Source organism: Pinus tabuliformis, chromosome 3_2, assembly GCF_031772625.1.
Source record: "Pinus tabuliformis cultivar Carrire ecotype Pingquan chromosome 3_2, CPIR1, whole genome shotgun sequence".
NCBI classification, from domain to species: Eukaryota; Viridiplantae; Streptophyta; class Pinopsida; order Pinales; family Pinaceae; genus Pinus; species Pinus tabuliformis.
The window spans coordinates 161,242,323-161,530,680 of record NC_142302.1 but is presented as its reverse complement, the minus strand read 5'-3'; the positions used below and the strand labels follow the sequence as shown (position 1 = coordinate 161,530,680).

Genomic DNA, 288,358 nt, shown 5'->3' with positions numbered 1-288,358 from the left:
TCACTTCTTCGTTGATCACTTTAGATTTCCTTTTAGAGTTTCTTGCCTCACCTAGTGAACTAGATTCACCTTCAACAGATTCATGGAAACCAAGACCAGTCTTTATAGCAGGGGACCTTTGACTACTAAGAATATCATCCAATACTTTAGAGCTATCTTGAAATCGTAAAAGCTTATCCTTTTCTTCTAGTTTACCTTTCAAGATATTTACCTCAACCTGAAGCTGTTCTTCCTTTTCAAGAGATTTCTTTTTCAAAACTTCTTCAGCTTTCCTTCCTTCTTCCATTTGTTCCCTTAGTTTGAGAATTTCTTTTTCTTGTTCTTCATACAGATCCTGCTGCATTTGACGAACTCGGAAGGCACATTCCAGTTGAGATTTTAAGCTGGTGACTTCGTTTTCTTGTTTTGCAATAGCTTGGAGTAGATCTGTATTCTGCTTCTTTGATTCTTCAAGATCTTCTTTTAGTGAGAGGATTGTAGCTTCAAGATTTTCATAGTAGCTGGATCTATCTTTGAGTTTCTTGATGGTTGTGCTTCTTTCGTTGACTTCTTTTCTTAATGATGTCATTTCATGCTGCAATTTTTGACATTGGTCTTCCTTGTCCTTGAGTAGCTTTCTTACCTTGTTTCCTTCTTCTAGTTGTGCCCTTAGTTTGGTAGCTTCTTCTTTGAAATCACATTCCTTTTTGTTTAATAGATCTTGTTGATCTCTAATTTTGTCTGTCAGCCTTTTAAATTCTGCCTCTATTTGATGTCTTTCTTGTTCACCCATAAGAGCAAATTCAGTAGTTTCGCTATCACTTTCATCTCTTTCACAAGGAAATATAGCTGGAACATCAGAGGATAACACATTCATACCTGATAATGACTCTGAATCTGATTCTGAATCTGAAGAGCTTCTTATGCCTAATCCCCAATCGATTCTTCCACTGTCATAGTTCTTCTGAGATGACTTCTTTTTCTTATTAGCTTTCTTCTTAAGCTTCTTTCCCATTCTTCCACGGATCTCCTTCAAGCGATCAAGCTTCTATCAAAGGACCTGCTCTGATACCAATTGTTGGAAATAATACTGAGAGGGGGGGGTGAATCAGTATTATCATATTAATAAAACTTTTTCATTTCCATAATCAGATTCATATATGCTACTTCCACAACTTCTTATGATTAAGTTAATCGATCTTCAATGAGTGCATTAGAACATTATCAACCATATTATCAGTTAACAGATGCAGTAACATAAAGTAGATCATCACACATAAGGCACACACATGAACACAATGATGTAAGGTGGAAACCAATGCGGGAGAAAAACCACCTGCTGCAAGTCATCTCAATCTTCTTCTTAATAAGAAAATTCTTTTACAATATTTGTACTGGTGCAGCCTTATACCAGTACGGGAGCTACAACCCCCTTTGCTCTTGTACTAGCCGATCCATTTACTAGTACGCAGGCTACTACCTGCTGCAATGCTCCAAAGATTTCCTTTAGCTCTTGTACTAGCTTAGATACCAGTACGTAGGTGCCTGCCTACAATCTTCTCTCCTTCAAGTACCACGTTTCATCAATTTTCATACTGGATACACTGAAGCACAACCCATAAACTGAAAGGCCACATTTTATCCAAATTTCATACTGGACCCAACAACAACATTGAAGCTCAAACAACCTTCTGAAACACCCAATCAACTGAAGTAACTAGATCAACAATAATAGGACCAAACCCAGAACACAACAATGATAAACAAAGATTTTAAGGGAAGGAAGCACCCTGCTCAACTGCTAGCCTGAGTCCGGACTCACCCTGCTCAACTGCTAGCCTGAGTCCCGGACTCACCCTGCTCAACTGCTGGCCTGAGTCCCTGGACGCACCCTGTTCAACTGCTAGCCCGCGTCCCGGACGCACTCTGCTCAACTGCTAGCCTGCGTCCCTCGCTCTGAGTCTTTTGAACTGCCTGCGTCTCGGCGCACCTGAACCCTTCTGCGCCTGCGTCCGGCGCACCTGAACCGGTTCGTTCCTGCGTCCCGGACGCATCCGAACCCTTACTGCACCTGCGTCTCTTTAGATATGAAAGATATTAAGACTTCAAGACTAACCCAAACAGTCAGATCTACAGATCTGATCGTGCGCCATAGCGATCATAGTCCATTAGAAGATTCGCCTTCATAGATCTGGACTAGATCTCACCAAAAGATATTCAACAAAGATGGTACATAATCCAAATGAACTCCTTTGCTTTATATAGGCAAGCTTCTCCCCAAAACATGGAACAATACCACGAGCCGACACCATAGAAACGCAAAACCGTCGGCTAGATACCACACAAGAAACCCCCACGTGCTTTCCTCTGCCTTGATATGTGTGCACTGGGTGGACGCACCCCCTAAACAGCTGGCCTGCGTCTCTGGACGCGGGTTCTGCATGGATTACCTGCGGGGACGCACTTTCTGTAAGGTGTACCTGCGTCCTTCATAATTTCAACAATATTTGAACCTCTGCTTACAAAGAGCTTGCCATTTGATTCCTTTGAGCTATCCTGTAATATGTCACATCTGATATCTCTTCTGTAGATTCATCTGAATGTATATAAGTGAGATGATCTTCTATGAGAGTGTTGCCATCAAGTACAACATATGCATCATAATGCCAACAATCTCCCCCTTTGGACTTGATGGCAACAACACCGAATCACTCTCCCCCTTTGACATCAAGGGCAAAGGGGTATGCTCCCCCTAAGAACATGCTCCCTTTGACTATGAACCAGATCTGTTGAAGTCTCTGAATGAGCTCCCCCTTTGTATATGTCATGGTGCTCCAATTTGATAATGGTCTTTCTGAGAACAAGCTGAGATGTCTGCTCTGCTGTATAGTGCTTGTTCATGCTCAAACTCCCCCTGACTATAAGCAAGGTCTGCAAAAAGATGTTCTACAAGAAGAACATGACTCTATATATCATAAATGACCTTCCTATCACCAAAAGACTCAATACATACATCCATCACCCATCACAATAAGGATCATCCATCCAACCAAGTGGGAATACATCAGAAATATGAAAACCAAATACATTACATCTTCATCCCATGCATAGTGGGGGGACAAAGGCCGTTACATGACCTGAAGAGATGACTACAATAGACCATTACAACATGAGTTTTGCTATGACCTTTCAAATGACAAACATCATCAACAAAACTGTATAATCTGCTCCATAGTATCTGTCAACATCAACTCACAACCATCCAGATCTATATGAATCAAGTGTCATCAAATGAGAGTATCAACATCAATCAACATATGTATGAATAATCATCCCTGTATCTAGCCAACAATCCTCATCCATTTGTGCCAAGAAAGAAATCATGCATCATGCACATGTCAACAGCTGCATATGAGTGACTCATCATCGTCATGTCTTCAACAATGCGACTTTGAATAATCATCCATGAAATCAGCCAACCTCATCTATGTATGTGCCAAGGAAAATAAAGACTCCATGCAAGCATCATTAGAGAATCAACCATAAATCTGATCATGTGATCAACTCATAACCATAGCAAGATGAGTCATAAGCATTGTCACCAAGGACCATAATGCCAACAATGCATTCAGGACATATGCTCCCCCTGAACCAGTGCTATCTGTTAAATCTGATCATGCATATCAAGAAGAATCAGCTAATAAATGCTTTGAGACAGGTACGCACTTCATCTTCTGCTGCGCTGCATCCTGTTGCTGCAGGGACGCACCCAAAAACACTATCGCGCCGCGTACTTTTACTCAGGGACGCACCCAAAATTACTATTGCGCCGCGTCCTTTTGCTTCAGGGACGCACCTTATCCTCAGTCGCTCTGCGTCCCCACGCAGATCTTCAGTTACTGAGCTGCGTCCTGGACGCACCTGGACTTGGTCTGGCCTGCGTCCGCACGCAGGTCTCCTGTTACTGCACTGCGTCCTGTACTTTCAGCTTCCTCTGATTCTGGTATGTCTGTACATTGTACTGTGCCATCCTTTTCTGACTGTACTTCCTTTTTCCTCCATATCTTCAAGCGTGATGATGACATTTTCTCCTTTTGATATGGTGCCCAAGCTTTGTTCCTGCATTCCTTGGCTATATGTCCAAGCTTGTTACATGCATAACATCTTACATGTTTCATATTCCTCCTGTAACAATCAGTAGCTTTGTGACCAAACATATTGCAAGCAAAGCAATATCCATAAAAGTACCTTGATTGAGATGACCTTTCTGCATAATGGTCTTGAACTCTTCTTCTTCTACATCTAGCTGCAACATGTCCAAGATTATGACATACATAACATTCAACATTATTCATAGGAGGAGTAAAGGATTTTCTTTGAGGAATCTCTTTCCTTGGTTGATGATGAGATTGATCTTTCACTTCTTCGTTGATCACTTTAGATTTCCTTTTAGAGTTTCTTGCCTCACCTAGTGAACTAGATTCACCTTCAACAGATTCATGGAAACCAAGACCAGTCTTTATAGCAGGGGACCTTTGACTACTAAGAATATCATCCAATACTTTAGAGCTATCTTGAAATCGTAAAAGCTTATCCTTTTCTTCTAGTTTACCTTTCAAGATATTTACCTCAACCTGAAGCTGTTCTTCCTTTTCAAGAGATTTCTTTTTCAAAACTTCTTCAGCTTTCCTTCCTTCTTCCATTTGTTCCCTTAGTTTGAGAATTTCTTTTTCTTGTTCTTCATACAGATCCTGCTGCATTTGACGAACTCGGAAGGCACATTCCAGTTGAGATTTTAAGCTGGTGACTTCGTTTTCTTGTTTTGCAATAGCTTGGAGTAGATCTGTATTCTGCTTCTTTGATTCTTCAAGATCTTCTTTTAGTGAGAGGATTGTAGCTTCAAGATTTTCATAGTAGCTGGATCTATCTTTGAGTTTCTTGATGGTTGTGCTTCTTTCGTTGACTTCTTTTCTTAATGATGTCATTTCATGCTGCAATTTTTGACATTGGTCTTCCTTGTCCTTGAGTAGCTTTCTTACCTTGTTTCCTTCTTCTAGTTGTGCCCTTAGTTTGGTAGCTTCTTCTTTGAAATCACATTCCTTTTTGTTTAATAGATCTTGTTGATCTCTAATTTTGTCTGTCAGCCTTTTAAATTCTGCCTCTATTTGATGTCTTTCTTGTTCACCCATAAGAGCAAATTCAGTAGTTTCGCTATCACTTTCATCTCTTTCACAAGGAAATATAGCTGGAACATCAGAGGATAACACATTCATACCTGATAATGACTCTGAATCTGATTCTGAATCTGAAGAGCTTCTTATGCCTAATCCCCAATCGATTCTTCCACTGTCATAGTTCTTCTGAGATGACTTCTTTTTCTTATTAGCTTTCTTCTTAAGCTTCTTTCCCATTCTTCCACGGATCTCCTTCAAGCGATCAAGCTTCTATCAAAGGACCTGCTCTGATACCAATTGTTGGAAATAATACTGAGAGGGGGGGGGTGAATCAGTATTATCATATTAATAAAACTTTTTCATTTCCATAATCAGATTCATATATGCTACTTCCACAACTTCTTATGATTAAGTTAATCGATCTTCAATGAGTGCATTAGAACATTATCAACCATATTATCAGTTAACAGATGCAGTAACATAAAGTAGATCATCACACATAAGGCACACACATGAACACAATGATGTAAGGTGGAAACCCAATGCGGGAGAAAAACCACCTGCTGCAAGTCATCTCAATCTTCTTCTTAATAAGAAAATTCTTTTACAATATTTGTACTGGTGCAGCCTTATACCAGTACGGGAGCTACAACCCCCTTTGCTCTTGTACTAGCCGATCCATTTACTAGTACGCAGGCTACTACCTGCTGCAATGCTCCAAAGATTTCCTTTAGCTCTTGTACTAGCTTAGATACCAGTACGTAGGTGCCTGCCTACAATCTTCTCTCCTTCAAGTACCACGTTTCATCAATTTTCATACTGGATACACTGAAGCACAACCCATAAACTGAAAGGCCACATTTTATCCAAATTTCATACTGGACCCAACAACAACATTGAAGCTCAAACAACCTTCTGAAACACCCAATCAACTGAAGTAACTAGATCAACAATAATAGGACCAAACCCAGAAACACAACAATGATAAACAAAGATTTTAAGGGAAGGAAGCACCCTGCTCAACTGCTAGCCTGAGTCCGGACTCACCCTGCTCAACTGCTAGCCTGAGTCCCGGACTCACCCTGCTCAACTGCTGGCCTGAGTCCCTGGACGCACCCTGTTCAACTGCTAGCCCGCGTCCCGGACGCACTCTGCTCAACTGCTAGCCTGCGTCCCTCGCTCTGAGTCTTTTGAACTGCCTGCGTCTCGGCGCACCTGAACCCTTCTGCGCCTGCGTCCGGCGCACCTGAACCGGTTCGTTCCTGCGTCCCGGACGCACCCGAACCCTTACTGCACCTGCGTCTCTTTAGATATGAAAGATATTAAGACTTCAAGACTAACCCAAACAGTCAGATCTACAGATCTGATCGTGCGCCATAGCGATCATAGTCCATTAGAAGATTCGCCTTCATAGATCTGGACTAGATCTCACCAAAAGATATTCAACAAAGATGGTACATAATCCAAATGAACTCCTTTGCTTTATATAGGCAAGCTTCTCCCCAAAACATGGAACAATACCACGAGCCGACACCATAGAAACGCAAAACCGTCGGCTAGATACCACACAAGAAACCCCCACGTGCTTTCCTCTGCCTTGATATGTGTGCACTGGGTGGACGCACCCCCTAAACAGCTGGCCTGCGTCTCTGGACGCGGGTTCTGCATGGATTACCTGCGGGGACGCACTTTCTGTAAGGTGTACCTGCGTCCTTCATAATTTCAACAATATTTGAACCTCTGCTTACAAAGAGCTTGCCATTTGATTCCTTTGAGCTATCCTGTAATATGTCACATCTGATATCTCTTCTGTAGATTCATCTGAATGTATATAAGTGAGATGATCTTCTATGAGAGTGTTGCCATCAAGTACAACATATGCATCATAATGCCAACAGTTAAAACATCAAATAATGATGGACTCATCATTCATGACTGGACCAAACCACTCCTTTGGGTTCATTAAATATTCTTAAAGAGACTCATCCGAAGGATGAACTTACAAATCAAGCATATGTTATACTCCTCAAGTTTGTTAAAAACTAAAGAGGTACTGACCAGTATAGTTGGCGAAATTGGGAAAACAGGGTTCTCCATTTTTTTAATGGTAGTGAGTCGCTCTTGAACATGACACTCTTCCACTTAATCTCCGTGGCTATTGGGTTGGGAGATCTGCTTGTATTTTGGTTTATCGTACCTTTTCGAAGCCTCCGTTTTTTGTTTTTGTTCAATGTTGCCAACTATTGAAGAATCTAGGGCAAAATAGCGTTATGATGATTCTTCATTACTTGATAACAATTTGTGGAGTCTTTTTACTTTTCTTATTATCTTATGCTTCTTCTTCTTCTTAATAGTGCATATGTGTGTACTTCATCAAACTACTATCAAAACAAAATAACAAGAACACAAAATTTGGCTCTCTACCAGGGACAAAACCTCTCCACTCTTGAGAGGAAAATCCTTGGTAAGTTTTCTATTATTGAAGCTTCTTATTTTAACAACTGCCAAAACCTACACCCTTGACTAGGATACCATCCAAGCATAAGTAAAATCCTTCCTCTTTTGCACTATTTCTTCTGGCACATCTTCTGACACTTTTTCTCCTTAGCACTTCATCCTTCTTCTACTACTTGTCTAAGTTAGGAAACCCTAGAACATTAGGGCTTCTTTACTTCGTTATAGAGAGAACCTTCTTCTCCTTTCTTTGGATACCTCATAGACCTAGATGCACATCCAAATGATACCTTTAAGTGTGCTTCCCTCAATTGTTGTCAAATTTGCATAAGTTGACTTATGAAATCCTTGCACATGTGGACAGAAACCCTAGAAACAATCCTCTTGACCTCTTTGTCTTTCCTTCCTTCTTTGTTGGAGAGAGAGGCCTTGTAGGCCTAGTTTTCACCCAAAACAGTAAGGAATATACCACTATAATTTACTATTGATGTAGCTACAAACTGTCCCTCATTCCTTCACACGTGTGGCTGTACATACCCTAGAAACAACCCTTCAATCTTCGTTGTTCTTCCTCTTCTCTTCACTGCCTTAGTAGACCTTTTATCTCGGCTTGCTTCAACCTTCTTATCTCCTCTTTTCTTGTGGATTTCAAAGCTTGAGTTCCACATTGAATGAGTGGAAAACCTCTATAAATAGAGGTATGTCCCTCCTCTTTAGGCCGACTTGACTGTCCTTAAGGCCGACTTGACAGTTTGCTCTATAATTCATTTTTATTCATTAGTTTTGCTGCTTGGAGACTTCGTTGGTGCTCGGAGAGGATTTGACTATGCTTGGAGGTGTTCCCATGACCTTGTATGATGACATACATGATGTATCATGCCCTCAAAGGGTCTTATCATAATTACATTTTGACTTTGACTTTCTAGAAGCACTTTAAAATGTGCTTGAGCTATTTCAATGAGCAAGAAACTCATTGACAAATAATATCAAAATAATTTATCTTTTCTTGAATAAGTACAAATATCAAAATTACATTTATGAAAACCTAGCCTAGTTACATTTCCTTCAACGCTCCCTCTTAACTAGGGAGTTATTCATACAACATTACAAGGTGCTTGGAAATTTTGAATCTTGATGAATTCACATAAGAGAAATCGGATTTGCAATCCATCTGTTATAGCATCATATCCATCAACATTATCATAGTGCAAGGCCTTTACTAACAACTCCATCTCTATGAGACCAATGATTTATAGACACCTTCATCGTTGTCTCTCAAGGTACATACCAACCCGAGTGTTCACCGAGTATGACCTTCTAGGACTATTCTTATCTTGGGATCCCAACCTCAAAGAATATCGGTCCTCTTGCCTACTCTTGTCTTGGATTCCCTACACATCCTCAAAGAGTATCAGATGCCATATGATTACCTAATCCTCCCATTCTTTCTTCCCAAGTGAAGACAAGAATGTTGTGTCTATCTCACGTCTACATTTCCATTCATGGCCTTCATCTAGACTTACGGTTGTTAGTCCTGGTTTAGTGCATGACCCATGAAATGGAAGACACAATTGTCACTCCTTTGTAATCAAGGGTGATCCCAAAATTCCCTCTTGATCAGGGATCTATTAGAGATCTCTCTTAACTGGAGACTCTTTCCTTCATAAGTAACTTCTTCTTCTTGGGTCCTTCAACTGCTTGATATTCTGTCTTTCTTGATGTCATGAAGTCTTTGTTCGAACTTCTTCTAGGTAGGGCACCATCCATCGATCACTTCTTGGTTTTTCATGTCATTGATTCGTGGAAAGTGACTATCAGGTTTTCTTATCATCTTGGCTACTCCTTTGTCATCTTTTCGATCCTTCAGAATACTCTTCTCATGGATGCTTCATAGTACTTGCTAGGTTACATGTTTTAACCTAGTAGCACATCATGATTTCATCCTAATATTGATTCAACATTTATTTTTATTTTGTTGGATGGATTCTTCATCATGACGTCTCTATAGACTAGAATCAACTATTTGCACCTTTTGTATCTCCAAGGCCTTCATAGGTGTCAAGGGTCCTTTCTTTATCAGAGTTGTCTTGCCTTCTTTCGGGAGATATCTTCAAGGCCTTTGTCAGATAGTGATTCTCGGTGATCATGTTGTTCTTCACATGCTTGATCTCTTTTCTTCATTCACTTCTCCTTAGATAGATAGGTTAACCATCTAATGCTTCTTGTGAGAACATTCCTTCATTGCTTGCTTTCTGGATTTGTTAGCATTTCTTCTTGCTTCTTAGTTAGCAATCTTATTCTGCTTATGTCAGCATATTCTTTTGTTGACCTTTATCGCATTGTAGTGCATGCCTTCGAGCATGCCCTTAGTGAAAGAGATTCTTTCATGCTTGATCATGTTATAGAACTATACCCATGACTCAATAATATACAAATGATAACATGACTTAAACTTTGATGCATACATACCTCATCTTGATTCTCCTTTGATCATCCTTGCTTCATTTGATTGACCTTGGTATGGACCTTCTTGCTTCATCTTAGCTTCCCTGCATATCATCCCTTTTCTTGAATCCCATGAATGGGATTACAAATGAGACATCTGCCTTGGTTCACGAACCTTCTTTTGAAGCTTCCATCATAGGATCTTAAATATCCTTTCCTTGCAAATGTTTCTTTTTCTTTGATGATGGAGTTCTTCTAATATTCTTAATCATGATCGATTTTCCTTTCATCGTGGAGGAGGCCCTATACTAGGTATGCTTCTTCTACACAAATATCTTGAGTTATATCTGCCATGCTCCTATATTCTAGAAGACATTTCTACTTATGCATTTTTTTTTATTATCATAAATGATACATGTACATGAGTGTCTAGAATTCTATATACATCGTGCTCCTAGATTCTAGAGGGTGATTCTATCCATGCAATTTAATTTATTCCTACATGTTCCTATTCTATTCAAAACTTTGAAATAAGTCTAGAAGTAAAGAGTTTGACCTAGTCATAGTAGAGATCCGGAGGATTTTCCTTCTTTTTCTTCTTTCCTTCTTCTTTTATCTCTTGAGTTAAGTGAGCTTATTCCCTCTTCCTTTTGTTATTGTTGTCCTTCTTAAGCTTAGGGAAATTCCTTTTGTAGTGCCCATATTCTTGGCATCCAAAACATTGGATCTTGGACATGTCTTTGTTGTTTGTTCTTCGTGGACCAAACTTGCCAAATTTTTCCTTTCTTTTGGCCATGGTAGCAAATGCTGACTCCTTTGATCCCACATCTTCTTTTGCCTTAAGTATGGTTTCCTGTGTTCTGCATAGAGACCATATTTCACTGAGAGTGGTTGCTTCCTTCTTGGCATATATGCTAGATGTGAATTTTCCCCACTCCTCAGGTAGAGCATTGAGCACAACAGTTGTCATCTCTCTGTCAAACATGACTTCCCCAAGATTTTGAAGTTGATCTCTCATTTCTGAGATTTTCATGAAGTAGGGAGCTATTCCTTCCTTTTTTATATTCATCTTGTACAATTCATTCCTTAGAGATATTACTTCTTTGGTTGTGGATACCGATAATATCTCTACTAGCTTATCATAAATTTCTTTTGATGTCTCAAACTTGGAGACATAAGGAATGAGCGAGTCTTTGATTGATTCTATCAAAATACTTTGAGCTCTTGTCTCTTCCTTATTTACTTGGCTAAGGTTTGAGTTTGTTCCTTAGCAGGGATAGTGATATTTCCTTTGACATGCTCTAGTAGTTCATTCCCCTTAAGTAGTAGATCAGTCCTCTTCTTCCATGCAAGAAAGTTATTGGTACCTACCAATTTATTGCTTTCCTTGCAAAAAGACATTGATGTATATTTAGAAGGGGACATGTACTTACTTGATAGATTTTGAGATGTAATGGATTCGATTCCTCCTTGAAGGCTTGATGGCTTGTCTTCCCTAGATATTGATGCTCTTCAATTTGCCTTCTTCAAGTGCAATTGCTTGATGATGAGATTTGAGGATGACTTGTAGCTTGATGTAGGTCTTGCTTAAATCTACTCTTCTTTGTAGGTGCCTTTATGTAAGGCTCTTCTTCTAGCTTTGTAGACCTCCTTGATGATTGATGGATTGTAGACCCTTCTTGTCCTTGAAGTGATTGAGGCTTCTAGGCTTGATGCTTCAACTTTGTAGATGCTTATTTTGATGAGTGTTCTTGAGTTTCCCTTTCCTTGATGTGTCACCTACACTCTGATACCATGTTGAAGAATCTAGGGAAAAATAGTGTTGTGATGATTCTTTGTTACTTGATAAAAATTTATGGAGTCTTTTTACTTTTTGTGTTATCTTATGCTTCTTCTTCTTATTATTAGTGCATATGTGTGTACTTCATCAAACAACTATCAAAACAAAATAAAAAGAACACAAAATTTAGCATTCTACCACGGATAAAACCTCTCCACTCTTGAGAGGAAAACCCTTGGTAAGTTTTCTCTTATTGAAGCTTCTTATTTGAACAAATGCCAAACCCTAGACCCTTGACTAAGATATCCTCCAAGCATAAGTCAAATCCTTCCTCTTTCTACATTATTTCTTCCAACACTTTTTCTCCTTAGCACTTCGTCCTTCTTCTGCTGCTTGGCTAAGTTAGGAAACCATAGAACATTAGGTCTTCTTTACTTCGTTATAGAGAGAACCTTCTTCTCCTTTCTTTGGATACCTCGTAGACCTAGATGCACATCCAAATGGGACCTTTAAGTGTGCTGCCATCAACTATTGTAAAATATGCATAAGTTGACTTCTGAAATCCTTGTACGTGTGGACAGAAACCCTAGAAACAACCCTCTTGACCTCGTTGTATTTTCCTTCCTTCTTTGCTGGAGAGAGAGGCCTTGTAGGCCTAGTTTGCGCCAAAAAAAGTAAGGAATATACCACTATAATTTACAACTAATGTAGCTGCAGACTGTCCCTTATTCCTTCGCATGTGTGGTTGTACATACCATAGAAACATACCTTCAATCTTCGTTGTTCTTCCTCTTCTCTTCACTGCCTTAGTAGACCTTTTATCTTTGCCTGCTTCAACCTTATTATCTCCTCTTTTCTTACGGATTTAATAGCTTGAGTTCCACGTTGAATGAGTAGTGGAAAGCCTCTATAAATAGAGGTTTGTCCCCCCTCTTTAGGCTGACTTGACTTTCCTTAAGGCTGACTTGATAGTTTGCTCTATAATTCATTTTTGTTCATTAGTTCTGCTACTTGGAGACTTCATTGGTGCTCAGAGAGGTTTTGACTATGCTTGGAGGTGTTCCCATGATCTTGTATGATGACATACATGATGTAATATGCCCTCAAAGGGTCTTATCATAATTACATTTTGACTTTGACTTTCTAGAATAACTTTAAAATGTGCTTGAGATATTTTCAATGAGCAAGAAACTCATTGACAAATAATATCAAAATAATTTCTCTTTTCTTGAATAAGTACATGTTAGGATATTCCGACACATAGGATATAGTTAAGTTCAACTTGGTCTAGTGTAGAGTTAGGTATAGAGTTAGGTAAAGTGTGTTTCTTTACCGTTGTACATTTTGTAACTTACAATCCGACGGTCACGATATGTAGTGATCCGACGGTTCATTCTCTCCTCGGTATTACCGACACTTGATCCGTGGCTTGACACCCGATTGGTCCATGAGTTCTATTTAAAGCACATGGAGGGTCTTTGTTCGGGTAATCCGTGCATGAGAGAAGCTTATGTAATTTTTCATTCTTTGATTAATAAATTGCCTGTAGTACCCACGTTGGGACAGGCCGTGGACTGTTTCCCTCCTTGCACTTTGAGGGTTTTAACCACGTCAAAAATACTGGTGTATTGATTTGAGATCTGGTTGTGAGCGGTGTCCTTTTGGTGTTCTTTCTGAGGAACTTACCCTGTAAATTCCTACATGGTATCGGAGCTATTTGAGGGCCGCGTCTGTTGGTGATCCAAATCTGAAGCCGGTAGAACTGCATGCGGTTGTCGTTTCCTAGATCTGTTGTTTCTGACTGCTTTCGGGCCGAGAGGACTGCTCTGTTGCGTTTGGAGCATCTATTCCAGTGAGGAACCCCTTTCGTTTCACGCGAAAAGGTTTCCGGTAGCCCTAGCTGCGTCATTTTTCAGATCGGGAGGTATACAGTGTTTTTTTGCAGTTTACTGTTATTTTCTCTCTGCTTATTTCGGTTTCGGTTTATTTAGCCCTTTTTTTTTAACCGGATCTATACCTTTCATTTCTGCGTATGCTCTTTGCCCTGCGACTCTGTGTGATCTGGGAAAATCAGAAACAGAAAGGAAGGATTTTTCTCATGCGTATGCTCTTTTCCCTGCACCTTAGTGTGATCTCGGAAAATCAGAAACATTGAGAAAAATATTTAGTTTTTCGGCTAAAGCCAACTTTGAGATTTTTTTTTTTAAATTTCTAGTTTTTTGGCTAAAGCTAACTTCGAGCCGCAAGGTTCGTTTTTCTTTGCATATTCGTGTTGGGTTTTGTGTTTTGTGTTTTGTAGGGAAAAAGAGCTTTCTCAAGGCAAGCACGCAAACCAAGCCCCCCCCCCCCCCCCCCCTCTCTCTCTCTCTCTCTCTCTCAAATTTTTTGTATAGATCAATTGATTCAAAGCTATTTTAAGAGAGTAGAGGTCTTGGGTTCAAGTCTCCATTTTGTGGGGGCGGATTTTTTCATTCCCGCACATTCGCGCACCTTGCCGGCAACTTCAACAATTTTTTTTTCAAAAAAGCCATAACTTCTTCATCCGGAAGCCTTTTTCAGAGCCGTTTTTTTTAAAACCGCCTATTTTTTCGAGATCTATCCATTGGAACACTTACTTTCAGCATCTTCAGCTTCAGTTTTTTTTTAAAGTGGAAAGTCCATGCCAAGTCATTCTTGACAGCACTAACTACTTCCAATGGGTAGCCTACATGGAAGATTTACTTAGAAGTAAAGGTCTCTTCAGAATAGCCACAGACCAAGAGAAGAAACCAAAAGATGAAGACAAGGTTGCAAAGTGGGAAAATAGACAAGATCAAGCACGTGGTTTGATAGGGATGTCTATTTCTCCTGATCTTAGATTCCACATTGCAGACCTTGAGACTCCTCATGAAGCATTAGAAAAACTCGCTAAAGTTTTTGGGATTAAAAATGAAATTAGAGCCCATCAACTTGAAAATGAGTTGCTTACTTTGGATCCTAATAATTTTTCTTGCATTGAAGATTTCTTGTCCAAATTCAAGACCCTTAGATATCTCTTGGAAGGTGTTAAAGTTAAGAAAGAAGATGGTAACCTTATTTATTCCATCCTTACTAAGTTGGGACCAGCCTACTCTGTATTTGTTTCCACTTTCCATTCTACAAGGGAAGCTTTCATTTGTCAAGGAAAAGACTACAAGGCCCCTTCCTTTGACTCCTTTTTTGATTCCTTAATAAGAGAACAAGAAAAACTCTTACACCTTGGTCTTCTTAATCTTGGAAACTCTTCCACGAAAGCGTTAGCCGCCCAGCAGCAACCAAATTCAAAGAATCCTAAGAAGTCATATCCTCAAAAGAATGGTCCTAAACCAACTCAGCCTCAAAATGAAAGATCATTTCAGCAAAATGATAAGACCAATAAAAACAAATGGAAGAAGACTGATAGACATTGTAACTTTTGTAATCGAGATGGCCACTTAGAATCTAAATGCTTTAAGAAGATGGAAGCCTTGGAAGCCGCAATGAAGAAACATAACATCCATGTGGAGCCTACTTCAACTTCAACTTCCGGAATGGCACTTTCTGCATGTCGTTGTCAATCATCTCAGTCTGGTTATGCATTAAATGTATCTTCTTCTTCTTCTCATTCTCATGAGTGGCTCATTGATTCTGGAGCCTCTTATCACATGGCCAAAAACCAAGCCATGTTTTCTTCTTTAAATGATTGTAACACCAAAAATATATATGTTGGTGATGATAGATCTCTTAATGTTGTAGGGACTGGAACTGTTCATCTAGACAATGGTCAGTTTAATGATGTATTATGTGTTCCAACCTTATCCTGCAACCTTCTATCTGTCTATCAGATAACTCATTCAGGTGAAGGTAAAATTGTTGAGTTTTCACCTCATGATGTTGTAATCAAGGATCTAAAAGATCCTAAACAGATTCTAGCTACTGGTCTTGTTGATGATTCCACAAGGTTGTATAAGTTTCACAACTTTGGGTCATCAAATCTTCCCTCAGTATTTGTTGCTCATAATGATGAAGTGAGCAAACTTTGGCATGAGCGATTTGGTCACTTAAACTATCGCTCCCTTCAGCATCTATGTAAAGAAAATATGGTGACAAGTCTTCCTATGGTATCTTGCAGAGATGGTGTTTGTTCCGGATGTGTACTCGGAAAACATCATCGGGACAGTTTTGACAAACGCGCCTCTTGGCACGCCTCAGCCCCTTTACAGCTTGTGCACAGTGATTTATGTGGTCCTCTTCCTGTTGCTTCATTCTCTGGCTGCAAGTACTTCTTAACTTTCATTGATGATTTCTCCAGACGCACTTGGGTATACTTCTTAAAACTCAAGAGCGAAGTATTTAACACATTTTTGGCCTTCAAAGCCTTTGTTGAAAAACAATCTGGACATCAAATTCTTAAGCTAAGAACTGATAATGGTGGAGAATATGTTAAAAACACATTCATCAACTTTTGCACCGAAAATGGAATTCAAATGCAACATACTGTTCCATACACTCCACAACAAAATGGTGTAGCTGAAAGGAAAAATCGCACCTTAAAGGAAATGGCTAATTGTATGCTGCAATCTAAAGGACTCAGTCTTAGTTTTTGGGCCGAAGCAATTAATTGTGCAAATTATATAATCAATCGCACTCCTACTAAGGTTCTAGAGAATATCACTCCAGAAGAAGCTTGGAGTTCCATTAAACCAGATGTAAGTCACTTTCGTGTGTTTGGAAGTGAAGCATGGGCCCATATTCCAGATGAAAAGCATAAAGCTTTAGAACCTAAGAGTGAGAAATGTACTTTTGTTGGATATTCTGAAGATGTAAAAGGTTATAGACTTATTCCATTTAAGTCCAAAAATGTTATCATTAGAAGAGATGTCAAATTTGATGAAAATAAATCGGCCTACGAGCCTAGTCCGGTGGATGTGCCACCTCTTCCTATCTCTTCTACTTTTGAAAACATTTCTTCTTCAGATGATGAAAGCGAGGATGATAATCCTCCCCCACCTTCTCAGGATCCTCAACTTCCAAGATGGGTCCGTGCTACTCGGGATGCAGCAGGTGATCTTGCCGGTGACCCTACAGATCAGCGACGTACACGCTCTCAGTTTGAAAGAGCCTCTTCTTTACTGGCTCAAGCTCCAGTAAATCATGATCCTGACACTTTTGCAGAAGCTTCAGGCCATCCACATTGGGAAGCAGCTATGAATGAAGAATATCATTCATTGATGACAAATGATACATGGGATCTTGTTCCTCTACCAAAGGGACGCAAACTTGTTAGATGTAAATGGGTTTACAGAACCAAGTATGGACCAGATGGGAAAGTTGATAAACATAAAGCTCGTCTCGTTGCTAAGGGCTTTTCACAGGTTGAAGGCATTGACTACACTGAAACCTTCTCCCCTGTTGCCAAAATGAACTCTATCCGCCTTGTTCTTTCCCTTGCTGCCTCTTTAAAATGGGAAGTCCATCAGATGGATGTTAAATCTGCCTTCTTGCATGGGGACTTGCAGGAAGATATCTATATGGAACAACCCATTGGCTTCATACAAACAGACTCCAGCCTTGTTTGTCGACTTAAGAAATCCCTTTATGGCCTCAAGCAAGCTCCTCGGGCTTGGTATGCCAAAATGGATAGCTTTCTTTTAGAATCTGGCTTTTCTAGGTGTCATTCTGACAATACTGTCTACACCAAGAAAGTGGGAAACTCTCTTATCATCCTTGTTCTTTATGTTAATGATCTTATTCTTACTGGTAGTGATCCCAACCTTATAAACCATGTGAAAACCAGCCTTAAAAAGAAATTTGAAATGACAGACTTAGGACACTTACACTATTTTCTCGGTCTTCAAGTCTTGCAATCCACGGAGGGTATTTTCCTTTCCCAGTCCAAGTATGCTTGTGATATTCTTCGTCATTTTCACATGGAAGACTGTAAGCGAGCCCCTTCTCCCTTTCAGTCTGGAGTCAAACTTTCAGTCTCTTGTACTTCTCCTGAAGTTGATGCTACCTTATACCATCAACTTGTAGGAAAAATCTTGTATTTAACCCATACTCGTCCTGATCTTTCCTTTGTTGTTGGCCTTGTTGCTCATTTTATGCAAAACCCCCGTGAAATTCATTGGAAAGCAGCTAAAAGAATACTTCGTTATGTTCGAGGTACAGTTCAGTTTGGGATTCATTACAGTGCCAAAGCAGCTCCTCTATTAGTTGGTTTCACTGATTCTGATTGGGCTGGTGACCCTGATGATCGGAAGTCTACTGCCGGTTATGTCTTCACTCTTGGTTCAGGACCTATTACATGGGCTTGTAAGAAACAGGCTGCCATTTCTCTTTCGTCAGCAGAAGCAGAGTATCGTGGTGCCGTGGAAGCTAGTAAGGAAGCTAGTTACATTTCCTTCAACACCAAGTCCATCCAGTGTCGTCATTTTTTTCAAGAGAATTCATTCAGTCAATATCTGCTACAATACTCTTAAGCATTCATTCCATGTCTGTTGTTCTTTATCCTGTTTCATATCAACATCATTCTAGTCATTCCATCTCAAATCTTCATACCCATTTCATGTCATTGATGGGGGATACATTAAGGCCCTACTACGATGGGTCACTTCCTGTCGACATCAGCCAGGAAGGTGACTTAGAAACACTCATCCAGTTGCTTGGTGCTTGCATACATCAATGGAAATTTTCCTCGCTCTCGGCAACAAGTTTACACCATGCAGATTGTATGATAGTACCTTGAGGGCCATTAACATCATCGGTGGTTTCTCTCACATCTGTTAATGACTTACATCATTGGTCAATAATCAAATGGTGTCTACCATGTTTGACCTCAACTCATTGATTCACATGGTTAAACTCATACATTGGTTGGTAGTGTGAATAAGATAAAAGAATGCAGATATAGTTTCATCCATCTGGGTTGCGATTTCAGGAGTAATAAAATATCACAATGTATGATGGATATGATCGTACAGATAATCATCTAGTCATGGGTCCACCATTAGTGGTCTATGGATGTGTCTTTTGATCATTATGCATGTAATGTTAGCTTATGTGATGAGTATGGGTATGCCTCCCTCAGCAAAGATGTCATGATGCAAAAGTATTGTAGCAAATGATGATCTCACTGATTGTTCTTGATCCCGACTTATCACAAGATAAAGCACTTCAGTCATCAGTTGTCATTTCCAACTTTTCTATTTAGGGGGAATTTGTTATAGGCCATTTTTTCACATCTTGTCAATAGGACTTTAGGCAGGATCATTCACATCCTTTGAACACTTTGTCATACTCCCTACACAAATCCATAAGTATGTCTCTCTGATATCACTAAGTTTCTCCTTGAAACTGCTTCATTTCAGTCATTTTTAGGACCAACACACCTTGACCCCTCATTGGCCAGCGTTGACTACTGGGTTACCCTATTATGCACCTATGCTGATCACCAGAAGGTTGCTCAGTGTTGGGGATGCGTTGATTCTAGAAATTCAGGAAAACAGAAAATAATCCTAAAGCTTCCTCTTCCACAAGCTTTCTAGGATATGTTGTAACAATTTACCTTAGATAAAAGTCTTGAATCCTATCCTATCCTACCTTGTAGTTTTCATCCCTTATCCCTTGAGCTCATCCTCCCATCAAGAGTGGATCTCAAGCCTAGATTGGTAAAAGGATAAGAATTCATGAACTACCTCTTTCACCTATATATTTACTACCATCCATAGGCAAGGGGTTGGTTTTTGGAGAGTGATTCTGCCCTTATGATGCTGATGTGATAGATACCATAACATGCATTAGGGTGATTAGAGGTGCACTTTGTGGAAAGGAAAGGAAAAGTAAGCTTGGAGGAGCTCTTCTACAAGATCAATGCCTATTTTTGGTTGTAACTGTTGGCATTATGATACAGGTGTTGTCCTTGATGGCAACTCACATATATGATGAATGATAACAGTTCATAGTGCAACGGGTTAACAACAAAGGATTACAAATCAGACTCTAGAGATCGAAGAAAGAGAATGGTTTAAGAAGTATATGCTAGTTCACCTTGTCCAAGTAGCGTATACACGCGGGTTCATAGTACAAAAGGAGCGTATACGTACGCATGCACTTTCACAGAAGGAAAAGCGCGTATGGGATGGAAAATTAAGGATAATGAATACCAGGGGTTCCTACCATGGTATTGACCCATGGTAATGAAAGAGATAAAGAATGTTGATACCATCAAAGAATACGAGTAGCATAACTATGGTTTTGGTCCAAGGTATTGACAAAGGATCTAAGTATATAAGGAGGAGAAGATCAAAGGGACAAGTGTGCAAATGAATGGGTTTGTCATGAATACTTCTATCTGAATTATATTTTATGTTGTAAGGGCTATGGTAATGATCTGATCTGAAATATCATGTGTACCTTTGGATACAATGTTGGATCAGGATCATGAAACTTGAAATGATTTATCATTGTAGTATCTGATAATGGATGAGCTAGATCTGAATGCTAATGCATGTTTTATTCTGTAAATGTTATGATCTGGGTACGAATGAAGTCTGGAATAGTTGTGAAGTTTAAAGTTGGTATTTGTATATCTATACGCTAGTTCGCCTTAGTGATGGCATTTATACACTTTGGTTCAACACTTCGAAGTAGCATATACATTATCAAATATGATGTTTGAAGTTGGAGTTCTGGTTGTTGATGCAGAGTTCTGGGTTCTACTCTATGTTCTGGTGACAGTGTTTTGAATGTTCATATTGATTGATTTCGATTTGCTTCAGTGTTTATGGGTTTTCAGTGATTGGTTGTATTGCAGTGGTGATTGATTTTGAGCTTCAATGTTGTTGATGGGTCCAGTATGAAAATTTGATGAAATGTGGCCTTCATATTGTGTTGTTGTGTACTAGGAGTATCTAGTCTGAAAATTTATGAAACGTGGTCCCTGGAGGAAGAGAGAAGGTCGTAGCCTTTTGTAGGCCAGTGCCTATGTACTGGTAAACATGTCGGCCAGTACAATAGCCATGGGGTTGGAGCTCCCTTCCAGTAGCAGCTGGAGAACGAGTGAAGGATGGAGCCTTGTATAGGCGATGCCTACGTACTAGTAAACGTATCGGCTAGTACAACAGCTAGGGGTTGTAGATCCCTTCCAGTAGAAGATGGAGAACGAGAGAAGGTCGTAGCTTTCTCTAGGTGGGTGCTTGCGTACTGGTATGAGTCTGCACTAGTACAAGATTGTTAACAAGGTTTTCTTATATTAAAAGAAGACAGAGATGACAATAGCAGGTAGTTTTTCTTCCGCATTGTGTTTCCACCTTAAATCTTGGTGTTCATGTGTGTTGCTTATGTGTGATGGTTTATTCTGCTATTACTACACATGGTTACTATTTAAATGGTTAATAAATTACTGATGCACTGATTAAAGATCAACATATGACGAATTAACTGAATCATAAGTTCGCTAGATATATGTTGGTTGCCTTAAGAACGGTTACGTGCACACACGAGTTCCCTTCACTGAAGTAGCATATATAAATCTAATTATGAAATGAAAAATTTATTGATTTGATAATACTTATTCACCCCCCTTATCAGTATTATTCCCAACAATTGGTATCAGAGCAGGTCCTTCAGAAGAAGCTTGATCGCTTGAAGGAAGATCTCTCAAGATGAGTAGTCACGAAGGAATGGGATCTATTAGACCACTAATCTTCAATAGAGATAACTTAGTATATTGGAAGACAAGAACTAGAGCCTATCTTCAGTCACTTGAAGCCGAGGTTTGGGAAATTGTGGAAAGAGGATACCAATATCCAACAACAGTCCCCACGGATCCAGCTAAAAGGAAATCATATGAAATCAATTCCAAAGCCGTCAATGCTCTATTAGGAAGTCTATCAAAATCAGAATTCGTCAAAGTCATGCAGTTCAACACAACCAAGGAAATATGGGACATAATCATTCAGAGCTATGAAGGAGACTCCCAGGTAAAATGTGCTAAACTCTAAACTCTTAGAATCTAGTATGAAACTCTTAAGATGCATAGTGATGAAAGTATTGCTAATTATTTCTTACGATTAGATCAGATTGTAAATCATACAGGAAATATGGGTGAAGAAATAAAGGAGGCTACTATAGTTGAGAAAATTTTGAGATCTCTGTCTTATAAATTTGAGTCAAAAGTATTTGCCATTGAAGAAAATCAAGATCTACAATTTGTTACTATTGTTCAAATTCATGGAATTTTAACTGCCTTTGACATGAGGAAAGGAGGTCCATCAGAAATAAAAAAAGCTGTGTTATGAAACCAGCTCACAAAAAGATAGAAAAGAGAGATCAACACCTTAGAATTCAGCCTCTTCGAGGGGGCAACCTCCTTTACATTACATAAATGAACAATTCTTGGATGATTCAAATGAAAAAACCTCCTTTCTATATATAGGAGTCTAAGGCATCACAATATAACCCAGCCGACCTAATAATAATAATATAAAGGCACAAAAATAACAATAGAGGGAATCTATGGGGCACAGTAATAACAATATGGGGACAATAGGGGCACAAAAATATTAATAAGGGATATAACTACAATAGTAATGGGGTAATCACTAGTATTACAGGGACCTAACATGCCCCTCTCCTTCAAAAAAGTGTTGTCCTCAACGATTGAGTAGTTCTGGATGCTTCTGTATAAAATTCTCATCCTCCCATGTGGAACCTTCAGCGGATAAGTTCTTCCACTTGATGAGATACTCCAAAATTGATCGATTTCGTAGTTGTCGAGTTCTTGTTTCTGTGACTACTTCTGGTTCCAATATAATTTTTCCTTCCTCGTCAAGTTCTGGCAATATTGTTTGAACTTGGAGCTTGTCGCCTATAACCTTCTTTAAACATGAAACATGGAAAATTGGGTGCACTCGAGAAGCTGCAGGAAGCTCCAATTTGTATGCCATAGTACCAATATTTTGCAACACCTTATACAGACCGTAATACTTTGGTGATAATTTATTATCCTTCTTAGCTTGCTTGAGGGACATTTGTTTATATGGTTGTAGCTGTAAGAATACCCAATCACCTACATCAAAACTTCTTTTGCTACGATGTTGATCTGCCTATTGTTTCATTCTATTCTGCACCAACACGAGGTTATCCTTTAAGAGTTGGAGGACTTGTTGTTGATGCTCGATGTGATGTTCCACTGCTTGAACCTTAGAACTTTCTCTTAAATATGATGTGATGGATGGTGGCTGATATCCATAAAGTGCCATAAATGGGGTCATTTTTGTTGTTGTATGGAAGGAAGTGTTATACCACCATTCAGCCAGAGGCAATCATTTGACCCATTGTGTATGTTTATCAGAGACAAAGCAAAGAAAATATCCTTGCAAACATTTGTTTACTATCTCAGTTTGCCCATCAGATTGAGGGTGATATGATGAGCTATGAGCTAACTGAGTACTGAGACAAGAAAATAATTCTGTCCAAAAATTTCCAGTGAAAATGGGATCTCTATCACTTACAATAATCTTTGGGTTTCCATGTAGCTTTTGAATTGTTTCCATAAATGAAGTAGAAACTGTACTGGATTTAAATGGATGTGATAATGCACAAAAGTGTGCATACTTGGTAAGTCTGTCAACTACCACCATGATGACTCTCTTTCCCTCAGACTTGGGTAAACCTGTGATAAAATCCATTGAAACCTCCTCCCAACGTTGGCTTGGAATGGATAAAGGTTGTAATAGACCCGAGGTCTTAATTGTTTCAACTTTATTTTGTTGGCAAACCAAACATTCTGCCACAAAATTTTGAATATCCGATTTAAGGCCATCCCAAAAAAATTCCTTCTGAACCCTGTGGTAAGTTTTTAAAAATCCTGAGTGCCCGGGGAGAAGTGTGTAATTTCATAAGAATATTTTGTTTGAGTTGGGAATTCTTACAGAGGTATAAGAAATCTTTGTACCATAACAAATCATTTTGCCAGCTAAATGTATCATATGTATTGGAATCTTGTTGTAACTTTTGAATAAGTGCCCACACTTCTTCATCGTTCTTCCATTCCTCCCTTGTTTCGTTTATCCAATCTGGTTGGATAATAGAAATGGCGCACAACAATGCTTCCACATCCTCATCCTTTCTTGAGAGTGCATCTACCACCACATTTTTCTTCCCTTTTTTGTAGATAATTTCAAAGTTATAGCCCAACATCTTTGTGACCCACTTTTGTTGCTCTTCAGAGGATAATATTTATTCTAAAAACTATTTAAGGCTATCATGATCCATTTTTACCTTGAAGTGTCTTCCCATTAGGTAGGGTCACCATTTCTTAAGTGCATGTAATATTGCCAACATTTCCTTCTCATAAATGGCTTTTTGTAAAAACTTTCCCTTGATTGGACGACTTTCAAAAGCAATGGGTCTTTCATCTTGCATTAAAACAACACCAATTCCATTTCCTGAAGCATCACATTCCACAATAAAGGTTTTTGTGAAGTCCAGTGTAGCTAAGACTGGTTCTTGGCAGATTGCCTCTTTAAGATGTTCGAAGGCCTTTGTTGCTTCTGCAGTCCATGAAAATGCATCTTTCTTCAATAATGTTGTTAGAGGTGCTGCTATTCTCCCATAATTTTTAACAAACTTGCGATAATACCCTGTCAACCTAAGAAATCCTCGCAGATGCTTTATGGATGTGGGGATTTTCCATTCCTTAATGGCTTTAATTTTGCTAGGGTCTACCTTAACTCCTTCATGAGATACAATATGACCCAGATATTCCACCTCTTATACTCCAAAGAAACATTTGGATCTTTTTGCATATAATTTTTTCGCCTCCAATAGTTGTAGCACCTTATCAACATGTTCAACATGATCCTTCCAAGACTTGCTGTAGATTAGTATATCATCAAAAAATACTAACACAAATTTTCTAAGGAACGGTTTGAAAATGGAATTCATCAAACCTTGAAATGTAGAAGGTGCATTGGTAAGCCCAAAAGGCATGACCAAAAATTCATAATGACCCTCATGAGTTCTAAATGTTGTTTTTGGAATGTCTTCATTCTTCATTTTGATTTGATGATATCCTGAACGAGGATCCAACTTGGTGAAGTAAATTGTCCATGCAATTCATCCAGTAATTCATCAATGACAGGAATGGGAAACTTATCTTTAATAGTGAGCTTGTTGATCTCCCTATAATCCGGACACATGCGCCATGATCCATCCTTCTTGTGCACCAATACCACTGGAGCAGAGAAAGAACTTTGACTAGGTTGAATTATACCAGCCTCTAGCATTTTTGTAACCATACGTTCAATTTCACTCTTTTGGGCATAGGGATATCTGTACGGCCTGATGTTTGGAGGAACACTTCCTGGACTCAGATGAATAGCATGATCATGATCACGAATAGGTAGGAGACCTTTGGGAGTCTCAAATACCTTGGAATGATTGTCCAAGACTTTTTGGAGATCTGGAGAAATAGATGATTTCGATGTGGAAACCTCTAGTGAACATAATTGTGCAATTACACCTCTTTGTTCCTTTTTTAGAAGCTTTGTCATACCATTAGAGCTAATTATCTTTCCCGGTTTCCCTGAAATACCCTTTAATTCAACTTTCTTTCCTTCTGCATAAAATTTCATGAAAAATTCTTGAAAATTAAAAGCTATTGTACCCAAGGATTGTAGCCATTGGACTCCTAGTACAACATCAACACCTCCCATTGGAATGGAAAGCATTGGGCTAGTCAATACACATTCTCCCATGGATAGCTTGATATTATGGCACTTACCAGAGCAATTTATTGCTCCTCCATTTGCAACCATCACTTGACACTCTGGTGCTGGATATAGGAAGCAATTCAATTCTTTTGCTACCTTACAATGAATAAAATTGTGGGTACTTACTAAATCAATCAACACTATTACCTTTTTCTTCTTGATTTGTCCTTCTATCTTGATGGTTTGAGGAGTGGTAATTCCTGCCAATGCATTACAAGATATGGTCAGATTCATTTATTCTTTATCTAGGCTTTATTCCTGGAGTATATCCTCTTCTTTTGACCTTTCTTGCTCCTTTTCTTCTTCCTCTTCACAGTCTATGTAGAATAATTTCTTCTTAGCACACTTATGACCTTTAGTGTATTTGCTATCACAACTGTAACAAAGTCCTTTTGCTATTTTTCTTCCAATTGTTGTGGTGTCAACCTTATAGGTTGTGGAAGACTAGGGGCAACAACTCTTCCATCTTTATAGTTGTGAGTGGTATGCTTCCTGGTTGCCATAATTTTGCTTTCCATTTTTCATGGTAACCTGAATGCCTTCTCTAATTAATCAGGTTCCCAAAGGCGAACATCATGTTGGATATTATCCTTTAAAGTCCCTATGAACACATCAATCCTATGCTCCTCTGGAATATTTTTTACTCTTAGGTTCAATTTTTGGAACTCTTCAATGTGCTCCATTATTCAACCCTTTTGTTTGAGACTTATCAATTGGCTAAAAAAAGTGTTGCTTTTTGTATCATCATAATGTGCTATCAATTCTTTCATAAAAATTGCCCAAGTGATAATTTGTTTATGAGAGCAAAGCCATTGATACCATACAAACTGATGTGGTTCCAAATATAAAGTTTCAATACGTACCTTTTGTGTGTTTTGCACATTATTGAGATCGAAAAATTGCTCCATCTGTAATATCCATGTTGCAGGATCCTTGCCATCAAACTTCCTCATATCAATTTTTGGAATATGGTGGGTATTCAATCCAACGTTAGAGTCTATGAAATCATGATTAACATTTCTTTTGTTCGCATCATGAGTTTCCTTTACTACCCTTTCACCATTTGTAAGTATTTCTTGTAGAAAATTTGTCAAATTTGTCTTCAAATCTACCATGTCTATCTTCAAATATGCCATGTCTCTCTTCAAATCTATCTTAAAATCATCCATCTTAGTTTCCATGCCCTTTATCTTAGATTCCACGCCATTTATCTTAGCTTCTATTAGCTTTTGTGAGAGTGACATTTGTTGCACTTGGTCTTGTAATTTTGATATGTCATGTAGCATTTCTTTCTCTTCTTCATAAGTCATGCTAGAGCTTTCAGGTTGCTTACTAGGTGTTTGCATTTTCTTTCCTCGAGGCATCAGTTACCGATAATAATTCTCTACTATGCCCTTAGAATTCCTTCAAAATAATTTTTCAAACCAAGCTTAAGCAAAAATTTAAAAAAATCTACACACCTTTTTTCACTTTGTAGGAGCTCGATATTGCCTCTGATGTATCTCTGTAATTTCGGATGATCCAGTTCTAAAATTGTGACCTGCAGTAGCCCTCTGTGTCCTCTTTCCAATTCCACAAGTCTGATCCAAATTGGATTCTCCAAGGAAGAGTTATGCCAAATCTTCCACAGTGACCTGATTATAGACTAGTTCAGTAGATCGAACTTGTACGACATGCCACGTGTCCCTGTTTCGACCTTTGGCTCTAAAAAATATATACAAGAAACTACAGTCCGTCCACTTTTTGTACCTTCTTACGAAACTTCAATCTGATGCTCAGAGAGAAAGTTATGACGATTTTCCGCAGGTCACCTGTTTGGAATGTAATTCAGGAGTCTGCAAAAAGACCAACTTCCTCAGATCATATATCCACCAATATAGCATGAAAAGCTCTGAAATTCAGATCCAAGGTTCAGTGCGATGTCATCTCAAATGGTTTTTTTTTTTCCCTTCTGAAACATCGCAGAAAAAAGTTATAGCAAAAATTCCACGATGACCTATTTGGAGCAGCGAAACCCTAGAATCCAAAGCTCTGATACGAAATGTTATGAAACCAGCTCACAAAAAGATAGAAAAGAGTGATCAACGCCTTAGAATTCAGCCTCTTCGAGGGGGAAACGTTCTTTACATTACATAAATGAACAATTCTTGGATGATTCAAATGACAAAACCTCCTTTCTATATATAGGAGTCTAAGGTGTCACAATATAACCCAACCGACCTAACAATAATAATATAAAGACACAAAAATAGCAATAGAGGGATTCTATGGGGCACAGTAATAACAATATGGGGACAATAGGGGCACAACAATATTAATAAGGGATATAACTACAATAGTAATGGGGTAATCACTAGTATTATAGGGAGCTAACAAGCTGCTTTCAAAGCTTTTGCAAAAAGGAAAATAAAAGGAAGAGTCAGGATACATATTAGAAGAAGATGAGGTAAACTTTTTGAAGAAACTATAGCGGGGTTCCATAAGATTCAGAGGTAAGCATCCCTTCAAATGTTTTGCTTGTGGAAGAGTTGGTCATTATGTTGCTAAATTCCCTGATGACAAAGGAAATATTTTTGCAAAAGGTAATAGAAGAAGTTACTATACTGGTGAAGATATTGATGGCCTGTCTAATAGTGATGAACATGATCAAGATGTTAAATTACTCATGGCATATGAAAATGATACCTTAGAAAAGGAAGATATCCTTGAAGAAATCACTGAACTCAAAATTTGTTTGGTAGAAAAGGATACAGTCATAGACACAGTGACACATCAACTCAATGAAAAAGACAAGCACAATGAAAAATTAGAGCGTGAAGTAGTAAGTCTAAGAAAAGAACTTGAGAAGACAAAAACTCTGAATCTTACCTTTGCTAAAGGATTGGAAACGTTAGATGAAATCATCAAAGTTTAGCGTTCTCCTCTTATAAAGACTGGTCTTGGTTTTCATGAAACTATTGAAGGTGAATCTAGCTCACAAGATGAGGCAATGAACTCTAACGCAAAATCTAAAATGCTCAATAAGGAGATAAGAGGCCAAGCCCATCAACAACCAAGGAAAGAAATACTTCAAAGAAAATAATTTCCTCCTAATTATGGAAGGGATAATTGGTTCGTTCCTCTAATGAATAATGTTGAATGTTTATATGTCATAATTTTGGACATGTTACAGCCAGATGCAGAAGTAGAATGGTTCAAGCTAATAAATGTCACACAGAAAGATCATCAATTTCCAGGTACTTTAAGGGATATTGTTTTTCTTGCAATATGTTTGGTCACAAAGCTATTGATTGCGATATAAGGAATATGAAACATATAAGATGTTATGCTTGTAAAAAGTTTGGGCATATAGCAAAGGAATGTAGGAGAAAATTTCGGCCACCATACCAAAAGGAGCAAACATCATCACAATTCAAGGAATTGCTGTCAGAAAGATGTGGCATATCTCAATATACAGACATAACAGACCTAGGGGGAGATAAAAGTGTGAAAATTCAGTATTCAAATTCTCATACACAGTTATTATGAATACAAGTCACGTATATACGTGAGTTAGAAGATGCACAGTCGTGTATATGTTGTTTTGATGAAGACGCAGTGGGACAGACTCAAGAAAAGGGGTCTGATTTGGTTCAATCAATTATCAATTATCTTTTCTATTCTTATTGAGGATGATTACAATCTGCTGATGATATGTAGAAGTGCTTTTGGCCCTCATAAGTTGTTAATAACTTGATGAATAATTGGTTGATGATGGTGCCTTGATGATTCTTACTGACAAATGAAATGATCAGATCTGACAATGAATAGTTGGCACAGGTTCAGGGGGAGAATATGCTTCTAATAATAAATTGTTGGCATTATAATAGAAGACCTTGGTACATGATGATACTTATACTGCTTGATTCACATAGTTGTTTTGATTCAGATGACTCTTTTGATGATGGACATTTATAGGTTGTTGATCTTGATGCTGTTGACAGATGCTTATGGTGCAGATCATATATGGTGTATGATAGTTGTTGATGACTATCATGGTCTTGTTTAGATCGTTGGTCCTTGTTATAAATTTCATGTATATCATTTGATGTAAAGGTCATGTAAAGACCTATGATGTAATTTGTAACCCCACTATGCATGGGAAGGATGATGTAATAATTGCAAATTTTTAGTCATGTATGAACATTTGGTATATCCCCACTTGGTTGGGTGATTGATGTATGTATGAGTCATTGATGATAGGAAGGTCATACTCACTTAGTTGAGTGATAGAGTCATGTACTTCATTTCACATCCATCAGAGATTTCGGTAAAAGCTTAGGGGAGCATGATCAAAGAATTCAGCATGTGCAGAGCATCCCTATGGGGGAGATTATATTGTTCTGCCCTTTGCCCTTGATGTCAAAGGGGGAGAGTATCTTGGTGTTGTTTGATATATCTAATAGGTTCTATAACTTGACGTCATAAACACCAATATGGTTGCCATCAAGTCCAAAGGGGGAGATTGTTGGCATTATGATACAGGTGTTGTCCTTGATGGCAACTCACATATATGATGAATGATGGCAGTTCACAATGCAACAAGTTAACAACAAAGGATTACAGATCAGACTCTAGAGATTGAAGAAAGATAATGGTTTAATAAGTATATGTTGTTTCACCTTTTCCAAGTAGCATATACAGGCGGGTTCATAGTACAAAAGGGGAAAATACATATGCACACACTTTAACAGAAGGAAAAGCACGTATGGGATGGAAAATTAAGGATTATGAATACCAGGGGTTCCTACCATGGTATTGACCCATGGTAATGAGCGCGATAAAGAATATTGATACCATCAAAGAATACCAGCAGCATAACTATGGTTTTGGTCCGAGGTATTGACAAGGGATCTAATTATATAAGGAGGAGAAGATCAAAGGGCCAAGTGTGCAAGTGAATGGGTTTTTCATTAATACTTCTATCTGAAGTATATTTTATGTTGTAAGGGATATGGTAATGATGTGATCTGAAATATCACATGCACCTTTGGATACAATGTTGTATCAGGATCATGAAACCTGAAATGATTTATCATTGTAGTATATGATAATGGATGATCTAGATCTGAATTCTAATGCATGTTTTATTCTGTAAATGTTATGATCTGGGTATGACTGAATTCTGGAATAGCTGTGAAGTTTTAAGTTAGTATTTGCAGATCTATACGCTGGTTCACCTTGGTGAAGGTGTGTATACATGTTGGTTCGACACTTCGAAGTAGTGTATATATTATGAAATATGATGTTTGAAGTTGAAGTTGGTTCTGGTTGTTGATGCAGAGTTCTGGGTTCTGCTCTATGTTCTGGTGACAATGCTATGAATGTTTAGATTTACTGATTGTGATTTGCTTCAGTGTTGATGGGTTTTCAATGATTGGTTGTATTGCAATGGTGATTGATTTTGAACTTCAATGTTGCTGATGGGTCCAGTATGAAAATTGGATGAAACATGGCCTTCATATTGTGTTGTTGTGTAACAACAGTATCCAGTTTGAAAATTTATGAAACTTGGTCCTTGGAGGAAGAGAGAAGGTTGTAGCCTTCTATAGGCTGGTGCCTACGTACTGGTAAACATATCGGCCAGTACAAGAGCCAGGGGTTTGGAGCTCCCTTCCAGTAACAACTGAAGAATGAGTGAAGGTTGGAGCCTTCTCTAGGACGACGCCTACATACTAGTAAACATATCAACTACTACAAGAGCTAGGGGGTTGTAGCTCCCTTCCAGTAGAAGCTGTAGAACTAGAGAAGGTTGTAGCCTTCTGTAGGTGGGTACCTGCATACTAGTATGAGTCTGTGCCAGTACAATATTGTAAACATGTTTTTCTTATATTAAAAGAAGACAGAGACGATAGTAGTAGGTGGTTTTTATCCGGCATTGGGTTTCCACCTTAAATCTTGGTGTTCATGTGTGTTGCTTATGTGTGATGGTTTATTCTATTATTACTACACATGGTTACTATTTAAATGGTTAATAAAGTACTGATGCACTGATTAAAGATCAACATATGATGAATTAATTGAATCATAAGTTCACTGGATATACTCTGGTTTCCTTAAGAACAGTTGCGTGCACGCGCGAGTTCCCTTCACTGAAGTAGCATATATAAACCTGATTATGAAATGAAAAAGTTATTGATTTGATAATACTGATTCACATCCCCCCCCCCCCCCCCCCCCCCCCCCAAGTATTATTCCCAATAGTAACTCACTTCATTTCTATTAATGCAAAGAGTTCTTTGTTTTCCTATATATGATCTTATGGTTTCATATATTTCGATACCATGTTGTTCTATTGAATAAAGTGATTAGATGATGCTACATAGATCTCGTAGATCATTGGTTTGTGTTGTCTGATTGTGCAGGTTCTAATTATAATGATCAGAGCTAGGATTGGAACATACAAGCCAAAGAAGGAGTAAAGCATACGATAGATTCCAGGTAGGATTCATCCCATTATCTATTTACTTTAAGGAAAACATTAGTCCCTTTGTCTTTTTGTTGTTCTAGGTCAGTCCACCAGGCCAAGGGAAGATACTTTTGTTTGCAGTCATAGATTTTGCATAACACCATGAAAATTGTAAACTTCCACAAGGAACTATAAATGGTCATTAACTAAGGAAAATTTCAAAAAGTAATCTAAAAACTATATTTTTTGTGCCTTCTTTGCAATTTCCTCTAATTCCTCTCTAATTTCATTATGCTAGTGTATCATCTCATAAATTGGAAATAGAACCACCACATCAGCATTGTTATCAACTTGATTATGTGTGGCTAAATTAAGAAACACAATTAAATATTTAGATAATGGAGTAGATATGGTATGATGTGAAAATATCAATTGGTCCTTGAAAGAAATGATTTCCCAAGTGATATGAAGCAATCCTTATGTTTTCTATATTCATTGTAGCACAAAAAAATAGTACTCCAAGTAATCAAAGTCTACTGGAGAATACTTTGCCTAAACAATAGCCCAAAAGGCCTAGTATAAATGTGAAGTAAGAGCATAACGATTTGTCTCAACATAAATCACTTCTAGCTTAGATTCAAATGCCAATTTAGGATTATTAGGTGATAAATAATGCCTAAAGAAATGAAACTGGGAATCCTTGTTTGGATGTAAGTTATAATCACATTCATATCTTGCATATTCATTGAAATGATTTTGCAATGTCATATCCTTGAAAATTATAGGATCCATACTCAAATTGAATCAAGTAAAGTTTCTCTTATTTTTCACTTAGCATCAAATTCCCTCAGAGAATATCAGTTTGTGCAAACACTACAGGTGCATTTAAACAACCAGTCACCACCTTTAGAGAAATTACTTCTCCTCTAAGTTCATTAAATGATATTGATGCATATTTTTCATACTTTACAACATCCTAAAATCTAATACTGGAAGCTTTATCAAATAACTTAAAGATATTTATATTTGAACATAGTTGTGAAACCCGAAGTTTCCAATTCATGGAACTTATGAAGTTTCCTTGTAATTTTTGTTGCAAGCTTTGGATTTCTCGTGTCTTTTGGAGTCAAAGTACATGAATCAATGAAAGATTGAACCATTCCATTTGCAAAGAAACCTAACAAATTCACACCAAATCATGTAGCATAAAGATAATATATTTCCCGCAGCTCCCGCTCATTGTCAATAACTACATCTATATTAGGGAAAAACCCACAAACTATTACTGGAACATTCTCCTCATGTTCATTCTTCACTAATATCTTCAATAATAAATGACTATTTTTTAAGCCAGACCATCTCTTGATCAAAGTTTTGCACACATCTATGACTCGAGCTTCCATTTTAGAGGATGAAAAGGTTATTTTGATGGGCATTGAGCAAGTGGGTAGCCATGCATATCCATTCATCGCTTGATTTTAAATCTCTCTCATTTTCATGCCTTTGGGCACCCATTTGAAACCAATATGGATTTTTTCCTATGATAATACATTTTCCTTGCAACCCCCTATCCATGATCCAATACCCACTACAAGAAATATCTGCTTCAGAAATCCCAAATGCCCTATGGATTAAGAAACCAAAGGGTGCTACCTAGAGATTTAAGGCCACCCAACAATCATTATATCACCTTTTGTAGAAGCAGACAATAGAGTTTCAACATTATTCTTACTTGCTAGTGCTGAGGTAGGTATTTATACGCTTTCCACATGTGCTATAGTGCTAGATTAGCTCTTTGAGCCATGCCATGCAAGTCTAACCTTACTTGTCATTTTTCTATGGGGTATCCTATGGATGTGGACTACAATAGTCCATACACCATGCCACATATTCACATATATCCTTTCTTTGTTGCAACACAATTTGATTGTTTAATATTACTTATTTTCCTTGTGTAATGGAACCAAAATACTTGATCTCATAGTTGCACTATTATACTTGTGTTAATTGCGGACCAGCTTATGCCAAAGCCACAACAAGACCTCCACAAAATGGAGGTGTTGGGTGCAGCCCAACTTGGCCCAAGTTTTGGTAAAAAATCCATAGTTTTGGGGAAGCAGAGTGCATGGTATCGTGGAGCTATGAACCACGTGATGTTTTAGGGGCTTTGGGGTGGGTCTAAGTCCCTTGTTTTTGTAACAAGTTTGGGCAATAATTGATTATTTTTAGGAGAACCATGGTATTTGGACAATGGTATTTTGATGTGCCCGTTGATGTAATTAGTATATATATAGGAGAAAATATGTAAGTTAAATTAAGGAATAAATAGTAAAGATATAAGCATAAGAAAATATCTCTAGGCTTCAAGGAAAGGCTCCGTAGATGAGTGCGTTGAGGCCTAAAGTCTATAGCTGAGTGCGCAGACACTTGCAACTAGGTGCGCAGGTCAAGGATTTGTATGTTCTTCAAAGGATTAATATAAGAAGTATAGTTTTGATGAGCATAACTTGTGTATTATTATTGTGTATATTTTTCAGTAGTTTGGTTATATTTTACTTCTGCGCAGTATTGTTTATGGTTGTTAATTGGTTAAGTAGATAATCCAAACTTGCGAAGTAGTCTATGTATGTTAATGATAAAAGAATATAAAAACACCACATTGCATCATCCCTCAAGCCTGTAGAAACCTGGTTCTGTAACCTCCCATAATCACTTCGAGTAAGACTGCGATCTGCTTGTAGGTCATTGTTGAGAAGGCGAGTGATTTGTTGAAAATAGCAATAAGAAATGCTAAATATAGAAGTGCTAAATTAAGTATTGCTATAAATAGCATTTCAGGATACCTTCCTATTTTAGTTAGTCCCTGAACTAAAATAGAGAAGTAAAAATTCGAATTTGATCTTAGCAGCTGTTTGTAAAATAATTAATTAATTCACCATGAGTTAATTAGTTGTAGAAAATCAAACATGAAGTCTATGTGGAGACATGCAACAATTTCTCCATTGATTGAGGAATTTATCCATCAGTTAAAGAGATAAGGATGAGTTGTAATTAGTTGGCTCAATTAACTAAGTCAAGTCTAGTTAGATTAATTCAAACAGTTTGTTGAATTAATTGTGAGTTCAGTTAGTTAATACATGCATGCATGTAACTGCTGCACTTCATATAACTAAATATTCTCTCATAAATAACTCATGCATGTCAGTTCAAACAGAGACCCAGTTGAGATTAGATGGAGGGATAGTGTACTATCAGTTGCAAGAATATTCCATTGTGAATATCTCTTGCATGTAGAAGGAATTCTTTCCTAGAGGATTGCGTAGTTACTTCTTCAGTTTTTGTGAGTGTGATGAAGCCAATTCACACATGTGGCATCACTGGACCCCAAGAAAAATTGCACAAGGAAATAGGAGGCTTGGAGGGCTGAGGAAAGGCATATCTCTTGTCTACTCAGTCTGTGAGCTATATTGTTTGATTGCAGAGAGAGCAAGATAGCTTGAGAGTTGATTCTTTTTGTAACTTGAACATATTTCCACTTGTATGATAATACAAAGATTGGGGTTTTAGGCTGAGGCTTTCCCCGGGTTATTTCTTCTGTGTTATGTGTGATTTATTTCTCATTCTCAGTTATATGTGTTCTCATTGATCTTGCTCAATTTGATTAAGCTTCCGCAAAGTTTGTTGTAGAAGTAGATCTTGTATTTTGCTTTAGTATATTGCATAATCTGTTGATCTACAGTGGGAATTTCTACATGGTATTAGAGCAAAGGTGATCAAGGCGAAGAAAAATATACAAGAAGGAAGAAGTTCAAAGTTTGAGGTTCCTGAATATAGAAATCAAGTTCTTATCACATCTCAATTTCACCAATGGTGTTCAATGGTTTAAGACTCAAGTATGTCCCTGATGGCAGTTCAAATTATATAGTCTGGAAGGATCGCATGGAAGCAGTATTAGAGGATAACAATCTAAAGGACTTCATTGATCAAGAAGTCCCCAAGCCAACTGATGCTAATGAATTGGTGGAATGGAAGAAATGTGTGGCTAGAGCAAGGAGAATCCTTCTGGAGGGAGTTTGAGATCACATTGTCTCAAGCCTTCGTGGGAAGGTGACACCATTTTTGATGTGGAAAACATTGTGTTAGGCCCCTATACTACTAGTGTAACCCCTTATTGTTATTAGTACAACCCACTTATTATATTGATGTACCCATGTAGTGCCCATATTGTTACTATTGTGCCACATAGAAGCCCACTATTGTTATTATTGTGCCCTTACATTATTATTGTTATGTTGGCTCTGATTATGTTATGACCCCTTAGACTCCTATATATAGAAAGGAGGTCTTTTCATTTGTTTCATCCAAGAATTGTTCATTTATGTAATGTAAAGGAGGTTTCCCCCTCGAAGAGGCTGAATTCTAAGGTGTTGATCTATCTTTTCTTGAGCTGGTTTCATAACATTTGGTATCAGAACTTTGGATTCTAGGGTTTTGCTGCTCCAAACAGGCCATCATGGAATTTTCACTATAATTTTTTTTTTGTGACGTTTCAGAAGCTAAAAAAAAAACCATTTTAGAAGAAATTGTGCTGAATCTCAAGTCCAAATTTTAGATCTTTTTGCACTATATTTGCGGAGATATGATCTGAGGAAGTTGGTCTTTTTGCAGACTCCTGAATTACATTCCAAATAGGTGTCCTGGGGAAAATCGTCATAACTTTCTCTCTAAGCATCGGATTGAAATTTCATAAGAAGTTACAAAAAGAGGATGAACATTAGTTTCTTGTATATATTTTTCAGAGCCAAAGGTAGAAACAGTGACTCGTGGTACATCGTACAAGTTCACTCTACTGAACTAGTCTATAATCAAGTCACTGTGGGAGATTTCGCATAACTCTTCCTTGGAGAATCCAATTTGAATAAGACTGGTGGCATTGGAAAGAGGACACATAGGGCTACTGCAGGTCGTAATTTCAGAACTTAAAGATCTGAAAGTACAGAGTTACAGTCGTTTCAAGATCAAGCTCCTAAAATCAAGAAAAAGCAAGATGAGGAAGTTTGATGGCAAGGATCTGGCAAATTGGATACTTCAGATGGAGCAATATTTTGATCTACATGGTGTACCACTGTTACAAAAGGTATGTATTGCATCTTCATATTTAGAACCGGATCAATTTTTATGGTATGAAGGGCTTTGTTCTCGTAAACAACTTGTTACGTGGTCAATTTTCACAAAGGAAATGATAGCACATTATGAGGATACAAAGAGCAACACCTTCTTTAGAGAAACACCACAACAATTGGAAAGTGTAAAAGGGCTTTGTGACATAGTGGAAAGAAAAATTATGGAAACCAGGAAGCATACCCCTCACAACTATAAAGATGGGAGTGTTGTTTCTCCCAGACTTCCACATCCTACTAGGGTTACACCACAACAATTGGAAGAAAAAAAGAGAAAAAGGGCTTTGTTACAATTGTGATAGCAAATGCACTAAAGGTCATAAGTGTGTTGAGAAGAATTTATTTTATATAGAATATTAAGAGGAGGAAGAAAAGGATCAAGAAACATCAAAAGAAGAGGATATACGCCAGGACCCCACCCCAGAGAAAGAAGAAATGAATCAGACCATATCTTGTAAAGCATTGGCAAGAATTACCACTCCTCAAACTCTCAAGATAGAAGGACATATCAAGAAGAAAAAGGTGCAAGAAGTGAAAGATCACATCGAGAAAGAAGAAATGAATCCAACCATATCTTGTAATTCATTTGTCGAAATTACCACTCCTCAAACTATCAAGATAGAAGGACGTATCAAGAAGAAAAATGTTCAAGAAGTGAAAGATCACATCGAGCATCAAGAAATGAATCCGACCATATCTTGTAAAGGATTGGAAGAAATTACCACTCCTCAAACTCTAGAGATAGAAGGACATATCAAAAAGAAAAAGGTTCAAGCAGAGAAAGATCACATCGAGCATCAACAAGAAGTTCTCCAACTTTTAAAGGGTAACGCCACTTCGGTGCAAAATCAAACGAAACAACAACGTAGTGAAAAATGTTTTGATGTAGGTGATTGGGCATTTTTACTACTGCATCTCAAGCAAGCTATTTATGAAAAGGAAATGTTGGCAATACTACATGCACTTAAAAAATGGCGACCTTACCGACTGGGAAGACTCTTCAAGGATGAGGATGTGGAAGCACTATTTTGTGCTATTTCTATTATCCAACCAGATTGGATAAACGAAGCAAGGGATGAATGGAAGAAGGATGAAGAAGTATGGCCACTTATTCAAAAGTTGCAAAAGATCCCAATTCAAACAATATTGCCAGAAATTGAAGAGGAAGGAAAAATCATATTGGAACCTGGAGCAGTCACAAAAACAAGAACCCAACAACTACGAAATCAATCAATTTCAGAGTATCTCATCAAGTGGAAGAACTTACCCGCTGAAAATTCCACATGGGAGGACAAGAATTTTATACAGAAGCATCAATAACTACTCAAGTGTTGAGGACAACGCTTTTTGAAGGAGAGGGGCATGTTAGGCCCCTATACTACTAGTGTAACCCCTTATTGTTATTAGTACAACCCACTTATTATATTGATGTACCCATGTAGTGCCCATATTGTTACTATTGTGCCACATAGAAGCCCACTATTGTTATTATTGTGCCCTTACATTATTATTGTTATGTCAGCTCTGACTATGTTATGACCCCTTAGACTCCTATATATAGAAAGGAGGTCTTTTCATTTGTATCATCCAAGAATTGTTCATTTATGTAATGTAAAGGAGGTTGCCCCCTCAAAGAGGCTGAATTCTAAGGCGTTGATCTATTTTTTCTATCTTTTCTTGAGCTGGTTTCATAACACATTGAAAGATCTATATTAAAACAGCAACGATCAGAGGAAGCTAGCGCTGAAAGACAAGCTTCGGAAAATCAAGTGTGAAAAGGGCGACACGATCTCTACATATCTGACAAGCTCACCACCTGCGGGGATGAGCTTGTGTAGGGATCACGACCGTTGATGATGACACGGTGAGTCTTGCACTCCTCGGTCTCCTAAGAGTTGGCATAACTACCAAGACTTGGTTAATGGAAGAGAAAAACTGCTAGATTGGGAACGACTTTGGTTGGATCTGATGTATGAGGAAATAAGAAGAAGCACTAGAGATGGATCCTCATCGAAGCAAGATGATGAGGAAAATCTAGCCTTAGCGAGTAAGGTGAGGAAAGGGAAAGGGAAGGTGTCCCATCCCAAATCCGTTTCTTCCCATGGTGGGAATAATTTTGACAAATCGGAAGTGCGATGCTTTCATTGTCATGAAGTGGGCCATTATGCTACGAATTGTCCACAGAATAAATCCAAGAAGGGATACTCGAAGGGATTTGATGGGGACGCATTGGCCTCATAGTTTGAGTTGGATTTATTTCTTATTGCATGCATGGTTTCATCCATGGTGGGATGTGTGTGGTACCTTGACAGTGGAGCTTCATTCCACATGTCAGGTGACAAGAATATTTTCAGTACCTTGGAGGAGAAGGATCTCCAGATGCGGATCGAGATGGGTGATGATGGAAAGTACCATGTTTCAGAGGAAGCATGGAGCTCCCCTCACCCTGACTGATGTAAAGTATGTACGAGGTCTGAAGAAGAATCTTGTGTCTATCGCTATGCTAGAAGATAAAGGCTATGATGTAGTATTTAGTAAAGGAAAGGTATTCCTAAGGCATATCGGTACTGGACAGACCAAGTGAATTGGGATTCGAGTAAAGATTCTCTATAAGCTGGAGGTAGACGACTGTGTTGCATTGAGTTCCAAAGCTGAGATGGTGCAAAGCCAAGATGTTGACGAGCTATGGCATAGAAGACCAGGCCACTTGCACCATGGAGCCCTGAAGATCATGCAATAGATTTCTACCAGACTTTCCAAGGGAAAACTGGAGCAGATGAATACATGTAAAGGCTGTACCTTGGGTAAGTATGCAAAATATTCCTTTCTGGATCAAGACAGTAGAGCTGGATCAATCTTGGAGCGATTTCACTCAGATTTTTGTGGACCTTTCTCTACAGCCTCCACTGCTAAACAAAGGTACTATGTTATTTTTATTGATGATTTTTCTCGTAGATGCTGGATCTACTTTGTGCAAAATAAGGATCAGAACTTCTTAAGGTTTTGTGAGTTTAAATCCTTGGCAGAGAAAGAATCCAGAAAGAAAATAAAAGCCTTGCATAGTGACAATGGTGGGGAGTATGTCTCCCAATAGTTTAAGGACTTCTGCGCTGCAGAAGGAATTAAACGGGAGTTGACGACACCCCATAACCCACAGCAAAATGGGGTGGCTGAAAGGAAGAACAGATCCATTGTGGGAGAAGCTCGAGCGATGTTGCATGACCAAAGCCTACCATTGAATTTGTGGGCTGAGGCATGCAATACAACAGTATACTTGCATAACAGAAGCTCGCACTGTATACTAAGAATGAAGACACCTACGGAGGCCTTTTCTAGGAAGCTACCAGATGTGAGTCACTTCCGAATCTTTGGATCATCAGTTTACTGCCATGTGACCAAAGATGCCCAGAAGAAGCTGGATCCAACAATTGAGTTGGGAATACTTGTGGGATACATAGATACACCCCACAACTATCGGGTGTACCTGCCTAGTTAGAGGAGAGTGGTAAGCAGGGATCTGAAGTTCGACGAGTAGAAAGCCACATGATTATCACTTGAGAGGGAGCTCAAGTGCATGCAGAGGAGGAACTTTTAATTCCTAAGGAGGAGGAGCCTCAGATTGGTGCGGAGCAGCCACATGCATAGGATCTAGGAGTGGAGACATCCACTCATGCTGAGGTTTCCAGAGATGGGTGGAAATGCTCAAGGGAAGCTGATAGGTTAATGCTGGATGCGTGCGAGAATGTGGGACAACCATATTCTCAGCGCAGACAAAGGAGGTCACCCGAGCGGTACACTAGGTATATGGCCCTGGTTGGGAGTGTGTAGATACTGAACCTTCTTCATTTGAGGAGGCAGTGTAGCAACCAGTTTAGGTTGATGCAATGGTAGAGGAGTACGACTCTATCATTCAAAATAGTGTGTGGGATGTTGTCACAAGACCTCAAGGTAAGTCAGTGGTGAGTTCCAGATGGCTTTACAAAGTAAAGCAGGTAGCTGATGGTAGTGTTGAGAAACATAAGGCAAGGTTTGTTTCCCAAGGTTTCTCACAGGTCGAGGGGATCGACTACGATGAGACCTTTGCTCCTGTGGCAAGGTACTCATCTATCAGATCGATGTTGGCACTATCAGCTTAGATGGGTTGTAAGATGCATCAAATGGATGTGAAGACAACATTCCTCAATGGGAAGATTGAGGAGGAGGTGTACATTGAGCAGCTAGAAGGTTTTGAGACCTTCGATCACGAGTTGCATGTGTGTATGGGCTGAAGCAAGCACCCCGTGCTTGGTACACTAGGATCAACAACTATTTCACTGGGTTGGGCTTCACCAAGAGTGAAGTAGATGCGAACCTTTACCACATCATGGTAGAAGGTAAACCAGTAATCATTGTTCTTTATGTCGATGATTTGATTTTGACAGGTGATGATCAGCTAATACAGTCTTACAAGGGTCTTATGCACTACTTTCTAGGCATGGAGGTGTGGCAGAGAGATGGAGAAGTTTTTGTGTCTCAAGGCAAGTATGCCAATGAGATCATCAGGCGGTTCCATATGGAGAAGTGCAAACCCATGCAGACTCCTCTAGCTGGGAACTGGAGGAAGGAGCATGCTACTTCAGGTGAGGTAGTAGCTGCTACTGTTTATCGGCAGCTGGTGGTTCACTTATGTATCTGGTGAACACACAACCCGACTTATGCTTTGCGGTGAACCAACTGAGTCAAGCTATGGTTCAGCCTACGAAGCTATTTTGGAAGGCAGCGAAGCATGTGCTTAGATACCTCAAAGGCACATCTCAGTTCAGATTTTGGTACAGATGGACAGAGGGAGTGAAGCTTTAGGGCTTCACAGATGCAGATTGGGCAGGGAGTCCATCAGACCGGAAGAGCACTTCTGGAGGAATCTTCAACCTTGGTTCAGCTGCAATTTCCTAGTACAACAGGAAACAAAGATCAGTTGCACTTAGCTCAGTAGAGGCTGAATACATGGCTACTAGTCAGGCTGCATGTGAGGCCATTTGGATGCGGAAGATTCTAGTGGGATTGTTTGGTTAGAGGATGGATCCAACCGTGATCTACTGCGATAATCATAGTTGTATCAAACTCTCTAAGAATCCAGTTTTTCATGACAGGTCTAAGCACATTGATATCTGGTATCACCATCTTCAAGACTGTGTGGTCAAGAGGATCATGTTGTTGCTGTATGTTTCAACTGAGGAATAGGATGCAGATATTTTGACGAAGGCATTGTCAAAATGCAAGTTGGAGTTCCACAGAGACAGGATTGGGGTTAGTGATAATCCCTTTCTTGTTGAGAGGGAGTGTTGAAAATAGCAACAAGAAATACTAAATATAGAAGTGCTAAATTTAGTACTGCTATAAATAAAATTTTGGGATACCTTCCTATTTTAGTTAGTCCCTGAACTAAAATAGAGAAGTAAAAAGTCGAATTTGATCTTAGCAGCTATTTGTAAAATAATTAATTAATTCACCATGAGTTAATTAGTTGTAGAAAATCAAACATGAAGTCTATGTGGGGACATGCAACATTTTCTCCATTGATTGAGGAATTTATCCATTAGTTAAAGAGATAAGGATGAGTTGTAATTAGTTGGATCAATTAACTGAGTCAAGTCCAGTTAGATTAATTCAAATAGTTTGTTGAATTAATTGTGAGTTCAGTTAGTTAATGCATGCATGCATGTAACTGTTGCACTTCAGATAACTAAATATTCTCTCATAAATAACTCATGCATGTCAGTTCAGACAGAGACCCAGTTGAGATCAGATGGAGGGACAGTGTATTATCAGTTGCAAGAATATTCCATTGTGAATATCTCTTGCATGCAAAAGGAATTCTTTCCTAGAGGATTGCGTAGTTACTTCTTCAGTTTTTGTGAGTGTGATGAGGCCAATTCACACATGTGGCATCACTGGACCCCAAGAAAAACTACACAAGGAAATAGGAGGCTTGGAGGGCTGAGGAAAGGCATATCTCTTGTCTACGCAGTCTGTGAGTTGCATTGTTTGATTGCAGAGAGAGAAAGATAGCTTGAGAGCTGATTCTTTTTGTAACTTGAACATATTTCCACTTGTATGATAATACAGAGATTGGGGTTTTAGGTTGAGGCTTTCCCCGGGTTATTTCTTCTGTGTTATGTGTTATTGATTTCTCATTCTTAGTTATATGTGTTCTCATTGATCATGCTCAATTCGATTAAGCTTCTGCAAAGTTTTTTGTAGAAGTAGATCTTGTATTTTGTTTTCGTATATTGCATAATTTGTTGATCTACAGTGGGAATTTCTACATGATTGATGATTTTGTTGGTGCGCGATAAACTCTGAACTTGGGTTAGCCCAACTAAATCCAAAAAATGGTTCCACTGCTAAGACTAGGATATATTTGAGGGATATGTTTATGTGGCATCTGTCTAAGAAGGAAATCCAAGAGTGGGTAGAACAGAGAGAACGAGAATTTGCAGATCAGGAGAATAGAAAACCTCGTTTTTCATCTAAAAGGTGGTTACATAAGTATATTCTTGAAGACCAGTATGAAATTTTCTTTGGTTGATTTCATGTTGAATGGTACGAGTGGATATCAAGGTTGACCGAGAGAAAAAACTATTTTTAAGGAGATGAACCTAATGAGTGGAGTCCTAAATTGATATAACGACTCAAGAACATAAAAAATAGGATCTCAAGGGTTGTTGACTTCTGGATTGATAGCATCTTGGGAGGATTCCTAGCTGAGTTCATAGTAGACTTGACTGTGTCCTACAACGAAGCAGAACATAAATTTTTCAAAAGGCCGCGAGGTAAGTAATTGAGATCTCTGAAACTATGGATTAATATGATTTTATGTGAAAAGGGAGTTCTACGAATGCAATCAGATTATTAGATTACTTATGTTTGGAAGAAGATCTGGAGAGGAGACTAGAACAACACGAAGTGGGAAAAGATATAGAATATACACTAAAAAGAGATCTTGTGACCAAGATCTGAAGACTTTTATAGAAACTAACTATATCCCTCTCCTAAGTAAATATGAAAGTGAAGAAAACCTCCCTAAAATATCTCAAGTAACTCTGTAGTATTCACCTTTTCAGCCTGAAAGTTCGTCAAAGCTAGAATCTAGTAGTAGTCAGGGTAATTTTGGTTTTCTTATCTCCCTACCCCCCTACCCCCTAGGCCCCTCCCCTTATGAATCCTCCTCCCCCTCCCCCTCCCCCCGAGAAGAAATATGGTCAATGATATTAAGCTACATGTGTTTAAAGGAACTGGATCAAAGGATCAAGAGCAATTCTTGTTTTTATGCGATGCAGTATGGACAGAAAAACAGGTCCATGATGAAGATATAAAGAAGGTTCAGCTTGTCATGACATTCCAATATCGAGCATTGACATGTTACATGAAGTATTCGAGAAATCGGATCAGGTCTTTGGCAGATATTAAACAACACTAGTAAAAGAATTTAAGAAGCCGAAGTTTGAATCGCAGTGTATCACAAAGTTAAAGGAGATCAAACAAAGGCCTGCTGAGTTTGTTTTGGAATTTGACCAGAGATTCAAAGTATTATTGGATTAGGTGAGCTTCAAAATAAATCCATTGTAGCATAAGGAATGGTTCATAGTTGCGCTACTGCCACATATCAGGTTCCCTTTGACAACAAAAGATAGAAACTCAAGCTAAAGCTCTAGAGCTTGCAATGAAATTATAAGATTTGTCAATAGGAGATAGCAATGCAGGTATGCAACAGGTTCAAAGTCAACTAGAAAATTTGACTCTGCAATTACAAGATATGAAGAAAAGTAAGGAAGTTCACAAAGAAGTGTGGTGTACAAAGTGAAAATCAAAACTCTAAAGAGTAATGCCCTCTCTTCAGAAATTACATGGCTAGTGGAGCTCTGAATGCTTTGAATGTCAGATCCAGCTTATGGTACGAGATATGTAGAACTATAGGAGAACATCACTTAGAAGATTGTTATTTGTTGCAAAAATATGTGTAGACTACAAAGAATTTATATTACAAGTTCTATAAATTAGTGGGAGATGATGAGAATAAATGTCGAGCTTATGAATTAATGATGGATCGTGGTGCTGACACATATAGAATGCAAGATGAAGAACATGGACAGGAAGGAAGTGGACAACACGGTGTTTGAGGCAGCTATTAAGGAAGAGGTGGAGGTGGCAGAGCTGGTCGATGTCGTGGACAAATTATTTTTTACAACTACAGCCAGGAAGGTCACTTTGCAAGAGATTGTCAGAATCCTACTATGACATGTAAGTATTACAAATAATTTGATCATGTAATTGAGGAGTGTCTAGTACTTATGGAAAAAATGCAAGAAAAGAAAAATCAACAGTTGACACAGAACATTCAGATGATGACTACAGAACCAAGAACTGATTAACCTCGCATTAATATTGTAACAAGGAGTGGAGTTGCAATTGGAAATGATAAAGCAGATGGGAAGAAGGAAGCTAAAGCCACATGTGTAAGAAAAACTGTGGAGAAAGCCCATGTTTTTGATGTTCAGAAAGAAAAATAAGTGTTTATGGAATCTAGGTGAAGCTTTATGGATGTTGGAGCTTCGACCTCTAATGCACAACCAAAACCAATGCAGAAGAATAACTACGACATAATATCAGCTACAACACAATATGTGGATCCAGGTATTTTAAAGTCTTTCCTACAAACTTACATAAAGCTGTTAGGAACCAGAAAGTTGTAGAAGGGATGCAGGAATTGATAGATTCTTGTTCTTCTAAAGAAGTATCACGAAGCGATATGCGTGTAGTTAACAATTTCCATCAACATAAGAGGAGGACTCAAAAAGAAATGAGGTTCACTGCAAATATCAGAGAATACAACATGGATCAGGTTATTCTTGATTTAGGAGCTGGTGCCAATGTTTTATCAAAGCAGACCTAAGAATTTATGGGTAAGCCAAATTTACAATGGACACCAATTCAATTGAGAATGGCCAACCAACAGAAAATATTCCCTATGGGCAGGTTATCAGGGGTTACAGTTGAAGGAGTATGCACTATTCCAGACTTTGACGCCACATAAATTGTTGATGACAACAAATCCTATCCACCATTTCTTGGATTGGATTGGGAATTTGATAATCTGACTATAATCAACTTAAAGAAGAGGAAAATGGTATTTGAAAAAGACAACATGAGATTAATTGTTCCATTGGACCCATCAGAAGGGGTGAGATATACAGAGCCTGTTAGAGATGAGTATTGAGCAGCAAATATAGACAAAATTTATCACATAAAAAGAAAATAAGAGGAATGGCTCAACCCCACTGCATATGGAAAATTGAGTTGGGAACATGACAGTTCTTGTACCTCATATTTAGAAGTAGAATTGGAATATTGGCAGAATAGGCTACATGAAGTGTCTACAAGGTGATGTGCAAGGATCACTAAATCACTTCGTTGTATAACTTTTGAGGTATGTAACTTGCCTTACTATGATGGTTTAGGTAATGTAAGAACTTTCCTTGATGATTATGAAAGACAAATACCAGAAGAGAAAAGGTTGTTAGCTTTGGATGTGGCCTTGAGATCTACCCCTGCTAGATGGTGGGGTGCACATAAAAGAAATATAGCAGATTGGTAGGAGTGTCGAAGATTAATGTGGATCAGGTTTGGGCCAATAGATACAGAAATAGAGGTGAAATATGATGGTAAAACTGACCCTAGGGAGCATATTCACCGATGCACTACAATATGGGAGGAGATCCCACAACATGAATGGGTACATGGGTTTATCCACACATTAGAGACAATTCCTATGAACTGGTACCTAGAAACAAAATTGCGCCATGGTACTGTAAATTGGGAAGATTTGGTTGAAGGGTTTATATTAACATTCAATTTTGAAGATGATTGCCCATGCATAGACTCGACTCTTCAGATAGTTAGAGAAAATATCTTTGGGAATGCGACCTCGCTGACATGGTAGCAACCGGATTGGACTGTGTAGCTAGAACATGCACTGGAATGTTATAAAATTATTATAGAAGAAGATGAAGATCTGCGGAATATCGACATAGCAGAATCAGAAGGACACTGTGAATTCACTGGACCTGAGCCAGAGATACCAGATATAACGAAGCCAATAAATACTAAGAAGGTGAATATAGGATCATAAGAGGAACCAAAGTTTATAATGATTGGAGATTATTGGGACGAGGATACAGTTAGTAAAGTTACAGAATTGCTTCATGAATATCAGGAGTTGTTTCCCACTAAGTTTTCAGAAATGAAGGGTATAGTAGGAGATTTAGGAGTTATGAAGATACCTCTTAAGCCTGATGCAAAGCTAGTCAAGCAAAGACCTTATATATTGAATCCAAAATATAAGGAGAAAGTAAAAGCAGTTGTTTTTTCGTTGATAGAAGGACATTTGTATAAGATGTGACCAAATGAAATACCACGCAGGTATGTCCCCGAACATAAAAGACAAACTATTTTGGTGGAAGTTCATCTAGGCATAGCTAGTGGAAATTATGCAGGGAAGGCTATTGCACATAAGATCTTAAGAGTAGGGTTATGGTGGCCCACACTACATAAGGATGCAAAGGAGTATTTTCAAGCATGTGATGTATTTCATAGAACTGGGAAGCCATCAAGGAGGGATGAAATTCCATTGGTGCCACAGGTGACATTACAGGCCTTCGACAAATGGGCCATTGATTTCGTTGGACCTATTGATGAAAAGAGATCTTGGGTATTGGCCAAAATCCCCTTTCTTGTAGAAATTTCGATCTTGGACCTGTGGGTTATGGCCCACTAAGTATTTATTGGAAGCGTTCTAAGAAAATTGATTCAAGGTAAACCTTTCATGGCAAACATCACCAATATCATTTGGCCTTCACAAAATTATGTATCTTCGATCTTCATTTCAACCAAACCAAGGTACCAAATATATATGCGCCTTTTCCCTTTCAACTTACCAAGTTGGACCAACGCATCCTGCATCTCTGTTGGCTAAAAACCGTCACGATTTTGAAGAGGCTGTGACTGTTACTAATTGCCAAAGTTGCACTGCTTTTTATGCGCAAATTCCCACTGGTTCAATTGTGTTTCCACCATATGTTCGACCCAATTCTCTGCGTCCGGCATTCGACGGCTTCCAACATCAATCATCACACAGGTTTTTAAACAGATTGACCGCTATTTAACGCTGACACAAGCTTTTACAGAAACACTCATATATAACAATTAAACGATATTGAGATCGCCATCGATCCTTTAGGTGATCGATGTCGATCAACAAGCTCGCAACATAGGATTTTACTCATAAATTTAACCTCTGAAAACCCATAAATCAACCTGCAGAAAATCGATATAATATATAGTTTTGATTATGTACAAAAATCGCTTAAATCTAAGGCATTGCAGCCTTAGTCAATAAATCCACACTGATTACATTGTATTCTCACTTGCCCTCCTATATCTCACGCACACAGACTCGCTTATAAAGCATTTACAAAGGCGTGAATCAGTTAAGATCCACAAAATCTCTCCCGAAATCACTCAACAAACTTACTTAAATCTCTTGTTGCATTCATGGCAGATAATCACAATTAACTAAACCTCATCGTTCCAGCAAATTAGTTCTGTTTTAAAGCAAATTTTCCGTATTTTTCCCCCTTCGTTCAGCTTTGCTATCCACGTCCTCCTCGCTCTGCTTTGAATTCTTCTTTGATTTAGGAGGGGGTTAGATGCTCCTGCATCAGACTCCCGTGGTACAAAATTTTTATGACCTCCTGGTCATATGCTTTTCCTTGTCCTTAGCAATTCTTCCCACTGCATCTCTTCAGTGGAACTACCTTCATGATCTTCTGTGAGCTACAACCAACCTCTGCAGTAACAATCTCCTCTGTTACACGATACCTCACCAAGCCCTCCGCACTTGGTCTTTTGGCATACTTCTGGTTCTCTTCTCTGGAACCAATTGAGCACATCTTGCTCTAGGTTGCTGCAAATCTTCTCACCTTCCATTGCCGCCATCTGCACGACAGTAAGACCATAAACTCTCCATATTTAACACAACTGTACCTCTTTTCCCTTCTGCTTGCATTCTTCTTCCTTCTCGTAGGAAATCCTTTCCTTGCTATGATACCACTTGATGAAAAGAGATCTTGGGTATTGGCCAAAATCCCCTTTCTTGTAGAAATTTCGATCCTGGACCTGTGGGTTATGGCCCACTAAGTCTTTATTGGAAGCGTTCTAAAAAAATTGATTCAAGGTAAACCTTTCACGGCAAACATCACCAATATCATTTGGCCTTCACAAAATTATGTATCTTCGATTCTTCATTTCAACCGAACCAAGGTACCAAATATATATGCGCCTTTTCCCTTTCAACTTACCACGCTGGACCAACGCATCCTGCATCCCTGTTGGCTAAAAACTGTCATGATTTTGAAGAGGCTGTGACTGTTACTAATTGCCAAAGTTGCACTGCTTTTTATGTGCAAATTCCCACCGGTTCAATTATGTTTCCACCATACATTCGACCCAATTCTCTGCGTCTGGCATTCGACAGCTTCCAACATCAATCATCACACAGTTTTTTAAACAGATTGACCGCTATTTAACGCTGACACAAGCTTTTACCAGAAACACTCATATATAACAGTTAAACGATATTTAGATCGCCATCGATCCTTTAGGTGATCGATGTCGATCAACAAGCTCGCAACACAGGATTTTACTCATAAATTTAACCTCTGAAAACCCATAAATCAACCTGCAGAAAATCGATATAATATATAGTTTTGATTATGTACAAAAATCGCTTAAATCTAAGGCATTGCAGCCTTAGTCAATAAATCCACACTGATTACATTGTATTCTCACTCGCCCTCCTATATCTCATGCACACAGACTCGCTTATAAAGCATTTACAAAGGCGTGAATCAGTTAAGATCCACAAATTCTCTCCCGAAATAACTCAACAAACTTACTTAAATCTCTCATTGCATTCATGGCAGATAATCACAATTAACTAAACCTCATCGTTCCAGCAAATTAGTTCTGTTTTAAAGCAAATTTTCCGTATTTTTCCCCCTTCGTTCAGCTTTGCTATCCACGTCCTCCTCGCTTTGCTTTGAATTATTCTTTGATTTAGGAGGGGGTTAGATGCTCCTGCATCACCTATCAACCCACCTGGGAAGAAAACTAGTGCGAGGTATATAATCACAACAATTGATTATTTGACAAGGTGGGCTAAGGCTCAAGCAATAAGGGATTGCAGTGCAGAAACTACTGCGAAGTTCATTTTTGAGAATATTTTGTCTAGATTGGGGTGTCCAAAGGTCTTGATGAGTGATCAAGGATCACATTTCCTGAATAAGACTATTTAGGTGTTGACTAAATAATTCCATGTGTATCATCAGAAGAGCACCCCATGTCACCCCCAGGAAAATGGCACAGTTAAAGCCTTTAACAAGATTTTGGAAAATACACTGACCAAAGTATTCAATGTGAACAGATATGTTTGGGATCTGAGAATTCCAATGGTGGTATGGGCTTATAGAACAACATGCAAGAAGATGATAGGCCAGACACCTTTCACGTTGGTTTATGGGAAATAAGTTGTGATACCAATGGAGTATATTGTACCGAGCTTAAGAATTGTAGCCTTTACAGACATGGCCAACCCTGACATAACAGAGGAAAGAATGGCACTGTTGTTCACATTAGAGGAAGACAAATTTGTAGCAGGATTTCATTAGCAGGTGCAGAAAGCAAGAGAAAAATCTTGGCACGACCAACATATCAAGAAGAAGATGTTCCAGGAAGGAGATATTGTCCTTCTATATGATATTAAATTCACGAAGTTCCCAAGAAAGTTTAAGATTCATTGGTTAGGCCCCTATATCATCAAGCATATCACAGATGGAGGCGAAGTTGAATGGAGACTTGATACCAAGGAGGTTGAATGGAAGCAGGTTGAAACTATATATGTACAACCCTAACATGCTAGCTTCACTCTAAAAAGAAAGGAGGAAAATATTAGTGCCACCTGCAATTGAAAGTGGGCACTGGACTATAAACTACGCTACAGAAAAGATCTTCGACATAGGAAGGTTACTTCGTGACAATCAGGAGTATGTCATAGCTCGTAAGAACCATGACACAAGAAGGGTTGTTCACTACAATGAAAGGTGTGTCAAAGTTCGTCAGAAATATGAACGTTAAAAATAAATTGGCCATTGGAGGAGCGGAAAATTGCATTAATGGAGACAGATTGACAAGGATCTAGGGATAGATATGCAGTTAATAAATATAATCCAAGAAAGATCTAGGATAATGATGAGGTTATAAGATCAAGAGCACTATAAACTTCCATGTCCCACCAATAATTTGGCACTATGCTATCTGAGAGATAAAAAATCACTAAGTATAGAGAAATTGCAAAAATCGCGCTACTGCATGAACACTGGAGAGATAATTTGCATATTCGAAGAGAAAGGTATAGAGGGAGTTATGGAAGCTACAACACCATTTGGTACACCTGCAACATCGCCTCTCTCATAGCGAAGATTGCCAAGGAAGAAACTGAATGTGGAGAAGAGAACAAAGAAGAAGCAAGATAAGAATCCTAAGAAGCCTGTTGAATCACAGCCAGAAGCCCAACCTGTAAGATACATTGACGAGGAAGAAAAACAACCGTGGATGGAGGCAGAGAGCATAGTGATCCATTCATGTTGCCTCCATATTTACCACCCAGGAAACCCAACGTCAAACTAGTCAGAGACTCCAAAGATGCGAAGTATGACACATTTACACCATTGCTACCAGAGAATATACCATTTGAAGGAGAATTACTCGGAAAAATCCCATGGTTGAAGTTCGACGATAATGACTTCAATGACCATAAAAAATACCTGCAGTTCACACCAAGAAGGTACGTGAAGCAAGTCCATTTCCTAGAGAGCGGAGTAACACAATTGGAACCACATCAATGGGCACAAGCGTTGCAGCGATCAAGATTACTAAACATGTTGAACGTGCCACACTTCAGCATAAGTACACCTAACACAGCCTGCATAAGACAATTACTTGTGTTGGTGCATGACAAATGCCTCTGGTTGGGAAAGAGGATCCCCATTGAGGAAATGATCATATCACAGATTACTAGGTTGCCATACCAAGGAAGGGACCTTGCAGAAGAGTTCATGGGTAAGGATCAAGACAGAGCGATAATGAATATTATGAAGGAAAAGTTCAGCTTGTTTAAGAAAACATGAGGCTATTGTTGAAGAATCTAGGGCATCTATGGTATAATGACATTCTTCTACACTGATAACTATTTGTGAAGAACTTTTTACTTTTTCTTATTAACACAATATTCTCTTATTATTATTATTGTGTGATCTCTTTCTTCATCAAACAATTATAAAAAAAAGAAGAGACAAGAACACAAGATGTTGGCTCTCAGTCAGGGAAGAACACCTCTCTCCTAGAGAAGAAAACCCTTATGCAAATTTCACTTATTGAAGATTCAAATGACAAATGTCAAACCCTAGACCCTTGACTAGTAGATCCTCCAAGCACAAGACACGATCTCTCTTCCTTTTGTCCTTCAATCAATGCCTTCTTCTACTTTGCACCTTGATCTCTTCATTCACACTTCTTCCAGCAACTAGTAGCTCTTTTTTTGGCAACTGTAGAAACCCTAGGACTCCTTAGAAACCTCTTATTTGGAGTCTTCCTTTCCTTCTCTACTTTACTTGGAAATCTTCCCTTTCATTGAAACTTATGGTAGAGAATGAGACCTTCCTTGAGAGATATTTCTAAGTTGAGAGGCTGATCCTATTTACCCTACTGTAGGTCTGATTTCTTCACACATGTGGTTGATATAGACTTGTACTTAGCCCTTTTCTTGCTTCTTTCCTTCGCTTTAGGTGAGACTTCCTTCGCTTGAGATGGAGGCCTATTTGGAGCCTATTTTTCACCCAAAACACCTCTTCTTATGTTGTTGCACTTCGGGTTTTGTTATGACAGTAGAATGACCCTTCTTCCTTCGCATGTATGGAAGAGATTAGCCCCAAAATAGCCCTCCTAAACTTGGTTTCTCTTCTTTCTTCTTCGCTGCTCTAGAATCACATTTATGCTCCTTTTTCACACTTCTTTTTTGACCTTTCTTCTTCGTTGATTTTAGAGATGATTGATGGTCTAGTTGTGAGGTCGAATGGCCCTATATGTAGGAGTTTGTCCCTCCTATTGGGCTAACTTGAGCTAGTGAGGTCGACTTGACTTTAGGTGCACCAAAAATTTATTTCTTTGGGACGAATTGAAGAGGAGACTTGTATTTTATTTGGAGGTTCAACTTGAACATATTTCTTTGACTCTAATACACAGGTTTACATAGTGTAACATGCCCACATGGGTCTTCAATAATTACATTGACTCTTTGAATTTCCTAGAAGCACTTGAACATGTGCTTGACCTATAAAATGGACAAGAAATCCATTCTTGATAATGAAAAAAATAATAATTATTTTCTTTTACAAGTACAAAGATCAAAATTACATTTATGAAGACCGAACCTAGTTACACTTTCTTCAACACTCCCTCTTAACTAGGGAGGTATTCATAAATCACTTTACAAGGTGTTTGGACATTTTTAATATGAAGGGTTCACATAAGAGAAATCAGATTGGAAATCCATCTGTTATAGCATCATAGTAACCAACATTGTTTTCACAACAAGGCCTTGATTGACAGCTCTATCTCTCAATAGATAAGAACATAATGTTGGCAAGACCAATGACTATATATAACTTCATCATTGTCTCTCAAGGTACATACCCACCCGGGTGTTCACTGAGTATGACCTTCTAGGAATATTCTTATCTTGGGTTCCCAACCCTCAAAGAATATCATTCCTCTTTCCTACTCTTATCCTGGATGCCCTACACATCCTCAAAGAGCATCGGATGCTAGATGATTACCCAATCCTCCATTCTTTCTTCCCAAGTGAAGAGAAGAATGTTGTGTTTATCTCTCCCTCTCAACTAGGGAATATATTCTCGTTCCTGTGAAGGAATGTACCTTTCAGCTATTCAGCTGCTTGATCACTTTATTTCCTTGATTTCATGAAATTCAGACAAGATTCTTCTTTGTAGGGAATCATCCATCAATCACTTTCCTTCCTAATTCATCATCTCATTCCTTTCTCCATGGAAAGTGGCCTTCTTGATATATATCTGGAACCTCCTTCATATGGATACTTCTTTCTCATAATGCTTCTTTTTGAAATTTCCATCCTCCACATGAATTCTAGTCGTACTTACACTTACAACTCTTTTTCTAGTAGCCCTACATGACTACATCCAGATATTACTCAAGAAAAATCAAAATACAACATTAAATAAAATATTACCTTATGAGATGGCTTTCCATCATGACATCTTGTTTGCTTGAATCATCAACATCCTGCGTTTTCACATCTCCAAGGCCTTTCCAGGTGTCAAGGGTCTTTTGATATTTTTCTTCCTTTGTCATAATTCTCGCGACTTCTTCTGGGAGATGCTTTCAACAATTTTTCGGATGTTGATTCCCAGTGTCCATGTTGTCCTTTTATCCTTGATCTATTTATATCATATGTTTCTTTATAGATTCTATTTTCAACCACCTCATACCTCATATGAGGATATTTCTCATGTTGACCTTGCTCAATGTGAGAACCATGTCTTCATGCATATCTTCAATGAAAGAGATCTACCCTATTCTTGACCATGCTACTAGAGAAATTTCCCATGATCATTGATACAAATGATGACATGAATTTAACTGAAAACATAGATGCATACATACCTCATCTTAATTATTTCCTTGATCATCTCAACTTCCTTTGACAATTTTCTAGATTGAGATTGCCTCAATCTCCTCTGCTCTGGTACATCTTTCCTTCCCTACATATTATCCTTTCCTGAATCCTCATAAGTGGAATTCTTATCGAGACATCTGCTTTCCCTTAAAGTCATGAATCCCTTATTGAATATTTCACCGAAGGATCCTTATAGTCCCCATCCTGCAAATTCTCCTTTCTATTAATGTTAGTGGCCTTCTAAGATTATTCTTCTTGATCATGATAATTCCTTTATGCACTAATGAGGTCATTCAATGGCTACATCCTTCCTACATGAATATCTTTATCTGAGCTATCTCTACATAATTCTCTTATATTCTTGAAGATGTCATTCTTATAAATCATGAATTCTATCCTACTTCTACATGTTCCTATGATACCCAAAAACTTTAAAGAAGTCTTGTGTGAAGAATTTGATCTCAATCACAGTAGAGATACAAAGGGTCCTCCTTCTTCTACTTCTTCTCTTCTTCTTTCACTTCTTGGGTAATGTGGGCTTCTTCTATTTTCCTCTTATTGTTGTCCTTCTTGAACTTAGGACAAGCCCTCTTATAGTGTCCATACTCTTGGAAGCCAAAGCATTGGACTTTGGAAATATCTCTTTTACCCTTTCTCTGTTGACCAAACTTGCCAAATTCCCTTTTCTCTTGGCCATAGCAGCAAATTCCTGCTCCTTTGATCCCACATCATCTTTGGCTTTGAGTCTAGTCTCCTTAGTTTTGCATAGAGAAAAAAGTTCATTCAATGGGGTAGCTTCCTTCTTGGCATATATACTTTATGTGAAGTTTTCCCATTCCTCAGGTAATGCATTGAGCACCACAGTTGTCGTCTCTCTGTCTGGCATGACTTCTCCCAGTTCTTGCAGTTGATCTCTCATCTCAGGGATCTTCATGAAGTAAGGAGCTATTCCTTCTTCCTTGTATATCTTCATTTGGTATAGTTCATTAGGCAACGATATCACTTCTCTAGTTGTACTAACTAAGAATAGATCCACTAGCTTATCATAGATTTCTTTAGATGTTTCAAGTTTGGAAACATAAGAAATGAGAGGGTCCTTGATGGATTCTATCAGAATCCTTTGATCCCTTATTTCATCCTTATTATACTTTTCTAGGGCTTGAGTTTGTTCTTTAGCAGGAACAGTGGCACTCCCTTTGATGTAGTCCTGAAGTTCATTTTCTTTGAGAATTAGATCAATCCTCTTTTTCCATGCAAGGAAATTAGCAGTCCCAACCAATTTGTTGCTTTACTTGCAAAAAGAATTTTTGATATCTTCAGAAGAGGACATAAAAATAATTACTTGAGATTGTTAGTGATGAGGATATATTACTGCATCCTTGAAGATTTGATTATTTGACTTCTTAGATCTTGGAGTTATTCAAGCTGCTTCCTTCAAGGTGCCTTATGAGTGATTTGCTTGGTGATGAAAACTTCTCACTGTGTAGATATGTAGATGTTCAATGATGAGTCTAGATCTGAGTACCTTCCTTTGAAGATGATGGGTCTGTGTTGTAAACCCTTCTTGGATGAACCTTCTTGTAGAAGCCTTTAGATGGAAGGCTTTCTTCTTTCTTTGTTCCAAGAATAGTAGTCCTTCTTGATGGATCTAGGAGAGGAGATGGTAATCCTCCTTGTCTTTGATGAATCTGGAACCCTTTCTTGTAGATATAATGCTTCAACCTTTGTGTGTCCTTTCTTATTGATCCTGATGCTTTAATCTCCTATGTGTTCTTGAGATGCCCTTCCTTGATGTGTCACCTTAACTCTGATACCATGTTGAAGAATCTAGGGAATCTATGGTATAATGAGATTCTTCTGCACTGATAACTATTTGTGAAGCACCTTTTACTTTTTCTTATTAACACAATATTATCTTATTTTTATTAGTATGTGATCTGTTTCTCCATCAAACAGATATCAAAATGGAAGAGACAAGAACACAAGATGTTGGCTCTCAGCCAGGGAAAAGCACCTATGTCCTAGAGAGGAAAACCATTCTGCAAATTTCTCTTATTGAAGCTTCAATTGACAAATGACAAACCCTAGACCCTTGACTAGTAGATCCTCCAAGCACAAGACACAGTCTCTCTTCCTTTTTTCCTTCAATCAATTCCTTATTTTGATTTTCACCTTTATCTCTTCCTTCGCACTTCTTCTGACAACTGGTAGCTATTTTTCTAGAAATTGTAGAAACCCTAGGTCTCCTTAGAAACCTCTTCTTTGGAGTCTTCCTTTCCTTCTCTACTTCGCTTGGCAATATTCCATTTCTTTGGCACTTCGGCTAGGGAATGGGACCTTCCTTGAGAGATATTTCTGAGTTGAGAGGTTTCAGGTCTGATTTCTTCACATGTGTGGCTGATATAGACTTGTTCTTGGCCCTTTTACTTGCTTATTTCCTTCACTTTAGTTGAGACTTCCTTCGCTTGAGATGGAGGCCTATTTGGAGACTCTTTTTCACCCAAAACACGTCTTCTTATGTTGTTGCACTTAAGGTTCTATTATGACAAAAAAATGACCCTTCTTCCTTCGCACGTGTGGCAAAGATTAGCCCCAAAACAACCCTCCCAAACTCAGTTTCTCTTCCTTCTTGTTCGCTGCCCTAGAATCACCTTTATGCTCCTTTTTTACACTTCTTTTTCGACCTTTCTTCTTTGCTGATTTCATAGATGATTGATGGTCTAGTTGTGAGGTAAAATGGCCCTATATATAGGAGTTTGTTCCTCCTATTGGGCCGACTTGAGCTAGTGAGCCGACTTGACTTTAGCACCAAAAATTCATTTCTTTAAGTCAAATTGAAGAAGAGACTTGTCTTCGCTTTGGAGGATCACCTTTAAAATATTTCTTTGAATCTAATAAGTAGGATTACATAGTGTAAGATGCCCACATGGGTCTTCAATAATTACATTGACTCTTTGAATTTCCTAGAAGCACTTGAACATGTGCTTGACCTATCAAATGGAAAATAAATCCATTCTTGATAATGAAAAAAATAATAATTCTTTTCTTTTACAGGTACAAATATCAAAATTACATTTATGAAGACCGAACCTAGTTACACTTCCTTCAACGACTACGACATAAATTGCATCAGTGACCAAGGAGTACGCTTTGCCGCGCATATCTTAGCTGCGAAGATTATGTGGAAATTTTGAGCCAATGAAGGCCCCACATCAGTTGTTTCCTTAGCTACGCAGTGCAACAACAAGGTTCAATACAACTAGGCCAGATATCTATGTAGAAAGTTCCTAGAATATTGCCAAGAATCTTAGGAGGATGGTAATACCTTTCATTATGCATGGCTGATTTTGATAATAGCCTTGTTGGCATGGAAGGAGTTGGAGGATACACAGTTTCCTCGGTAGAAGAAGATGTGTGTGAAGTCACGTGGTATGCATCACTCTAGTATAGAAAGGATACATCGTGAGCATAGGAGAAAAAAATATTCTTTGTCTTGTATCACATGGTGGTAAATTAGTACCATAGACTGTCACCAAGATTGTACCAACAATATAAGTTTGTTGCGAAGTTCAAAGCAAACTTTCATAAGATCTACATGCAGGCCCAAAAGGATACAATGAATACATGAAATCCTCTGCCATACTTAGTTACCGAATATGATCTTTTGAAATTAATACAGCAGTAGCCCACATAATGGATGACTCCGATGGAGAAAGATGCAAAAGATAGTGAAATAGAGGAAGAAACTTCACAACATGGGGAACCAAGTGGAAAAGATAGAGACAAGGATGAACAAGAGCAAGAATAAGAGGTGGAGCACGATGAAGAGGAGATAGAAAAATGAAAGAGGAAAATGTAGAGTGACACTTCATTGAGGAGGAGAAAGAAGAAGAAATAAGATAAATCCAGGGGCGCAATGCCACTGGTCATTATTGATGGGGATATAAACAAAATTGGGGAGAAAGTTCAATAAGTCACAACAAAGTCATTGAGAAAAATAGAGGATGTTTATGGCGCACTCCTGATAGGTGTTGAGTAGAGTATTATAGAATTGAAAATATTGGCACAAACATCCAGACAACCAGCACATATAGGCCAAAGACTCCAACCAGAAAGACTAATATAGACGAAATTTGGGATGAGGATAATGCAGTTACCTGCCGATGCTCTGCAGTTCGACTCTACTGAATTCAAGCAATAGGAAAAAGGTTGGGATCATGTAAATATGAACATGGCAATGCTGACCATTTTGGTATTACATGAACTACACCAAGGCATCACAAATGAGCTAAAGGAGTGAGAACAATGCACCTCATAATTAAATATTCACATAGAACAAGAGTGTGCTATGCTGAAGAAACAACTAGACAAGGCCATTAAGGATAAGGATCAAGCAGAGCTACATCAATAGAGATTGAAAGAGGTGGTCGAATCCACTTGCATGGAAGTTCTGGACATGGATGTCTACGAGGAGGAATCAATCGAGATAAGGTCGCGAAGCTCGGTCTTGCTATTAAGGAATCTAAGAAGAAGATCGTGGATGTACAATTCGAATTTGAAGTAAAGATAAGTGAGATGAAACTGAAGTTGGAGCCAGCCACACCACTAGAAGTACGTGAATAAGGGGAGATTGACCTAAATACTGCAGTGTCAGGCATCTCTGAGATAGTGGCAGAATGTGGAAAATTATTGGATGAGACATGCAAATTTGGACTTCACTGTAGGAAGATATGAACATAAAAAAGATAGAAAATGACATCCAACAGAAGTATATAGAAGAGATTTGGGCAATTGTAGAGACCTTGCCAGTCTCACAAAAGCTCGCCAGAATTAGTGAAGCCAAGGCACTTCAGAAATAGATCTAAGAACTCAGAAGGGAATAACAAATTTTGAAAAAGAGAACTCAACCATGACAGGATGAGGCTCTCCAGCTATTGCATGAAGTCGATGGGAAGCTCCAGGAGCTTTGACAAAAGGAAGAATCAATGTTACAAAAGGATGCAGGACCAGTGACAGAGGCACTACTGGAAGTAGTGCGTAGGGAAGAGAAGTAGGCAACAAAGATACTACAACAATATAAAGTTGCCTACAACAACATTGCGGGAAATATTTGAGGCAAAGCAACTGAGTGACTCGGGACGAATCACATGTGCGTGTTGGGGGCTTGTTGGACACAACCCAACTTGGCCCAAGTTTTGGTCAAAACTCTTCATTTTAGGGAAGCGTAGTGTGCGGTGCTGTGAAGTTATGAACCACACGATGTTCTAGGGGCTTCAGGGTGGGTCGAATTCCCTTTTGTAATGGGTTTGGGAAATAGTTGAATGTTCTTAGGAGAACCATGGTTTTATGATGTACCTGTTGATGTAATTAGTACATATATAGGAGAAAAGATGTAATTTTTTGTAAGGAATAAATAGTAATGATAGAAGCATAAGAAAATATCTCTGTAATCTATTTTGGGCTTGAAGGAAAGGCTTTGTAGCTGAGTGCGTGGAGGCCTAAAGTTTACAGTTGAGTGTGCAGACACCTACAGATGGGTGCGCAGGTCAAGGATTTGTACGTTGTTCAAAGAATTAATATAAGAAGTACAGTTTTGATGAGCATAACTTGTATATGATTATTGTGTATATTTTTCATTAGTTTGGTTATATTTTATTTCTGCGCAGTATTGTTTATGGTTGCTAATTGGTTAAGTGTATAATCCAAACCTGCGAAATATTCTATGTATGTTAAGGATAAAAGAACATAAAAACACCACATCGCATCTTCCCTCAAGGCTACAAAACCCTAGTTCTGTAACCTCCCATAATCACTTCGAGTGAGACTGTGATCTGCTTGCAGGTCATTGCCGAGAGGGCCAATGATTGAGGGTTTTGTTGGTGGGTGATAAACTCTGAACCTAGGTCAACCCAACTAAATCCAATAGGAGGACCATTTCCAAGGACATCAACTGAGCTTGGATTAATTCATATACTATCAAACCTAGAGGTAAGCTGGTACAATATCTCTGAAATATCAAGTTTTGACCCCAACTTTTGTTGCATTGTAGTTTGTCCAATCAGAATAGGTACATGAAGTCCCACAAAGCGAGTTTTTATCTCCATGGATTGGTTTTATCAAGGGTTTGCATTCATTGTGCACACCAATAATAAGCGTTCATTAAATGTACCTAATACCTACCAATGTTGCATATGGTTTATTAATGGTAACAACAATATGTGCTATGTTTAGATTGTGCAACTTCCGGGATGAATTTCCCGAAGGGAAACCCAATTACCTCATGGAAAACCTAATCTAACCTAATAATTTATATTGGTTAAAATAAGAAATCAAATGGATAAAAAGAAGCATTAATGTGGCAATTATTCATTAAAGAAATATATTTAAAAAGGAAATTTAAATTCTCGCTCCAAATTCAAACTTTGCCCCACAAAAGGGGATCCCATCGAATTGTATAAATTTTCAAGCCTTGAAGACTCTCTCATATCTATCCAAATAAAAAATCATATTGAATCATTGACTAAATTTTACAGTGATTCACATACATTACAGGTTCATATTCTATAATGATTCACATACATTATAGGTTCTTGTTCTACAATGGTTTGCATACATTACAACTTAGGGGCTTGATTTTTACCTATTGCTTGCAAACTATATATTTGTGAAGGTTCACATTATCTATATGGTTCATTGTGGTACGTACTTGCATTTCAAATTTCTCTATAGCTTAGACTACAACCGCTCTATGGATCATATTTAACTGTGACTACATTATGGAGAGACTTAAGATTCATGTGGTGTGATGACTCAGATTCTTGTGGAGAGTCTCATCATGTTTTAAAATGGCATACATTTAACATTCTATGGATTGTGTCTTTTCATGACTCATATTGTGGTGACTCAATGTCTTTACTGTGATTCATTCTCTATGATATTTCACTCATAGTCTCCAACTCGCTATATTTATCTACACAATGGCTCTATTACTCGCATTTACATAGTGGTACGATTACTTTTCATTTCATTTACACAGTGGCACGATTACCCTATTACACAAAAAAATTATTATGGCATCACAGATTAGAGGCCCTGTTTATCAATCTACAAGCATCTCTCCACAGTGGTATATATGTTGTATCGATTTACCAACTTCACTCTTTAGTTGTGTAATCATTTTTATTGTAGTTGTGGCATCATATTTATACCTACAACATCACTCTTTATATATGGCATCATATTTATTTCTATGGCATTTCTTTAGTTATGTGGCATCATATTACTTATTCAACGTATTGGTCTCCAGTTCAGAGGGTTGTTTATACAATCATGCTCTTATGACATCAGTATACCTATAGTACCAGCGTATATAATAGCTTGATTACAAAATCTTGAGGGTTGCATATACTAATTTCAATGGCTTGAATTTTGTGTCCATGTGGCTTGACTATGATGGGATGTCTTTATGGTTTTCCTTTTGTATCTCTTGACTATGGCTCTGTGGATCGACTTTATATATCTATGAATCATCCATGATTATGCATAATGTTCGGGGAAAAACTACATACAATGATTATATGATATTGTTTGGTGCTTATTGCAGTAATGAAGTGACAATGACCTTGTTGGATTGGTAGTGTCCTTATTGGTTATGCCAGTGACCTTGTAATTTGAAAATGACTTTTCCCTTATATGATGACAATAAATTTTGATGTTAGTGTAACTTTGTTGATGTCCTTTGATAGTGATGTCCTCTGATAGTGATAATATGAATTTTACTTTGATATGGTGGCTACTCTTTAGAGATCAGTTCATTCAGTTCAAAAATTAAGTTGTGAAATGACTTGGGTTGGTCCTAGGAGGCCTGATGTGATTGTTGTATCTCATTCTCATTGTAATTTGTATCTCAGCTAAACAATTGATGAATATCTAAGAGAAGAATAAATTGGATGGGCTTCCCCCATTGGGGGTTTTTCCCTGGTATTTGACCTAGATCTCGGTGTCCCATTTATGCATGCTTTTCTTCTGTTGTTCCTTTATGTTTTGCCTCAATGTTAATGTTATTTTTATTTCTACATAATAGTGAATGATGTGAATTTTTTTTGGGGTTAATGCGAAATGTAAATGATGAAAAAGTTCAAAATGTAATTACCTATAGCAAAGAAAAATATATCCCTTAGAAAAATTAACATTCTAGCCCATCCCATCCAAGAATCCCTACTACTGTTGCAGTGGAAAATAAAATGCAGGACCAACCCACAACAAATATCTAAATGGAAAACCCTTATTAAAGTTGGTTGAATTGCATGCTAAAATCTCAGTATTTGCAAAGGTAATCATGATTATATGTGTTGTCCAAATTCTTGCAACTTGTCATATTCGAGTTTCCTTCAATTGAACCTAAAGTACTGTCTCATTGGATTTAAGCTTGATATATTTCCCCGATATAGTTTGGTAGATAAATATTTACCAAGATCACTAGAAATATGATAGATAGAAGCAACCAATTTGGCAAGCCCAATATGGCTTCTAGAGCGAACATACATAATTGTTGATTCTAAAGGTGTAGAAAAAAATCCTCTCAACTTCAGTTTCAAATATCATTGACAAAATTAGACTTGGAAAATGAGTTTGGATCTAATTCTCCATTAATATTTATCTCACTTGTACCTCCCATGGTAGGATACTTGGCACTCACTTCCATGAAATGCAAAGTAAGCTAAGCCTTATCATCATCAAGAACTACATATTGATTTTCAGTAGGACCAATGAAAGACTTGTCTCATCTTGTAAACGTGTTCACCTTTTCACAAACATCTTGCAAGTTGATAAGGTCTCGTTATATAACAACCTCATTAGTTTCATCACGCAATTCAAATACAACCAAAAAAAGATGTTACTTTTCGCTGTATTGCATGCATTTTGGACACCATTCATTTCCCAAAAGAGTCATTGGGGTGAGTTTCTTGTAGATATTTATTTGACATATAATTCCCTTATGCATACATAAGAGAACTCCCTAGATCTAGTGGCTTGATCTATAAACAACAAATAAAAAAAGACTTATGCTTTCCTTAGAGAAATTAGAACATGGAGAAAAGACCTACCTAGAATCGAATACAAGTTATCCTCTTCTCCTTGCTTGTAAGCTCCGGCTCCAAATGTTAAAAGTGGAATTTGCAAAACAACTAAAACAATCAAAAGAAATACAACATACAAATATCATATACTAACATCTCTAAACAATGAGTAAAGAAGGCATTGTAAGACATATGCATTATTGACACATAAATATAGGAAAACAAAGCACTTTTTATATTAATGAAAGTAGGAGAAATTACAACCCTTTACAAATATTGACCTTGTAGATGTCTCCCAACTATCTTGTCCTTCCTTTTCCACAAAGCAAACCTTCAATCACAACTAAAGTGCATGGACAGATATTGGATCCTTAGGCACAAAGCAACATCATGAGGACATAACTAAGAGTCTCCAAAACCAAACCCAAACTCTATGGGAGGAAGTGAATTTATAGGGTAAATTGGGTGGTTTGGGATTTATTAATATAGGAATTAGATCCACATATGAAGGTGGATAAGTTCCAAGGATAAGAGATAAGACCTCAAGTATAGTTGTTTGATATCTTGATCTAACAGTAAATAGTTAAAACCACTCGGGAAGATTCTAGAAAGAGAAGATTCGAAATTATTTTTTTATTTTTACTAAAATTCAAGGGCCATCACACTTACTATGAAGGAAACATGTGTTGGTCTGTGGATATTCTCTTTGTATAACTTGTAACAATGTAGTTTGCACGAAGGGAAAGTGCAATGAGACCAAAAATTAGGTTTTTTAGCTGTTTAACTCAAAATTCTTGGATTTTTGGAGAGAGGATGTTCTAGGATTTGCAGGGGATGAATGTAAAGTGTTAAAGGATGATGATTGATTTGGGTTGCAGGCCATTTGATTGGATGTGAAAAAATTACTTGTAAAATATTTCCCCTTAAAGTACAAAATCAAAAGCAGTGGAAGAGGACTGAAGTGCTTTACCATGTGACAAGTTAGGATCAAGAATAGATTGGTTGAGATCATTAAATGTCTGTTACAATAAATAATCATCATTATATCATTGCTAAGGTATGAATACCCATACTAACCACATAAGCTAATTTAAATGTACATATACAATAGTCAAAATCACGTCCACTGATGACAGATTGTGGAACCATGCTTGGATATCTTTCTGAATGGTCATAAACATCATACTTTGTAATATTGTATGAATCCTGAAATCGCAACCCAAATGGATGAAACTAGATTCGTGGTCTTCTACCTCATCACTTGATAGTATGAGTCTAACCATGTGAATAAATTTGTTGTTGTCAAACATTGTATACACCATCTGATTATCGGCTAATGATGTAAGCCATTAACAGATGCGAGAAGAACCATCGATAATGATAATGGCCCTCAAGGTATTATAGTACAATCTATGCAGTGTGAATAAATGAGTTGAAGTTGAACACCACACAGAATCTTCCTGTTGAAAGAAATGATGAGAACCTATCGCTGAAAGAAAGGAAAATTTCCATTGAGGCATGCAAGTTCCAAGGCACTGAAGGGAGTTTCTAAGTCAATTTCATGCATAATGTACTAATGTTGACATGAAGTGATCCGTCGTAGGAGGGATTTAATGTAAACCCCATCAACGACACGAAACATGAATCACGATTTGAGATAGAATGTAATGATGCAGAGCTGGTTCAGGAGAGGCATACATGAAGTAAGGCTTAAGGGTATTGTAGCAGATGTCAACTTAGGGTGGAATTTCTCTTGAACATATCAGCGACAGCGATATGGAGTTGGCAGCATTGACTCTAAGACCCATTATGAATTCTTTCAATAAAGTGTAATCAATAAAGAGACAAGCGAATTCCTGTTGGGAACGGGATCCCCCAAGGACAGTTTTGGGGCTAAAAGCCCATATTTTGGGTCAAATTTTGTAGTAAAATTATAAAGTCTCCGCTTTTTGTGGTCGTGGAGTGCAAAGGTGTCATGAGTCATAAAGGTTTTTCCACCCTTAGTTTTGTAAGGTAAAGTTGGCTATAAAAGATCTACCCATGGTTCGTGGACCATGGGAGTGTATAAAAAAGAGCTAAGTAAGTAAGCTCTAAGTAGTTCAGATGAGTTTTGGGGGAAATCAGATAGTCATAGATTTGAAGTAAGAAGTCGAAGTTTCGGTTTGTAGCGTAGGTAGAGGCTCTATAGTTGAGTGCACAGAGGCCTAGGGTGGAAGTCCGCAACTGAGTGCACGGACCCCTGCAGCTATGTGCGCAGGGCGGATAGAGTCTGTAATCATCTAAAGATATCAATAAAGAGAAGCATTCTACGAATTCTGTGTCTTTGTTTCCTGTTAATGCATCTTGACATCTTATGTATGAATTTCATTTATAATGCTTATATGATGTGCGAATGTATGTAATTACATTGGTTAAGTGAACGCAAGTAAGAACGTATGTTTACGTGGTGCTAAATATGATTGTTTAATAAGATAAGTAAGACACTTAAAATAGTTTGGGAATTTGCACGGTACACTTCCCTAGCAAAGAAAAAGTACCTGAGCCGTAGGTTAGGGCTACACGAAGGTCAATCGTACCTTTTCGCATAGGTATTGAAGGGCAGAGTAAAGGGCTAGTCTGGCGAGCTCTAGAACTAAGTAACTTGTGCGAAATCAGGAATAAAAGGGATAAAAATGACATCACAACCATCTCAGGGTGCAGAAACTTGGTTCCAACATCCCCCCATACTGCTTCGAGTGAGACTTCGGTCCGCGCTCCGCGGGCTGATGCCGAAAGGGCTAGTAGTGTAGGGATTTGTTTGGCTAACTAACACTGAACTTGGGTCAGGCCCCACCAAGCCAACAAATGGTTCCGTTTCTGAGACCAGAATCTGCATAAGAGATGTGTGATGTCGTATCACTGGAATCCAACTAAGAAAGAGATCAGAGACTAGTTAGATAAGAAGATCCACGAATTCGCGGCACAAGAGAACAAAAGTCTGCAAATGACAAAGGAACAATGGCTAGACATGTACCTATATAGAGAGATCCATGAGATATTTTTATGTTCCTTTCCGGTTGAGCTATACGAGTGGATCGCGAAGCTAGCAGATAGCCAAGGAAGGTGGAAACTTGACGGTCCTATTGTTTGGACCCTAGAGCTAGTACAGAGATTGGAAGCATCTGAGGATAAAATCGCCCGCACTATCGATCATTGGCTCAATCGTATCATAGGAGGATTTGTAACTGAATTCGCGGTCGACACCTTAGTCAGCTACAGTGAGGTGGAGTGGCACTTTTTCAAAGGTCCGTGAGGTAAGTACGTGAAATCTTTGAATACTTGGATTAAAATGTTATTGTGTGAAAAACGGGTTATGTAGCTACCTTGATGTTTGGAGCTATGTGAAATGGAAAAACTTATAGGAACTAAGGAAGAAAGGGTCTTGAATATATTCCATTGATTTCACCTCCGCGAGGTGACAAAGAGGGAATAGCGTAGGCTTCTTCGCAAAGTGCTATCTAGTTAATAAGACAAGGATTCCTGCAACTGCCACCTCCACCCACACCACCTCCAACTTCACCACCATTGCTTGCGACTTCACCCGTACCACCTCCACCTCCACCGCAATTCAGTATGGAAAATTCAGTGAAGCTGCCTTTGTTCAAAGGCTTGGGAAATGAGGACCCGGACTAGTTTTGGTTCATGGTGAAAGCTGTATGGGAAGCTCAGGGCGTTATAGATGATCACATGAAGAAGGCGACACTGGTTAGTGCTCTGCAGGATCACGCACTAACCTGGTATATCAAGTACTCTAATGATAACCCAAATGCTAGAGTGGCAGACATCCAAACTGCGCTGAAAAAAGAATTCAATAGGCCTAAATTTGAGGCACAGTCGATTGTGGGGTTCAAGGAAATCGTGATGCAACCAGGCAAGACCCCTTGGGAACTAGATCAGAGGTTGAAGTGTAAAATCCGTGAAGCTAATATGAACCTAACATATTCACAACACTATGAATGGTTCGTGGCTTCGCTCTTGCCACACCTAAGGGTTGCACTGTCACAACAAAAGATAATGACTTAGGCAGAAGCCTTGGAGATTGCAATGAGATTGCATGAAACACCGATGCAAGATCCAAATCTGGGGGTCCAACAGATCCATGCGTAGTTGAAAAATCTTTGCCTGGAGATGTAAAGTTTGAATTAGGAGAGAACATTCGACCAGAGGTGCACGAAGAGGTATGGTGCCTGAAATGCAAGGGTTAGGGGCATGACAAAGACCATTGTCCAGTGTTTATGAACTACCTTGCAGGAGGGGGACCAATGCCTTTGAGGCTGGAATCTCAAGCAAGACCAAGTGCAAGGCTTGCATTGTGGTGCATTATATGTCAAGTAGCACGAAAACATGCCATGGATAACTGTCATTTGCTGCAAAAGTTTGTACAGACACTGCAAAAATAGTTTTGCAATTTCTATAGATTGGTAGGGCATGATGAACACAACTGCAGAAGCTATGAATTGATGATGGATAGAACTCATGCCTATAGGGTCCAGGTGGAAATGCGCCCCCCTGACCAGAATGCGAGGATGGTGCGAACAAGGTTGAGGCAGAGGAGGACCTCACAGAGGTCGAGGACAGCTGATCTACTACAATTGCGGAGGACCAGGACACTATGCCTGTGATTTCACTAACCCAACATGCCCGTCATGTAAGTATTGCACTCTATTTGATCATGAGATAGAAGACTGTCCTACGCTAATAGCGAGGATATGCGACAAAGGGGCGCTACCACCTCAACCGACTTAGAACCTGTAGATGATGAGGTCTGAGCCTTGCGAAGAGGATCTGAATGTAAATATAGTGCTTCAAAGTGGAATTATGACAAGGGATGATAAGGGGAAACAACCCGAAGACAACGAAAGGGTTCGCAAAGCTCTAGTGAAGGATGTTGAATTCGACTTGGAGCGTGCACGTGAAACATTCTTGGAAGCAAAGAAGAGCTTCGCTGAGGCCTCCACCTTAGGAAGCAAGGATGAGCCTGATAAGGAGATGGACCCTTCCATGCTTACAACCTTCCTAGAGACCTGCATGAAGTTGCTACGTGATAGAAAGGTTGTGAAGGGATTACAAGAGCTTAGAAATAGGTGCGCCAGAAACACTTTGGATGAACCGCACGTGGTATGAAAGATTGGTAAGCATAAAACAAGAACAGGACGAGAGATGAGGCTGACCGCGCAGATAGGAGAGTATGAAATGGATCAGGTTATTTTGGATCTGGGGTCAGACGGGAACGTCCTACCAAACCAGACTTAGGAATGGATGGGGAGACCCGTGTTTCAGTGGTCTCCGATTCAGCTAAGGATGGCGAATCAGCAGAAGATCATCCCCATGGGGCGGCTGCAAGGGGTGATTGTAGATATTGAAGGCGCGAGGGTGCTAGCTGACTTTGAAGTAATATAAAATGTGGATGATAGCAACCCCTACCATGTGCTCCTTGGAATTGATTGTGCTACTAATATGAATGGGGTAATCAACCTAAAGAAGCGAAAGATGATATTTGAGAAGAAATCGCTCTGCGTAATAGTACCCCTAGATCCTGCTGAAGGATCATGCTATACTGAACCAATTCGCGATTATGAGAGTGATGAAAATCTAGATTGTATCTATAAGATAACAACACGAGACCAAGATTGGGTGAATCCAACAGTGGATGGACGAATTGCATGGGATCGCGAGAGTTCCTGCACCTTGGACTCTGATGAAGAATTAGAGCAAATCGGTTACATGAAGTAACCACACTGAGCTATAACATGATGAACCGGTTGCTGCACTGTGTGTCATCAAAGGTAAGAAATATATCCACTTATGATGGCTTCAATGATGTGGATATCTTTTTTCATGCATTTGAAAATGAGGTACCATAAAAGCAACACTTCGAGGCGTTGGAATGGGCACTGCATGCTATGCTCGCAAGATGGTGGGGTACGCACAAGGGAAGCTTTGATGATTGGAGCGAATGTAGGAGGATGATGAGAACATGCTTTGGGAAGCCGAAGGTATGAATGACAGACAAATATGATGGGTAGGATGATCCAAATGTGCACTTGGCCAAATGGGCTTGGGCTTATGGAGAGGAGCCCTAACCTGAATGGGTGCACTTGTTTTGTCACACCCTGGATGTCATCCAGATGAACTGGTACGTAGAAACAGAGCTCTGCCATGGTATAGGTGAATGGGATATTCTGCGCAAAGGATTCATAATGACATTCAGCTTTGAAGACGGGTTTGATTGTATCGACGAAGCACTATAATAAGTAAAAGCAAAAATCTTTAGGATATTGTAAGATCCTTTGGACCTGATTCAGCTTGATTGGGCTACTTAGCTGAGTCACACGCTAGAATGCTATAACGTAACAGCTGAAGAAGAAGATGAGGATCCGTGAAAGGTTAACATCCCTGAAACAGAAGGTCACCGCGAGGTTGAAGGACCATAGATTGAGAATCCTGATATAATTGCGCCGCTGAAAACGAAATAAGTAAATATTAGTACAGAGGTAGATCCCAAATTCACAAAGATTAGAGATTGCTAGGATGATGTGACGGTGGATAAAGTCACTGAATTGCTCCGTGAATACCAAGATCTGTTCCCTACCAAGTTTATAGATTTAAAAGGGGATAATCGGGGACCTAGGTGTTATGAATATCACGTTGAAGCCCGACGCGAAGCTGATTAAGGAAATACCTTATCGTCTCAATCCAAAGTATAAGGAGAAGGTCCGCTTAGAGTTAGACAAGATGCTCGCGGCAGGCATCATTGAGCCTGTGGAAGAATCCGACCGGGTAAGCCTAATGGTGGTTCAAGAGAAGAAGCAGAAGGATGAAATAAGGATATGCGTGGATCTTAGAAAGTTGAATGATGCTTGCGTACATGATCCTTTCCTGACTTTGTTCACTAATGAAGTGTTGGACAATGTAGGTGACCAGGAAGCATATTCCTTCACTGATGGGTTCTCTGGGTACCATCATATCAAAATCGCATCGGAGGATAGGAGCAAGATGACCTTCGTGACTGAGTTGGGGTGTTTTCAGTACACTGTAATTCCATTCGGATTAAAGAATGCACCTGCGAATTTTTCGCGTGTAGTCATTGCTGCGTTCAAGGAATTTATTCATAAGTTCCTGGAAGTATACTTTGCTGATTGGAATGTGTTTGGGCTGGTGAAATTCCATGTTGCAAGTCTACGCTTGATGCTAGATACTTGTCGAAGATACCAGATTGTGCTCAATCTGAAGAAATACCTGTTTTGTGTTCCTTTTGGGACCCTGCTGGGTCATGTGGTTTGTAGACAAGGACTGATGGTAGATCCCATGAAGATCGCAGTGATACTGAACCTGGAAGCACCGAGGGGTGTGAAACAGCTACACGCTACCTTAGGACATATGGGATATTACAGAAATCTTATCAAAGGCTATGCCTAGATCACCACGCCTATGGAGAAGTTGAAGAAGGATGTCACATTATGTTGGAACGAGGATTGTAAGAACAACTTTGATGTATTGAAATAAAATATGGTCACCACGTTGATTTTAGTCTTCCCAGATTGGAAGAAGGGGTTTCATGTACACGTCGATGCATCCTATATAGTGTTGGGAACAGTACTGACACATGCTAGTGGAGGAGACTTGGACCGTCCTATAACATTCACAAGCAGAAGGTTATCCAAGCAGAGAGGAACTATTGCACCACCGAGCACGAAGGGTTAGCCATGGTGTACGCGCTCCAGAAGTTTAGACACTACTTGTTGGGAGGCCATTTTAAGATGTATACAGAACATTCCGCGTTGAAATACCTGGTGAATAAGCCTATGTTGGGGGGGGGAGTCTGTAGATGGTTGTTATTGTTCCAAGAGTATGATTTTGAAGTTATTGTGAAGCTTGGACGACTAAACGCGGGACCATACCATCTGTTGCACATCAAAATAGGGGAGGAGCCAACTAATATGGAGGAGGGATTGCCTAACGCACATCTATTTGCAGTGTACATCACAGATGGTCATTTTGAAGATATCATACATTTCCTAATAATAGGAACTGCCCCGGAAGGATACACCGTCCAACAAAATAAGGAGTTAGTGGTGCACGCGACATAATTTTCTGTCATGGCTGGGAATCTGTACAAAATGGGGTCTGATGAGATATTGCAACGATATGTACCAAAGTTTGAAAGGAGCAGTATCCTCGTGGACGCTCAAGGGGGCATCACGGGAGGACATTATGCAGGGAGAGCGACTGCACAAAAGATTCTACGTGCAGGGTTGTGGTGGCCAACCTTCCATCAGGATTCAAAAGCTTACTGCAAAGCGTGTGATGTGTGTCAAAGGACTGACAGGCCATCACAAAGGGATGAGATGCGTCTGAATTCACAGATGACGTTACAACCCTTTGAGAAATGGGCGTTATATTTTGTGGGACCCATTCAACCCCAAGGAGATACGGGAGCAAGGTACATTATCACTGTGACGGAGTATTTGACTCGATGGGCAGAGGCTCAGGCTATAAAGGATTGTACAGGCATGCCTATTGCGAAGTTCCTCTTTGAGTATGTACTGACGCGATTTGGTTGTCTGAAGATTTTGATGAGTGATCGCGGTACACACTTTCTGAATGAGACGATTAGCGTGCTAATGGAGGAATTTCAGGTATATCACCAGAAGAGCATGCCTTATAACCCACAGGCTAATGGGACGGTGGAAGCATTCAATAAATTTCTAGAGAACATGCTGACCAAGGTTTGCAACGCTCAACGAAGTGACTGGGACCTACGCATACCTGTAGTACTATGGGCCTATCAGATGAAATGCAAGAAGCTGACTGGACAAACTCCCTTTAGGCTTGTATATGGTGTTGAAGCAGTGATGCCCATGGAATACATTGTGCCTAGTCTGTGCATAGCGGCACTCATGGGTATGATGGATCGTGAAGCCCTGGAAGAGAGGCTCGTGTAGCTAGCTGAACTTGAGGAAGAAAAATTTCTAGATGTATTTCACCAACATGTCCAAAAGCAACGCAAAAAAGCATGGCATGATCGGCACATTGAGCTGCGCACTTTTAAGGTAAATGACCTAGTTTTGTTATATGAAAGCAAGTTTGATAAATTTCCAAGAAAGTTCAGGATGCACTAGTTAGGGCCCTATGTCATTAAGTATATTACCGATGGGGGAGTGGCTCAGTTGGTCAAATTAAATGGAGAACACTTCCCAGGAAAGGTGAATGGCAGTCGATTGAATGTGTACACCGGCGGTCCAGCCATGTGACTAGATGAAGGTAGCACAGTCTTAGTGCTCCAAGCAGCTGAAAGGAGGCGCAAGACTATAAACTACATTTCCCGGGTTGGGGAGCTACGCGATTGGAGGATTGCGTGAAGGAAGGAAGTGTCAGAGTGTTCGCGACTGCGCGAAGGGAGCTACGCTACCCAGGAAGAAATCGTGCAGGTCGGTCAGAAAGTGACCGTGAAAGTCACCGTTCATGATTTGACAGTAGAAATGCAGTCAAATGGAGTAGGCGGCCGACATTTAAGACAAAATTTATGGGTAAGATCCTTGAAGATCTGTCGCCAATCCAGCATTAATGAACCGAATTTTGGGGGAACAGTCGGATTCGAATTCAAAATGCCCTATAAATTACAAGTGGTTGTCTAGCGAAAAACGCCTGGAATTTTTAGAATTGAGTTGTTGAGCTCTCAGGCGCACATGAATCGCGAGCACTATGAACTTCTAATAGCCAGTTCAGTATTTGAGACATTGCCGAAGGAGACATAGGAGTTCCTGCAAAAAATCATGTCAGCACCCACAAAAGCTATAGATACCGAAGCAGAAGAGTCGGTGCTGGAAATGGAGATGGAGGCAGAGGAAGCTACTCTAGAAGTAGCCGAAGTATTAGCAGAAGTCCCTAAATCACCAAGGACGCCAAGACCAAAGATGACCCCAACCAAGGAGACCGCGAAGGATAAGAAGGGCAAGCAACCTGAAATACTGGTGCACACATCACCAAGAAGAAATCCACCAAATCCTACCACATAGGAGAAGGGCAAAGCCATCAATTTGGAGCTGGAGGAGGAAGAAAATAAAGACATCTCGATGGATGATGAGATTGTGGGAGTCGAAGTGGAGGAGGTTGAAGTGCAGAGCACTGACACTATCACGCGGTTGCCTGAGTCTGTCCCTCCGCGCAAGGGCAAGACCAAGGTGTCGAAAGACATCGATGAAAGCAATGTCCCCTTGCAAACCCCTCAACTTCCGGATGAAATTGTTTTTGAAGGACCGTGCATGGGGCGGGTTCCTCTGTTGAAACTTGAAAACTGGGACTTGGCTGATCACGAGAAGTTCCCACACCTGGCGACTGAGCAGCTGATGCATCGCATCATCGATACAAACAATGGAATTACCGCATTGGAGCCATGGAGGTGGCTCAGAGGAGTAGACAAGAAAGGGTTTCTCAACCTGGTTTGGGTGCCACACTACAACTGCACCTCAGTTACAATATTGGTCATCAAGCAGCTTCTATGCTTGGTGCATGATGGGTGTCTGTGGTTGGAGGATCCAATACCCATCACGGACAGGTTGATCCATAGGATCATGTGATTGCCTTACACAGGAGAGAATTCGACCACAATATTTGGTGGAAAAGGTGGTGAGCAGGCCCTCACAGAGGCCATGAAAGAAAAGTTTAAGCTGGTGAAGAAGCCTTGTGGATATGCCATATCCAGCATCTGCAACCCTGCTGTAAAGGTAGCTACGAAGATTTTAGCAGGGAAGGTGATGAGGAAGTGTTGCACCGATGAGGTGCCAGCGCCTGTCGTCGTGCTAACATCCCAGTGCGTCGAAGGAGTCCAGTTCAACTGGTTGGACTATCTTCATGGAGAGTTCTATAGAAATTCCCACTGTGGATCAATAGATTATGCAATGTACTAAAACACAATACAAGATCTACTTCTACAACACTTTGCGGAAGCTTAATCGAATTGAGCAAGTTCAAGAGAACACATATAATTGGGAATGAGAAATCGATCACACATAACACAGAATAAATAACCCGGGGAAAGCCTCAGCCTAAAACTTGTATTATCATACAAGTAGAAATCTTGTTCAAGTTACAAAAAGAATCAGCTCTCAAGCTATCCTGCTCTCTCTGCAATTAAACAATAAAGCTCACAAACTGAATAGACATAGTATATGTCCTCCTCAATCCCTCCAATCCTCCTGTTAGCACTTGAAATTTCACCTCAGGCTGAAAAGGCAAACCTCAAAGCTACATCAAACCATTCAGCCTCGTAGCTAGCCCTACGGGGCAGGAGAAGGCTCTCTCCGGTCAATCTCGGTAGATTTTCAATAGGATGAGATGACCAACAAAGGTAACACTGATATTAGGCTACTAAACTGATTTGAAGATTGATTTGGGGGTTTTTGGGTTTTCGGTGGCAAATTGAGGAGCTGCAATTTAGGGTGCGGGGATTTGACACAGTTTCTGCAGGGGGGTCTTTGGGGCGAGGTAGGAGCCTGTATTGATGTCTTTAGCTGAAGTGGATGATTAGGAAAGAAAGATAAGAAGGCTAAAGAGAGCAAACAATGAATTTGAATTCTCTTTAGACAGAAGAAAACATTGAAATTAAACAAATTTAAAAGCAGAGCATGGCTAGCATGAATTCATACTTTATCACTTCATTTGTTTAATGTGCAGCAGTAAAGAAAGGAAATGAATCACATAAAAAAGCTTACAAGAACATGAAGAAACACACCATCAACACATGAGTCCACAAGAATCCCAAAGATGACTGCAAAACCCTGGTCTTCCTTAGCCAAAAATTGCAGAGATACAAGTGAAATAATACAATGATAGCTTCTCCCTCAAGAGTCCAACCATGAAAATGAGCATGAAAGTACATAATATAGATGATCTAACCTCTTTCCCTGCCTCCATGGGTCGAGCTCACTATCCTAGGAGCTGTTTGAACAACTTCTAAACTAAGCACTACAAAATAGGCAGTCAAAACAACTTGCCTCTAAAAACTTGGAAACCAGTTCATACAGTCAATTTTACCCTTTTACATGAGAGAAAATTCTAGAAGAGTAAAACAAGGGTAAAAGTATCCAAAAAGTGCCACAAGTACATTCAAAAGGACCACCATCGACCTCAGAAAGTCAAACTGGAGCTAAACTGCAAATTCTGGGCTAAACTGGTCAAATCTGGCACAAATTCCTCAACGGGTCGCGCACATCCTCCTCAACGGGTCGCGCACTTTGGAGCCCTGTTTGGAGGCCTTCCCGGTGTCAGAATGAGGTACAAGATAGCTCGTTGGAAAGGTCTCTGAGTCTAATTTCCAACCCAACCGGAATTTTTGGATTTGGAGGTCATTTGCCTAGTCAAAAGTCAATTCTCCCAAGACTACTTCTGCAGCTCAAAAAAGGGGCAGAAAGTCAAAATTTGGCTGTATTTTGACCTTTTGGAGGCCCAAAACTTCATGAAAACTCAAATCCATCCATAGAAATGTGTAAATTTGCATGAAAAATCTAGCAATGCTGAGTTTTCGCAAAACGGAGCTACGATGACAAAGGGTCTCACCAAGGGTGAGACCCGTTGAGAAGCCAAAACCTGTAAATTGCCCAAAAATGTCAAAAATGAGCCAAAACTTCCAAAATTTTTTGTGCTTGGTGCTGTGAAAAGGCTAGTGGGTGTCATGATGAGTGAGAGAAGCCTCGGCCAAGATGCGGAGGGGGTTGGTGTTCTTCTTCCTCTTAAGAGCCTCGGTCAACCTTCTTTGGAACATTTTCATCTTTGCTTTACAAACGTGCATTCTAGCCCAATAGTGGTTTTTCATGTTCCTTAGCAGCTTTTTCTCTTGGTTGGCCTTAGCCAATAGCCTCTCCAAGTGGGCATTCTCCTGAATAAGCAATGACTCCCGGTCAACAGGCAATGGGTCACCGAGCCTCCTACGGTTTAGGACTCGGTCACTACGAATCCTCCAAATCTCATCAAGTGCCTTCTCCTCCTCCAGCTGTGTGTTCCGCTGCTCTAGATATGTGATGGTCCATTGGGCACCCTCAAGTCTCCGCTGCAAAACATCATTCTCGGCCCTGAGCTACTGAATGATCTCCTTTGCCTCTTGGCTAGGAGAACTGACCTCAAGATCAATCATCGGATCCTCATGAACCATGGGCTCTTTGCCCCTCTACAATACCTGTGCTGGCGAAGAAAACGAGGCCCCTTCCACCTGCTGTGGAGATAACACTCGCTGCTCTGAAGATGAAGGCGAGACCCCTTCCACCCGCTGTGGAGATAATACTCGCCTAGCTGCTGCAAATAAGGCCCTTGGGCCTTTCTGATAGGTGACCATAGAAGTGGAGCTGACATGTCGGGTGATGGGAGCATCAGGCTGCTGAGATGGTCCTCCCTCCTCATGAATAGCCTCCTGATGTGGCTGAGGTGGCACTGTGAAAAACTCACGGGAGATGAACTCCTCCCATGAGATACCCTGCTGAGTCAACTGATGAGAGACTATAAGCTGGATCAAACCATAGTGACAAAGGCTCCTATACTGCTGGGCTGGGGTCTTCCTCTGCAACATGGGCACCATCCTCTGAATGTTCTGAAACAGGAAGACCGGGAGGTTCATCATCCTCACCCGGGTGAAATGCATCAACAGGCGAATGTGATATGAATACACCTGTGAAAATCTGCCCTCACATGTAAAATAATGCATGATAAGTCTCATGAGGGGGGCATACTCACTCTGAAGAAATCTGAATGGGAAAACACCCGTCAACAGTCTCACAAATGATGGCCGGACATAAGGCTCAAAGTGAACAAAATCAAGTAATCTGCGCTTAGGCCACACCTCACCCACATTTGGTATCCTTGTAGCCTCTGAGATCACCTCGGGTGTCAATATGAAATTCACCCCTGCAAGAGTGACATGTCCATCATGGAGGTGTAAGACAAACAAGCGGGCCAACTCTTTATGATGCTGAATCTGAGAGAGCCTCTCACAAAACTGATAGCATGACATATACTGGAAACAATTCAGTGCCAAAGGACAAGCCTGTAACTCTGCCAAAGAAGTGGGCTCCTCCCTCTTATGATGGCCTCCCTTACCTCCTCTACGAGGCCTCCTTTGTTCCTCAATCTCTGTAGATGATGAATGGTCATCACCTTGCTCATAAGTCTCAGTATCTGACATGGTTTTGGAGCAAGGTGGGCAAACTGAAGGACAAATTGAACTGCTGCCTCTGCTTGCAAAAGTACTGAACTCTATGCTATTTCAAGGGGAAAAAACATGAGGGGAATGTTAGGGGAGGGAACTTCTTAACGAGGAATGGGAATATATGAAAATAACAAGGAATTTTCAAGGGAAACTTTACAAATTGTCATGCATATAGGAACACATTTTAACATTGGGAAATCATTTGCAAAGAACATCTCATATGGGACAAAAACATGTATGATAATGAACATGGTAGGGGCATACATGTATCAATAGGGACATAGGGACACCATACACCAAATTTGCTTATAATAGTTCATGTGTGTCATAAGGCAAATTTTTGCTCTTTTTGTTCTTAAGGAGTACATGCACATTGTTTTCACATAGAGGGAAGGTTTTCATGTACAAGGGGATGTCAAGGGTATATAGGGGTTATGTACATGCCTCTAGATATACAGCAGCATTTATTTTCACATGACTCTTTCTTTATTTACACATGTATCTTTTCTTTTTGTTTTATTTTTTGCATGTGTATGGTAGAGGGAATTAGGGTTTTGTGTGCTTGTGAGAGGGGTAGGGTTTATAGCTTAGGGATGGGGGAAAAAGTCAACATTTTATGTACAAATAGTATGGGACAGAGATGCAAGAATGACTATGAATGAAAGAGGAAAAGAGGGAAGGGACCAAATGGGACAAAAACACTTGAAACAGTCACAAAACCCTAGCATTTTACAAACATTAGCAAGCAGCCATATTAATCCATTCATTTGCAAAATTTTGATCATAAACGCATGCCCATGACATCCACCATTCATAACAGCAATGAATCCATGTTTAGAGCACCTACCTCGAGAAAATTTGGTGATTTGGAAGAAGATTAGGGAAATTTTTTGAAGTTTGCAGCAGACTGGCTCAACGGGTCGCGCACCTCCCAACAGGTCGCGCACGTTGAAAAAATACACTGCAGGCAGCCTCTTGACGGGTCGCGCCCCTCTCAACGGGTCGCGCTTTTGCAGGAGGTTTTTGGAGGCCTTCCCGGCATCGGAATCAGGTGCAGGATGACATGTTGGAAAGGTATTTGAGTCTAATTTCCAACCCAAGTGTAATTTTTTAATTTGGAGTTGATTTGACCTGTCAAAAATCAAATCTCCCAAGACTGGTCAAAACGTGCCAAATGAGGCTGCCTGAAAGAAGAGTGCTGTTGCAGTCAACTTTTGAATGCCTTCCTCAACCCCAAATTGAGCTCATGATAGATAATTGGAAATATATTTGTGTCTAGTTATCATTTTACCCATCAATAAAATCATTTGGCCAACCAAGCTAGGAGAAAACTTGATTTTCCCAAGGTCCCTTTCAGAGGTGTCTTTGATTCTCCTGAGGCAACGGTATTCTTCACATTTTTCTCAAATCATGACACCTGTGCAAAAAGTGAATGAGGTTTTTCTTCCTTGGCATGTTTTGGACAAAAACCTCTCTCAGTTTCCCAAAATTCATCTTTGATTGCTCTGAAACATCATTTGAGTGCGACTTGTCCCGATGTGTGAAACAAGGAATTCTGTTGAAATGAAGCGAAATGAAGGGGATAGGGGGCTTCTAAATTCTTGGGGAAATTTTTGGAAGTAGGGAGGGATGTTAGGAAGTAGGGGAAAGTGGAATCTCAGAGATTGAGCAAGGGGAAGGGGTCCAAAAGGGAAAAACACAGGCCAAGCCTAGAAAATTGCCAAGTTGTAGCTAGAAACTAGGGTTTGTGCAAAAATGAGGAATTTGGCGGATCTAAGGGATGGGAAGTGTTTGATAAGGTAATTTAAGGATAGGGGAAGGTGTATGAACATCAGGAAACAAGTTTTGTCGGTGATTTAACCATCCAAGAGAAATTGCCTTCAAAACCCTAGGAGAGGGAAATGAGCTTGCCTAGGCGCAACTGAAGCATGAATAAGGTGTAAAATGACTCATTCGACACTGACATGATAATGACAACCCTATGAATGATGATAGGCTCAGATGAATGATGACATGGACTGACATTTGGGCAAACCCTAGGCTTAATGCCTAGTGACCAAATTTTGCTTGAAGACTCACTGAAATGACAAAATTTGACCTTGACACTCTGAGACCACTGTGTAAGAGCATATTTGATCACTGGAGGAAGGTTGGAAAGAATGATACTAACACCTCCTATTTCCTTGCGCAGTTTCTCTTGGGGTCCAGTGAAGCCACATGTTTGAATTGGCCTCATCACTCTCACAAAACCTGAAGAAGTAACTGCGCAATCCTCAAGGAAAGAATTCCTTCTACATGCAAGGAATATTCACAATACAATATTCTAGCAATTGATAGTACACTACCCCTCCATCTGATCTCAACTGGGTCTCTATCTGAACTGACATGCATGAGTTATTTATGAGAGAATACTCAGTTATCTGAAGTGCAGTAGTTACATGCATGTAAGCATTAACTAACTGAACTTACATTAATTCAACAAACTATTTGAATTATTCTAACTGGACTTGACTCAGTTAACTGAGCCAACTAATTACAACTCATCCTTATCTCTCTAACTGATAGATAAATTCCTCAATTAACGGAGAAATTGTTGCATGTCCCCACATAGACTTCATGTTTGATTTTCCTTAACTAATTAACTCAAGATGAATTGACTAATTATTTTACAAACAGCTACTAAGATCAAATTCGAATTTTACTTCTCTATTTTAGTTTAGGGATTTACTAAAATAGGAAGGCATCCCAAAATTATATTTATAGAATGCTATTTTTAGCACTTCCATTTTTCATATCCTATAGCTATGTTCAACGCTGGTTGAGCTGCTATTTATAGCAGTGCTATTTTTAGCATTTCTTGTTGCTATTTTCCACACTCCCTCTCAACAAGAAAGAGATTATCAGTAACCCCAATCCTATCTCTATGGAACTCGAACTTGCATTTTTACAATGCCTTAGTCAAAATATCTACATCCTGTTCCTCGGTCGAAACATACAACAACAACATGAGCCTTTTGACCACACAGTCTCGAAGATGGTGATACCAGATATCAATGTGCTTGGACCTGTCATGAAAAACTGGATTCTCAGAGAGTTTGATACAAATCTGGTTATCACAGTATGTCATTGTAGGATCCATCATCTGACCAAACAATCCCACTAGAATTTTCCACATCCAAATGGCCTCACATGAAGCCTGACTAGTAGCGATGTATTCAGCCTCTGTTGAGCTAAGTGCAACTGATCTCTGTTTCCTGCTGTACCAGGAAACTATAGCTGAACCAAGGTTGAAGATTCCTCCAGAAGTGATCTTCTGGTCTGATGGACTCCTTGCCCAATCCACATCTGTGAAGCCCTAAAGCTTCACTCCCTCTATCTGTTTGTACCAAAATCCAAACTAATATGTGCCTCTGAGGTATCTCAGCACATGATTTGCTGCCTTCCAAAACAACTTGGTAGGTTGAACCATAGCTTGACTCAAATGGTTCACCACAAAGCATAAGTCGGGTTGTGTGTTCACCAGATACATAAGTGAACCCACCAGCTGCTGATAAACAGTAGCAGCTACTACCTCACCTGAAGTAGCATCCTCCTTCCTCTAGTTCCCAGCTAGAGGAGTCTGCATGGGCTTGCACTTCTCCATGTGAAAGCACCTGAGTATCTCATTGGCATACATTCCTTGAGACACAAATACTTCACCATATTTCTGCCACAACTCCATGCCTAGAAAGTAGTGCATAAGGCCCATGTCCTTCATCTCGAACTCTCTTGCAAGGTCCTCCTTGCAAGACTGTATCAGCTAATCATCACTTGTCAAAATCAGATCATCGACATAAAGAAAAATGATCAATGGTTTACCTTCTACCATGATGTGGTAAAGGTTCGCATCTGCTTCACTCTTGGTGAAGCCCAACCCATTGAAATAATTGTCGATCCTGGTGTACCAAGCATGGGGTGCTTACTTCAGCCCATACAAAGCCCTCTTGAGTCTCCACACATGTGACTCACGATCGAAGGTCTCAAAACCCTCTGGCTGCTCAATGTACACCTCCTCCTCAATCTTCCCATTGAGGAATTTTGTCTTCACATCCACCTGGTGGATCTTCCACCCCATCTGAGCTGATAGTGCCAATATTGATCTAATTGATGAGTACCTTACTACGGGAGAAAAAGTCTCATCATAGTCGATCCCCTCAACCTGTGAGAAACCTTGGGAAACAAACCTTGCCTTATGTTTCTCAACACTAGCATCAGTTGCATGCTTTACCTCTTAAAGCCATTTGAAACTCACCACTGACTTGCCCTGAGGCCTTGGGACAACATCCCACACGTTGTTCCAAATGATAGAGTCATACTCCTCTACCATTGCAACAACCCAAATTGGTTGCTGCACTACCTCCTCGAATGAAGAAGGTTCGGTATCTACACACTCCACAACCAGGGCCATGTACCCAGTGTACCGCTCGGGCAACCTCCTCTGTCTACGCTGAGAAGATGGTTGTCCCACATTCTCCCACGCATCTAGCATCAACCTGTCAGCTTCCCTTAAGCTTTTCTGCCCATATATGGAAGTCTCAGCATGAGTGGATGTATCCACTCCCGGATCCTTTGCATGCGGCTTCTCCACATCAATCTAAGGCTCCTTCTCCTTAAGAATTGAAGGTTCCTCCTTTGCATTCAACTTGAGCTCCCTCTCAAGTGACACTTGCATGGATTTTTGCTCATCGAACTTTAGATCCCTGAATACCACAGTCCTCTGAGTGGAAGGCAGGTACACCTGATAGTTGTGGGGTGTATATGTGTACCCCACAAGTATTCCCAACTTAGCTGTTGGTTCTAGCTTCTTCCTAGCATCTTTGGTCACGTGACAGTAAACTGATGATCCAAAGATTCGAAAGTGACTTACATCAGGTCGCTTCCTGAAATAGGCCTCCATAGGTGTCTTCATCCCCAGTATATGGTGTGGGCTTCTTTTCTGCAAGTATACTGCTGTATTGCATGCCTTAGCCCACAAATGCAGTGGTAGGCTTTGGTCATGCAACATCACTCAAGCAGCTCCCACAATCGATCTGTTCTTCCTTTCAGCCACCCCATTCTATCGTGGGTTATGGGGTGCCGTCAACTCCCATTTAATACCTTCTGCAGCGCAGAAGTCTTTAAACAGTTGGGAGACATACTCTCCACCATTATTGCTACGCAAGGATTTTATTTTCTTTCCAGATTCTTCTCTTCCAAGGCTTTAAACTCACAAAACCTCAAGAAGGTCTGATCCTTCTTTTGCATAAAGTAGATCCAGCATCTACGAGAAAAATGATTAATGAAAATAACATAGTACCTTTGTTTAGCGGTGGAGGCTATAGAGAAAGGTCCACAAACATCTGAGTGAACTCACTCTAGGATTGCTCCAGCTCTATTGTCTCGATCCGGAAAGGAAGATTTCGCATACTTACCCAAGGTACAACCTTTGGATGTACTCGTCTGCTCAATTTTTCCCTTTGGTAATCCAGTAGAAATTTGCTGCATGATCTTCAGGGTGTTGGCATTATGATGCATGTGTTGTACTTGATGGAAACCCTCTCATAGAAGAACATCTCACTTACATATAACTAGATCAATCTACAGATGTGACTAAATGCATGGGATGCAGGACAGCTCAAAGGAACAAGAAGATCAAGTTCTAAATGTGACAAGTTAGCTTTGCCATCAAGTCCAAAGGGGGAGATTGTTGGAATTATGACACAAGTGTTGTCCTTGATGGCAAATCACACTAATGACAAATCATAGTGCAGAAGGATAACAACAAGGAATTGATGATCAGACTACAAGTATGAAGAGAAAATATATATACGCAGGTTCGCTATATACCAAGTAGGGTATACAAGCAGGTTCACTATATACCAAGTCGCTTATATGCAGGTTCGTTATATACCAAGTAGGGTATACAAGCAGGTTCACTATATACCAAGTCGCATATACGCAGGTTCGTTATATACCAAGTAGGGTATACAAGCAGGTTCACTATATACCAAGTCGCGTATACGCAGGTTCTCTATATACCAAGTAGGGTATACACGCAGTTTTATGCACGGAAAAGCGCGTACATGTCGGAAAGCTTACTTTTGGTCCGTGGTAGTTAGTCCTCGGTATTTGAACCTATGGTTTTGGACCATGGTATCTCGACAAGTGTGTTGATCCCAAGTATTGGGCTCTTGGTATTGATTTATTATGGTTTTGGACCGTGGTATTGAGCAAGGCCTAAGACTATAAAAGGATAAGAAGATCATTAGGCAAGAGCATCCAAAAAATCTTGAATATCTAAGGAAGGATGAGATCCAGTATACAGGTTATGGGTTGATGATGCATTGCTTGATCTGAGCTAAGGAGGGATCTCACCGGTTGATGGAGAACAAGATCTAAGGATAGATCGGGATCAAATGGTTTGAAATGAACTATCTTTATGATGCTTATTCTAGATCTGCATACCGATGCATGTAATATACTATAAATGTTATGAGTATGACTGATGTCTGGTACAGCTGCAAAGTTATAAGAAAATATTTTTAGATCTGTACGCGGGTTGTCTTTGGCAAAAGCGCATATGTACGCGGGTTTGATTCATTATAGTAGCGTATACATTATGAAGGATAATATTTGAGGTTGCAGATGGATCTGATGGTTATGGCAGAGTTTTGTTGTCTGCTCGGTGTTCTGGTGACTGTGTTATTGACAGGGTTTCAATGTTTCAGTGATTCAGAAATTGATGATGCTAGTATTGACTGTTTTGTGCTTCAATGATATTTATGGGTCCAGTATGAAAATTTGATGAAACGTGGCCTTCAGATTATGTGTTGTGCTTCAGGAGTATCTAGTCTGAAAATGTATGAAACGTGGTACCTGGAGGAGAGAAGATTGTAGGCCGGCACCTACGTACTAGTATCTTAGCTAGTACAAGAGCAAAGGGGGTTGGAGCTCCCTTCCAGGAGAGTCTGGAGAACGAGAGAAGGTTGTAGCCTTCTGCAGGTTGTAGCCTGTGTGCTGGTAAAGGACTGCACCAGTACATTGTAAAAGAAGTTTCTTAATAAAGGAAGATAGAAACGAATTGCAGCAGGTGGTTTTCACCCACATTGGGTTTCCACCTTATATCATGGTGTTCATGTGTGCTTCTTGTGTGTGATGATCTGTTCTGTTTTACTGCACCTGCTTACTATTCATATGGTTAATGAAGTTCTGATACACTAACTATAGATCAACATTTAATGGATTAACTGAATCATAAGTATTTTGGATATACGCTGGTTGCTTTAGACACAGTTGCGTATACACGCGGTTTCCCTTGAATGAAGTAGCGTATATGTATGGAAATGAAAAAGTTTTATTGATCTGATAATACTGATTCACCCCCCCCTCTTAGTATTATTTCCAACACAGGGCTCCATCGTGCAAGTGGCCCAGTCTTCTATGCCATAGCTCGCCAACATCTTGGCTCTGCACCAACTCAGCTTTGGAACTCAAAGCAACACAGTTGTCTACCTCTAGCTTGTAGAGATTCTTAACTCGAATCCTTATTCGCTTTGTCTGTCCAGTACCTATATGCCTCAGGAATACCTTTCCTTTACTAAAGACTACATCATAGCCTTTATCTAGCATAGCGACAAACAAAAGATTCTTCTTCAGACCTGGTACATACTTTACATCAGCCAGGGTGAGGGGAGCTCCATGCTCCCTCTGAAACACAACCGTACCTTCACCTGAAACATGATACTTTCCATCATCGCCTATCTCAATCCGCATTTGGAGATCCTTCTCCTCCAAGGTACTGAAAATATTCTTGTCACCTGACATGTGGAATGAAGCTCCATTATCCAGGTACCACACACATCCCACCATGGATGAAACCATGCATACGATAAGCAAGAAATCTAGCTCAAACTATGAGGCTAGTGCCTCACCATCAGATCCCTTCGAGGAACCCTTCTTGGATTTCTTTTGTGGACAATTCATAGCATAATGGCCCACTTCATGACAATGAAATCATCGCACTTTCGATTTGTCAATCTTCTTCCCACCATGGGAAGAACTAGATTTGGGATGGGATGCCTTCCCTTTCCCTTTCCTTGCCTTACTTGCTAAGGCTAGATATTCCTCATCATCTTGCTTCGATGAGGATCCATCTCTGGTGCTTCTTCTTATTTCCTCTTGCATTAGATCCGACCAAAGTCGTTCCCAATCTGGCAGTTTTTCTCTTCCATTAACGGAGTCTTGGCAGCTATGCTAGCTCTTAGGAAGACTGATGAGTGTAAGACTCACCATGTCATCATCAACAGTAGTGATCCCTACACTTCCAAGCTCATCCCTATAGGGGGTGAGCTTGTTTAGATATGTAGAGATCGTGTCACCCTTTTCACACTTGATCTTACGAAGCATGTCTTTTAGCGCCAGCTTCCTTTGATCGCTGCTATTTTGATATAAATATTTCAATGTTTTCCACATCGAAAACGTTGTCTCCTTCCCATGGAGGCTCGAGACAATGTGGTCTCGAACTCCCTCTAGGAGGATTCTCCTTGCTCTAGCCACACATTTCTTCCATTCCGCCAGTTGAATAGCATCAGTCGGCGTGGGGACTTCTTGATCAATGAAGTCCTTTAGACCATTATCCTCTAATACTACCTCCATGTGATCCTTCCAGGCTATATAATTCGAGTTGCCATCAAGGGCATACTCGAGTCTTAAACTGCTAAACGCCATTGGTGAAATTGAGATGTGATAAGAACTCAATTTCTATATTCAGGAACCACAAACTTCAAACTTCTCCTTCTTGTACTGTTCTTCGCCTTGATCACCTTTGCTCTGATACCATGTAGAAATTCCCATTGTAGATCAATAGATTATGCAATATACTAAAACACAATACAAGATCTACTTCTACAACACTTTGCGGAAACTTAATCGAATTGAGCAAGATCAAGAGAACACATATAACTGGGAATGAGAAATCAATCACACATAACACAGAAGAAATAACCTGGGGAAATCCTCAACCTAAAACCCCAATCTCTGTATTATCATACAAGTGGAAATCTTGTTCAAGTTACAAAAAGAATCAGCTCTCAAGCTATCCTGCTCTATCTGCAATCAAAAAATACAACTCACAGGCTTAATAGACATAGTATATGTCCTCCTCAAGCCCTCCAAGCCTCCTATTTCCTTGCGGAGTTTTTCTTGGGGTCCAGTGAAGCCACATGTGTGAATTGGCCTCATCACACTCACAAAACCTAAAGAAGTAACTGCGCAATCCTCAAGAAAAGAATTCCTTCTGCATGCAAGGAATATTCACAATGGAATATTCTAGTAACTGATAGTACACTGCCCCTCCATCTAATCTCAACTAGGTCTTTGTCTGAACTGACATGCATGAGTTATTTATGAGAGAATACTCAGTTATCTGAAGTGAAGTAGTTACATGCATGCAAGCATTAACTAACTGAACTTATATTATTCAACAAACTATTTGAATTAATCTAACTGGACTTGACTCAGTTAACTGAGCCAACTAATTACAACTCAATATTACAACTCATCCTTATCTCTTTAACTGATGGATAAATTCCTCAATTAATGGAGAAACTGTTGCATGTCCCCACATAGACTTCATGTTTGATTTTCCTTAACTAATTAACTCAAGATGAATTAATTAATTATTTTACAAACAACTGCTAAGATCAAATTCGAAATTTACTTCTCTATTTTAGTTTAGGGACTGACTAAAATAGGAAGGTATTTTGAAATGCTATTTATAGAATGCTATTTTTAGCACTTCCATTTTTCATTCCCTATATCTATGTTCAACACTGGTTGAATTTCTATTTATAACACTGCTATTTTTAGAAATTCTATTTTTAGCATTTCTTGTTGCTATTTTCAACAAGTTCCTAGCAAACTGCCGCGAAGCACAAGAGATCAACAAGACGTTCCACTATGCGTGGCTCTTGCTATTGATTATGCTAGTAGCATGGGAGTTGCCAAAGGATGGCCAATTCCCTTCAGTCGCACCAGACCTACTAGAAGCAGCGAAGTACACTTCACTGTGGGTGACCAAGGATGTGCAATGCATCAAGGACAACAAGATCTTCTGGATCTTGATGGATATGAACATCCACATGGCTATCAATCACAAACCACGATTATCACCTACAGTCTACACCAACCTACAAGGCTATGCAAAGTTTAAAGCATACTTTCACCATGTGTCCATCACGATGCGAAAGGACCCTGCACAGAAATGGCATGACTTGCCTTACCTGGAAACGAATGACGCCATTAATGTAGTACTTTATCGATGGCTGACAAAGTGGCACGCTAGAGCAGACTTGGCGGTGGGAGGAAGCAAGTCCACCACACAGAAAAATAATGAGGAGGCCAAGCTTAAGATGACACAGCTAGCCGAAAAGAGGAAGAAGGAGGCCACTGACAAGGCCTAGGCAGAGCGCAATGTCACTGAGCAGACAGTGAAGAAAACAGGTGGAATAGAGTGGGGCTCTCACAAAGGCACGAGGTCACCTTCACTTGAGACAGAGGAGGAGACGGACGAGCAGACAAAGCAGAACAGTGCGGACCCTCAAGCGACGTCTGCCCGCATCAAGTGCCTAAGGGAGCAGGAGAAAAGAGGGTCCAGGAAGAAATCAAAGGTTACTAAGACATCACTGGACCCTATCATGCTAATAGAGAGCGATCTACATGACATCGGTGACACAGTGTGGGATGTCACCGTGGAGGCCCTACAAAAGTTTGAACAACAACAACAACTAGTATTGGGGGCTATCCAGACACGTCAGCAGGAGCTCCAGACCCGTGTGGCCTAGGCTGGCACGGTGTCTACCAGACTTTCTATTGACACTTCAAAAACTGTCGAGATGCTGGGCATAAAGGCCTCCAACACAATAGTGCTGCCTACTAGAGCACTGAATACGAAGAACGAAGCTGAAAGGCCTATTTTCAGTGCCCTAAAGGGAGTAGGGTTGAATCTAACATCACTCCCTAGTGAAGCACTCCACCTATTGCAGGATGGGGTGATTGTAGAATTAAGGGCCTGTGAGCATCGCGCCCTCTAGGTGATTAGTGAGCAGCAGATTAACAATGAGCAAATGGCACTACAACGAGACTATGCCATCACTGCTGTGACCAAGGTACCAACCACAACAAGCGCATTATGCACATTGTTGAGGAGGCATGCCAAATTGTCCCAGAGTTGGCCATTCCTGAGGAGGAACCAGTTGAGGTGCGTGTCTGCAAGCTGGCCACAGGGGTGCGCGACGCTCAAACAGAAATGGCGAGGGTTTAATTGGAGTTGAACCTGCAGATCACAGAGTTACAGTTGAAGGCCCAACCTTCAACTTCGCCAGAAGTAAAGGAGAAGTGGGCGACCGCTATCACAGAAGAAGTAGCGGTGGTTGACAGTGCAGTAGCAGACTGCACACAACTTTTTGAGCATTTGTTCGAGGTCCTGAGAAGCTTGCAGGAGGACCCCAATGTACAATGACTAGAGACAAAAGCGCACGAGCTACAATAACACTATGATGAATTCAAGGGCACATCACGAACCATCGCGCTGACACAAAGACTGGCAAAGCTGCAGGAGGCCAAGTAGCTAAAAGAATAGGTGGATACAGCGCTGCACAAGGAAGGAGTGCTGAAGGCATGACTGAAGCCATGGTTGGATGAGGCTTACACAATGAAAGGCTCTATTGAAGGAAATCTTGCGACTCTATAAGCAACTCAGCAAAAGCTTCAGGCCGACAGTTCAGGAGTAGTGACCGAGCAGATGGTTGAAGACGCGAAGCAGGCGGTCACACAGTGCACTGCTGAGGTTGCAGTCATACGAGTCGAATTGGAAGGTCTTCACGCTACGATCTCCACGCCGACTGAGTGACTCGAGGGCGAGTCATGATGTTTGTGTTGGGGGCCTGTTGGGAATTGGATCCCCCAAGGGCAATTTTGGGGCTAAAAGCCCATATTTTGGGTCAAATTTTGTAGTAAAATTGTAAAGTCTCTGCGTTTTGTGGTTGCGAAGCGCAAAGTTGTCATGAGTCATAAAGGGTTTTCTACCCTTAGTATTGTAAGGTAAAGGCATTTGTAAAAGATCTACCCATGGTCCACGGACCATGGGAGAGTATAAAAAAGAGCTAAGTAAGTAACCTCTAAGTAGTTCAGAAGAGTTTTGGGGGAAATCAAATAGTCATAGCTTTGAAGTAAGAAGTCTAAGTTTCGGGTTGTAGCATAGGTAGAGGCTCTATAGCTGAGTGCGCAGAGGCCTAGGGTGGAAGTCCACAGTTGAGTGCGTGGACCCCTGCAACTGTGTGCACAGGGCGGATAGAGTTTGTAATCATCTAAAGATATAAATAAAGAGACGCATTCTACGAATTATGTGTCTTTGTTTCCTGTTAATGCATCTTGATATGTTAGGTGTGAATTTCATTTATAATGCTTATATGATGCGTGAATGTATGTAATTATGTTCTTTAAGTGAACGTAAGTAAGAATGTCTGTTTACACGGTGCTAACTATGATTGTTTAATAAGATAAGTAAGACACTTAAACTAGTTTGAGAATCTACACAGTACGTTGCCCTAGCAGCGCGAAAGTACCTAAGTCGCAGGTTAGGGCTGTGTGAAGGCTAATCATACCTTTTCGTCGAGGTACTGAAGGGCAAAATAAAGGGCTAGTCTGGCGAGCTATAGAACTAAGTAACCTTTGCAAAAGCAGGAATAGAAGGGATAAAACTGACATCACAACCATCTCAGGGTGTGGAAACTTGGTTCCAACATCCTCCCATACTACTTTGAGTGAGACTTCGGTTCGCACTCTGCGGGTTGATGCCGAAATGGCCAGTAGTGTAGGGATTTGTTTGCCTAACTAACGTTGAACCTGGGTTAGGCCCCACCAAGCCAACAATTCCCCAACCCAAAATAGTCATGGATATGAAGTGAAAGAGTGTCATGTTCAAGAGCGACTCACTACCATATATAAATATGATGCCCTATTTTCCAAATTTCCCCACCATTTCTAGACAATACTTCTTTATTTTTTAACAAGCTTGTGCAGGATAGAATATTCTTAATCTATAAGTCCATCCTTTGGATGAATCCTTCTGATTATTTTTAACAAACCTTGAGAAGGAGTGGTTCAGTCTCGTCATGCTTGAAAAGTCCAACGTTGTTTAATAGATTTATGAGTCCAAAAAAGGTATAAATCAACTTCTTTTTCATGTTTAGAGATTTTGAAAAAAAGGAAAGAAATAAAACTCCAAGACGTTCCTTTTTGTAAATTTGTCCCTTGGGCCGAAAAAGGCATAAAATAATACCTAGGAGAACCTTTTAGCCATGTTTGACTAAAGTATTCCTTTTTCGTAAATAGCCTATCTAGTCCAAAAAAGGGTTAAACTTATACTGGGCAGGCATATTTTCATTTACTTTAATGAGTTATGAAAGATAAGTGCTAAGCAATCTTTTCATGTTTTGGGAGTCTGAAAAGAGCTTAAAGAGGACTCCTCCTAGAGGAATGAGTGGTATAAAGGGTAGCAACTGTTTCCGGTCATGATGAAATTGCTCAAAACATGTTTAGGTCAAAAGACAAGCTAATGAGACCACTCATCAGACTCGTTCCTTAGGAAAGGGTAAAAGAATAATTGAAAGCGAATGATCATCCAAGTAGATGGTGATGATGGAATGATAAAACTAAGGCTCATCTTGTAGAAATAGGTTGATAAAAAGTGGTAATCATGAGGGATAAAATGTGGATGGGGGTTCCTTTTTCGTAAGTTTTAACAAGCCCAAAAAAATGATAAAAGTGTACTAATATGGTTGAATTTCAATTTAATTAAAGAGTAGGAAAAGACATAAATAGCTCAACATTTTCATGTGCATTTTACGAGCATGAAAATATAGCAAAATAAGCACAGGATTTTCATGAGTTTAACGATTCTTGAAAATAATAACCAAAATGGAATCGAAAGAGGTTTCATTTTTACACAAGCTTGAAACAAAAGAAAAACTATGCTTCAGATAAGTTGCATGTACCCAACATAATGACTCAATTCTAGGCACATGCCCCCCAAGCTTCATTTCATTCACCTAAGTAGACTACTGATTACCAATAGGTGGATGGAACGAAGGTTCATTTACGAGATCAAGTGAAAGACTTGACTCAACATTTATTAGATCTCATCAAAGATTCGAATTAGAGGGGGATACATTTCTTTTTTTAATGATCTTGACACATTAAAAGAACTATGCTCAAAGATTTGTTTCATTTTTATGAAAGCTTAAAACATAGAAGAAACTATGCTCATGGTGACCTGTTTCATTTTTTAATGAGCTTGACAGAGTAAAAGAAATAAGCTCATAGGACCTTGCTTCATTTTTTAACAAGATTGACACAAGAAAAGGAACTATGCTCTGAGGTTATTTGCCTTAATCATGGCCCCGAGGAGGCCATGGCTTCCAAGATGTTTCCATCAAATAGGAGGACAATTCTCTGGAAGGGATACATATCAAGGAATCTAATGGAAAGATTAGGCTCTAATGCCCCCAATAAATGATTCAAGATATCACCTACTGGATCCAGGTCAAAATAAAGTGAGTAAACAATGAAAGGTTGTTCTTAAATAGTAGGTACAGGCATGGGATAGGTTGCCACATAATTGACCAATGGCGGGGGAGATGCCACTTGCGTTTTTGGAAAATTTAGGGAAGTCGTATAATTGGTAGTCAAATTAGGACCAACGAACAAAAATTGATCTATAGTCACTATTTTTCCATCATGCAGGAAACAAATCACTCGAAAGAGTGTGGACACAACAAAATTCATGGCATAAACACAGTCTTGTGCTAAGAGAAAATTGAAATCTAAAGCATTCATGACTACCATAACATCAATACATACAATTTTTCCTTTCAAGGTAACAAGAAACAGAGGAAGGATCCCTAAAGGTTTAATGGTTCTTTAGTTAAAATCTAATAGATTCAGACTGGTGGAAAAACGTTGTGTGGAACCCAATGCTTTCCAAGAAGTTGAGGATAAAATCCTACTAGAAGCATCCTCATCTACAACAATGCGATATATATTATTATCGCAAGACTTCACCCTCATTTTGAAGGGCATGTAAGAAGGGAGACGAGGTTTTGTTAATTGATTCCAATCAAAGGTAATGACCTCATTACATGGATGGGGTTTTGTGACAATAAGAGAAATTCCCCCTTATTCAGTAGAATTAGAAGAAATGAGAAGAACCTGAGTAGTATGAACCTCACTCTCTAAGGGAAAACTGCGATCGACTAAAGGTGGAATTGGGTTAACCACTTTCTCAAACAATGGTTGGTTGAGAACAATCTGATGGGATTCACATTCGAAGAGTGTGGGATTGACTGAAGATGGATTTGAATTAATTGCTTGATCAACTAGTGGAGGATTCATGGAAAGTTTTCAGTAACTAGTTGGAAGCTACTATTGAGAAGAAATAAGGGTTTCCAACAGTTTGGAGGCTTCATCCAAACAAGGGAGAATTTGAACTATATGATTCCCTTCACATAGCTTATAGGGAAACTTAACTATACCCTTCTTTCCGTGGATTTTGTTAGCACTAGTTTATAGCTGGTCACCAACATGATCTTTAGAGGTTAACGATAAGAGCTTATTTGAGCCTGCAAACCACACTTCTAATACCTGAGGAATACCAGGACAATATCTAAGGAGGTGGTCATCCTTACAAAGCATGCAAGGGAATTTGACTTTACTGGTCTTTGAATGACTAACTACATCAACAACAATGATTGCTTGTTTCCCCCCTTACTTATTTGGCTTCTTCATCTTTTTCCTTTTCTTCTTCTTCTTAACCTCCTAATTACTAGCACCAATACTTTCACGAGGTGACGAAGAAGAAAGGGAGGAAGAGAGATTGGGGGAAGAAGGAAAAGATTCAACCTGAGGTTGATGTTGTTCAGGTGGAGGATTTGATAGTGGAGAAGTTTGGACATTTAGAATCAAAGAGGTCGAAAATAACTAATCTCGAAAAACTATGGTAAATTCAAGAAATGACAAGGTAGTCATATACGGGGCACTAATACTTCCAAAAGAAGGAAAAGGACTAGGATTCCCATCAGAGGGGTTTCCTTGACTGGTAGACTCCAGAAATCCTACCATCATATTCAACCTAAGGTCTACTAATGAGTAGAAAGAGTAAATTAATTGATTTTAGAAATTAAATACACAAATAAAAATAAAGAGGGGTAACTAGGCATATAAGGATTACCAAGCCACTGTGAACTGCAATATAACGTTTCTGGTACATGCAAGGAATCTCCCTGAATGTTGTGTTCGGTGTATCATAGTTAACAAGGTTGCCAAATCACTTAGCTATGGTAGGTTTGCAACCAATTGGGGACTTCCAAAATATACTCGGAGGTACGTGGAATTTCAATCTATAATAGTGATGTCTAATGTGTAACCATACGATGGGGATGTTCCAATATACTCAGATGTACATGGAGCATCGTCCTATATTCATGACAGTGTGGTAGTGTATTTGTTGCTATGGGGTACCAAAAGACACCTTCTTAGCAGTTGGTTGTTCCCTGCAAAGAAATCACAAATAGAATTGGTTGTTATTAGTGGACAAACATGGGTAAACAAAGCACTGTAAATGGTGAAAACAATACATACACAACAAAAACTAAAAAATAAGAAACAAATGCATAAGTAATGCTTGATGAGAAAACAAGCAAACAAAGTAATGGGAAATGGCTCCATTTATTGATTGTTGAAAGTAGAATATGAATACAATAAATGAATACTAAACACTTGGAGAGAATTCTTTGAGAAAAGGTGCTCAAAATCCTCAACATGGAGGTTCCTTTCCTCTCTCTTTGCAAGCCTCTCCTCTCTCTCAAAGAAGTATCAAGGCTCTCTCAATGGTGAAATCATCTCCACACTAGAATGTTGGATTGTTGAGCAACAATTTGGCCAGCATAACAATACTCTACTTCTTCTTCAACAATGGAATGCAAGATTGCTTGGGAACAATTTTGCTAGCATAACATTTCCTTGTCTTTGGTCTTCCAATGGCATGTTTATATAGAATTTTGATTCCCTCTTTCCTCTCTTGGTCCACTAATGAGAAAATGACCCATGAGTAGGACAAGAGGATCCCTCGAGTGCTGAATATATCCAGGGTGACTCGAATTCGATTGTCCTTGACTGGAACATGTCAGGGAATCACACCTTCCAAGTGTGTGAAGTGGTCCCAAATTGTTGAGTCAAAATTTTCTTTGATCACGAGGCTATCGAAGGAAAAGTCACACAATCATAAATTTTGACCTTTGGATAGGTTGCATGGTTCAATTTTATACTTGAGACCGTTTGAAAACTTTGATTTTTATTTTTTGTGATGTCTTCAACTGGAAATTATTCACTTGTACGCTCTACTGGATGACTTTGGGTGTCATCTAGATTGTACAAATGTGTATATGATTTTTTTGTGTTAACAGTTGCCCCCTGATGTATGAGGTTAGGAGAAAACATATATCTGAAATACATCACGTTTTTCTATGTTCACTGAGATTCTGATCAACTTCTTGAGAGAGAAGATAACTCGCTGGGGAGATGAGTAGGGAAAAACCTTAACTGAGGATAAAATATAACCATTCTCTGAAGGAATGCTGGTAAAAAAGTGTTTATATGAGGCAAGCATGTCCCATGTTTGTTATGATGACTAGTGATTAAGTATTACAACCATATAGGAAATATTCATGTCAAGTTAGTGTTGTAGTGGTTGACATACTGTTATGAAACCAACTCCCAAAAATATAGAAAAGATAGATGAACGCCTTATAAATAAGCCTCTTCGAGGGGTTAACCTCCTTTTCATTACACAAATGGACAATTCTTAGATGATACAAATGACAAGACCTCCTTTCTATATATAGGAGTCTAAGGGGTCATAATATAATCAGAGCCGACATGACAATAATAATCTAAGGGCACACTAATAACAATAGTGGGCTTCTATGGGGCACAATAATAACAATATGGGGACTACATGGGCACAACAATAATAAGGGGGTTGTACTAATAATAATAAGGGGTTACACTAGTAGTATATGGACCTAACATGCCCCTCTCCTTCAAAAAGTGTTGTCCTCAACGCTTGAGTAGTTCTTGATGCTTCTGTATAAAATTCTTGTCCTCCCATGTGGAATCTTTAGCGAGTAAGTTCTTCCACTTGATGAGATACTATGAAATTGATCAATTTCGCAGCTGTTGGGTTCCTGTTTCTGTGACTGCTCCAGGTTCCAATATGATTTTTCCTTCCTCATCAAGTTCTGGCAATATTGTTTGAACTGGGATCTTCTCCAACTTTTGGATGAGTGGCGACACTTCTTCATCCTTCTTCCATTCATCCCTTGCTTCATTTATCTAATCTGGTTGGATAATAGAAATAACACAAAACAATGCTTCCACATCCTCATCCCTTCATGAGAGTGCATATGCAACAACATTTCGCTTCCCTTTTTTGTAGATGATTTCAAAATCATAACCCAACATATTTGTGACCCATTTTTTCTTTTCTTCTAAAGGTAATCTTTATTCTAAAAAGTATTTCAGACTATCATGATCTAGTTTTACCTTGAAGTTTATTCCCATTAGGTAAGGTCGCCATTTCTTAAGTGCATGTAGTATTGCCAATGTTTCCTTCTCATCAATATCTTGCTTGAGATGTAGCCGTAAAAATACCCAATTGCCTACATCAAAACTTCTTTCACTACGATGTTGATCTGCCTCTTGTTTCATTTGATTCTGCACTAAAGTGGCATTATCCTTTAAAATTTGGAGAACCTGTTGTTGATGCTTGAATTGATCTTTCACTGCTTGAACCTTTTTCTTCTTGATATGTCCTTCTATCTTGAGAGTTTCAGTGATAATTTCTTCCAATGCATTACAAGATATGGTCAGATTCATTTCTTGAACATTTTTCTTCTTGATATGCCCTTCTATCTTGATAGTTTGAGGAGTGGTAATTCCGGCCAATGCATTACAAGATATGCTAGGATTCATTTCTTCTTTCTCAATGTGATCTTTCACTTCTTGAACCTTTTTCTTCCTGATATGTCCTTCCATCTTGAGAGTTTGAGGAGTGGTAATTATTTCCAATTCTTTACAAGATATGGTCGGATTCATTTCTTCTTTCTTTGGGGTTGTTTCTTCGTGTATATCCTCTTCTTTTGATGTTTCTTGATCCTTTTCTTCCTCCTCTTCATAATCTATGTAAAATAATTTCTTCTCAGCACACTTATGACCTTTACTATATTTTCTATCACAATTGTAACAAAGCCCTTTTTCTCTTTTTTCTTCCAATTGTTGTGGTGTAAACCTTGTAGGTTGTGTAAGGCTAGGAGAAAAAACACTTCCATAATTATAGTCATGAATGGTGGGATTCCTTGTTTCCATAATTTCGCTTTCAATTTTTCTTGCCAACCTGAATGCCTTCTTCAATGAATAAAGTTCCCAAAGATGAAGCTCATGTTGAATGTTATCCTTTAAAGTCCCTATGAAGACATCAATCCTTTTCTTCTCTGGAATATAATTTACCCTTATATTCAATTTTTTGAAATCCTCAATGTGCTCTGTGATTGAACCCTTTTGTTTGAGATTTATCAATTAGCTAAAGAAGGTGTTACTCTTTGTATCCTCATAATGTGCTATCATTTCTTCTGTGAAAATTGACCAAGTGACAAGTTCTCTACGAGAACACAACCCTTTATACCATAAAAATTGATCTGATTCTAGATATGAAGATGCAATACATACCTTTTGTAACAGTTGCACCTCATGTAGATCAAAATATTGCTCCATCTATAGTATCCAATTTATCGGATCCTTGCCATCAAACTTCCTCATATTTCCTTTTCTTGATTTTAGGAGCTCGATCTTGAAACGACTGTAACTTTGTAATTTCAGATCTCCAAGTTCTGAAATTTCGTCTTGTAGTAGCCCTCTGAGTCCTCTTTCTAACCCCGAAATTCTGATCAATATTGGATTCTGTAAGGAAGCGTTATGTCAAATCTCCCACGATGACTCGATTATAGACTAGTTCAGTAGATCGAACTTGTACGAAGTGCCTCGTGTCATTGATTCAACCTTAGGACCTGAAACCATTACATATAAAACTACAATCCATCCTCTTTCTGCAGTTGCTTACGAAATTTCAATTTGATGCTCAGAGAGAAAGTTATGATTATTTTCCCTAGGTCACCTGTTTGGAATGTGATTCGGGAGTCTGCAAAAACCCTAACTTCCTCAGATCATATCTCTGCAAATATAGCGAGACAAGATCTGAAATTCGGACCCGAAGTTTAGAACGATTTCGTCTCAAATGGGTTTTTGGTGTAGCTTCTGAAACATCACAAAAGATCATTTATAGCGAAAATGCCACGATGACCTGTTTGGAGTAGCGAAACCCTAGAATCGAAAGCTCTGATACCAAATGTTATGAAACTAGCTCACAAAAAGATAGAAAAGATAGATGAACGCCTTAGAAATAAGCCTCTTCGATGGGGCAACCTCCTTTACATTACACAAATGAACAATTCTTGGATGATACAAACGACAAGACCTCCTTTCTATATATAGGAGTCTAAGGGGTCATAATATAATCAGAGCCGACATAACAATAATAATCTAAGGGCACACTAATAACAATAGTGGGCTTCCATGGGGCACAATAATAAAAATATGGAGACTACATGGGCACAATAATATAATAAGGGGACTGTACTAATAATAATAAGGGGTTACACTAGTAGTATATGGACCTAACACATATTAATGACTTATGATGATAATTGTTGATGCCCTCAAGGGCGCTTATCACGAATAGAGAGAACTAGGTGCCCCCATGCATTAAGAAAAGCGAAGCACTATTGAGTGAGCTTCTCATGGATGCATGGGTCTTCAACCCTAGGTACCTCCCATGCATCAAAATTAGGCATTGTTGAATGAGGTGCTAAGTGATGCATGGGTCTTCGACTAAGTGAGGGAACTGCTACAACCACAACATACAATACTACCTTGACATGAAAAGCTTATGTTGGTGTTGAATGTGAGGAGACCGATGACATCAATGGGAAATAGTGATTCCTATTATGCCACTTGAGGATGTCCCATAAGGGGGGGAGCACCCAAGGAATGGGTTTGATCCTGGAAGATGGGTGTTGAAGTCAATATGAAAGAAGCATCAACTGCCTGAAATGCTGATTCAGGGAATTATGATGGATAAAGTTGATTGTAATGTGGTGGGTCAACTAGGTATGATAATGAAAGTTGACAGTATGAATGGATACAAACAGCTGTTGTTGGGTGTGGAGCCTGATTATCTTCTTTATTCAGAGGTATCACTGCATTGGACCCCAGTTCGTAATGTGGCGACAACACCGCCCGTAATATTTGCGTTGCAAGGGGGGTCCGGGGGGTGGCACCCCCGAAGCTAAAAATAGATGTAAAATTTCCTTGTAAAATTTTGTAATTTCGTAGTCAATATGTGCTGTTCATTAGGCAGATATTTGACGGTAGAAGTTATGTTTAATTTAGGGTTTTTTGACCTAGAAGGAAACCCCTCGCTATATATGAGGCAATTGTATTGCGTCTATGTAGATTTGTATTCTGAGTGAGAAAGAGAGAGGAGATTGAGCGAGAAAGAAGAGGGAATTACAGTGGATTTGTTGTAGGTTGTATCTCTTCAGTTTGCTAGATAATATAAAAGGAAGGATTGGATGTTTCCCTTGGACGTAGCCCAAATTGGGTGAACCACGTATATCTGTCTATCTTGTTTTATTTGTTTTCTGTGTTTATATTTCTGCAATATATTTTATGTGTTCCATTGCTTTGTAATATATAATTTTTCTAACACTACTTGAGGTTGGAGTTTTCGAGTTGTGATAGTCAAACAATTATTCTGCGGGGAAAGTCCCTCGAGTCAGTAGGACGTCCAAGGTAGGTGTGAGCATGTTCTCACTGGCATGGTGAGTGATCAATGGATGGGATGGTGATTAGCGAAATCCAACCAAGGGCGACAAGGGAATTTCATTGGGTAAGAGATATGAAAATATGGGTGGGAACCCTTTTCCTAAAAAATATTTGTACAATTGCTAAAAGCATATAAGGGTGGTTTGGGATGTACATACACAGAGATGGGTACCCCATGAAAATGATGACCTGTATGATGATGGAGGTAAGGTGTTTTGTGTGGAGGGCGGGGGCCCCATTGGTTGGTCTCAGTGTGAGGTTGGTCAGGCAGATGAAGTGGTGCAGATGGGCTATTGTAATATGGGTGCATGGTAACCCCAGTGTAGCATGCCGTGGTGTATGCGGTTCAATCCGTCTGTGATCAAGGATGGTGATCTAGGAGTAGGGGAGGTAAGAAAGATGCAAAGAAAATAACTATGAAGTTGATTTTTGATACACGTATGTAAAATGGCTCCCGATCCTAGGGGAATGCACATGGATACGAATAGTGTGAAGGGGACTATGAACTGGGGTGATCCATGCAAGTTGGGCTCTATTGACCGATGTGGAAACTTAGCATGTGCAGGTGGGAGATGATGGTAAGAATGGTCAAGATCGTGAACCCTATCATTAATCTCAGAGACGTGATGGCATAATATGCAAATATTTGGAGGAAGCCTATCATGTTGAGTGGATAATGATACATTAATTGTCTATTTCCATCAGGGGAATGGGATTGTTGTGAAGGTGTTGATATCCTGCAACTTCGAAAGCCAATGCCCCAAGTGAAAACATCCATCTATGAAAATATGAAAACTGGAAAGAAGGATGTACCAAAAACATAGGAGGGCGCACCTGATGGGTTATCTGAACAACTGAAGTTGACATTGCTTTTCCTAACTGGGTAGGAGTCAACCTATGTGTCAATATGGTGTTCCACTGTAAACCCCTCCTCTCACATCTACCCAAGTAACCGGTCAACCAAGTTAAACATGTGAAAAATATTTACCATGTTATGATTCAACTCCCTATGTAAAATTTAAGGAAGTGGAACTGATAGAACACAGACAACCTAGCCTTCTACACCTGCAATAGAACCCCCAGGAGCCATCCAACCCATCCAGGTCACTAGCCCCTGAGACAAAATGACATTTTGCTACCTTAAAGCCTCAATCTATCCCTCGACATGGGCATGGATGTGACTGGGACCCTCTAGTCACTCCCACAGTAAGGCATGTGTGTGACAGCAGACTTTTCCAAGTAGTTCTATGCCAACAACTCAAGATTTTGTGCTGCTTTTTTAGGGCCAAGACTCAAGCCACTACCCAAAACTCCATGAAACTTCCAGAAATAAAATATTACCTAAAAATAATGATACAAATGTAAATACATGAACAAGGACTTTACTGGACTCCTACTAGCCATGATAGGCATTTCGTCAAATATGTCACAAATATGCATTTTGCAGGTTTAAACAACATATCTGAGCATAGGGGTCTCATACTTATCTGCGAATCACTAAGAATCATTGGTGCCTCATCACAATAACTTCATTACCATCTATTAAGCCATATATTCATTATACATTCAGTGATGAACCAAAACATGATGAAAGCCATACATTATTACTGTCATATAACTCACTCATAACCAACATATAACCAACAGAAATATCAATGATATAATAACCATATAAGCCACATATAAGCAAATTTATTTACCCATAAAATACCAAGGAGAAAGAGAGCTCTTATTGATGAATGCAAAGGCCATATAGGTTCAAGACTTCCATGTTCCACCTGACCATAGATTGATTGAACCAAGTCTCTCTTCAGCCAATCACCCCTGTGCCATATTCCAAGCATGAATGTGGGTTCTCATAGAATAAATCCATCAAAATAAAACCATGGATTCCAGAGGCCAAACCACCTCAACCCACAACTAGTGATTCCACCTCACGGTCATACATCTCTAACCATCACCAGATTGTTCTCTAGCCAAGCTGTCCAGGGCTCTAGAGCATTTGTTCCAACTAAGGCTCCAGGACTAGTAACTCAACCGACAACTGTTATTGGGCTCCAGAGCATTTGTCCAACCAAGGCTCTAGGACTAGTGACTCAACCCACCAAGTGCTCCAAAGCATTTTTTCAACCAAGTCTCCAGGACTAATAACTCAACCCAAGGTGTTACTAGGCTCTAAAGTGATTTTCCAATTAAGGCTACAAGAACTAATAACCCAACTCACAACTAAAGGAACATGAGAACTAACTAGAAAGAAAAAGCGAAAGACTCCCACAACACCATGCCTATCTAGGAAATGGCAATGCTAGGAAAAACCACTGTCAATCCAGGCAATCCTCCATGCTAATGACATAGCATGACCAAGAAACCACATGCATATGCCATTCATGCCAAAACTAGTAAGGAAATCATACATGAAACTCGGTACCTGCAAGCAAAACCTGTTGTAGTTATTGATCCCAATTTCCTCTTGCGCTTTCCTGCTCTTTATTTTCCTTCTTTCTCCAAATCCCAGGTATGGCACACTCCTTCAAGAGTCAAGAAAACTCTAAGTATTCAAGAGTATGAGGGAGAGAGAGAATAGAATGAGAGCTCCAAAACTGAAGAGATCAAAAGCCATGAACTGATCCTTAGAAGCCTTTTTATTAATGAGGTCTCTATTTTCTTCATTTTCGTCCTCACATGCAACCTGTGACATTTCACCTTTCTTTTCTCCTAATTTCCATTATTTTTATAAATAAATTCCAATAAATTCCACTTTTCCTTTCCAAAGCCTTAGCCATTTCCTTTGCCAATTTCCATAGCCATAATAAACCAAATCAACACCCACACTAGGATATTTTTCCTAACATTCATCTTGGAGTATGTGTCCCATGAACATGGTTATTATTTTTCCTTTACTAATTTTTATTACATGGATTTTTTACCAGGGCTGTTACAGAGCCCTCTCCCTTGAGGGAACACTCTCCTCGGTGTTCAATGACACCTACAACCAACAAGACTACTAAAAGAAAAACATACTGCCCTTGGAGCTTTATAACTTAGCTCGTTGCGGTATTTACAATGAACAACCTGCTGAGAAGCAAACCAACATGAAAACATAACAACATGACACCCATACCGCTTATTTGAGCTTTATAACTCAACTCATGGTGGTATTTACATCCATATACATATGTACATATACCAAAAAATCACACCAACACATATACAAAAACGTTCGCTCAACCAACAAATAAAGAAGGATACATAGCCTGAATCTGATCCGCCATCTCCCATGTAGCCTCATCGGGCCCAAAGTACTTCTAATGCACTTTAACCTGCTTGATTGGTTGGTTCTGGAGCATGAGCATCTTTCTCTGCAATATACAATGAGGTTCCAGTTGTAATTCTCATTCTGGCTCCACCTGCAACACATGCCTTTCAATCACATTATCAACATCTTTAACATAATTTTCAAATAATGACACATGGAAAACATCATGGAATTTCACTGTCAGAGGCAGTGCAAGTCGATAGGCTACTGGTCCAATCCTTTCAATAATCTTGAAAGGTCCACAAAACTGAGGTGCCAGCTTAGCACATGATCCAATCCACAAGGATATCTTCTTGGGCTTGATGGAAAAGTACACATGTTCCCAACCTGAAACTCCTTAAACAACCTATTCCACTCTGCATAAATTTTCTTCCTATCCTATGCTTCCTTTAGATTCTTCTTGATTACTTGCATTTCCTATTCCATTTTTGCTAACATGTCCGATCCAACCAATACCCTGTTCATCAGGTCATTCCAACTAATGAGAGTATTACAACTCATCCTCAGTGACTCTTGATACCCATTGTTGTAAGGAAACTCTACCAGTGGAAGATTTTCTCCCCAATTCCATTGTTGATACATCACATACATCCTCAACATATCCTCCAATATCTTGTTGACCCTCTCTATCTGTCCATCTATCTTTGGATGATAAGTTGTACTGAAGGCCAACCCTGTACCTAAAGTTGAAAGTGAACTTTGCATCCTCATCTAACACAATCGTCTCTAGAACACCATGCAATCTGACCACATCACTGATGAACCCCTGTGCCACGTCACTAGCTGGATAGGTAGATTTCACTGTAATGAAGTGTGCAACCTTAATTCATGGAAATGAACTCCCATTTCCACTCTATAATCGAGATCAGTTGTAGTAACCCACCTAGATGCTTACACTCTACCTTTACCTATTGAAAATCCAAGAATCTCACCACAAACTCTTCCACTTCTTTCTTCAAGTTCAACCAGTAGTCGAAATTCTTCACCTCTATCAATGTCTTATTGTATCCCAAGTGACCTGAATATGATTTCACCTTAAACTCTCTCAAGATAAGTTTCTTGAGCTCACTGTCATTTGGCACATATATCCTGTCCCTAAATTTGATCAAGCCATCTACTGTGAGACGATACTCCACATTCTGTACACCTGTACCTACACCTATACCTTCACCTGTTCCTGCACCTGTACTCTGCTGTAACATGTGCCTAAGTTCCATGTACTTGTTATCCTGCTGACCTTCCTGTAAGACATGAGCCTGTAAATCCATCCCATAAGAACTCATAACCATTATGTGGTTCACCTGTATTTTCCTACTAAGAGCATCTGCAACCCTGTTCTATTTACCTTTAATATATCTAATGTCAAAGTTGAACTCGCTGATCATGGCCACCCATCTAGCTTGCCTAGCATTCAAATTTGTTTGGTCAAATAGATACCTCAATCCACTTTGATCGCTCATCAGTACAAATGTCCTACCAAGAAGATAGTGTCTCCACATCTTCAATGCATGGATGATTGCTACCAACTCAAGATCATGCATCGGATAAGTTTGCTCATGCTCATTTAGTTTTCATGACTCATAACATACTACCTATATCTCCTGCATAAGAACTCCACCAAGTCCTCTTTTGCAAGCATCTGTGCATACCACAAATTCTCTTTCTAGATCTGCAATCTTTAGTATTGGAGAACTTGTTAACAATTATTTAAACTACTCAAAACTTGTTGCACATTCTTTTTTCCATTGAAACTTCTTACCTTTTTGCTACAATGTTGTGATGGGATATGAAATTTGTGAGAATTCTTGATGAACCTCCTATAATAACCTGCTAACCCCATAAATGATCTTACCTCATCCACATTTCTAGGAGATGCCCACTCCATGGTAGCCCTTATATTCTCTAGATCTACTGCAATGCCATCCTTGGAAACTACATGTGCCAAGTAATGTACCTCTGTCTGAAATAAACTGTATTTTCTAAGCTTAGCATACAATTGATTCTCTCTTAGCAATCTCAATACTGTTGCTAAATGTTCGGCATTCTCATCTTCATGCTTAGAATACATCAATATATGATTAATGAATACAATAAAAAAGTTGTCCAGATAAGGACGCAACACGCTATTCATCAAGCACATAAAAGTAATTGGAGCGTTAGTCAAACTGAAAGGAACTACAACAAACTCATAATGTTTGTACCTGGCCCCAAAATTTGTCTTGTAAATGTCATCTTCCTTTATGCGTACCTGATGATATTTAGATCTCAAATCAATCTTTGAGAAAAGTGTTTCTTCCTTCAATTGATCGAACAAATCATTAATCCTCGACAACATATACCTATTCTTAATGGTCACTTTGTTCAACTTCCTGTAATCAGTGCATAACCTAAGAGTACCATCCTTCTTCTTCACAAACAATACCGGTGTGCCCCATGGTGATACACTTGGCCTAATGTATCCCTTGTCAAGCATTTCCTTCAACTGCAACTTCAACTCTACCAAATTTGGAGTGCTCATCCTCTACCAAATATGGAGTGCTCATCGTGTATGGTTTTTTTGACGTTGGTGTTTCCCTTGGTACCAACTCAATAGAAAAGTATACTTCCTTGTGAGGCAGAAACTCTAAAATGTCTATAGAAAATACATCCTTAAACTATTGTAAAACCGGGCACCTGCTCAATACATCTTCATCCTCAACTTCACTACCTTTGTCACTAGAAATATGCATTGCAAATAACACACACCCTTTCCTGCGACTACGCTTTTACTCCATAGTTGTCACCATCCTAAATGATGTTGCTTTCTTCCTACCCTGTAAGATTCTCTGTTCTCCATTATCATCCAAACATTCAATAGTTTTGTCATAACAGTCCACCTTGGTCCTATGGAGATACAACTAGTCCATTCCCAAAATCACACTATATTATCCCAACAGAAATACATTCAAATATGTTGACATAGGCATACCATTCAACTCAAATGCACAAGATCTTACCCAATGATGAACTCGCTTCTTTGTACCTATAGCCAACACCACTAACCAAGACTCTACACGTACTTCTTTACTCAAACCATACTTATCCACCAGGTCAATATTAACATAACTATAATTATATCTAGGGTAAATCAAAATAGAAACAACTTGATCACAAAGCTTACCATCGATCTCGATAATAGATGCCTCATGATCTTCCTTCCTATCATCCAATGTTGTATAGATTCTAGGAACACTCTGTCCAACATCTGCAATTGTCTACACCTCATGGGAATTGTAAATCTGTGTTCTGCCACCCTGATGGTGTGGAAAATATCTCTAACGATGATCTTTTCCATAAGTCGAACACTTTACAGGATTCCTATAATCACCCTTATTCTTCTCAGATCGAAATTCCTGTCCTCTTTCAGATGCATTGAAATTCTTGTCCGGCGCTGCATTCTCTTTGTTACTTTTGTCCTAAGGCCTTTCCTGTTTATTGTCCCATTTCGATTTATTCTTATTGTTACCCTTCCAATTTGGTTTAGTCTCATATCTGTGCTTTGATTTCTCATAACAATGCCTTAGCTTTCAGATGGCCTCCTCTAATGATCTAGGCTCATTAAACTCAATCCTATCCTTAAATTCTATTGACAACCCACTCATGAATCTATGAATTTTGGCCTTCTCCTCCTTGAGGTAAGGCACATACCTCAACAACTCCAAAAATCTGCTAGTGTACTCATCAGTCATAGATCCCATATTTAGCTCATAACATTCTTTTTCCATGTTGTCATAGTACCTCTTCGATAGGTAATTCTTCCTTAATAGTCTCTCGAATTCACTCCAACTCTTCCTCATAAATATATTTGACGTTCCTTATGTATTCCCACCAGATATCTGTCACTACCTTTAAGACTTTATGTATCTATTCTAGCCTTCACATTCTTTGAGTAATCATGTATCCTAAAGAACTTATTCATTCCAAACAACCATGCTTCTGCATCCTGTGATTTTTTCATTTCCTCATCAAATGTAGGTGGCTTTACTTTCATGAAATCATCTAGAAAATATCCCTTATCACTCCTCTGGTAAGGATGATAATGATGATGACCATGATACTTATCAGAATTAGAACTAAAATAGTACCTGTGTCCAACACCTCTCTTGTCTGGTGTATCCATGAATCTGCCATCCCTGATTGTGTCATCTCTATTTGACTTGTGCCCACTATGAGATATCCTACGATATGCTCCATTAGTCCTATCCTCCTATCCATAGCAGATGCAAAGTGGTCCATGCCTTTGCAATTTTGGCAAACTCTGAAAAACTATTACATTGACTTCTACTTGTTTCTCCTATTCCTACATGATTTTGTCATTATCTAGTTTAAACTCCTTATTTCTTCCTTAAAACTCCTTAATGTGTCTGCTAATTCAGAAGAGTGACCAACACCACACCGCTCATTTTATTCCTAGGGATAATCTCTGTAGTCTACCATATTGCTAGTCATATTTTATCTCTTCTTCCAACAAGGTATATTATGTCAGCTAAACCAAATCATAAACAAACCAACGTACCTTAGCATAGTTCGGGGAGGATATCTCGTCTACAAGAGCAACCATATTATCACAATATATACATATAAACATAATCATATCAACATTTATTCATCATTTCAACCATTATCCAGTCATCAATGCATGAGCATACCATCCACATGTTATGACCTCATGCATGACAACTACAACCACATCAATGTATGAATAATGATATATAAGCACTAACATGCATAACCAACATACACTCATGACAACCACATATAATCACAACACCATCAAACTTCATATGTCGACACTACTGCAATCATGCCCAATTCCATGCATACACAACAAGCACAAGGACCTATATGCAACTGACATGTACATATGACAACACATGCATCGAAGGAGAGCGAAAACTAGACATCACCCATGGAGAACAGAACCATGCTTTGATACCACTATGTAATACCCTCCTCCCACATCTAACCAAGTAACCGACCAACTGGGGTAAACATGTGACAAAGAGTTACTATGATATGATTCAACTCCATATGTAACAGTTAAGGAAGTGGAACCGACGTAACAAAGACAACTTGACCTTCTACACCTACCACAGAATGTCCAGGAGCCATCTAACCCATCCAGGTGACCAACCCTTGAGACAAAATGATATTTTGTTTCCTTAAATCCTCATTTTCTCCCTTGACATGGTTATACATGTGATTAGGACCCTCGAGTCTCTCCCACAACAAGTCATGCATGCAACTGGGGACTTTTCTAGGTAGTTTTGTGCTAGTGACTCCAGATTTTGTGCCACTTTTTCAGGGCAAGGACTCTGGCCACTACCCAGAACTCCATGACGCTTTCAGAAATGAAAGGTAACCTCAAAAAAATGATACAAATGCAAATACTTGAACAAGGAATTGACTAGATCCCTTCTGGCCATGGCAGGTATTTCATCAAACATGTCACAAATATGCATTCTACATGTTTAAACAACATATCTGAGCATAGGGGTCTCATACTTATTTGAGAATCACTAAGAAGCATTGTTGCCTCATCACAGTAATGAAATTACAATATATTAATCCATATATTCATTGTACATTTAGTGATTAACCAACATGATGAGAGACATACACCATTACTGTCATATAGCTCACTCATAACTAGTATATAACCAACAGAAATATCAAGGATATAACAACTATATAAGCCACATATAAACAAGTATATTTACCCATAAAATACTAAGGGGAAAGAGAGCTATTATTTATGAATGCAAAGGCCAACTAGGTTCGATACTTCCATGTTCCACCCAACCATAGATTGGCTGAACTAAGTCTCTCTTCATCCAATCACCCTCGTGCCATATTCCAAGCATGAATGTGGGTTCTCATAGAAAAAATCCATCAAAATCAAACCAGGGCTTCCAGATGAAAAACCACCTCAACCCTCAACTAGTGATTCCACCTCACGATCATACATCACTAACCATCACCAGATTGGTCTCTACCCTAGTTGTCTAGGGCTCCAGAGATTGTTGTCGGGCTTCAGAGCATTTGTATAGCCAAGGCTCGAGGACTAGTAACTCAACCCACCAAGGGCTTTAAAGCGTTTTTCCAACCAAGGCTCCAGGACTAATAACTCAACCCAAGCTATTATAGGGCTCCAGATGATTTGTCCAACCAAGGCTCCAGGACTAATAACTCAACCCAAGCTATTATAAGGCTCCAGATGATTTGTCCAACCAAGGCTCCAGGAATGAACAAACCAAACCACAACCAAAGGAACATGAGAACTAGCAACAAAGCAAAAGGGAAAGACTCCCACACACCATGGCCATCTAGGAAATGGAAAGGTTAGGAAAAACCACTGTCAATCAAAAAAATCCTCGATGCCAATGAAAAATCATTACCAAGAAACCACTTGCATATGCCATTCATGGAAAACTTTGTGTAAGGAAATCATACATACAACTCAGTACTTGCAAGAAAAACCTATTGTAGTTGTTGATCCTGATTTCCTCTTCAGATTTCCTGCTCTTTGTTTTCCTTTTTCTTCCAAATCCTAGGTATGCCACACTCCTCCAAGAGTGCTTCAATAAAACTCTAAGTGTCCAAGAGTATGAGAGAGAGAGAGAATAGAATGAGAGCTCCAAAATTGAACTGATCAAAAGAGATGAACTGATCCTTAGGAGCCCTTTTAGTAATGAGGCCTCTATTTTCTTCTTTTTCCGTTATTTTCCTCCTCACATGCAACCTGTGACATTTCACCTTCCTTTTCTCCTAATTTCCATTATTTTCATAAATAAATGCCACTTTTCCATTCAAAGCCTTAGCCATTGCCTTTTCCAATTTCCATAGCCATAATAAATCAAATGAACACCCACACTAGGATGTTTTTCCCAACATTTAGCTTGGAATATGTGTCCTATGACCATGGTTATTATTTTTGATTTATTAACTTTTATTACATGGATTTTTGACCAGGGTTGTTACATCCATAATGGTGGGACTGATGTCTGGCATCTTAGAGTAAGTACATGCATAAATATCGCTATATTCTTGAAATAGGGCTTTGTATGAGGACACCTCTTCTGGGAACATGCTATCCCCCAGAGAGATTTCTTCAACAATGTCAGGTTTGCTTGAAATGTCGACCTTAATGGTAGGTGAGATATTTGACATGTTCCCTTCCCCGAATGCATCTGGTGCTGGGATGGGATTTTTAAAAAATATACCTTTCCTGGTGGCAGGAAATCATTTGACTCTATGGTGAAAAAATCATGGTTCGGTGCATCAATATGCACAAACACACTTTTTGGCAGGAAGAAAGAACGGTGATATTGGCATCCCACATACACTCACGCTATGTCATGGCCTCAAGAATATCTTCGCCTAAGTGAAAAAAATTATCTAATGTTGAAATGGGTTGTGTGAGGTTGTGAGGGAGGCGTTCGGGCTTAGTTGTGCTAGAATATGAGAAGGAAAATGATTCGATGGTTGATTCCGTACAACTGAGCAATGTTGAAAATGTGCAGATGGAATGGGTTTGCACAGTCTGTGACGGTACTATTGTTGTGGTGGAATTATTTTCCTTGACACAAAAAACTGATGAGCAGACAACACGAATCATGGTTCCTATGGAAGAGGAAATTAATCGTACATGATGTTTCATGTCGTCAACATTAGATGGTGGTAGAATTTCCATAATGGAAAATTGATGGTGAGTCAAAGTAGGTTCCCATGATAATGTCGACGTCCTAGGAGCCAATGTATCTTCTTGCATGAGAGGAGGGTGTTCAGGGATATGGTCAACTTGGGGATGCCAAATTCTAAGCTATCCAACTGTTCATAACAGAGGACATGCATTCTGAACTATGAGAGTCACCAGTACAAATAATGCACGCAAGGCAGGTGTTAACAAAATAAATGGTGTGGATGTCAGTATTTCCCATAGCGCGGGATGATGACTCATGGTTGGTGTCACGAGGTGGGGAATTCTTGGGTGTTGGCCACCTTCAGAAATTAGTATCATTATGTTGTGTTCCCCCAACGTTAGTTTACCTCAATGTTTCTCTTGCTACTCAGAAATGTGGAAGGTACTAGCCATTCCGCATATGATGTGCTTGGGAGAATATGTGACAATAATGGAGTGAGTGCCTAGTGTGGTTTTAGTGAGTGGGTTGTGGAATATGGACCACCAAGTGAAAGACATATCTAATCTTGCCCAATTTCCAACATTGATTTACTAGATAGTTGGGTCTATCGCATATGGCACACATGTGGGGTGGTTTCGACAATATTTCCTGAGGTCATTTTATCTTCCTTCTAGATCTTGACTGATAGTGATAGTGCCTGGCTGTATTGAAGGAATTCTTTTTTCCTCGAACATGCATAAGATGGTCCTGGATCCATCGCCCCCCACTGATGTGGTTTTATTCAGGGATTGGGTATCTGTTTGGCCAATTGTTGAGTTCTCAACAATGAATCATCGCATAAAATCCAATGTTTCACAGAATCAAGGAAGGTGTGGGCAACACCAAGTATGATGGTTTCGTGCAAGAATGTGGGAACTGTCATTTTTTCACTTAGGTCTATTTCTAGGGGCAACATAAAGGGTAGGGTAATACCTCCTAAATGCTTATAACATGCGACATTGGTTAATAAGATGGTTTGATTCATTGCATAAAGTGCACAAGGATGTAGGTGGAGGTGTTACTGATTCTGGTTCCCTCCTTGTATAGTGGGAGGTTGTGTGACTATGGGTGTGAGAGGAATATGAGCATGATGCCTCTTCTCTAGAAACATAAAAGATAGTTTTGGCTCCATCTTCCACCACTAATGTAGCGGGAAGTGATGGGGCCACGGTATTGGCTTGGGTGAGTGCACTTAAATAATCTCGATAATGAGGGATTTCGAGGAAATGATGAGTGTAATTTTTGTAATACATGCACGTAGCACATGCATGGTTGGTGTGCAATTCATTATCACGTGCTAGTGTGGTATTTTCTCTGGTAGATGGAGGTGGGTTCACTGACATTTTTGGGGCATGTAGAAGAGATTTTAACTCGTCTAACTCGGGGAACATATTGGTAGGGTGCCTAACTACTTCACACAAAGCAGAGGGTGGAGGTACCTTGGAGGAGGAAGAGTTTGAAGCTTCCACCTTCTTTCCTTTTTTATTATCCCTTTTGCTGGCACCAACTAGTGTCGACGCAAACATTTCTTGTTGTGGGGTGGTATCCTTAGGAGGTGCTACAAGAATGATGCTTGTCGAGGTGATACCTGAGTTTTTCGACATGGCCTGAGGGGCCAAATACCAGACCGGTATCGCGAGAGCCATATTTGGTAACATAAGTGTTTCCATGACTTAGTGCGAGACAAAACCAGGTGGAGGGTATAAGAAGGGTGTTTGGTTGATAGCATATGGTAAGAACGTAGAATCATCAACTAAAGTGTTGTTGGTATATGGAACAAGTTCCTGATCTTGAGGGGAGTTTGATGAACTCATCATGCACACCAGGGATCTTGTGGCTGTAGGATTTTCCTCCCACAAAGGTGGGTTTCTAGGGTATGTTACCAAGGAGCATTGATGGTTTAAATTGTCCAGGTCTGAATTCAATGTAGATTTTGATCAACTTAGGGGAAGATCTGATGAAAGGTAGCACACCATCAAGAGCAGTTAATGTCTTCTTCTCATAGTATGTGAGTTGGTTAATTGTAACAATTTTATCGTCATGAGGGAACATCATTATCCTGAATATGGAAGATGCCACTGCAGTCATTGCATACATGTAGCTTCGGTTAAGAAGGATATTTTAATACAATTGTGTATCTAGGAATTCTATGTCAATGAGCACTATTTTATTGGTAAGTTGTACTAGAACATATTTTTATAGGCCTAAGGGAATAGAAGGGCACCCATCGTATGCTCTAAGAGTGACGTTGGATGGTTTGAGTTCAAGAGATCCAATTTTTTGCCAAACTATTTTGGCCATAATACATATGGATGCTCCATCAATGACTATGCAACGATGGATGGTGATATTCTGGGCTGAGACTTTAATTTGGAAGGTGACAGTTGATGGAAGACATGGGGTAGCTTTATCCAATTCAAAATCCATTAAAAGAGAATCGACAGGGTTGATTGCTCCTAATGAAGAAAGTAAGGCTTTCCATTGGGTTGGGAATGTTTTCAAGCCTTCCAATGCTGATATGGCTGAAGGGGATTGAGCTAAGTCATCTATTATGTTGTAGCTATGAGCAACCTTTGAGTTATGTCCAGTTCGCCATAAAGGTCCTTTTACCATATTTGGGATGGGTGTTATGGGGTGTCGAGGGATTGTAAAAGGTGTTGTAGGTGTTGCAGTGGTCGAGGTGGAAGGGTTGGTTTCTGGTGGAGTTTTGTAATCTCGATTCTACGTTTGTAAGAGAACCTCTTCCCATGCCATATAAATTTCATGACTTGAGGTATTCTAGGAACTTCCTCCACGAGGATTATGATAATGTTGTTGGGAGGGTCCTGCTGAGTATTTACCACTCCTTAATGGGGGAAAGGATTCTGCATTAATGCAGTTTGTTGGTTTTTCCCCCCTTGCCCCCTAGTGTATTTCGTCCTCTTCAACTCAAGGAGTTGAGGGAAATAATGGGTGTAGTGACTGTATTCCTCATAAATGGAACAAGCATGACTAGTTAATTGAACAGGGTTATTGTTTTTCCTTTGTGGGTTATTATTGGTCTATCCCTGGTTTGGGTTCCGGGTGGGGTTTCCCCTAGATGGTGCCTTCGGGGGCTGTTGTTGATTGTTTACCTCCCATCCAAGCTCTTCCTTTGGCTTTTTCTTTCATTTTTTCTTAACATCGTTGGGTGGGTTAGCTGTGTTTAGTTGTTTAAATGATTGTTGTTGTTGAGGGAGAGAAGGTTGTACAAAATTAACCCCTACATTATTTTGTGCTGGTGGGTTATTATTTTGAGGTGTTAGAAAATGGAAATATTGGTTCCCATGTCCTTGGTTAGCACATGTTCTTTGGGAAGTTGAAACTACTTCCACGACCCCAGGGGGGTTTGTATTTACCTATGCGAGAATATATTGGCTGCAACTTCACATATAGGGAAAGGATTCCCTGATTTTAGCCACTAAGATACCTTCATCCCACGAGATTAGTCAAGTGCTTAGCTTCTTGGTAGTCAGTTACCAGTACTAACCACTAGATGAGTCAGGTAGCCCCAAATAGTACTACACGCAATGGAACTAAGTTGAACCCCCTCCGAATTGGGTCTCTAACATGCTCGGGTAGTCTTTTCCATGGGATGATGAAGTATTTTAAGCACCCTAAAATTCAACTCCTATGTTTCAAAGATGTAACATGACCATGGAGGCTTATGGGATGCCTACCTATGATGGTCCTAACCTAAACTATAAATTCTTTTGTGGCCCCTGTGGGGAAATTTAGCTGGTTCAAGTTATGGTTTCTTTTAGGAGTCTTCTTTCACTTAGGGTGTGAGAATGTAAGAAAAAATAAACTAAGTACAAAAAGCTCTAGAAATTGGATGCCCTCTTGTACAAAGCTTATAGAAGCTTAGTGTGTGACGTGTAATGTGTGTGAAAGTGGAAAAGTGAACATAAAAAGTGTGATAAGATGTGGATCTTTGGTCATCCTTTACAATACCCTATAATTACACTATGTTTGGACTGTTCCTTGCATGAAAAAGAAATAATGTGTGGATAATGGGCCACTTACTCTTTTCTTATTACACTGTGTGTGCCTAAAGGGAGATGGAAAACTCAAGTGCTTTAAGAAAGCTTTCATATGCAAAGCCCAGATTTGCCTAAAAGACATAAGGGAAGCATAGATTACTTACTTTGTGTAGTAAAACTTGGTCCTAGTCCCAAAAACTAATGAAATAGAAATTATTTGGTTAGTAACAATATTTTTGGATAATGGGCTACTTACTCCTTTACTAATTAAGCTAGGTGAATTATGAAAAATAGAAAAATAAGTTGAAAAAGATATGTGGAATGTGGCCACTTACTTTTCCCCTAATTAAGCTATGTGAAAAATGCAAATAAAAACCAAAGATAATATAATTACTCTACTAATAGTGATTAGTAAAGTAGTAAGGCAATCTGAACTAACTGGAAAAATAATTGGAGAGGTGAAGGAAATTCACTAAAGGTTACCAATCACCTAGGAAAGGAAAATTACAATTGTTTTTTGTTCTCTCTATAAACCACATAGGTTTTCCTATGCACATACGCGCATGCGTATTTTTCTGAACAAAAGTCGCACATATGCCAAAAAATATTGAACAATCAAGGTTTTCGACCAAGAACAGGTCAAGAAGGTCTCACAAAAATTCCAAAGAGATGATGCATGCACCAAGTAGTGATAATGCAGAGAGGAGGTCCTGCAAAAACAAATGTTAGAGTAAAAAAAGACTAGTGGAGTCGCCAAATCTGTGATAGTCACATTTGTTGCTATGGGGTACCAAAAGATACCTTCTTAGAAGTTTGTTTTTCCCTACAAAGAAATCACAGATGGAATTGGTTGTTGTCAGTGGACAAACATGGGTAAACAAAGCACTGTAATGGTGAAAATAATGCATACACAATAGAAACTAAAAACTAAGAAACAAACACATAGGTAATGCTTGACGAAGCAAACAAGTCAACCAAGTAATGGTAAAGGGATCCCTATTGGCTGTTGAAAGTAGAAGAAGAATACAATAGATGAATACTAAACACTTGGAGATAATTCTTTGAGCAAAAGTGCTCAAAATCCTCAATAAGGAGGTTCCTTTCCTCACTCTCTTTGCAATCTTCTCCTCTCTCTCAAAGAAGTATCAAGGCTCTCTCAATGGTGAAATTCTCTCCACACTAGAATGTTGGCTTGTTGAGAAACAATTTGGCCAACATAACAATGCTTTACTTCTTCTTCAACAATGGAATGTAGGATTGCTTGGGAACAATTTTTCGAACATAACATTGCCTTGTTTTTAGTCTTCCAATGGTATGTTTATATAGAATTTCGAATCCCTCTTCCCTCTCTTGGTCCATTAATTAGAAAATGACCCTTGAGTAGGACAAGAGGATCCCTTAGGGGTTGCATATCTCCAGGGTGACTCGAATTAGATGTCCTTGACTAGAACATGTCAGAGAATATCACCTTCCAAGTGTGTGAGGTGGTCTCGAATTGTTGGGTCAATTTTTTCTTTAACCATGCAACTATCGAAGGAAAAGTCATGTGATCATCAATTTTAACCTTTCGATAGGCCATGCGGGTCGATTTTATACTTGATACCTTTAGAAAATTTTGATTTTTATTTTTTATGATGTCTTCAACTTGAAATTATTCACATGTAGGCTCGGTTGGATGACTTTGGGCACCATATGGATTGTACAAATGTGTGTACAATTTTTTTGTGTTAATAGATGATACATGGAATAATGTTTTGATATACTCCAATGTACATGGAAAAACAACCATCTCTAGTATGTAATGTTGATAAGTAATGATATCTCCTATGTTTAACGATGCCAGAACACATCTTCTAGCCTAGACCACTATGTGTGTCATTAATGTTCCAAATGCTCCTTAAGTTAATTGAATAAATTTAAAAGTTGGTCTTGATTAAAGTTTTAGTTTCAAGGCTTATGAAACAAATTCACCTGAACTTCTATTATGCAACTAACATCAGAAAATGAACTCTTTTTAGTCGATGAACACCTACCTAAAGAAAGGAAGAAGTTCCAAATGGTAATGTAGCAAACAAGAACTTCCAAACAAGATATTCAAATTTCACTATTCCAATGAAAAGATTCAAAGCCCTAATGCATGAGAAAATGAATTCTTTTCTTCTTTTTTTTCTTTTTCAATGTAAAGAAAAATGAAAAAATGACAAGATTATTGAATCAAAAACATTCACACAAATCATAATTGTAAATGAAAAGTTCTTTTACAACTCGATAAGCAAGTCAAAACCCTAATTGACAAGAAGAAGAAAAAATGAAGCATACTCTTATCAAAAGGAAATCACGCTCAAATCAAACACATGGATGACTTTACGGAGACATAGACTAGTTCAGAGACTCAGTATAATAGATTGAATTAGAACATAATTCAAGGCAAGGCATAAAAATGCAAATTTTTGCATCCTACAAGAATCAATGCAGGTAGTATATGGGTTACGTGTGACCCATCACACTTAATGAACTGAGAAACTGCAATGAATCACACTTAATACACAACAAATTTGAAATGATTGCAATAAAAGTATGAATCAATGCACTTACAGATATAGGTAAGTGCACTGGGTCGCTTTGTGTTAGACCATAAAATGCATTGGGGTCGATTTTGTTCAAAAGACGAAAAAAAATCCCTACCAAGCTCAAAATCATAATTTCCTAAGAATAATTACTGTCTAAACAAGTCAAATGGAGTCTCTTTCAAAGGTCCTAAAGACTAGGTAAAGGAAACCACTAAAGGAACATTTCGTTCCCTAGTATTGTTGCCGAGTTGTTTGATGGGAATTCCCTTCTATGGATAGAAGTGAATTCCCAAGATCTAGTGGCCTGATCTAGAAACAATAAAGACAAAAATACTTTGGCTTTCCTTAGATAAATTATAACAAGGAGCCTAAATACCTACATGGAATCCAACAAAATATCTCCTCTTCTCATTTCTTGTAAGCTCCATGTCCAAATGCTAAAAGTGGAACCTATAAAACAACTAAAACAAGGAAGAGAACTACAACATACAAATAGCATATACTAACATCTCTAAACAATGAGTCAAGAAGGAATTGTAATACATATAGTTGGGATGGGGTCCCTGGGTCATTTTGGTCAAGTTTTGGGTCAATTTTGGAATATCTTTTTGTAACAAATGTAAAGTCTCCATGAAACATGGAAGTGGAGCATGAAGATAGTACGAGTCAAAGGGACTTTAGCCCCTTAGATGGGTAGGTGATAGAGTGGTTTTGAGACCCGTCCATGGTCCACAGACCATGGTATTGTAAACCAAATGCTATATATAGATGAGTCATAGCAAGTCTTAAGAGGTAACCTTTTGTGAAGAATCATTGTAACGGCAAGGTTCTAAGGCAGGAAACGTTTGTTTCCTATACTTAGGCGAAAGGGGAAGGCTCCTACTACTGAGTGCGCGGGCCCCTTCAGCTGAGTGTGTAGGGAAAATAAGTCGATAATTGAATGATTATACTTAATAAAAACTATTTTGAGCTGAATTTGGTGCATCTATGTCTTAATATTTACTTCTACAAAGGTTATATATCTTCGCTTTCTGTTATGATTTACATGAATTAATGTTTGTTTACTGCGTGAAAGTAGTAGATATATAATCTTTATGCATGATAAGTATAATTAGGAACCTTCGTGAAGATCTAGAAGTCAATTAGATAGATTTTCCTTAAATATATATTTACAAGGATTAGAGGTGCGTGATAGTATATCAAATCCATAAGGATAGGAAGAACAACTCACACAGGCCTCTAGATGCAGAAACCAGGTTCTAGCATCCCGCAATACCGCTTTGGGTGAGACTACAGCCTGCGCTATGCAGGTTGTTGCCGAAAGGGCCAGCAGTTAGGGTTTTGTTGGTTGGCATAGATAACGCTAAACCTAGGTTAGGCCCCATCAAGACAAAAATGGTTCCTTTACCAAGACCAAGATCTATCTGAGGAATGTGTGATGTCGAATAAGTGGTTCCCTACTAAGAAGGAAATTGAAAAGTGGCTTGATCGGAAGTTACATGCATTTGTAGCTTAGGAGAATAAAAACCCGTGGTTATCCAAGGAACAGTGGTTGAATATATACCTGTACATAAACAAAATAATGCCTTTTTCTATTTCTTTCCTTGCGAACTACATGAGTGGTTGTTTAAGCTAGCAGATAGTCAGGGTACGTGGAGGCTTGATGGCCCTATTGTGTGGACTCTAGAGTTGGTGAAGCTCCTAGAAGCTTCAAAAAATAACATCGTGTGGGCCATTGATCATTAGATTGATCTTATCTTAGGAGGATTCATCACTGAGCTTGTGATTGAAATGACCATTAGCTATAGCGAAGTAGAGCGCAAGTTCTTCAAGGGACCACGAGGTAAGTTTTTAAAGTCTCTGAAAAATTGGACTAAGATGTTTGTGTGAAAAAAGGGTTTTGCCATTACCTTGATGTTTGGGACTATGCAAAGCAGAAAACCCTTTAGAAGGAACGAATAATATGGCTCTAAATACAATATGTTGTGAGGATCCTCTTCCAACGACAACGAAGGAACTATTTTGAGTCCACCGCGAAGTGCGTTACAGATAGTAAGTTAGGGTATCCTGAGAATACCTCACCCATCCACTCCACCTCCACCTCCACCTCTGTCACATACACCTACACCTTCACCTCCACCTCCACCTCTGCACCAACCATTCAACATGGAAAGCACAATGAAGATTTCAATCTTCAAAGGGGTGGGAAGCGAAGACCCCGAAGAATTCGAGTTCGTTGAAAATGTTGTGTGGACAACGCAATAGATTACTGATGACAATGTAAAGAAAGCGCAACTGGTCACAACATTGTAGGATAGGGCTCTGACTTGGTATATCAAGTTCTGTTAAGATAGCCCTGGCACAATGATGGCAGAGACTCAACATGCGTTGAACAATGAGTTTAAGAAGCCTAAGTCTCAGGCGTATTCTGTAACCAAGTTTAAGGAAATACAACAGAGGGTAAATGAGTCCTCATGGGATTTCGATTAGAGGCTAAAATGACTAATCTGGTAGGCTAATATGAAGATCACAGATGATCAACATAGAGACTAGTACATTGCTTCGATGTTTCCTCATCTGAGATTACCATTATCACAACAAAAGATAGGAATGCAAGCAGAGGCTATGGAGATCGCGATGAGGTTAGAAGCCTCACCAGTGCAGGATACGAATTTTGGAGTACAATAGATTCAGTTGCATCTGGCAAGCCTACACATGGAGTTGAAAAGCTTAAAGACAGGGAAGGAAGCTCAGCTAGAGGAGTGTGCTGAAGTTTGGTGTATAAAATGTAAAGATAAGGGACATGATAAGTATCACTACTCTGTTTATAAGAATAACTTGATTGGAGGAGATCTTGTGCCTTTGAAGCTTGAAAACATTCCGGGACCGAGCATGGGAGTACCATTATAGTGTGCTATCTGCTAGATAGCTAGGAAGCAAGGGACTGATAATTGTCACCTTTTGCAAAAGTTTGTACAGACAATGCAACAATTGTTTTGTACCTTCTGTAAATCAGTTGGACATGATGAGAAAAAATGCCAAAGCTATGAATTGATGATGGAGCGGACCCCTACATATTGAATGCAAGAATAAAATTGGCCTTAGGATTAGGGAACGATTACAATGCGCAGAGGATTTCAAGGTCGTGGAAGAGGAAGAAGAGGAGGGGTTGGCAGAGGTCATGGACAAATCATCTGTTATAACTATGGCGAAGCAGGACATTTTGCACGCGACTGTCAGAACCCCATGCATCCTTCTTGTCAATATTGTAGACAGTTTGATCATGAGATAGAAGATTTCCCAGTGTTGATTACCAAGATGCAGAAGAAAAAGAAACAACAACCTACGCAAAACACACAGATGATGAGGGTGGAGCCTCGTGAAGAGGATGATAGCATTAATATTATGACACAAAGTGGTATGTGTTACACATCATTTTGTCATGCCTCCTGCACTTCCCTGTGACATACCCTAAAGTGCCTGAAACATGATCATTATACACTATACTCATCAATGTATATAGATCAGATCCCTCCTTTAACTTTGCTTGGAAAATCCCTGGAGATTTACCTAAAGAAATAGCTCTTAAAAAACTAAAATGAGAGTCATCGCCCTTATGAACATCAAAACTGCAATGGTCGCCTTTTGCAACTTGTTAAGTTAGTGATGGCATCGCTCTGTTCTCTCTCATACTCGTGATGGTCTCAAAAAGGAATTTTTCCCAAAGAGGATGAGAATCTTCATGATCTAGAAGCTTCTAGAGCAACGAGCTAGAGGTGGTTTCGCATAGATGAGGTTGAATCCTCCTAATTTGACCTCTTGGTCTCAACCCTATGATCTACCTCTTTAAGATGTGGGCATAATCCTATCTTTAAAGGAGGCCTAACTCCCTCTCGCAATCTATAAATTCCCCCTCTACCATTCCCAAATGGTTGATCTATGTCCATTTGCATCCCTTACCGAGCTTGTGCTTAGAGGTTATTCATTAAACTTGGAGAAGGAGTGTTGGAGAGTTTACTGGCTTGGACTTGGATTACCACTGAAGGATAGCCTTTGAAAATCAAGGCTATTGTTGTAAGCTTCCCCTTTATTCTTTAAATAATAATACAATTGCTCGTTCATGTTCCCAAGATATATATGTTCATTTATGTATTGGTTTGGCATTCCTTGATCAGCTAAATAGATCATTATTGGATTTTCTATTGGTTTTGGAATGCTTTGTTGTCTCTTGGTCATTTGTGTAGGTACATAAGCGTTGAAAGAAGCAGGAACAAGGCCGCAACACAAACGGTTCGAGGATCTCAATGAAGGAAATTATATTAGCATCAGAGCAAGGTAGGCCTTCTCTCTTGTTCTATTTTTCAATCATAATCTAGGAAGATGTCTAGTTGATTGTCCCTCCAGTTGCTAGACCCACTCATTGGGCTAGAGGGATCGTCTCTGTCCACAGAGAGGATTAACCTTGTCAACAAAATGGTGACTCAATTGGGGAACCTATGACCCTTTCCTTCCCTTCCTTCACCTTGTCTTTTGACAAGTTTGGTCAACCATTGATTCTTAGACTTCATTGCTTGCTGGTAGTCAGTGTAATTGTCTGGTAGATGCCTAAAGATTTTTAACTTGAGCTGTTTTTGAAAATTTTGGATTTCTTTGTCCTTTTCCTCGACCATCATGGATTTGAGTCTATCAGTCGTGATGCTATCGCGAGTTTTTTATTTATAGTAGCGATGATCACTACTTTACTACTCATAGGTGCGATGCTTGCAGAAAATTAAGGAATTTAGGGTTTTCTCTCTGATTTTCAATTCTAGTTGTCTTCTCCATGTGATTTACTAGTGTGTTTTTCATTGACTCTCTCTTTGTCTGATTTCAATTTTATTTTAACTTGGATTGAGTGTCCTTGAAGTTTGATTAGCCTTTTAGGGTTCTAGGTCTTATAGGTAAACCTTCATACACTCGTTGGTCTTATCATCAAAGATCAGAAATTGATTTCATGTGTTAAAGAGTCTTTGTGTGTTCAGACATGCTTTTCCAATCGCTTTTTGGTTCTTTTGACAAATGAGTGGATATAGTGAAATTTACTTAAGCTTCATTTGACGAACGATATATTACAATTCGATCGTCTCATTGGAATCAAAAGAAAGTGTTTGCTTGGAAGTTTTTTATGTTTTGAACTAAAAGTGAAAATGCCATCCTTTTCCTAGTTTTTGGAACATTTTGTGTTGCATTCGAATCATTGATGTGAAAAGAGATTTTCATACTTCTTGGTTTTCTTGCATTCTCTTTTCCTTTGCACTAGATTACATTAGTTTCATTTTTGAAAAAGAGAAAAATCATCATTACATCTTAAAGAAATTTTTCTTTAAGATTTTTTTATGCATTGCATTTGCTTATCATATGAAACATTAGATTTCATATTTTGCATTTAGCATTTGAAGATGGTCATAGATGCATATTTTCATTTGGTTTGATGCATGATTTGAGAGATTTTCTTCCCTACATAGATAGATTTCGTCAAATTGAAAGGTTTCATTTCATCATCTAGTTTTCATTTTAGGAAGAAGAAACATCGTTAAGGCCTTGAAATTGAGACATAATTACAAGATCAACTTTAAAATCTATCAATTAACCTAAGGAGAATTTGAAACATTAACGATCATATCTAGTGGTCTAGGTTAGAGATGTGTTCCGGCGTCTTTAGAACTTAGCAGTTGTTGTTCACTTCGGCATTAGATAGCGCTAGCACGGACTAGTGCTTCCCATACCGTCACATATATAAAGGGGGATCCCCCTAGGTTGTAATCCTTTATCCGTAGGAAGCCGAGTCTACCGCCCTATAAATGTGATACACCAAACACAACATTTGGTGAGATTTCCTGCACGTACGTCAAGTCCTTGGTCAATTTATTGGCTAAGGTGTATATTGCAGTTCACAGTTACTTGGTACTCCTTTTACCTAGATTCACCTGAGAAGTCATTTGATCTTTTCTGAATATTTAAATTTTAATAGATCATCGAGCAACTTGTCCTTTCACGCTCACAAAACTATTGAAAGTGACTAGAGTCACCTTTTTACCCTATTCTCGACCCTTAAAAGATGAAAAGGCAATGTTTTTGTTTCTAAAATCTAACTTCCCATGGTAAACATGTCAATCACAAGAAGTTGCTTCTTAGACCAAATTGAGTAATTCCTTGTTAATTTCAAGATTGTTAAAACCTTAATCAAATTGTTTCCTTTCCTTTTTCTCTATTGAGGGGAAGCCATCGTGGTTGAACCATTGAGTCCATCTCATAGTTCCCCTTCATTATTTGATATTGAAGGGTCCTCCCAAGGAGTTCATCCAGAACTTCTTCAATCACTTAAGGATCAAGGTGTTGAACTTGGAATTATTCTGAGTATCCAACCTTTGTCTTCTCGTCTGCCTCCATCAGATTCATGGTCACCACATGAATCTGATCCGGATTCCTCTGATAATCCTATCCAGAACCTGAGAGTCCGTAGAATCAAAAAAGTCCACAAAGACTGGTTGTTCGATCCTGTTGCGATATCTCCACAACATCCCTACACTCCGTACAACCGGCCTAGTGTTACTTTTGAGTTATCTCCTCATACATCTCTGGTTCCTCGTCGCCAGTTGTTTCCATTTATGGAGTCAGAAGGTGAGATCCCAGTCTCCTCTCTGGGTCATTCGAAAATTTCCGCTACCCATACTCCTCACATAGATGATGAGTAGGGATATGAGTTCCCTCCAGAAGGCTTTCGTTATATGGGAAGAGTCCCATCTCTCTCTTATCTTGAGATTAGTGAGCTCATATTTCCACATGGTTATACCTCTTTGGCTCAGTTGGTTTTAGGCACTCCTAATGTCTCATCATTGTATCAGAATCCCATCTGGTCTTCCGGCACTATGCCTACATCACATCTGTTCATTCAAAACAAGACCTCTTTACCGATTGTGAAAACTGCAGTCACTTTAGTTCGGGTTCAACCTAGCATTCCATCTCAACCTGTTTCGTCGTTTCAACCAACTCTTCGGTTCAACCAATTGTCTCCAGTAAGGTCTTAGTAAGTTCTTAGATCCCTCCATCAAGTGGACATACTGTGCCACCACTTGGGGGCCAAGATCTGAATATCCCCATTGTGTCTGGCGAAACCAGTGTGAGTGGATTACAAACTCACATGGATACAATGAATCAACTCTTTTATAGCGTTATTCCTAACCCTACTGGTCCATCTGGGTCAGGTAACTTTCAATACCAGTAAACATATATGGCTCAAGTTCCATTCCAACCACCTCATGTCCCATATGGTTCGCAAGCTATGGTAAATCTGCCTTACATTTCTCAAGATGGACCTTATGTTCATCCAGGTCAATTCATTGTACCTAGTGGATATGGCCAGAACTAATTCGGGAACTATCAATACCCTCATGGTATAACTCAAGGAACTGTCCAGCTACCCTTGTAGCAGCAAGGGCAACCTTCGCAGTAGCAACAGAAATCTTTGCAGCAGCAAGGGAAAGCATTGCAGCAGCAAGGACAACTGCTACAACCGCAAGGGAAACCTTTGCAACAGTCACAACAACCTTTGCAGCTGCAGACACAGTTTGTTTAACACTCCTCCCAACCTTTGTCCTCGCAAGGCCAACCTTTGTAGCCGCAGGGCCAACCTTTACAGAAGCAAAGCCAACCTTTGTAGTAACAAGGTCAGCCTTGGAAGTAGCAAGCCTTATATGTGTATCAGCAATTTCAGCCTTTGCAAGTTCAAGGTCAACCCCTACAACAACAGGATCAAAATCCTTACGTCGAGAGTCAACAGGTTCAACAACCTTATAACCCGTATACCACACACAATGCTCATCAATGGCCTATGGTAGGGCAATATCAAACCTACCTGGGACCGAATCCTCCTTACAAGAAAGGTAACCCTTAGTGGGGACAAAAGTAGATTCCATATGGACAAAATCCTCCACTTTCAGGGAAAAATCCTTACCAACAAGGATGGACTCCACAATTTGGGTCTCCTCAAAGGCCCTATATGTCGTTTAACACACCATTTCCTTTCATGGCTACGTTGGAACTACCTAATGTTTTTAGGCTCACAAATGATCCCATTCTTAATTCATCGTACTAGCCTCCAGTTCCAACAAAGATTCCAAGTGATTTCCCCAAATTTGAGGGAAAAGCGAAGGAGGATCACATATCACCTCTGGTGCTCCTCCAATTCATATGTTGATGATTCTATCCGTCTTCGACTCTTTCAAAGAATTCTCATAGGTGTTTTCGCTAAATGGTACATCAAATTACCTCAAGGTACCTAAGTATACTTCAAATCTCTCGCTATGGCTTTCCTCACTCATTTCCAACTGCCGGTTCGCTATGAAACTGGCACCCATTTTCTTATGTCGCTTCAAAAAGACACCATGACCCACATTTCTGATCATATACATGAATGGAGATGCCGACGTCGCCTCATCAAGTTTGAGATTGTTGATGAGTTGTTGAAAAAATGGTTCATAAAATCATTCGTCAGCAAATTTTCTAAGGACTTAGCCATGGGTGGATGTGTTACTAAAGAGCAAGCTATCGCCCATGCCCACTATTTAGACCTAGTCTATTCACAATTTGGCACATTGTATGAGATGTTACCTGGTGCTCCAAGACCGTCATCAGATCTGACATCATCGAAGTCTTTGGATACACCATCTGTTGACAGTGTGATTGGTTCCATGTCTCAGATTCCCGTGTGTTAGGGTCCTATAATAATAGGATTCATAATTTTGAATTGGCTATGGTTAGTTTTTGTAATATTGTACATACTTTTTCTTTCTGCAAAATGTTTTCCTATATTAAAATTTAAAAAAATGTAAAGGGTATGTCCTAAAAGAATAATCAAAGGACAAAATTAAAGAAAAAGATCAAAAAAGTAAAAAATTATGGACCCCAAAAAGAGATAAGAATGGATCATTAAATTGTGCAAGTTCAAATGCCACTCATTTTACTTTACTTTGCAAAATAAGATTGTGTGCAGCTTGTCAAAATTGCCACAATCCATGATGGTCAAATAGTTTAATCTTGACCCATTCATGCTTTAAATTTCATGTTGATAGAGAGAGAATAAAGATCTAGCCAAACTGTTTAATCTTGGCAGATCAGTAGTTAGGTAGAGAATAATGATGAGCTCAAGAGTTTAATCTGAGCCATTGGAAGTTATAAGGTAAGAATTAGATAGTTTTTCTTATCAAAAGAAAAATGAATAAAGGGTTAGCAAGCTCAAATTCACCCAATGAATGAAGAGAAAATGTTAGGGTAAATAAAGGGTAGGTAGAAGAAGTTTTGCAAGTGCACAAGGTTTCTAAGTCAAAAGCACATTCATCATGCTTATTCCAATGTTTCATGTGTTGGAGGAATTGTGAAAGAGAAAGGACATTCACTAAAGTTTATTTACTAATTTCCCCTCATTTCACTAGCGCCCACATACTTACTTTATTAATTCCCCCTCATTATCCCTTCATTACTTGTAAAAACCATTTCCCCTCATTTTGACCTTTTATCCCTTTGTTTCACATATTTCCCTAGACATTACCCTTCAAAAATCATCCCCCCTTCCCAAAACCCCTTTCCCTAGTGTGAAACACATTCCCATCACAAATAATATATTCCCCCCCTTACTAATTTCCCTTTCCCCCTTAAAAACCAACAAAAACCCCTTTTATCCTAGGTTATTTCCTAAACTATACCCCCCGCTTTAAGTATTCAATGTATCCTACGTTATAATTCCCTAACAACCTTTTAACTCACCAAAACCTCATGTATAGTTAAAACCCACGCCATATAACCCATGGTCCCCACCTCTTATTAACCTGCTGCTTGTATTTAAATCCCGTCATTATTTGTTAATTAATTACAATTCATTGTAATTAAACCCTGGGCCCCACCGACCACTTTCCAACTCCGTCTGTGCAACTTCACCACACGATATCCCTCTGATCTCCCACCTCCAGATCCAACGGTGCACAACATATTGCGCAAATTCATCGTCCAACAGTTAACGGCCCGAGAACACGTGAGATTCATGGTTTTGGCAGAGCAATGTTTCGCTACGTGGCAGCACCAGGTTATATCGCGTGCTCATGAAAAATACTTCTCTCCACCCAGAAGCGGTGCGATATGGCCTAAAAGCCACCTCCCCGCCTAAACCAAAACTGCCCACTGTTCATTCAATAAATCTCGCGCCAAAATGTAACCGTTATTGGTTAAAAGGCCGAAAAAGCCCCATTTTACTCTTTTCGCTCATTTTCACTGTAAACCTCTGTTAACCAATTCTGACACCTTGAACCTCTGCGCGACCAAATTAACCACCTTTTTCCACCCGAAGACACTGCAGACACAAAATTGAAGCAATGAATAGCCAATTGAAGCCTCAGTAACCTCTGCTGCTACCACAGAACCTTGTTTGCGCACCAAATCGTCATTCTCTAGGTATTCTTGAAATAACCATAACGACCCTGTAAATTTGAACTATGCACATTAAATATTAAAATGTTAATTAATTAAATTAATTAAAATACCTTGTTAAACTCAAGAAAGCTTTACTGTGCCTCCAAAAACCCTGTTCTACACACTGTAATTACCCTTCCCACTGTTCCAGACCTGCTGAACTTACTCCTAAAGCCAGAGAAAGAGTAATCCGGTTGAATATACCAAATTATGACTTCTCAAACCTCTCTATATGTAAGACCCCTACAAACCCCTCACCTGGATATTGCCCACCTCCCACTAGCCGACACAAAATTTCAAATTAAAGACACTATTTCCCCTAGCTACCTACTGAAACCCCACTACTGAAGTAAAGACAAGTTTTTGAACCAAAATGATGACATTCACCTCTGGGAGTCAAATTTTCCCAATTACTTGTTCCCAAAGGTACACCTATTCCAAGAAATTACCACTTCTGCCAAGCTTGCTATGCTCCAAGTCAGAGAGCCATAGTCACCCTTGATCAATAAGTTTTATTCACCATTACTACAGAATTAATAAATCAAATGTTTCAGATCTAGCCAAGCTCACATGAGACCCCACTTTCCATTGAAGGTTTACTTGAACTCTACACAAAGCTAGACCTTCCCTCAGATCTTTCAGACTTTCATCATAGAGGAGTCTCATACTCCTACAGATAGTCCTCCATATGTTGCCACCATTTTCTCTGAGAGAGGTAGACAAATTATAACCATGCTCTCTTGCATTCTAGGGTACACCACTGATGAACATGTTGATGAGGTTGTTCTTTCTTTCCTTTCTATCTTTTTCCCAGGCAAGCCTCCTACTACAGTTTATAACTATGCTAGTTCTTGGCAGACAGAATCCATGAATAGTTTATTAGATTGCCAAATAAGAGAGTATTCAAATACTCATCTGTATTGTTTCACATGTTCCTGTATTTTCAATCAGATAAGTTTCCAGTCAGCATCCAAAAGTTAGACACCAAGGGAAATCCAAGATCTGTCATCTTTTGGACACCATTGATCCAAATGTATTCCACTATTTTTACTTATAAAGAGTTCATTGATTCATTTGTTCATCCAGTTATAAACATGCTAACCAGTAGCTATCAACCCAAGATAAGTGAGGAGATTAAGAGATTTTTACAGTTGACTAAGAACAGTAGAGTGGGAGATTGGTATCTATACCAGGACCACATAGAAATTAGAATATATGGATGCCAACTCACTCCCTACAAGCTGCCCAAATACCTCCCCATGAGGATATTTGCATTAGAGTATTTTAGGCAAATCATAAACTCTGATGAGGTTAATTTCCTGTCAGCTAAGAAGAAGACTCAATTTAAGATCAAAAACCAATTGGGCCCTTTTATTTGTAATAATAGGGAAGTTGGAAAAGAGGCAGAGAAAATATTACAGGAGATGAACTTCAAGAGAAATTTTATGTGGCAGTATGACCCTAATGGAGTCATAAATAAACTAAGGCTCAAATTCAAATTGAGTCCTTTCATACATGATCCCAAGCCAGACATTGAAACATATGCCAACCAGATAGAATTGTTGTAGAATACTTTGATAGATGTGGAATATACTTTGATTGATGTGGAAAAGCAGATTGATACTAGTTCCGTTTTACAGGTTCTAGCCCTACAAGAACAGATGGGTATTACTCCAATTTTACATACTCCAGCTAATGAAGAGGAAATGTAAAAAGAACCAGGGAAGAAGGTTCTAGCTCATGGATGGACACTACAGATGACAAGTTTGAGATCAGTTATAGGAAGAGGACCAAGCTTAATCCTGTAACTGAGCAAGAAGACACCATTGAGACAATAGAAATCACTGACACTAACACAATGGTGAGAAAGAGCAAAGGTCTAGCAGTTTCATAAGAAACTCACCAACTTTCTACCTCAAACACTCAACTTATTGAGAAACAACTTAGCATTGAAGTCTCTTCATCTAGCAAGCCAGTGGATAAAGAGAAAGATATAAAAGAGAAGTACAAGGAAATTAAGTTGAGGAATGAGGCATTAAAGGCTAAGACTTATGCCCAGTACTTCAAGCAAACACCTGCAAATCAGAATAGGTTAATGTCAGCCTTTGACATTAAAATTGGAAAGATGCAAATGACCTTCATGCAGCCTACAGTCCAGCAACCCAGATCATTAGCAGACTACAGGAAGACTGAATTTGAAGTTTTGGCTAGGAATGTTCACCCTATTGACCAAATTGAATTCCATAAGCAGGTGAGATGATTTATTCCACCATGAAAAATAAATAAATGACTGTGCACAAACTTCAAAGCTCATTGGATAACTTCACAACACAACATAAACTAGAGAAGGCATCCTCATAGGCTAAGGACAACAGAATCAAGTCACTGGAAAACTTGGTGATTGAAATTGGGTATAATCCCAGTGATGTCAAGGCAGCAGAAAAACTGATAAAGAAGAAGAATGAGGATATTGTTGCTTTGAAGAAACAATTAAAGTTGCCTCATTCAGAACATCCACAGACCAAGGAGGTCTTAGAAAGCCAAACCCAGCAGGAGGAGATGATGGATCTCGTTCTATAATTAAATGATCAATTGAAAGAAATGAAGAAAGAATTGGATAGTTTGATACAGTTGAAAAAGGCCAGCCTGGAGACAACCACTGCCACTGCTATTCCCATAGTAACTACAATAGTTCCATCAACCTTGGCAGCTTCATTAGCCCCCACAGCTCCACTGTCTACAATACTCCTAGTTGCAACAACATCTACATCAGCAATAGGTTCGACAATAGCAGCAGCTCAGCCAAGTGATGAGGCAAGTAAACTGGTCAAAGCCATGGAGGACATGTCCATTCAGACCAATGAAATAAACAAACTCAAAGAACAAACAACAAGTCTGGAGGATGAGAAGAAACTGGCCCAAATTATGTACAAAAATGAAGTACAAAAGTCAAACAGGTTGATTGAGAGGATGAAGAGTTTGGAAAAAGAGTTAACATTGAAGGAGCCACTTGCCCAATCTAAAGAACAGCTATGGGCCAATATCATTGACTCTGTCAATGATATTTGGCCATCTATAAAAGTCATCTTTGAACAAAATGATTTAGTCAAAGAGGCTACAGAAGCAATTCAGAGAGTTAAGGCTAAACTTGGAGACATGCCAGAAGAAGCCACCAGAATAATCCAATTCCTTAACTCTAAAAATAAGTATGAATTGTAGGAACTCGACATAGCAGACAGGACTAGCACCATACTAGAAGTGAATAAAGTGCTCACCAAGAGGAACTTAATGATGAACCTTGAGGACAAATGTCAAACCATGGAGCTGGCTATAGGCAAGTTCATGGTTAAGTTTGTTGCTTTAAGGAAGAAAGGTCTGCCAAATCCCTTGGTACTAAATGACAGAGTAATGCCACAAGAAGACTATAACAAGAAAATCAGAGAAGTGGCAAGAGATCAAGCCAATAATTCTTCTATGAAGGGGATGCCTACAGGAAAGGTTCTGTACCAGACATTTGAGAACCTATTTTACCTCCAGCATGAGGTAAAACACCTTTTTGTGAACAAGCCCACCTTTGCAAAATATACAGAAGTAGATGAAGTCTACAGAAGAATGGTAAATATCAAATTACTAGACACAGAGACATGGGAAAAATTAAATGACTTACTGTGAAATTGCAAAGTAAAAGTGAAAACAGAGCAGTAAAAGAAAAGAAAAAGGATAGCTCAAGTGAAAGAGTATTAGTTAAAAGACAAAGTAAAAGAACAGTCAACATGGAAGACCAACAACAAAGGCGAAAAAACAACAAAATATCAAAGCATAAGACAACAGAGCCTAATAAAAAGGGACAGATTGCAGCAGTTGAATATCTGTCTCTATCTTCTTGCATGAAGATATTTCTTTTTCCTAAATTAATTCCCAAAACAGTTTGGGATATTTTGTAATAAATTTTTTGTATAAATACTTCATAATTCGAAGTATAGAGGGTGGATTTCTTGACATTACTATAGTTGTATTGATCTAAAACCTGAGGATTCATTGTACCAATTTTTCAAGTCAGCGGATTGGACTGAGTAATAAAGAGATTGCATTACATGATTCATGCGTTGGGCCACTTCAGTGAAGTATTTTTTTTTTTGTCAAACTTTTATTTTCTTAAGTGTTTCACAAACTTGCATGTTATCTAAATTGAATGAAATAACTGGAAATTTATTACAGAATTTGTCTAAGTACACTCTGTCTTGAACAGTTAATCATTTTAATGTTTTCTTCTAATATCTAGAGTAGGGAATCCTTCATTGCTCCCTAGTTTCAATTGACCCATACCATTTCCCTCATTATCCAGTTTGAGGAACCCTTAATTGCATCTTGACCCCAATTGAAAACCACTTCACCATCCAGCCTAAAAGATCTGAATTCACTTAGCTACCTTGCCCTATAAACACTATTTTTAGAACTTGATCGAGTCCTGTTTTCTTGACACTTGAGCCCATAGCCCAATGGTAAAAGATATCCCTCTATCCATTTAAGTAAGTGATTCCACCACCAAATCAAAACAAAAACCCAACCAAAGCTTAAATATCTAGCCTAAAATCAATTAACTAAACAAAGTTAAATCATAAAGATAGAGCCCTCTCTGAGCACTAGGATGGCTAGATCTTAATCTCAAAAGTAGGTTTGTGGTTACCTCTATTAGTTCTTTCATAATAACTTACAGAAACTTTGGAGTGATAACATGTACATATTGGCGACCATACTGGGGACCAGTCCTCAATTTAATAAAACTTTAAGGAAATCTTAAATCTCATATTTTACACCTTAAGATCATTTTAGAGTTGTTGAAAAAGTTTCATTAAACAATTAAAAAATTAAAATTATGGCTTCCAAAAGAACACACTATACCAGGGCAAATCTATATCCAAACCCTGCTACAATAGTTGATGATCCTGACAGAATTTTAACAAAACCAAAAAAGGTAGAAACTCAAGGAAGTAGTAGTCAGTTAATTAAACCAAATTCACTCCCTAAGGAGTTATCAAGTTTAGAGAATATTTAGTTTGATTTATCATTTGAGCTTTCTTTGTTTAGAACCAAATCTGAAAATTCAATTCATGATACTGTAATAGACCCCAATTTTATTCAATTTATTGAGTCAAAAAAGGTGCCTATACATCCTGATTTAGATCAACATGTTTTGGATACTTTTGATAAACTAGAAGCTTTAACCTCAACCTTGATAAGGCATATAGGCGAAGCTTATCTTCAACAATCAGTTGAATTAGGTGCCTTAACTGCTACCCCTGAAATTTCTATAGAGTCTTAAAAAACTGTAAATACAGCTTCGTTTACTGCCACCTCACCTATAATATCAACCACACTTCATTCCCCAAAACCAGTTATTACTCAACTTCCTCTTCAACCAAACATCTCAAGCTCATCTAGTTCATCCAAAACCATCTCAAGTTCTACTTCAAGCACCACTACTTTATCTCGTAGCCAAGCTAGAACGTCAGCCATGGCAGACAAATATGCACCTTTGCTCTTACCAGCTCAACTACATGCCATGCCCCAAGACTACCAAAGTAAAATCTTTCTGTTTGATGCTACTGGTCAGTACACTACCCAACAACATGTGAATAAAATGAAATATTACTTTGAGTTACATGAGATTGATGAGTCTGATGTGAAAATGAGGTTATTTGCCCAAACACTAGTAGGGGATGTCAAGAAATGGTTTAAAGGTTTACCTGCTAATCATATTGTTGATTTAGTTGCTTTCCATAGATTGTTTATTAATAGATGGGAAAGAAAGAAAAACCCTTTACAAATATTGTCTGAATATGAAAACATTAGAAGAGCTCCTAATGAATCTGTTCAGGACTATTGTACTAGGTTCAACAGTATCTATAATGCAATCCCTGCAAATATCAAACCTCCACCAGACTTGGCACTAATCAAATTTCCTGATGGTTTTGACACTGATATGTCTTACCAATTGAGAGAAAGAAACCCTGAAACATTGGAACAAATGCAAAGTAATGTTGTTAGTGTAGAAGCCAATTTATTAGCTAAGAAAGCTAGGATGAGAAATGAGAAAAGAGTTACCATTAAAGAGGAACCATCCACTTCAGATGGTAAAATAGACATTTTAGTTGAGTGTAGAAAGGATAATGGACAGATTAGACATTATGGAAAGAAAATCTCAGTGGGAAAATCAACAAGCACCCCCAATTAGGAACCCCAACTTTAGGAAAAATCTTAATACTGGAAAAAATGTTATACCTGATCAACAGGTTAGACCACCTTTCCAGGAAAATTATGCTGAAGGTTCACAAAACCATGAAGAAGAGGATGACACCCAGATAAACCTATTGGGGATTAAAAATGAAGATGGTGTTTTTATTACTCAGGAAGAACAGGAATTGTACATGTTACAACAATTACAATTAGAATATAGAGAGTCCTTTGACTTAAAACAAGGCTATGAATCTGCTATCTATGAAGTTCACAAACAATACAGCCTTAGAAGCAAAAAGAATACTGAAATTCCCACTAAGATATCAGTCCAAACCCAAACTAAAAAAATAATAGAAGCTCCTGTGACTAAAGTGCTACAAATTCTCCCTAGAGGCACTCGGGAGGCTTCCAACCCAAACATTATAGATATAACTTTAGCTGAAACTCAAACTTCGACTGTTAGTCAAACTATTCCAAATAAGAGAATTCAAAACAAAACAATTGGTACACAAACTGAATTGCCAAGTGCTGAAAAAGAAGATAAAAGTACACAGACCACAATTGCTTAGGAAGATCTCACATAATCAGGCAAAACTCAATTTCCATTCAACATTAAAACTGAGATAGCCAAATTGAAAATATCAGTTCCTTTGACAAAGTTAGTGAAAAATGAATCACACAAAGCACAAATCATTCAAACACTAAACATAGGTGAAGGAGAAGATGTTGTAAACCTCAATGATGATCAATCTGAGTTATTATTTGGTCCAGAAGTAAATGGCTCACATAAACAAGGAGGTATTCCTCCATTCTACATTAGGTTAAATGTTCATGATAAAATATTACATAATGCTATGCTAGATTCAGGGGCATCCCATAACCTAATGCCTAAGGAAATCATGGAAAGATTAAATTTAGATATCACCAGACCCTACAAGGACCTGTTTTCCTTTTATTCCAGCCAAGTCAAATGCATTTGCCTGATTAAAGATTTATGTGTGACTCTAGTCCAGTGCCCAACAAAGAGTATTTTTATGGACATAGTAGTTGCTGATATCCCACCCAAGTATGGAATGATATTTTCTCGCTCATGGGGAGAAAAATTGCAGGTATCTCTATAGTTAGACATGTCATATGCTACCATCTCTGTGTTTGGTCAGTAAAGAAAGCTTTACCGAGAGACCTTGACGAAATACATTGTAAGTAGTGCAGAACAACCACAAAATTTCCCTATATACTCCATGCATTCTGATATGGACTCTTTTATCTTGTATAATTCAGACAATGACAAAAATGAAATCACAGCTGTAGAAGAAAAATACAAATCACCTGATAGTGAAAACATATTTCATGAGTCTCTATGGCATTTGGATTTTGATGGCTCTGTAAATATATTAGGAGCAGGTGCAGGAGTTTGGATTCATAACATGGAAAATAATCATTTTGAAGGTCATGCCTTTAGATTAAACTTTAAATGCACAAACAACATGGCAGAGTATGAGGCATTAATCTTAGGACTACAAATTGTAAGAAAACTTAGATCCAAGAGAGTTTCTATTATGGGAGACTCAGAATTGATTACAAAACATATCAAAGGAGAATATTCTATGAATAATCCTAGACTTAGGCAATACAAAGAAATTGTTCTAGATCTGATTAAGGAACTCCTTGAAACTGATTGTTCTGCTATTCTAGGAAACGGAACAATCAAGCACACAGTTTGGCTACTTTTGCTAGCACTTGCAGATTGCCTTTTCAGCCCAACCACAAGTACACTGCAGGAGTGAGACACAGACCTGTTATACCTGACAATTTGAAATATTGGTAGATTTTTTCACAAGATTCTCAAATCTATGATTTCATGAATGTTGAAGGAGAGTTTCGAAACTGCAACATAGATATTGATTGTACAGTAGATAACATCATAAATAGTGAGATAGATATAAATGCTTTAGACGTAGATAAACCCAATAAATTCACCAATGTAGACATAGATAACTTAGAAAAAGTAGAAATAGAAGAAATAATTAATGATGATTCTGAGATTTTAAACCTTAAGAATAATTTTTTGCTTAAGGGATTAGTCCCATTAGAAGATTTGGTTGATTCAAGTGATGTAGCTAGAAAACCGAAAATGGAGCCTTTAAGAGCAGACATAGAAGAATGTAACATAGGAACAGAAGAAAAACCCAAGCTTATCAAAATATCAAAAGCATTACCTCGAGATGAAAAGCTGAAATACATAAGTCCGTTCAAAGAGTTTCAAGATGTCTTTGCCTGGAGTTATGAAGACCTTAAGTTTTATAATACTGGCATTATTCAACATAAGATACCCCTCAAAGAAGATCAGAAACCCTTTAAACAAAATCTTAGGAGCATTAATCTAGTTCTGATGCCACTAATTGAAAAGGAAGTAAAAAGGATGTATGATGCACAAATCATATCACCAATTAGATATTCAGATTGGGTCTCTAATTTAGTCACTACTAGAAAGAAAACATGAGAAATCAGACTCTGTGTTGACTTCAGGAACTTAAACAAAGTCTTATTAAAAGATAACTACCCTCTCCCTAAAATGACACACATTCTCTAGAGGGTAGTAGGCTCATCCAGAATTTCATTGCTTGATGGATTCTCTAGATACAATCAAATCTTAGTTCAACCAGATGATCAAGCAAAGACTGCATTTACCACTCCCCAGGGTACTTTCATGTATTTAAATATGCCTTTTGGATTAATGAATATAGGGGCTACCTTCCAAAGAGAAATGGACATAGCTTTTGCAAAAGAAATCCATGACTTTCTAGTTGTTTACCAAGATGACATCACAGTGTTTTCCAAATCAGATAATGAACATCTAGATCACCTAAGAAGAGTTTTTATTAAATGTAGAAAATTTGGTATTTCCTTGAATCCCAAAAAGACACTCTTTGGTCTACAAGAAGGTAAACTCTTGGGACACATAATATCAAAAGATGGAATCAGAATAGATCCAGCTAGAATAGAGGAAATCCTAAACATCACTCATCCTAGAAACATCAAAGAATTACAATCATTTTTAGGAAAAATAAATTTTCTTAGGAGATTCATTTCTAACTTAGCAGAATTAATCAGAGAATTAAATAACATGTTAAAGAAGGATTCAACACTTAAGTGGACAGTAGAGGCTAAACAGTCTTTTGAGGCAATCAAAGAAGCCCTTACTAAAACACCAGTCCTCATAAGTCCTAATTTCAAAAGAGACTTTATATTTTTTTCTTTTGCTTTAGAACATACTATTGCAGTAGTCTTGTTGCAAAATAATGATCAAGGTTATGAACAGCCTATTGCATTTTTCAGCAAATCTTTGAGAGATGCTACACTAAAGTATAACATAATGGAAAAACAAGCACTTGCTTTAGTGAAAGTTATTAAAGATTTCAGAGTGTACATATTGTACTCACACATCATAGCATATGTTTGAAATTCAGTAGTAAAGGACAATTTGACACAAAATGGGCCTGAAGGAAAGAGAGGCAAATGGATTACCACTATTTTGGAATATGACATAGAAATAAAGCCTACAAAACTTATCAAAGGCTAAGGTTTAGCTAAACTCATGGCTAAATCGAACTGTCAGGCCTTAGATATAAATTTCATTGGTGCCCTAGATGACCAAGAAGAGACGGCGACTTCACAGATCAGTGAAAATTTCATAGATTCACCTTGGTATGTAGATATCATATTTGTTTTACTAAATTTACAATCTCCTCCTGGTTTATCTAGAACTAAAGGTAGATTTTTGAAAATGAAATCAATGAAATATTGTATCATAGACAATGATTTATTTTGGAAAGATAATGGTGGAATTTTATTGAATTGTTTATTAAAAGATGAAATTGACAAATTTACGCAAGAATTTCATGCAAGAGATTATGGAGTACACCTATACTAGAAAACAACTGCTGATAAGATTTTAAGGGCAGTTTTTTACTGGCTCACCCTTTTTGCAGATGTCAAGAAATATGTGACCTCCAGTCAAAGTGCCAAATATTTGAGGGAAAAAGGAAACTCTTACCATTACATCTCAAACCCATCTCCACAGAAATACCTTTTCAACAATGGGGTTTAGACTTCATTGGGGAAATTCACCCATCCTCCTCAACCTAGCATAAATGGATTTTGACAACCACTGATTATTTTACTAAATGGATAGAAGCCATCCCTTCTAGACAAGCCACAGAGTCTGTCATCATTTCATTCCTTGAGAACAACATCCTTTCTAGATTTGGGTGCCCCCAAAAGCTCATTACTGATAATGAAACTACTTTCAAATCCAAGAAAATGGTAGACTTTTGTAACAGATATCACATTACCCTTGGCTATTCCACTGTCTATTACCCTCAAGGTAATGGACTTGCAGAATCCTCAAACAAAAGCCTTGTTAATATCATCAAGAAACTGCAAGAAGATAACAAGAAGACCTGGAACAAAAAGTTGGTTAATGCCTTATGGGCAGACAGACTAACTACCAAAAAATCCATAAGTACATCTCCTTATCAGCTAGTATAAGGAATCGATGTTGTTTTTCCATCCTCTTTAGGAGTGTGAGTGATGAGAATGATTCAAGAGTTGCATGTCGAACCAAATGATATCCAAAGGAGGATAAATCAGACAATACACTTGCAACAAACCAGAGAAGAAGTCTATGTCAAATCACAAGTGATCTAAGATAAAATCAAAAAGATTTTTGACAAGAAAACCAAAGCTGATGATTTTTAAATAGGTGACAAAGTACTTAAATGGGATTCTAGAAGAGAAGAGAAGGGTAAACATGGTAAATTTGATTTCCTATAGCAAGGCCCTTATATCATTTATGGTTACAGAGATAACAATGCATTTTTCTTGAGATAGTTAGATGGAACAGATCTACCAGGAGGACCAATCAATGGTAGAGTGTCGAAGCATTACTTATCCATAGTTTAATAGTAGTTCATTTTACTTTGCTCATTGTATATAACATGGCAAAGTTTAGATTGGATTGGATGGTAATCTTTTGAGGTTGAAGCCCGAAGAGAAGGCCCTGAGCTTTGAAAGGTGTACCATCATCTGTATAAATAAAGCATATCACATAGAAGTAGTTACAAGGCAACCACAGTCAAAATTTCAAAGGCTACTGATCTTAAAGTTCTTGACATTGCTCCAGGAAATGCCATCCCCATGTGGAGCCACTGTTAGGGTCCTATAATAATAGGATTCATAATTTTGAATTGGCTATGGTTATTTTTTATAATATTAAAAGAAATGTAAAGAGGGTATGTCCTAAAAGAATAATCAAAGGACAAAAAGAAAGAAAAATATCAAAAAAGTAAAAAAATATGAACCCCAAAAAGAGATAAGAATAGATCATGAAAGTGTGCAAGTTCAAATGCCACTCATTTTACTTTATTTTGCAAAATAAGATTATGTGTAGCTTGTCAAAAATGCCACAATCCATGATGGTCAAATAGTTTAATCTTGACTCATTCATGCTTTAAATTTCATGTTGATAGATAGAGAATAAAGATCTAGCCAAACCGTTTAATCTTGGCAGATCAGTAGTTAGGTAGAGAGTAATGATGAGCTCAACAATTTAATTTGAGCCATTGGAAGTTATAAGGTTAGAATTAGATAGTTTTTCTTATCAAAAGAAAAAGAAATAAAGGGTCGGCAAGCTCAAATGCACCCAATGAATGAAGAGAAAATGTTAGGGTAAATAAAGGGTAGCTAGAAGAAGTTTTAGAAGTGCACAAGGTTGCTAAGTCAAAAGCACATTCATCATGCTTATTCCAATGTTTCATGTGCACGAGGAATTTTGAAAGAGAAAGGACATTCACTAATGTTTATTTACTAATTTCCCCTCATTATCCCTTCATTACTTGTAAAAACCCTTTCCCCTCATTTTGACATTTTATCCCTTTGTTTCACACATTTCCCTAGACATTACCCTTCAAAAATCATTCCCCCTTCCCAAAACCCCTTTCCCTAGTGTGAAACACATTCCCATCACAAATAATACATTTCCCCCACTTTATTAATTTCCCTTTTTCCCTTTAAAAACCCACAAAAACCACTTTTATCCTAAGTTATTTCCTAAACTATACCCCCCCGCTTTAAGTATTTAATGTCTCCCACGTTATAATTCCCCGACACCCTTTTAACTCACCAAACCCTTTGTGTATAGTTATAACGCCCGCCATATAACCCATGGTCCCCAAAGCTTATTAACCTGCTACTTATATTTAAATCTCGACATTATTTTTTAATTAATTACAATTCATTGTAATTAAACCCTGGGCCCCGCCGACCACTTTCCAACTCTGTCCATGCAACTTCACCATGTGATATCCCTCTGATCTCCCACCTCTAGATCCAACGATGCACAACCATATCGCGCAGATTCATCGTCCGACAGTTAACGGCCTGAGAACACGCGAGATTCGCAGTTTTGGCTGAGCACTATTTCGCTACATAGCGGCACCAGGTTATATCACGTGCTCGCGAAAAATACTGCCCTCCACCCAAAAGTGGTGCGATATGGCCTAAAAACCACCTCCCCGCCTAAACTAAAACCGCCCACTGTTCATTCAATAAATCTCACCCCAAAATGTAATTGTTATTGGTTAAAAGGCCAAAAAAGCCCCATTTTACTCTTTTCACTCATTTTCGTTGTAATCCTTTGTTAACCAATTATGACACCCTGAACCTCCGCGTGATGAAATCAACCAACTTTTTCCACCCGAAGACACTGCAGACACCAAATTGAAGCAACGAATAGCCAGATTAAGCCTCAGTAACCTCTGTTGCTACCACAAAACCTTGTTTGCCCACCAAATCTTCATTCTCCAGGTATTCTTGAAGGAACAAGAATGACCCTTTAAATTTGAACTATGCACAGTAAATATTAAAAGGTTAATTAATTAAATTAATTGAAAGAACTTGTTAAACTCAAGAAATCCTTACTGTGCATCGAAAAACCCTGTTCTACACACTATAATTACCCTCCACACTGTTCCAGACTTGCTGACCTTACTCCTAAAGCCACAGAAAGAGTAATCCAGTTGAATATTCCAAATTATGGCTTCTCAAACCTCTCTGGATGTAAGACCCCTGCAAACCCCTCACCTAGATATTGACTACCTCCCATTAGCCGACAGAGAATTTTAAATTAAAGACATTGTTTCCCCTAGCTACTTACTGAAACTCCACTGTTAGAGTAAAGACAAGTTTTTGAACTAGAATGATGACATTCACCTATGGGAGTCAAATTTTCCCAATTACTTGTTCCCACAGGTACACCTATTCCTAGAAATCGTCCACTTATTCCAAGCTTGCTATGTTCCAAGTCAAAGAGCCATAGTCACCCCTAATCAACAAGTTTTATTCACCATTACTGCAGAATCAATAAATTAAATGCTGCAGTCCAGCCAAGCTGAAATGAGACCCCACTTTCCATTGAAGGCTTACTTGAACTCTACACAAGGCTAGACCTTCCCAAGAAAGCTCAGATATTTCAAACATTCATCATATAGGAGTCTCATACTCCTACAGATAGTCCTCCATATGCTACCACCATTTTCTCTGAGAGAGGTAGACAAATTATAACCATGCTCTCTTTCATTCTAGGGTACACCATTGATGAACATGTCGATGAGGTTGTTCTTGTTTTCCTTTCTATCTTTTTCCAAGGCAAGCCTCCTGCTACAGTTTAAAACTATGCTCAGTTCTTGGCAGACAAAATCCATGAACAGTTTATCAGATTTCCAAATGAGAGAGTATTCAAATACTCATCCATATTGTTTCACATGTTCCTGTATTTTCAGTCAGATAAGTTTCCAGTTAGCATCCAAAATTTAGACACCAAGGGAAATCCAAGATCTTTCATCTTTTGGACAACATTGATCCAAATGTATTCCAATGTTTTTACTTATAAAGAGTTCATTGATTCATTTGTTCATCCAGTGACAAAACATGCTAACTAGTAGCTATCAACCCAAGATAAGCGACGAGATTAAGAGATTTTTACAGTTGAATAAGAAAAATAGAGTGGAAGACTGGTATCTATAGCAAGACCACACAAAAATCAAAATATATGGATGCCAACTAACTCCCTACAAGCTGCCCAAATACCTCCCCATGAGGATATTTGCATTAGAGTATTTTAGGCAAATCATAAACTCTGATGAGGTTAATTTCCTATCAGCTAAGAAGAAGACTCAATCTAAGATCAAAAACCAATTGGGCCCTTTAATTTGTAATAATAGGGAAGCTGGAAAAGAGGCGGAGAAAATCTTATAGGAGATGAACTTCAAGAGCAGTTTTATGTGGCAGTATGACCCTAATGGAGTCATAAATAAACTAAGGCTCAAATTCAAATTGAGTCCTTTCATACATGATCCTAGGCCAGACATTGAAAGATATGCCAACCAGATAGAATGGTTGGAGAATACTTTGATAGATGTGGAACATACTTTGATTGATGTGGAAAAGTAGATTGATACCAGTTCCTTTCTGCAGGTTATGTCCCTACAAGAACAGATGAGTATTACTCCAATTTTACAGAATCCAACCAATGAAGGCAAAAATGTAAAAAGAACCAAGGAACAAGGTTCTAGCTCAGGAATGGACACTACATATGACAGGTTTGAGATCAGTTACAGGAATATGCCCAAGCTTAATCCTGTAACTGAGCAAGAAGACACCATTGAGACAGTATAAATCACTGACACTCACACAATGGTGGGAAAGAGAAAAGGTCCAGAAATTTCAGAAGAAAATCACTAGCCTTCTACCTCAAACACTCAACTTATTGAGAAACATCTTAGCATTGAAGTCTCTTCATCCAACAATCCAGTGGATAAAGAGAAAGATATAAAAGTGAAGTACAAGAAATTAAGTTGAGGAATGAGGCATTAAAGGATGAGACTTATGCCCAGTACTTTAAGCAAACACATGCAAATTAGAATAGGTTAATGCCAGCATTTGACATTAAAACTGGAAAGATGCAAATGACCTTCATGCAGCCTATAGTCCAGCAACCGATATCATCAACAGACTACAGGAAGACTGAATTCGAATTTTTGGCTAGGGATGTTCACCCTATTGACCAAATTGAATTCCATAAGCAGGCAGGTGAGATGATTTATTCCACCATGACAAATAAAGCAATGACTGTGCACAAAATTCAAAGCTCACTGGATAAAATAACAGCACAAATTAAACTAGAAAAGGCATCCTCACAGGCCAAGGACAACAGAATCAAGTCACTGGAAGACTTGGTGATTGAAATTGGGTAAAATCCTAGTGATGTCAAGGCAGCAGAAAAAATGATAAAGAAGAAGAATGAGGATATTGTTGCTTTGAAGAAATAATTAAAGCTACCTCATTCAGAACATCCACAGACCAAGGAGGTCTTAAAAAGCCAAACCCAGCAGGAGGAGATGATGGATCTCGTTCTACAATTAAATGATCAATTGAAAGAAATGGAGAAAGAGTTGGACAGTTTGATACAGTTGAAATAGGCCAGCTTGGATACAAACACTACCACTTCTATTCCCACTGTAACTACAATAGTTCCATCAACCTTGGTAGCTTCACTGGCTCCCACAGCTCCACTGGCGAGAGCACTCCCAGCTGCAACAACATCTACATCAGCAACATGTTCAACAACAGCAGCAGCTCAGCCAAGTGATGAGGCAAGTAAACTGGTCAAAGCCATGGAGGACATGTCCATTCAAACCAATGAAATAAACAAACTAAAAGAACAAATAACAAGTCTGTAGGACAAGAAGAAACTGGACCAAATTATGCACAAAAATGAAGTACATAAGTCAAACAGGTTGACTGAGAGGATGAAGAGTTTGGAGAAAGAGTTAACATTGAAGGAGCCACTTGCCCAAGCTAAAGAACAGCTATGAGCCAATATCATTGACTCTGTCAATGATATTTGGCCATATATACAAGTCATCTTTGAACAAAATGATTTAGTCAAAGAGGCTATTGAAGCAATTCAGAGAGTTAAGGCTGAACTTGGAGACATGCCAGAAGAAGCCACCAAAATAATCCAATTCCTTAACTCTAAAAATAAGTATGAATTGCAGGAACTCGACATAGCTTACAGGACTGGCACCATACTAGAAGTGAAGAAAGTGCTCACCAAGAGGAACTTAATGATGAACCTTGAGGACAAATGCCAAACCATGGAGCTGGCTATAGGCAGGTTCATGGTTAAGTTTGATGCTTTAAGGTAGAAAGGTCTGGCAAATCCCTTGGTAATAAATGTCAGATTAATGCCACAAGAAGATTATAATAGGAAAATCAGAGAAGTGGCAAGAGATGAAGCCAATAATTCTTCTATAAAGGGGATGCCTACAGGAAAGGTTCTGTACCAGACATTTGAGAACCTATTTTATCTCCAGCATGAGGTAAAACACCTTTTTGTTAACAAGCCCACCTTTGCAAAATATACAGAAGCAGATGAAGTATACAGAAGAATGGTAAATATCAAATTACCAGACACAGAGACATGGGAAAAATTAAATGACTTACTGTGAAATTGCAAAGTAAAAGTGAAAACAGAGCAGTAAAAGAAAAGCAACAGGTTAGCTTAGATGAAAGAGTATCAGTTAAAAGACAAAGTAAAAGAACAGTCAACATGGAAGACCAACAACAAAGGAGAAAAAACAACAAAATATCAAAGCATAAGACAACAGAGCCTAATAAACAGGGACATATTGCAGCAGTGGAATATCTGTCTCTATCTTCTTGCATGAAGATATTTCCTTTTCCTAGATTAATTCCCAAAAGAGTTTGGGATATCTTGTAATAAAGTTTTTGTATAAATACTTCATAATTCGAAGTATATAGGGTGGATTTCTTGACATTACTATAGTTGTATTGATCTGAAACCTAAGGGTTCATTGTACCAATTTTTCAAGTCACCAAACTGGACTTAGTAATAAAGAGATTGCATTGCAGGATTCATGTGTTGGGCCACTTCAGTGAAGTATTTTCTTTTTGTCAAATTTTTATTTTCTTAAGTTTTTCACAAACTTGCATGTTATCTAAATTGAATGAAATAACTAGAAATTTATTACAGAATTTGTTTAAGTACACTCTGTCTTGAATAGTTAATCATTTTAATGTTTTCTTCTGATATATAGAGTAGGGAATCCTTCATTGCTTCCTAGTTTCAATTGACCCCTACCATTTCCCTCATTATCTGATTTGAGGAACCCTTACTTACTCCTTCACCCCGATTGAAAACCAATTCACCATCCAGCCTAAAAGATCTAAATTCACTCAGCTACCTTGCCATATAAACATTATTTTTGGATCTTGATCTAGTCGTATTTTCTTGACACTTGACCGCATAGCCCAATGGTAAAAGACATCCCTCTATCTATTTAAGTCAGTGATTCCACCACCAAATCAAAACCAAAACCAAACCAAAGCTTAAACAACTAGCCTAAAATCAATTAATTAAACAAAATTAAATGATAAAGAGAGAGCCCTCTCTAAGAATTAGGAAGGCTAGATCCTGATCTCAAAAGTAGGTTTGTGGTTACCTCTATTATTTCTTTCATAACAACTCTAGAGAAATTTTGGAGTGATAACATATACATATTGACGACCATACTGGGGACCAGACCTCAGTTTAATAAAACTTTAAGGAAATCTTAAATCTCATCTTTTGCACCTTAATATCATTTTAGAGTTGTTAAAAAAGTTTCATTAAACAATTAAAAAATTAAAATTCTAGCTTCCAAAAGAACAGATTATACCAAGGCAAATCCAGATCCAAACCCTGCTACAATAATTGATGATCCTGACAGAATTTTAAGAAAACCAAAAAGGTAGAAACTCAAGGAAGTAGTAGTCAGTTAATTAAAGCAAATTCACTCCCTAAGGAGTTATCAAGTTTAGAGGATATTCAGTTTGATTTATCATTTGAGCTTTCTTTGTTTAGAACCAAATCTAAAAATTCAATTCATGATACTGTAATAGACCCCAATTTTATTCAATTTATTGAGTCAAAAAAGGTGCCTATACATCTTGATTCAGATCAGCATGGTTTGGATACTTTTGATAAACTAGAAGCTTTAACCTCAACCTTGATAAGGCATATAGATGAAGGTTATCTTCAACAATTAGTTGAATTAGCTGCCTTAACTGTTGCTACCCCTGAAATTTCTACAGAGTCTTCAAAAACTGTAAATACAGCTTCGTTTACTACCACCTCACCTATAATAGCAACCACACTTCATTCCCCAAAACCATTTATTCCTCAAATTCCTCTTCAACCAAACATCTCAAGCTCATCTAGTTCATCCACAGCCATCTCAAGTTCTACTTCAAGCACCACTACTTTATCTCCTAGCCAATCTAGAACCTCAGCCATGGCAAAAAGATATGCACCTTTGGTCTTACCAGCTCAACTACATGCCATGCCCCAAGACTACCAAAGTAAAATCTTTCTATTTGATGCTACTGGTTAGTACGCTGCCCAACAACATGTGAATAAAATGACTGATTACATTGAGTTACATGAGATTGATGAGTCTGATGTGCAAATGAGGTTATTTCCCCAAACACTCACAGGGGATGTCAAGAAATGGTTTAAATGTTTACCTGCTAATCATATTGTTGATTTAGCTGCTTTCCATAGATTGTTTATTGATAGATGGGAAAGAAAGAAAAACCATTTAAAAATATTGTCTGAATATGAAAACATTAGAAGAGCTCCTAATGAATCTATTCAGGACTATTGTACTAGGTTCAACAATATCTATAATGCAATCCCTGCAAATATCGAACCTCCACCAGACATGGCACTAATCAAATTTCTTGATGGTTTTGACATTGATATGTCTTACCAATTGAGAGAAAGAAACCCTGAAACATTGGAACAAATTCAAAGTAATGCTATTAGTGCAAAATCCAATTTATTAGCTAAGAAAGCTAGGATGAGAAATGAGAAAAGAGTTACCATTAAAGAGGAACCATCCACTTCAGATGGTAAAATAGACATTTTAGCTAAGAGTGTAGAAAGGATAATGGACATATTAGAAAATATGGAAAGAATATCTCAGTGGGAAAATCAACAAGCACCCCCAATTAGGAAACCCAAATTTAGGAAAAATCTTAATACTAGAAAAAATGTTATACCTGTCACCACCTTTCCAGGAAAATTATGTTGAATGTTCACAAAACCATGAAGAAGAGGATGACACCCAGATAAACCTATTAGGGATTAAAAACGAAGATGTTGTTTTTCTTACTCAGGAAGAACAAGAATTGTACATGTTACAACAATTACAATTAGAATCTGGAGAGTCCTTTGACTTCAGACAAGGCTATGAATCTACTGTTTCTGAAGTTCACAAATAGTACAGCCTTAGAAGCAAAAATAATACTGAAATTCCCACTAAGATATCAATCCAAACCCAAACTAAAAAAATAACAGAAGCTCCTGTGACCAAATGCTACAAATTCTCCCTAGAGGCACTCGAGAGGCTTCCAACCCAAAAATTGTAGATATAGCTTTACCTGAAACTCAAACTTCAACTGCTAGTCAAACTATTCCAAATAAGAGAATTCAAAACAAAACAGCTGGTACACAAACTGAATTGCTAGGTGCTGAAAAAGAAGATAAAAGTACATAGACCATAATTGCTCAAGAAGATCTCACACAATCAGGCAAAACTCAATTGCCATTCAACATTAAGACCAAGATAGCCAAATTGAAAATATCAGTTCCTTTGACAGAGTTAGTGAAAAATGAATCATACAAAGCACATATCATTCAAACACTAAACATAGGTGAAGGAGAATATGTTGTAAACCTCAATGATGATCAACCTGAGTTATTATTTGGTCCAGAAGTAAATGACACACATCAACAAGAGGGTATTCCTCCATTCTACATGAGCTTAAATGTTCATGATAAAATCTTACATAATGCTATGCTAGACTCAAGAGCATCCTATAACCCAATGCCTAAGGCAATCATGGAAAGATTAAATTTAGATATCACCAGACCCTATAAGGACCTGTTTTATTTTGATTCCAGCCAAGTCGAATGCCTTGGCCTGATTAAAGATTTTCTATGGACATAGTAGTTGTTGATATCCCACCCAAGTATGGAATGCTATTATCTCACTCATGGGGAGAAAAACTGCAGGGATCTCTATAGTTAGACATGTCATATGCTACCATCTTTGTGTTTGGTTAGCAAAGAAAGCTTTACCGAGAGACCTTGATGAAATACATGGTAAGTAGTGCAGAACAACCACAAAATTTCCCTATATACTCCGTGCATTCCGATATGGACTCTTTTATCTTGTATAATTTAGACAATGACAAAAATGAAATCACAGTTGTAGAAGAAAAATATAAATCACGTGATAGTGAAAACATATTTCATGAGTCTCTATGGCATTTGGATTTTGATGGATCTGTAAATAGATTAGGAGCAGGTGCAGGAGTTTGGATTCATAACATGGAAAATAATCATTCTAAAGGTCATGCCTTTAGATTAAACTTTAAATGCACAAACAACATGGCAGAGTATGAGGCTTTAATCTTAGGACTGAAAATTGTAAGAAAACTTGGATCCAAGAGAGTTTCTATCATGGGAGACTCATAATTGATTATAAAACAAATCAAAGGACAATATTCTGTGAATAATCCTAGACTTAGCCAATACTGAGAAATTGTTCTAGACCTGATTAAGGAACTCCTTGAAATTGATTTTGCTGCTATTCCTAGGAAATAGAACATGCAAGCTCACAGTTTCGCTACTTTTGCTAGCACTTGTAGATTACCTTTTCAACCCAACCACAAGTACACTGCAGAAGTGAGACACATACCTGTTATATCTGACGATTTGAAACATTGGCAGGTTTTTTCACAAGATTCTCAAATCTATGATTTCATGAATGCTGAAGGAGAGTTTCAAAACTGCAACATAGATACTGATTGTACAGTAGATAACATCATCAATAGTGAGATAGATATAAATGCTTTAGATGTAGATAAACCCACTAAATTCACCAATGTAGACATAGATAACTCAGAAAAAGTAGAAATATAAGAAATAGTTAATGATGATTCTGAGATTTTAAACCTTAAGAATATTTTTTTTCCTAAGGGATTAGTCCCATTAGAAGATTTGTTTGATTCAAATGATGTAGCTAGAAAACCAAAAATGGAGCCTTTAAGAGCAGACATAGAAGAATGTAACATAGGAACAAAAGAAAAACCCAAGCTTATCAGAATATCAAAAGCATTACCTCCAGATGAAAAGCTGAATTACATAAGTCTGTTCAAATAGTTTCAAGATGTCTTTGCTTGGAGTTATGAAGACCTTAAGTCTTATGTTACCAACATTATTCAACATAAGATATCCCTCAAAGAAGATCGGAAACCCTTTAAACAAAATCTTAGGAGAATTAATCTAGTTCTTATGCCACTAATTGAGAAGGAAGTAAAAAGGATGTATGATGCACAAATCATAGCACCAATTTGATATTCAGATTGGATGTCTAATTTAGTCACGACTAGAAAGAAAACAGGAGAAATCAGACTCTGTGGTTATTTCAGGAACTTAAACAAAGTCTCATTAAAAGATAACTACCCTCTCCCTAAAACGGATCACATTCTCCAGAGGGTAGTAGTCTCATCCAGAATTTCATTGCTTGATGGATTCTCTGGATACAACCAAATCTTAGTTCAACCAGAGGATCAAGCAAAGACTGCATTTACCACTCCCTAGGGTACTTTCATGTTTTTAAAGACGCCTTTTGGACTAATGAATGTAGGGGCTACCTTCCAAAGAGCAATGGACATAGCTTTTGTAAAAGAAATCCATGACTTCTAGTTGTTTACCAAGAGGACATCATAGTGTTTTCCAAATCAAATAATGAACATCTAGGTCACCTAAGAAGAGTTTTATTAAATGTAGAAAATTTGGTATATCCTTGAATCCAAAAAAGACACTCTTTGTTCTAGAAGAAGGTAAACTCTTGAGACACATAATATCAAAAGATGGAATCAGAATAGATCTAGCTAGAATAGAGGCAATCCCAAACATCACACATCCTAGAAACATCAAAGAATTACAATCATTTTTAGGCAAAATAATTTTTTTTTGGAGATTCATTTCTAACTTAGCAGAATTAATCATAGAATTAAATAACATGTTAAAGAAGGATTCATCACTTAAGTGGACAGTAGAGGCTAAACAGTCTTTTGAGGCAATCAAATAAGCCCTTACTAAAACACCAGTCCTCATAAGTCCTGATTTCAAAAAAGAATTTATAATTTTTTCTTTTGCTTCAGAACACACTATTGCAACAATCTTGTTGCAAAGAATGATCAAGGTTATGAGCAGCCTATTGCATTTTTCAACAAATCTTTGAGAGATGCTACACTAAAGTATAACATAATGGAAAAACAAGAACTTGCTTTAGTGAAAGCTATTAAAGATTTCAGAGTGTACATATTGTACTCACACATTATAGCATATGTTCCAAATTCAGTAGTAAAGGACATTTTGACACAAAATGGGCCTGAAGGAAAGAGAGGCAAATGGATTGCCACTATTTTGGAATATGACATAGAAATAAAGCCTACAAAACTTATCAAAGGCCAAGGTTTAGCTAAACTCATGGATGAATAGAACTATCAGGCCTTAGATATAAATTTCATTGGTGCCCTAAATGATCAGGAAGAGATGGCGACTCCACAGATCAGTGAAACTTTCACAGATTCACCTTGGTATGTAGATATCATATTTGTTTTACTAAATTTACAAGCTCCTCCTAGTTTATCTAGAACTAAAGGTAGATTTTTGAAAATGAAATCAATGAAATATTGTATCATAGACAATGCTTTATTTTGGAAAGATAATGGTGGCATTTTATTGAATTGTTTATTAAAAAATGAAGCTGAAAAAGTTATGTAATAATTTCATGCAGGAGATTGTGGAGGACACCTATACTAGAAAACAATTGCTAATAATATTTTAAGGGCAGGTTTTTACTGGCCCACCCTTTTTGCAAATGTCAAGAAATATGTGACCTCCTGTCACAAGTGCCAAATATTTGAGGGAAAAAGGAAACTCTTACCATTACCTCTCAAACCCATCTCCACAGAAATGTCTTTTTAACAATGGGGCTTAGACTTCATTGGGGAAATTCACCCATTCTCCTCAGCCCAGCAAAAATGGATTTTGACAGCCACTGATTATTTTACTAAATGGATAGAAGCCATCCCTTCTAGACAAGCCACAGACTCTGTCATCATTTCATTCCTTGAGAACAAAATCCTTTCTAGATTTGGATGCCCCAAAAAGCTCATTACTGATAATGCAACTGCTTTCAAATTCAAGAAAATGGTAGACTTTTGTAATAGATATCACATTACCCTTGGCCATTCCACTACCTATTATCCTCAAGGTAATGGACTTACAGAATCCTCAAACAAAAGCCTTGTTAATATCATCAAGAAACTGCTAGAACACAACAAGAAGACCTGGAACAAAAAGTTGGTTAATTCCTTATGAGCAAACAGACTAAATACCAAAAAATCCATTGGTACATCTCCTTATCAGCTAGTATATGGAATCGATGTTGTTTTTCCATCCTCTTTAAGAGTACCAATTATGAAAATGATTCAAGAGTTGTTTTAGAGCCTAGATTTATCTCAGGCTGAAAAGACAAGGTTCTAGGTCCACATCAAACCACGCTCAGCCTCGTAGCTAGCCCTACGAGGACAGGAGAGGGCTCTCTCTGGGTCAATCTCGGTAAAAGGTAATCGATGGGGCTCGAGATGACTGAAAATTCAAGCTAATTTTAGGCTAGGTATTAAGTACAAGGGTTTGATTTGAGTTTTTGGGGGTTTTGTGTTGGAAACAAGGAAAGGCAAATTGGGCTCGGGGATGAGGCACAGTTTCTGCAGAGTTCTGATTGGGGCAAGGAAGGCAATCGTTTTGATGCTTTAAATTGAGTGAATAAATAGATCAGATTGGTGAGGAGCTAAGGAGAGCAAGAAAAACTCAAGAATTCTCCTTAAACAGATGAAAACATGAAAATTTAAACAAATTCAAAGGCAGAGCATAGCAGTTATGGATTCTACCTTAATCACTCATTTGTTCAAATTCAAAAGAAGAAGCATGAAAATGATACACATAACACTAGATAAACTTACAATTACTCAGAGAAGCACACCATCGAAACATAAAGCCACATGGATCCCAGACAGTGCTGCAAAACCCTGGTCTTTCCTTAGCCAAAAATGCAGAGATAGAATGTACAATGATATGCCAAAGCAATCCCAAGTGTCCAACCATGAAAATGACTTAGAAATTACATAATAGACAAGCCAAACCTATTCCCTTGCCTCCAGGGGTCGATCTCATCATTCTAGGAGCTGTTTGAACTAATTCTAAACAAGGAACTGAAAACTAGGTAGTCAAACAACTTACCCCTATATGCTAGGAAATTGATTCATTCACTCACATTTCACCTTTTGGTGAATGAATCTTCTAGAAAAAGTAAAAATGTGCCAATATTACATCATGGTTTTCAAATTACATCATGAAAATTCAAGAATAACTTCAAGAAGCAAAACTGGTCAAAATTGGGCGAATTGTTGAGCTGAACAGTGAAAAACAAGCCAAAATTCTCTGTGCGCCGCGCCAATTTCTCTATGCATCGCGCCACTTTGAAGCTGAGTTTGAGGCACTTCCTGAAGTCCAAATTGGTTGCAAGATAGCTTGTTGGAAAGGTAGTTGAGTCTAATTTCCAACCCAATTATAATTTTACAATTTGGAGTTCATTTTACCTGTCAAAAATCAAATCTCCCAAGACTAGTCAAAATGTGCCAAATGAGGCTGCCTAAAGGCAGAGTGCTGTTACAGTCAACTTTTGAATGCCTTCCTCAACTCCAAATTGAGCTCATGATAGCTCATTAGAAATGCCTTTGTGTCTAGTTATCATTTGACTTATCAAGAAAATAATTTGACCAACCAAGCTAGGAGAAAACTTGATTTTCCCAAGGTCATTTCAGAGGTGCATCAATTCTCCCGAGGCAATATTATTTTTGACATTTCTCTAAAACCATGACACCTGTGTAAAAAGTGAAGGAGGGTTTTCTTCCTTGGCATGTTTTGGAAAAAACCTCTCTCAGGTTTCAAAAATTAAACTTTTATTTCTCAGAAACATCATTTGAGTAAAACCAACCCCGACGTGTGGAACAAGGGATTTGTCGAAATGAAGCGAAGTGAAGGGAATAAGGGGATTCTAAATTCTTGAGAAAATTTTGGGAGGTGGGGAGGGATGTTAGGAAGTAGGGGAAAGTGGAATCTCAGAAATTGAGTGAGGGGAAGGGGTCAAAAAGGGCAAAACACAGGCCTAGCCTTGAAAATAGGGTTTGTAGCAAGAAACTAGGGTTTGTGCGAAAATGAGGAATTTGGGGGATCTCAGTGATGGGAAGTGTTTAATAAGGTATATTAAGGATAGGGGAAGGTGTATGAACATCAGGATACAAGTTTTTCTAATGATTTGACTGTCCAAGAGAAATTGCCTCCAAAACCCTAGGAGAGGGAAATGAACCATACCTAGGCACAACTGAAGCATGAACAAGATGTAAAATGACCCATTGGAACCTGACATGATGATGACAACCCTTTGAATGATGGTAGACTCAGCTGAATAGTGACACAGACCGACATTTGGACATCTTTGGAAGGAGTGCAAGCAAACCCTAGACCTAATACCTAGTGACCAAATTTTGTTTGAAGACTCACTGAAATGCAAAATTTGACCTTGACACCTTAAAATCAGTTTGTAAGAGCATGTTTGATCACTCGAGGAAGGCTGGAAAGACTGACACTAACATTGGCTCCAATGGGGATGGTGGCTCCAAGGAGGTGCCAAGAACGACAGATCTTTGGGAGAGCAGACCAATGCCTTATCCATTGGGCAATGGAATAAAAAATTAAGCTGAAATGCATGACTGAAAACTGACGACTTGACGACACAAACTGACTCGATACTTAAACACAACTGACAAACTAGCAATAATGCTCATAGTAGAGCTTATTCATCAAAACCTACTCTAACAGTTTCATTCATCACCTGATCAAGTGAAATGAAACAACCAATGCAACCAAGTAAGTATTTCGTCTGCTATTTGAATTCTCCGCAAGTGCTCACTTATGAACAACAAGAGAGAACTACTGAAAGGCAACTCCCATGACAACTTGGAAACAAATCCATTGAATGATATGGATTCTCTATCCGCCTCAAAAACATTGCATAAGGATCTTGAAATTCAAGCACACTTGAACTTAGCTCATCCAATGGATTACTTCTCTTTTCCTCATACCATGAATGCAAACTTTGCTTTGAGCTTTGTGACGAGACTCCTGCTAAAAATGATAAAGAAACCGGCTGCTGGATCAAATTCATATCAGCACACGTTTCAAGCTCACATGTAGTCAATGGAGAAGGATTTGGACTGCAAACATCATCCAACACATTAGCTATTGGATCATGAAAAACTTGAAAATTCTGCTGCGACCCATTCTCTATTGGTTCTGATGAGATTACATGATTTCCTACAAGCTGCTCATTTGAAGACATACTATGCAATTTACCCTTGAAAAAATGGAATGATTCAAAACAAAATGGTATGGAATCATCTTGCATCATCTGAGCATATGTTCCAGCTTCCAAGTATTTATTTGCAACTTGAAAATCAAAGGCATTCGGGGGCTGCAAATCTAGATATGAAAAGTCTTGAACAAGGTTTTCATTGCCCTCAAGATGGTCCAAATCAAGACTTGTTGACAGCTGATTTCTGATTGCATGGAAGTTGTCTCTGATGAACTGACATGAATCAAAACAAAAAGGCAAAGATCCTTCACTTACTTCAAAATTTGCTGCACTTTCCTAGTCATTGTCATAGCTGATATGCATCGGTGGATCACTATATTCGGGCTGCTGAAAACGAACTTCCTCTTCCCACAAACTAACTGCTGATTTGTCTGCAAGATTAGCTTCTGTTTGGAGAACATAATCATCATCATCATACTGATCAAACTGAGGCAAATCGTCAGTAAAACACATCATCAAGCATACATGTCATATCAATAGATCTCTCTTCTCCAAGATGATTAATAAGACAATCATTATCAGATCTATAACAATTGGGATAAGAAATAAGATGTTTTGGATCAGCATCTTTTTCTTCTTTAATCAGCGAGCCATGGGCTTGAACATTATTCTCATTCCTTGTGGTGATCCTCTGCATCATCTCTTCCACTACACTTACCAAAATGTCAAGCTTTACCTCTAGATATGTCGATTTCTCCGGATCTATGTTTTTCATCTCTTCTTCCTATTACCTTGCCCTTCGGATCAGCAGATGAGCCTCTACATTTACTGCACTGTTCTGTATCTCTTCAAGTGTTGCAACATTCCTTTCTCTCAACTGAAACTCCATTTCCGGATCAAAGGCACCCGGATAGTGCAAGAGAGCAGATCTAGGAGGAGGCCTTATATCAACCGGCATTGAATAATAAACTTGATTAAATCTGGCTGAAAACTGTTGTACTGTCTCCCATGGAAATCTTTTCAGTTGGTTATACTCTTCTATAATCAAGAAAAGGTTTTGTCCGACCATCCACCTGTTAAGAAAAACTTTGACGAACTGCTGGAAATCTGAGATGCTCACATCAGGCAAGGTTTTGAACCAACTCTTGACTTTGCCTTGCAAAGAAAGACAAAAAAACCTTATACTGACATCTTCTTCATCAACTTCAAAAAGATCTAGAAAATTCTCAACATTCTGCACATGTTGCTCAGCGTTGACATTCTTACATTCACCGTCAAACCTCGGCAAGTATAGATCATAGTTTTTGGGGAAAGCATGAAGAACAGAAGGTAAAACAAGAGGTTTATAACGATCTGAAATTTTACAAGGTATAGGGGTATGTACAGAAGGTATATAATCAGTCTTGGTCTCTTGGGGTTCATCAATTTGAAGATGGTCATCACAAGATTCAGAAGAAGGGTCTTGATCAAGCTCAAAGGCATGCAAATCTTTTGTATTCACAATCTTCAAAGGGAAAGAATCAACTGCAGGCCTAGGATCTCTTCTAAAATACAATATACTTTGCAAAGCATTCTTGACATTCTCAGGAAAAGAGAAGAAATAACTTATAACAAAGAACAAAATGTCTTGGATGAAACTCCAACTTGAATACCTGATCTGTCCATATTGTCCTTTCATGTTTTTGCTGGTCAGGATCATCCTCCAGTGGAGTCTTCGGATCTGATCTCGAAAATGATTTGGAATTGCCAGGTGAATGATTTCAGCCTTGCTGTGTCTAATCGTTTTTCACCATCAACAATCAGATCTGAACTTGATACATGTACTGGGGAAATTAACAAGTTAGATGTCATGTTTTCAAGCTAGACCAGAGATTGACTGAAGCAGCGTTTATCTACTTCCGCTAATGCAAAGCAAAAGCGTTTCGAAGGCTACCTGGCATAACTTCAGGCTCCGTCTGTAGCTTATAAAAAAAATGACATCAACAAGCAAACCATTTTCTTCCCCAGTATGGTCGCCATTATGTTAGAGCCTAGATTTGTCTTAGGCTGAAAAGACAAGGTTCTAGGTCCACATCAAACCACGCTCAACCTCGCAGCTAGCCCTACGAGGACAGGAGAGGGCTCTCTCCGGGTCAATCTCGGCAAAAGGTAATCGATGGGGCTCGAGATGACTTCTAGAAAAAGTAAAAATGTGCCAATATTACATCATGGTTGTCAAATTACATCATGAAAAGTCAAGAATAACTTCAAGAAGCAAAACTGGTCAAAACTGGGCGAATTGCTGAGCTGAACAGTGAAAAACAAGCCAAAATTCTCTGTGCACCGCGCCAATTTCTCTATGCGTCGTGCCACTTTGAGGCTGAATTTGAGGCACTTCCTGAAGTCCAAATTGGGTGCAGGATAGCTCGTTGGAAAGGTCTTTGAGTATAAGTTCCAAATCAACTAGAATTTTTCAATTTGGAGTTAATTTTCCCTATCAAAAATCAAATCTCCCAAGACTGGTCAAAATGTGCCAAATGAGGCTGCCTAAAGGCATAGTGCTGTTACAGTCAACTTTGGAATGCCTTCCTCAACTCCAAATTGAGCTGATGATAGCTCATTGGAAAGGCCGTTGTGTCTAGTTATCATTTGACTCATCAAGCAAGTCATTTGACGAACCAAGCTAGGAGAAAACTTGATGTTTCCAAGGTCACTTTAGAGGTGCATCAATTCTCCCGAGGCAATATTATTTTTGACATTTCTATAAAACCATGACACCTGTGTAAAAAGTGAAGGAGGTTTTCTTACTTGGCATGTTTTGGACAAAAACCTCTCTCAGTTTTCAAAAATTCATCTTTTATTTCTCATAAACATCATTTGAGTAAAACCAACCCCAACGTGTGGAACAAGGGATTTGTCGAAATGAAGCGAAGTGAAGGGGATAAGGGGATTCTAAATTCTTGAGAAAATTTTAGAAGGTGGGGAGGGATGTTAGGAAGTAGGGGAAAGTGGAATCTCAAAAATTGAGTGAGGGGAAGGGGTCCAAAAGGGCAAAACACAGGCCTAGCCTTGAAAATAGGGTTTGTAGCAAGAAACTAGGGTTTGTGCGAAAATGAGGAATTTGGGGGATCTCAGTGATGGGAAGTGTTTAATAAGGTATATTAAGGATAGGGGAAGGTGTATGAACATCAGGATACAAGTTTTGCTAATGATTTGACTGTCCAAGAGAAATTGCCTCCAAAACCCTAGGAGAGGGAAATGAACCATACCTAGGCACAACTGAAGCATGAACAAGATGTAAAATGACCCATTGGAACCTGACATGATGATGACAACCCTCTGGATGATGGTAGACTCAGATGAATAGTGACATAGACCGACATTTGGACAACTTTGGAAGGAGTACAAGAAAACCCTAGACCTAATACCTAGTGACCAAATTTTGTTTGAAGACTCACTGAAATGACAAAATTTGACCTTGACACCTTAAAATCACTTTGTAAGAGCATGTTTGATCACTGGAGGAAGGTTGGAAAGACTGACACTAACAAGTTGCAAGTAGAACCAAATGATATCCAAAGGAGGATAAATTAGACAATACATTTGCAGCAAACTAGAGAAGAAGTCTATGTCAAATCACAAGTGATCCAGGATAAAATCAAAATGATTTTTGACAAGAAAACCAAAGCTGATGATTTTTACATAGGTGACAAAGTACTTAAATGGGATTCTAGAAGAGAAGAGAAGGGTAAACATGTTAAATTTGATTTCCTATGGCAAGGCCCTTATATAATTTATGGTTACATAGATAATAATGCATTTTTCTTGACACAGTTAGATGGAACAAATCTACCAGGAGGACCAATCAATGGTAGAATGTTGAAGCATCACTGATCCACAAATTAACAATAGTTCATTTTACTTTTCTCATTATATATAACATTGCAAAGTTTAGATTGGATTGGATGGTAATCTTTTGAGGTGGAAGCCCGAAGAGAAGGCCCTGAGCTTTGAAAGGTGTACCATCATATGTATAAATAAAGAAGATCACATAGGAGCAGTTACAAGGCAACCACAGTCAAAATTTCAAAGGCTATTGCTCTTAAAGTTCTTGACATTTCACCAGGAAATGCCATCCCCATGTGGAGCCACTGTTAGGGTCCTATAATAATAGGATTCATAATTTTGAATTGGCTATGGTTAGTTTTTGTAATATTGCACATACTTTTGCTTTCTACAAAATGTTTTCCCATATTAAAAATTAAAAAAATGTAAAGAGGGTATGTCCTAAAAGAATAATCAAAGGACAAAAAGAAAGAAAAAGATCAAAAAAGTAAAAAAATATGAACCCCAAAAAGAGATAAGAATAGATCATGGAAGTGTGCAAGTTCAAATGCCACTCCTTTTACTTTACTTTGCAAAATAAGATTGCGTGCAACTTGTCAAAAATGCCACAATCCATGAGGGTCAAATAGTTTAATCTTGACTCATTCATGCTTTAAATTTCATGTTGATAGATAGAGAATAAAGATCTAGCCAAACTGTTTAATCTTGGCATATTAGTAGTTAGGTAGAGAATAATGATGAGCTCAATAGTTTAATCTAAGCCATTGGAAGTTATAAGGTTAGAATTAGATAGTTTTTCTTATCAAAAGAAAAAGAAATAAAGGGTCGGCAAGCTCAAATGCACCCAATGAATGAAGAGAAAATGTTAGGGTAAATAAAGGGTAGCTAGAAGAATTTTTGCAAGTGCACAAGGTTTCTAAGTCAAAAGCACATTCATCATGATTATTCGTATGTTTCATGTGCAGGAGGAATTGTGAAAGAGAAAGGACATTCACTAAATTTTATTTACTAATTTCCCCTCATCTCACTAGCCCCCACATACTTACTTTATTAATTCCTCCTCATTATCTGTTCATTACTTGTAAAAACCCTTTCCCCTCATTTTGACCTTTTATCCCTTTGTTTCAAACATTTCCCTAGACATTACCCTTCAAAAATCAATTCCCCTTCCCAAAACCCCTTTCCCTAGTGTGAAACACATTCCCATCACAAATAATACATTCCCCCCTTATTAATTTTCCTTTTCCCCCTTAAAAATCCCCAAAAACCCCTTTTATCCTAAGTATTTAACATCTCCCATGTTATAATTCCCCGACACCCTTTTAACTCACCAAACCCTAGTGTATAGTTAAAAGCCCCGTCATATAACCCATGGTTCCCACCTCTTATTAGCCCGCTGCTTATATTTAAATCCCGTCATTATTTGTTAATTAATTACAATTCATTGTAATTACACACCAGGCCCCGCCGACCACTTTCCAACTCTGTCCATGCAACTTCACCACGCAATATCCCTCCAATCTCCCTCCTCCAGATCCAATGGCGCACAACCATATCGCGCAGATTCATCGTCCGACAATTAACGGCCCGAGAGCACATGAGATTCGCAGTTTTGGCCGAGCACTGTTTCGCTATGTGGCAGCACCAGGTTATATCGTGTGCTCGCGAAAAATACCGCCCTCCACCCAAAAGTGGTGCATTATGGCCTAAAAACCACCTCCCCACCTAAACCAAAACTGCCCACTGTTCATTCAATAAATCTCACGCCAAAATGTAATCGTTATTGGTTAAAAGGCCAAAAAAGCCCCATTTTACTCTTTTCGCTCATTTTTGTTGTAAACCTCTGTTAACCAATTCTGACACCCTAAACCTCTGCGTGATCAAATAAACCACCTTTTGCCACCTGAAGAAGCTGCAGACACCAAATTGAAGCAACGAATATCCAGCTAAAGCCTCAGTAACCTCTGCTGCCACCACAGAGCCTTGTTTGCACACCAAATCATCATTCTATAGGTATTCTTGAAAGAACCATAACGGCCCTTTAAATTTGAGCTATGCACAGTAAATATTAAAAGGTTAATTAATTAAATTAATTGAAAGAACTTGTTAAACTCAAGAAAGCCTTACTGTGCATCCAAAAACCCTGTTCTACACACTATAATTACCCTCCCCACTGATCCAGACTTGCTGACCTTACTCCTAAAGCCACAGAAAGAGTAATCCAGTTGAATATACAAAATTATGGCTTCTTAAACCTCTCTAGATGTAAGACCCCTGCAAACCCCTCACCTGGATATTGACCACCTCCCATTAGCCAACAAAGAATTTCAAATTAAAGACATTTTCTCCCCTAGCTACCTACTGAAACTCTACTGCTAGAGTAATGACATGTTTTTGAACCAGAACGATGACATTCACCTATGGGAGTCAAATTTGCCCAAGTACTTGTTCCCACATGTACACCTATTCCCAGAAATCATCCACTTCTTTCAAGCTTGCTATGTTCCAAGTCAGAGAGCCATAGTCACCCCTGATCAACCAATTTTATTCACCATTACTGCAGAATCAATAAATCAAATGCCGCAAATCCAGCCAAGCTCAAATGAGACCCCACTTTCCATTGAAGGCTTACTTGAACTCTACAAAAAGGTAGACCTTCCCAAGAAAGCTCAGATCTTTCAGACTTTCATCATAGAGGAGTCTCATACTCCTACAGATAGTCCTCCATATGCTGCCACCATTTTCTCTGAGAGAGGGAGACAAATTATAACCATGCTCTCTTGCATTCTAGGGTAAACCATTGATGAACATGTGGATGAGGTTTTTATTGCTTTCCTTTCTATCTTTTTCCTAGGAAAGCCTCCTGCTACAGTTTACAACTATGCTCAGTTCTTGGCAGACAAAATCCATGAACAGTTTATCAGATTGCCTTATGAGAGAGTATTCAAATACTTATCTGTGTTGTTTCACATGTTCCTGTATTTTTATTCAGATAAGTTTCCAGTCAACATCCAAAAGTTAGACACCAAGGTCTAGAAGGTTTGAAATTTCTAGACCTTTACTATTTTTACTTATAAAGAGTTCATTGATTCATTTGTTCATCCAGTTATAAACATGCTAACCAGTAGCTATCAACCTAGGACCACATAGAAATCAGAATATATGGATGACAACTCACTCCCTACAAGCTGCCCAAATACCTCCCCATGAAGATATTTGCATTAGAGTATTTTAGGCAAATCATAAACTCTGATGACGTTAATTTCCTGTCAGCTAAGAAGAAGACTCAATCTAAGATCAAAAACCAATTGGGCCCTTTAATTTGTAATAATAGGGAAGCTGGAAAAGAGGCAGAGAAAATCTTACAGGAGATTAACTTCAAGAGCAGTTTTATGTGGTAGTATGACCCTAATGGAGTCATAAATAAACTAAAGCTCAAATTCAAATTGAGTCCTTTCATACATGATCCCAGGCCAGACATTGAAAGATATGCCAACCAGATAGAATGGTTGGAGAATACTTTGATAGATGTGGAACATACTTTGATTGATGTGGAAAAGTAGATTGATACCAGTTCCTTTCTGCAGGTTCTAGCCCTACAAGAATAGATGATTATTACTCCAATTTTACAGAATCCAACCAATGAAGACAAAAATGCAAGAAGAAACAGGGAAGAAGGTTCTAGCTCAGGGATGGACACTATAGATGACAGGTTTGAGATCAGTTACAGGAAGAGGCCCAAGCTTAATCCTGTAACTGAGCAAGAAGACACCATTGAGACAATAGAAATCATTGACACTGACACAATGGTGGGAAAGTGTAAAGGTCTAGAAATTTCAAAAGAAACTCACCAACCTTCTACCTAAAACAGTCAACTTATTGAGAAATATCTTAGCATTGAAGTCTCTTAATCCAGCAAGTCAGCGGATAAAGAGAAAGATATGAAAGAGAAGTACAAGGAAATTAAGTTTAGGAATTAGGCATTAAAGGCTGAGACTTATGCCCAGTACTTCAAGCAAACACCTGCAAATCAGAATAGGTTAATGTTAGCCTTTGACATTAAAATTGGAAAGATGCAAATGACATTCATGCAGCCTACAGTCCAGCAACTGAGATCATCAACAGACTACAGGAAGACTGAATTCGAATTTTTGGCTAGGGATGTTCACCCTATTGACCAAATTGAATTCCATAAGCAGGTAGGTGAGATGATTTATTCCACCATGACAAATATAGCAATGGATGTGCACAAACTTCAAAACTCATTGGATTACATCACAGCATAGCTTAAACTGGAGAAGGAATCCTCACAGGCCAAGGACAATAGAATCAAGTCACTGGAAGACTTGGTGATTGAAATTGGGTATAATCCCAGTGATTTCAAGGTAGAAGAAAAATTGATAAAGAAGAAGAATGAGGATATTGTTGCTTTGAAGAAACAATTAAAGCTTCCTCATTCAGAACATCCATAGACCAAGGAGATCTTAGAAAGCCAAACCCAACAAGAGGAGATGATGGATCTTGTTCTCCAATTAAATGATCAATTGAAAGAAATGGAGAAAGAATTGGACTGTTTCATACAGTTGAAACAAGCCAGCTTGGAGACAACCACTGCCACTGCTATTCCCACAATAACTACATCACTTCCATCAACCTTGGTAGCTTCATTGGTCCCCATAGCTCCACTGGCTACAACACTCCCAGCTGCAATAACGTCTACATCAGCAACACGTTCAACAACAGCAGCAACTCAGCCAAGTGATGAGGCAAGTAAACTAGTCCAAGCTATGGAGTACATTTCCATTCAAACCAATGAAATAAACAAACTCAAAGAACAAATAACAAGTCTGGAGGACGAGAAGAAACTGGCCCAAATTTTGCACAAAAAAGAAGTACAGAAGTCAAACAGGTTGACTGAGAGGATGAAGAGTTTGGAAAAAGAGTTAACTTTGAAGGAGCCACTTTCCCAAGCTAAAGAACAGCTATGGGCCAATATCATTGACTTTTTCAATGATATTTGGCTATCTATACAAGTCATCTTTGAACAAAATGGTTTAGTCAAAGAGGCTACTGAAGCAATTCAAACGGCTAAGGTCGAACTTGGAGACATGCCCGAAGAAGCCACCAGAATAATCCAATTCCTTAACTCTAAAAATAAGTATCAATTGTAGGAACTGGACATAGCTGACAGGACTGGCACCATACTAGAAGTGAAGAAAGTGCTCACCAAGAGGAACTTAATGATGAACCTTGAGGACAAATCTCAAACCATGGAGTTAGCTATAGGCAGGTTCATGGTTAAGTTTGATGCTTTAAGGCAGAAAGGTATTCCAAATCCCTTGGTAATAAATGATAGATTAATGCCACAAGAAGACTATAACAGGAAAATCAGAGAAGTGGCAAGAGATCAAGCCAATAATTCTTCTATGAAGGGGATGCCTACAGGAAAGGTTCTGTACCAGACATTTGAGAACCTATTTTACCTCCAGGATGAGGTAAAACACTTTTTTGTGAACAAGCCCACCTTTTCAAAATATACAGAAGCAGATGAAGTCTACAGAAGAATGGTAAATATCAAATTACCAGACATAGAGACATGGGAAAAATTAAATGACTTACTGTGAAATTGAAACGTAAAATTGAAAAAGAAGTAGTAAAAGAAAAGCAAAAGGTTGGCTCAGATGAAAGAGTATTAGTTAAAAGACAAAGTAAAAGAAAAGTTAGCATGGAAGACCAACAGCAAAGGAGAAAAAACAACAAAATATAAAAGCATAAGACAGTAGAGCCTAAAAAATAGGGACATATTGTAGCAGTTGAATATCTGTCTCTATCTTCTTGCATGAAGATATTTCTTTTTCCTAGATTAATTCCCAAAATAGTTTGGGATATTTTGTAATAAAGTTTTTGTATAAATACTTCATAATTCGAAGTATATAGGGTGGATTTCTTGACATTACTATAGTTGTATTGATCTAAAACCTGAGAGTTCATTGTACCAATTTTTCAAGTCAACAGACTGGACTAAGTAATAAAGAGATTGCATTGCAGGATTCATGTGTTGGGCCACCTCATTGAAGTATTTTCTTTTTGTCAAATTTTTATTTTCTTAAGTGTTTCACAAACTTTCGTGTTATCTAAATTGAATGAAATAACTGGAAATTTATTATAGAATTTGTTTAAGTACACTCTATCTTGAACAGTTAATCATTTTAATGTTTTATTCTGATATCCAGAGTAGGGAATCCTTCATTGCTCCCTAGTTTCGATTGACCCCTACCATTTCCCTCATTATCCAGTTTGAGGAACCCTTAATTGCTCCTTGACCCGGGTTAAAAACCACTTCACCATCCAACCTAAAGATATGAATTCACTCAGCTACCTTCCCCTATAAACACTATTTTTAGAACTTGATCCAGTCATGTTTTCTTGACACTTGACCCCATAGCCCAATGGTAAAAGACATCCCTCTATCCATTTAAGTCAGTGATTCCACCACCAAATCAATACGAAAACCCAACCAAAGCTTAAATAACTAGCCTAAAATCAATTAACTAAACAAAGTTAAATGATAAAGAGAGAGTCCTCTCTGAGCATTAGGAAGGCTAGATCCTTATCTCAAAAGTAGGTTTGTGGTTACCTGTATGATTTCTTACATAACAACTCTAGAGAAATTTTGGAGTGATAACACCGTGAAAGATTCTTCGAAGAAGAAATCAGTCTCGAACACTGGTTCCAATAATCCTTCTAAAAATTCATCTAGTCCTGGTAAAACCTCTGAGGTTCATGCTATCCAGTCTACCACAACAAATAAGTCCTCTAAGGGTAAAAATAAGGACAAAGGAAAGGCCAAAGCCGATGCCCCAAAAAAGGACCCTCCTAAAAATTCTGTTGATAATGCCTGAAGTATCCTTGCCTCATCTGTGAGGAGGATCATTACACTAAGGATAGTCCCCGATGATCTAAAGTTAGTCGCTTACTGAAATGGACTCTAGTTGTCTTAAAAGAACCCTTTCTGTCACAGCAGACCCAATTGGTAGACCACCCTCAGTCGTCTGCTTCCTTAGGTTCCCAAGTGTTCATGATGCAAGGTTCATCACCTATCTCAATCGCTACTTGAACCAAGGACTAACAAGCTACGTCTAAGTAGACCATGGAGAAAGAAGTCGCTAATACTCCTTCTACTTCTAGTCCTCCTCTTCTGGTCCGCTCCATATTGAGCGCCCTAACAGTGAGTCCGTCATCCGGCCACCCCCCAAAGGTGTTCTTTGGAAGTCATATTTTAATCTGAATGTTAGAGTTGTGCAACATTATAATATTGTTGAGGATTTATCTCAAGCACCTTCGGTGATGTCTGCCTTGGAGGTTCATCAATCTTGTCCAAGGCAATGGAAGTCACTGTTATTTTCTATAGGTTCTATCTATCCTTTTGATTCGAGTTTGATTATCATCGATCTAGAGAATCATGTACCTCATCTTCCTCATCAGATTGCATTTCTTATCTAGGTCCTTATCAAAATAAAGACGATTCATAGAATGGTTATTGATGAAGGTGCTTCTACCTACATCATGTTAGTTTCATGTTGGAAACATATTGGCTCTCCTCCTCTTAACCAATTTCCGAACACCTTGGAAGCCTTTGATGGCAGAGGTTCACGACCATATGGTATTCTCACAAACATTCTGATTACATTAGAAGGCAAGATTGTTGAATTAGAAGTAGAAGTTGTAGATGCCAATCTCAACTACAACCTTCTTCTCAGGCAAAGTTGGACTCACGCCACGTTTTGTGTGGTGTCTTCTTTGTTCTGCATATTTCATTTTCCTGATGAAGTAAAAATAGTCATGGTTGATCGACTATCTTTCTTTTCTTCTAGTTCGTCCAACGGTAATGTTCCTTATGTGGGAAATACTAAGATTCCGTACGAGAGTGTGGGGGCTGGTCTCTTCAAAGACTCTACCTTAATGGGTACTTTTACTCTCCCACCTCCAAATGTTCATTGAGTCAATATGATCTTGGATTCTGTGGATCCTTGGATTATCCCTACCGAAGATCAAATTGACTCATTTGGCGATGCTATGCCTTTAAGTCCATTGGAGATAAATTATCAAGAAATTGTTTTAGCTTCAATGACCGCTTTAGAAAGTCATATTGTCTTCAGTATGAACCCAGAAACTTATGTGCCATCCCCTTGGTTTGGTTCTTGGGATTCTTCAGATCCCTTCAACGAGACATTCCCCACTGATGAGAATATCGTGGAGGTCATGTCTCTGGAGGAAGTTCCATGGATCGGTATACATCATCGTTCTTCCTTTCTCCCTTGCCTTGATGGGATGCCTTCCTATCTTGAAGCGTATATTTATCATTCTCCCACACGTCCACTTCAAACACCTATTTGGGTACATGAAGTATTGTCGGAGGTTAATATGGGAAACATCACTGCTACGATGCCACTCGACATTTCCGTTAAACCGGAGATTGTCGAGAACATCCATATTGGGGTTTCTTGTTCTCCAGATGAGATCAATATTTATACTCAGCTTTTTAAAGAATTCCGAGATGTTTTTGCTTGGTCATATGAGGAAATGCCTGGTATCAATCTAGCCATAGTGGTACATGAGATCCTGACTTATCATAGTACTAAGCTTGTTTGGCAACGGCTTCACCCTGTGCACCCTCAAAAGGTTGTTGCTATCAAAGCAGAAGTAGAAAATCTTTTGAAAGCAGGTTTCATTTATCCTATTCCATTGACGGATTGGGTATCCAATATCGTCCATGTTGCCAAAAAGTAGGGTACGATACGTGTTTGTGTTGATTATCGTGATATCAATCATGCGTTTCCTAAAGACAATTATCCTACTCCCTTTATCGACCATATCATCGACAAATGTGCGGGGAGTGAGATTTTTTCTTTCATGGACGGGTTTTATGGCTATAACCATATTAACATTTCACTCGCCGATCAGCATAAAACAACCTTTATCTGTCCCTGGGGTACTTTTGCTTACAAAAAGCTTCCTTTCGGTCTGAAGAATGTTGGCACTACCTTTCAACAAGAAATGTCCTATGCATTCCATGACATTCAACACATTAAATAAAGTCTTTCGGTAGAAATCATGTGAGAGAATTTTTTGGCCGACGCGTTTCGAACCAACAAGCGTGGTTCATCATCTGTTCTTGATGATGAACCACACTTGTTGGTTCGAAATGCGTCGGCCAAAAAATTCTCTCATGTGATTTCTACTGAAAGACTTTGTTTAATTCATTATGGATCACAGAAGCTTGAATACAGAAAATTCAACACATTGTTCAACCATACCTCGACGACTTGCCTTCTCATTTGACTAAACGTTGTGACCATCTAGATCACTTAAGAGCTATATTTTTATGATTTCGGCATTACAATATCTGTCTCAATCCACACAATTTTGTGTTTTGTGTCAAGTCTAGTCGGCTCTTGGGTTTTGTTGTGTCTCATGAAGGCATCAAGATTGATACTTTTAAAGTTGAGGCCATAATAAATCTACCCCCTCCTTCATCACTGCTGCAATTGCAAAGTTTGCAGGGAAAAGATAATTTTCTCCGTCGATTTGTCCCGAATTACACCGAACTTGCCAAAGGTTATACTCGCTTACTGAAGAAGGGGATCCCTTTTATTTGGGATGAAGTTGCCTAAGAATCCTTCAATGCTTTAAAGAAAGCCTGATTAGTGCTCCCTTATAGCATCCCCCGATTACCGCCACGATTATTTCCTGTATTTGGCTGCAAATGATACCACTATTTCTATGGTGTTAGTTTAGGATGACGATGATGACAATGAGCACGTGGTTTATTATCTGAGCCAGAATCTTCTTGATATTGAGTCTCGCTATGTTCATGTTGAGAAGCTTACTTTGGCAGCGATTCATGTCATCCAAAGGTTTTGACACTATATCCTTTTACGGAAAACCATGGTGATTTTTTATTGCAACCCCATGACATATATACTGACTTGTCAGTTGCTTGGGGGGGGAATACTCCAAATGGATCATCATCCTGTAGGAGTTTGATTTGGAGTTTATGGCTACCAAATCAAATAAATCGCTCGTCTTTGTGGAGTTACTATGCGCTCTTCCGTTTGCAAGCACCCCAACCGATTTCACTGAGCAGATACCCGATGAAACTCAGTTTCTAATCAGCACTCTTGACCCCTGGTATCGGGACATTATTATTTATCTCCAAACCCAGACTTTCTAATATGAGTTGTCCCGATCTTATAGATGCCACATCCGACATCAATCCCAACCCTATTGGATCATCGATGATACATTGTATTAGGTCGGTGTGGACTCTGTCCTTCACAGATGTCTCACCCTTAAAGAGGCTGAGCAGGTCTTAAATGATTGCCACTCTGGTGCCTATGGTGGTCATATGTCTGGATATGCCACTGCTTAGAAGATCCTTCTCGTCGGTTATTTCTGGCCTTCTATCTTCAAATATTGCATTCTAGCTATCCAAAAATGCCATGAACACCAGATTTTCAACAGCAAGCAGTGCTCCCCACCTACACCCCTACACCCAGTAATTACCGTTGGCCCATTTTCCAAATGGGGCATTGATTTCATGACATGTAACCCTTGCTTGGCCAGGGGGCATGGTTATATCATCGTCGTTGTCAACTATTTTATGAAATGGGCCAAGGCAATGCCTACATACAATGTTGGCAGTATTACTGCCGCATAGTTCCTTTTTAACCACATTATAGCACATTTTGGTGTCCCTTAAGCTATCGTGGCTGACCATGGATCACATTTTCGTCAGCACATGAATGCAGAGCTAACTGCTCAGTTGGGCCTTCGACATGACAGCTCGACTCCATATTATCCACAGGCCAATGGCCAAGTTGAAGTAGTCAATAAGGTTTTGATTACTATGCTTCAACATTCCGTAGGGAAGCACAGAAAAGATTGGCCTTTAATGTTATTCTCGTCTCTTTTGGATTACCAAACTTCTACTAAGACAGCCATTGGATTCACTCTGTTCCAACTGGTATACGGTTTAGAGGAAACTCTTCTGATCGAAGGAAAAATCCCTTTGCTTAAGCTAGCTATCGAACTTCTTCCAAATACCTTGCCTGAAGAAGAGCGGCTACTGCATCTTGAGAAACTCGATGAGACTCATCACTGCGATGGTCATCGAAGCTCAAAAGAAATGGGTCAAAGATCATTTTGACCAAACCGTTTCTCCTCGCACTTTCACTGAAGGCGACTCGGTCCTTATTTACAATCAAGCTAATGATAAGTTAGGGGTAGGCAAGTTCGAACCTATGTGGCATGGGCCCTACATTGTCAAACGTGTCTTACAAAAAGGTGCCTATGAGCTATGTGAGTATGAGGGAAATGCATTTTCACAGCCCCGTAATGGGTTGTACCTCAAAAAGTATCATGTGTAATATTTGTATGATGACTTTTGTACATTAGTGTGTTAATTCATTAGTGTGAGTTTTGATTTTTGGTGTGTTTGTTTGCTTTGTAGACATATTTTTTTCTGCTTACCCTGTGTTCCACTCGGTTTGCATATGTCTTCAGGTCATTACCTTGGTTTTGCTAATGGTGCTTGTCATAGCACACGGAACCTATCTTCCGCAACATGGGTACTTTATGACCACAATGGCGAGCTGATTAAATTACAAGGTATCTGCCTCGGTCAAACAACCAATAGTATTGCTGAATATAGTGTAGTATTGAACTCTTCTGAGAACCAGTGTTTCTTGGCATTAGGGATCTAGTTGTTAAGTTGGATTCGCAACTCATTGTGTTACAATTAAACAATCATTATTCAATAAGAAATCCACAAATATTGCGTATGTATCTATGTGTTAGATTGCTGGAAAGAAATTTTGATTACATTACATATCAACATATTCCACGTAATTTAAATACATTAACTGATGCATTAGAAAATTTTGTTCTTGATAGACATTTGCGTCATTTGTAATACTGAATCATGTTATGAAAATATAAGTAGAAATAAAACATTCACACACACACTGATAGGTCCCTATAATACTAGTGATTACCCCATTACTATTGTAGTTGTATCCCTTATTAATATTTTTGTGCCCCTATTGTCCCCATATTTTTATTACTGTGCCCCATAGAATCCCTCTATTGTTATTTTTGTGGCTTTATATTATTATTGTTAGGTTGGCTGGGTTATATTATGACTCCTTAGACTCTTATATATAAAAAGGAGGTTTTGTCATTTGAATCATCCAAGAATTGCTCATTTATGTAATGTAAAGGAGGTTTCCCCCTCAAAGAGGCTGAATTCTAAGGCGTTGATCTATCTTTTCTATCTTTTTCTTGAGCTAGTTTCATAACATTTGGTATCAGAGCTTTGGATTCTAGGGTTTCGCTGCTCGAAACAGGTCATCGTGGCATTTTCGCTATAAAATTTTTCTGCGATGTTTTAGAAGCTAAAAAAAAAACCCATTTGAGAAGAAATCGCGCTGAATCTCGGGTCCAAATTTCAAAGCTTTTCGCGCTATATTTGCGGAGATATTATCTAAGGAAGTTGGTATTTTTGCAGACTCCTAAATTACATTCCAAACAAGTGACCTGGGGAAAATCGTCATAACTTTCTTTCTGAGCATTGGATTGAAATTTCATAAGAAGTTACAGAAAGAGGATGGACTGTAGTTTCTTATATATATTTTTCAGAGCCAAAAGTCGAAACAATGACTCGTGGCACATCGTACAAGTTCGCTCTACTGAACTAGTCTATAATCAGGTCACTGTGGGAGATTGTGCATAACTCTTTCTTGGAGAATCCAATTTGGATCATACTAGTGGCATTGGAAAGAGGACGCAGAAGGCTACTATACTTCGTAATTTCAGAACTAGATGATCCGAAATTACATAGATACATCAGATTCAATATCAGGCTCCTACAAAGTGAAAAAAGGTGTGTAGTTTTTTTAAATTTTTGCATAAGCTTGGTTTGAAAAATTAGTTTGAAGGAATTCAAAGGGCATAGTAAAGCATTATTATTGGTAATTGATGCCCCGAGGAAATAAAATGCAAACACCTAGTAGGCAACCTAAAAGCTCAAGCATGACTCATGAAGAAGAGGAAGAAATGCAACATGATATATCAAAATTACGAGACCAAGTGCAACAAGTGTCACTTGCACAAAAAGGAACAGAATCTAAGATGGATGGTTTAAAGAAAGATGTAGAAGCTAAGATGGATGGTTTAAAGAAAGGCGTATAAGCTAAGATGGATTGTTTAAAGAAAGGCATAGAAGCTAAGATGAATGATGTGGAAACTAAGATGGACGATTTGAAGATAGATTTGAAGACAGACATGGAAGAATTGAAGATAAATATGAATAAGTTGCTACAAGAAATGGTCACTAATGGTGAAAAAGTAGTAAAGGAAACTCATGATGAGAACAAAAGAAATGTTAATCATGATTCCATAGACTCTAATGTTGGATCGAAGACCCACCATATTCCAAAAATTGATATGAGGAAGTTTGATGGCAAGGATCCCGCAACATGGATATTACAGATGGAGCAATTTTTTGATCTCAATAATGTGCAAAACACACAAAAGGTACGTATTGCAACTTTATATTTGGAACCAAATCAGTTTGTATGGTATCAATGGCTTTGCTCTCGTAAACAAATTATCACTTGGGCAATTTTTATGGAAGAATTGACAGCACATTATGAGGATACAAAAAGCAACACTTTTTTTAGCCAATTGATAAGTCTCAAACAAAAGGGTTCAATAATGGAGCACATTGAAGAGTTCCAAAAATTGAACATAAGGGTAAAAAATATTCCAGAGGAGCATAGGATTGATGTGTTCATAGGGACTTTAAAGGATAATATCCAACATGATGTTCGCCTTTGGGAACCTGATTCATTAGAGAAGGCATTCAGGTTAGCAAGAAAAATGGAAAGCAAAATTATGGCAACCAAGAAGCATACCAGTCACAACTATAAAGATGGAAGTGTTGTGACCCCTAGCCTTCCACAACCTATAAGGTTGACACCACAACAATTGGAAGAAAAAATAGCAAAAGGGCTTTGTTACAGTTGTGATAGCAAATACACTAAAGGTCATAAGTGTGCTGAGAAGAAATTATTCTACATCGATTGTGAAGAGGAAGAAGAAAAGGAGCAAGAAAGGTCAAAGGAAGAGGATATACTCCAGGAAAAAATCCTAGATAAAGAAGAAATTAATCCAACCATATCTTGTAATGCATTGGCTAGAATTACCACTCCTTAAACCATCAATATAGAAGGACAAAGCAAGAAGAAAAAGGTAATAGTGTTGATTGATTCAGGAAGTACCCACAATTTTATTCATTGTAAGGTAGCAAAGGAATTGAATTGCTTCCTATATCCAGCACCAGAGTGTCAAGTGATGATTGCAAATGGAGGAATGATAACTTGCTCTGGAAAGTGCCATAATATCAAGCTATCCATGGGAGAATATGTATTGACTAGCCCAATGCTTTCCATTCCAATGGGAGGTGTTGATGTTGTAATAGGAGTCCAATGGCTACAATCCTTGGGTACAATAGCTTTTAATTTTCAAGAACTTTTCATGAAATTTTCTGCGGAAGGGAAGGAAGTTGAATTAAGGGGTATTGCAGGGAAACCGGGAAAGATAATCAGCTCTAACGGTATGACAAAGCTTCTAAAAAAGGAACAAAGAGGTGTAATTGCACAATTATGTTCGCTAGATGTTTCCACATCAGAATCATCTATTTCTCCAGATCTCCAAAAAGTCTTGGACAATCATTCCAAGGTATTTGAGACTCCCAAAGGTCTCCCACCTATTCGTGATCATGATCATGCTATTCATCTGATTCCAGGAAGTGTTCCTCTAAACATCAGGCCGTACAGATATCCCTATGCCCAAAAGAGTGAAATTGAATGTATGGTTGCAGAAATGCTAGAGGCTGGTATAATTCAACCCAGTCAAAGTTCTTTCTCTGCTATAGTAGTATTGGTGCACAAGAAGGATGGATCATGGCGCATGTGTCTGGATTATAGGGAGCTCAAAAAGCTCACTATTAAAGATAAGTTCCCCATTCCTATCATTGATGAACTATTGGATGAATTGCATGGATCAATTTACTTCACCAAGTTGGATCTTCGTTCAGGATATCATCAAATCAGAATGAAGACTGAAGACATTCCAAAAACAGCACTTAGAACTCATGAGGGTCATTATGAATTTTTGGTCATGCCTTTTGGCCTTACCAATGCACCTTCTACATTTCAAGGTTTGATGAATTCCATTTTCAAACCCTTCCTTAGAAAATTTGTGTTAATATTTTTTGATGATATACTAATCTACAACAAGTCTTGGAAGGATCATGTTGAACATGTTGACAGGGTGCTACAACTATTGGAGGAGAAACAATTATATGCAAAAAGATCCAAATGTTTCTTTGGAGTACAAGAGTTGGAATATCTGGGTCATATTGTATCTCATGAAGGAGTTAAGATAGACCCTAGCAAAATTAAAGCCATTAAGGAATGGAAAATCCCCACATCCATAAAGCATCTACAAGGATTTCTTGGGTTGACAGGGTATTATCGCAAGTTTGTTAAGAATTATCTGGAGAATAGCAGCACCTCTAACAACATTATTGAAAAAAGATGCATTTTCATGGACTCCAGAAGCAACAAAGGCCTTCGAACATCTTAAAGAGGCAATGTGCCAAGCACCGGTCTTAGCTACACCAGACTTCACAAAAACCTTTATTGTGGAATGTGATGCTTCAGGAAATGGAATTGGTGTTGTTTTAATACAAGATGAAATACCCATTGCTTTTGAAAGCCGTCCAATCAAGGGAAAGTTTCTACACAAAGCTATTTATGAGAAGGAAATCTTGGAAATACTACATGCACTTAAGAAATGGCGACCCTACCTAATGGGAAGACACTTCAAGGTAAAAACAGATCATGATAGCCTTAAATACTTTTTAGAACAAAGATTATCCTCTGAAGAGAAACAAAAGTGGGTCACAAAGATGTTGGGTTATGACTTTGAAATCATCTACAAAAAAGGGAAGCAAAATGTGGTGGCAGATGCACTCTCAAGAAAGGATGAGGATGTGGAAGCGTTGTTGTGCGCCATTTCTATTATCCAGCCAGATTGGATAAATGAAGCAAGGGAGGAGTGGAAGAATGATGAAGAAGTGTGGGCACTTATTCGAAAGTTACAACAAGATTCTCGTACATCTGATACATTTAACTGGGAAAATGATTCGTTATGGTACAAAGATCGCTTATACCTCTGTAAGAATTCGCAACTCAAACAAAAGATTCTTATGGAATTGCACACTTCTCCCTTAGGAGGGCACTCAAGATTTTTAAAAACTTACCACAGGGTTAAGAAGGAATTTTTTTGGGATGGCCTTAAATTAGATATTCAAAAATTTGTGGCGGAATGTTTGGTTTGCCAACAAAATAAAGTTGAAACAATTAAGACCCCGGGTCTATTACAACCTTTATCCATTCCAAGCCAACGTTGGGAGGAGGTTTTAATGGATTTTATCACAGGTTTACCCAAGTCTGAGGGAAAGAGTATCATCATGGTGGTAGTTGATAGACTTACCAAGTATGCACACTTTTGTGCATTATCACATCCATTGAAAGCCAATACAGTTTCTACTGCATTTATGGAAACAATTCAAAAGCTACATGGAAACCCAAAGATTATTGTAAGTGACAGAGATCCCATTTTCACTGGAAATTTTTGGACAGAATTATTTTCTTGTCTTTGTACTCAATTAGCTCATAGCTCATCTTATCATCCTCATTCTGATGGGCAAACTGAGATAGTAAACAAATGTTTGGAAGGATATCTTCGTTGCTTTGTATCTGATAAACAAACATAATGGGTCAAATGGTTGCCTCTGGCTGAATGATGGTATAACACTTCCTTCCATACATCAGCAAAAATGACCCCATTTATGGCACTTTATGGATATTAACCACCATCCATCACATCATATTTAAGAGAAAATTCTAAGGTTCAAGCAGTGGAACATCACATTGAACATCAACAATAAGTCCTCCAACTCTTAAAGGATAACCTCGTGTTGGCACAGAATAGAATGAAACAACAGGCAGATCAACATCGCAGTGAAAGAAGTTTTGATGTAGGCGATTGGGTATTCCTACGACTACAACCATATAAAAAAATGTCCCTCAAGCAAGCTAAGAAGGATAATAAATTATCACCAAAGTATTATGGTCCGTACAAGGTGTTGCAAAAGATTGGTACTATGGCATACAAATTGGAGCTTCCTGCAGCGTCTCGAGTGCACCCAGTTTTCCATGTTTCATGTTTAAAGAAGGTTATAGGCAACAAGCTCCCAGTTCAAACAATATTTCCAGAACTTGATGAGGAAGGAAAAATTATATTGGAACCGGAAGCAGTCACAAAAATAAGAATTCGACAGCTACGAAATCGATCAATCTTGGAGTATCTCATCAAGTGGAAGAACTTATCCGCTGAAGATTCCACATGGGAGGATGAGAATTTTATACAGAAGCATCCAGAACTACTCAAGCATTGAGGACAACACTTTTTTTGAAGGAGAGGGGCATGATAGGTCCCTATAATACTAGTGATTACCCCATTACTATTGTAGTTGTATCCCTTATTAATATTGTTGTGCCCCTATTGTCCCCATATTTTTATTACTGTGCCCCATAGAATCCCTCTATTGTTATTTTTGTGGCTTTATATTATTATTGTTAGGTTGGCTGGGTTATGTTGTGACTCCTTAGACTCCTATATATAGAAAGGAGGTTTTGTCATTTGAATCATCCAAGAATTACTCATTTACGTAATGTAAAGGAGGTTTCCCCCTCGAAGAGGCTGAATTCTAAGGCGCTGATCTATCTTTTCTATCTTTTTCTTGAGCTAGTTTCATAACACACACACACACATATATATATCACGTCTGTCGGAATTTTTACATCAAAATGTCAAAAAATAGAGTGTTCTGAGATACTTGGCTTTCAAAGCCTACAAAATGTGTAAAAGACTAGATGAACTATCAAATTGCACGGTGCTCATGATAGCATGAGACCGCCTTGATCACTCGGCCTAGTAGCCGACGCAGTCTCGCAGAGACTCACGCAATGTGCCTCTGCCAACACAGTGGAACATCGTCGATAGTGGCATAATCTAGAACCCCTCGAGTGATTGCCTCCAGATTATGCTCCATCTCTGCTAAGGGGTCAGCACCCACTATCAGATGGGCAGATCACTGTGCTATTGGTGACATGCCTAGTGGTATCTCTGGTCCCACATTTTCACATTTATCATAAGTTGATTCTTACTTCACACTTTTATAAAAATCATAAAAACTTGAAAAAATACAAAAACAAGATTTTACCTGCGTTGGTCCACTGTTCGCCTGGTGGCAGAGGTAGATCTAGATCCCCTCTAAAATATGTGTTGGCATAAGCATAGTAATCTACCATAAGCATCTGACGTTCAATCCAAGCGAAGAACTGTGGTGGATAATGCATATGTTGACCCGTGCCTCCTCGAGGCATGAGTTGGCTCCATCTCACGAGCCTCGGATCTTGGCGGGTAGAATGTGGTACTTCTTCCCACTGATACCATAAGAGTGATATTCGATCCAAGAAGAAGGTCACCAGCATAGAACTGAACCCGAATTGCTTCAGGTGTCCGTGCTTACCCTTGGTCAATTGGTGCTTCATATTCACCAAAAGGCCTCCACCCCAGTTGAAGATGGTGGGGGTCAAACATGTAATAGCATACTGAAACTGAGACTTGGAAGCCTCTTGCAAATCTTGTGTGCTGGATACACGTGCCATGGTGAATAAAATTATTCTCAAAACAAGGTTATTAGTGATTGTTGCAATCTTCACCTTACCTCTGTTAGTTATCTCAGCACAGGGACAGTATCTATGGAATAGACTCCTGGTAATCTCACCTCCTTGGCGAGATCCAAAGAGTTGAACTGCCTCTCCTTGACAAGATAACCCTGTGATGAAATAGACGTCCATCTCCTCTTGTTCCAGTTCTTTCCCTTTGATGATGAAGATCTCTCCATCTACATCCCAAAGGCTGATCAAGTAGGGTAGCAACTCCATCTGAGCTCTCAACCCTGTGGTCCAGAAGAATTTCAGTAGACCAAAATCCCTTAGAGAATTTATGCATTCTGGATCTTGAGATGTTTGGAAATCCTCGGGCTCATGGCCTCTTTCTTTCCACTCCAAGACCATACTTCTCCTGCAAACAAAATTTGAACACTTATTACTGCTTTTTACATGGATAGAATTCATTAAATTTTTATTAAAAGGGATATTTTAACTTTAAAAAATCACTCTCGGTGCCATCATGCCTATTTTTCAAAACAGTGTGATGGCATCATGCAAGCCTTTGGGCTCGAGTGCGACCATCGCGGGTCCGATGACCATACCCGTGATGGTCATTGGCGACCTAAAATTTTAAAATCCTCCTTTCCAACCTAAAATTTACTGTTAAAATTGCATAAAAAAGTAATGAAATGCAAGAGTAGGGATGAGGCTCTTACCTATCACAAATGGATCATGAAATGGTACCCTGGATCTCCCATAGAAGTCACTGGAAAATCAAGGAAATTAAGGCACAAAAGCACTTTCAGAGCTCAGTTTGGTAAAATGGTAAAAAATGAAATTACTTTTACCTATTTATAAGTTTTGAAAGTCTTTTTGTCAAATATTTTTGTAATATTTTGATATTTTCTCGATAACAGTGATGGGTGTGTTTCTTGTGCAGTTATAGGTTCCTTTAATGTGAACAGTGATCATTATTGACCGATTATGGGAGTTTTGTTTTATCTCTTTTTTGGACTCATTAAATAAATGAAAAAGGAACCCCACCAAAGTCATCCTTTAGCTCTTTTCAGACTCAAAAATTGAAAAGATTTTCAGGTACTTATCATTTCGAACTCGTTAAAGTAAATGAATCAACGTCACCTCAGTATATGTTTACCCCCTTTTCGGGCTTGTTGGCTTGTTGGGGCCTGACCCAGGTTCAAAGTTTATTTTAGCCAAACAAATCCTGGTACCACTGGCCCTTTTGGCAACAGTCCATGGAGCGCAGACTGAGGTCTCACCCGAAGTAGTATGGGAGGGTGCTAGAACCAAGTTTCCACACCCTGGAGATGTCTTATGAGGTCACGTGGTCCACGGTTTGACCCTGCGCACAAGTTGCTTCACACACTTTCCCACACCTCAACCTGATATACTGCCTTCGCGCAGCCCTACCCAGGCGTTGAATGCCGCGCTCTGCATTATTACCCAAGATATTACTGGTATTCCAATGTTAGTTGATATCTTAGCCTACTTGTGTGCTTTAAGGTATACTTCACAATATAAATCATTCATACAAGTGCGCACAAGTATATTTGAAAATTATATCAAACATGTATTAACCCAAGTACAGATACACAAAATTATGACAAAACTTCTCTTTATTGATTTTGTCTTTAGTTATAGACTCGACTCCACCCTGTGCACTCAGCTGCAGGGGTCTGCGCACTTAGTTGTGGACTACTAGGCCTCTGCGCACTCAACTGCAGAGCCTTCTCCTACTCTACGACCCAAAGACACACTTCACATTTTGACTCAATCACTTTCTCTTCTCATGCTTCTCTTCTATTCTCTTTTTTTTATCTACCTTAGATCCTCGCTCTATTTATACAATCCCATGGTCGAGCCTCGCTCTATTTATACAATCCCAGGTCTCTCTAGCCAACATAACATTACAAAACTAGGGCGGAAAACCTTGTGACTCTATCATCCTTTCACGCCCCGCGCCCGCAATTCATGGAGCTTTATAACAAGATTCGTTGAAAACTTGGGCTTTGAGCCCCAAAACATGACTTGGGGGGGTTCCATGCCCAACAGGCTCCCAACACAAACATCGTGACTCACCCTCGAGTCACTATGTCGGTGCGGCGATCTGTGCGCGGAGTCCCTCCAACTTTTCTTGAACTACGCAGAGGTCAGTAGCGCATTGATTTGCTGCTTGCTAGATCTGTTGCATACACTATTCCCAGACCTCTGTATCAGGAGTGCTTCTCTGCATCAATGTGTGCATCCCTTGCATGTGTGCGAGCTTGCCTTTGACATTTGTCGTGATGGTGAAGGTCTCGTCAATCCAAGGCTGGATGCACGCTTTTAGGATTGCTTCCTTATGTCGTGCCACGTCCACCTGCTCCTTTAGTGCTTTAGCTTGCTGCATTCTCACAAGCCTCTGGGTGAGGACCACCATCTGCGTAGTTCCTCGAACACTGTCATACTATTGTTGGAGTTCTCGCGTCTCTGTCTCTAAGTGCTGGATGTTGGGATCCTCATACAGAGTTGTGAGGACCCCAAGTGATTCTTCCAACATGTTGGTGCAGTCTCATATTGCACCTCCGATTTCCTCCAATCCGCTGTGATATCACTAGTGCGTTTTTCGCTGACTTCTGGGGGAGTGGATGGCTACGCCTTTAACCGCAGCTTGGCAATCTGAAGATTCAGCTCCAGCTGAACCTTTGTCATTTCCTCCCTGGCTTCATGCACCCTTGCTGCTAACCTGTGGATCCGCGCCTCCGTTGGTATATCTACTGGGATGGCCAGCTCTGGGATGCTTTGGAAAGTGTTGTTTATCACTTGTACCATCTGCTAACTCGGCGACACCAATTCGTCATGCTGCAAGCTTAGTTGTTCCATATTTATCTTCTGCTCACTGAGGACTTGGAGCACGCGACTCTCCCTAGCTCACAGCTCTGCAGTTATCCCATATTATAACATATATAATTTCTCTGCCGAGAGGGCAGCTAGATTGACACTAAGACCTTTCAGTGCACTAACCGAAGGCCTGTCGGCCTCATTTGATGTTACCAGTGCTCCTTCCGACAACACTATTTTGTTCTTCATCCACGCGCACAACATCTGCTCTGTTGTCGTGGATCCGACTACGAGGTTGGTCGAAAGGGTACCAACCTGAGGGGGCATGCCTGTAATTCCTGCAACTGCACTCTGAGGGCCCCCAACAAAGTCTGGTTCTCCTGCATGAAATCTTGGAGAGCCTCATTTGTGACATCATCCACTGTCTCACCGATGTCATGCAGATCACCCTCAGTTAGGGTGATTGGTTCAATGGACAATTTTGAGGCCTTGACCTTCTTCCGTGATCCTGCCCGCTCTGCTGGGTGTTGGCGCTTCAGCTATGTGGACGCGGTTTGTGGGTCCGCACCTCCTTCTTCTATTTCTGCTTCCTCTACTGCCTGCCCTTGCGAAAGCATTGTTTGGCCCTCGCCCGCCTTCGCAGATGTTGCCTATGTTGTTGTTGCTCCTATGGCCTTTTCTTGCTCAGCTGCTTTCTGTGCTGCATCCTGAACTGCCCACACTTTTACTGCTGCTGTTACCTTCCTTCATTTATTGGCCAACTGTGCGATGCGTAGCTTGGCATCATCTTTATTCTTTTGCGCTTCTGACTTCTCGATTTCTGCAATGTCTAGGGCTCACCATTCCGGCGGCCATGCCTCCAAGACATTGAAAATGGCATCGTCAGTGGCTACAAAGGGTAGCTTTGTCCACTGCTTCATTGGGTCCTTGCATGCCCTGATATATATGTTATGCATGTCTACCTTAAATTTTGCAAAACTTTGCAGACTATTGTAAACTATGGGTGACAACCGCGGCATACAGTTGATCCACATTCAGATGTTCATCTCCATGAGCACCCAAAAGATCTTGTTGTCACGTATCCTTTTCACATCCTTCGTGGCCCAGAGCGAAGTGTACTTGGTAGCCTCTGGTAACTCTCTATCAATTATGGGGAATTGACTATCCTCCGGTAATTCCCCAGCTATGAGTACTATGGACAGCAATAGCCATGCATAGTGGAATGTTTTGCCCTGTTCCTGGGCTTCGTGGCGATTTTCTAAAAATTCTATGCAGAGGAATTCAGACCAGTTAAATTGGACCCCTTCCACGCACTTCTCGACCAGTGTGATCACAAGCACATGTACCTCGTTTGCGCGACACTTCCACATAGCTTTGCTTGCCAGGATTTGGGTTGCCACACGTACTGCTTTGTCCTTGATGCTGGAGATGGCATAGCCCCTATTCTTCTTTTCCAGCTTGTACTTAGTCTTCATGGCCTTCTCAAGGGACAAATCACTGCCCTTCCCCTCTGATATGGCCACAGGGTCCTTTCCTTTGTATGGAAATCAGGAAATGTGATGAATCAAGTCTATTGTGATGAGGATGGGCTCCTCCAGCCATCAATACCCATCATGCACTAGGCAGAGCAGCTACCTGATGACAAAAATGGTTATTGGGGCGCAATGGAAATGTGGCACCCATAGTAGGTTCAGCAGCCCGACCTTTTCCACTCCGCGCAACCACTTCCGCAGCTCTAATGTTGTCACCACCCCTGCGGTGTTCTGCTTCATGAGGTTTCCGATCTCAAGGTGAGGGAACTTCTCACGGTCAGTGAGGTCCCAATCTTCGAATTTCATGGTCAGCACGCGACCCAAGTGCATGCCTTCAAACATAATTCCATCTGGGAGGAGTGGGGTCTGGAGCAAGCTCTTGGTCTCATCTAGGTCCTTGCGCACTTTGGCCTTCCCTTTTCGCGGGGGGACATAGGCGGGCAGTTTTTTCGCAGATTGCGTAAGTTGAGTATCCACCTCCATGCCTTCATCCTCTTCTTCTACAATAATAAGGGCCTACAAATCTTCCTCTTCTTCATTTGTTTTTATAGTGACGGCTTTCCCCTTCTCCACCATTGATAGTTTGTTGCGTAGCGGATTCTGCGGGGACACGCGTACGGGAGCCATTGCTTTTTTGTCCTTCTTGGGTCTTGGTGTGCATGGTGATTTTGGTATTTCTGCCACAATCCCTACACCTTCTGGAACATCCCCCACAGCTAGGGCTTGCGTAGCCTCCTCAGCGGTCACTTTTGGTATGTCCATAACATCCTGAGCAGTTTCCATGATATTCGTCTAGGAATCTATCACTCGTGAACTCAGGGGCTCAATCAACACTAGGCTCACAATACTCAGGGCTCTGCTCAATCACTAAATTCACAAATGACCAAGTGTTGTTTGCGAGGCAGCCCTTTGTATTTTATAACGCTTTTTGAATTCGAATTTGACCATTCCCCCTAATTTTGGTTCATTAATGCTTTCTTGGTTGCATATTTTCCCAAATCTTGCCCATAAATCGTGTCTTAAATGCCTGCTGCCCACTCCATTTGGCCTTAAGTCAAGCATCCCATCGTGAATAGTGACTTCAATGGTCACTTTCTGGCCAGTTCGCGCAACAGCGCAACCCCCTGTGCGCGGTCATGGACCTTGTGATTCTTTGCTTCTCTGCGCATCTCCCATATCGTGCAGCTCCCGAGCAAAATAGTTTATAGTCCTACGCTTCCTTCCAACTACCTGGAGCACTAAGACTATCCTTCTCTTGGCTAGTCAGGTAGTCGCACCATCTGAGAAAAGTTTCATCTGATAATTCATCATGTTTCCTGAAGAATCTCTTTTGTTTACTATTATGGTCGGCATCGCATACTCCATTACTTGCAACGCACTACCTTGGCTAGTATGTGGAGCAATATGCAGTCCAAGCCAAGGCATCACACTGATTAATTCGTGAAAATAGGCCTTAACCCTGTCATCATGATCGCATGCCCCCTGTCTTACCATTCTAGTCTTTCTTCCGAGAAAATCTTTCATTATTACATCCTCCATTTTCTTGACTTCCGCGTGCATCAAAATGATTTTCTTCCTTAATCGTACCCTTTCTTCCTCAGTGTGTGGATTCTAAGGTTTCCCTGTTGGATTTCTTCCTCAAGTCCCATGCACTCTGTTTCTTATGGCTGTATGATTCCTTCTTTCTGAGCTTCGTGAACCCTCGTGTCTACTAGTGCTACTATTTGGGACTAGGCCATGTATGCTTCGTAGGGATTACAACATTCACTTCATACTTCAGCTTCAAAAGTGCCTGCGCAGTCAGGGTTTTGCACATGGTCCTATAAGCCCAAAGGACCGCTGGTATGCACAGGTCCCAGTCAGTTCGTTTCACATGGTGGACCATGTTCAGTGCTTCGCGTACTTTGTTAAAAGCTTCTGCATGAATATGCTTCCACGTGCTTGGTTTTTCCATATTTCCTGGTCTCAACCAGAGGGATCGTTCGCGCCATTGTCTTGCCTACTTCAGCTTACGGTCGTGATTCCTATTGCGAGGATGGTGTGCATTCATGTAGGTCGTGCACCATACACCTGTACCCATCTAGAAAGGTGGGCACGTTGGCTTTTTCGTCCACCATACTCGGCCTTCAACTGCATCTGAGGCTTTCCAAACTGCATGCGCATCATCCTCCTACATTTGCACCAGTCCTCAAAACTTCTTTGATGTGTACCCCACCATCTTGCAGGCGTAGTGCGCAGTACCCATTTTAGAGCGTCAAAACGCTGTTGTTCCAATACTTCTCTTTCAAATTTGTTCAGGAAATCATCCACCTCACTCAACCAGTCATACATAGGCAAATCTCTTACCTTTGTTGTCACATAGCATAGCGACCTTGTCATCAAGTTACAGTTGAGCGTGGTTACCTCGTGTAACTGGTTCTGCCATCATTCTATTTCCTCGTCCAAATCTGAGGTGCAGGAGCTTTCGCGCTCCTATGAGGTCCAGCCATCCGCGATTGGATTTACCCAGTCCTACTCCCGTGCGGTTATCTTGTAGATACAGTCTAGATCTTTATCGTTATCGTAGTTGCGCACTGGTTCGGTGTAGCATGATCCTTCCGCTGGGTCTATAGGTACCACTACACGTAGTGAATTTTTCTCAAAAATCATCTTGTGCTTCTTTATATTTATTACTCCATTCATGTCAGTGGTCCAATCTATTCCTAGTAGCGCGAGATAGGTATTGTTTTCACCAACAATCTCTATCACTTTGAAATCTGCTAGCATGCTCACACCTTCGATATCTACCGTTATTCCCTACAATCTTCCCATAAGTAGGATCTTTTGTTGGTTCGCCATTCGCAATTGAATAGGAGACCATTGCAGCGTAGGCCTTCCCATGCGCACCCACGTCTGCTTCGGCAGGACGTTCACGTCTGATCTTAGATCCAAAATCACTTGATCCTTTTCATATTCCCTAATCTGCGCGGTCATTCTCATCTCTCTTCTTGTTCACGTTGTGTGATTCTTGAGCTTCCAGACTACATGCAATTCTCCTCGTGTGGTTCCAACACATCTAGTGATGAGTTCTTGCAACCCCTTCATAGCTTTGTTGTCACATAGCAGCTTCATGCATGTCTCCAAGAATGTAGTGAGCATTGATGGGTCCATTTATGGTTCCAATTTATCTTTAATTCCTGAAGTGGAGGCATCCACGAAGCTCTTCTTAGATTCCATGAATGTCTCCTTAGCACGCTCTAGATCAAATTCTGGTTCCTTTGTTGGGGCCTTGTGAACCCAGGTACTCTCTTCAGGCTGCTTACCTTTTTCATCCCCTATCGTAATACCACTTCATAACACGATATTTACATTCGGGTCTTCCTCGCGCGGCTCAGACCTCATCATTTGCAAGTTCTGATTCGGGGGAGATTGGAGTGCTCCTTTATCCTGCAACCTGGCTATTAGCGTGGGACAGTCCTCTGTCTCATGATCAAACTGGGTACAATATAAGCATGATGGTCTCGTCGGATTTGTACAATCGCGGGTATAATGCCCCAGTCCTCCGCAATTGTAACATATCAGTTGTTTGCGACCTCTTCTTGGTCCCATTCCACCTCAAACTCGTCTGCACCCCTGAAATCCAGTGCGCACCATCCCTGCATTTTGATCAAGGGCTCATGTTTCAGTCTGAACTCTGTAGATAGGAGTCTGATCCATCATCAGTTCATAACTTCTACGGTGCGCTCATCATGGCCTACTGAACTGCAGAAATTACCAAACAATTGCTAGGAGTTCTGCGTATACTTATGTAATAGATGGTAGTTATCTGTAGCATGCTTCCCTCCTATCTAACAAATCACACACCATAATGCAGGCGTCACGCTTGGTCCTGCTTGTGCCTCCAGTCTCAATGGCATTGGTCCTCCTGCTGCCAGGTAGTTCAGGAAGACTAGACAATGGTCCTTTTTGTGTCCCTGGCCTTTGCACTTTATGCACCATACCTCCTCACACGCTTCTAGGTGAGCTATCTTGTCTTGTTTCAAACTCTACATCTCAAGGCACAAGTTCTTCAGCTGCGCGTGGATCTGTTGAACTCCCAAGTTAGGATCTTGTATCGGGGTCTCGTGCAGTCTCATTACGATCTCCATGGCCTCGGCCTGAGTGGTTAGCTTCTGTTGTGACAACGCAGTCCTTAGATGCGACTTTAGTGATGCTACAAAACATGCGTGGTCTTTCCCATCCGTCAAGGTCATATTGGCTTCACGAATTGTACACTTTAGTCTCTAATCTAGATCTCAGGGGTCTCGCCTAGAAGCATCGCAATTTCCTTAAATCCAATGATCGACTGTGTCTCTGATTTTGGCCTACTAAATTATTTGTTCAGCACAGCTTGAATATCTGCGATCCCTACATTCAGATTGTCATTGGAATGCTTAATGTACCATGTCAGTGCACGATCTTGCAAAGCACTAACCAGCATTGCTTTCTTTATGTTGTCATCCATGAATCCCTGCGCTTCCCATACAACCCTTACCACAAACGAAAAATGGTCCAAATCTTCATTCCCTACTCCTTTGAACATCGACAACTTTATCACACTTGCCATATTGAATTGTGGTGGTGGCGGAGGTGGTGTGGACGAAGACAGGGGTGAAGATGGTGAAACTGGTGGTGGTGTAGGTGGGAGTGGTATGCATGGAATTTGCTGCTTTATCAAATTGATCGCACTTCTCGGTGAAACCTTCACGAGCTCTTCCTCGCTTTCTCACGAAGGTGAAATCAAGGGGCTAGTTTCTAGTTCTGCGCTACCTTCGTTTATGTAGATCCTCCCACTTCGCGTAGCCCCAAACATCAATTTATTCACATAACCCACTTTTCACACAGTAGCATTTTAATCCAAGTGTTCAAATATTTAACGTACTTACCTCGCGGTCCTTTGAGGAAGCGTCATTCTACCTCGCTATAGCTGACTGAAGTATCTACCGCGAACTCAGTGATAAATCCTCCTATAATTCGATCGAGCCAGTGATCCACAGCGCGCACGATATTATCTTTCAATGCTTCCAGTCTGCGCACCAACTCTAGAGTCCACGCAATAGGTTTGTCGAGCCTACACCTTCCCTGACTGTCTGCTAGCTTCACAATCCACTCATACAACTCAAAGGGGAAGGATGAAAAGAAAATTTCGTGGATTTCTGTATATAAGTAGCAATCTAACCACTCTTCCTTTGATAATCGTGGATTCTTGTTTTCCTATGCCGCAAACTCGTGAATCTTTCTGTCCAACCACTCTTCAATTCCTTTCTTTGTCAGATTCCAATGATACGACATCAGACATCTCTATGTAGATCCCGGTCCCGGCAATAGAACCATTTGTTGGCTTGTTGGGGCCTGACCCACGTTCAGAGTTAATTTTAGCCAAACAAATCCCAGTACTACTGGCACTTTCAGCAATAGTCTGTGTAGCGCGGACTGAGGTCTCACCCGAAGTAGTATGGGAGGGTGCTAGAACTAGGTTTCCTCACCTTGGAGATGTCTGATGAGGTCATGTGGTCCACGGTTTGACCCTGCGTGCAGGTTGCTTCACGCACTTTCCCGCACCTCGCAACCTAATATATTGCCTTCGCACAGCCCTACACAGGGGCTGAACGCTACACTCTGCATTATTACCCAAAATCTTACTAGTATTCCAATGTTAGTTGATTATCTTAGCCTACTTGTGTGCTTTAAGTTATACTTCACAATATAAATCATTCATACAAGTGAACGCAGTAAATAAACAGTGTATTTACAAAGTATATCAAACATGTATTAACCCAAGTACAGATACACAAAACTATTACAAAACTTCTCTTTATTAATTCCTTCTTTGGTTACAGAATCAACTCTGCCCTCCACACTTAGCTGTAGGGGTCTGCACACTTAGCTGCAGAATACTAGGCCTCTACGCACTCAGTTGCAGAGCCTTCTCCCACTTTACGACTCAAAGACACACTTCACACTTTGACTCAATCACTTTCTCTTCTCATGCTTCTCTTCTATTCTCTTTTTTTTATCTACCTTAGAGCCTCACTCTATTTATACAATCCCATGGTCCGCATACCATGGGTAGGTCTCTCTAGCCGACATAACATTACAAAACTAGGGCGGACAACCCTATGACTCTATCATCCTTTCATGCCTTGTGCCCGCAATTCGTGGAGCTTTACAACAAGATTCGTTCAAAAATTGGGTTTTGAGCCCCAAAACATGCCTTGGGGGGATTCCATGCCCAACAGGGCTGAGACTCACTATTTATGAAAATGGTACACCTTGGTTGACATGGTCAATAGGTTCCCTCGGATATTGTTTTCTACCTTTTCGGGTTCAAGGGACAAATTACGAAAAGGGACATGATGGAGTTTTCGTTTTCATTTCTTGTTCAAACTCTCTAAGAATGAAAAAGATACTGAGTTATTCTTACGTCAGGCTCATTAAAATTTTGCAATGAAAGACTCGTCACCATGATCAGACCGAGCTTCTCCTTCCTGGGGCTCGTAAAACTTACTAGGATGGATTCATTCGAAGAATGAACTTACATAACAAGCATATGTTATTCCCTTCAAGGTTGTGATAAAAATAATTGGGGTGCTCACTAGAAATAGTGGGGGAAATTGAAGATGAAACATCCTTTGTATAGGCAGCATGTCTCTCTTGAACATGACACTCTTCTTCTCTTGTGTCGGGTTTGGTATATCCTCACTCAGTCACTTGTCCTCTGAGGTTTGGGTGATCCATTTTGCCTCTCATTTGACTATTCTACTTAGTCATCATGAGTTTTAGTCCCATGTTGAGTCAGATGTTTCCACACTCCGGAATCGTGTTGCCAATATGTTCAAGAGAAGTCCAATTTGCAGTTACTTACCTATACATTGTTTGAGTCATTCCTACAGTCCTAAATATCATACCACTTTATTCCTTGTTTCATGTCTATGATGGGGGATTCATCATTGCCCTCCTTCAACAGGTCGCTTTCTGTCGACTTTAGCTCACTATCCAAGGAGATGATTTAAGAAATCCCTTTCAGTACCTTAGAGCTGGCATGCCTTAATGGTCAGTTCTTAGCATCCGACGACAGGTCTTCATTATTGGCTTTCGATCGGGTGATTCCACGAGTGTTCGACCTCAACTTCATTATCATATTCACAGATTGTACTATTGTACCTTGAAGGCCATTGTCATTATTGGCGTTTTCTCTCGTACCTGTTAACGGTCCACATCATTGGCCGGTAATCAGGTGGTTTTATAGCATGTTTGACTTCAACACATTTATTCGCATGCTAGGATTCGTACATTGATCGAGTCGGGATGGAGCGTAGGACCCTGCGTCTTGTCTTTTATGGCTCAGGCTGCATGGAATTTTATGTTATTGATGATTGTAAACATGTTTCTACTATACAGATGGTTGTGACCATACTGTGAGACTTTATATTCATGATGATCCTTGTTAAATGGATGGCTACATCCATGCCATGGATCTTTTATTTAGTTTTCATCATTCGGATGACTGGGTCCATACCCTGGATTCATGTCTTGATCTTAGATATATATGTGTATGTGCGTCCTTGATTTGCATGTCTCCTGACAATGCGTGTCCTCGTCCTTGCCAAAAGCTCGTAAATCATCTCAGCCATCACTCCTCGTTTTGCCTTCATGCTTTAGGGGGCATATTTTACACAATATTTTGTCATGCCTCCTGCACTTCCCTGTGACATACCCTAAAGTGCCTGAAACATGATCATTATACAGTATACTCATCAATGTATACATCTCATATGCTTCCTTTAACTTTCCTTGGAAAATCCCTAGAGCTTTCCTTGAAGAAATAACTCTTCAAACCCTAAAATGAGAGTCATTGCCCTTATGAAGCTCAAAACTATGATGGTCGTCTGTTGCACCTTGTTAAGCCAACTATGGTATCACTTTGTTCTCTCTCATGCTCATGATGGTCTCAAAAAGGAAGTTTTCCCAAAGAGGATGAGAAGCTTCATGATCTAGAAGCTTCCAGAGTGGCGATCTGGAGGTGGTTTCACATAGATGAGGTCAAATCCTCCTAATTTGACCTCTTGGTCTCATCCCTATGAGCTACCTCGTTAAGATGTGGGCCTAATCCTATCTTTGAAGGAGGCCAAACTCCCTCCCCCAGTCTATAAATTCCCCCTCTAACATTCCTAAATGGTTGATCTATGTCCATTTGCACCCCTATGCTGAGCTTGTGCTTAGAGGTTATTCATTAGACTTGGAGAAGGAGTGTTGGAGAGTTTCTTTGCTTGGACTTGGATTACCACTCAAGAAGAGCCTTTCAACATCAAGGCTATGGTTGTAAGCTTCCCATTTATTCTTTAAATAATAATACAACTGTTGGTTCATCTTCCCAAAATAAATATGTTCATGTATGTATTGGTTTGGCATTCCTTGATTAGGTAAATAAATTATTATTGGATTTTCTATTGGTTTTGGCATGCTTTCTTGTCTCTTGGTTGTTTGTGTAGGTACATAAGCGCTGAAAGAAGTAGGAACAAGGTCGCGACACAAACAGTTCAAGGATCTCAATGAATGAAATCAGATTAGCATTAGAGCAAGGTAGGCCTTCCCTCTTGTTCTATTTTTCAATCATAATCTAGGAAGATGAGAGGATTAACCTTGTCAATAGTATGGCCACAGGAGAAGATAAAGGAAAGCAGCCAGAGAATGATGGATGGGTGCCGAAGGCTGCCGAAAAAGAAGTTGGATTTGATCTCAACAAAGCTAGAGAAAATTTCATGGAGGCCAAGAAGAATTTTGCTGAAGCTTCTACGTCGGGGAGTCAAGAGGGATTGACTGAAAATAGTGAAATATAAGACGTGGATCCCTCACTATTGGCTACTTTTCTAAAAACTTGTATGAAGTTGTTGCGAGATAAGAAGGTGATAGAAGGGCTCCAAGACCTAATTGATATTTGTATAGGAAAAATTAAGACTTCTTCAGAACAACGCGTTGTAAGGAAACTGGGTAAACATAAGAAGTGGACAGGGCATGAAATGAGGATAACCACGCAGATTGGAGAGTATGAAATGGATCAAGTCATCCTGGATCTAGGATCTGATGCAAACGTACTCCCTAAGCATACCTAGGAAAGGATGGGGAGACCTGCACTACAATGGTGTCCTATACAGATACGCATGGCCAATCAACATAAATTCATTCCTATGGGGTGCCTGTATGGGGTAACAGTTGATAATGAAGGAGGAAGCACTCTGGCCGATTTTGAAGTAATTGAAATAGTGGATGACAAAAATCCTTACCCTGCACTACTAGGAATTGATTAGGCCTTCAAAATGGATTCCGTAAATAATCTAAAGAAGCGAAGGATGACATTTGAAAAGAAGGCACTTAGGGTTATCGTGCCACTAGATCATGCTAAAGGAGCGTGCTACACTAAACCAGTTCGCGATTATGTGGAGGATGATGACTTGGATCAAATATGCAAGATTACTGCGCGTTACGAATATTGGATCAATCCTATAGCAGATGGGAGGATTGCATGGGATAGAGATAGCTCTTGTACCTCATATTCAAATGAAGAGCTCGAACACTGGAAGAATACATTGCATGAACCTTCCACACTATGCTGCAATAAGATGACAAAATTTGATGTGGTGTGTATCCACGAAGGTAAGAAATCTTCTGCATTATGATGGCTTAGACGATGTTAGTATATTTTTGGTTAAGCTTGAAAGGGAGGTGTCGGAAGAGCATCGGTTCCAGGCACTCGAGTTGGCACTGCGCGCTACGCCTACCTGTTGGTGGGGTACACATAAGGATAGCTTCATTGACTAGAAGGAATACAAGAGAATGATGAAGCTAAGGTTTGGATACACTAATACCCATATGACTGAAAAATATAGTGGAAGGGATGATCCATGCGAGCATTTGGCGTGGTGGACTAAAGCTTGGGGAGAAGAGCCACAACCAGAATGGGTGCATATCTTTTGTCACACCTTAGATATTATTCCAATGAATTGGTACTTGGAAATGGAGCTATGCCATGGGATGACCGAATGGGATATCTTGAGGGAAATTTTCTTGTTAACTTTCAGCTTTGAGGATGGATTTTTGTGCATTGATGAAGCGCTCCAGGAAATTAAGGTCGCTATCTTCAGAACACCTGAAGAGCTGGTAGAATTGGTTCAATTGCACTGGAATACCCAGATGCGCCATGTGATGGAATGCTACAATATGATTACAGAAGAAGAAGAAGAAGAAGAGGATCCACATAAGATCAAAATTCCCGAGACCAAGGGGTAACGCGAAGTTGAAGGACCCAAAGCAGTGAACCCTGATATAACAGAAGCATTGAAGACTAGGCACGTAAACATTGGGTCTAACGCAAGCCTAAGTTTGCAAAGATAGGTGATTATTGGGATAAAGATACATTTCATAAAGTGCTGGAACTGCTACGCGAATACTAGGACTTGTTTCCTACCAAGTTATCAGACCTGAAAGGAATAGTAGGGGATCTGGGAGTGATGAAGATCAGCTTAAAACCTGATGTCAAGCCTGTGAAATAGAGACCTTACCATTTAAATCTTAAGTATAAGGAGAAGGTGCACAAAGAGCTGGACAAAATGTTGGAAGCTAGATTCATTGAGCTAGTGGAAGAGTTTGATTGGGTAATCCCTTTGGTTTTCCAGGAAAAGAAGAAGCAAGGTGAAATCAAGATATGCGTTGACCTGAGAAAGCTTAAAGATGCGTGCATTCATGACCCATTTCCAACCCCATTTACGAATGAATTTTTGGAGAATGTTGGAGGTCAGGAAGCTTATTCATTCACTGATGGGTTCTCAGGGTACCATCAGATTAAGATCGCGTTGGAGGATCACAGCAAGACGACCTTCGCGAGAGAGTGGGGATGCGATCTTCTCAAGGGTTGTAATTGCAGTGTTTAAACAGTCCATCCACAAATTCTTTGAAGTGTATTTTGATGACTAGAATGTATTTGGATTGGTAAAGCACCACATCGCAAGTCTGTGCCTTACGTTGGATACTTGTCGCAGATACCAGATTGCCCTGAATTTGAAGAAATGTATCTTTTGTGTGCCTTATGGGATATTGCTAGGCCATGTAGTTTGTAAGCAGGGATTAATGGTAGACCCGATGAAGATAGTTGTTATTGTCAATTTAGAAGCTCTGAATAATGTAAAGCAATTGTGCGCAACACTATGACACACTGGTTACTATAGAAAGTTTATGAAAGCTTATGCATAGATAACTGCGTTGATGGAGAAATTACTGAAGAAGGACGTGACTTTCTGTTGGGATGAGGAGTGTCAGTGCAGTCTAGATGTGTTAAAGGAAAAGATGGTGACTGCGCCCATTTTGGTGTTTCCAGATTGGAAGAAAGAATTTCATGTACATGTGGATGCTTCTTGTATTGTGTTGGGTGCAGTATTGACCTAGCGAGGAGAAGACGAAATTGATCATCCTATAGCCTTCGCAAGCAGGAAATTGTCAAAGGTCAAGAACAACTATTCGACTACAAAGCACAAAAGAGTAGCGATGGCCTACGTGCTGCAAAAGTTTCGACACTACCTGTTAGGTGCACATTTCAACATGTACACAAATCACTCCACTCTCAAGTACTTGGTCAACAAGCCTGTGTTGGGGGGAAAGATCTGTAGGTGTTTGTTTCTTTTTTTGGAATATGATTTTGAGGTAATTGTGAAGCCTAGACGATTAAACGCGGGACCATATCATCTATCCAGGATCGAGATAGGTGAAGAACCTACTAGCCTATAAGAAGGGTTGTTGGATGCACATCTCTTTGAAGTGCGTGTCACAGATGACCATTTTGCTGATATAATATAGTTTTTAACTTCTGGCACGGCCTCGAAAGGATATTTTACACAACAGAAAAAGGAATTAGTGGTCTGCACGACTGACTTTTCTGTGATTGCAGGACACTTGTATAAGATGGGCACTGATGAAATACTACGTCGATATATTCCAGAGTTTGAACGAACTAGCATCCTCGTCGAAGCACATGGAGGAGTAGTGGGAGGACACTATGCAAGCAAAGCAACCGCGCAGAAGATTTTGCGCACATGATTATGGTGGCCAACAGTGCATAAGGATTCTAAGGCATATTGTAGGGCATGTGATGCTTGTCAGAGGATGGGGAAGCCATCGCAGAGGGATGAACTACCCTTAAATCCACAGATTTCATTACAAGTCTTTGATAAATGGGTGATTGACTTTGTAGGCCTGATACAACCACTAGGGAAAAAGACGAGCGTGCGGTATATTATTACTGTGACTAAGTATTTGACAGGATGGGCAGAAGCACAACTGAAGAAGGACTGTAGCATTGCTACAGCTACGAAGTTCCTATTTGAATATGTCTTGACTCGGTTTGGGTGTCCTAAGATACTGATGAGCGATATGGGTACGCATTTTCTAAATGAAACAATTTCTGCGATGCTTGAATAATTCCAAGTTTATCATCATAAGAGTACACCCTATCATCCTCAAGCCAACAGTATGGTTGAAGCATTCAATAAAATCTTAGAGAATGCCTTGACAAAGATCTACAACATGAAGAGGAACAATTAGGATGTTCCCATACACGTGGTCCTATGGGCATATAGTACGACATGTAAAAGTTGATAGGCCAAACTCCGCTCGGGTTGTTCTATGGGATACAGGCTGTGATGGCCATGGAGTATATTTTGTCGAGTCTGTGGATTGCAGCATTGACTAATATGGCGGATTGCAAGACTATGGAGGAACGCCTCATGCAGTTGTTGGAATTAGAAGAAGAATGATTTCTAGTAGGATTTCACCAACAAGTGCAAAAGGAGCGTGAGAAGGCCTGGCATGATCGACATATTAAGTTGCTCACGTTCAAGGTGAATGACTTGGTCTTACTTTATGATCGCAAATTCAAAAATTTCCCTAGGAAGTTTCAAATGCACTAGTTAGGACCCTATGTAGTCAAGGACATTACAGATGGTGGCACAGTTCAACTCGTGAAGCTAAATGGGGAATTATTTCCTGGGAGAGTCAATGGAAGTCGATTGAAAATGTATCAAGGGGATCTTGTCCCTGCACAATGACTACATGATGACGGGATAGTCCTAGTACTCCAGGCAGCTGTAAGGAAGTACGAGACTATAAACTACACTGCCCAAAGAATGGGAAAACAAAGTAAGGGGGCTATGCGATGGAAGCAAGAAGTGCACCAGAAGGAGCTGTGCGAGGAGTGTTGCGCCATGGAGGATGGTGTCAAGTAGAAGGGTCCAAAAATAGTTGTTGGGTGCACTGTAGCTTATTGGATGGCAAAAATATTGTTAGGAGGAATGGATAGGCTACATTTATGGCACAAATATTTGGAAATCTACCACCATAGATGCATTTATGATCAAAATTTGGAGGGAACGATCAGATTTGAATTTGAAATCACCTATAAATCTAGCATGCTGGCCTGCAATAGAACACTTTGCCTTCTGAAAATCATTTGTGAGCACTCTTATATTCAGTTTATGAATTGGGAATATTTGGAAGATATGTTTAAACATCGAGGGCTAGCTAACGTGTCTGAAACCTTCTGCAAGACCTTCTTGGATAGAATGACAGCCACTAACCCCGCAGAAGCCACAAGTTCTGAAGCCACTGTCTCTAATGCCACAGCCCCTGAAAGTGCATCGGAAATGGAAGCTATATGTTCGATGCGTACGGCACCGAGGTCACCTAGGCCTAAGCCATCTATCGCTAAGGATAAGCAGAAGAAACCACAGTCTATTCCAGTGAGGCAATCACTGAGGAAGAAACCTAATGAGATTTGGTAGAAATGGAAGATGGACAAGTCCAAACAACCACATGAACCCTTGGATCTTGATGAATAAGAGCTTCATGAAGGTGTCTAAGAGTGCGACGCTAGGGAGAGTGAACCTATCACCTAGCTCTTGAATTATATCCCTCTGCAGAAAGGAAAAGTGAAGGTGCCAAAGGATCTTGATATCGCTAAGTTCACGATATCCACCCCACTTTTGCCAGAGAAAGCGAAATTTGAAGGTACGCTCTTAGGGCACATCCCTGCACTCAAAATGGAGGATTAGGATCTATTTGATCATGAGAAATTCCCCCAGTTGGTGCCAAACAAGTATTTGGCCAAGATCTATTATGAAGAGACAAGAGTCATGTGACTGGAGCCTATGAAGTGGGTCACGAGGGTTTAGAAGGTTGGATTGCTGAATATGCTAAGTGTACCGAATTTTAGAAGAACCACTATCAACATGGTGTGCATACACCAATTACTCACATTGGTTCATGATGGGTGTCTCTAGCTGGGAGAACCCATCCCCATTACAGACATGTTGATCCACCGCATCACAAGGTTTCCCTATCAAGGGGTGGATCTAGCCGAGGAATTTGGAGGCAAGAGTAAGGAAAAACAACTCGTATACAAAATGAAGAGTGAGTTTAGTTTAGTAAAGAAGTCACGCAGATACTCCATCCGCTCAATCACAGACAAGGCAGTGCAGTTTTCCACCCATATTTTGGCCTGTAAGGTCATGAGAAATTGTCGCGCGGATGAGGTTCTGACGCTAGTAATTTCATTTGTTTCCCAATGCGTGAAGGGGGTACAATACATTTGGGCACAATATATGTGTAAGGAGTTTTTGTCGAATTGTCTCAAAGCACAGGACGATGGCAAGGCATTTCATTATGCGTGGCTATTGTTTTTGGTTACCTTAGTTGCGTGGAGACTCCTAGAGGTCAGTTAGCTCCCTCCATAGGATGATGATTTACCAGAAGCCACGAAGTTCACTTCGCTATGGGCAATGAAGGACCCTGAAAGGGTCATGGAAATGAAGATGTTCTGGGTGTTGGTCTAAATTAACCTCTGCACGGTGATCACCCAGAGGTCGAGGTTGTCACCAACTCTATTTGAGCAGTTGGAGGTGTTAGTGTCGGTCTTGAAAGCCCTCCATCAGTGATCAAAGCTCTTTGCATTTGCATTAGTAGGTGTCTAATCAGTGTCAAAGTTTGCATCCCGTTAGGCATGCCATAACCCTGATGGAGGAGCTGGTCTATTCATACCCCTCTTGGCTTTGCTGGATCAGGTCATATCAGTCATTGAGTTTTTCAAGCTTGTCTTGATGTGCCTTAATGTCAAAATTCTAGGTCTAGGGTTTTGGTCATTTGTCTCTGCAAGGTCATGTCTCTGAAAGTACTTGAGTGACCAGCAAGCCAGAGGGAGGATGGTAAACATGTTTCTTTGATATTCTGATTATGTACAGTTCATTTTTAAACTTGGATTTAAAAACTCTGTTTTTAAAGCCAAGGTCATGATAATTTTTTGTAAAAAGAATAAATTTCCAAAAAGATTTCAAAAAGGCAGCAACAACCCTGGTCCCCTTGCCACAGTCCTTCAGATGATCTACCTGCAAGAAGAAGCAAGTCAAAGCACTCAAAAGGTCAAATTCAGATAAAGGAAACCAAAAAATCAGTGTTTTAAAGAAAAGTGTCAAAATAGACTTTATAAAGTGGGTTTATGGATAAATTTTTTCAAATGAGATTATAAAAGGTCATATTCCCTCCTTTCACTCTCATTGTGCATTTCAAAGCTTGCAAGAGAGGTTGTGAGAGAGTGATAGGCGAAAGAGGCGAAATTACAGTGATTTCGGGCAGTTTGCAGGTGCGCGACCCGTTCAAGCCTGTGCGCGACCTGTTGGGCGGTGCGCGACCCGTCCAGACCCTTCCCGCAGTGTAAATTTACTACGGGCGCGACCCGTTGGGCGGTGCGCGACCCGTTGGGGAGCCTGCGCGACCCGTTCAGCTGTCTGCAATCAAACTTCACACAAAATCCTCAAACTCCCTTCAACTTTGCTCAATCGGTCGAGGTAGGCTCTTAATGCATGGTTGTTGATATTGGTGGTGAAAATAAGCTTGTATATTATGATTCTAACCTCATATCAAGCGAATGAAAAGACTTATATGGCTGCTTGTTAATGTTTGTAAAATGCTAGGGTTTTGTGACTGTTTCAAGTGATTTTGTCCCATTTGGTCCCTTCCCTCTTTTCCCCTTTCATTCACAGTCATGCTTTCATCTCTGTCCCATATTATTTGTACATAAAATGTAGACTTTTTCCCCATCCCTAAACTATAAACCCTACCCCTCTCCCAAGCACACAAAACCCTAATTCCCTCTACCATACACATGCAAAAATAGAACAAAAAGAAAAGATAAATTTGCAAATAAAGAAAAGAGTCATGTGAAAATAAATGTTGCTGTATATCTAAAGTCATGTACATATCCCCTACATGCCCTTGACATCCCCTTGTACATGAAAACCTTCCCTCTATGTTAAAACAATGTACATGTACTCCTTATCAAAAAATTTGCCTTATGATACACATGAACTCCTATAAGTAAATTTGGTGTATGGTGTCCCTATGTCCCTATTGATACATGTATGCCCCTTCCATGTTCATTATCATACATGTTCTTGTCCCATATGAGATGTTCTTTGCAAATGATTTCCCAATGTTAAAATGTGTTCCTATATGCATGACAATTTGTAAAGTTTCCCTTGAAATTCCCTGTTATTTTCATATATTCCCATTCCTTGTTAAGAAGTTCCCTCCCCTAACATTCCCCTCATGTTTTTTCCCCTTGAAACAGCATAGAGTTTAGTACTTTTGCAGGCAGAGGCAGCAGTTCAATTTGTCCTTCAGTTTGTCCACTTTGCTCCAAAACCATGTCAGATACCGAAACTTATGAGCAAAGTGATCACCATTCATCATCTACAGAGGTTGAGGAACAGAGGAGGCCTCGTAGAGGAGGTAAGGGAGGACATCATAAGCGGGAGGAGCCTACTTCTTTGGCAGAATTACAGGCCTGTCCTTTGGCAGTGAATTGCTTCCAGTACATGTCTTGCTATCAGTTTTGTGAGAGGATCTCTCAGATTCAGCATCATAGAGAGTTGGCCCGCTTGTTTGTCTTACACCTCCATGATGGACATGTCACTCTTGCAGGGGTGAACTTCATATTGACACCTGAAGTGATCTCAGAGGCTACAGGGATACCAAATGTGGGTGAGGTGTGGCCTAAGCGCAGATTACTTGATTTTGTTCACTTTGAGCCTTATGTCCGGCCATCATTTGTGAGACTGTTGATGGGTGTTTTCCCATTCAGATTTCTTCGGAGTGAGTATGCTCCCCTCATGAGACTTATTATGCATTACTTTACCTGTGAGGGCAGATTTTCTCAGGTGTATTCCTATCACATTCGCCTTTTGATGCATTTCACCCGAGTGAGGATGATGAACCTCCCGGTCTTCTTGTTTCATAACATTCAGAGGATGGTGCCCATGTTGCAGAGGAAAACCCCGGCTCAGCAGTACAGGAGCCTTTGTCACTATGGTTTGATCCAGCTCATAGTCTCTCATCAGTTGACTCAGCAGGGCATCTCATGGGAGGAGTTCATCTCCCGTGAGTTTTTCACAGTGCCACCTCAGCCACATCAGGAGGCCATTCATGAGGAGGGTGGACCATCTCAGCAGCCTGATGCTCCCATCACCCGACATGTCAGCTCCACTCCTTTGGTCACCTATCAAAAAGGCCCAAGGGCCTTATTTGCAGCAGCTAGGCGAGTACTATCTCCACAGCAGGTGGAAGGGGTCTCGCCTTCATCTTCATATCAGCGAGTGTTATCTCCACATCAGGTGGAAGGGGCCTCGCTTTCTTCACCAGCACAGGTACTGCAGAGGGGCAAAGAGCCCATCATTCATGAGGATCCGGTGATTGATCTCGAGGCCAGTTCTCCTAGCCAAGAGGCAAAGGAGATTATTCAGCATCTCAGGGCCGAGAATGATGTTTTGCAGCGGAGACTTGAGGGTTCCCAATGGACCATCACTTATCTAGAGCAGCGGAACACACAGCTAGAGGAGGAGAAGGCACTTGATGAGCTTTGGAGGATTCGTAGTGACCGAGTCCTAAACCGTAGGAGGCCCGGTGATCCATTGCCTGCTGACCGGGAGTCATTGCTCATTCAGGAGAATGCTCACTTGGAGAGGCTGTTGGCTAAGGCCAACCAAGATAAAAAGCTGCTAAGGAACATGAAGAATCACTATTGGGCGAGGATGCATGTTTGCAAGGCAAAAATGAAAATGTTCCAAAGGAGGTTGACCGAGGCACTTAAACGGAGAAAAAGGCCAAATCCACTCCGTATCTTGGCTGAGGCATCCCTCAAGGATCATGGCACTCACTAGCATCATCTACAGCACAAATCCCAAAAATTTTGGAAAATTTTGGGTAATTTTGGTATTTTTGGGAAATTTACAGGTTTTGGCTTCTCAACGGGTCTCACCCCCGGTGAGACCCTTTGTCATCGTAGCTCCGTTTTGTGAAAACTCAGCATTGCTAGATTTTTCATGCAAAGTTACACATGCCTATGGATGGATTTGAGTTTTCATGGAGTTTTGGGCCTCCAAAAGGTCAAAATACAGCCAAATTTTGACTTTCTGCCCCTTTTTTGAGCTGCAGAAGTAGTCTTTGGAGAATTGACTTTTGACTGGGAAAATGACCTCCAAATCCAAAAATTCCGGTTGGGTTGGAAATTAGACTCAGAGACCTTTCCAACGAGATATCCTGCACTCGATTCTAACATCGGGAAGGCCTCCAAACAGAGCTCCAAAGTGTGCGACCCGTTGAGAAAGTGTGCGCGACCCGTTGAGGAATTTGTGCCAGATTTTACCAGTTCGGCCAGAAAATCACTGTTTTCACCTAGTTTGACTTTTTGGGGTTCTAGATGATGGATTTTTATGTAACTATCATGACTCAAAGACATTTTTACTCTTCTTTAACACTTCTAGAAGTTTCTTGAATGTAAATGGTAAATATTTAATGTATGGATAGGTTTCCTAGCTTATAGAGGCAAGTTGTTATGATTGCCTATTATCTAGTGCTCAGTTTAGAAGTAGTTGCAACAGCTCCTAGGAAGGGGAGATCGACCCCTAGAGGTGGGGAAATAGGATAGATCATCTATATTATGCACTCTTTTGCTCATTTTCATGGTTGGACTCTTGAGGGAGGAGCTATCATTGTATATTTCACTTGTATCTCTGCAATTTTTGGCTAAGGAAGACCAGGGTTTTGCAGTCATCTTTGGGATTCTTGTGGACTCATGTGTTGATGGTGTGTTTCTTCATGTCATTGTAAGCTTTGTTATGTGATTCATTTCCTTTCTATACTGCTGCATATTAAACAAATGAAGTGATAAAGTTAGAATTCATGCTAGCCATGCTCTGCTTTTAAATTTGTTTAATTTCTATGTTTTCTGCTGTCTAAAGAGAATTCAAACCCATTGTTTGCTCTCTTTAGCCCTCTCATCTTTCTTCTTAATCATCCCTTTCAGCTAAAGACATCAATACAACTTCGTACCTTGCCCCAAAGACCCCCCTGCAGAAACTGTGTCCAATCCCCGCACCCTAAATTGCAGTTCCTCAATTTGCCACCAAAAAACCCAAAAACCCCCAAATCAACCTTCAAATCAGTTTACTAGCCTAATATCAGTGTTACCGTGTTGGTCATCTCATCCCATTGAAGATCCACCGAGATTGACCGGAGAGAGCCTTCTCCTGCCCCGTAGGGCTAGCTACGAGGCTGAATGGTTTGATGTAGCTTTGAGGTTTGCCTTTTCAGCCTGAGGTGAAATTTCAAGTGCTAACAGGAGGCATACACGGATTTCAAGGTGGATTTTCACGATGTGTATATCCGCGTGAGGAAGGATCTAAAGAAAACATGGTACAAGTTGTCGTACCTGGTGAATGAGGTGGATGCATAGGAAATTGTGGGGAAATGGCCAAGTGAGTGGTTGCAGCCATCAGATCTTAGCGTAGGTGCAAGAAAGGTTGGGGAAAGTTCCTCTGTGTAGGCCACAACAGTGTAGAAACAGAAGGAAGTTGAGCAGGCTGCATCCCGAGAGAAAGCAACACATAAAAAGAAAGAAGTTGATGCTGAGGCAGCTGCTGAAAAGGAGCGCGCCGCGAAGGAGGCCACAGTGGAGGTTGAGGAGTCAGCTTCTCAGCACTCTGAGGACAAGGAGGGTTCTGACGTTGAAGGAGGTGGGGGCGAGGAGTAGAGAACTCACTTTAAACTGCAGAAGCGGACCAAGGAGACCACTTCCAGGCATAGAAAGAAACAAAAATCTGATAAAGATTCACATGTTGATCCAAGGATCCTCACAGAGGGGGACCTGGATGAGATCAGTGATAAGGTCCACGATACCATGAAAGAGTTGTGGACATAGTTCGAGCAACAATATGAGAGGCACTAGTGAACGTGCAAAAGGATCTGCGCGAGTTGCAGATTCAAATAGGACGACTACAAGCGAGCGTTGGATAGGCAAGTGAGATTCAAGTGAGCCTGCAACAAGCAAGCACCGCTGTGCTAGAGACATATAGGACTTTGGACCTCAGACTTATACCATTACCAGATGGATCACTACGTGCACAGGCAGAAGAGGCGAACACCCATCTCACACAAACTAAGGATGTGGGTGTCAACCTAGCCACCTTACCTATTCATACCCTCCATGAACTGCATCAAGGGGTCTCAGATGAGCTCAAGGTCAAGGAGCAGCACACACTATTAGTCATCAGCGAAGTAAAGATGAACAAAGAGAAAATATTTGCGGAGAAGGCACAGGCGCTGAAGGAAAAGGAAGAACTGGCCATGCACAGCTAGAACTTGGAGGCAACCATTACACAAGCATGTAATGCATTGCCAAAACTTAATATTCCCGAAGATGCAGCATCAACATTGAAGATTCGAAACTTGGTTGCTGCAGTTAGAGAATAAAAAGAGGAGATCCGTCAAGTCTGATTTGAATTACAAATGTAGATCTCAGATTTGCAGTTGAAGTTACAGTCAACCACTGTTGGCTTGTTGGGGCCTGACCCAGGTTTGGAGTTAATTAGCCAAACAAATCCTAGTACTACTGGCCCTTTCGAACACAGTCCGCGGAGCGCAGACTGAGGTCTCACCCGAAGTAGTATGGGAGGGTGCTAGAAGCAGGTTTCTGCACCTTGGAGATGTCTGATGAATTCGACTAGTGCTTTGTCTGTTCCTACATGGAGGTGGCTTCGCGCACCTCCCATGCCTCGCGACCTGATACCCTGTCTTTGCACAGCCCTAACCAGGGGCTATGTCGCGCTCTGCGTTATCACCCTCGCTCTATTTATACAATCCCATGGTCTGCAAACCATGGGTGGGTCTATCCAGCCGACATTACATTACAAAACTAGGGTGGACAACCCTATGACTCTATCATACTTTCGCGCCCCGCGCCCACAATTCGTGGAGCTTTTACAACAATATTTGGTCAAAACTTGGGCTTTAAGCCCAAAACATGACTTGGGGGAGATTCCATGCCCAACAGGCTCCCAACACAAACATCATGACTCGCCCTCGAGTCACTCTGTTGGCGCGAAGATCTTTGCGTAGAGTCCCTCCAACTGTTCTCGAACTGCGGCAAGGTCAGCAGTGAACTAAGTTGCTTCTTATTGGATCTGCTGCATACGTTGTTCTGAGACCTCTGTGTTGGGAGTGCTTCTCTGCATCAGTACGTGCATCCCCTGCATGTGTGACTGCTTCCTTATATCGTGCCATGTCCACCTGCTCCTTCAGCGCTTCAACCTACTGCATACGCGCAAGCCTTTGAGTGATGACCACCGTCTGCACAGTTCCTCGGACATTGTCATACTATTGTTGGAGTTCTCGTACCTCTGTCTCTAAGCGTTGGATGTTGTGGTCCTCTTGCAGATTTGAGAGGACCTCAAGTGATTCTTCCAACATACTGGTGCAGTCTCGCACTGCACCTCCAATCTTGTCCAGTCCCATTGTGATAGTGCTAGTGCGTTGTTCTCTAACTTTTGGGGGGATGGATGGTTGCACCTTTAACTGCAACTCGACGATCTGAAGGTTTAGCTCCAGCTGAACCTTTGTCATTTCTTACCTTGCCTCGTGGACCCCTGCTTCTAACCTGTGGATCCACACCTCTGCTGGAATGTCTGCTTTGGCAAGCGTCATCTATTACCTATACCAGCTGTTGGTTCTGCGACACCACTTTGTCGCGCTGCAAGCTCAGTTGTTCCATATTGATTTTCTGCTCACTAAGGACTTGCAGTGCGTGGCTCTCCCTAGCGCACAACTCTGCAGTTATCCCATCCTGCAAAACATATAAGGTCTCTCGCAGAAGTGCAACCATATTGAGACTGAGACCTTTCAATGCGCTAACTGTAGGCCTATCAGCCTCATTTGATGTCACTAGTGCCCCTTCCAGCAGCACTATGGTATTCATCATCCGCACGCGCAACATCTGCTCTACTACTGTTGAGCCGACGGTGAGGCTGGTCGAAAGGGTACCAACCTAAGGAGGGCACGCCTGTAATTCTTGCAACTACGCTCTGAGGACCCCCAACACAATCTGGTTCTCCTGCATGAAATCTTGAACAGCCTCAGAGGTGACATCACGCACTGTTTCACTGATGTCATTGCAGATCACCCTCGGTTAGGGTGATCAAGTCAATGGACAACTTTGATGCCTTAACCTTCTTACGCGACCTTTCCCGCTCTACTGGGTGTTGGCTCTTCAATTGCATTGACGTGGCTTGTGGGTCCGTGCCTCCCTCTTCTGTCTCTGCTTCCTCTGCTTCCTTCCCCTACGAAGGCGTCATTTGGCCCTTGCCCGCCTTCACGACTGCTTCCTGTGCTGATACTATTGCGACCTTTTCCTGCTCAGCTTCTTTCTGTGCCGCGTCCCGCACTATCTGCACTTTTGCTACCACTGCTTCCTTCCTTTGTTTTTCGGCCAACTGTGTGATGCACAGCTTGGCCTCGTCTTTCTTTTTTTGCGCCGCCGACTTCTCGATCTTTGTGATGTCTAGGGCATGCCACTCCGGCTGCCATGCCTATAGTACATTGAAAATGACATCGTCTGTGGCTATGAAGGGTAGCTTTGTCCACTGTTTGATCGAGTCCTTGTGTGCCCTGAGGTAAATGTTATGCATGTCCGCTTTGAATTCTACAAAAATCTGCAGACTGTTGTAGACAGTGGGTGACAACGGTGGCTTACGGTTGATCCCCATTCTAAGGTTCATTTCCATGAACACCCAGAATATTTTACTGTCGTGGATCCTCTTAGAATCCTTTGTGGCCCAGAGTGAAGCATACTTCGTGGTCTCTAGTAAATCCCTGTCAATTATGGGAACTGACTATCCTCTGGTAATTCCCCAGCCATGAGCACTGTGGACAACAGAAGCCATGTATAGTGGAACATTTTTCCTTTTTACTGAGCTTCGCGGCAGTTTTCTAAAAACTCTTTGCAGAGGAACTTGGACTAGTTAAACTGGACCCCCTCCATGCACTACTCAGCCAGTGCTACCACCAGTGCGGGTACTTCGTTCGCGCGGCACTTGCGCATGACCTTTCCTGCTAGGATTTGGGTCACCACGCATACTGCTTTCTCCTTGATGTTGGAGATGGTGTAGCCCCTCTTCTTCTTTTCCAGCTTGTACTTTTTCTTCATGGCCTCCAAGATGGCCAAGTCACTGCCCTTCCCTTCCGAGATGTCCGTGGGGTTCTCTCCTTTGCATGGAAGCTGGGAGACACAATGAATCAAGTCTTTTGTGATGGGGATGGGCTCCTCCAGCCACAACACCCATCATGCACCAGGCAGAACAGCTGCCTGATGACGAAAATGGTTATTGCGGCGTGGTGGAAATGTGGCACCCGTAGCAGATTTAGTAGCCTAGCCTTTTCCATGCCGCGCAACCACTTTCACGGCTTTAGCTCTATAACCCCCACCACGGTGTTCTAATTGGGCTTCATAAGGTTCCTAGTCTCAAGGTGAGGGAACTTCTCGTGGTTAGCGAGGTCCCAATCTTCGAATTTTAGGCTCGGCACGCGTCCCAAGTGCGTGCCCTCAAACATAATGTTGTCTGGGAGGAGCAGGGTCTGGAGTGTGCTCTTGGTCTCATCTAGGTCCTTAGGCACTTTATCCTTCCCTTTTCGTGGGGGGACATAGGCAGGAAATTTTGTCGCGTGGTGTGCAGGCTTGGTGTCCTCCTCCATTCCTTCATCCTCCTCCTCTGCGATGATAAGATCCTATAGATCTTCTTCTTCTTCATCTATCTCTATAGTGACAGCTTTCCCCTTCTCCTCTATTGACATCTTGGTGCACAGCGGGTTCCGCGAGGACACACATACAGGGACCATTGCTTGTTTGTCCTTCTTGGGTCTTGGCGTGCGTGGTGATTTCAGAATTTCTGCCACAATCCTGGCACCTTATGGAACATCCCCCACAGTCAGGGCCTGCGCGGCCTCCTCAGCGGTCATTTTTGTTATCTCCATGACATCCTCAGCTGTTGCCATTGTATCTATGTAGAAAGCTATCACTCGCGGACTCAGGAGCTCAATCAATGCTTGGCTCACAACAATCAAGGCTCTGCTCAATGGCTCAATTCGCAAATGATCAAGTGTTGTTTGCTGGGCAGCCCTTTGTAATTTATAGTGCTTTTTGAATTTGAACTCGATCGTTCCCCCCAAATCTGGTTCATTAATGCTCCCTTGGCGGCAGATTTTCCCAAATCTTACCCATAAATCACATCTTAAATGCTTCTCGCCTACTCCATTTGGTCTCAAGTCAAATATCCCATCATGAACAGTGACTTCAACAGTCACTTCCTGGCCAACCCACGTGGCATCACAACCCCCCGTGCGCGGTCGCAGACCTTGTGACTCTTTGCTTCTGCACGCAGCTCCAACATTGCGCAGCTCCCGGGCAGAATAGTCTATAGTCCTGCGCTTCCTTTCAACTACCTGGAGCGCTAAGACCATCCTTCCTTCGGCTATTCAGGTGATCGCACAACCCGTGAAAAGTTTCATCCTATCGTCCATCATGTTTCCTGGAGAATCCCCACCTTTTATTGTTATGGTCAGCATCACGCACTTTACCATTTGAAACGCGCTACCTAGGTCATAATGCTTAGCAATGTGCAGTCCAAGCCAAGGCATCAGACTAATCAATTTGCGGCAATAGGCCTTAAACCTGTCATCGCGATTGTACACATCCAGCCTTTCCACCCTGGTCTTTTTGCCAAGAAAATCTTCCTTTATCTCGTCCTCCATCTTCTTGACTTCTGCATCCGCCAAAGCGCTTTTCTTCCTTAACCATAGCCTTTCTTCTTCAAGTTCTTGGAGTCTAAGATTTCCCTATTGGATTTCTGCTTCCAAGGTTCCGTGAACCATCATATCTATGGGTGTTGTCAAGCTTATTCTAAGTTCCCCAAGTACTATAGGGCTTACTGCAGTTGCTTCATATTCCAGCCTTGGTTGTGCCTACACGGTCCTATAAGCCCAGAGAACCGCTAGTACGCACAGGTCTCAGTCAGTCTGCTTCACATGGTGGACCTTGTTCAGCGCATTGCGTACTTTGCTAAATGCTTCTACGTGGATGTTCTTCTGTGCACTTGATCTTTCCATACTTCGTGGTTCCAACCGGAGAGGTCGTTCATGCCATTGCCTTGCCCACACCTGCTTACTGCTCGTATCTCTTACCACGATTACTGTGTGCATTCCTATAGGTTTCGCACCATATGCTTGTATCTGCCTGCATAGGTGGGTGCGCGGGTCAGTTCGTCTATCATACTTATCTTTCAATTGCACCTGAGGCTTCCCAAACCACGTGAGCATCATCATTTTGCATTCGCACCAGTCCTCAAAACTTCTTTGGTGCGTACCCCACCATCTTGTGGGCGTAGCGCACAGTACCCATTTCAGAGTGTCGAAACACTATTGTTTCGATACTTCTCTTTCAAATTTGTTCAGGAAGTCATCCACCTCGCTTAACCCGTCATACGTAGGCAAGTCCCTTACCTCTGTTGCTACGCAGCACAGCGACCTTGTCATCATGTTACAGTTGAGCGTTGTTACCTCATGTAAACGGTTCTACCATCGTTCTATCTCTTCATCAGAATCTGATGTGCAGGAGATTTCGCGGTCTCAAAAGATTCAGCCATCCACAGTTGGATTTACCCAGTCTTGCTCCCGCGGGGTTATCTTGTAGATGCAGTCCATATCGTTGTTGTTGTCATTTTCGTGCACTGGTTCTGTGTAGCATGATCCTTCTACAGGGTCTAAAGGTACCACTACACACAGTGACTTTTTCTCAAAGATCATCTTGTGCTTCTTTAGATTTATTACTCCATTCATGTCAGTGGCCCAATCTATTCCTAATAGTGTGGGATAGGGATTGTTGTCATCCACAATCTTTATCACTTTGAAATCTGCTAGTGCGCTCGCTCCTTCGATATCTACTGTGATTCCTTGCAATCTTCCCATAGGTAGGATCTTTTGTTCATTCACCATGCACAGTTGGATAGGAGACCATTGCAGCGTAGGCCTGCCCATGCGCTCCCATGTCTAATTTGGCAGGACGTTCGCGTCTGACCCTAGGTCCAGAATCACTTCGTCCATTTCATATTCCCTTATCTGCGCGGTCAATCTCATCTCCCTTCCTGTTCGTGTCGTGTGCTTCCCGAGCTTCAAGACTACACATGGTTCTCCTTGCGTAGTCCCAGTGCATCTAGTTATGAGTTCTTGCAGCCCCTTTACAGCCTTGCTATCACGCAGCAGCTTCATGCATGTCTCTAAGAACGTAGTGAGCATTGAAGGGTCCATTTCTAGCTCCAGTCTTTCTTTACTTCCTAAAGTGGAGGCATCAGCGAAGCTCCTCTTAGCTTCCATGAAGGTCTCCTTAGCGCGCTCCAAATCAAATTCTGGTTCGTTCATTAGAGCCTTGCGAACCCAGGTACTTTCTTTAGGCTGCTTACCTTTGTCATCCCTTGTCGTAATACCACTTCGAAGCACGATATTTACATTGGGGTCTTCCTCGTGCGGCTCAAACCTCATCATTTGCAGGTTCTGAGTCGGGGGAGGCTGGAGTGCTCCTTTATTACGCAACCTCACTATTAGTGTGGGACAGTCCTTTGTCTCATGATCAAACTGCGTACAATATAAGCATGATGGTCTTGTTGGATTTGTACAATCTCGGGCATAATGCCTCAGCCCTTTGCAATTGTAACATATCAGTTGTTCGTGACCTCTTCCTAGTCCCATTCCACCTCGGCCTCATCTGCGCCCCTGAAATCCAATGTGCGCAATTCCAGCATTTTGATCAAGGGCCTGTGTTTCGGCCTGGACTCTGTAGGTAGAATTCTGATCCATCATTAGTTCATAACTTCTATAAGTGCGTTCATCATGTCCTACTGACCTGCAGAAATTACAGAACAACTGCTAGGAATTCTGTGTGTACTTATGTAATAGATGGTCGTTATTTGTAGCATGCTTCCCTCCTATCTGATAAATCGTGCACCACAATGCAGGCGTCGTGCTTGGTCCTACTTGTGCCTCCAGTCTCAACGGCATTGGTGCTCCTCCCGTAAGGTAATTCACGAACACCGGGCAGCGGTCCTTATCGTGCCCATGGCCCTTGCACTTTACGCACCATACCTCGTCGCGCACTTATGTACAAGTTGTCCTATCTTGTTTCAAACTCTGCATCTCAAGGCACAATTTTTTCAACTACGCTTGAAACTGCTGGACTCCCATGTTAGTTTCTTGTATCAGAGTCTCATGCAATCTCATCGTGACCTCCAAAGCCTCAGCCTAAATGGTTAGCCTTTGTTTCGACAGCACATTCCGTAGATGTGGTGTTAATGAGGCTACAAACCATTCGTGGTGTTGCCCGTTTGTTAAGGTCATTGTGATGCAGGAAAGTGTTCCCTCTGCAGACAGAGGCAAGCCCTCTAGCCCTAGAGTGGGTCTAGTCACAAACAAGGACAAATCAAAAATAGCTTTCCTTAAATAGTCACAGTTGGAGGCCTACCTCAACCGGTGGTCGATGGAGTTTCGTTGTGCTGCTCCAGCTTCCGCTTCCTTCTGCTAATGAGTGATCAACCTGAAACAATGCAAAAAAAATACAACAAAGCACATAAACGGAACAACAATGATCTATTTACTCACAAAGTCAAGAAGTCATGAGCTATCAAGTACATTACATACAAGACATAGGAAAACATCATTGATTGCATTAATAATGAAATAAGAGTAAGCTTACAACCAAATTCTTGACATCACAAGCCTTCTCAGAAGGGTCTAGCCAGAATGTTCCTCAAGCATTCACTCTTTGAAGATGGATCTCCCAACATACAAGTCTCTCTCACTCACAAGTTTTACACAAGATTAAGGGCACTTCACAACCTTCCACAAGCTATCAACAATCCCACACTTGTCACACTCACACCAGCTATCTAGCAAACTCACAAACACTAACTCAACTAGCCAACTATCAGCAACTATCCCAAAAACTAGCCATGCATAGCAATGGTGAGAGTTTAAATAGGAGGAGTCTCCATGAAAGGTGGAAGAGTGAGCTTATCTCCAAGGAAGGTAGCACAAATGACAGAACAGCCACGCCAGAGAAAGGAGGGTGATACAAACTATGCCAACAACCAGGTCTGGAGTCATCTGGAAGGCCGACTATTGGAACAAATTCGCACAATCTGGATCATCGCGGGTACATAACTGGTCTACAATGCTGACATTACTATAGAATAACATAGCTAGTTAGGTCATCACTGAAGATTACAAGCAACCTCGCGCTGGCACATAAAATCGGACCATCATGGGAATCAGGTGTACTTCCACGATGGCAGTGCTTTTGGACTATTTAGGAGCACCCTTCAGCGCATTTATTTAGCCAACAGACGCAATGAGGCAAATAACGTAGGAAAAGTGGGTCATTTGGGAACATCAGAGAGCATTTTTCTAATATGAGTATGTATGACTTAGACACATGACACAGTAGGAAGACTGGAAGCAAGACAGTGACAAATTACTGTGTAACAGATGCCCCCTAAAGTATGAAGCCCGAGAGAGTGGGAGGGGTGAAATGCTTTACGAAACTGGCTGAGCTGTAACACCATCTGGAAGAACCTACACGCAAGTACAATTGATATCTCTGATAATGAAGTACATGTAGTCTAGGCATGGGAACAACCATCCAAAATACATACGAAATAGGTCTGTGGTATGGACGCAGCCATCCATCTAATAAGACTAGGATGATAACAAAGGCATGGTCGTAGCCATCCATGAAGACTCAGGTATGGTCGCAGCCATCCATCAATGAGTCATGTAATCATAAACCAAACCACGCAGCATGAACATGTAATCTGAGTTCGGGGTCTTGAACCCATCCGATCATAGTACAAATTCTAGCATGCGAATAATGTGCTGAGGTCGAGCATGATAGAAAATCGCTTGATTACTGGTCAATGATGAAAACCGTTAACAAGTGCGAGACAAACCACCAATAATGCCAATGGTTCTCAAGGTACTAGTTAGCACAATCCACGAAGTGTGAAAAAGGAGCTGAAGTCGAACACTCATGGAATCACCCAATCAATGACCAATGATGAAAGTCGACCGTCAGGTGCGAAGAACTTGCCATTGAGGCATGCAAGCTCTAAGGTACCAAAGGGGATCTCTAGATCAATCTCCTGGATAATGAGATGATGTCGACAGGAGATGACCCGTCGCAGGTGTGATGCAGGAAAGTGTTCCCTCTGCAGACAGAGGAAACCCCTCTATCCCTAGAGTGGGTCTAGTCATAAACAAGGATAGATCAACAATAGCTTTCCTTAAACAGTCATAGTTGGAGGCCTACGTCAACCGGTGGTCGATGGAGTTCCGTTGCGCTGCTCTAGCTTCCGCTTCTTTCTCCTAATGAGTAATCAACCTGAAACAATGCAAAGGAAATACAACAAAGCACGTAACCAGAAACAACAATGATCTATTTACTCACAAAGTCAAGAAGTCATGAGCTATCAAGTACATTACATACAAGACATAGGAAAACATCATTGATTGCATTAATAATGAAATAAGAGTAAGCTTACAACCAAAGTCTTGACGTCACAAGCCTTCTCAAAAGGGTCCAACCAACATGTTCCTCAAGCATTCACTCTTTGAAGATGGATCTCCCAACATACAAGTCTCTCTCACTCACAAGTTTTACACAAGATTAAGGGCACTTCACAACCTTCCTCAAGCTATCAACAATTCCACACTTGTCACACTCACACCAACTATCTAGCAAACTCATAAACACTAAAAGCACTGCTCCACTAGCCAACTATCAGCAACTATTCCCAAAAACTAAGAACTAGCAGCACATAGCAATGGTGAGACTTTAAATAGGAGACAGAGTCTCCATGAAAGGTGGAAGAGTGAGCTTATCTCCAAGGAAGATAGCACAAATGACGGAACAACCATACCAGAGAAAGGAGGGCGATACAAATTATGCCAACAACCAGGTCTGGAGTCATCTGGAAGGCCGACTGTTGGAACAAATTCACCCAATTTGGATCATCGCGGGTACATAACTGATCTTCTACGCTGACATCGCTATTGAATAACGTAGCTAGTCAGGTCATCGCTGAATATTACAAGCGACAGTCACGCTGGCACATAAAATCGGACCATCGCGGGAATCAGGTGTACTTCCACGATGGCAGCGCTTCTGGACTATTTTGGAGTGCCCTTCAGCGCGTTTATTTAGCCAACAGACGCGATGAGGTAGAAACCTTTGGAAAAGTGGGTCATTTGGCAACATCAGAGAGCATTTGTCTAACATGAGCATGAATGACTTTGGACACATGACACAGTAGGAACACTGGGATGAAGACAATGACAAATTATTGTGTAACAGCAGGAGGGCCATAATGTTTCCCCCATCAATGACACGAGATAAGGAACAAGTGGTGGATGGTGAAACAGAGTATCAGAGGAGAAGGCAAGGGTGTAAACTGCAGAAGGATTATACTCTTGAACATGTCGGTGACACAACTCTAGAGGGTGGTCGCATTTAGGTACCAAGGGATCAGAGGCTCGATGGAAACGGCATGAATCAGATGGAATGAGGCTAAATGGTATCCCAACCCGCGGAAGGCCAAATGACGATGTATGGATGTCCCAACCTGACAAGAAGCAAAAGTGTCGATGTTCAAGAGTGACTAGCTACCATAGACAATCAATGATAAACCCGTTGTTGAGTCCAACCTAGTAATATTTTAATGAGCCCTAGGAAGGAGAAGCTCGAGTCTCGTCATGGTGACGAGTCCAATGTCGTCAAGGTTTAACGAGTCTGACATAGGTAAAACTCGGAGTCTTTTTCATATTTAGAGAGTTTGAAAAAGACATGGAAAAGAAAACTCCAGGGGGGTCCTTTTTCGTAAATTTGTGTCTCTCGAGCTCGAAAAAGTATAAAACGATACTCGAGAGAACCGCCCGATCATTACGATCGAGTACTTTTCATAACTAGTGACTTCGACCCAAAAAAGTAGAAAAGCGATCGAAACCACGTCGTTTCGTAACCAGTAACGAACCCGAAATGACAAAGGCCCGACAATCTTTTCGTGTTTACACGGTCGGAAAAGAGCTTAAAGGAAACCGCCTCTTATTACTTTTAACGAGTCAAGAAGGAAAACTCGGCAATCTTTTCGTCTTTAAACGGTCGGAAAAGAGCTGAAAGTAGACCTCCATTTTTATTTTCTTTAGGGAGTCAAAAAGGGAAGAATACTCGGAAATCTTTTCATCTTTTATGAGTCAGAAAAGAGCTTAAAGGAGACTCATCCTAGAGGAACGAGTGGTATAAAGGGTAGCGACTGGTTCCAGCAATGGTGGAACTGCTCAAAACATGTAATGGTCAAGAGGCTGGCTAATAAAACCACTCATCGCTGCGATTCCTCAGGAAAGGATAAACAATCAAGTGAAAGCATATGATTGGCCAAAGAGATGGTGGCAATGGAATGAAACAACCAAGGCTCATCTAGCAGAATTTAGCAGATAAAAACGGAAATCACAAGGTGTAAATCGGCTATGGGTTCATTTTTACACAAGCTTGAACCATGGAGAACTCTGCTTGGATTCGGTTTCATGTTTACACAAGCTTGAAATGAAAAACTATGCTTGTTATAAGTTCGCATGCCCCCAACATAATAACACAAATCAAGGTACATGCCCCCCAAGCTTCATTGCATTCAACGAGGTGGATGGAATGAAGGTTCACATTCAAGAGCTTGGAAAGACTCAACTTGGATTTTACGAGATCTTAATCAAAGACTCGACTGGGAAAAGGAGGAGTTGTTTCATTTTTTAATGAGGTTGACATAGTAAAAGAACTATCCTCATAACCCTTGTTTCATTTTGTAACGAGCTTGACACAAGAGAAGGAACTGTGCTTGAGACTCCTTGTTTCATTTTTTAACGAGGTTGACATAAGATAAGAACCATCCTCGAACACCTTGTTCATGGGCCACACGAGAACATGGCTCCCAAGAGGTCTTCGTAGGATGGAAGAAACGCACTATGGGAGGAATACATGTCATGATGCACCAATGACAAATCGGGTTCCAATGCCCCCAGTACATGATGTACGAAACCATCTGCATGATCATCAGCAGAGGCGGAGACAGAACGGGTAGCCACATAATTGACCTGTGGCAAAGAAAGTACTGCTTGCGAGCAAGAACCGAGAGGGGATGACAACTTCACAGGAGGCAGCGAGGGAAGAACAATAATTGATCTACGGTCACCATTCTTCCGTCGTGTGGAAAACAAGCCACACGAAAAAGTGAAGAGACGAGGGCCCCCATGGCATAAATATAGTCACGGCCAAGGAGAAGACTAAAATTCGCACCTTGGACAACCATGACGTCTATATAGATAGTTTTGCCCCCCAAAGTAACCAGAAACTTTGGGAGGATCCCTACAAGTTGACAGGGTTCTCCATTGAATGCTAACAGATTCTGTGTGACCGGCACAAGCTGTGGGGAACCCAAAGCTTGCCAAGTAGTGGAAGGCATAAGACTGACAGACGCACCCTCATCCAGGACAGTGCCAGGTACTGCCTTATCATAGGCGTGTACTATAATCTCGAAAGGCACATAGGATGGAAGGCAGAAAGTAGTCAAATGATTCCAGTCGAAGGTGATGACCAAACTACTTATTGGGGGCATCGTATGATTGCCCCCCTGCCCTACAGGAACCGAAGAAGGACTCTCAGGATCACCTGGGATAGGAGAGTCATTTTTGGATGCTGGAGAATCTGATGAGACGAGAAGAACATGAGAATGACTCTCTTCCAAAACAGAGTGATCAACAGGTGATGAACCCAAGTTGACACTCTCTCCAACCAATGGTTGGTCCAGAACAGGCTTAGCACAGCCAGGCTCAGAAGGAGGAGGATAGACAAGAGAAGAATCTAAGTCAATCTCTTTGCCAATCGGGAGAGGGTCTGAAGAGAGCCTCTGATAACCAACGGGAAGTTGGGGTGAAGAAGCTATAAGACTTTCCAAAATGGCGGAAGCTTTATCCATGAGCAGACAAAGGTGAAGGGGATGGTGGCCTTCACATAGCCTATAAGGGAATCAAATCTTCCCTTTCTTCTTATTGTTGCCAGTTGATAGGGTGGCATCGTCATGAGATTTAGAGGATGATGAGGGATGAGTCGGATTGTGAGACCATACTTCTAAGATCCTAGGAATGCCAGGACAATCACGAAGAAGATGGTCACCCTTGCACAATTTACAAGGAAACTTAACCTTCCGCGGAGGAGCAGAAGGTGGTCCGACCTGAGATGTACTCGGAGTAGTAGCTGCACAGGTGGCCTCGTGTTTATCAGACTTCTTCTTCTTCTTCATCTTCTTCTTCTTCTTCTTAGTCTCCTGGTTACTAGATGTGAAACTTTCACCAGGCGAAGGAGGAGAGGAGGAGGAAGAAATAGGGGAAGAAGGCGTAGGCTCAACCTTGGAATCAACATGTCGTGGTTCAGATGAAGGAGACGGTGGAACAGGAGTCATGACGCTCGGGACCACCGAGGTTGAAAACAACCATACGGGCAAACCGATGGTTAACCCAGGCAAAGACAATGTTGCCATATACAGAGCACTGGCATTTCCAAATGAGGGAAATGGACCAAGATTTCCATCTGGGGGAAACCTTAGCCGGTAGACTTGGGAATGTTTCCAGCGAGAACGAGCCTGAAAAAACACTCTTCTCACAACCAAGAACTCGAACTATTATAGGAATATTTCGTGGGCAAATAAATTTTATGTCACAGGAACAAAACTTGACCTTTTCATGTTTCAAGAGTCGAGAAAAGGACGAAAAGATGACTCTATCTCTTTCGAGGTTTAATGAGTCGGAAAGGACAAGTGCTCAGATGGAACTTTTCTTTTAAGGAGTCCGAAAAGGAACGAAAGTGACTACTCTGGAGAAACTAGGCAAAAGGTTTACCAAACATCCCGTAAAACTGCATATACACCTTCGCGATCATATGAAAACCAAGGATTTTCCATACGGTAACCTAGTGGGGTCTCCCAGCATATACTCAATGGTACATGGGAGCACAATTCCGTGCTAGACCACTATTGAGTCACAGAAGGAGGAATCACCCAACCTTGAGTGGAAACAAAAGTGACTAGGTTTAACGACGCCGAAGCACGTCTCTAGCCTAGACCTCTAAATATTGTGCGTTATGTTCCAAGTTGTTAGATTTATTCAGTTCATTTTTTATTTGATCTCGGATTATGTTTCAGTTTTCAGGCCTTACCGTATGTATATAACAAATCCTAGGATGCAGCTAGAATGAATGAAATATCCTTTTTCTTCGATGAACACCTACCTACGGGAGGGTAGAGAGATCATTCCCAAACCAAGAAAACCAAGATAACAAAGGCAGTCACTCAATGCAAACAGACATCAATTCCTAAAGTGCACGGATACTACTAATGAGAGATTTAAACATTCGCTTTCCAATATGTAAACTTGAAATGAAAATTCACTTTCACTTTCGTATACTAAATGAATGAAATTCTTTTGATTTTGATGTCTTTTAAATCTAGAAGAAACAAATAAGCAATAACAAGTGTGGAAAAACAGTTGATCCAAACAATTGTGATCTATGTTCGGATAGTCAAGAGAAATCGAATCAATGCCAGAGATTGGTCCAATAACAGTCACTAAACAATCAACCAAAAACAAGTAAAGGGGAAGGCTCAATCAAACCAACAGCAAGCTGCAAACGAATCTTTGAGCAAACAAGAAACCAAGCGAAACTGATCCAAGAGACTTGAAACAATGAAACTAGGTCACATAAGCAAGAAAGGAAGATTCATTCAACAAAGCTCACAAGAGAGTGCCTCAAACATAAACAGTGAAAAACGAGTTATCAAACAAGTGAGAACAGTAAGGGACTAGCAAGACTGATGGATCCAGGAAGCAGAATTGAGAAAATCAATTCTACAGCAATCAGCGCGGATAATACACAAGCAACAAGCGCTGATAAAGAACACGCCACAGCAACAGAGCGATGTCAGCGCGGAAGTACACGACTTCCCCACGATGGTCCGATTTACAGAACTGCCGCGACTGTTAGGCGTAATCATGCGATGAACAGGATATTACAAAAAGGTGGACGCAATGATAGCGCGACTGTTAAATTTAAAGCCACGATGATGTTCAAAACAGTAACAGGTGAAGCAAAACTCCCAAATCAAAAATAGTCAAATCTTCAATCAAATAAAGGCATTTCCTAGATCAGGCCAGGAAACTCAGAAGACAGATAACTAATCTCCAAACCTCAAAGGAGACCAAATCAAAAAATCAAGGCAAGAGTAAACAAAAAAACAAAGGCCAAAGCCCCCCAGCGGAGTCGCCAATTTGTGATGCAGGAAAGTGTTCCCTCTGTGGACAGAGGCAACCCCTCTAGCCCTAGAGTGGGTCTAGTCACAAACAAGGACAAATCAACAATAGCTTTCCTTAAACAATAACAGTTGGAGGCCTACCTCAACCGGTGGTCGATGGAGTTCCGTTGCGTTGCTCCAGCTTCCGCTTCCTTCTCCTAATGAGTGATCAACCTGAAACAATGCAAAGGAAATACAACAAAGCACATAAACAGAACAACAATGATCTATTTACTCACAAAGTCAAGAAGTCATGAGCTATCAAGTACATTACATACAAGACATAGGAAAACATTATTGATTGCATTAATAATGAAATAAGAGTAAGCTTACAACCAAAGTCTTGACGTCACAAGCCTTCTCAGAAGGGTCCAGCCAGCATGTTCCTCAAGCATTCACTCTTTGAAGATGGATCTCCCAACATACAAGTATCTCTCACTCACAAGTTTTACACAAGATTAAGGTCACTTCACAACCTTCCAAAAGCTATCAACAATCCCACACTTGTCACGCTCACACCAGCTATCTAGCAAACTCACAAACACTAACAGCACTACTCAACTAGCCAACTATCAGCAACTATCCCAAAAACTAGCCATGCATAGCAATGGTGAGAGTTTAAATAGGAGAAGGAGTCTCCATGAAAGGTGGAAGAGTGAGCTTATCTCCAAGGAAGGTAGCACAAATGACGGAACAACCACGCCAGAGAAAGGAGGGCGATACAAACTATGCCAACAACTAGGTCTAGAGTCATCTGGAAGGCCGACTGTTGGAACAAATTCGCCCAATCCGGATCATCGCGAGTACATAACTGATCTACAACACTGACATCACTATTGAACAACGTAGCTAGTCAGGTCATCGCTGAAGATTACAAGCAACCTCGCGCTGGCACATAAAATCAGACCATCGTGGGAATCAGGTGTACTTCTGCGATGGTAGCGCTTTCAGACTGTTTAGGAGTGCCCTTCAGCGCATTTATTTAGCCAACAGACGTGATGAGGCAAATAACGTAGGAAAAGTGGGTCATTTGGGAACATCAGAGAGCATTTGTCTAATAGGAAAAGTGGGTCATTTGGGAACATCAGAGAGCATTTGTCTAATATGAGTATGTATGACTTAGACACATGACACAGTAGGAAGACAGTGACAAATTACTGTGTAACAGTCATGTTCACTTCACGAATTGTACACTTCAATCTTTGATCCAACTCCCATGGGGTTTCTCCTGGTAGCATTGAGATTTCCTTGAATCCAATGATCGACTGTGCCTACGACTTTGGCCTTCTAAATTCTTTGTTTAGCGCAGTCTGGATATCCGCTATCCCCACATTCAGATTGTCATTGGAATTCTTAATGTACCAAGTCAGCGCGCGATCCTGAAGAACGCTGACAATGGTTGCCTTCCTTATATTGTCGTCTATGACACACTGTGCTTCCTAGACCGCTTTTATCACGAACCAAAACTGGTCTAGATCTTCATTCCCTACTCCCTTGAACACTGGTAGCTTTATCGCGCTGGCCATACTACTTCGCGGTGGTGGCGGAGGTGGTATGGGCGAAGTAGGGGGTGGAGATGGTGAAACTAGTGGTGGTATGGGTGAGGGTGGTATGCGCGGAATTCTCTGCTTTATCAAGTTTATCGCACTTCGTGGCGAAACCTTCGCGAGCTCTTCTTCACCCCCTCGTGGAGGTGATATTAAGGGGATAGTTTCTAGTTCTGTAGATTCTCCCACTTCGTGTTGCCCCAAACATCAATTTATTCGCATAACTCGCTTTTCACACATTAGCATTTTTATCCAAGTGTTCAAAGATTTAACGTACTTACCTCATGGTCCCTTGACGAAGCATCCTTCTACCTCGCTATAGCTGACTGAAGTATCTACCGCGAATTCAATGATGAATCCTCCTATGATCCAATCCAGCCAATGATCGACAACGCGCAAAATCTTATCTTCCGATGCTTCTAGTCTGTGCAATAATTCTGGAGTCCACATAATAGGTTTGTCGAGTTTTCACCTTCTTTGGCTATTTGCTAGCTTCACGATCCACTCGTATAACTTAGTAGGGAAGGATGCAAAGAAAATTTCATGGATCTCCATATACAAGTAGCAATCTAACCACTCTTCCTTTGATAGTTGCGGATTCCTGTTTTCTTACGCTGCAAACTCGTGAATCTTTCTGTCCGACCACTCTTCAATTTCTTTCTTGGTCAGATTCCAGCGATACGACATGAGACATCTCTATGTAGATCCCGGTCCCAACAACAGAACCATTTGTTGGATTGATGGGGCCTGACCTAGGTTCGGAGTTAATTAGCCAAACAAATCCTGGTACTACTGGCCCTTTTAGCAACAGTCTGCGGAGCATAGACTGAGGTCTCACCCGAAGTAGTATGGGAGGGTGCTAGAAGCAGGTTTCTGCACCCTGGAGATGTCTGATGAGTTCGACTAGTCCTTTTTCTGTTCATGCGCGCAGGTGGCTTCCCGCACCTTCCGTGCCTCATGGCATGATACCCTGTCTTCGTGAAGCCCTAACCATGGGTTGTGTCGCGCTCTGCGTTATCGCCTGAGATCTTATTTATCCTTTAGTGTTTAGTTAAGCATCTTCACCTACTTATATGTCTTTAAGTTATACTTAACAATACAAAACATTCATACAATTACGCGGAATAAATAAACAGTATATTTGCAAAATATATCAATCATACATTAACCCAAGAACAGATACACAAAATTATGGCAAAACTTCTCTTTATTGCTTCTCCAATGGTCACAGACTCGACCCGCCCAATGCACTTAGCTACAAGGGTTTGCGCACTCATCTGCAGACTAAGAGGCCTCTGCACACTCAACTGTAGAGCCTTCTCCTACTCTACGACCCACAAACACACTTTACACTTTGACTTAACCACTTAGACTTCTCCTTCTTCTTTCTTAGTTCTTCGTTCCCTTTACACTTAGAGCCTCGCTCTATTTATACAATCCCATGGTCCACGGACCATGGGTGGGTCTATCCAACCGACATTACATTACAAAAATAGGGCAGACAACCCTGTGACTCTACCATACTTTTGCGCTCCACGCCTGCAATTTGCGGAGCTTTTACAATAATATTTGTTCAAAACTTGGGCTTTAAGCCCAAAACATGCCTTGGGGGGAATTCCATGCCTAACAACCACTTTTCCAGAAGTCCGAGACCAGTGAGGAGCATCCATCAAAGAGGGAATGTCCACATTAGATGCAGCAGTCAAGGGTTGCACAGAGCTCTTCGAGCAAACAATGTAATTATGGATGACTTTGTAGGAGGACCTCACTTTGCAGAAAATTGGAACAGATATCTAGGAGAAGCAACAACAATTTGATGAACTTATGGTGATTGCACGCACTTTGGCGCCAGTCCAGCGCTTCGCTCGCTTGACAGAAGGGAAACAACTACAAACATAGACTGAGGATATGTAGAGAAAAGAGGCAACCTTGAAGGCTAGGACACAGCTGTGGATAGAGGAAGCAAGTCATATTACTTTGTCAGTACAAGAGAAGTTGAAGAATATCCAACAAACACATCGAACAATGGCCCTCGCAGTGGACGGTCCGACAACAGAGAAGATGGTCAAGGAAGTGCAGCAAGCTACGGTGCAAGGTACTATTAACTTGCAACTGTTGAAGGTGGAGTTCAACAAAATCCAAGCCAAGATTGATGCACCAGCTAAGTAACTCGAGGGCGAGTCACCGAATTTGTGTTGGGGGCCTGTTGGGATGGGGTCCCTGGGGTCATTTTGGTCAAGTTTTGGGTCAATTTTGGAATATATTTTTGTAACAAATGTAAAGTATCCACGAAATATGGAAGCGGAGTGCGAAGATATTACAATTCAAAGGGACTTTAGTCCCTTAGATGGGTAGGTGATAGAGTGATTTTGAGACCCACCCATGGTTTGCAAACCATTGTATTGTAAAGAAAAAGCTATATATAGATGAGTCATATCGATTCTTAAGAGGTAATGTTTTGTGAAGAATCATTGCAAGGGAAAGGTGCTAAGGTAGGAAAGGTTTGTTTCCTGTACTCAAGCGAAAGGGGAAAGCTCCTATTTGTGAGTGTGTGGAGACCTTGGTAAGTCCACATGCTGAGTGCGTGGGCCCCTACAGCTGAGTGCGCAAGAAAAGAATTCTGTAACTAAACAATTATACTTAATAAAGATTGTTTTGAGTTGAATCTGGTGCATCTGTGTCTTATTATTTACTTCTGCAAAGTTTATATATCTTCACTCTGTGTTATGATTTACATGAATTAATGTTTGTTTACTACGTGAAAGTAGTATATCTATAATATTTATCCATGATAAGTATAATTTGGAACCTTCGCGAAGATCTAGAAGTCAATTAGATAGATTTTCATTAAATATCTATTCGAAAGGATTATAGGTGTACGAAGGTAGATCTAATCCATAAGGACAGGAATAACACCTCACACAAGCCTCTAGATGCAAAAACCTAGTTCTAGCATCCCCCAGTACTGCCTCGGGTGAGACTGCAGCGTATGCTACATGGGTTGTTCCCGAAAGGGGTAGAAGTTAGGGTTTTGTTGGTTGGCACAAATAATGTTGAACCTGGGTCAGGCCCCATCAAGCATGTTTTGTATTAATGAAAGTAAGATAAATTACAACCTTTTACATATCTTGACCTTGTACATGTCTCCCAACTATGTTGTCCTTCATTTTCCACAAAGCAAGCCTTCAATCCCAACTCCAGTGCATGGATGTATAATGGATCCTTAGGCACAAAGCAACAATATGAGGGCATAACTATGTCAGAAAAAATACTAAGAGGGGGGTGTGAATCAATATTTTAAAAACTCACAATAATAATTTTCTTTTCTGAAAAACATACGCGACTTTACTAAGCCCAACTCACATATGTACGTGACTATTGTAAAAGGAACTAGCATATGCTTAGTAAAATTGTAAAACAGTTAATTCCTTATTTGTTAATTTTTTATTTTTTTTTGGTGTGGTTCACAGAAACCCTGGTCATTGGGTGGCCGCTACGTCCACGGAAATATCTGAGTTGATCAACCCTGAAGGGAATCGAGCCTCACAGCCAATAACTAGGCCTAACCGCAAGGGCTTAGGGGAGAATTGACCCTGTGACCTCCCGAACGGCGAGGCACTGATTTGACCGATTGAGCTAACCCTTGGGGCTTTTATCTGTTAAACTTAAACCAGAATGTAAGAGATTTATCATGAATTTGATCAGCAATAAGCAAGTGTAGTAAGAATAGAATAAATTATCACACATAAGAAGCACACATGAACACCAGGATTTAAGGTGGAAACCCAATGTGGGAGAAAACCATTGTTGTTATCGTCTCAGTCTTAAAACTTATTAATATCAAAAACTTCTTACAATCTTGTACCGGTACAAACTCATGCTAGTACGCAGGCAATCACATACTGAAGGCTACAACCTTCACTCGTTCTCCAGCTCCTACTGTAAGGGAGATTCAACCCCCTGATCTGATTACCAACTACTACTGGCAGGAAGCTTTGACTTCCTCACTGAAGACTCCAATCCTCAACAACATACGTGGACCATGTTTCATAAATTTGCACATTAGATCTACCTGCTTTAATACATCACAACTTGTAGATCAACTGACGAAAACACCAACTTAATTCAAACAGAACAGTGAGATCACTGTAACCAGAACACAGAACTAAACTTAGAATACTACATCAACACACAAAATCAACTACAACCCTGATCATTCATATGCCAACATGTATATGTGCTTTTCTGTAGAGAAACCTACATACAAATATCAATATACTAAAAACTTGTACTTCTGAATCAGACACAGAGTTGACCAGAGTTATTCTAAAATATTTTGTTAGCTTACAGAACTCTCATACAGTTAGCAACATCAATAATTTTTTCAAGCAATCAACATGTAACCAAATTTAGCTTCATCATTCAATCAGTTCTACTTCAGGCATTAGCACTTAACCCAGATCAACATGAGGACATCATTGATAGACAACAGGGATATAGCAGCACTGATCAAGTTGATCAATCATTTATGAACATAAACCCTTCCTTTATGTACGTGACTTTGAAGAAACAAACCTGCATACAGATCTTCAAATTTTGACCTAAAATTGTGCAGCTCTTCAGAAATTCAGAAAGACCCAGATCATGATATTCAGAGATAAAAAGATGCATCAATATTTAGATCTAGTTAATCCTTGAGCAGATCATACAATGGAAAGTCATTCCAAGTCTCATGATCCTGATCCATCATTGTATTCATCGGTGCATAATTATTTCAGATCTATGTGTCAACTATGGCCCCTACAATGCAAATACACTTCAGATTGAAGTATTCATCAAAAACCTTTTCACATGCACACTTAGCACTTTGATCTTTACCTCCTTATATAGTTAGAGCCTTAGTGAATACCATGGGTCAAACACTTAGTTATGCCGATGGAATTATTTGATGGGATCAATATCCATTGTTGCACTCATTATTATGGGCCAATACCATGGTAAAGACCCCTCGTATTTAGAATACCATGTTGTAGAAATTGTGCGTGACTTTGCTTCACGAAACCTATGTGTATACGTGACTTGGCCTTGACGAACCCGCGTATAGATCTTTAAATATTCACCTTTATCAAAATTTTGATTATGATCTGTAAACCTTTGTCCCATCATTATGTTATTATATTCTATAACTCTGTCACCTTTGAACTGACCTGTGGATTCATCTAGTCACGATATAGTTGTTATGTTACAAGTGAGTTTCCATCAAGGACAACACATGCATCATAATGCCAACAATCTCCCCCTTTGGACTTGATGGCAACCATGTTGTTGTTGATCACTTCAACCTATAGAAACCTATTAGATACATAAAATAACCATTATTCAAACGCCAAGATACTCTCCCCCTTTGACATCAAGGGCAAAGGGCGAACCAAAGCTCCCCCTTTGGATCCGATTTTCACTATAATGTCCATGCTCCCCCTGAGCACATGTTGAATCTTCAAAAATATTTTCAATTGAAGAACATGACTCTATAACTCAACTGAGTATGACCTTCCTATATCAAGGACTCATACTTATAGCAATCACTCAACCAAGTGGGGATACATATTTGACTCAACCATCCAACCAAGTGGGATTACATATTTGACATGACCTCAAAAGTTCATACATGACTGAATATGACAATTATTACATGATAGGTCTCCACATGACCTTTACATCAAATGACAGATATGACATTAATAACTGAGACCAAAAGATCTTAATAGTAACATAATTCAGAAACCATAATGCCAACAATGCATTATATTCTATAAGGCTAATTCTCCCCCTGAACCTATGCTACATGTTCATTGTCAACAACTCATTCATTAAAGCATCTTCATCAATCAGATAAATATCAATGAGAAAAACATGACTCAATACCATATCAACAAACTGTACCAATCAACACCAGAACAAGAAAAATCAAATCATAGTTGTTAGTGGCATGTCAGAGGTTGATCTTAAGTCTGTCCCACTATTTTTCTATCAGAGAAAAACATACGCAACTGTTAGCAAAGAAACTCGCGTATATATGTGACTATACTTCATGAAACCGCGTATAGAAAGCAACCTTATGAATTCTCATTTGTAGACTGAGTAGACTATATTAACAATAAAATGAGGTAGATACAACTCCTAGTTTTTGTCTGAGATATTCAAATGCTTCTCTGGGAAGAGGTTTAGTAAATATATCTACAACTTGTTCTTTGGAGGGAACATACTCCAATTTAACCCTTTTCTCAAGCACTTGTTCTCGTATAAAGTTATACTTAATTGGAATATGCTTGGTCTTGGAGTGCATAACAAGATTTTTTGAAATAGTAATAGCACTTGTATTATCACATAGGATGGAGATGGGTGGAAAACATTTGATTTGTATATCTTGTAATGTTTGCATCATCCAGAGAAGTTGTGTGCAACAAGATGCAACAGCCACATATTCTGCTTCCGCTGTAGATAAGGAAATGGAGATTTGTTTCTTGTTGAACCAAGATACCAATCGAGGCCCCATGTAAAATGCACCTCCACTAGTGCTTTTCCAGCCATCAACATTTTTTGCCCAATCCACATTTGTGTATGCATGAAGGGTAAGATCTGCATATCTAGGATACCATAGACCAAAGTCTTGGGTTCCTTGGAGATATTTGAATATTATCTTTACTTCCTGAAGATGTGATTCCTTTGGATTGGCTTGGAAACATCCAACAAACCCAACTGCATGCATGATATATGGTTTGGTACCTATTAGATAAAGAAAACTTCCAATAATAGACATGTACTCTGGTTGGTTTACTATGGGAGAATCATTATTAGAACTAAGGCTACATCCTATCATCATGGGAGTACATATAGGTTTGCAATATTCCATCCCATACTTCTTCAGAATCTGGTTGAGATATTTTGTTTGTGAGAGAAAGATGCCATCTTTTGTTTCTTGCACTTGTAGACCAAGAAAATAGGTTAGTTCCCCAAGTAAAGACATTTCAAATTCTTGTTGCATAACAGAAGCAAAGTTTTGACTCATAGATTCTTCATTACTGACAAAGATGATATCATCAACATAAACAAAAATCATTAGCAGTTTATCATCCTCAATTTTTGTGTACAAGTTGTTTTCTGTGGATCCTTTTGTGAAACCTTGTTGTTGAAGATATTTTTCAAGACGATAATACCATGCCCACGGAGCTTGTTTTAGCCCATATAAATCCTTTTTGAGCTTGCATACAAGGTTTTCATCATTCCCCAAAATGAATCGTTTTGGTTGTTCGATATATACTTATTCTTATATATTTCCATTAAGGAAAACATATTTTACATCCATTTGATAAACTTTGAAATTTTGAAAACTTTAAAGTGCAAGAAACATTCTTATGGCTTCAAGTCTGGGGTCCAAATGTTTCTTCAAAGTCTATACCTTCTTGTTGAGCATAACCTTTACAAACAAGTCTAGCTTTTTTCCTAATTACCTCTTCATTTTCATTCAACTTATTTTTGAATATCCATTTTGTCCCAATAACATTTTTATCATGAGTCATTGGAACCGATTCCCAAGTATCATTTTTTTTAGTTCATCAAGTTCTTCATTCATGGCCTTAACCCAAAATTCATATTTACTATCTTGATTTACATTTTGTGGTTCAATGGTGGATAATAAATCTAGATAACTAGAATATCCTACAAGGGTTCTTCTTGTTTGTACCCTAGATTCCTTTTCTCCTAGAATTTGTGTTTCTAGAAGATTCTTTTGAACAGACTTGGATGGAGCCTTTTCTTTTTCTGATGTGTCTTCTTCTACTACTTCATTAGTTTCTTCTTCTATATCATTGCGATTTGATGTGGGAAAGCATTCATCATCATCATCCTCTTTTGTTGATGTTACCTTTTTGGGATCTGTGCATGCTTCATCAATCACAACATCAATGCATTCAACAATTTTCCGAAGTCTCTTATTGTAACATTTGTATCCTTTTCTTCTAGATGAGTAACCAAGAAGTATTCCTTCATCTGCTCTAGCTTCAAACTTACCAAGTTTTTCATCATTATTTTTTATGAAACATTTGCTTCCAAAAACTCTAAAATGCTTTACAGTGGGAGGCTTACCATACCAAAGTTCATACAGAGTTTTATCACTATTCACACAAACATGAGCCTTGTTGAGAATATTTACTGTAGTATGTGCAGCTTCACCCCAGAAGGTGTCAGGAGTTCCAGACTCATCAAGCATATCACGAGCCATTTGTTGAACAATTATATTCATTCTTTCTGCCACGCCATTTTTTTGAGGAGTTTTAGCTACAGAAAATTGTCTTTTTATGCCATGTTGTTCACAGAAATCAAAGAATTCATCTGATATGTATTCTCCTCCTCGGTCAAATCTGAGACATTTGATTTTTAGATCTAATTCATTTTCAACTAATGCTTTGAATACTTTAAATTTATCAAATGCTTCATCTTTGTGTTTCAATAAACTGATCCAACACATTCTAGAAAAGTCATCAATGAATAAGATATAGTATTGTTCTCCACAAGGTGACTTTTTCCTTACTGGTCCACACAAATCAGTATGTATAAGTTCAAGAGGCTTACTTTTTTATCCTTCTTTAGCATTGAATTGAACTATGGTTTTCTTATTGAATTGACATGACTTACATATGGTACTTTCTAGTAGGGTGATGTTAGGTAGATCACGAACAACTTTGAGCCTACTTGATTTGCTTATTTGAGAGAAGCTTAGATGTCCCAACCTTATGTACCATAACCATTTTTCCTTTGCCTTGCCTAGGTAACATTTTTCTTGGCCACCTTCAATATATACAGATTTCTTGGGGTTCTTGTTCCTTTTATTATGGACTTTTCTATGTCAAGTTCATGAACCACACATTCTTTTGATTGCAATACCACTTCATTTCCTTGGTCACGCATTTGGCTAACACTCAAAAATTTATGCTTTAATCCATCAACATACATAACATTACCAGCTTTAACCTTTTCTTTTAGAAAAAAATAGAACCTTTACCCTTAATGACAACAAGTGAGTCATTTCCAAAAGTGACATTCTTTTCTTTCTCTAAAGCATTGTATGAAATAAGTTAATCTTTATCACCTGCCATGTGTTTTGAGCATCCGCTATCAATTTACCATTGATTTTCTTATCCTTCCATTATCAATGTTGTGCCACATCTTTCAGACTATAACTCCTTCCTTTTCCATACCTTAGAATTTGTTGATATTTGCTCTTTTTGAGATGTTGGTTGTAATTTTCTCTTGCATTCAAATTCTTCATGTCCAAAGTTATTGCAAAATGAGCATTCAATTTCATCTTTAAGAGGTGAGAAGTTATTATAAGTGTTCTTCTTGACTCCTATCTCATTCCTTTGTTTTCTTGCTTCTCTATTCATGATGGTTTTGTATGCAACACATTGAGCAACCTTATGACCAAAATTATGACATGAGAAACATTGTCCATTAAAGAAGAAATTTTTGTGATCATAGAATCTTCTGGTGTTGTTTACCTTTTGACTGGTGCTTCTGTTGTTTTTCATCCTTGGATTAGAGTGAACATGATTTACCTGTGGAATGCCTTTATTCTTTTGCTGAGGATTGAAGCTTTGCTGACTAGTTTTTGCTGCATTTAGATAGCTTCCGGTGGTGGCTAAAGAATTTCATGTTTGAGATGTTTCTCCAGTGTATCCAAGGCCTGTCTTCATAAGAGGAGAGTGTCTTGATAATTTCATCTAAGGTTTCGTATCCTTTAGCAAATATAAGATTCATAGTTTTTATTTTCTCAAGTTCCTTTCTTAGACTTACTACTTCACATTCTAACTTCTCATTATGCTTTTCCTTTTCTATGAGTTGATGCTTCAATGTATTTATGGCTACTTTTTTTTCTTCCAAGAAAATATTGAGTTGAGTAATTTCTTCAAATAAATATTTTTCCACTAAAGCATCCACAAAATTATCATTAGGCTCATTAGTATTTTTCTCAAAATCCATGAGTAATTTAAGATCTTGATCAGATTCTCCTTCACTATTTGACAATCCATCACTATCTTCATGAGTATAATGACTTCTTCTACTGTCAAAATGTCTCCTATTACCTTTTGCAGTATCCTTCCCTTTGTCATGGTTGTCTTTATGAGGACATTTAGCATCATAATGACCAACTCTGCCATAAGCAAAACATCTGAAGGGAAGTTTACCTTTGAACCTTCCGGTACCCAGTTGAAGTTTCTTTACAAAGTTCACTTCATCTTCTTCTGATATATATCCTGATTCCTCTCATTCTTCCCTTTCTTTTCCTTTTACAGATGCTTGAAATGCGGCTTCTATGACTTCTGAGGGACCTCCTTTCCTCATTTCAAAAGCAGTCAGGATCTCGTGAAGTTGAACAACAATAAGAGTCTGCATATACTGCTTCTCTTTAAAGGCAGACACTTTTGACTCAAATTTAGGAGTTAGAGATCTTAAGATTTTCTCTACTAAAGTGGTGTCCTTTATTTCTTCACCCATATTTTTCATGCAATTTACAATCTCATCTATACATAGAAAGAAACTAGCAATACTTTTATCATTATGAATTATGAGTGTTTCATATTGAATTCTGAGAGTTTGGAGTTTAGTACTTTTTACCTTGGTATCGCCTTCATAGCTTTGAATGATTTTGTCCCATATTACATTTGATGTGTTTAACTGCATAAATTTGACAAATTATGATTTTGTCAGACTTCCCAATAATGCATTGACAACTTTGGCATTGGTTTCATACGTCTTCTTTTCTAATGCATCTGTGGGAACTGCGACTGGATATTGGTAACCACCTTCGACAATTACCGAAACATCTGCTCCAAGGACTGAAGATTGGATCTAGTTCTTGTCTTCCAATATATTAAATTATTTTCGTTGAAGAGTGGTGGTCTAATAGATTTTGTTCCATCTTGATTACTAATCTTGGGAGATCTTCCTTCAAGTGATCAAGATTCTTTTGAAAGACCTGCTCTGATACTAATTGTTGGGAAAAACACTGAGAGGGGGGATGAATCAATATTATTATTATTATTATTTGAAATATATACGCGACTTTACTAAACCCAACTCGCGTATGTAAGTGACTCTTGTAAAAGAAACTAGTGTATGCTTAGTAAACTTGTAAAACAACTAATTCCTTATCTGTTAAACTTAAACGAGAATGTAAGAGATTTATCATGAATTTGATAAGCAGTAAGTAGGTGTAGTAAGAATAGAATAAAGTATCACACATAAGAAACACACATGAACACCAGGATTTAAGGTGGAAACCCAATGTGGAAGAAAACCATCATTGTTATCGTCTCAGTCTTCAAACTTATTAATATCAAAAACTTCTTACATTATTGTACCGGTGTAGACTCATGCTAGTACGCAGGCACCCACATGCTGAAGGCTAAAACCTTAACTCATTCTCTAGCTCCTACTGGAAGGGAGCTTCAACCCCCGATCTAATTACGAGCTACCACTGGCAGGAAGCTTCGACTTCCTCACTAAAGGCTCCAATCCTCAACAACATCCGTGGACCATGTTTCATAAATTTTCGCATTAGATCTACCTACTTTAATACATCACAACTTGTAGATCAACTGAAGAAAACACCAACTTAATTCAAATAGAATAGTGACATCATTGTAACCAAAACACAGAATTGAACTTAGAATATTGCATCAACACACAGAATCAACTGCAACCCTGATCATTCATATGCCAACATGTATATGCTACTCCACTTAAGGCAACCCGCATGTATACATTATTTTATGTAGGGAAACCTGTGTACAAATCTCAATATACTAAAAACTTGTACTTCTAAATCAGACACAAAGTTTACCAGAGTCATTCTAAAATATTATGTTAGCTTACAAAACCCTCATATAGTTAGCAGCATCAATAATATTTTCAACCAATCAAAATGTAACCAAATTCAACTTCATCATTCAATCAGTTCTACTTCAGACATTATCACTCAACCCATATCAACATGAGGAAATCATTGACAGATAGCAGGGATATAGCAGCACTGATAAGGTTGATTAGTCATTTATGAACAAAAAACCTTCCTTTATGTATGCGATTTTGAATAAATGAACCCTCCTGTATACATGACTTCAAGGAGACCAACCTGTGTACAGATCTACAAATTTTAGGTTTCCTTTATGTACGCGAATTTGAAGAAATGAACCCGCGTGTATACGCAACTTCACCGAGACCAACCTACGTAAAAATCTACAAATTTTGACCTAAAATTGCGTAACTCTTCAAAACTTTAGAAAGACCCAAATCATAATGTTCACACATAAAAAAATGTGTCAATACTTAGATCTAGTCAATCCATGAGAAAATAATACAATGGAAAGTCATTTTAGGTCTCATGATCCTGATCCATCATTGTATTCATCGGTGCATAATTATTTCAGATCTATGTGTCAAATATGGCCCTTACAATGCAAATATACTTCATATTGAAGTATTCAACAAAAACCCTTTCACATGCACACTTATCACTTTGATCTTTACCTCCTTATATAGTTAGAGCCTTAGCCAATACCATGGGTCAAACCCTTCGTTATGCCGATGGTATTCTTTGATGAGATCAATATATGTTTTCATGCTTATTACTATGGGCCAATACCATGATAAAGACCCCTCGTATTTATAATACCATGGTATAGAAACTATACGCGACTTTTCTTCACCAAACTTGTGTGTATACACGACTTGGCCTTGACGAACCCACGTATATATCTTCAAATATTCACCTTTATCAAACTTCTGATTATGATCAGTAAACCTTTGTCCCTCATTTTGTTATTCTATTCCACCACTCTATCACCTCTGAACTGACCTGTGGATTCATCTTGTTACCATATACTTGTTCTGTTACAAGTGATTTTCCATCAAGGACAACACATGCATCATAATGCCAACAAACTATTAGTCTCAGAAAGCCAACCCAAACTCTATGGGAGGCAATGAATTTATAGGGTAAATGGATGGTTTAGGATGTAACAATCTAGGACTTAGATCCACATATGAAGGAGGATAAGTTCTAGGGATAATATATAAGACCTCAATTATAGGAGTTCAAGATCTCGATCTAATAGTAAATAGTTAAAACCAATTGGGAAGCTTCTAGAAAGAGAAGATTCAAAATTATTTTATATTTTTACCTAAATTCAAGAGCCATCACACTTACTATGAAGGAAACATGCGTTGGTTAGTGCAGTGCCATGTGTACAACTTGGAACAGTGCAGGTTGCATGAAGGGAAAGTGTGATGGGGCCAAAAATTACATTTTTTAGTTGTTTAACATTGAATTCTTGGACTTTTTTGAGAGAGGATGTTCTAGGCGTGGCATGGGATGAATGAAAAGTGTTTATCCAAGTTTCAAGCTATTTGACTAGATGTGACAAAATGACCTATAACGGATTCCCCCCTAAAGTACAAATCCAGAAGCAGTGGCTAAGGACTGAAGAACTTTACCATGTGACAAGTCTGGATCAAGAATAGATTGGTTGAGATCATAAACTATCAATTACAATACATAATCATCATGATATCACTGATGAGATAGGCATTAACATACTCAACATATAATCCAATTTACATGTATGTATACAATAATCCTAATCACGTCCACTGATGACAAATTGTGGACCCATGCTTGGATAACTTCCTGAATGATCATAGCCATCATACTTTGTAATCTTGTATGAATCCTGAAATCATAGACCGGATTGATGAAACTAGATCTAGGTTCATCTACCTCGTCACCCGATAGTACAAGTCTAACCATGTGAATAGATGTGTTAGATTCAAACATGGTAGACAAAATCTTATTACCGACCAATGATATAAGTCATTAAAAGATGTGAGAGGAACCACCAATAATTATAATAACCCTCAAGGCACTACAGTACAATATATGTAATGTGAATAAATGAGTTGAAGTTGAACACCACATAGAATCTTCTGGTCGAAGGCCAATGATGAGAACCTATCACTGAAAGTGAGGAAACTTTCAATGGAGGCATGCAAGTTCCAAGGTACTGAAGGGAGTTTCTAAGTAAACTTTTTAGATAGTGTGTTGATGTCAATAAGAAGTGATCCGTTGCAAGAGGGCCTTAATGTATCCCCCATCAATGACAAAAAATGAGAATCAAGATTTGAGACAAAATGTAATCATGCAAAGTGTTAAAGGATCAAGCCACTAGATTTTTCCTCCCTAATTGGGCCATAAAAGAGTTTGCACATGACAAACTTCATAGCATAAACAAAGTCTCACCCCAAGAGAAAATTGAAATCCATAGGGACCATGACTACCGTAACATCAATACATACAAATTTTCCATCTAATGAAATGGACAACTGAGGAAGGATCCCTAAAGGGTGATGGTTCTTTTGTTAAAAGGTAACAAATTCATAGTGGCATACACAAGTTGTGGGGAACCCAAAGCTTTCCAAGTAGTCGAGGATAAAATGATAACAAAAGCTCCCTCATCTATAACAATGTAATATATGTTTTTATCACAAGCCTTCACTCTAATTTGGAAAGGAATGTAAGAAGGGAGATGAGGTTTTTTCAGTTGATTCCAATCGAAGGAAATGACCTCATTACTTGGAGGGGGTTTAGTGACAACATGATAAATTCCCTCTTGTTCGATAGAATCAGAAGAAACGAGAAGAACCTGAGTGATATGAACCTCACTCTCTATGGGAAAAGTGTGATTGACTAAAGGTGGAATTAGGTTAACCACTTTCACAACCAATGGTTGGTTAGGAACAAACTCATGGGATTAACATTCAGAGAGAGTGGGATTGACTAAATATGGATTCGAATCAATTACTTCATCAATTAGTGGAGGATTCATGGAAAGTTTTTGGTAGCCAGATGGAAGCTGCTATTGAGAAGCAATAATGGTTTCCAATAGTGTTGAGGCTTCATTCAAACAAGGGAAAATGTGAACTAGATGATTCCATTCACATAACTTATAGGGAAACTTAAATTTACCCTTCTTTCCATGGACATTATTAGCACTAATCGATGGGTGGTCACCATCATGATCTCCAGAGGCTGACAACAAAAGAATATTTGTGCTTGCAAACCACACTTTTAATACCTAAGGAATACCAGGACAATCTCTAAGGAGGTGGTAAACCTTATAAAGCATGCAAGGGAATTTGACTTTACAGGGCTTTGAAGGACTAGCTACATAACCAACAATGATTGCTTGTTTTCCCCCTTACTTATTTTTCTTCTTCGTCTTCTTCCTTTTCTTATTCTTCTTAGCCTCCTGGTTAGGTGCACCAATACTTTCACTAGGAGACGAAGAAGAAAGGGAGGAAGAGATATTTGGTGAGGAAGAAAAAGGGTTAACTTGAGGATCAATTTGACGTTGATGTTGTTTAGATGGAGGACTTGATTGTGGAGTAGTTTGGACATTCACAATCAAAGAGGACAAAAATAACCAAACTGGAAAGCCTATGGTAAATCCGAGAAGTGAAAACGTATCCATATAAGGCACACCAATACTTCTAAACCAAGGAAAAGGACCAGGATTCCCATCAAAGGGGTTTCCTTGACTGGTAGACTCTAGAACTGTTGCCATCAGATCCAACCTAACGTCTACTAAGGAGAAGAAAGTGAGTGAATTAATTTATTTTAGAAATTAAAAACACAAATAAAAATAAAGGTGTAACTAGGCATATAAGGATTACCAATCCATTGTGAACTACAATATACCATTTCTGGTATGTGTATGCAATCTCCCCAAATTATTTGTTTGATGTATCACAGTTAACAAGGCATCTAAATTGGTTACCTATGACAAGTTTGCAACCTAGTGGGGACTTCCAAAATAAACTCAGAGGTACGTGGAAGTGTAGTCCTTAGCAGTGTTGTCTATTGCATAATCGTACCATGGGGGCATTCCGATATACTCATATGTACATGGATTTTCGTCCTATATACCTAAAGGTACATGGAAGAATGTTCTGATATACTTTGATATATGTGGAAAACCAACTATCCCCGAGACGTAACTTCGATAATTAATGACAACTCCTATGTTTAACGATGTCGAAATACATCTTCTAGCCTAGACATCTATGTGTGTCGTCAATGTTCCAAATGCTCCTTAGGTTAATTGAATAAATTTTAAATTTGATCTTGATTAAAGTCTCAGTTTGAAGGCTCATGAAAAAAATTCATTTGAACTCCTATAATGCAACTAGCATGAGAAAATCAACTATTTTCATTTGATGAATACCTATATGAAGAAAGAATAAGTTCCAAAAGAAATGCAACAAAAAAGAACTTCCAAGCAAGATATTTAACTTTCACTATTCCAATGAAAGATTCAAAGCCCTAGTGAATGAGAAAATGCAAATTTTTCTTTTCCTTTTTCTTTTTCAATGCAAATAAAAATGAAAAAATGACAAGATTATTGAATAAAAAACATTCACACAGATCATAACTATACATGAAAAGTTCTTTTGCAACTCAATAATCAAGTAAAAACCCTAATTGACAAGAAGGATTAAAAATGAAGTAAACTCTTATCAAAAGGAAATCACAATCAAATTAAACACACTACTAGATTTACAAAGACATGGACCAATTCGAAGACTCGGGAAAAATCACTGCAATCAAAACAAAACTCGGAGCAAGGCATAAAAATGCAAAAGTTTGCATCTTACAAGAATCAGTGCAGGTAGTATATGGGCTATGTGTGACCCACCGCACTTAATGAACTAGGAAACTACAGTGAGTCGCACTTAATACACAACAGAGTTGCAATGATTGCAATAAAAGTGTGAATCAACTCACTTACATAGAGAGATAAGTGCATTGGGTCGCTCTGTCTTAGACCAAAAAGTGCATTGGGACTGATTTTGTTCAAAAGATGAAAAAAAACCCACGAAGCTCAAAATTATACTTTCCTAAGAGTAATTACTATCTAAACAAGTCGAATTGAGTCTCTTTCAAAGTTCCTAAAATATTAAATAAATGAAACCACTAAAGGACCATCTCGTTTCCCAGTGGATTTGCCAAGTTTTTTGATGAATCTCGTTTGCGGAAAGAAGCAAAGTCCAAAGATCTAGTAGCTTAATCTATAAACAAAAGAGACCAAAAACTTATTCTTTCCTTAGAGAAATTAGAACATGGAGGAAAGACCTACTTGGAATCTAACGCAAGTTCTCCTCTTCTCCTTGCTTGTAAGCTCTAGCTCCAAATGCTAAAAGTGGAACCTGCAAAACAACTGAAAAAAGCAAGAGAACTACAACATACAACTAACATATACTGATATCTCTATATGAAAACAAAGAACTTTTTGTATTAATGAAACTGGGATAAATTACAACCCTTTACAAATCTTGACCTTGTAGATGTCTCCAAAATATCCTGTCCTTCCTTTACCACAAAGAAAGCCTTCAATAAAAACTGAAGTGCATGGATGGATAACGGATCCTTAGGCATAAAGAAACAACATGAGGGCATAACTAAGAGTATTAAAAAGCCAACCCATACTCCATTTTAGATAGTAAATTTATAGGGTAAATGAGGTGGTTTGGGATTTACCAATCTAGGACTTAGATCCATATATGAGGGAGGATAAGTTATATGGATAAGAGATAAAAACACAATTATAGGAGTTTGAGATCTTGATATAATAGTAACTAGTTAAAACCACTCAGGAATCTTTTGGAAAGACAAGATTCAAAATTATTTTTTATTTCTACCGAATTCTAGAGGCCATCACCCTTGCAGGAAAGGCAACATGCGTTGGTCAGTGCAATTGTTTTGTGTAAAACTTGGAACAGTGTAGGTTGCATGAAGGAAAAGTGTGATGGGTCCAAAAACTAGCTTATTAAGTTGTTAAACCCAAAATTCTTGGACCTTTTGGAGAGAAGGTTCTCTAGGCTTTGTAGAGGATGAATGCATAGTGTTAAAGGATGATAATTGATCTAGTTTTCAGGCCATTTGATTGGATGTGACAAAATGACCTGTAACAGATTGCCTCCTAAAGTACAAAGTCAGAAGTGGTGGTTGAGGACTGAAGTTCTTTACCATTTGACAAGTCTGGATCAAGAATAGATTGGTCGAGATCATCAACAATCTATTACAATACATAGTCATCATGATATCACTGTTGCGGTAGGAATACCCATACTCAACTTATAAGCCAATTTTAATTTACATGTATAATAATTAGAATTACATCCACTGATGACATATGGTGGACCCATGCTTGGGTAACTTTCTAAATGATCATAGCCATCATAATTTGTAAACTTGTATGAATCGTGAAATTGCAGCCTCGATGGATGAAATAGTTCCAGAGTTTACCAGTTAAGGAAACCCCTCTGATGGGAATCCTAGTACTTTTCCTTCTTTTGGAAGTGTTGGTGCCCCTTATATGGCTATTTTGTCACTTCTTGGATTTACCATAGGTCTTCCAGTTTGGTTATTTTAGACCTCTTTGATTTTGAATGTCAAAACTGCTCCAAAATTGAGTCCTCCACCTGAACAACATCAACCTCAAGTTGACTCTTTTCCTTCTTCACCCAATCTCTCTTCCTCCCTTTCTTATTCCTCTCCTGGTGAAATTATTGGTGCTAGTAACTAGGATGTTAAGAAGAAGAAGAAAAGGAAGAATACGAAGAAGCCAAATAAGCAAGGGGTCAAACAAGCAATCATTGTTGTTGATGTAGCTAGTCCTTCAAAACCCCATAAAGTTAAATTTCCTTGCATGATTTGTAAGGATGATGCGTCCTTAAATATTATCTTGGTATTCCTTAGGTATTAGAAGTGTGGTCTGCAGGATCGAATCAATCCTTGTCGTTAGAGGGATTCATCCAAAAGATGAACTTATATATCAAGCATATGTTATCCTCCTCTATCTTATCAAAATAAAGAGGTACTAACTAGAAATGGTTGGGAAATTAGGAAAACAGAGCATCATACTTATTAATGGAAGAGAGTCACTTTTGAACATGACACTCTTTCACTTCATCTATGTGATTTTTTTGGGTTGGGGAATCTTATTTCCTCTATGTTGATTACACCTCATTGAAATCCTTCATAACGGGTCTTTGAGTCAATGTTTCCAACCCCATATTAGTGTCATTGATATGTTCAAGAGAAATTCTACCCTCAGTTGACTTCTGCTACAATACCCTTGAGCCTTACTTCATGTCTTCTGCTCCTAAACCAACTCTGAATCATCACATTCTGTCTCAAATCTTGATACACATTTCATGTCACTGATGGGGGATACATTAATGCCCTCTTGCAACAGATTTCTTCCTATCGACATCATCTCATTATCTAGGAAGTTGACTAAGTTGACTTAGAAACTCCCTTCAATGCCTTGGAACTTGCATACCTCAATGGTAGGTTTCCATGCTTTCAAAAATAATTTCTCATCATTGGCCTTCGACCGGAAGATTATGTGTTGTGTTCGACTTCAACTCATTTACTGACACCGCATAGATTGTATTGTAGTACCTTGAGGGCCATTATCATTATCAATGGTTCCTCTTGCATTTGTTAACAACTTAATTCATTAGTCAGTAATTAGATGGTGTCTACCATGTTCGAATCCAACACATTTATTCACATGGTTAGACTCGTACTATTGAGTGACAAGGTGGAAGACCCTGGATCTAGTTTCATCCATTCGGGCTCTGATTTCAGGATTCATAAAAGATTACAAAGTATGATGGCTATGGTCATTTAGATATATATCCAAGCATGGTTCTGCCATATGTCATCAGTGGACGTAATTTTGATTATTATACATGTACATGTAAATTGGCTTATATTCTAAGTATGGGTATGCCTACCTTAACATTGATATCATGATGGTTATGTATAACAGACAGTTATCTCAACCAATCTATTGTTGATCCAGACTTGTCACATGGTAAAGCACTTCAATCCTCAACCACTTCTTCTGACTTTGTACTTTAGGGGGGAATCTGTTACATATCATTTTGTCAAATCCAATCAAATGGCCTAAAAACTAGATCAATCATCATCCTTTAACACTTTGCATTCATCCCCTACAAAGCCTAGAGCACCCTCTCTCCAAAAGGTCCAAGAATTTTGTGTTAAAAAACATAAAAATATAATTTTTGGACCCATCACACTTTCCCTTCATGCAACCTAGACTGTTTCAAGTCATACACACAACAACAACACTAACCAGTGCATGTTTCCTTTGCTACAAGTGTGATGGCCTCTAGAATTTGGTTAAAAAAAAATATTTTCGAATATTCTCTTTCCAGAAGCTTCCCAAGTGGTTTTAACAATTTACTGTTAGATCAAGATCTTGAACCTCTATACTTGAGGTCTTATCTCTTATCCCTATAACCTATCCTCCCTCATATATGGATCTAACTCCTAGATTAATAAATCCCAATACCACCTCATTTACCCTATAAATTTACTGCCTCCCATGGAGTCTGGGTTGGATTTTATAGACTCTTAGTTATGCCCTCACATTTTTTCTTTGTGCCTAAGGATCCATTTTCCATCCATGCACTTAAGTTGTGATTGAAGGTTTGTTTAGTGGAAAAGGAAGGACAATATAGCTGGGAGACATCTACAAGATCAAGATCTATAAAGGGTTGTAATTTCTCATACTACTTTCATTAATACAAAAAGTGCTTTGTTTTCCTATACTTATGTCTTAGTAATGCATATGTATTACAATGCCTTCTTGACTCATTCTTTAGAGATGTTAGTATATTCTATTTGTATGTCATAGTTCTCTTGCTTGTTTTAGATGTTTTGTAGGTTCCACTTTTAACATTTGGAGATGGAGCTTACAAGCAAGGAGAAGAGGAGAAATTGTGTTGGATTCCAAGTAGGTCTTTCCTCCATGTTCTAATTTCTCTAAGAAAAGCATAAGTAGTTTTTTCTTTGTTGTTTCTAGATCAAGCCACTAGATCTAGGGAGTTTTCTTCTATCTACAAAGGGAAATTTTCCATCAAACAACTTGATGACTCCACTGGGGAATGAGATGTTCCTTTAGTTATCCTCCTAGATCTTGTTAAAAATCAAAGAGTTATTGGCTAGAAATGGTTGGGAAATTTAGAAAACATGGCATCATACCTATTAATGGTAGCGAGTCACTCTTGAACATGAGACTCTTTCACTTCATCTCTGTGATTGTTTTGGGTTATGGAACCTACTTGCCTCTTTGTTGATTACACTTGATTAAGGGATATTATCATTATCAATGATTCCTCTCACATATGTTAATGACTTACTTCATTGGACGATAATCATATGGTCTCTACCATGTTTGATTCCAACACATTTATTTGCATGGTTAGACTCATACTATCGAGTGATGAGGTAGAAGACCACAGATCTAGTTTCATCCATCCAAGTTTCGATTTTAGGATTCATACAAGATTACAAAGTATGATGGCTATGATCATTCAGAAAGTTAGCCAAGCATGGGTCCACAATCTGTCATCAGTGGACGTGATTCTGATTATTGTTCATATACATGCAAATTGGCTCATATGCTAAGTATGGGTATGCCTACCTCGAAAATGATATCATGATGATTATGTATTGTAACAGACAGCTGATGATTTCAACTAATCGATTCTTGATTCAGACTTGTCACATGGTAAAGCACTTCATTCCTTAGCCACTACTTTTGACTTTTTACTTTTGGGGGGAATATGTTACAGGTAATTTTTCCAAATCCAATGAAATGGCCTTGAAACCAGATCAATCAACATCCATTGACACTTTGCACTCATCCCCTGCAAAGCCAAGAGAATACTCTCCTTAAATGTTCTATGAATTCTGAGTTAAACAACTAAAAACCTTAACTTTTGGCCCCATCACACTTAGCCTTAATGCAAACTGCACTATCACAATTTGTACATAATGAAAGTAAACTAACCACTGCATGTTTCTTTCAATGCAAGTGTGATGGCCCCTTGAATTCGGTAAAAATAAAAATAATTTCAAATCTTCTCTTTCTAGAATCTTCAAGAGTGGTTTTAACTATTTACTATTGGATCAGATCTCGAACTCCTACTCTTGAGGTTTCATATCTTATCTCTAGAACTTATCCTCCCTATAATGTGGATCTAAGTCCTGGAATGGTAAATCCCAGATCACCTCTTTTACCCTATAAATTCACTGCCTCCCATAGAGTCTAGGTTGAATTTTGGAGACTCTTAGTTATTCCCTCATGTTGTTTCTTTGTTCCTAAGGATCCATTATCCATCCATGCACTTGAGTTGTGATTGAAGTCTTTATTTGTGGCAAAGGAAGGACAAGATAGTTGGGAGACATCTACAAGGTCAAGATCTATAAAGGGTTGTAATTTTTCCTACTTTCATTAATACAAAAAGTGCTTTGTTTTCCTATACTTATGTCTCATTAATGCATATGTATTACAATGCCTTCTTGACTCATTGTTTAGAGATGTTAGTATTCTCTTGTGTGTTTTAGTAATTTTGTAGATCCCACATATAGCATTTGGAGTTGGAGCTAGAGCTTACAAGCAAGGAGAAAAGGGGATATTACGTTGGATTCCATGTAGGTCTTTCTTACATATTCTAAACTCTATAAGGAAAACATGTCTTTTTGTCTCTATTGTTTCTAGATAAAGCCACTAGATCTAGGGATTCCATTTCTGTCCATAGAAGGGATTCACATTGTGTGAAATCAAACATTCTGAGTTCCCTCCCTAGTATGCTCGCCAAGTTATTTGATGGATAATTCCCTTTTGTCGACAAAATCGAACTCCCTAGATCTAGTGGCTTGATATAGAAAAAACAAAGAAAAAAGTACATATACTTTCCTTAGATAAATTAGAACATGGGGGAAGACCTACCTAGAATCTAAGGTAAGTTATCCTCTTCTCCTTGCTTGTAAGGTCCAGCTCCAAATGCTAAAAGTGGAACTTTAAAAACAACTGAAACAAGAAAGAGAATTACAAAATACAAATAACATATACTAAAATATCTAAATAATGAGTCAAGAAGGCATTGAAATACATATGCATTACTGAGACATAAGTATAGGAAATCCAAGCACTTTTTATATTAATGAAAGTAGGAGAAATTACAACCCTTTACAAATCTTGACCTCGTAGATGTCTCCCAACTATCTTGTCATTCCTTTTCCACAAAGCAAGCCTTCAGTCACAACTTAAGTGCATGGATGGATAATGGATCCTTAGGCACATTAAAGCAGCAACATGAAGGAATAACTAAGCGTCTCCAAATCCCAACCCAAACTCTATGGGAGGTAGTTAATTTATAAGTTAAATGGGGTGGTCTTGGATTTACCAATATAGGACTTAGATCCACATATGAAATAGGATAAGTTATGGAGATAAGAGATAAGACCTCAAGTATAGGAGTTCGAGATCTTGATCTAATAGTAAAAGTTAAAACTACTCGGGAAACTTCTGGAAAGAGAAGATTCAAAATTATTATTCATTTTTACCAAAATTCAAGAGCCATCACACTTACTATGAAGGAAACATTTTATGGTTAGTGTAGATGCTTTGTTTAAAACTTGAAATAGTGCAGGTTGCATGAAGGGAAAGTGCGAAGGGGCCAAAATTTAGGTTTTTTAGTTTTTAACTCAAAAATTTTGGACTTTTTGGAGAGAGAATGTTCTAGGCTTTGCAGGGGATGAATGTGAAGCGTTAAAGGATGACGATTGATTCTGGTTTCAGCCCATTTGATTGGATATGACAAAATGACCTGTAACAATATTATACCCTCCAATCGAAAGGTTATAAGTAGTGAGGTTGCATCTATCCGTAAAAGGTACCCTTCTAGATAATGCAAAATCCCTTGCTCCTTTTTTAAAACAAATTTATATTTTAGTGGAATAATTGTGACACATGTATTTCTTTAAGTGGATTTCTTGTGTCTGCAATAGTATGAAGTGGCAAGCATGGTATTGGGCCACCCTTTGCATGTTCCTCCAACAAATTACTATGGAAAAAATCCTTTTGGGCAATATTTGAAATCGTAAGCTGATTTTGACTCATGGCCTGTTGAATCTATTATTGCATCTGAAGATGATGATATGCTACAATGCCCTTCAATCCTAGTAACAATACCTTTTCCTTATGAACAACACTTGATGATGACACCTTCTGATCTGATTGTAGCCTCACCAAAATGATAGATTTTTAAAGACATGGATATGTTTTTTTTTTTTTTTTCCTGAATAAGGCTAATTCTATTATAATACAAAAAGGTCAAAAATTACAGAAGAGTTACAATAGGGCCATGGCTCAGTAATCCTACCCAGAAATTGTTCGTTTGCCCAGAATACATCTTCCAAAATTGAACACAGTCAAAATTTGGATTAATGTCTTCTGTTGTATCTGCTGCCTCTAAGACTCGAAACCGTGACTCTAAACAGTGCATAACAGGGACCCGTAGACATACATAAATATATACCCATACGGCCGACACATAGACAGACAGACCCATGCTATCGAACTGATACATAGACACAGAAAACAAAGACAAAATAAAGCTCTTACGGCCTAGGTTGCCGAGAGCGAACTCCTTGTCTTGCTCATTCATCGTCCGTGGTGTAGGGCGCTTCCTCAATTTGACACCCAAATTGTAGAGAGTCATCAGAATCAGAGAGAGGGACTATCACGCTGGAAGGCCGTCCCTGAACAGGCGCGCTTGGACCTGCAAGAGCTGGTGGACAGGCTATGGGGGAGCTTTCCCTGTCAGGCTCGCTTGGACCTGCAAGAGCTGATGGACAGGCTAAGGGGGAGCTTTCCTTGACAGGGCGTTGCAGGTCAATTATAGGCCCTGTCCCATGAATAGGAGGAGTATATTCCAAAGTGGCATCTGCCGGTTCTCTAAGAATATCACAATGCTCAACCGTTACAGAGATAATAAAAGTGGAATTAGCGAGTGTGCAGGGTGTCCGATACCTGACCATAGGATGCTCGTCATGCCCACAATCCATTCTTCGTTCGCTCTCCATTCCTCTGCCGCGCCCAGCTCTATTACCATGGAATTGTTGCGGCACAGACGTAACTTCGACGGAGGAGGAAGGAGAAATGGGGGCAGGCCGCTGGGTGGTGGCCCGTCCGCGAGAGCCTCCGTGCCTACTGCACATTCTCTGTCGCTCACCCCGCATTTCTGGATTCAGAAGATGAACTCGCGTGCAGGAACCTGGTGAGGAGGACTTAGTTAGGACGTGGGCTGCCGTATTGAGCTCACAACGCCGATTTCTCTGGCGTATGGCAGTCCCTGAGTTGGCTGCAGAGCATGAATGCTCTTGTTCCCTTCCCCACTCCACCGAGTGATGCACCAGTGAAGCAGCAGAATGCCAGACGATTGCAGTAGTATGCACAAATTCCAGAGGAGTTCCCGGTGTATTAATCTCCATCGCGCAGTTTTCCAGGCAGCGGAGTATGGACGACAAGACCAGCATTAATGCCGGCACTGGTTTTACAGCATGCGAGCCTCCTTTACCTACCGCGGGGTACTGCATGTCACTAATGGGCTGACACCTGCCCATGTGACTCCCCATCTGTCCGCTACACCTTTTAGACACCCGCATCCGGGAAAAGACATGGATATGTTGAGGGGTGAATGAGCGCTATATGTTTCCATAGACTACCAAAATAAAGTACCCTTTACATATTGTCTAGATTCAAATGAGGATCATGAGGATGTTGGTGTGCTCTTGCTATTATTATTGACTGCCATGATCCATGGTGAGATAGATGGAAATTTCTATTATGAAAATGGTCCATTCATGGACTAATTTCAATTATTATTGGGCAATTTTAAAGAGTTTGTCTCATAAATGTAATAGGAATGGCCATGAAAACATTCAAAAGAAAAGGGGACCCAAAAAATTTAAATGTACATGGTAAAATTTGAGGAGGTTGTTGTAGGAGCTACAACACCACCCCATTATACTTCACTTCACCTTATAGGAACTAAATAAATCCTTGAAAGTCTTAAAATGTACTTCACTTTCGTAGTTAAGAAAGTACACATAAGATGAAATGGGCAGCCATGAATAAAGGTGAGTACATACTTATCCCTTAAAAATGAATGAATTGGAAATGTCATAAGATCACTTTGCACAAACTCAAGAGGTTTGTTAGGAAGCATGGCCTTACCTTTACAAAAATGATCATCAAGTTGTTTGTTAACTACACAACCTTGATGAACTATGTAAATGCAAGATACTTTAGGAAGACCAAGTATAAAATTATATGTGTTCAATTGCTAGACATACTTATAATTCAAATGTCGAAATATTTCATACTAAATTCTACTTAAAGAATCAACATGTGAAATGAAAGTGGAACTTGAAGAAGTATCAAAACCACTAAATTTGTATGATTGAGAACTATGATCAACTATCCTAGAAGCAATTTTTATTTTTTTTATTTTGTAGTTTCTTTAATGATCATGTCATGAGGATAAAGTTTCATTGTGTTTCCATCATTAGGGTGACAAATATAACAAATAAAGAGTAGTTTGGGATCAATTTTAAGAACAAGGATAACATTATCAATGTATTTTATTAGCTAACTAAATAATGCCTAATATTATAACATAATAATGTGAATGGATGAGCACCATAATCAATGAAATGTTGCTATCAACCGTGGAAGTAAGTAGCCTTGGAGAATGAATCATATGATGTGAGGTGCCTGAATCAAGTATTCAGTTGTTTCAAGATGCATATAAAGCTTGAAAAAGAAGCACTCTCCCTTTACCAGTTGAAGGTTTGAGCTTTGAAAATTTTTGTTGTCACATGGTTTCATATGATGCTTCTAATTTCTCCCAACATTTGGATTCCTCATCCCAAGTATGCCACAAAGAATGCAAGTTACAATTGAATTCTTCTTTATCCTTGTTAGAAAATTATATATTACAGAGCAATGGAACACATAAAATACTACAGAAATATAAACACAGAAAATGCATAAAACAAGAGAGACACATATATACGTGGTTCACCCAGTTTGGGCTACGTCCACCCTGAACAACCAGTCCTTCCTTTCTATTATCCAGCAAAATGAAGAGACACAACCTACAGCAAATCCGCTGTAATATCCTCTGTTTTCTCTCACAGTCTCACCTCTCTGTTTCTCGCTCACAGAATACACATCTATATCACAGCCTCAAATAAAATGCCCTCATACAAAGAGAGGGGTTGCATTCTAGGGAAAAAAACCCTAAACTAAACATAATTTCTACCATCAAATCATCCACCTAATTAACGGCCCAGATTGACTAGAAATTACTATACTTTTACAAGGCAATTTTACATCTGTTTTTAGCTTCGAGGGCGCTGCCCCGATCCCCCGCCGGGGGACCGCTGGCCCCTGGACCCCCCAGCCAAGGGGGATCGGCCCGTCCCCCCCGCGTGGAGGGGTGTACAAACTTCCTGGGGTATACATCCGACTGAAACAAATACCTCTGAACAATCATGCTCCACACACAACAATCTCCCACTTGGAGAATGATTGTAGCAACTCCACCGCTGCTTCATTTGCTGGACAATGACTCCTCTTTGGACCTGGCTATTTCTCATCTTCATCGTCATCCTTGAAGACCAATTGAAACTGATCATGTTCTCAGTTTCTCCCTGGTTACAACTTTTGTTAGCATGTCTGCAGGATTCTGGCTAGTGTGTATCTTTTCCAGCTTCAACTCTCCATCTTCCAACACTGATTGTATGAAATGGTACTTGAGCTGTATGTGTTTAGTCCTGGAATGAAATGCTGAGTTCTTTGCAAGATGAATGGCACTTTGGCTATCACTGTATAACGTGCCCATATCATGCTCCTTACCCAATTCACCCATAAACCTTTGTAACCAAATCATTTCTTTACTAGCCTCTGTAGCAGCAACATACTCTGCTTCTGTTGTTGAAAGTGCAACAACACTTTGGATTTTTGAAACCCAACTGACAGCTGTTCCACCAACAGTAAATACATATCCTGTAGTGCTCATCATGTTATCTCTATCACCTGCCATATCTGCATCAACATATCCCTGTAGAGAAATTTTTGCACCACCAAAGCATAATGCTTGATTTGTGGTACCTTTCAAACATCTGAGAATCCATTTCACTGCCATCCAATGTTCCTTTCCTAGATTGTTCATGTACCTGCTTACAACTCCCACTGCATGTGCAATATCAGGCCTCGTGCAGACCATTGCATACATTAAGCTTCCAACTGCTGATGCATATGGAACTTTAGACATATAATCCATGTCTTCTTGGGTCTTTGGGCACATTTCCTTACTAAGTTTGAAATGGCTAGCAAAAGGTGTACTAACTGGTTTTGCATTGTGCATAAATCTTTTCAACACCTTTTGTATGTACTCATTCTGAGACAATGTTAATTTGCGATTTTTCCTGTCTCTAGTGATTCTCATACCAAGGATTTGTTTTGCAGCTCCCAAATCCTTCATTGCAAATGAATTTTCCAATTTTCTTTTGAGCACATTTCTTTCCTGCATGTTAGACCCTGCAACAAGCATGTCATCTACATACAATAACAATATAATATAGTTGCCATCATTTTTCTTTTTCAGATAAACACAATGATCAGAGTGGCATCTAGTATAACCTTGTTCAGACATAAACTTGTCAAATTTTAGATACCACTGCCTTGGAGCCTGTTTTAAGCCATACAAGCTCTTCTTCAACCTGCACACTAGTTTCTCCTTCCCTTTTACCTCATATCCTTGTGGCTGCCAGGGAAAATTTTAAGAACCCCTCCTAAATTTACATGTATAATAAATGGGCGAATCTCCATGGTATATAGGAAAAATAGAAGGAGATTTTATCAATAATATGATATGCATATATAATTTTTTGGCGAATCTCTCACCAGGCATGGCGAATATTTTACTCAATTATAAAATCTTGTGTTTATTGAATACACAAATGAAATCATTGCATTTCTTTAAAATATCTTTTGAAATCAAAATTATCGAAATTACATATCGATAACCTAGTGGGTGTAGGATAAAATTCACCTGTGCCATTCACAGAAAGCATGAGAAAATACCTAATACTATATATAAAACCAAGAAAAATTCAAATTCATCACTTCTAGGGACCTCGTAACCACCCTGCCAATACACAAGTATGTTCCTGTTTGCAATTAGAAAAATTACCCAAATTACAATCTGTTTACTCCAGCATATGTTGGAAACTTATAGAAGGATGACTAGTGCAATCAATCCATTCCTTTTAGCCCTGGATTTGTTTCAGTTTAAAACAAAAGTATACAAATATACTTGTCCAATGTCTATGCTTTAACCATTCACCTTAAGATGTTTTTACAATATAATTTCCTAAGTCTATTTAATATCTTCATTATCATAAAAACCACCTATATCCATCTTAACTCCACATCTACCACTCTTAGGGGGATGAAATCTATTTATCCCTCTGAGCACTTGGTAGACCCAGAATTAAGATGGATCTAAGATGATAGAATTTCCCCTTTAAATAGTCTATGCTCACATGAATACCATGGTATTACCATGGGTTAATACCATGGGTTATCATAAACCTGGAGCTTAAAAATTACTATTAGTAATTTATAAAAATTAATAAAATTAATAGTTGATTTTTATTTTATTTTTTATTTTAACCAAGCTAAAATGTTTAACATACATTAAATTACAACATCCATTTTTACTCTTGATCGGATCAAATATTTTTTCACTCTATGCTAGTTTGCATATCACGATATTTGATACCTCTCGGGGGTTAGTAGATCGAGAGTAAAGATGGATCTATGCTGGTTTAATTCCCCCATTTAAATAGGCTACATTCCAGGTGAATACCATGGGTCAATACCATGTGCTATTTTGGTGAATACCATGGGTCAATACCATGTGCCATTTTTATTTTTATTAATACTAATATTAGGGTTAATAATGTTTTTTTGCATGGTATTAATAACAATCCAGTCCATGGTATTTGTCCCATAGTATTTTTCCCATACGTTTCACCTAAATATAACGCATTTTTTGAGTGTTCGTAAATATAAGGTGACTTATGGAGTAAATATAAAAAAATGTTTTATTTGTTTACCATACCACTCGTTTATTTATATTTTTATTAATTTACCATACCTCTTTTACAAATATGGTATTTGGCCCATAGGATTCACTTAAATAAAACCTCTTTCTTGAGCCTTCATAAATAGAACGAGGGTTATGGACTAAATATAAAAAGAGGTTTTATTTATTTACCATGCATCTAGTTTATTTATATTTTTATTTATTTACCATACCTTTTGAGTAAGTATAAAAAGACGTTTTATTTATTTACCATACCTCCACTTTACTTATATTTTTATTTGTTTACACCCTTACATGTATATAAGATGACTTATGGAGTAAATATAAAAAATGTTTTATTTATTTACCATACCTCTCATTTATTTATATTTTTATTAATTTACCATACCTCTTTTATAAATATGGTATTTGGGCCTTTGGCCCATAGGATTCACTTAAATAAAACCTATTCTTGAAAATAGGCAAATGGAAGGTTGTAACTCCTAATTTCAAGGGCTAAATTTACCTTTTTTACCCTCTCCCTTAAAATAAGGTGGCCTATTTGAGGTGATTTGTAAAAAAGTACTATGATACAAAATATTTGCCCACTAAAAATTTAAAACCCCTTAATTTCGCCAAAGGGCGAACATTCGCCCCTAAAAATGGTGGCTACTGCATATATATCTCTTCCTCCAAATCCCCATGGAGAAAGGTTGTCTTTACATCTAACTGCTCAAGATGCAAATCTTCAGCTGCTACTAGACTTAAAATAGTTCTGATTGAAGTCATTTTAACAACAGGAGAAAATATTTCATCAAAATCAATACCTTTCTTCTGTGCAAACCCCTTCACCACAAGTCTAGCTTTGTACCTTTGTTTTCCTCCATCTTCTTCCTTCAGCCTGTAAACCCATTTATTCTTCAATGTAGTTTTTCCTCCAGGCAACCTGACTAAGTCCCAAGTCTGGTTATGCATTAAGGAGTCCATCTCTTCTTCCATGGCTACCTCCCACTTCTTCCTGCTTTCAACCTGCATTGCTTCTTCATAATATTCGGGTTCACTAGAATCAGTCAACAATAAATAATATAATGAAGGAGAGTATCGTTCACGGGGTCTACTTATCCTGGTAGATCTTCTAACACCACTTTCAGGTGTTTTGGGTGCCTGTTTCTGTTGTGGTGGTTGCTGTTGTTGATTATTATTATTTTCAGGCACCTTTACTTTTTCAGTGATTTCATCAAGAACTGCATATTCCTTGTTTTCTTTTTCCTGTTTCTTTTCCTGCAACTGATTTTTATACAAGACCTTTTCATTGAATATTACATCTCTCCTCCTAATGATTTTGTGATTTTTGTAATCATATAAGCAATAACCAAAATCATTAACACCATATCCAATAAAGGTACATTTCTTTGACTTTGCCTCAAGCTTTGTTCTATTTTATTTATCAATATGGACAAAGGCCTCACAACCAAAAGGCTTTAAAAAAGAGTAGTTTACCTTTTTTCCTGTCCATGCTTCCTCTGGAACACCACCATCCAAGGAACTTGAAGGCCCTCTGTTTATTAGATAAACAGTAGTATCTACAGCATCTACCCAAAACTGTAAAGGCAATCCTACATGCAATCTCATGCACCTTGCACGCTCCATGATTGTTCTGTTCATCCTTTCTGACACACCATTTTCTTGTGGTGTTCTTGGAACTATATTCTCTCTGCGAATTCCATGCTCTGAACAGTACCTATCAAACTCTTTGCTGCAATATTCACCTCCATTGTCTGATCTAAGACACTTCAATTTCTTTCCTGACTCAATCTCAACCAAAGCTTTCCATTTCTTGAAAGTATCAAATACATCAGATTTATTTTTAATACAATAAATCCAAGTTTTTCTAGTTGCATCATCAATAAAAGTAACATAATAACGAGTGCCACCAAGAGATGATACTTGAGCAGGTCCCCATACATCTGTATGCACAAGCTCTAATTTTTCACTCTTCTTTTCTTTCCCAACTCTGAGAAATCTAACTCTCTTCTGTTTTCCATAAATGCAATTCTCACAGAAGTCCAAATCAACATTCTTCAAACCCGACAACAAATTCCTTGAGTGAAGAATCTTCATCCCCTTTTCACTCATGAGTTCGAGCCTATGATGCCATAATGCTGCATCTACTCTTTTGGAAGTTAAAGCATTAACAAAGTTAGAAATACCATTGCATAAATACAATGTACCAACCTTTTCGCCTTTTGCTATTACCAGGGCTCCTTTGGTGACCTCCCAAGCTTTATCTGTGAAAGTTGTCACACAACCTTCACTGCCTTACTGCCCTGTTGAAATCATATTTTTCTTTAGATCTGGAACATGCCTTACCTCCTTTAGTAGCCATTGGTTTCCATTCTGTTGTTTTACAAGAACCTTACCCATTCCAACAATTTTACAGGGTTTATCATCACCCAAACGAACTTGTCCAAAATCTCCTTGAACATAGTCATGAAAGTATTTATTATCAGGTGTGGCATCGAATGAGGCCCCTGAATCTACCACCCAGGAATCAGTGATATTTTCGAAAGAAAGAATCAAAGCATCTTGTAACACCTCACCTGTCACATTTGCTTCATGATTGTTTTCTTGTTGTGCATCTCCTTCTTTTCCCTTCCGAGATCTACAGTCTTTCTTTAGATGTCCTTTCTTTCCGCATTTCTAGCACACTATCCCCGATCTGGACTTGGATCTGCCTTTCCTTGATTTACTGCGATTTCCTGAGCTCTTTCCTCTTTCCATTTTTCTTCCCCTAGACTTTGCACTCAAAGCATTACCCGATGTCTCGCCGGAGCTTTTCCGTCGCATTTCCTCGCTAAGGATAGCACCGACAACATCATCAAACTTTAAAGTACTAGATCCAGAGACAGAGTTACTAATGGCCATTACTAAACCATTCCAACTTTCTGGTAATGAGCACAAGAATAACAGAGCTCTAACTTTATCTTCAAATTTTACCCCTACAGAACTTAACTGACTTGTAACTGTATTAAAATCATTTAAATGATCTGCAACAGATCCACCTTCCGACATCTTCATATTAAATAACCGTCTCATAAGAAATACCTTGTTTGAGGCCGAGGCTTTTTCATATAGTTTCGACAACGCCTGAATCAAACCCTCTGTCGTTGTTTCCTTCGAAATGTTGAAGGCAACTGATGCAGCGAGGCACAACCGTATTGTTCCGAGTGCCTTTCTATCGAGAAGGTTCCTTTCTTCATCTGTCATAGCCGTCATCTTCTTTGTTTTTCCGCTCAATGGTAGGTATAGATCTTTCTGATACAAATAATCTTCCATCTGCATCTTCCATAGCGAGAAGTTTTGGCCGTTAAATTTTTCGACCCTAAACTTACCATCTTCCACCATTGCTCCCACTCGAACGAGGAACCCTTCTTTCCTGCAAGTTTATCAGCCAAATAGACCTTCGGCTCGGATACCAGTTGTTAGAAAATTATATATTACGGAGCAATGGAACACATAAAATACTACAGAAACATAAACACAGAAAACACATAAAACAAGAGAGACACAGATATACGTGGTTCACCCAGTTTGGGCTATGTCCACCCCGAGCAGCCAGCCCTTCCTTTCTACTATCCAGCAAAATGAAGAGACACAACCTACAGCAAATTTGCTGTAATATCCTCTGTTTTCTCTCACAGTCTCACCTCTTTGTTTCTTGCTCACAGAATACACATCAATATCACAGCCTCAAATACAATGCCCTGATACAAAGAGAGGGGTTGCCTTCTAGGGCAAAAAACCCTAAACTAAACATAAGTTCTACCGTCAGATCATCCGCCTAATGAACGACCCAAATTGACTAGAAATTACTATACTTTTACAAGGCAATTTTACATCTATTTTTAGCTTCGGGGGTATACATCTGGCTGAAACAAAGACCTCTGAACAATCATGCTCCACACACAACAATACAGTTGTTAAGAAATTTACTACATAACATAAATAATAACTCAGAGGAATAAATATAAAAATAACTAGCAATAACCATAAACACAAATGTTTATCCGAGAAAACCCCAAATCTGGGGAAAAACCCAACTTAATAAGATCTTATAAGCATTGGCCAAAACCCTGGCCAATCCGACCATGAGCCTTCACTGCTCACCTCCAGGTCTTGCATTACAATGAAGTCCTTCCAGCCTTTTATAAACTCCATTACATATAATACCACGGGCAGAATACTATGGGTGCACAATACCATGTGCCCCAAAACCATCACTGTTTAACCTCGTCAACTTTCACTCTATCCCGTGTCAAGTTTACCTAACAATCCTAGAGGATGACTCACTAGAATTTGAACATGGGGGAGTGGAGGAATTTTATTTCCACTAAATTTGGATGCCACAAGGTCTTGTTCTTAAATCTACAAAGAAAATTTAATGGGGTAAGCTTATATTTTTCCATGGTAAGATACTCATATAAAATATAAAAAATGGAATTTTAAATCTAGTCTAAGTGCATCCATAATGGAATAAAAGGTGGGAAACAAATACTTGAAAAAGGACTTTTCATCTTAGATAGAGTTAAAAAAAACATTGTTCACCTATTTTTGCTTTTCCACAACCTCGTATATATGATAATGACAACTTGAATTTTGCAATAAAATCTATTACAAAATAATGCTCACTAAATGCAAGAGATGATACATTAGAGAAATTTCTAGGCCTAAAATGGACATCATAATAAAAATAATAAAATAATAGTTACAACAATAAAACAAGAGTAATCAATTTTCAAATGGAAAGAAGGAAAACTACCTTTTTATCATATATTTAAACTATCTGCTCGTTTATATAAGGTGTATATACTTATTAGACGAGGAATTAAATTTCTCATCTAATGAGTGCCTACTTTGGTTGCTAATAGACCAACATTGACACATTTTTTTCATGTATTTCCAATTTATATTGCCTTGGGTCTCTCAAAAGTATGTAGAAAGGGTACTTGTTGGATGCATAATTTAATTCTACATCCAACAAGTGCCTACACTTGAAATTGAAATAAACTTATAAGAAGATAAGTCCAAAATAAAATGTAAAAAATAGTTTTTTCTCTTTTCCTCCAAAACTATTTACCCTTATGGTTGATGTCATCATTTTGAATCCTATTCTTTCTTTTAAGGTTGATGTTGATAGCATATTTTTTGTTTGGAGACCCATTTTTTACCTCAAAGTTTCTCTAGTGATCCAACAATGAATGGAATTTCTCCTAGCTTTGTTTAGTGTTTTACATTGAGTATTATGAAACAATGGATTATCTAAAACATGTAGCCAAATCAAACCTAAGACATTTTTTGAGTTTGTTTCTATATGCAAATCTTCCAATTTCCTCAATAAATATAGGTGGAGCTTTAGCCAACATTTGTCATAAACATTTAGATTTTATCTTGTGTTTCCAAATGTGATAATTATGGAGAGTTTAGAGCTCAACAACCACAATCTTAGTCATTTCATCAACAAAGGAACCCAAGGATGCCAAATCTATGTCTTGCAAACTCTAAATTGACTTGAAAATGTAGAAAATGTCACCCACAAACATAGAATATGTTCTTTTAAAGGTGATTTATATAACACTTTACAAAACATAGAGATTTATTTAAAACATGATACTTGGATGACCAGATCTATATGTGGAGAAGGGATGATCTAGGAGGCTCCAAGATACCTCAAAAACCAAAATGCTCAAAATTTGATAAGGCTTGTGCCATTGCAAACAATTAGATGAGATTTTTGCAATGACATGAACAAGACCTCAAACAAAGTCTGTATGCAAGAGTTATGAAGCTTTGAAGTTTTGATGAAACAAGAAAAAAGAGTGGGCGCAGGGTGACTGATCCAGCTAGCTCCAGAGAGACACACAGGACAAAGAGGACTCAGGAAAGCTCAAAAATCAAAGTGTTTGGATTATGATCGAACTAGGGCCATAGCTTAGATCTCGTCGTTCTGATCACGACAATGTGAACGATTCGTCAATCCGAGTCCATATGCGAAAGTTAGAAGCAGTCAAAGTTGGGTTGACTTTTTGATGACTGGGAAAGTTTAAGGAGGCCACAATTTGGCCTTTTTCTGGCCACCGGATTCCGGGCGAAATTTTGGGGTCGTTAAATTATCTCCTACGCCTAAAAAACCGAATTTCAAAGAAGGTGCATTATTGTTATTTAAACTATATATATATATATATATATATATATATATATATATATATATATATATATATATATATATATATATATATATATATATATATATATATATATATATATATATATATATATATATATATGTGTGTGTGTTAAAAGGGGGTGGGGACCACCAATCCCACCACCCCCAACCAACCTACGTACCATAAGGTGAGGCCGGCGGGAGTTTGAACCCGCCCGGCCACGTGGGCTGACCCATCGGGTGGCCTCGTGAATCACACCATACCATATAAAACAAAACTTTAATACACCACCATAAAACAATACATACGACCCATAACCATATGCCAATTCAAACCAAACGAGCACGGAGTATGGGGGCGGGCCGCCTAATGTGGACCCGACCACCCCACATAAAACCGAAATATATATATGCAAAACAAACCTTGGTGTTAAAAGGCAGGAGGCGGGATTTGACCACCCGACCTCCCCCTTAATAATCAAATCCATAAACCAACTCACCAACCACCATTTTGTAAACTCTGCCCGAAAATTTATATTAACCAGCGATTTTTCAGTGCATAGGAGGCAGAAAAGGAGGAACCAAGAGCGGGCACAGAAACCGAGACGGAGTTAATTTTTAATTAATTTTTAATGTAGGTGGAACCATGAATTTTGTAGGAGTGCCAAATTTCCACTTTGTCATATTTTGACAAATTTTATATGGATTCAACACTTCTCGTCACCACGAACACAATGGTGCTGTTCGTTTCTCCATCAGAGTTCTACATTTTTCGGCCATTTTTCAGTATGTAGGTGGAACCATGATCGCTGTAAAAACATGGAGTGGAACCATGATCCTTGAAATTTTCCTCAGGAGGTAATTTTTCTCCATGTCGGAATATAGTCAAGTTTATACTTGTTTTCCACAGGGATCGCAATGGCGAGGTTAGATTCGCCATTTGAGTTACAGATTTCCAGTCCACCCATGGAGCAGAATCTTTGAGGAATCTAGGGGGAATCTAAAAGATTCCTTAAGCTCCAGATTCTCAATTTCTTAGAATTTGGATTTTGGACAATCGATTTTGCACTACTCGACACCACAAATCTGATGGTGCATTCAGATTTGTCATTCCCTCATTTCATTTTCTAGCCACTTTTCTAAGTGCCAGTGCAGATGTCCATATTCATGTGCGAGCAGTCATTTTCATGTGATCGATGCCGTGAGATGGATGGTTCAACAAGCTTCAGCAGTTTGACATCTTTTTCAGATGGCCCCTGGTGGTGAGGTATATGATGCGTTCATGTACTTCTTCTTTATGCATTATGTTGCATAGATCCTTGATTGATGTTGAGGCAGGATCTTGTTTATTACATGTCTTCATGATTCCTTGCTTGATGTGATGCAGAATCGTATATGTGATGTACTTGTTGTCATGATTCGTCATGTTATGTTTTGAGATCCTTTGTTGTATGTTGCCGGGATACTCTTATTGTTTTCATGCATGTTTTGCATTGAGATCCCTTTCATGCCATGTTGGCGGGATGCTCATCATGCATGAGTTTATGTCATACTGATAGGAGTCTTTTGATTGAGAGTTCCTATAGCGGAACATCTCTTAGATCCACTCCTACGTGAGGGTATTTTTCCTTGTATGATATCGACATCACCTCCATGTACATCACCACTATTGACAGCACTTAATGCAGTGGCCTACACCATCTTGACATTGGGGCTTGGAAACGTAGTCCCTCCTGGACGAACTCCATTATCAATGGCTGGTGTTTTTATGTTGCTAATGATTGACATGTTCCTCTTCTTTACAACATGAAGATGTATTCATTTATGTTCTTTTAAAAATGAAATTTAACACATCATGAAAGTAAAAGGTCTTGGAAGGGTCCTTCGTCACACCTGGACCCAAATTAAGTGGTATTAGAGTGGTCTTTGCGTTGATGTGAATTGCAGCGTGAACAATGGAATGCACAACGACAGAGGATGAAAAATCGATGTACAAGACCATGCTCAACATTTCCAAAAGGGTGGAGATAATGTATGAAACTCTATAGAAAGAGACAGAGGAAAAGGAGCGATTGCAGCTTCTGTTGCAAGCCATGGAAGAGCACCTGGAAGAACTGAAGCATAACAACCAGAATCTTCAAACGGAGAACGTTGAATTGAAGATGCGTCTACATGAAGAGAAAGAGGAGAAATAGATTTTGCTACGACAGCTGCAAGCAAAGGATGAGGCCTTGGAAAAGCTGCAGCGTGACCCATGTGAGGTAAAATGTAATTCTCTGAATTCATGTATGTTTCCTGATGATGATTTTGTTGTTTTCGAAAATCATACCACAGGAATTGGCTCCAAATTGTTGAAGAGAATGGGGTATGAAGGAAAAGTCTTGGGCATTAATGGCCAAGGCATTGTCAACCCCATCAAAGTAGAAGAATTACCCCATCAGGTGGGACTTGGGTATGTCGGAAAGGAAGTTGGGGAATGCACCGAGACAACTAGCGAATCTCCAGCAACAGATGATGAGAAACCCTCATCAGTTCTTTCCAAATCGAAAGAGGAGGTAAAAGTTGTTGATTTCCTTTCGGTTTTGTCTTCACATCGTATGAGTTCTGTTGGAGATTTGGAGATTAAAATTACAGGGACAAACATGAGGCTCCTTACAAGGATAAGGCACGAGGAAAAAGAAGAACTTGGTGCTAATAACCAAGGCATAACTCAACCTTTGGAGGTTGTGCACGAACATCGATTTGCAGGCTCGAGATACACTAAAGGAGAGTGCTCGAAGGTGTCAGAGTTGTCCGAGACATCGACGAAATCTTCGAGGAAAGAGAATGATGGGAACACATCCCCATCATCCCATGGCAGCACCCATTGTAGGGAAAGAGCTGAGGCAAGCTCTCATTGCCATACTTACACCAGAAACGGAAAGGAAAGGTATAACCACTCTCAACATTCAAATGTTCATTTCGGTTATGATCATGCTGTTAATGATAAACGAAGAACATGGCATCAAAAAACATGCACCTTTTGTGGATTACATAACCATACATTTTCTAAGTGTTGGAAAAGAATGAAAGCACACAAAAGGATGAGGCGTGAAAGACCCTCTCAACAGCATGAAAATAAACAAGTTAAGAAAATCTGGAGGAGGAAGATGTATTGCAGTCATTGCGACAAAAATGGCCATTAAAGAGCCACTTGCTGGAGGTTCCATCGAGAGCAGCGACTTAAAGACAAAGCGTCGGTGCATGAACCAGGTGAAGCAGTTGTTCGACAGGCAAAACCGCCACAAGGAGGCGACCCATTCACATTGATAAGTGAAAAATGGTTTCTAGACATGTTGTCATTTCATGGTCGTGCTTTTGTAAATCATTTGTTGCATTTTAAAATGTAAAAGTGATGATGCATTTTCCATCACTTGTTCAGCAACAATGATGTCTGGTCTTATTTGGTGTCGCATGTAAAACTATGAAAGTGATGTTATGTTTCCATTACTTGTCAAAGAAAAAAATAGTGTTTGGCCTTATGTTTGTAAATCATGTGTTGCAGTGATGATGTGTTTTCCATCACTTGTTGAAGCAACAATGATAGGTTGGCCTTGTTGTCGTAGCTAGGGTATTGCATCCATCTTAATGTAAACTTGACCACCGAGTATGTGTTATAAACTCGTGGAAAGTGTGGGATGTTTGGGTCGTTAGTTGGTCATGAAAGTCAACCATGTAATTTGCAAAACAATGTACTACAGGTTGCAGAGGTTGCAGGTGTCGGCTCATCGCTTAAGGCTCCAAAGAACAAAGGTGAAGGGGATGGAAGCGATACCTTTTAAGGACGCTTGTGATGCAGACAAGGTACAGAGAAGTTGCAAATTATTTTTCATGCTTTTGGAGGACCAAAAGCTCCTCAATGGGGAGGACTGATCCAGGTGGCTCCAGAGAGACACACAGGACAAAGAGGACTCAAGAAAGCTCAAAACTCAAAGTGTTTGGATTATTCTCGAACTAGGACTAGAGTGTAGATCTCGTCATTCTGATCGCGGTGGTGTGAACGGTTCGTCAATCCGATTCCGTATGCAAAAGTTAGAAGCAATCAAATTTAGGTTGACTTTTTTATGACTGAGCAGGCTTAAGGAGGCCACAATTTAGCCTTTTTCCGGCCACCGGATTCTGGCCAACCTAGGCCAGATTCCAAGTGAAATTGTGGGTTCATTAAATTGTCTCCTATGCCTAAAAAACTAAACTTCAAAGAAGGTGCATTATTGTTATTTAAAACAAAAAATATATATTAAAAGGGGGTGGGGGCCACCAATCCCACCACTCCCAACCAACCTACGTACCATAAGGTGAGGCTGGCAGGAGTTGAACCCGCCTGGACACGTGGGCTGGCCCACCGGGCGGCCTTGTGAATCACACCATACCATATAAAACAAAACTTTAATACTCCACCATAAAACAGTACATACGGCCCATAACCATATGCCAATTCAAACCAAACGAGCGTGGAGTATGGGGGCAGGCTGCCCAATGCGGACCCGACCCCCCCCACATAAAACCGAAATATATATATGCAAAATGAACCTTGGTGTTAAAAGGGAGGAGGCAGGGTTTGACCACCCGACCTCCCCCTTAATAATCAAATCCATAAACCAACTCACCAACCACCATTTTGTAAACTCCACCCGGAAATTTATATTAACCTGGTATTTCTTCAGTGCATAGGAGGCAGAGAAGGAGGAACCAGGAGCGGGCATGGAAACCGAGAAAAATTAATTTTTAATGCAGGTGGAACCATGAATTTTGCATAAGGGCCAAATTTCCACTTTGTCAGATTTTGACAAATTTTATATGCATTCAACACCTCTCGTCACCATAAACACAATGGCGTTGTCCATTTCTCCATCAGAGTTCTACATTTTTCAGCCATTTTTCAGTATGCAGGTGGAACCATGATTGTTGTAAAAACATGGAGTGAAACCATGATCCTTGAAATTTTCCCGATGAGGTAATTTTTCTCCATGTCAGAATATAGTCAAGTTTATACTTGTTTTTCACGATTTTCCGCAAGGATCACAATGGTGAGGTCAGATTTACCATTTGAGTTGCAGATTTCCAGTCCACCCATGGAGCAGAATCTTTGAGGAATCTAGGGGGAATCTAAAAGATTCCTTGAGCCCCAGATTCTCAATTTCTCAGAATTTGGATTTTGGACAGTCGATTTTGCACTACTCGACGCCACAAATCTGATGGTGCATTCAGATTTCTCATTCTCTCATTTCATTTTCCAGCCACTTTTCTAAGTGCCAGTGCAGATGTCCACATTCATGTGCGAGCAGTCATTTTCATGCGATCGATGCCGTGAGATGGATGGTTCAGCAAGCTTCAGCAGTTTGACATATTTTTTCAGATGGCTCCTGGTGGTGAGGTATATGATGTGTTCATGTACTTCTTCTTTATGCATTATGCTACACAGATCCTTGATTGATGTTGATGCGGGATCTTGTTTATTACATGTCTTCATGATTCCTTTCTTGATGTGATGCGGAATCGTATATGTGATGTACTTGTTGTCATGATTCGTCATGTTATGTTTTTGAGATCCCTTTGTTGTATGTTGTTGGGATACTCTTGTTGTCGTCATGCATTTTTTGCATTGAGATCCATTTTATGCCATGTTGGCGAGATGCTCATCATGCATGAGTTTGTGTCATACCGATAGGAGTCTTTTGATTGAGAGTTCCTGTAGCGGAACATCTCTTAGAGCCACTCTTGCATGAGGGAATTTTTCCTTGTATGATATCGACGTCACCTCCATGTACATCACCACTATTGACAGCACTTAATGCAGTGGCCTACACCATTTGACACTGGGGCCTGGAAACATAGTCCCTCCTGGACGAACTCTGTTATCAACGGCTGGTGTTTTTATGTTTCTGATGATTGACATGTTCCTGTTCTTTACAACATGCAGATGTATTCATTTCTGTTCTTTTAAAAATGCAAATTTAACACATCACGAAAGTAAAAGGTCTTGGAAGGGTCCTTCGTCACACTCGGACCTAGATCAGTGACATGGGGAACCCTTAGTAGATGCAACATGGCACTCCCATAATGTGACACATGGAACTAGGCTAGAGACATGGTGGGGCCTACAATGACACATGTAGGATGAAAAAGTGGATGGCATTGAGGTGACATTGACATGGAAAGACAACAGTGCAGGTGACGTGGCATCTCAATGGCATTAAATGAAAGTTGACTAGGTAGCATGACATGGAATTTTAGGGTGAATTGGAATCCACATGGTTCAATTTGGGGCTACCATGTGGCAGCACCCAGTTGGGTGATTAGTTTCAACGGTGTAACAAAATTAGTTTGAAATTCGAGACAGCCAGGGTCAAACCCACGACCTCCGAGCCCAGCTTATAAGGGCCTACAGTTAGGCCATGGGGTAGCTACATAACAATCCATCGGACAAGGTTATATTTAAACAACCCACATGTCATATCACACCAAAATGAGGGGTTTGCGAGTTTGACCCTGGGACCTCCCCCAACAACGTTCTATATATTAGCTCCACCAATTGTTCTGCCAACAGATGGTGTTGTAATGTCTGCCCTCATAAATTTATTGAAACCCATGTCATTCATATGCCAAGGGAGAAATATGAAACACATGCCAAGGTGGCACAATTTTCAATTCATAGTGCATTAATTGTAGAGGTATGACCTGCACAACGGTATCGAAACTGAGGCAGAGAAACCCTTAGGATGACAAGAAGCCATTTCATAAACAGGGTGATGTTTATAGTCATTTTTATCATAATAGTGGGGCAAAGGTGATTGCACAAACCTTGTAAAATTTTGGGTAGCGGATCTGATGGCTCATGGTCAAAGCCCATATGTGTCATTAATGCTTGGCACAAATTTCGGCACAGATATGAACTTTTCAAAAGTTGGTCGTGTTTACAGGAAAAAGTTGTAGAATGACAAGATGGACCTATTGGTGTTGTGTTTATTGAGTTTTGAGCATCTAACTCGGCATTTTGGCATGGAAACCAATGTAAGTCTCATTTATTGTTGATTTTCCCTTCTTAAGACCAGTAAGAGGGAGAATATGGACTTGTAGATTCTATATGATATTTGTGTGCTACAACAAGTCAACAATATCGTAATTATTACAGAGAATTCCTTGTTTGAGCCTATGCACGTAAAATGAGATGGTACAATGTCGAAAGAGGTTATTTTGACACCTTGTTAAAAGTAGTCATGATTTTCAGAGGATTATGATGATGATGGATATGTTTGAGACTGAGCAGAAAATTCAAAGAGGAATGTGCTTGAGTATGAGCAATAGATTCAAAGAGGACCTTTTCACTTGCTATGAGAGTTCGGTCCCTTTGAGTTGGAAAACGGGAGAACATTTTATGCCACTTTATGTGAGAGATTGGGCCCCTTTGGCTTATAAGAGGGAGAATGTATTCATCATTAGGATTGAATGTTGATGTATATGTTGATGGATATGTTTAAGTCTAAGTAGAAAATTCAAAGAGGAATATGCTCAAGTTTGAGTAAGAGATTTCAAGAGTAACTTTTCCACTTGTAAGATTTCAGTCCCTTCGACTTGGAAAAATGGAGAACAATTTATGTCACTTTATATGAGAAACTAGCCCCTTTTATTTACAAGAGGAAGAATATTTTCAGCCGCAAGCTTGTATGTATGCTTATGAGAGCCAACTCCTCTAATTTGTAAGAGGAAGAGTGCCTCATTGAAGAGCGAGTAATGAAGCGGCTATGAAATTGGGCAAATCCCAGAGACATAGCCCACACTAGGTGAACTCCATTACCAACCCAATGATATTTTATCTTATGTTATTGATCTCTTGTCTCATGTTTTCTTATGCATGTTATTCCTACAATTATGATAATTAAATGCACTAAGTAATGAATTTGGATAATATTAGCACATTCAAAATTTTATTATTCAAATTGGATTCAAGCTTGTTAATATAATAAAGTCAAGAGATCATTATTAAAAATTGGGTCATGTTCAAGGGGATTTCAACCAGGAAAAGTTTGGGATCGACTGCCTCTTGAATCAGATCAATCTTGGTATCAAGTTAGGTCTAAAATGGATTGTAGGTTGTGAATCATAGATGGGAAAAAAATCAAAGAATGCATCGCTCAAATAACTCAAGGAATTCAATCAAAACATTCAAGTAGAGAATGTTGAGTTGAGAATATTTCTACAAGAAGTAGAAGATGAGAAACAAAGATTGTAAATTCACTTACAAGCCATAGAAGAGGCATTGGTAAAGTTTTAGTGTAATGAAGGATTAGAAAAACCATCCCCACCTTATCCATAATCGACAACTAAGGTAAACAATGTCAGTGATTCTTCAGTTTCATGTACTTCTCATTATGATGATGATTTTGGTGCTTTTGAAAAGCACACTACAGGAATTTGATTGAAGCTAATGAATAAAATGGGATATAAAGAAAAAGATCTTGGAGTTAATGGCTAAGGAATTGTGAATCCCATCCAAGTGGTAGAAATTCCTCGATATGCAAGATTGGGCTACGACAATGAGGAAGATGGAGCATTCTCTAAGACCATTGATGAAATAAACTCCAAAGCCACAAAGGCAAGAGAGTCTTCAAGTAACGAGTCTTAACCATTACAAGCTGAGAGAAAATCACACCATCCCAGTGATCGTGGTTACAATTCATCACCAAATGGAGGTAAGCATTACATAGGATGAGCTAATTTGAGTGTTCCTCACCATATCTACACCAAAGACAACCATTCAAGGTATAAATATTCCAACGTTCTTTTTTATTATAACAAAATTGCCAATGTAAATAGAAATTTTATGGCTTATAAAGCCACATACATTTTGTGGTTTGAGTAACCATGCTTCTAAGTGTTGCAAGAGAATGGATTTGTATAGGAAATTTACTTCAACAAGGAAGGAGACACAACATAGATACCCCTTATCCATGTTAGATCAAAAAGAAGGGCAAGAAAGTCTAGATGTTGAAAAAAAAAATGCACCTATTACAACAAGAGTGGGCACTAGAGAGCTACATGTTGGAAGCTCCATCCAAAGATATTCCCAAATAAGGAACATAATATTATGAAAGCACATGTGAAGAAAGCACCCCTTGTGTAGGAACCAACAGATGAGAAAGTAGATCACATTGTATCCCTCCATGAAGCCACTCAAGAAGGAAGACAACTACAGAAAGAGATCCCATTAGCATGGTTGGGTAAGAGATGGGTAACCTTTTTAACTAGTTGAGTGTGTCCAACATTGTAAATCACATGTTTCTTTTGAAAAACCCATAGATGGCTAAAATATTTTGTAAAAGTGATGAATTGTATAACAATGCTCAAGTATTCAACATAGTGATATTTTAGGCCACTTTTTGGGTAGCAAAGGGTGTGGGTTATATTGTAAATCATAGAAAACGTGTTTGATCTTTTTATGTAAACTTTTGGGGTCCAAAAGTCCTATAGTTGGGAGGAATGATCAAAGAGGCTATAGGGAACCTCAAAAATAAAATTTCTAAAAATTTGATGAGATTTATACCATTGAAAAAATATTGACGAGAGCTTTACAACAAGGTAAACGAGACCTCAGACGAAGTTTGTATGAGATATTTATGAAGCTTTGAAGCTTTGACGAAATAGGCAAAGAAAAAGGGGGATGGGTGACACATGGAACCATTAGGATGGTCCACGTGGCACTCCCATAATGTGACATGTGGCACTAGGATGGAGACATAGTGGGGCCTACAGTGAATGTGGCAGGATGACCAAGTTCACAGTGTTGAGGTGGCACTGACATGGCAAGACAAGTGCACAAGTGATGTGGCATCTCGATGATATTTAGTGGAAGTTAACTGGGTAGCTTGACATGGAACTTGAGGGTGATTTGGGATCCACGTGGTTCAATCTGTGGCTGCCACATGGAAATAGTTGGTTGGCTAGTTAGTTTCAATGGTGTAACAAAATTGGTTTGAAATCCAGGATGGCTAAGGTCGAACCCACAACCTCTAGGCCCAAGTCATAATGGCCTATAGTTAGGCCATAGGGTAGCCACGTAACAAACAACTAGGTGGACCTATATTTAAATATCCTACACATTTTATCACACCAAAATGAGGGTTCCGCGGGTTTGACCCCAGGACTGCCCCCAATAATGCTCTATATATTACCGCTATCGATAGGTCCGCCAACAAATGGAGTTGTAATGTTCACATGCATAATTGTATTTAAAACCATGTCCTTCATCTGCCAAGGGGGAGATCTGACATATGCCCCAAGGTAGCATGGTTTTCAATATAGAGTGCATTAATTACAGAGGTACAACCTATACATAGGTATTAAAACCAAGGGAAAGAAGCCTTGAGGAGTCCAAGAAGCGATTTTTGAAACAAGTCGAGTTTACTATCATTTTTCTCAAAATGGCAGAACAAAAGTGATGGTGCAAACCTTGCCCAATTATGGGAAGGAGATCTAAGGGCTCATGGTTAAAGCCCATATGTGTCATTGATGCTCGACATGAATTTCGATATAGAGATGCACTTTTTAGAAGTTGCTTGTGTTTATAGTCAAGAGTTGCAGAATGATGAGACAAACCTACTGGAGCTATTTTTTGCTGAGTTTTGAGCATCCAATTGAGCATTTTGGCATGGAAACCAATGTAAGTCTCATTTATTATTGATTTTCCCTTTTGGAGATTTGTAAGAGGGAGAATATGTAGTTGTAGATTTTGTATGATATTTGTAAGAGTAGCAAGGTGGCGAGATATAAATTATTGGAGAGAATTCCTTGTTTGAACCTATGCATGCAAGCTGAGACGATACAGTGTCGAAAAAGGACATTTTGACACTTCATCAAAATGTAATTATGTTTTTAAGACGATTGTGATGGCGATGGATATGTTTGAATCTTAGTAGTAGATTCAAATAGGAATGTTACACAGTAAATTGTCACTGTCTTCACTCCAGTCTTCCTACTATGTCATATGTCCAAGTCACACATGCTCATGTTAGACAAATGCTCTCTGATGCTGCCAAATGACCCACTTTTCCAAAGGTTTCTGCCTCATCGCATCTGTTGGCTAAATAAATGTGCTGAAGGGCACTCCAAAACAGTCCATAAGCGCTGCCATCGCGGAAGTACACCTGATTCCCACGATGGTCATATTTTATGTGCCAGCGCGACTGTCACTTGTAATATCCTACCATGACCTAACTAGCTACGTTGTTTAATAGCAATGTCAGCGCGGAGGACCAGTTACGTGCCCACGATGATCCAGATTGGGTGAATTTGTTCCAACAATCGACCTTCCATATGGCTCCAGACCTGGTTGTTGGCCTAGTTTATGTCGCCCTCCTTTCTCTGGCATTGTTGTTCCGTCATTTGTGCTACCTTCCTTGGAGATAAGCTCACTCTCCCACCTTTCATGGAGACTCCTTCTCCTATTTAAACTCCCACCATTGCTATGTGCTGCTAGTTTTTGGAGTTCTTAGTCTTTGGAATGGTTGTTGATAGTGTTGTTAGTGTTTGTGAGTTTGCTAGATAGCTGGTGTGAGTGTGACAAGTGTGGAATTGTTTATAGCTTGAGGAAGGTTGTGAAGTGCCCTTAATCTTGTGTAAAACTTGTGAGTGAGAGAGACTTGTATGTTGGGAGATCCATCTTCAAAGAGTGAATGCTTGAGGAACATGCTGGCTGGACCCCTCTGATCAGGCTTGTGACATCAAGACTTTGGTTGTAAGCTTACTCTTATTTCATAATTAATGCAATCAATGATGTTTTCCTATGTCTTGTATGTAATGTACTTGATAGCTCATGACTTCTTGACTTTGTGAGTAAATAGATCATTGTTGTTCCGGTTGCATGCTTTGTTGTATTTCCTTTGCATTGTTTCAGGTTGATTACTCATTAGGAGAAGGAAGCGGAAGCTGGAGCAGTGCAACGAAACCCCATCGACCACCGATTGAGGTAGGCCTCCAACTATGACTGTTTAAGGAAAGATATTGTTGATCTGTCCTTGTTTGTGACTAGACCCACTCTAGGGCTATAGGGGTATCCTCTGTCTACAGAGGGAACACTTTCTTGCATCACAAATTGGTGACTCCGCTGGGGAGCTTTGGCCTTTGTTCTTTTCTTGTTTACTCTTGTCTTTTTTTCCTTTTGGTCTCTTTCGAAGTTTTGGGATTAGTTACCAATCTTCTGAGTTTCCTGGCCTGATCTGGGAAATGCCCTTATTTGATTAAAGATCGATTGTCTTTGATTTGGGAGTTTTTGGTTCACCTATTACTGTTTTGAACATCATCGCAGCTTTTAATTTAACAATCGCGCTGTCGTCGCGTCACCCCTTTTGTAATATCCTGTTCATCGCTTAATTACGCTTAACAGTCGCGACGGTTCTGTAAATTGGACCATCACGGAAAAGTTGTGTACTTCTGCGCTGACATCGTTTTGTTGCTACGGTGTGTTCTTCATCAGCGCTTGTTGCTTGTGTATTACCCGCGCTGATTGCTGTAGAATTGATTTTCTCAATTCTGCCTCCTGAATCCATCAGTCTTGCTAGTCCCTTGTTGTTCTCACTTGTTTTGTAACTTGTTTTTCACTGTTTACAGGTTGAGGCACTCGCTTGTGAGCTTTATGGAATGAATCTTATTTTTCTTACTTTGTGACCTAGTTTCATTGTTTCAAGTCTTTTGGATCAGTTTGGCTTGGTTGCTTGTTTGCAGAGATTCATTTACAGCTTGTTGTTGGTTTGATTGAGCCTTCCCCTTTGCTTACTTTTGGTTGATTGTTTAGTGAATATTATTGGACCAATCTCGGCATTGATTCGATTTCTTTTCACTACCCGGACATAGATTACAATTGTTTGGATCAACCGTTTTTCCACATTTTTTTATTGCTTATTGGTTTCTTTTAGATTTAAGAGACATCAAAATCAAAAGGATTGCATTTCATTTAGTCTACGAAAGTGAAAGTGAATTTTCATTTCAAGTTGCATTTTGAAAAGCGAATGATTAAATCTCTCATTAGTAGTATCCGTGCACTTTAGGAATTGATGTCTGTTTGCATTGAGTGACTGTTTTGTTGTCTTGGTTTTCTTGGTTTGGGAATGATCTCTCTACCCTCCCATAGGTAGGTGTTCATCGAAAAAAAGGGATATTTCATTCATTCTAGCTGCATCCTAGGATTTGTTATATACATACGGTAAGGCCTGAAAACTGAAACATAATCCAAGATCAACTCTAAAATGAACTGAATAAATCTAACAACGCATTGGAACATAACACACACATTTAGAGGTCTAGGCTAGAGACGTGCTCCGGTGTCGTTAAACCTAGTCACTTTTGTTTCCACTCAAGGTTGGGTGATTCCTCCTTCTGTGACTCAATAGTGGTCTAGCACGGAATTGTGCTCCCATGTATCGTCGAGTATATGCTGGGAGACCCCACTAGGTTATCATCCTTTATCCATAGGAAGTCGTGTATGCCGCCTTACAAGCCTTAATGCACCGAACACAGCATTTGGGAAGATTGTCTGCCGTACGGAAAGTCCTTGGTTTTCATATGACTGCCAAGGTGTATATGCAGTTTTACAGATTTGTCTGGTAAACCTTTTGCCTAGTTCTCCAGAGTAGTCACTTTTGTTCCTTTTCGAAATCCCTAAAAGAAAAGGTCCATCTGAGCACTTGTCACTTCAGGCTCATTAAACATTCGAAGGAGACTAGAGTCATCTTTTGTCCTTTCCTCGACTCTTTAAAGATGAAAAGGTCAAGTTTTGTTCCTATGTCTTAAAATTTACTCGGTCACGATTCACTTTACCCTGTTAGATCTTGTTTGCGTTAGCTTGCATAGGGTTCTTTCTCGTTCTCAATGGCAACATTCCTCGAGTCTACCGGCCAAGGTTTTCCCCCAGATGGAAATCCTGGTCCATTTCCTTCATTTGGAAATGCCGGTGCTCCATATATGGCAACATTGTCGTTGCCTGGGTTAACCATCGGTTTGCCCATATGGTTGTTTTCAACCTCGGTGGTCCCGAGTGTCATGACTCCTGTTCCACCGTCTCCTTCGTCCGAACCATGACATGTTGATTCCAAGGTTGAGCCTATGCCTTCTTCTCCTGTTTCTTCCTCCTCCTCTCCTCCTTCACCGGGTGAGAGCTCCATATCTAGTAACCAGGAGACTAAGAAGAAGAAGAAGACGAAGAAGAAAAAGAAGTCTGATAAATCCAAGGCCACCTGTGCAGTTACTGCTCCGAGTCCGTCCCAGGTCCAAACACCTTCTGCTCTTACGCGGAAGGTTAAGTTTCCTTGTAAATTGTGCAAGGCTGACCATCTTCTTCATGATTGTCCCGACATTCCAAGGATCCTCGAAGTATGGTCTCACGATTCGGCTCATCCCTCATCGTCCTCTGAAGTTCAAGGTGATGCTATCCTATCAACTGGCAACAATAAGAAGGAAGGGAATATTCGATTCCCCTTTAGACTAGGTGAAGGCACCCATCCCCTTCACCTTTGTCCGCTCATGGATAAAGCTTCCACCGTTTTGGAAAGTCTTACAGCTTCTTCCCCCCAACTTCCCATTGGTTATCAGAGGCTCTCTTCAGACCCTCCCTCCATCGACAAAGAGATTGACTTAGATTCTTCTCTTGTCCATCCTCCTCCTTCCGAGCTTGGCTGTGCTAAGCCTGCTCCAGACCAACCATTGGTTGGAGAGAGTGTCGACCTGGGTCCACCACCTGTTGATCACTCTGTTTCGGAAGAGCGTCATGCTTATGTTCTTCTCATCTCATCAAATTCTCCTGCATCTGAAAACGACTCTCCTCTCCCAGCGGATCAAGGGAGTCCTTCTTCGGTTCCTGTAGAGCATGGGGGCAATCATACGATTCCCCCACCAAGTAGTTTGGCCATTACTTTTGACTGGAGTCACTTGACTGCTTTCTGCCTTCCATCCTATGTGCCTTTCGAGATTACAGTACACGCCTACGATAAGGCAGTACCTGGCACTGTCTTGGATGAGGGTGCATCTGTCAGTCTTATGCCTTCCACTACTTGGCAAGCTTTGGGCTCCCCACAGCTTGTGCCGATTACACAGAATCTGTTGGCATTCAACGGAGAACCCTGTCAACCTGTCGGGATCCTCCTAAGTTTCCTGTTACTTTGGGGGGCAAAACCATCTATATAGACGTCATGGTTGTCCAAGGTGCCAATTTTAGGCTTCTCCTTGGCCGTGACTATATTTATGCTATTGGGGCCCTCGTCTCTTCACTTTTCCATGTTGCTTGTTTTCCACACAATGGAAGAATGGTGACCGTAGATCAATTATCGTTCTTTAGTCCCCCTATGCCTCCTGTGCAACCATCACCCCCTCTCGGTTCTTGCTCGCAAGCAGTACCCTCCTTGCCACAGGTTAATTATGTGGCTACCCGTTCCATCTCCGCATCTGTTGCTGATCATGCAGATGGTCTCGTACATCATGTACTGGGGGCATTGGAACCCAATATGTCATTGGTGCATCATGACATGTATTCCTCCTAGAGTGCGTTTCTTCCATCCCGCGAAGACCTCTTGGGAGCCATGTTCTTGTGTGGCCCATGAACAGGAGTTATGAGGATAGTTTGTTCCTGTCTCAACCTCGTTAAAAAATGAAACAAGTTGTACGAGGATAGTTTGTTCCTGTCTCAACCTCGTCAAAAAATGAAACAAGGAGTCTCAAGCACAGTTCCTTCTCTTGTGTCAACCTCGTTAAAAAATGAAACAAGGGTTTTGAGGAAAGTTCTTTTTCGCTGTGTCAACCTCATTAAAAAATGAAACAACTCCCCTTTCCAAATCGAGTCTTTGATTAAGATCTCGTAAAATCCAAGTCGATTCTTTCCAAGATCTCGAAAGTGAACCTTCATTCCATCCACCTCGTTGAATGCAATGAAGCTTGCGGGGCATGTACCTCGATTTGCATCATTATGTTGGGGCATGCGAACTTATAACAAGCATAGTTTTTCGTTTCAAGCTTGTGTAAACATGAAACCGAATCCAAGCAGAGTTCTCCATGGTTCAAGCTTGTGTAAAAATGAACCCATACATGATTTACACCTCGTGATTGTTGTTTTTATCCGCTAAATTCTACTAGATGAGCCTTGGTTGTTTCATTCCATCGCCACCATCTCTTTGGCTGATCATATGCTTTCACTTGGTTGTTTATCCTTTCCTGAGGAACCGCAGTGATGAGTGGTTTTATTAGCCAGCCTCTTGATTATTACATGTTTTGAGCAGTTCCACCATTGTTGGAACCAATTGCTACCATTTATACCACTCGTTCCTCTAGGACGAGTCTCCTTTAAGCTCTTTTCTGACTCGTAAAAGATGAAAAGATTGTTGAGTATTTTTCCCTTTTTGACTCGTTAAAGAGAATAAAAATGGAGGTCTGCTTTAAGCTATTTTCTGACTTAAAAAATGAAAAGATAGCCGAGTTGTTCCTCTTGACTCGTTAAAAGTAATAAGAGGCGGTCGCCTTTAAGCTCTTTTCCGACCATTTAAACACAAAAAGATTGTCAGGCCTTTGTCGTTTCAAGCTCGTTATTGGTTACAAAACGACGTGCTTCCGACCGCTTTTCTACTTTTTCGGGTCGAAGTCACTAGTTACGAAAAGTACTCCTCGATCGTAATGGTCGGGTGGTTCTTTCGAGTATCATTTTATACCTTTTCGGGCTTGAGAGACACAAATTTACGAAAAAGGACCCCCTTGAGTTTTCTTTTCCGTGTCTTTTTCAAACTCTCTAAACATGAAAAAGACTCTGATTTTTACCTGTGTCAGACTCGTTAAACCCTGACAACATTGGACTCGTCACCATGATGAGACTTGAGCTTCTCCTTCCTAGGGCTTGTTAAACTATTACTAGGTTGTACTCAACAACAGGCTTATCATTGATTGTCTATGGCAGCTAGTCACTCTTGAACATCGACACTTTTGCTTCTTGTCGGGTTGGGACATCCATACATTGTCATTTGGCCTTCCGCGGGTTTGGGTTACCATTCATCCTCATTCCATTCAATTCATGCCATCTCCTTCGAGCCTCTGATCCCTTGGTGCCTGAATGCTGCCAACCCCCTCCGGAGTCGTTTCGTCGACATGTTCAAGAGTATAATCCTTCTGCAGTTTACACCCTCGTCTTCTCCTCTAATACTCCATTTCACCATCTACCACTTGTTCCTTATCTCGTGTTGTTGATGGGGGAAACATTATGGCCCTCCTGCGACGGGTCGTCTCCTGTCGACATCAGCTCATTATCCAAGAGATTGATCTAGAGATCCCCTTTGGTACCTTAGAGCTTGCATGCCTCAATGGCAAGTTCTTCGCACCTGACGGTCGACTTTCATCATTGGTCATCGATTGGGTGATTCCACAAGTGTTCGACTTCAGCTCCTTCTTCACACTTCGTGGATTGTGCTAGACATTACCTTGAGAGCCATTAGCATTATTGGTGGTTTCTCTCGCGCTTGTTAGCCGTTTTCATCATTGACCGATAATCAAGCGATGTTCTATCATGCTCGACCTCAGCACATCTATTCGCATGTTAGGATTTGTACTATGATCGGATGGGTTCAAGACCCCGAACTCAGATTACATATGTTCGGGCTGCGTGGATTGGTTTATGATTACATGACTCATTGATGGATGGCTGCGACCATACCTGAGTCTTCATGGATGGCTGCGACCATACCTTTATCATCATCATGGTCTCATTAGCTGGATGGCTGCATCCATACCACAGACCTATTTCGTATGTCTTTTGGATGGCTGCGCCCATGCCTAGACTACATGTAATTCATCATCAAAGATATCAGTTGTACTTGCATGCAGGTTCTTCCAGATGGTGTTCCAGTTCAGTCAATTTCGTAAAGCATTTCACCCCTCCCTCTCTCTCGGGCTTCATACTTTAGGGGGCATCTGTTACACAATAATTTGTCACTTTCTTCACTCCAGTCTTCCTACTGTGTCATGTATCCAAGTCATACATGCTCATGTTAGACAAATGCTCTCTGATGCTGCCAAATGACCCACTTTTCCAAAGTTTTCTGCCTCATCCCGTCTATTGGCTAAATAAATGCACTGAAGGGTGCTCCAAAACAGCCCATAAGCGCTGCCATCGCGGAAGTACACCTGATTCCCGCGGTGGTCGGATTTTATGTGCCAACACGACTGTTGCTTGTAATATCCTGCGATGACCTGACTAGATACGTTGTTTAATAGCGATGTCAGCGTAGAGGACCAGTTATGTGCCCGCGGTGATCCAGATTGGGCGAATTTGTTCCAACAGTCGAACTTCCATATGGCTCCAAACCTAATTGTTGGCCTAGTTTATGTTGCCCTCCTTTCTCTGGCATGGTTGTTCCGTCATTTGTGCTACCTTCCTTGGAAATAAGCTCACTCTCCCACCTTTCATGGAGACTCCTTCTCCTATTTAAACTCCCACCATTGCTATGTGCTGCTAGTTTTTGGAGTTCTTAGTCTTTGGAATGGTTGCTGATAGTGCTGTTAGTGTTTGTGAGTTTGCTAGATAGCTGGTGTGAGTGTGACAAGTGTGGAAATGTTTATAGCTTGAGGAAGGTTGTGAAATGCCCTTAATCTTGTGTAAAACTTGTGAGTGAGAGAGACTTGTGTGTTGGGAGATCCATCTTCAAAGAGTGAATGCTTCAGGAACATGTTGGTTGGATCCCTCTGAGCAGGCTTGTGACATCAATACTTTGGTTGTAAGCTTACTCTTATTTCATAATTAATGCAATCAATGATGTTTTCCTATGTCTTGTATGTAATGTACTTGATAGCTCGTGACTTCTTGACTTTGTGAGTAAATAGATCATTGTTGTTCCAGTTATGTGCTTTGTTGTATTTCCTTTGCATTGTTTCAGGTTGATTACTCATTAGGAGAAGGAAGCGGAAGCTGGAGCAGCGCAACGGAACTCCATCAACCACTGGTTGAGGTAGGCCTCCAACTATGATTGTTTAAGGAAAGCTATTGTTGATCTGTCCTTGTTTGTGACTAGACCCACGCTAGGGCTAGAGGGGTTGCCTTTGTCCGCATAGGGAACACTTTCCTGCATCACAAGGAATATACTTGTTTGAGCAGCAGATTCAAACATGACCTTTGACACTTGTTGTGATAGTTCAGTCCTTGTGACTTGGAAAAATGGAGAAAAGTTTATGCCACTTTATGTGAGAGACTAACCCCATTTGATTTATAAGAGGGAGAATGTATTTAGTCATAGGCTTGAATGTTTATGGATATGTTTGTCTAAGTAGAAAATTCAAAGAGGAATATGCTTGAGTTTGAGAATCAGATTCAAAGAGGAACATTTCCACTTGTTGTGAGAGTTCAATCCTTTGACTTGAAAAAGGGAGACTAGTTTATGCCACTTTATGTGAGAGACTGTTATGAAACCAGCTCAAGAAAAGATAGAAAAGATAGATCAACGCCTTAGAATTCAGCCTCTTCGAGGGGGCAACCTCCTTTACATTACATAAATGAACAATTCTTCGATGATACAAATGAAAAGACCTCCTTTCTATATATAGGAGTCGAAGGGGTCATAACATAATCATAGCCGACATAACAATAATAATGTAAGGGCACAATAATAACAATAGTGGGCTACTATGGGGCACAATAGTAACAATATGGGCACTACATGGGTACATCAATATAATAAGTGGGTTGTACTAATAACCATAAGGGGTTACACTAGTAGTATAGGGGCCTAACATGCCCCTCTCCTTCAAAAAGCGTTGTCCTCAATGCTTGAGTAGTTCTTGATGATTTTGTATAAAATTCTTGTTCTCCCTTGTGGAATCTTCAGTGGGTAAGTTCTTCCACTTGATGAGAAACTCTGAAATTGATCGATTTCCTAGTTGTCAGGTTCTTGTTTCTGTGACTGCTCCAGGTCCCAATATGATTTTTCCTTCCTCTTCAATTTCTGGCAATATTGTATGAATTGGGATCTTTTGCAACTTTTGAATAAGTGGCCATACTTCTTCGTCCTTCTTCCATTCATCCCTTGCTTCGTTTATCCAATCTGGTTGGATAATAGAAATAGCACAAAACAATGCTTCCACATCCTCATCCTTGAAGAGTCTTCCCATTCGGTAAGGTCGCCATTTTTTAAGTGCATGTAGTATTGCCAACATTTCCTTCTCATAAATAGCTTGCTTGAGATGTAGCAATAAAAATACCCAATCACCTAAATCAAAACATTTTTCACTACTATGTTGATCTACCTGTTGCTTCGTTTGATTTTGCACCGAAGTGGTGTTATCCTTTAAAAGTTGGAGAACTTCTTGTTGATGCTCGATGTGATCTTTCACTGCTTGAACCTTTTTCTTCTTGATATGTCCTTCTATCTCTAGAGTTTGAGGAGTGGCAATTTCTTCCAATCCTTTACAAGATATGGTCGGATTCATTTCTTGATGCTCGATGTGATCTTTCACTTCTTGAACATTTTTCTTCTTGATATGTCCTTCTATCTTGATAGTTTGAGGAGTGGTAATTTCGACCAATGAATTACAAGATATGGTTGGATTCATTTCTTCTTTCTCGATGTGATATTTCACTTCTTACACCTTTTTCTTCTTGATATGTCCTTCTATCTTGAGAGTTTGAGGAGTGGTAATTCTTGCCAATGCTTTACAAGATATGGTCTGATTCATTTCTTCTTTCCCTGGGGTGGGGTCTTGGCGTAGATCCTCTTCTTTTGATGTTTTTTTATCCTTTTCTTCCTCCTCTTCATATTCTATGTAAAATAATTTCTTCTCAGCACACTTATGACCTTTAGTGCATTTTCTATCACAATTGTAACAAAGCCCTTTTTCTCTTTTTTCTTCCAATTTTTGTGGTGTAACCCTTGTAGGTTGTGGAAGGCTAGGAGAAACAACACTTCCATCTTTATAGTTGTGAGGGGTATGCTTCCTGGTTTCCATAATTTTTCTTTCCACTATGTCACAAAGCCCTTTTACTCTTTCCAATTGTTGTGGTGTTGCTCTAAAGAAGGTGTTGCTCTTTGTATCCTCATAATGTGCTATCATTTCCTCCGTGAAAATTGACCACGTAACAAGTCGTTTACGAGAACAAAGCCCTTCATACCATAAAAATTGATCAGGTTCTAAATATGAAGATGCAATACATACCTTTTGTAACAGTGGTACACCATGTAGATCAAAATATTGCTCCATCTGAAGTATCCAATTTACCAGATCCTTGCCATCAAACTTCCTCATCTTGCTTTTTCTTGATTTTAGGAGCTTGATCTTGAAATGACTGTAACTCTGTACTTTCAGATCTTTAAGTTCTGAAATTGTGATTTGTAGTAGCCCTTTGTGTCCTCTTTCCAATGCCACCAGTCTGATCCAAATTGGATTCTCCAAGAAATAGTTATGTGAAATCTCCCACAGTGACTTGATTATAGACTAGTTCAGTAGAGCGAACTTGTACGACATGCCACGAGTCACTGTTTCGACCTTTGGATCTGAAAAATGCATACAAGAAACTACAATCTGTCCTCTTTCTGTAACTTCTTACGAAATTGCAATCCGATCCGCAGAGAGAAAGTTATGACGATTTTCCCCAGGTCACCTGTTTTGAATGAAATTCAAGAGTCTGCAAAAAGACCAACTTCCTTAGATCATATCTCCGCAAATATAGCACGAACAGCTATGAAATTCAGACGCAAGGTTCAGCGTGATTTCTTCTCAAATGGGTTTTTTTTTTCAACTTCTGAAACGTCGCAGAAAAAAAGTTATAGCGAAAATTCCACGATGACCTCTTTGGAGCAGCGAAACCCTAGAATCCAAAGCTCTGATACCAAATGTTATGAAACCAGCTCAAGAAAAGATAGAAAAGATAGATCAACGCCTTAGAATTCAGCTTTTTCGAGGGGGAAACCTCCTTTACATTACATAAATGAACAATTCTTCGATGATACAAATGAAAAGACCTCCTTTCTATATATAGGAGTCTAAGGGGTCATAACATAATCATAGCCGACATAACAATAAGAATGTAAGGGCACAATAATAATGATAGTGGGCTACTATGGGGCACAATAGTAACAATATGGGCACTACATGGGTACATCAATATAATAAGTGGGTTGTACTAATAACCATAAGGGGTTACACTAGTAGTATAGGGGCCTAACAGAGACTAGCCCCTTTTATTTACATGAGGGAGAATGTGTTCAACTACATGTTTGTATGTATGCTTGTGAGAACCAAATACTCTAATTTGTAAGAGGAAGAGTGCCTTATTGAAAAGAATCTAAATAATCTTCTACGTAATTGAGCAAAACCTAGATACATAGCCCACATTAGGTGAACACCATTACCAATCTGTTGATCTCTTCTCTTATGCGATTGATCTCTTGTATCATATTTTCTTATACATGTTATTTCTGAAAGTATGATCATTAAATGCATTAAATAATGAATTTGGAGACTATTAACACATTCACAAGTTTAATATTCATATTGGATTCAAGTGTACTAATGCATTCAATTTAGAAGATCATTATTAATAATTGGGTCTTATTCAAGGGGCTTTCCACAAAATGAAAGACATGAAAGGAAATGACACAAAAAACATACATATGTAGTAGCGATCATAGTTATATAGTGAAACCAAACTCTTATCAATATATAAAATAGTAGAATATTGTAGAACACAACTATCTATAATGTTGTTAACTATCTCTAGAGAGAGAGAGAGATGATGTCTACATGAATTTGCAAAAAGCTATTACAAGAGTTGAAAAAAATGGCCTTTTAATATAAATAAAGAACCCTATAGGCTTAACATCCTAATCATATAAGATGAAGCAAATATTTGTGGGACCCAAGGTGGTTAGTTGGTAAATAAACTTCCCGGGGGCACAAAATTTACATACAATCTTCATTTGGGGTGCACAATAGCTGATTGGAAATAAATATTCAAGAATTACAATTTTTGGCTAGGGTTAGGGCATGCCATGATAACCAATGACCCCTTGAATGGCAAAAAAAAATATTGTTTAGGGCCTTAAAATGGCCTCAAACGTTTGGGACTTGAGAAACCATAGAAAATTTTCCTATAAAATAGAGAATCATTAAGTTAGTGGAATATGTGGGTGGCCATCAATATCTACCTGGATGAGTCCTCCTCCATAAGGAAGCAATGATCTTCATTGTGTCAATTTTTCTCATCATACGGGAAAACTTAATGTAACAACCCTTGTGAAAATTCCATGTAATAAAGTTAAAAACAATAACCATGGATGACTGGGACACTTATTCCAAGCTGAATGTTGGGCAAGACATCCTAGGGGCTGTTCATTTGGTTGTTTATGGCTAGGGAAATTGACAAAGGCAATGGATAAGGAATTAAAAGGCATTTTGGCACATTTATTTATAAAAATAATGGAAATTAGGAGAAAAAGGAGGTGAAAGATCACATGATGCATGTGAGGAGGAAAATGAAGGAAATAATGGAAAATGAAGAAAATAGAGGCCTCATTAATAAAAAGGCTTCTCAGGATCAGTTGGTAACCTTTTGTCAGTTCAGTGTTGGAGCTCTCTCTCATACTATTGGATACTTAGAGTTTTCTTGGAGCACTCTTGGAGGGTGTGGCATACTTAGATTTTTGGAGAAAGAAGGCAAAGGAAGATCAGGAAAGTGAAAGAAGGCATCGGCATCAACAACTACATCAGATTTTCTTGTAGTTACTGAGTTGCATGTATGATTTCTTCACTAGTTTTGGCATGCATGGCATATGCATGTGGTTTCTTGGTTGTGATCTGTCATTGGCATGCAGGATTGCCTTGACCAACAGTGGATTTCCTAACCTTGCCATTTCCCAGATTGCCATGGTGATTGTGGGTTTACTTTCATTGCTTGTTTTTTGTTGGTTCTCATGTTTCCTTAACTTGGGTTGAGTTACTAGTCCTAGAGCCTTGGTTGGACAAACGCTCTGGAGCCCTTGGTGGGTTGAGTTACTAGTCTTGGAGCCTTGGTTGGACAATCGCTCTAGAGCCCGGTAAAATTTTTGGGTTGAGTTACAAGTCCTGGAGCCTTGGTTGGAAAAACGCTCTGGAGCCCAGTAAAAGTTGTGGGTTGAGTTACTAGTCTCGTAGCCTTGGTTGGACAAATGCTCTAGAGCCTTGGAAGGCTTGGATAGAAACTGATATGATGATGATTTTGTGATGTCCGACCATGAGGTGGAATCATTGTTTGATGGGTTGAGGGTCTGGAAGCCCTGGATGAGTTTTGATTGATGTGTTTTATGAGATCCCACATTCATGCTTGGAATATGGCACGGGGGTGAATGGATGAAGAGAGATTTGGCTCAACCATTCTATGGTCAGGTGGAATGTGGTAGTCCCAGCTCCATTTGGTTCATTGCATTCATTAATGAGAAATCCTTTCCATTTATTTGCATGTGTAAAGGTAATGATGTATTTATGTATTTGATGGTTGTCATGTTTATTGTATTTCTGTTCCTATTATGTTGGTTATATGAACATTTTATGACAATAGTTATGTATGGATTCAACATGTTTTTACTTGTATGTGAATGGATAATGTGTCTATGACCTAATAGATGATAATGCAGTAAATGGCATGAGGGAACAATGATTCATAGAGATTCCTAGATAAGTATGAGATACCTACACTTAATTATGTTGTTTACACCTGTAGGTTACATGTCAATGATATGTTTGTCGAAATGCCTGTCGTGGCTAGTAGGGATCCATTCAAGGTACTGAACAAGTATTTTCTTTAGTACTTTCATTTCCATGTTACTTTATTGATTTGAAGAGATGGATCACTTCTAAGCAGTGTCTTGGGCTCTTGGCCTGAAAAGGTGACTCAAATCCAAAAGTCGTTGGCACAATACTTACAATTTTGGTCCACAATCACTGGCAGGCAGGCCTATGAGAGTGAGTTTAGGTTTTTTGTCGCTTCCTTGCCCATAGCATGAGAATGACTATGGCCCAAGAGACCTAAAAAAATAGTGGGACCTGGGGACAAGCTATCTGAGTGGCTGACTTGTCCTATGAGGTTTCTTTTAATGATGTTGGATGTATGTATGGTGTGTTTATATCGGTTCCACTTTCTTAAGGTGACTTAGGAGGTCGAATCATATCATAGTGGCCTCTCATCTCATGTTTAACCCAGCTGGTTGGTTTCTTGGGTAGATGTGGGAGGAGGGTGTTACAGACTGGTATCAGAGCATGGTTCACCCCTCGGACTGGATGCGCTATGTTTTGGTCATGCATGCATGTCAATTGCATGTGTGTATCTTACACATATATACTTATTGCAATTTCTTGATGTTAGATTAGGGTTGTAGTATGGTTATCATGGAGAATTTGTTATTGATTTCATGAAATGTATTTGAAATGAGCATGTGACTTACTGTGTATGGATTATATGTCGCTTAAATGTTGATTTCATGGTACCTACTTACATCCTTTTATGTTAGGTTACATTTTTTAATATTTTGATTACGTGCATGAGTCTTGTAGGTTGATTACAAGAACTAATCGATTATGTTTGACTACATACAGTTATGTCTATTTGAAGTTGGTTTGGCATTGCTTATGCATATTTTTGTTTGCATGTGGCAATGTGTACAATGGAGTAATGGTTGTTTTCATGCATGAGGTCATAGCATGCATTGTTGACATGGCCTTGCATTGATGACTAGATCCTAGTTAGAATAATGTTTATGAGTTGATCCATTTACTTGCGTATGTCTATATGTTGTTATGATTATGTTATACATGTATCACACTGATTTGGTAATATTGCAGATAATTATCCTCCCTGAGTTATACTAAGATACGTTGGTTTATCTTGATTTGGTTTATCTGACATATTATGCCTTGCAGGAAGAAATATCAAATGGCTAGCAAGATGGTTGACTATAGAGACTCTCCCTATGAATCTGAAGAGTAGTATGGTGTTGGGAACCCCTCTAACTTGGCAGTTACATTAATAAGTTTAAAGGAGGATATAAGGAGTTGTAAGGCAGATAATGACAGAATCATACAGTCACAGGAAAATTTAGTAGAGGTAAATGCAGTAATACTTCAAAGCTTGTCAGATTTGCAGTGGTAAGGACCACTATGGATCAGTAATGAGTAGGAAGATAAAACTAATGGGGCATATGGTAGTATATGACATGGTAGTCATCAATCAGATAGAGATGATACAGTTAGAGATGGTAGATTGTTGGACACTCTGGAGAGGAGAAGGGATAGACACATGTATGACTATAGTTCTGATTCAGAAGCTTAATGTATGCAATGGTCTGCACAAGGCCTGATATTGCACATGCAGTGGGAGTTGTAAGCAGGTACATGAACAATCTAGGAAAAGAACATTGGATGGCAGTGAAGTGGATTCTCAGGTATTTGAGAGGTACCACAAATCAAGCATCTTACTTTGGTAGTTCAAACATTACTCTACAAAGATATGTTGATGCAGATATGGCGGGTGACAGAGATAACAAGAGGAGCACAACAGGGTATGTGTTTACTGTAGGTGGAATAGTTGTCAGTTGGGTTTCAAAACTAAAAAGTTTTGTTGCACTGTCAACAATGGAAGCAGATTATGTTGCTGCTACAGAAGCTAGTAAAGAAATAATTTGGTTACAAAGGTTTTTGGATGAATTGGGTAAGAAGCATGAGTTGGGCAGGTTATACAGTGACAACCAGAGTGCCATACACATTGAAAAGAACTTTGCATTTCATTCCAAGACAAAACATATATAGCTCAAGTATCATTTCATACAGTCAGCGTTGGAAGATGGACAGTTGAAGCTGGAAAAGATACACACTAGCTAGATTGGTGTAGATATGCTAACAAAAGTTGTAACCAGGGAGAAACTGAGATTTTTCTTGGTTTCAATTGGTCTTTAAGTATGATGATGAAGATGAGAAACAACTAGGTCCAAAGTGGGAGATTTTTGGGTGTGGAGCCCGATTATCTTCTTTATTCAGAGGTATCACCGCATTGGACCCCAGTTTGTAATGTGGCGGAAATGCCGTTCGTAATATTTGTGCTGCAAGGGGGGTCCAGGGGGGAAACTGTGATCTTTAGGATCCCCCCCCCTGGCGGGGGATCGGGGGCAATGCCCCCGAAGCTAAAAATAGATGTAAAATTGCCTTGTAAAATGTTGTAATTTCGTAGTCAATCTGGGTCGTTCATTACGTAGAGATCTGATGGTAGAAGTTATGTTTAATTTAGGGTTTTTTCCCTAGAAGGAAACCCCTCACTATATATGAGGGAATTGTATTGCATCTGTGTAGATCTGTATTCTAAGTGAGAAAGAGAGAGGAGATTGAGCGAGAGAGAAGAGGGAATTACAATGGATCTATTGTAGGTTGTATCTCTTCAGTTTGCTGGATAATATAAAAGGAAGGACTGGTTGTTTTGCATGGACGTAGCCCAAATTGGGTCTCTCTTGTTTTATGTGTTTTCTGTGTTTATATTTATCCAATATATTTTATGTGTCCCATTTCTCTGTAATATATAATATTCTAATAGGCCTCAACATATCATAAGCATATAAATCTAAATTTTTATTATTTTTTGCATATCCAATATTCATAAATTAACTTAGATAACATCAAAAGAGAACCTACTATTTTGTGAGTTCCATGGAGCTTCTTTCCTTCCCATGATCTTCAATCCCACCCAACTGAATTTTCCACCTATCCAACTAGGAACAACCTATCCAACTCCCTATCCCTAGGGAACCTCCAAAAGTTCCTTATCCCTCCATGCCCAAGCCTAGAACCAATGCCACCAGTGTGTCCAAATTGAGTGCTCAAAACATCATGTGCCCAAAACCTCCCTCACTCTCTACTGAGAATCAAAACCCCCAATGTAATAATTCCTCCAAGTTTCTTCCTCCTCTCCCCACAATTACTCAAACCAAACTCAAAATGACAAAATGAAAAAATTTATTTTTACCATCCTCTACCCCCAAGACTTATCCCCTTCCTTCCCCAAAATATATTTTCCTTCGTTAATGGTTCACCTATCCATTATTTAAGTCTTGTAACTAACATCCTTGCACACCCTACCCACCCCCCAAACAAATAAAAATTCTTCACCTACCCACATTTAAGTCAAGTCTCAAACCAACCCTCCACCCTTAAATAATATTTAATACATAATAAAATTATTAAACAATTAGTGATATAATAAAATTCAAAGAGTCATGAGAGGGCCTAAATTAATTTAATATTAAATTAACCATATGGTCACGCTTAAATTATAATCAAGCTTAAGCCTAATAATAAGCCTGATCATTAATCAATCATATAGCATAATAGTGTTAAAAACTAGGATAATACTAAGAGGGGGGAGGGTGAATCTGTATTACGTAAATTTTAACAATATTTAAGATTATTTATGATCTATAATTATGAAGGAACCAAATGAAATACATATTTAAACAACAACACAAAGATACAGTGAAACGAGACTTCAATTAATAAATAGAAAATGCTAAAAATTGTTTAAATATATAATGAAAACAAATTACTCGGGCAATGGTAGCTTATCTCTTATAGGAGATGTGACAGCTACATTCCTTCTGAACTAAGTTACACTGATTCTCTAAGGCCTTTTTATAATCAAGAAACAACAAGAAACCTTAAACATCCAAAAACCTAACCCTAGGATATGAAGCGCCAAAAGCTTGTGGGCCCCAATGGGGTTAGTTGGAACATTAACTTCCCGGGGTTGTAACTTTGGCATACCATATTTGTTTGGAATGCATGATAGCCCTTTATAAAGTTTTATCTGAGAACAACAAATTTTGATTACAAAATTTAGTCGTTTCCCCAAAAAATGTCGTTTAGGGCCTCAAAATAAGTCTAGAATTTCAGGACCCAAAAACTACCAAAAATAGAAAACTATCGAAATAGGAAAATGAAAGGAAAAAGTGTTGGGGGTCCAAGTAGAATAGGTGGGTTTCCACCAATATCCACCTGGATCATTCCTCCCCCCTTAGGAAGCAATAGTCCCCATTGTGTTGAGTGCCTCCATGAGATGGGGAAACTTTTGCTGAACTTGGTCCCTGGTGAGCCACTTACCTTGGTGCAGGAGTTGGCAGACTTTGACAACCCGATATAGTTGGATCCTCTATTGGTGAGTGTTCTTGATTTATGTGTCCATGACCTAATTTATTGTGGTATGTTCAAAGCAATCTTGGTTGAGCTCTGTTGATGTGAGTTTCTCAACAATGTCTAATGTGTCCAATAATGGTGGAAAGTATGGCTAAAGGCGGTTGACATTGAATACTGGGTGCAGGCCAAGGAATGGGGGGATACTTAGCTTGAAATAGTTATTACCCACAAACTTGGTTGATCCAAAATGGATTTTGGATAGACACCTAAGTCTAAGTGTTCCTCACAGAGGAAAATGAAAGTCCAAGGAAGTTCCTGGAAATAGCCCCATTGCAGAGATCTTTTCCTTTTGAATCTACTGCAACTTGAATGGGAAAAAATGGACTTAGGATGCAGAAGTTATCGCAGAAAGAAGATACGCTTTCTTCTTTGGAAAAAGAGGAAAAATCACCTAAAAATGGTAAAAAAAAACCCTTATAAAGGGAAATCGCATCAGAGAAGGGTCCAAGAGGTGGACTTAAGTGGAAAGGGGAAGAGACCCCTGATCTCTGATCTCCAATATATCAGGTCGGAGATAGGCTTGTGTTCGATGGTGGGACCCCGGGCAATGCGATTGTGATCGCCGATATCGGCAGATCGGCGTCAGCAATGCCACAAGGCAAAGGATGGACCCCCTGGGCCAACGCGATTTGCAATTGCAATATATCGCATCGCAGTGTCACCTCGCAGCAATGTAAAAGGGACGATAACATGCCGGACTCGACAGATTTATAAGCACGAATTTATAACATTTGAGTTCCGCCATAAAGGGATTTTCTGTGTATTAACGCTTTTCGATGTAAAAACTGAAATACAAAGGAAAGACGCCGAAGCGATAAAGCCGGACCCGAAGGGGAATTATAGGCACAATTCATAAAATTTTAGTTCCGTAAAGGCGGGATTTCGGGCAGGCCTCAGGTGGAAAGCAGTATTGGGCTGGCTCTACTCGAGCCCACACACTGGTCGGCACGTGGTTGGCGGAGGAGAGAGGAAACCGCCTTTTCGGGCGGGTAACCTCCCTACTCCTAAGCCGCCTGAAATTGGATATCGACCATTGATCGGAGACCCCACAGATCAATGGTCGGGATTGCGATAACGGCCAAAGGTGGACGTGATGCGATATTAGGGCGGATTCAATATAATTTGAAGTCCTATAAAAAGGATTTTGTCGAGTTTTTGAATGTTTTCCCTCATATTTGGAATCTCACACAATACATTAATGCGATGCGATATAACACCTAATGGTGGACCCGGTAGGGATTTTAGGGGCGATTGAATGGATTTCAAGTCCGAAAATCACGCCCGATAGTGTATTTTGCAGACATCCTCTGTGTAATGGGATTTTCTCAATTTTTGGGTTTTTGCCCATGAGAAGGCCCTAAAACCTCTATAATCGCTCCTAATCATCATGCCATGCTACAAGCAGGTGTTTTTACAGGCAATGATGCATTTTGAAGCCACGGAGCCACAGATCCAGATGGCCAGTCGAACTGACAGGGAGCAGAGAAGCCGCAGAGGAATAATGAATCATAGAGAAACGGTTGGGGTAGCCGAAAAGCCAAAAAAGTACCTCAATGGAGGCAAGAGAAGAAAGAGTGAAAAAGCTAATGCGCAAAGCAGCTGAGGGAGTCTTTGGGGTCACTTGGAGGTCAAGTGAAAAGCCAGAGAGCTGAAAGTTGCAGAAAGCCGAAGCTAGAGCCAAAGAAGCCAGAGCCGAAGAGCCATAACCAGAACCAAGAGCTAGAGCCAGAGCCAAGAGCTAGAGTCAAGAGCCAAAGCTAGAGCTAGAGCCAGAGCCTAGAGCCAGAAAGCCGAGAGCTTCAGAGCCAGGGGATAATATGGTGTTCTGAACCCATTGTGTTCTGTGTAAACCAGTGGAGTTGAGCATGGAGCTTGTAAAAGAACTTAGACCATAATCCTAGAGAGCCTAGTTGAGTTGACTAGAGCTCAAGGAGATGTAGCCCAAGAGTTTTGGGTGAACTCCAAATTAATATTGATGTTTTGTGTGTGTTTTATTGCTGCATTGTATCTGTTGTTTTATTTGCTATATATGTTTTATATCAGTTCAAGCAAATAAGCTTAAAACACATAAACAATTTAAAAACAAACACCAACATACACCTTATTTTCAAGCACATATTTAATTCCGCATTGGTTAATCATAAAGACTTGGGAATATTTAAGCTTTGGAAGTGGGAGAGGTGCTTGTAAGTTAGATAGGAAGCCTACGTGCCCCATTTTTAGATCAGGTGGTATCAGAGCTTAAGATTGGTTAACCACACCTTCAAAGAAGGTTATATCAGAATGCTTGATTAACAGAGCAAAGATTGCTTGTCTGAAATGTGTTTGGGTAGTCAAGGATTGATTGTCTGATTGATTGTATGCTTGTTGCAGACTAACTATTTTCTAAGTTTGCAAAGGTGAAGGGAAAGATATTGATAGCTCAGTCCAGGAAGGACAAGAAGGATGAAGGGTTGAAGGCATTCTTCTCATCCCAAAGGACCTCAAGGCAATCCTTAAAGCACAAGAGGTTTGTTGCAAAAGGTTTCTGAATAAGCTCTTTATTAATCTTGTTTGAAGTTATTTTGTTCATTTGCATAATGACAACTCCTACAAGTGAGTCCTCAAATTCCCCCTTCATCACAAGATCCTTTGATGAAGACATGAAGCAAGACTTGTTCACCATTATGGATATGGTGAGGGAAATGTATGTGGATTGAAGGAAGAGCAGAATACTTAGAGAGCAGTTGGATTCCATGGAGGAAGAGAAGCAGATGCTTTCTGACAA

General features: G+C 39.5%; 1 pseudogene; it reads right to left on the bottom strand.

The window, feature by feature from the left end:
- Nucleotides 1-32,483: 32,483 nt before the first annotated feature.
- LOC149180301 (putative ethanolamine kinase pseudogene) lies at nt 32,484-33,524 on the bottom strand (annotated as a pseudogene).
- Nucleotides 33,525-288,358: the final 254,834 nt, after the last annotated feature.